Source organism: Cynocephalus volans, chromosome 8 (genome assembly GCF_027409185.1).
Source record: "Cynocephalus volans isolate mCynVol1 chromosome 8, mCynVol1.pri, whole genome shotgun sequence".
NCBI classification, from domain to species: domain Eukaryota; kingdom Metazoa; phylum Chordata; class Mammalia; order Dermoptera; family Cynocephalidae; genus Cynocephalus; species Cynocephalus volans.
The window spans coordinates 96242095-96530452 of NC_084467.1; the positions used below are offsets into that span (position 1 = coordinate 96242095).

Here is a 288358-nt window from a genome sequence, read left to right on the forward strand (position 1 = left end):
CGCCGCCGCCAAAAAACCCCAAAAAACAAACAAAAAACCCCCCGAAAAGATCAGGGACGTCTAGGAACCTATATTTTATAAAACCTCGATGCATGGATCACAGTAATTTTTGATGTTCAATTCAGTCTTCATGAGGTAACTATCCAGGAAGTGGAGTCATCCCTCTCTGCCACCTTCAGACATTTTAAATAACGAGAACTGAAACTTCATAGTGCCACTTGGCAGCAGATGCTATCTGTATAGATTGAAGGGTTCGAGTGGAAAGGGACTGTAACAGTTTGGTTTCAGGACTTGCAAGTACCTTAAGTATCTGGAAGAATCCCTTTAATATCTGAAATATTCAATAGTACATATGTTGTCAAACTTACTAGAAATGGGAATTCATTGTGCAATATTCTAACAGGTCTACCATTTCTTGCCCAATCTTTTTTATGACAGCGGGTTTCTGTAGTGATTTATAATTTTAGAAGCCACATTAATGCATTGATTTTCAGATGCCTTCAAACTCCAGATTTTTGAACCGTGTTTATAAGACTTGAGGCTATAAAGCACAGCACAAATTGATACAAAGAAAAGGGATTTGAGTCCCAGGTAATGAGTCAGTGGCAGAGTTAGAGACTGAACAATAGTAAGGAGCCAGGACCAGGGAGATGGAACCCTCAAGGAAAAGTAGAGCCCAGCAAATGACTAAACCCAGGAGGTCTGAAATCTGTTAAGTGTGACATTAGCATAAATATTAATGCTACTTAGAACTGCTAAAATTAGTGTTTGTATGCTCATTAAGAGAACAGGCTATGTCCATTCTTATTTCCCCAACACTTAGCCTGGTGCCTGGCACATAAAGGTTTGCAAGGAATGTTGATGGCTCTGTATGGTTGGAGTAACTTCAGTTTACAAAATGTCAATATCTGTGTCCTGCCAAAAACAATGCTGTTCTGTCCTAAATCCTTGTCTTTTTAGCAAGATGACTTTCAAGTTGCAAATATACCCAACAGGACTAGTTTCTAGAAGTTGGGAAATTTGCCTGCCATTCAGAGTAGTCCAGGTGGCAACTCGTAGTCCATGGGTAACAGACACTTTGGGCTTCATCTTGCACAAATCTATTTAATGGAGGTGGGCAGCAGTATATTCCACTATGATTAATTAGTCCAGGGGCCTGTCAACACTAGGTGGAGAAGAAGCCACCATCCTTCTTTCGGGAGTAGCCTCCATTGGTGGCTGCAGTGTGAGGGGACACTGTGGAGAAAAGAGAACAGGGAGTGGGCTGTGAATAGTCAGCATGTCCCCTGGTATTAGTGTGATATGTGCCAAGTTAATCACTGCTTTCCAAGACCTTCCTTGATCCCTGATCTTCCCTACTAGCCAGGGTTCATTTAGAAAGACTTCTGCACCACCCCCATCTACCCACCCAGTCTTGTAACCCTTACCTATGGATCCCTGGATGCTGTGGATGGACTCCTTCTTAGGGTTGATCCAGTATCTGATTTTAGCCTGGGAAGTGATGGGGAATGGAGGAGTAGGTGGTAAAAATTCTCCAGGGAATTGGATCTTGATTCTAGAAGATGGTGTGGGGAAGAACAGGGGAGAGTGAAATCAGAGAGAAAGGTGAGGAGGGAAAGATAGTTGCATGTGACTTCAAAAATAAAGTTGCTGCCGTGGTTTGAATGTCCCCCAAACTCATGTTGAAACTTAGGGCTGGCCAGTTAGCTCACTTAGTAGAGTATGGGACTGATAACACACAAAAAAAGAAAAACTGAATTTGTAATTTAAAGAAACCTTCCAGCATGTTGGCACTTAACCCCCAATATGGTGGTGGAACATGGAGCCTTTAAGAGGTGATTGGATCTTGAGGACTGTGCCCTTGTGAATGAATTGATCCATTCATGGAGGAATGGGTTGATGGTTTAATGGTTGTCATGGGCATGGTTCTGTTGGCTTTATAAGGACAGTGAGTGCGAAGGTTAAGTCTTTCTTTTGACTTTTCTTGCCGTGTGATACCCTGAGTTGCAATGGGACCCTGTAGAGAGTTCCCACCCAGAGTAAGGCCCTGTCCAGATGTGTTCTCTGGACCTTGGACTTCCTAGCTTCCAAACTGTAAGAAATTGTGTTTCTTTATAAATTATCCAGTTTCAGGTATTCTATTATAAGCAACACAAATGGACTAATAACAGCAGACAAAGGCCTTTTTTTTACCCTCTGTGAAATAAACCAAAGATGTTCTTTGTTTATATAGATGAGCACAATGGTGGAGGATTTCTGTTCATTTTAAACAATAAAAATACAGAAATTACATCACAGATACAGATGTAAAAATGCAGAAATGTGTATATAAATGAGTACCTGTTGGTTGTTATTTCCCAGGTGACCACTTTACCTTATGTGATGAATGGCAGCATCCTTAAGGTGGAGAAGCTCTGCTTCTACCACTTACCCATGGGTATCCTGGATCGTCTCCTGGTGTAACAGTATTTCACATTTGTTCTTGAATGCCCCAGTGTGGTGGTTGTACAAAACTGCTAAGCGAAAATCCAGGTCATCCTTCGGTACCTACAGGGGTAGTCAATCCCTCCAGGGTTAACTCGGCTACGTATGTCCACTCTAGTCAGGTTCTGTTAGGCTTTACTCTTCCTCAGAAGTATAGTGATTCACCTATTGGGTCTGAAATTCACCAACTTCTTACACACTAAATTGTTGTACATGATAACATCTTAACTCATCAATATGGAATTGCTTCCTTTATGGTTAGGTATAAGGACTGGTGAGCTCTTACTGGAGACATGGGATACTGTCCCTGACTTGAGCTTAATGAACTTTACCTAATTCATGGTTATATTTAGTCCTTGTTTTAATCAAAAGAATGAAATATCTGGTAAAATGGTTTGCTTCAGATAACTGCCTGGAGCAAAACCAAAGCCTTCTGACTTCCCGGAGGCCAGATAAATTGGTTTGGGTTTGGAAGAATCTTGGATTGAGGACAAAAGGAAAGATGCTGAAGTAGTTAGGGACAGACTACCTTTCAAAAAGAATATTAATGAGCCCTAAATGGATATAAAGAGAAATAGAATGTCAATGCTAGGTACCTCGGGATCAAAAAAATTGGCATCTCGCCTCATGGAAGTGATTGTGGCTGTTGAGCTGAGCCGATTCCAAGGTTCCTGTTGCTGAGCAAGGTGATTTGGGTTCTTATATGGCAATTTCTGCAAAAGAGAAAGCACATCCAGGACCTGGTTACAGGAGGACTTGCCAATGTGTTAGCTTCAATGACATCCATCCCCTTATTCCATTCTATTTTGTTTGAATCTTAGAGGGACATCTGCAAAGAAGAAAGATATGGGGCAAAACTCCCCAGGTTTTTGATACTCTTAAGTTTTCTTAGAACTGACAGAAAAAGGCCAGGAATACAGGGAAAGGGGTGGAGTGGGACAAGGAGGGTGAAGGGTGGGGAGCAGATAGGAAAGAAGAGCTCAGGTGTAGACATCCTGAGTTTGAAGAAAAGGTGAGACTTCCTATGCAATTAACAGGTAGAAAATTGGAAGTGTGCACTTGTTAGAGAAGAGCTCAGAACAATTAATGTCTGGGATGATCTGGAGGTCGTCCACATGAAGGAGTAGCTGAGGCCTACAAAAGGGAGTCTCACCAAAAGGGAAGAAGTGGTTCATGAAGATTGCACAATATTATAACTGGGAGGGGGAGGCCCCAAAAAGAGGCAATCAGGGACAAAATAAGGAAAGCGCACTGTCTAAGCTTGTCCCCTCTCAGGCCCATATCAAGTCAGCCACCGAGTGCCACCGGTCCTGCCCTTTGCATCTTTCTCACATCTGCACCTATCACCATCACATGTGTCACTGCTGTAGATCCATAATTCTTCCTCCTGGAGATTGCTGCACCTGCCTCCTAGCTGATCCCTCATCTCACTCCCATCCTGTCCAATCCACTGCCACTTGTGCTTTTTAAAACACCCATCTGATTGATTGTGTCACTCTAGTGCTTAAAATCCCGCCATTATTCCCCACACCCCCAGGATGAAATCCTCACTTACTGGCATGCTATACACAGCACACCCAGTCCACCAAAGCCACTTCACCCCCAAGCACTCCATGCCTCCATGCCACACTTATACTTCAGCCCTTAGGGACTGTTTGCAGTTTCCTAAACTGGCCATTCTATCTCTCCTTTCCATGCACCTGCTGCTTCCTTTGCCTTGAGTGTCTGGTTCCTGTTTCCTTCCTCCTAACTTACATTTCACCCTTTCTCTGACCTGGCCCAGCTAACACATATTTGGATGTCAAAACTCACCTGCTCTGTGAAACTTTCCTTTAAGTTCTTGGTTCTCATGCTACCCTACATATAATTGTATCACAACACATGTGCTGTAGTGCAAGCATTTTTTTTTTTTTTTTTTTGCCTTTTTCGTGACCGGCACTCAACTAGTGAGTGCACCGGCCATTCCTATATAGGATCCGAACCCGCAGTGGGATCGTCGCTGCGCTCCCAGCGCTGCACTCTCCCGAGTGCGCCACGGGCTCGGCCCTAGTGCAAGCATTTTTGCTGTTGCTGTTGTTGGTCTGTCTTTTCAGCTAGAGTTCCTTGAGAACAGGAGCTATATCTAATTTATCTATATATCCTCAGTGTCTAGGAGAGTACTGGTGTATAATAAATAATAAATATTGAATAAATAAAAAGAAGCTATTTGATGTTATTAAGCCACAGTCACCATTTACTTCACCTTATTTTGCAACACTTCAAATATCCCAAACACTTCTACCAGAAAATAGATTGTCTAATTCCCAAATCACTGACCACAATCATGCTAAACCCACACACACACAAACACATCGTGGCATTAACCAGAAGACATACACATTGTGAAGACATGTATAAAGCACGAGCTGGTGAATTTCAGAGGATTCTCTCTCACTCTACGGTCTCATTTCTCTTCAGAGAACAGTTTTCCAACTAGAGAAAAGGGTAGTTTGATGGAACCTGGGTCCTCCCATTACTTATACTAATAAGTGTTTTGGGCTGAGAGAGCCCCTTATTCCTCTAGACTAGAGCTGTGTATTTCCCTCTGCTCAAAAGCACCTCTGAAACGTTAGCAGACCTGAATATGGGACAGGGAGGCAGGCAGAAACACACTTCCTGGTACCCGACTCAGTGTCCCTACCAGAGTCCTTTATGTTACCGTCTCGGCCGGTCACATCGACAGAACGACTGCTGGCGACCTACCAGGAATCTGCGTAAGAAACAATACCTTGGAAGCCCGCAGTTTTCCTAAGTAGGAATCATCGTTATCTAACGTAGGGTGCTGGAAAGGGTCCCGTGTGGGAGGCATGGTTAAATGCCGAGCGCGATGCTCTTAAGAGGGATGGGAGGTCAGAACAGCCGCAGCACAACCTTGCTAAGATCCTAATTGTTTGGCACGCCTAGTTTCGGTTGCCAGGCAACTGCCCGGCCATTTATGACTGAGATGAAGTCCCTTCGAGAAGGGCGCCACCTGGCGGTTCAACAAGGAGGTCCCTCGGGAGGAAGCTACGGGAGCGCCAAGGGAAAGCGCCGCTGGGAGTGACAGGGAGCCCTGGATTTGCACTTCTGATCCTCAGTTGAAAAACTCCGGCCTCTCATCGTATAGGACTCCTGCAGAAGATTTCAGTTGAGGAAAGAAGTTCTAAAAGATGACCCCAAAATTTCCTTCTCTCTCGCACTTCACAAAAGGCTTTCCTATTTTCAAAGCAACGAGAGAATAGGGATGTCAAGAGACCGAAGAGCCCACGTGTTGTGCTTGGAAAATTGCCAGCTAACACAAACTCTCCTTGCTTAAACTCGATTTAACTATTCGAGTCCAGGGCTGCTTATAGGGCCGGTTGTTAAAAGCACGGATGGATTTGGCGGGATGGAAGTAAGAGCTCCAGAGGCGACTTTTGCAATAGGTAATGCGTGTGTATTGGGGCCTCTCTTCTGGGCGATGACTTCTGGAAGGAAGAGACGACGTCTCAATCTTCTATAGGTTCACATGCCACGTTTGCAGAATTAGAGATGCTCATAAATAGCTCCTGGCCCGAAAGAGCAGTCGCAAACATGAATTTGTTGGCGATGGCTCGGAGGATATTTCTACCGCGTTCTTCGCACGAGCCTCGTGCCCGCCTGTTGGGCCGGTTGCACGCCCCGGGCGCGAGCAGTCTCACGCTGCGCGCGCCAGCGGCGGCGGCTGCCATGGCGACCGGCAGGTGAGCGGCAGAGCCTCGCGTGGTCCCTGCCCCACCCACGCGGAGGGAAAGAGGCGACGGTTGTCAAGGCGACGTGGGTAGGAGGAGGAGAAGAGGACGGAGGGAGGAAGGATGGGCGGCCTTGGCGTAGCCGCAGGGAGGTGACTGAAGCGAGCCCAGCCCCTCGCATCCTCCCCCTGTGTATCTCCCTCCCCTTTTTTTCCGCCTTCTGCCCGCTGAAGCAGCAGCCGCTGTACCTGAGCCGCTACTTCAGCTCGCTCGGGACAACGCTATGGCTGAGCCTGAGCACAGCCACCATCCCTCTGCCAGAGGCAAGGGGAGAACTGAGAGGTGCACACCCCAGCTTCTGCGGCTGCTGCTCTGGGCTGGGACCGCCTTCCAGGTGACCCAGGGAACGGGACCGGAGCTTCACGCTTGCAAGGAGGTACTGTTCACCCCCTGACCCGACCTTGCTTTGGGCAGAAGAATCTTGGATCCCAGGCGGAGACCTTTGGGACCCAGGCACAGACAGTGTCAGAGGCTACGGAGTTTAGGTTTCTCTGGGGATGAGGCTTGTGGGGGGAGGGAAGAGGAGCCGACTGGCGTCATGGGGAGGCCAACCAACTGGAGGGCTCGTGGCATAGACTGTCCTCGCAGCTTGGGGCGCTGAGCTCAGCGAGAAGGGTCCCAGCTCCCAGAAGAAGAGTGACCTGGGTCCCTGGACTCAGACAAGGGAGCAAGAAGACATGAGTTGTTTTCCAGCTGGGGTGAAGTTACCTTAAAGTGGTTGGCAACAAAGATTATGTACAGAGAGGCAAAATAGAAAGAAGGAAGGAGAGTAGTGGATAAGACAAGAGTTAAGAAGGCCGGCAAAAAGTAGAGGAATAAAGTAGAAATCCTTGTGATTTTATCATGGTTTCCGAAAGCAGAGTGTGAAGGTGGGAGAAGTGCTATTGGGACCGTAGGATCCCATCAGCTCTCTCTTTCTTCGGTATTAAACGTCAGTTACATTTTGCAGGCTGCTAAATGTGGATCCTCATTATAGCTTCGCCTCCCCCCAGCACACGTTGTTTAGTGTACCTGGCAGCACATGACCCACCTTTGTCCAGATTTTGAGTTCTTTAAGTGCTCGTTTTCTGTCAATCTTTACTCTCCTTCCCTGCACTTCTGCTAACATATGTCATAGGTGTTTTTCAAGGTGTTTCTAAAAGGTTGGCAACATAATTCAAACAATAGTTAATGAATGTCTTCCAACCAAAAATGCCTTTTGAAAATTCTTTTTGAAAGGACACAAAAAGGTATTAAGTAACAAAATTCAGTAGTTTCTACATTATTGAAATAATATTTGGTTGTGCTGAGTAACTTTTTAAAAACCATATGGCAGAGGCAACAACAAAATATTTACAAAAACTACATCGGGGAAGGCAAAATAAAAGTCCTGTTATCTCTGTGAAGATGTAAAAGATTTCATAATAAGTCAAGAGTCTAGCACTGTAAAAGTAATCCCAAAGGACATACTTTGCTAAGGTTTTGAGAGGTTAAAATATTTTTTTATAAGTTGTCAGTTTTAACTGATTAGCAACAACAACCCATCTCATATGGAGATATATTATTGTGAAGGTGTTCTAAGCATTAGACTGTCTAAAACAGCAGATCATGAAGAAGTGGGGGGGGGGATTTTTGTGTGAATAAAGAGGTTTCACTTTGAAGATTCGTGGATATGGTATAAGTAACCTCAATCATTGGGACTTTTGATACCTTTTATTAGTCCCAGTGACAACTGTCTACATTTCCACCCAGCCTCTTCATGAAGCCTGTTTTAAAGATGGCTGGGAACAGGATGATTTTGTCAGTGACTATGGCTCACTGGCTTTCATGGCCTATGTTCTAACCAACCAAAATAATGAGTCCAAGCAAGCCCACTTGCTTAAGAATCAAACATGGGAGTCTCCTGAGCAGAAGGTGAGAATCTTGCAGTTCAACTACCAATTCTTTATTTTATTATTATTATTTAATTTATTTCTTTTTCTTTTTTCAACTACCAGTTCTTACTGAGATCTTTGTCAACTATGGAAAATATGAGACATTTAAGAAATTAAACACTTCATATCACCTTGATTTGGCGGGAGGGAAGAATATTGATACTTGAGAACTCTAACGTGTACAAATTTTGCCTTTAGTTATATTTAAATGGCCAATATTTGCCTAAGCAAAAGGTCTTGCTGCAAAGCATGAGCTCAGGGTGGTGGAAAGCTGTGGAGTTCCAGTCCTATTACTTACTGTACAGTTTTTGGATCTGTGGAATGGGTATTACAATCACCCCTACCTCAGAAAGGATTGCTTTGAGGATTGAAAGAGAAAACACATATAAAACACAAAATAGAGTTACCTAACTCTCTTCCCTGTTAGCTTTTTACCATTAGACCTACACTCCGTGCCAAGTTGAAATGACTTAGGAGGTGTGCTCATTGGCCACAGGCGTCAGCAAGTCCTGTTTACACTTTCCTTGAGCAAACAGTGGCTGCTGAACACCCTCAACTCCAAAACAATAAGGAAGAGAATAAACCCATTATTGTAATATTCTTCTTTTGTCAATATGAACTGATCCAACAAGTTTGGGGGCTTCGAAACCCAAGTGGTGAAAAACCAATTCAAAGTAAACTAGCTCTTTTCTGTGCTTAATCTTTATATGAATTTTTTGTGATCCTACGTTGGGGACAGTCTAACGGCAGGGACAGTCTATCAGGCCAAGGCTGACCCTAATGACAACAGTGCTGTTGCAGCCTTGTTTGTGAAAGCTGAGGCATCTCTCTGGATCTAATTGGGAAAGAGAGCTTTAGCTTGACACCTGAACTCAGGTGGCAGAGAGCTGGGAGTTCTAGACTGCTGGATGTGTACCGGGGCTTGGCGTTCCTTTTAAAGTTTTACAATAATCAGGATCACCAGTGGAGCTAAACATCCTGTATGATGTTTGTCTTCATGAATCATTTCTTTAGCCCTGTGCTAGCCCAGGCTAAGTGCTGACTGAGAGCCAAAGGAGCATTTCCCACAGCACAATGAATCTAAATTAAATGAGAGAGGAGTAGAAAACTGCTTTTAACACAGTCTGCCTTGTCCTGAGGCTTTAGTGCTAATTGCCCCTAAAGGGACATTCCAATCTATATTGAAAAGCCAAAGGGGCTGAGGAATCCAGCAGACATAAATTGGAATAAAATTTGTTGAGTGAGTGATGACTGTGCCATTTAGTAAGGATGCTACTTGAAGCAAGTTAACTAGCTTCTGACAGCCTCAGATTCCTGATCTGTAAAATGAGGTTGGTAATACCTATCTCACAGGATTGTTGTGAGGGTAAAATTAAATTAGATAACACATGTAAAGTGCTTAGTACATACCCTTGACATATTCGTAGTTGCTTAAGAAATGTTGGTAGGCAGAAAAGTTAAGTACACAAGTTATGACATATAAAAGATGACATAAGGTTACCATGTGGTAAACAACGCAGGAGTGGCAATATGAACAGTTGGTTTGACCGGCTTCTGTCATAATCAGTAGAGTTTCAATGGGCAGAGATGGAGGAAGGGTGCTTTCTAGATAGAGGGAGGAGCCTGGGGGAAGCTTCACAGGTGGGAAATGCAAATGCTTCTGGGAATTGCAAGTAGAGCAGCTGGCTGAAATGTGGAGTAGGTGTGGGGTACAATGGATGATAAGTTAGAAACTGAGTGGCGAATCCCTGAAGGATTTCTGGCAGAGATAGCTGCCTGCTAAGAGTGGATTAGCATGAAAATAAAGTAAACATGGTGGAGGTAGGCCAAAAGGTGAGAGCAGAGGGATGGGTGAGGAGACCAGTTCAGATGATTTACTGAGGTCCAGGAGGAGGTTAACAAAGAGACTGTACTGGGATGGTGGCAGTGGGATAAAGGGAGAGGCGTATATATGAAAAATACCCGAAAGTAGAGGTTAGAGGATTTGGCAACTGATTGAAGGTGTACGGTGACAGCAAGGGGCAAACTGAGGATTTTTGTCAGGCTTTTAAAGTGGGAGAATGGTAGGAGTCACCAGCGCAAATGCAGAAAGAACAGCTTTAAGGAGCAGAGTTCTGACTTCCTTTTCTTAGTTCTGACTTCCCTGCGATCAGCCCCTGGAGGAGGTGGGGAAAAGTCCAGAGCTTTTGGCACACTACTTCATAAGATTTAAAATGATCCTTTGGTTGGGAACCATAGAGTGAGGTTGGATGTTTGAGCCACCCTTCCCTATTTGATGAAGAGAGAAAATTAAAACACTCCATTTATTATGATGTAATTGTAGGCTAGAAGATGTGCTCTTTTTGTCTGATATTAGAGGGGGCTACTGACTAACACATTCTTGGGATCTAAAGGCATTTAAGAAGTTATTTTATCTATTCTCCTGTCTCAAGGTAAGAATATACTAAAACCAAATCAGATTGATGATTATCTGACTTTTTTAAAAAAAAACTTTAAAAATTACAAAAGTGGCACATTTTATTGGCAGACAAATTGGAAAATGTAGATAAATAAAAAGAAAATAATGAAAATCACTCATCCACCACTCAAACTATCATTTTTATGTATATATTTGTGAGAAAGAGACAGAAGCTTGGTACAGAGTGTGAGGTCTGGACAAAATTGGGTGGGCTGGGTTCAACTTCCAACTCCTCCACTTAGTACCCTTGGGGAAGTTATTCAATCTCCCCTGCCACAGTTTCTTCATCTTTAAAGTGGGAATATTGATAGAGTCCACCTAATTACTATAATATGACAATTAAGTCAATTAATAAATGCAACTCGCTTAGAACAGTTCCTGGTGCATAGTAAGTACTCAATAAATGTTAACTGTTACAATAAGATTTTTTTCCTTGTCTCCTGTTGTGGGGATCCAAACCCCATTGGTTTTATGATCTACCAATAAGATTTTTAGTGGAAGTATAATTAACATTGTCTTATAGTAGTAAAATATTATTAAGAACTTGAGGGTGATAGAAGTGGGTTGAACTGAAAAGGGAAAAGGAGTAGATGTGAAAGATATTCTAAGGAAAAAGTGGATAGAACTTGGTAAAGAGAGTCAGGAGAGCATAGTAGTAGAGTCTGGAGTTGTCCTGTCCCACATGGTAGCCATCAGCCATGTGTGGCTATTGAGCATTTGAATAAATTTTTAATTTTATTTCATTTAAATTGAGTGAAAAGTAGTTAAAATACTCAACTCAGGGCTGGCCCCGTGGCCCACCCGTGGCCCACTCGGGAGAGTGCAGCACTTGGGAGCGCACTGGCGCTCCCGCCGCGGGTTCGGATCCTATATAGAGATGGCCGGTGCGCTCACTGGCTGAGCGCGGTGCGGGCAACACCAAGCCAAGGGTTGATCCCCTTACCGGTCACAACAAAAACAAAAAAAAAACAACTCAACTCAATTATTGAAAACTTTTAATTGTGTTTGGAACAACTTGTGTATATGAATCTACTTTCTTAACTATAAATTTTATGAACTCTAAATAGAGAAATACTAAAAAGTATTTCTGATGCAAATTTAGTGCCTGAATTGAGATATGCTGTAAAATGTTAAATACATGCCAAATTTGGAAGACTTAGTACAAAAACAAAAACAAAAAGAATATAAAATGTTTCAATACTTTTTATACTGATTACATATTGAAATAATAGTTTTAGGTACTATCTAAATAATGTACTATTAAAATTAATTCCACCTGTGTCTTTTCACTCTTTTAAATGTAGTTACAGGAAAATCCTGTGTGTAGCTCACATTAGAGTTCTTCGGGACATTGCCAGTCTGGAGGTAGTAGCTATGCAAATCTGGTGCCTGCAGTTGAATCCTAGTTCTCCCATTTCAACTACATTACCTTGAGCAAAATATTCACCTCTCTTAGCCTCCACTGGAAAATGGGGATAATTTAGTTCTTGCCTTTTATGGATTGCTGGGAGGATTAAGCAAGATAATGCTTGAAAAGTGCTTTGCAAAATGCATTGTGTATAGCTCAATAAATGTGCTTGTTACTGTTTTATGATCTACTTTTATCTTTTTTTTTTTTTTTAAAGAAAAGATGACTGGTAAGAGGATCTTAACCCTTGACTTGGTGTTGTCAGCACCACGCTCTCCCAAGTGAACCACGGGCCGGCCCTTATGATCTACTTTAAAAAAAATTAACAGGAACGTAGTCTAAGTCACTAAATGGTCTTGCATGACATAATTTTAGTGATGAACTGGATGAACTACTATGGCTAATCTCTAATGCTAATCTTTCTTTACTTTGACCACCTGCCTCAGACCCATCCCTTCTCACCTTCTAATGTTTTTCTTTTTTTTTTTTTTTTGTCTTTTTCGTGACCGGCACTCAGCCAATGAGTGCACCGGCCATTCCTATATAGGATCCAAACCCGCGCGCTCGCAGCGCCGCACTCTCCCAAGTGCGCCACAGGCTCGGCCCTCACCTTCTAATGTTGGTCAGCAATTTTTCCCTCTCTGTAGTCATCAATTTTTCCCCTCTACTGAATCATTCCTAACAACCTTCAAACGTGCTATTATTTCTCCTATCTTAAAAAATAGGGGAAAAACCCCAATAATTTCTCTTGATTGCCACTTCCTTCCCCTTCCAACTGTCACTCTATTTTACTGCTCCCCTATATAGCAAAATCATGTCTATAATCACCATCTCTAAATCCTCTCTTTCTCCATTCCAAGCCGACTTTCATCCCCACTGTTCCCTAAAACTGTTCTAGCTCAATCCAGTGGTAATTTCTCAGTCCCATCCAGACTTCATCTATCAGTATATGATAGAGCTATGATCACTCTCACCTCTTAGAAAGACTTTCTTCTCTTGGCTTCCAGGACACCAGATCTGCTGCGAGTTTTTTAGGTTTTTTTGTTTGTTTTTGTTTTTTTTACTTCCTTGGTGCCTCCTTCTCTGTCTCTTTGATTTTTTCCTCATCTCTTTGAGCCCTAAATCTGGCAGTTCCCTAGGGCTCAGTTATTGATCCTCTATCTGTCTGTCTATCTAACTCTGTCTCTATCCAGATGTTGGGAAAATAGAATAGTTTGGTCAGGCCCCCCCCCCTCAGGTCTGGTTGGGTCTGATGCAGCACATTCTTTGTAAACAAATTGTGTGTGTGGGTGGAGTTAATGCGCATGCATGCAAATGTATCTTTTTAGTTTGCTGCTAGTGTGTGTGTTCTAGAAAGTGTGTGGAGCAGTGGCCCTGAACTGCTGGTCAGCAGAGAGCGTGCATCTAAAAAGAGAGCATGTTTACTTTGCTGGCAGCTGCTCAGTTTTTCTTTGGACTTTGTCGGTAGCAGTTGAGTTTCTGAGTTTCTCTTTGTACTGCCTAGCTCTGAGATATGTGTGTGCAGAAATAAAGACTACTCTTTCTTCCATCAAGGCTCCAAGGACCTTTCTTCCAGTTACCTAGTTTGTAGAACTGTGTGTGAAGGGTTTGTGAATAGGCTTGAGGGCTCTGTGAGCTCCAGACCTAGCTCTAGCTCTACACCAGGCTCTTCTATTTTCATCCTTTTGGTGATCTCATCCAGTATCATGGCTTTAAATACCATCTGTATATTGATGATTCTTAAATTCATACTTCTAGTCTAGACCTCATTCCTGACCTCCAGATTCGTATATCCAAATGCACTCATGACTTCTCTATGTACATATTTGACTGGCAGCTCAGATTTACCATGTATAGACACCCAATCTCCCCACCAGCATCAAACCTGTTTCTCCCAGAATCTTCCTCACTTTAGCTAATGATAATTCCATCCCTTTGGGCCCCAAATCCTGACTCTCCTCTTCCTCCTACTGTCTATATCCAAATCATCAGAAGATTTTACTAGCTCTACCTTCAAAATATATCCAGAATTTGACTGCTTCTTTCCCTCTACTGCTCTGCATACTTGTCACCTCTCACCCAGAAGACTGCAAAAGCTTCCTAACTAGTTTCTTTGCTTCTGCACTGCCTACTTATTTTCTAGTACTCAGCCAGAGTCACCCAATTGAAAATAAGACAGATTTTGTCTTCCTCTGCTCAAAACCTTCCAAAGGCTTCCTATGTCAGAATAGAAACCAACTCCTTACCGTAACCTACAAGGCCCTACACACAGTTGGCCCCCGCCTCCTCCTCTCCAGCTGCACCAGCCTCCTTGCTATTTCTCAGACCTGAGGGGCAACCTGCCACCTCAGGATCTTGGCAATTGCTGTTTTTTCTGCCTGGAAGGCTATTCCCCAAGATGTGTGGCTTGTTTCCCATTCCCTTTTAGGTTTTTCTTGAAATGCCATCCCATTCCCTATCCCATTTCCTGTTTTATTTTCTCCTCAGTGCCTATCGTTCCCTAACATACTCTATATTTTACTTATCTCTGTCTTTCCTCAGTAGTATGTAAGCCCCACGAAGGCAGGACCTTTTGCGTTTTGTTTAATGTTGTGTCTCCAATACCCAAAATAGTATCTGGCACATTGTGGGCCCTCAATAAATGAATGAAATAGATGTATAGTACTCCACTGATGGAATTTATTTAACTGATCCTCTGTTGTTGAAGATGTAAGTTGTTTCCAACTTTTGGCTATTATAAACAGTGCTAAGATAAGCCTCTTTTTACACACACCTTTCAGCTCATTTGTCATTACTTCCTTGGAATAAATTCCTGGAAATGGAATTGCTGGGTGAAAGGATAAAATCATTTTCAGGCTTCTCGTATCCATTTATAAATTGCTTTTTGAAAGCTTTTTTAAAGTCAGTTTATTCTCTTACCAGTAATGCATAAGAGGTTTTTTTCCCCTACCAACATCACAACACAGATTTTTTCATCTTTGCCAACTATATAGCACACAAAAAAAATCATTGTTATTTTAATATTCATTTCTTTTGTTTAATTACTTTTTAACATAACTTTCATTTTTCTACTCATTCTCATCCACTGTTTAAATTTATTTAATTATGTAATAATTGATATATATAAGATATACATATACATATTTATGAATTATTAACCCACTACTCAGTTTAGGAATTAGAACATAATCCATGCTGACAAAACTTTGTGGGGGCTTATCTCCAATCCCAGCTTTAGATGTAACTGCTGCCCTAAGTTTTGGTTTTCTGTTCCTTTAAAAAAATTTTTTTTTTCACATACATATGTCTCCCTAAATAAAATCTTATTTACTTTTGTTTATTTTTGACCTTTTATTTTTCAGCACCATGCTCACCCAGTGAGCGAACCGGCCATCCATATATGGGATCTGAACCCATGGCCTTGGTGTTATCAGCACCACACTCTCCCAAGTGAGCCACGGGCTTATTTTTTATTTTTATTTTTATTTTTTTATTTTTTATAAGATGACCGGTATGGGGATCTTAACCCTTGGCTTGGTGGTGTCAGCACCATGCTCTCCCGAGTGAGCAACCAGCCATCCATATATGGGATCTGAACCCACAACCTTGGTGTTATCAGCACCACACTCTCCCGAGTGAGCCACGGGCTGGCCCTATTTTTGACCTTTTAAAAATACATCGCACTATTATGTAGTCTTATAAGATTTGCTTTCCTAACTTGACATTAAGCTTCTAAACTCATCCATGTTATTTCATGTTACTATACTTTGTTCATTTTCAGTGCTGTAAAATATTCCTTTGTGTGCATATTCCACAATTTTTAGGTTCATCTCCTGTTGATAGGCATTTGGGTTTCCAGTGTTATGCTACCTCAACCAAAGCTGCTATTGACATTGTTGAACCTGTCTCCTGGTGCACAGGTGCAAACTTCTCAAAGGAATAAGACTAGAAGTGGGGTTCTGGGTAGTGGGGGGGTGTGCAGATTCATCTTTACAAGAGAATGCCAAATTGTTTTCCCAAGTGAGGGAGCTAATCATAATTTATTCTTTGATGACTCTAGAGACTGAGATTCCATGAAGGACCTTAGTCACTGCTATGATCTGAATGTTTGTGTCCCCCCAAATTCATTGTTGATATCTAATCCCCAATGCAGTAGTATTAAGAGGTGGGGCCTTTCAAAGGGGATTAGGTTCCATGAGATTAGTGCCCTTATAAAAGAGGCCCCAGGGAGCTTGTTTGCTCCTTCGACCATGTGAGGACACGTAGAAGGTACCTTCCATAAGAAATGGGCCTTCACCAGATATCCAATCTGCTGGCACCTTGGTCTTAGACTTCCCAGCCTCCAAAACTGTGAACAATAAATTTCCATTGTTTGTAAGTTACCCAGTCTAAGGTATTATGTTATAGCAGCTCGAACAGACTAGGACAGTCACTTTAGCCCCAGAAATACTAAGTTGGGGCTTAACTGTGGGGCCACTCTCCCTTCATAAGTTATGTCATTTCTTCAGAGTTCTTAGGGGTCATGTTTCCCTAGAGTAAACATGCTTTACAGATTTCTTCAGTTTTCAGTGATTTTTAATTTGATGCATTCCAGGTTGGATGGGTTTCTTCTGTTTTCAAAGCTGGAAAGACATAGTCACACCCACATTACTACTAAATACAGGTTGGGTGAAAGCAACTTCCAGGGGTCAGCTTCTAGAAATTGGTAGCAACTTAAGGTCTCAAGATACGATCTTAGGATAAAATAGAAGTATCACTAGATAGAAGATAGCGACTGCTCTCTACTACCTAAGAAGAGACTTAGTTATTGTAATACTTTCAAGGAAGTGCTCTGTGGGTACATCTAACCTCCCATATCCAGATTTGGTGGATTCAGTTACACTTTAGAGTTTCCTTTACATCCGGGATGAATCCTAAAAAGAGGGGTTTAATGCTGCCTTAGACACTGAAGGGACTAACTTCTGAGAAAAGGATATTACCAAGAACTGTCTAGCCCTATGAAATTTAGATAATTTCTGCAAATATGGATCTTGTTCATACTCCAATGGTCCAATAATGGAGTTCTTCTTTGCCTGTGTCCTCCTTATTTTACAGGAAATTGTTAACTAGAGAACCTTAAATTCTTAATCACAATGTAGGTTCCTCTGCCCCATAACCTTTCAGTTAAAAAAGAAAAAAGGGGCTGAGCCCGTGGCGCACTCGGTAGCGTGCTGCGCTAGCAGCGCGGCGATGCACTCCCTGGCTGAGCGCCGGTCACGGAAAAAAAAAAAAAAAAAAAAAAAAAAAGAAAAAAGGATCTGTGACAGCTAGCTTTTACTGTGTAACAAACCACCCCAAGATGTAATGGCTTAAAACAGTAACCATTGTTTAGCCTTCAATTCTTCATTTTGACTGGGTGGTTCTTCTGGTCTGGAGCAGAATGGTTAATCTCTGCTGGGCTCCCTTATGCAACTGTGGTCAGCTGGTGGGTTAACCACAAGCTAGATGATCTAGGATGACTCACCCAGATGTCTGATATTAACAGGCTGTTGACTGGGGTACCCAGGGTCTTGTGGCCTCATCCTCCAGCTGGCTAGCTCAGACTCATGTATGTGATGGTCTCAGAATTCCAAGTGCAATAAGAGAGCAAGCCATAATATGCCAGCTCTTTTCAAGCCTCTGCCTATGTCATGATTACTAATGTCCTATTGGCCAAAGCAAGTCACATGGTCAGGCCATGAAATAGACTACACTTCTTGATGGGAGGTCCTGCAATGTCACATTGTGAAGGGGCATAGGGATGGAGAGAATTTGTTGCTACTTTTGCAGTATATCCCTGTGAAAACATGATTGGTACAAATAACCAACCTCTCTGATAGATTTGTGGTTATAAATTTGGTTAAATACTATGAAAGAAAAGTGAAGGATAGGAGAGATTTTACCAAGAGGCCTAATTTACAGTATACTACAAGATGTTTTATATACTTCCAGCATCTTGCTGGAAAGATGACATATGAGAATTTTTAATCACAGTATCTGTGATTAGATCACTCCTTCAGGAATACAGCAAGAAAACTCCAGCACAGTAGTGAAATATCATACTCAAGGCAAAGCCCACAAAGTATTGATTTTGGAATGGGACTGAACTCCAAATTTCCCTATTTCCTTTTGGCCTATTAAATAATATTTTTAAACAGCTTTTTTTTTTTTTTTAACAATGATGCTTTCTTTCTTTTTTTTATTGAATCATAATTGATTATACATATTTTTGGGATTCAATGTTGACATATGTTGATCAAATCAATATTACTAGTATGTATATTGTTACAAATTGTACTTATTCTATATGCCCCTTGTCCAATCTCTTCCTACTTCCCTCTCTCTCCCCACGCCCATCACTGATAACCCTAGATTTCTTCTCTCCTTCTGAAAGAGTAATGGTTCCTCTGTTGATTTGTTGCCTAGATGATCTGTGTTCAGGTCCCCCAATATAATCATAGAGCAGATGCTTCTGTCACTCTGGAATGGGCTTTGTGGAGAGAGACATCCTCTTCTTTTCTTTGGTCTCTGCTGGTGACTTTCCTTGTGTCAATGCACTCTAATGGCTGGCAGACCATCTGCGTGGTGATTGTGACGTCTAGCCACTTTCGTGGCAGCCATGGTTACTATGGTGGCTGTGGTGGGCTACCCACATGGATGTGATGTTATGTTTTTGGCATACTCCTTGGCACTGGTGGTGTGCCTGGTTGTGTGTGGGGGGTCCAGTCCCCGGCTCCATTCCCTCGGCCCCTGGCAGGGCCCCGGGGCAGATACTTTCTTATTCTAGTAATTCAAGAAATATAGAATGGAAGACAGGACAAAAAACTTACCCAAAATTTCATAACTGGTAAAACTCACTGCAACCATTTTGTTTTATCTTTCCAGGCTTCTTTCTATCTTTATAGACTTTCTATTTTTCTATAGTTATATGTATAGCTATAAATATATAATTATCCATAAATCAGATCATATCACACATGCTGTTTTATAACCTCCTTTTTTCATGCAATAACATGCAGGGGACATTGCTACATGTTAATAAATACAGGTCTACTTCATCATTTTTCAGGATGTGTATGAGGGGGTCTTCTAAAAGTTCATAGAAAATACATATTATGAAAAAACTACACATGGATTAATAAAATTTTTGCACCAAAATAAACTTATACTGACTTGTTATAACATGTCTGAACAGGATCTAGTTTGAGGCACTAAGAAGGATAGGACATCAGTTTGAAAACAGTGCCTATCAGAGTAACGTGAATTCTACTAAAATTGAAGCAAGAACAAACATCAAATTTATGGTGAAGCTTGGGGGGAAGAGTGGTGATATCTTGATGCTTTATAAAAAGTTTACAGGGACAATGCCCCAAAGAAATCAGCAGTTTACAAATTTATAACTTGTTTTAAGAAAACACGAGATGATGTTGAAGGCAAAGCGCACAGTTGCAGACCATCCACAGAAATTTGCAAGGAAAAAAATTAATTTTTTTGGTGCCCTAATTTAAGAGAACCAATGATTAACAGCAGAAACAATAGCCAACACCATAGACATTTCGATTGGTTCAGCTTACACAATTCTAACTGAAAAGTTACAGATGAGCAAACTTTCCATTCAATGGGTGCCAAAACTGCTGCACCCAAATTAGCTGCAGACAAAAGCAGAGCTTTCAATGGAAATTTTAGATGAGGGGATCAAAATCCTGAAACATTTCTTCAAAGAACTGTAACAGGAGATGAAACGTGGCTTTACCAGTATGATGCAGAAGACAAAGCACAATCAAAGCCATGGCTACCAAGAGGAGAAGTGGTCCGGCCAAAGCAGAAAGGACCAGTTAAGAGCAAAGCTCATGGCAGCAGTTTTTTGGGATGGTCAAGGCATTTTGCTTGTTGGCTTTCTGGAGGGTCAAAGAACAATAACATCTGCTTATTATGAAAATGTTTTGAGAAAGTTAGCCAAAGCTTTAGCAGAAAAATGCCAAAAAAAGCTTTACCAGAGAGTTCTTCACTGCAGCAATGCTCCTGCTCATTCCATTCTTCTCAACAAACAAGGGCAGTTTTGCAAGAGTTTTGATGGGAAATCATTAGATATCCACCTTACAGTCCTGACTTGGCTCCTTCTGGCATTTTGTTGTTGTTGTTACCTATTCTTAAAAAATCTTTAAAGGGCACTCTTTTTTTCTCAGTTAATAATGTAAAAAAGATCACATTGACATGGTTAAGTTCCCAGGATCCTTAGTTCTTTCGTGATGGACAAAATGGCTGGTATCGTTGCTCACAAAAGTGTCTTGAACTTGATGGAGCTTATGTTGAGAAATACAGTTTATATTTTTTTATTTTTATCTTTTAATTTCATTTTTCCATGAACCTTTAGAAGTTCCTTTGCATAATACATCAGCCAATTCAGATAGCTTCCAACTTCTAGTAGTATAAACAATACTGGAGTGAATACCTTTGCATATGCATATTAGTAGACATTTGCTCATTTGCCATTCAGTTAACTCCTTAAATTATGTTTAAAATAATAAAAATGAGGATTCTTTATTATTTTAAAAAATATACATAACCAATGCGCATGTATATTTTATATTGATCCATGTTACTCAATTTCTCTTTTGGAGAAATGGCACCAATTTTACTTCCCATTAATCTTGCACACACTTACATTTCTCACATCCTTGGCAATGCTATCAATCCTTTAAAACTTTGGTAAATTGTTAGGCAACACATACACACACACCCTTTTATTCTTTCTTGGCCCATAACTGAAGAACCCCGTGGGTGTCAAAAAGGACCCCACCGCAAGTGAGCTCAGAGCATTTCTAGAAGTTATTACTGCAACTGAGAGATATTTTTTGGCTCCTCATCCTCCTGCTTCTGCTTCCTTGTGTGCAGTCTCTTTTTAAACCTACACCAACCTGGATACACAATTTATGACTTCTTAGTGTGCCAAGAATTCATCTACATACACACAAACATACACACCAAGCGACAAACAACACCACTACAGCAATTCAACACAATAAGCAACGTAGTCTTCATTAGAAATTTTTTTTTCAGCAGAAAAGGATTTAATTTATTCCACAGCAACAATATAAAAATCCCTATACATCATTCTTACTCTTCCAGATCCCTTCTCAGCTGCCTCCCCCTCCACCCAGTCAGGAGTAAAGAAAACAATTCACCTTCACCCATGCTACACCCAGCCACCCCTCTCCTCTTTTACATGTCCCCATCCAGGTGGTTGGGGAGAAGGTTGTTTGGTTTGAAAAGCAGAGTTAATACTCTCAAATACCACTGCAATTGACTTGTAGTTATAAATTTGGTGAAGTGCTATGAAAGAAAAGTGAAAGCTATGATGAGAGGTTATGACAAGGAGACAATTCAGGTGGGGAAGGTGAGCACAGGCCTCTCTGAGAGTGAGTTTAAATGGTGATCTGAAGAGTGTAGAGACATCTGGCAGGTAAAGATGAGGGGACAAGCTTGTGGGCAGGAAGCAGGCTGGTGCGTAGGGGATGGCCAGAAGGCCGGTGTACATAAACTTACACTTGTAAAATGAAGTATACTGTATCCCCATTTTAAAATTTCAGAAACTGTTATATTTTCTGGATTTTAGGATTTTAATTAAAGGAGGGGGGTATGGGGTTTTTAAAAAAAATTGTTATCATTTACTTTTTCATTATAAAAGTAATGCATACATATTATAATCATTCACATTTATTGAGTGTTATAAGTGACCTCCATGTATGAACTCATTTAGTCCCTACAATAACTCTATGAGGTAGGTGCTATTAATATCCCACCACTTCTCTACCCCACACCATTCCCTCTCCCCTTTTCTGGTGTATATTTATTCATAGCACTCTTTACCATCTGATATATATTTTACATATATGCTTGTGTGTACATACATAAACACATATGTATTTTAATTATCTGTCTCTTCTAACCAGGTCAGTATTCTTGTATGTTTTATTCATTTCTATATTTCTAGTGCCTGTCACATAGTAGATATTTAAAAAATTTCCCGAATGAATCCCCATTTTGTAGATAACTGCACAGAGTGATTAGCCTGTCCAAGGTTACTCAGCTAGTAAAAGGTCAGGATTTGAGGCAGCTGGGCTTTTAACCAATGTACTATTTTTTGCCCATTCATGCTAAAAATACAAATAGTACAAAGGGTATGAGCTGAAAAGTAGAAGTTTCTCCTCACCCCTGCAAATCACCAAAGGCTAACTTCTGTCAACATTTGTTTAAATATGTTCTACTTGAAATGTTTTCTGCCTATTGAAGCACATCTGTGTATTCTTTTTTACTTTCCGCAAAATCCACAGCAGAATATTTGTCCTATTCTGTACTTTACTGTTTTCATTACTGTAGCCCTACTTCTTTATTTTTAACAACGCAATTGAGATTCATTTTATGTATGTACCATTGTTTATTGAAACAGGAACTTCTTGATGAATAGGTTGATTCCAGTCATTTATATTACAACAGAGCTACAGTGAACATCCTCCTACATGTACTGCTGCATACTTGAGTCTATCTGTAGAATAAATTCTCAAGAATAGAATTAGCAGGTCAAAGAATATAAGCGTTTAACATTTTTATAGAAGTGCGTGAAGTTGGTAGCATGGATTTTTGAAGACGTCGTTAGTCTTCTCTATCTGGGGTCAGCTGACAGGCTCGGGGAGGCTTCGGCTATGAGGATGGCCAGGAGAACTCATTCTCATTTGGGGATCACTGAGACAGACACAAGGGCTGGGTTGAAGAGCCTGAGGCTTTATCTACCTGCCACTTTGCCTGAATCAGGGCAGACGGGCCGCATGGCTAATTCTGCCAAATTTTGCAAAAATAAGCTAGTCAAACTTACAGCTTTTGCTCAGTCTGTATTGTCCCTCTGGTAAGTGATAAAAATTGTAGTGTTTGCCACATTTCTTTCTTAAACTCTTCTCTGTGTTGTACCAGATAAAGAACTGAACAGATAATTATAGTTAGTGTTCAGCAGTTGCTGAAAGAGAATATATTTTTCATACTTCCTAGGCTCTCCACTTTTCAAATTCCTTTAAATCTGAGATGCCTAATATGCGGTTATCACCTTTTTTTTCTTTTATCTTCGTTTGTCATGTATCATTAAAGGCATTTAAAAAGACCCACAAAACTATGCAGTGCAAAAAAAATAAATGAATTGAGTTTCATAGGACTAGAATGTGGTTTCCTAAATCTAAATCTTGCTGCTGATACAAATAAAAGGAAAAAAAAAAAAAAAAAAGGGACTTTAATTGTAATAAGTCTGCACACTAATTGGAGAATCCCTCTCCTCACCCCATGGGGGGAAAAAAAGGAAAGCTGTTCCTGAATTAGAAACAAACTGAAGAAAGAGAACTGAAATTGGCTACTTTTCTACTTGAAATAGATTACTTCAGTCTCCAACCCCAATCATGTGAAAATAAAAGAGTGGCTAGTTAGCCACCAAGAGAAAAAGATATAGGGACATCAATTACTATATATGTTCTGGCTTTATTCAAATTCTTGTAAGAATGGTTCTGACTCAGACAGCATTTGGGAGAAATCAGGCATGTCAAGCTCTGCTCTATACATCGGTTAGATGCTCAGTACAAATTTGAATTAATGGGTCAACTTATTTTTCTTGTCAAAAATATTTAAAAGAGGGCCAGCCCATGGCTCACTCGGGAGAGTGTGGTGCTGATAACACCAAGGCCATGGGTTCGGATCCCTATATAGGGATTGCCAGTTAGTTCACTGGCTGAGCGTGGTGCTGACAACACCAAGCCAAGGGTTAAGATCCCCTTACCGGTCATCTTTTAAAAAAAAAAAATTAAAAATTAATGCTAGAACTTTCATTTACACAGCTATGTGAATCATCTGTAAGAGAAAATATTTAAAAAGCTAGCAGGAAGTCAGATGAAAATAAAGAACTACAGAAAAAGAAAAAGGCATATTTTTAAAAGAAATACAGAGTTTTTTAGTCATGGATTACCTAAAAGGCTATCCCTAATTCTTATATTCACCAGTAGTTTTCTCCAGGTGTAGATTCCTATATTTCAGGGGAATGTGTGATTGTGGCTAATGCACCTGATTGCTTGTAATGCAGGCAATGGCTTATGGCTTGTACATTTTCGTTTCAGTGGGATGATGAGTAATGAAGGGAATGGACATGAATAAGTATGAGCATATAAAGGTGGTACCACTGAGAGTATTCAAATAGATTCCCAAGAACTCCCTACAGTAGATGGGTGCTTATCCTCAGGTGGGTCTGAACCTTTGTGGTAATGAGAATCTCGCTATTTCTGAAGGAAAACCATGTCAGTGGGTAAAAACAGTACTATTTTTTAAGCATTTGTAATTGTTAAGTGATTTCTGAACATTATAAGCCAAAACTTACTACCAGCCCCCCTTTTTTAGATTTCATATGCTTCAGAATTTTCTCCTTAGATTTGATGCCAGAACCCAAATAGATCTAGGACAGGCTTTTTGTACTACTCTGCAAATTCACTTCCTGTTGCCCAAAACCAAGGATATTATCTCCATAGAGCTCCATTTCCCAACTTATAAAATAGGAGGACTCATCAGTTTCTTAAAGCCTTGGTTGGACTGAGAACCTGGACTCTGAACATTCAAGGAGACCTACCTGTAGCTTGTTCTGGGATGCGTTTAAGAAAGTAACTTAAGATTAACCTCTGGTGGTCACTGTACTAAGCATAAGAAACTGCAAATTTTTTCTTAGACATTATTGTGAATTTTTATGACAGAAAGCTGTTAGATACTGGAAAAGAGTTTTAAAGAAATTGTGGACATTTATAATAAAATTAAAATAAAATTAAAAAGAAGATAAAAGCCTGGCCATTTAGCTCAGTTAGTTAGAGCACAGCTTTGTAATATCAATCAAGGTCATGGGTTCAGATCCTCATACTGGCCAGCCACCAAAAAAATAAAAATAAAAAAGATAAAAATAAAACAAAAAAAGAAATTGTGAACATTCTTTAACTGAAACTCCTTAAAAACTCCTGTAGATATCTGTTATCCTCAACGGAGAGGAAGGGATTACATGAACTCTGGAGAGCCTTTAGAATTCAATTATCTAATGCAGGGAAAGGAAAGGTCTTTGCCTCTGACACAAGAAGCTTCATATTTACCAGTTAAGCAAGATCATGGGGTCATCTGATGACCCCATTATTTCTGACATCCATTTCTTCCACCCTATATGCTTTCTGTTTTTTATCCCTCTCAGGAATATTGGCAAATACTGTCTACATTGGTAGCTGGTTCTAGAGAATAGATATCATCAGAGTACTTATAGTTTGAAAATATCAGTGACAGATTCCCTCTAGAGAGCATGGGTGATTGTTTTTTCTACCAAATGCTTTTGTCTTATATTTAAAATTTTTAATCTTGTGCACTTTAAAATAATTTATTCACCAAGTATTTATTGAATATAATGGATTGAAAGAGACATAGAAGAATTATATGATATGAAACCAACACCAATGGAACATACAGCGTTTAAGGGAACAAGTGGTTCCAAGCGGTTCCAAGCAGTTCCAAGCAGAGATCGAGTGCACGGTGGAATGAGGCCAGTTAGGAAGGAGCAGTGGGCAGAACACAGTCTCTGGAGACAGAGTTCATAACCCAGGCAAAGATTCACTGGCTGAGACTCAGGCAAACTGCTAAATCTCAGCATCTCATTTACCAAAGGAGCTCATCGTGTTTAATTCAGAGGATTGTTGAGAAATAAGACATGCACATTAACCATCTGTATTAGATCCTAGAGCTGCCCTAACAAAGTACCACAAACTGAGTGGCTTAAACAACAGAAATGTATTCTCTTAGAGCTCTGGAGATTAGAAGTCAGAAATCAAAGTGTGAGCAGGGCCATACTCTCCCTGACTTCTCTAGGGAATAGTGCTTCCTTGCCTCTTCCTAGCTTCTGTGGTTGCTGGCAGTCCTTGGGGTTCCTCGGCTAGCAGCTCCATCACTCCGATCTCCGCCTTCACTTTTGCAGGTGTCTCTCTGTGCTTCTCTCTGTTTTCACATGGCCTTCTGATAAGGACACCGGTCATTGAATTTAGGTCCCGTGATAATCCAATATAACCTTATCTTAGCTAATTATATCTGCCAAGACACTGTTTCCAAATAAGGTTACATTCTAAGGTCCCAGTGGGCATGAACTTTGGAGGGACACTATTCAACCCAGTACACTGGCACGTAACATGTACTCAATATGTGGAAGCTGTTATGATTATTAAGTGACAAAATGCAAATGAGTGGAGAAAAATTATTTCAGCATGAGCTGGAGTGGTTAAGAAGAGCTTCACAAAAGAAGTGAGAGTCAATCAGGGCTTTAAAAAAGTGGTAAACTTTAGATAAGAACTAAAAATGTAGTAGAGTCTATTAGGTAGGGAGAACCAGCATATCAATTTTTTAACAATAGAATTATTAACCTTATCAAATCAACTATTAGGGAGACAGAAATCTCCTTTGGTCCAATAGGAATTAAAAACTGTTGTCTTTTTCTGAATGGATAACCACATCTATTAGTTATCTATTGCTTTGTAACAAATTACCCTAAAACTTAGCAGTTTAAAATAACACTTATTATCTCACAGTTTCTCTCATGGGGTTACAGTCAAGAGGTCTACTAGGGCTGCAGTCATCCAAAAACTTGTTTAAAATTTGAAGATCAGCTTCCACGATGGTTCATTCACATATTTTTAGCAGGAGTCTCAGATCCTCAGACTCTCCATAGAGCTGCTTGAGCATCCTTATGATATGACAGCCAGCTTCCCCCAGGGCAGGCAGGCAGGGAGACAGCAAGGAAGAAGCCATAATGCCTTTTAATCTCAAAGGTCATGTACCATCACTTCCACCACATTCTGTCCATTAGAAGCAAGTCACTAAATTCACCCCAATGCAGGGGAGGAGAATTAAGCTCTGTGTCCCTCCTTAAGGAAGGAATATCAAAGAATCTATGCACATATTTTAAATCACCACACCACAGAGTATAATGAAATCATCCATTCCTTTAGCTGTTGGACTAATTTTCTAAATTTGATGTTCCTAAGTCTCCATGTTAACATTATCATTTCAGTAATCATTCTGAGCATTCACAATGTGCCAGACACTGTGCTTGAAGCTGGGAATTTGGAATGAATTGGTCCAGTTCTTGCCGTCAAAGAGTTTACAGTTTAGTGGGGGAGAGGGAATATGTCCATAAATATAATGCATTATATATATATAATTATATATATTAAACATATATAATTAATATATAAACATATAATTATATATATAAACATATATGTATATAAGTTTTTGTTATATAAAAGAGATGAAAGTGAATATAAACAGAGGGCTTTGAGTTTGCAACTATAATAGGGAAACTGGAGAAATTAGAAAAGGCTTTAAGGGTAGGTGGCATCTGAAGGCCTAGGGCAGCATCCAAAGCTTAGCCTGCCCCCTGGTTTAGAGTAGGTCTTAGACAGGTCACTGGAGAGGGACATTCTGGGCCAGGAGTTGGGAATGTGCAGGGTAACCAGAGTCACTTCATTGAAAGGGGGAGAAAAAGAATAGGGAGGTGGTTTGAGGCCAGTCTTGGAGGCCCTTATAGACTGGTGAGGAGAAAGGTTGGACTCGATTCTGAACATGCTGGACAATAACTTATGTTTTTTGAGCAGGGGAGTGGTACATTTAGATATGTGTTTTGGACAAGAAAAGACTGGAGCAAGAGAAACTAGTGGGTATGGATGTAATAACTCATTCATTCACTCATTCAAAATTTATTGCAGACCCAGTGTGTGCCAGGTATTGTTTATAGAGAACTTACAGTTTAGTGGGAGAGATACATATTAATCGAATCATCACAGAGATAAAATTACAACTGTGACAAATACTACAAAGGAAAGGTACATGGTGCAAGGAAAGCACATATTAGGGGATTTGACTCAAGCAGGAAGTTCAGGGAACTCTTCTTGGTGTAGTGATGACTGAGCTGAGGACTGGAGGATGTCCAGAAGTAATTAGCCACGAGGAGATAGGAATTGGCACATGCAAAGGCCATGAGATGAGTACAAAGGCCTGAAAGAAGGCCAGTGTAGTGGGAAGGAGAACATGGTTAGAAATGAGGTAGGAGAAGAAGGCAAGGATCAAACCATAAATGGTCTTATTTTGATTAATTAATGACACCTACAAGGACTTCAGTTTTCAGGAAACACTTCCATCAAAATAATAAAATCCAAATATAAAATAGAAATTATGGCAGGAAAAATACAGCTTAGAATGACAAATGCAGAAAGAATAAGTAAATGAATGTATGAATATATGAATAACCCTGAGCTTCCTGGTGGCCAAGGAAAAGATGAAAACGTTGTAGGACATGTATTTCTCAGAGCCCATGAAGAAAACACATGAGAAAATCATTTAGTCGTCATGTGCCAGAAAGATGTACTGATGAGCTGGCTATGGCATGAGAATGGAAAAGATTAGGAACATCAGAGGAAGACATTGCAGAGGGATTCACTGATAAGTTAATATGGTTACTGAGACTTTGTAGTATCTGGATATTATCTCCAGGTATCTGTGGAGATTATTATGGGACCAGTGATTATTATTTCTTTTTCATATAAATGAAATATAAATGGAATATATCTAATTTTTTAAGCCAGAGTAATTTCCTCTAGTCTCAAGTTGAAATAGCAGGGGATATGATGTTTAATTACTATCCATTAACCATTATAGAAGCTGGCACTGCTCAGAGTGGGAGAAAAAAAACAAGATGCCTTGTTTATCAGTAGATATAAAAATAAAGTGGCAAGATTTGTCCTGTTTCCTCCTGTGACTGCTAGAAAGCAGATGGATCATCTGAGGCCTTCCTGAAAATTAGGGAGAAGGGCACCCTGCCTTAATTTCTTCCACCATATTTCACTCTTGGACCCAGGCCGCTTTCTGCTTTGGCAAAGCATGAGGTGCTAATGTGGACTGTTCCCAGTGATGTTGCTCCAGGCTGGCCCAGAGGAACCTTTTGAAATCGCTGTGTGCAGCAGTTGCCAGAGTCCCAGCACTGTCAGTACCTGCTTGTGGGTGAGGGAAGTGCGAGAGGGCAGAGGAGTGCAACTACCAATTGTAGTACCATATAAGGAGCATTTCATTTTCTACCTTGTAGCAGAAACCACCTGATACTGTGAACTTGGGTAAAAGGCTTGTGTTTTTGAGCATTCTGCTTCAGATCCTGTTCTTTTCTCCAACTCCCTTCCTGCCATGCCTACCTCACTTTTTCACAATGGGCAATATTACAGTTTCCCAAAGGAAACACTGAGGGTCAGTCAGGAGCACTGCTCCGTCCTGTTGCTGCAGCTTTAGGTGTTTTCAGATTTTACTGCAAAGCCTCATAACTTTCTCCAGGTGCAACCTGCTAGCAGCCTCCCTCACAAAAGCCTTCTAAACTTCCCAGGGCTCTATTTCTTGCCCCTCTGGCTGGTGTCGGGCTGCCACCAATACCTTCAGGAAGAAAAGTAGCTTCCTTTAAAAACCAGGTCATTCCTGCAAAGGTTCTTGAGTCGTAGCCTTCTCTGTAACATAAAAAGAAACATCTGTCCGGTGAACAGCCAGCTTTTATGACAGTCCCCTGTTGGTTTTACTGATAAGAAATGGATGACTGTTAAGACTGCTGCTGCACCTGTCATTTCTCTCCTGGTTGTGTAGATGAAGCTCTGTGGAGCAGAGTCAGTTCCCCCTTAGTCATTACAACTTTGAAGCCCTTTGGCAGCTTTCAAAGCATCTTGCCAATCTTGTCCTACAGAAGACAACCAGTTCTCTTTTCTAGATGAAAAGCTGAAGCTGAACTTGGTAATTCTCATCAGAGCTGTCCTGCAGGAGGTCTCATCATTTCCAGCAGAGGAAAGAAAATTGAAGAAAGACTTCAGATTTTAGTAATTGTCTCCTGGCACTCTTCTGTTTCTCATTCCTCCCTTTTAAAAATAGTGGAGCAATGTAATTTTTCAGCATTAAAAAATGGTAAACAGCGGTCGGAAGAGGCAAGATTTCTAGAAACACTGCAACTCATAGGTGACTCAAAAGAAAAGAAAAATACCAACCCAGTTTCTTAACTGCACACCCACTCTTGACTTCTCCTATGCACCTTCCAGGTTTAGTGCAGGGGTTCCCAAACTACACCAGGAATCAGCATCACCTGGAGGGCTTGCTAAACCCAGATTACTAGGCTCCACCCCAGAGGTGCTGATTCAGTGGGTGAGTGAGGGGCCTGAGAATTCAAATTTCTAACAAGTTTCTAGGTGCTGCTGCTCCTGCTGCTGCAGCTGCCAATCCCAGAGCCACACTTTGAGAACCACTGGTTTAAGTGGTTTTTTGTTGTTTTTGCGTGTGTGTGAGATATAGTTTATGTTTTCCTTTTTTCTTCCTCTTGTCAAGATCCAGCACAGATAACAAACATTTGGTGAGAATAAACACCGGAGAAAGAAAATAACAGTGAAGTGTTATTTTTTACATATATATGTATTTGGTTATAAAAATTCCCTAGTACATTGCTATAAAACTTTATGGTAACTTTTGTTTAAGCTCATGGATTTATTAGAAGTTACTAATTGGATGTTCAGTTCCAATGCTTTATTATTATTTTATTTTTTTATTGAAACATAGTTGGTTGTAGATATCTTTGGGTACAGAGTTGAATATCAGTACCTGTGTGCAATATGTGATACTCAAATCAGGACATTAGTATATTCAACACTATACAATGTCATTGTTTTTCCTGGCCCTTCGCCAATTCCTCTTTTACCACCCCCACATTTCCCACCTCTGGGAACCTCAGTTCTGTTCTCTCCTTTTGAAAGTTCAACTTATCATTGTGATTGTTGTATCTTTCTTTCTTTTTTTCTAATTTATTTGTTTATTTTTTAGCTTCCACTTATGAGTGAGGACATACAGTATTTCTCTTTCTGTGCCTGGCTTATTTCTCTTAACATAATTTTCTCTAAATTCATCCATGTTGCTGTGAATGGTGGTATTTCATTCTTTTTTATGGCAGAATAGTAACCATTGTGTAAATATACCACATTTTTCTTATCCAATTGTCCAGCAATGAGCATTTAGGTCGGTTCCAACTCTTGGCTATTGTAAATTGAACTGCGATAAACATGGGAGTGCAGGTATCCCTCTGACATGATGATTTCCATTCCTTTGGGTATGGTAGTTCTATCTGTAGTTGTTTGAGGAACCTCCATATTGTTTTCCATAATGGCTGTACTAATTTACAGTCCCATCAACAGTGTAGGAGGGTTCCTCTTTCTCTGTATCCTCACCAGCATTTGTTATTCTCTGACTTTATGATAATAGCCAGTCTGGGGTGAGATGATATCTCAATATGGTTTTGATTTGCATTTCCCTGGTGCTTAGTGAGGTTGAGCATTTTTTCATGTGTCTGTTGGCCATTTGTATGTCTTTCTTTGGGAAATGCCTATTCAGCTCTTTTGCCCATTTTTTAATTGGGTTATTTGTTTTTTTACTGTTAAGTTGTTTGAGTTCCTTGTATATTCTAAATATTAATCTTTTATCAGAAGCATAGTTTGCAAGTATTTTCTCCTACTATGTAGGTTGTCTTTTCACTCTAATTGTTTCTTTTGCTGTGCAGAAGCTTTTTAGTTTGATATAATCCCTTTTGTTTATTTTTCCTTTTGTTGCCTGTGCTTTTGGGGTCATGTTCATAAAGTCTTTGCCCAGTCCTACTTGCTGAACTGTTCCCCCTATGTTTTCTTTTAGGAGTTTTATAGTTTCAGGTCTTATATTTAAGTCTGTAGTCCATTGTGGGTTGATTTTGGTATATGGTGAAGAGGTATGGGTCTAGTTTCATTCTTTTATGTATGGATGTCCAGTTTTCCCAGCACCATTTATTGAAAAGGCAGTCTTTTCCCCAGCGTATGTTCTTGGTGCCTTTGTCGAAGATCGATTGACTGTAAGTATGTGTTCTCTATTCTGTTCTATTGGCCCATGTGTCTGTTTTTATGCCAGTACCATGCTGTTTTGGTCACTATAGCTTTGTAATATAATTAGAAATCAGATAGTGTAATGCCTCTGGGTTTATTTTTTTTGTTCAAGATTGCTTTGGCTATTTGGGGTCTTTTGTTTTTCCATATAAGTGTCAGGATTATTTTTTTTATTTCTGTGAAGAATGTCATTGATATTTTGGTGGGGATTGCATTGAATCTGTAGATTGCTTTTGGTAGTATGGACATTTTCACAATGTTAATTCTTCCAATCCAAGAGCATGGAATGTCTTTCCATCTTTTTGTGTCCTCTTTGATTTCTGTCAACAGTGATTTGTAGTTCTTGTTGTAGAGATCTTTCACCTCCTTCATTAAATTATTCCTAGGTTTCATTTTTGGGTGTTTTTTGTTCTGCTTTATTTTGTTTTTTGGTGACTATTGTAAATGGGCTAGCTTCCTTTACTTCTTTTTCTACTAGTTCATTGTTTGAGTATAAAAATGCTACTAATTTTTGCATGTTGACTTGATATTCTGCAACTTTATTGAAATTGTTTATCAACTCTAAGAGTTGTTTTGTAAAGTCTGTAGGATTTTCTATGTATAGGATCATGTCATCTGCAAATAGGAACAATTTGACTTTGTCTTTTCTGATCTGGATGCTTTTTATTTCTTTCTCTTGCCTGATTGCTCTGGCTAGTACTTCCAATACTATGTTAAATAGGAGTGGTGAGAGTGGGCATCCTTGTCTTGTTTCCATTCTTAAGGGAAAAACTCAAAGTTTTTCCCCATTCAGGATAATATTGGTGGTGGGTTTATTGTATATGGCTTTTATTGTGTTGAATTACTTTCCTTTTATACCTAATTTGCTGAGAGTCCTTATCATGAAGAGATTTTGAATTTTGTCATGTGCTTTTTCTGCATCTATTGAGTTAATCATGTGGTCTTTGTCCTTGATTTTGTTGATGTGGAATATCACATTTATTTACTTGCATATGTTGGACCATCCTTGCATCCCTGGGATGAATCCCATTTGATCATGGTGTATAATTTTTTTAAAAAAATATTTTGCTATATTGTATTTTCTAATATTTTATTGAGGATTTTCGTGTCTTGTTCATCAAAGATACTGGCCTACAGTTTTCTTTTTTTGTTATATCTTTGCCTGGTTTTGGTATCAGGGTGATGCTGGCCCCATAGAATGAGTTTGGGAGAATGGCCTCTGTTTCAATTTTTTGGAATAGTTTGAACAGAATTGGCATTAATTCTTCTTTAAAGGTTTGGTAAAATTCAGCAGTAAAGCCCTCCAGTCCTAGGCTTTTCTTTGTTGGGACACTTCTGATTACTGCTTCAATCTCACTGCTTGTTATTGGTATGTTCAGGTTTTCTATTTCTTCTTGGCTCAGTCTTGGTAGTTTGTACGTGTCCAGAAATTCATCTATTTCCTCCATATTTTCAAATTTGTTGGTATATTGGTGTTTATAATAATCTCTAATGATTCTTTGTATTTTTGTCTATCGGTTGTAATGTCTGCTTTTTAATTTCTAATTTTCATTATTTTAGTCTTCTCTCTTCTTTTTTTAGTTAGCCTAGCTAATGGTTTGTCTATTTTGCTTACCTTCTCAAAAAAACAACTTTTGGTTTCATTCATCTTTTGTATTATTTTGGGGGTTTCTATCTCATTTAGTTCTGCTCTGATCTGAATTATTTCTTTCCGTCTACTAACTTTGGGATTAGATTGTTTTTCTAGTTCTTTGAGGTGTAGCTTTAGGATGTTTGTTAGAAATCTTTCTATTCATTTGATGTAAGTGTTTATTGCAATAAAATTCTATCTTATTACTGCTTTTGCAGTATCCCACTGATTTTGGTATGAGATGTCTTTATTTTCATGGGTTTTGAGAAATTTTTTGATTTCCTGTTTAATTTCTTCTTGGACCCATATGTCATTCAGAAGCATCTTGTTTAATTTCCATGTGTTTGTATAGTTTCCAGTTTCACTTGTTACTGATTTCTAGTTTTAATCTGTTGTGGTCTGAAAAGATACTTGAAATGATTCAGTTTTTAAAAATTTGCCAAGACTTGATTTTTGTGACATAACATATAGTCTATCCTGGAGAATGTTCCATGGACTGATGAGAAGAATGTATATTCTGCAGTTGTTGAAATGAAATGTTCTGTAGATATCTGCCAAGTACAACTGGTCTAAAACATGGTTTAAATCCTGTGTTTCTCTGTTGAATTGTTGCCTAGATGATCTATCCAATGTTGAGAGAAGGGTATGCAGTTCCCCAGCTATTATTTGGGTCTATCTCTTCACTTTGGTCTAATAGTGTTTGCTTTATATATCTGGGTACTCCAATGTTGGGTGCAGATATATTTATGATTGTTATGTTTTCTTGCTGGATAGATCCCTTTATCATTATGTAATGGCCTTCTTTGTCTCGTTTTATGGTTTTTGATTTAAAGTGTATTTTATCTAAGAATAGCTGCTCCTCCTCAGTTTTGGTTTCCATTTGTGTGGTATATCTTTTCCATTCCTTCATTCGGAGTCTGTGTGTCTTTTTTTTTTTTTCTTTTTTTTCTTTTTACATATTTATGGAGTACAGAATTGACTATAAGTATTTGTACACATCATGTGATGATCAAATCAATATTATTAGTATGTTCATCATTACAAGTTGTAATAACTTTTTGAGTCCTTTACCCAACTACTCACTATCCTCCCTTCCCCCTTTCCCTTTCCCACCTTTAGTAACTATAGGTATGTTCTCTCCTTCTGAAAGTTCAATGTTTTATTATGGTCTTCTTTCACTTGGAGAAAATTATGTTAAGTGAAATAAGCCAGGCACAGAAAGAGAAATGCCACATCTTCACTCATAAGTGGGAGCTAAGAAACAAAGAAAGACCATAACAAAACATTGAACTTTCAGTCTGTGTGTCTTTATAGGTGAGGTGAGGAGTCTCTTGTAGACAGCATATAGTTGAGTCTAGCTTTTTTTTTTTTTCTTCTTAAGATGACCGATAAAGGGATCTTAACCCTTGACTTGGTGTTGTCAGCACCACGCTCTCCTTAGCCTAGCTTTTTAATCCAGTCAGCCAGTCTGTGTCTTTTGAATGGGGAATTTAATCCATTTACTTTTAGGGTTGTTACTTAAAGATATTGTCTTACTCCTGGAAATTTATTGATTTTCATTTGGATGTTTTATATATCTTTTGTTTCTTTCTTTCTCTTTCATTATTTGTCTTCATTGTTTGTTGTTTTTTGGAGGTGTTAAGATACAGTTTCTTTCTCTTTCTTGTTTGTATTTTTGTTCTACCAGTGGGTTTTGTTCTTTCCTGTGTATTCATGGTCATAATTATCATTTTTTGGAGTCCAGATGCAGGAATCCCTTGAGGATTTCTTGTAGGACTGGTCATGTGGTAGTGAACTTCCATAGTTTCCATCTGTCCAGGAAATACACTATTTCCCCCTCATTTCTGAAGGATAGCCTTGCTGGGTATAGCATTCTTGGCTGGCAGGTTTTTTCTTTTAGTATTTTGAATATATCATCCCATTTTCTTCTGGCCTGTAGAGTTTCTGTTGAGAAGTCTGCTATTAGTCTGATGGGGATTCCCTTATAGATAACTTGAGGTTTTTCTTTTGCTGTTTTAGGATTCTCTCTTTGTCTTTAAGTTTTGCCAGTTAGACTATAATGTGTCTCAGAGAGGTTCTTTGGATTGAATCTTTTTGGGGATCTTTGAGTCTCCTGAATCTGAAGGTCCATGTCTTTCCCTACACGTGGGAAGTTTTCCACTATTATTTTGTTGAATATGTTCTCAATGGCTTTCCTTTCTCCTCCCCTTCAGGAATACCCATGATTCAGATGTTTGTGTGCTTAAGGTTGTCTGCTATCTCTCTTAGATTTTCTTTATTTTTTAAAATTCTTTTTTCTTTTCTTTTCTTTTTATTTTATTTTATTTTATTTTGGTCCACCTGAGTTATTTCAAAGAGACTGTCTTCAAAATCAGAAATTCTTTTTTCTGGCTGCTCTTGCCTGCTGCTTAAGCTCTCAGTTGTGTTTTTTATTTCCTTGAATGACTTCTTCAGTTCCATGAGTTCTGTTACATTCTTTTTTAAAGTACTGATCTCTTTGTAAATTTCCTCCTTCATACCCCAGATAGTGTTGCTCAGTTCATTGTGTCATCTAATTATATCTTCTTGTATCTCATTGAGTTTCCTTAAGATTTTTATTTGGAATTCCTTTTCAGTCATTTCAAGGGTTTCCTGCCCTATGGGGTCTGGTACTTGAGAGTTTTTTTATTCCTTTGGTGGATTCATATTTTCTTGTTTTTTCATATTCTAGTATCTCTATGCCAATGGCTGGTCATCTGGTAGAGCAGTTGCTTCTTCTGTTATTCTCCTTCCCTGGACTCCACTGGTGACCCTCCTTGAGTCAATGTAGTCAAGTGGTCAGCAGTCCACCTGCATGGTGGCAGTGGCCACCCTTATAGTGGTGGTCCATGTGACAGTGCTCTGGTGGGCTACCCCCATGGCAGCAGTGACTTCAGCAGTGGTGGGATGCTTGCACAACAACGGTGGCTGACTTACAGCACCAGTGTTAGTGGTGGCTACAGCAGCGGCAGTTGCAGTAGCCACCCACTTGGCTGTAATGTCTGCAGCAGCAGCCCAAGCAGCTATGGTGTTGCAGTAGCAGTGGGGTTATCTCATGGCAGTGGCAATAGCGCTGGCAGCTGCACCTGCCTTCCTGGCATCTGTGTGTCGTTGGCAGCAGTGAGGTTACCTCATGGCGGTGTTACCTCGTGGCAGTGGCAGAACCACCAGTGGCTGCAATTACCTCCCTCATGTCTATGGTGTCTTTGGCAACAGTGGGGTTACTTCGTGGTGGCTGCAGCCTGGTTTAAGTTTAATAGAAAGGACAAGAACTCTTTAAAAGATAATATGAATCTTAAAAAAAAAAAAAGAAAGGAAGGAAGGACAAGAACTTTGAAGAAAGGTGGGCTTGGGTTTAAGTTCTCAATCTGTAGCTTACTTACAAACTGTGTGACTTTGGGGCATATGACTGAACATCTCTGAACCATTCAGTGGTTCTTCTTCATCCTTAAAATGTGGGACATAATATCTACCCCAGAGTTCATTGATTATATAAATATTTGTTGTATGACTATTGTAGTACCAGACTCTGAGCTAGGCAGAGGGGACATTACAATAAATAAGAGTTTTTTGAAGTCAAAGAACTTTGGGTGGTTGTGAAGATTTAAAAGAGAAAATTTGCAAAGTTCAAGGACCATGAGGCATGCCCAATATACACTAATTTTATTTCTCTTACAGGAGGTAACATGATTCTGCTTTTCCTTTTTTTATTTTTGGTCTAAGAAGTCACTCGTAAATTTCACATCATGGAACAAAGAGCTATGCTTTTCTTCTTGTCTAGATACAAAATTTGAGATATGGACACTGTTATGGGTTGATTTGCATCCAACAAAAATTTATATTTATCGTAGAGTACCCCTATGTATCCTATCAACTCAGAATGGTACCTTATTTGGAAACTGGGTCTTTGCATATGTAGTCAAGTTAAGATGAGGTCATTAGGGTGGGCCTTAATCCAGTAAGACTGGTGTCCTTTTTTTTTAAAAAAAGGGAAATTTGGACACAGAGACACACACAGGGAAAATGCCACTTGAAGGTTGGCATTATACTGCTACTAACAAAGGAACACTAAAGATTGCCGCTGTCACCAGAAGCAATGGCAGAAGCATGGGACACATTCTCCCTCACAGCTTCAGAAGGAATCAGCCCTGCCAAAACCTTGATTTCAGACTTCCAGCATCCAGAACTGTGTCACTATAAATTTCTGTTGTCTAAAGCCACCTAGTTTGTGGCACTTTCTTATGGCAGATTTAGCCGACTAATACGGGCACTGTGAAGTATAACATCACATCATTAACAGGGTACATTGAGCAGAGGTGAAGGACTTTCTTTTCTATGCCTCTCTTTATTGTTCTGGTTTTTTTTGTTTTTTTTTTTTTAAAGATGACTGGTAAGGGGATCTTAACCCTTGACTTGGTGTTATCAGCACCACACTCTCCCGAGTGAGCCACGGGCTGGCCCTTATTGTTCCGTTTTTTTAATAAACATGCCTGTAACTTAAAAAAATTAACTGTAGGTATAATTACTGCTAAATACTCTGAAAAGAATGAACTCTTGGGCCTCTAAATATTTTTAATATCTCAGTTAACCAATAGTCCTAACCATCTGTCAGTCTATCAGGGAAGTCTGCACTGGATCAGATTAGATTAGAAGACCTCATTCCAATTATTTTTTTTTTAATTTTATCAAGCCATAATTGATTATATGTATTTTGGGGGTTCAACGTTGAGATATGACCAGAACCCCCTCCTACAACCAGGCATACCACCATTGCCTCAGGGCCCACCTGGGGTCCTGAGGCTTGAAGGCAGGGACCAGACCCCACTCCCACAACCAGGCACACTGCCAGTGCCAAAGAGCATGCCAAACACATCACCTCCGTGTGGGTGGCCCACCACACCCACCAAAATAACCACGGCTGCCATGAAAACAGCTAGACACCACAACCACCACGCAGATGGTCCGCCAGCCACTGGAGTGCATTGACACAAGGAGAGTCACCAGCAGAGACCAAAGAAAAGAAGATGTCTCTCTCCGCAAAGCCCATTCCAGAGTGACAGACCTCATTCCAATTCTAAAACACATGATATCATTCAAAATATCTGTAAAGTGTCTGTTGTAGGCAAAACACAGTTAGACATTTAGGGGTTGTCACACAGAAATATGAGTCAAAGACTTTACCATCTAATTGAGACCAGCACAACTGAGAAGTAACAACAAAGCCAGGCAGTTTGTGATCTTCACTCCATGAGTGTTGTGGAGGAGGGAGCTCTCACCTTCTAGAAGGATCAGGGACAGTATCAGGAAGGACTGGGAAAGGGAGCTTCAGCTAGGACTGGTAGAATGTGAGGAGTGAATGGGATTAGGCAGGGCATTCTTCAAGAAGGACACAAGGTTCTCTTCTGATGCTTTTTACTTAGAGGATCAGTTGTAAACCCATGTCACTCTGGAGGGCTAAGTTATAAAGGCAAGGTGATAATTTTTTTTTTATATTTGATTTTTAATTTTTTTTTGAACAGGTAATACATTTACATAGTAATCAATTCAAAAAATATAAAAGGGACACAAAAAAGATTTGCATCCTTTTCTCCTTCACAAGTGTAGAGACTTTTCTGATTTCTTCACTGTTTCTAGAATGAAGGTCAAATTAGCTAAGGCCCAGAAAGACTAGATTCCAGCTTTATGGGACGTGGCTGGACTCTGCTGGTGCAGAAACTTTATCAACTGCTGGGAATCTTTCCTGAAACCAGCTACCCCAGCACACTTCTACCCAACCTTACCCCCAGACTTTGGCCCCAGGCTGCAGCTGAACCTGCTTAAGCAACAGTCAGGCTTCTGTTTGCCTTTAGTATCAGGTTGACCAGAGGCGGCCTGGCATCCTGGAGATCATTCTCCAATCCCATCTCCTATTCTCCTGGTGATGGCAGAGGCTCGGTCGGAATGTCAGTTGGTGACACTTGGCAATGGCCGAGGGTGAGACTGTCCTAGACAGTCACTTTCTACCTGATATTATGTTCATGTACGTATTTATTGCATTCTCTTTTTGTGGAATATATTTTACAGGGTAGTACCTTGTAGACTATTATGTGAACAGCACTCCCTGGGGTTGTATAGTGCACAACCTATACAGCTGTACATGTTGGCCCTGTATATGTCAGGACTGTTTCAATCATATTTGTATCCCCTCACCATATATTTAGTGAATATTTTTAGTTGAATTACATTGGGGTAAAGTGGGCAACATCACAAACTGTTATGGCTGTAAACCTTGCAGGAAATCTGGTACTTACTCTGAGGGCAACTTGGGGCAGTGATCCGACCTGATTAGCAGTTCAGATGGATCACTCTGGCTGTAGCCAGAGAGTGGATTGGAGGGGAAGAGGGAGCAAAGCCTGGGAGACCAGTGAGCAGGCTCTTCTGAGCAAGAAGTGACTGTGTTTGACTTCATTGGTAGCAGTATGGGTGGAGAGAGGTGCACTGATTCAGGAGAAATTTCAGAGATAGGAAATAGGTGATTGTACATGAGGCCTAAGAGAGAGAGGTGTCAAGGGCACGGTCCTGGTGTGAGGAGGGGTCCTGGCGTGAGGAGGTGCTGGACGCAGCAGTTTCATTATCAGAGCAAAAGGACAATGCAGAGACTGATATTTTATTTTTCTAAGTGTTCAGAATTTATTAAATATTTTAAAGAAACAAGTGAAACTAAATGCTTAAACACTTGAAATGCATTTTATATATTATAAAACATCAAGTAAAATGCACATTTATAAAACATAAACATTTATTATCATTCTAATATAAATTGTTAGCAGAAAATTTAATGAAAGTACTATTCAAAAAACCCTGAAGAGGGCTGGCCCGTGGCTCACTTGGGATAGCGTGGTGCTGACAACACCAAGTCAAAGGTTAAGATCCCCTTACTGGTCATCTTTTTTTAAAAAACCAAAAAGCAAAAAATCCTGAAGAACCAGTATTGCCACTACAAAGTGGCTGATGTTATTACCATCATAGATATGGAACGCTGGTGGAGAGAGCAGTTGAGAACTGTATTTTCAATGTTGGGTCTGAGGTACCTGTGGAATGCCGCCATAAGCAGTTAGAAGTTATAAGGAGCTCAAGAGTCAGGTCTGAGCTCAAGACATAAACTGGGAATCATCAGACCATAAAGGCAGTTGAAACAATGGAAGTAGCTTTGTGTAAGCAGTTGAACTGAGCTTTAGAAAAGGCTAGGGTTTTAATTGAACTAGAAGATGTATAGGTAGAAGCTGAAGAAAAGAGCAAATCAAAGAAAACCATGGAGTTGGGAGTAAATGGATACTGTTACTGGTGTGCTGGTTAGGTGTTTAACAACTGGCTATTTAAGGAGGTGAAGGGAAGACCTGATTGTATAGTGTTTGCTGATTTCCGTGGTGCAAACACTCCTATCATAGTCAATTTGAAGCTATCAGTGTTGCTGAGCAGGGAGAAGGGAAGGGATGAGCACAGTCAGCTCTTGTGAACTTATACAAGTGGACTCTAGCCCACAGCTGGATACTGTCCTGACAGAGGATTCTGTCAGGGAGAACTAGAGGATACAGTTAAAAGATAAAAGGGATCCTTTTGTGGTTCATAAGCATGATTATTGGGTTTTTATGCTATACTGTTAGATGTGCCTCCCTCAAATCTTGTTACTGTAAAAAGACAAAGTGAACTACTAGTGTGGCTGTAAAGACAGGTAAGAACAAGTGTTGGCAAAGAAGGGAAGAATTTGTAATCTTCATACTTTGCTGATGGGAATATAAAATGGTGCAGCTGCTGTGGAAAACAGTTTCGTAGTTCCTCAGAAAGATAAACACAGACCTACCACGTGACCCAGCAATTCCACTGCACATGTATTCTCAAGAGAATTGAAAACATGTTGACACAAAAACATGTGCATGGTTGTTCAAAGCAGCATCATTCATAATAGCCAAAAAGTGGAAACAACCCAAATATCCATCAACTGATGAATGAATAAATGAAATGTGGTATTTTCATACAATGGAATATTTTTCAGCCATAAAGAGAAATTAAATACTGATACATGCTACAGTATGGAAGACTCTTGAAATCATTATGCTGAGTAAAAGAGGCCAGATGCAAAAGACCACATATTGTATGATTCTGTTTATATAAAATGTCCATAGAGACAAAAAATAGATTGTGGTTGCCAGGGGCTGTGGGGAAGGTGAAATGGGGAGTGACTGCTAATGGGCACTGCGTTTACTTTGGGGGTGATGAAAATATTCAGGGATTATGATATTTGCTCAACCTTGTGAATATACTTAAAACCACTAAATTGTACAACATAAAAGAGTGAATTTCAGAGTATGTGATTTATATCTCAATTTTTTTTTTTTTTTTTTTTTTTTTAAAGATGACCGGTAAGGGGATCTTAACCCTTGACTTGGTGTCAGCACCATGCTCAGCCAATGAGTGAACCGGCCATCCGTATATGGGATCCGAACCCGGGGCCTTGGTGTTATCAGCACCGCACTCTCCCGAGTGAGCCACGGGCCGGCCCTATATCTCAATTTTTAAAAAAGGTAAACTAAGGTTTAGCTGCCTGAAAGTTTGAAGTTAATCTTAAGAGTTATTGGGAGCCAATATTTTTGAGAGGGGAGGTGACTTACCTAAACCAATGTTTTAAGAAGTGATAGGGAGGTCTGAAGACTCTGAAGCCCAAACTTCGACTTTTTGTTCTCACCCTTGAAAAATTTTCTTGGAAACAGAATTCTAGGATTGGTCTTTTCTCTCCGTACTTTGGATATACAGTCCTTTGGTATCCGTGGGGGATTGGTTCCAGGACCTCCCACAGATACAGAATCTGAATGCTCAGGTTCCTGATGTAAAATGGCATAGGATTTGCATATAATCAATGCATCTTCTCCCATTTACTTTAACTCATCTCTAGATTACTAATAATACATAATACATTGTAAATGTTATGTAAATAGTTATTATACTCTATTGTTTAGGGAATGATGATAAGAAAAAAAAGTTTGTGCATGTTCCTTACAGACGCAGTTTTTTTACCCCGAATGTTTTTGATCCACAGTTGGTTGAATCCATGAATTTAGAACCCATTGATACTGAGGACTGATTGTATTTTCTGTTGACTTCTGGACGCTCTTATATTGTGGAAAAGTTTGCTGTTAGTATAATTTAGTATTTTTATAGGTACTTTGTCTTTTCTCTTTGCTTGCTTTAAGAACCAAACAATTTCTGGAAACAAAAACAAATAACTATACACACACACACACACACACACACACACACACACACACACACACACACATAAGGGTACTTCAAAAAGTTCATAGAAAGACACTATCCATTGAAATTTAAAACTCAATAGCTAGGCTAAATTGCAGATTTGACAGAGATGACGAGATAATTAATGAAGTGGAAACATATATGAAGATATTACTCAGAATACAGCATAGGGAGAGATAGAAAATATTAAAGAGAAGTTAAGACACCCAAAAAAGAGAATGAGATGATCTAACTTACATCTGATAGGATTTCCAGAGAGAGAGAACAGCAAAAGCAGGAAAAGGGCAAAATTCAAAGAGAAAATGTCTAAGAAAAGTTCAGAATTAATAAAAGATATGAATCATCAAATTCAAAACTTAAGACTCCCAGACTAGACAGAAAAAAATGAACCCATACCTAGACACATCTCAGTGTGGAAGCTGTGTGGCTCTTGAAGACCTAGCTTTGGAAGTCACATAGTGTTACTTCCACTGTGTTTTAACTAATGGTCCAGTAGTCAAAAGCCTGCCCAGATTCTAGGCTGGGGTATAGAAGTACACTCCACTTTTCTAAGGAAGGAATGCAAAAGAGTTTACAGCCTCACTAGGTAAGGCAGCAATTGTCAGCACCAATGCCAAAGTAGCCACTGGAACCTTGTGGCTGTTCTTGAGGGAAGGTGGTCATCAAGAAGAACTCAGATACAAGGAGTCTTCGAAAAGTCCATGGAAAGAGTTATATTACCTTTTAATTCCATTTTGCCACGAACTTTTTGAAGTACTCTCATATGTGTAAATTTATTTTTGAGAGTACAGTGATTCCCCCCTTATCCATGGTTTGGCTATCCATGGTTTCAGTTACCCACGGTCAACTGTGGTCTGAAAATATTAAGTGGAAAATTCCAAAGATAAACAATTCACAAATTTTAAGTTGTGTGCTGTTCTGAGTAGCATGATGAAATCTTGTGCCATCCTGCTCTATCCCACCAGGACGTGAATCATCCCTCTGTCCAGCGTCTCCATGTTGTCGATGCTGCTTGCCTGTTAGTCACTTAGTAGCCATCTCAGTTATCGGATTGACTGTGGTGGTTTCGCAGTGCCTGTGTTCAAGTCACTGTTATTTTATTTAATAGTGGCCCCAAAGTGCAAGAGTGGTAATGCTGACCATATGGATATGCCAAAGAGAAACTGTAAAGTGCTTCCTTTCATCAAAAAGTTGAAAATTCCTGACTTAATAAGGAAAGAAAAAAAAAATGATATGCTGAGGTTGCTAGGACCTACGGTAAGAACAAATCTTCCATCCATGAAATTGTGAAGAAGGAAAAAGAAATTCACGCTAGTTTTGCTGTCACTTCTCACACTGCAAAAGTTACAGCTACAGTGCATGATAAGTGCTTACTTAAGATGAAAAAAGCATTAAATGTGTGGGTGGAAAACATGAATGGAAACATGTTCCGTTTGGTTTCAGGCATCCACTGGAGGTTTTGGAACTTACCCCTAAGGACAAGGGGGGACTACTGTGACATCAAATGATAACAAAACTTAAAAATTATTCTGAAATGAGCTATCCAGCCATGAAAAGACATGGAGGAAACTTGAATGCATATTACTAAGTGAAAGAAGCCAATCTGAAAAGGCCACATACTGTATGATTCCAACTGTGTGACATTCTGGAAATGGCAAAACTTTGGAGATAGTAAAAAGGATCAGGGTTGTGGGTGGGGGGTAAGGGATGAAAAGGTAGAGCACTAGGAGAGGGTTTTAGGGCAGTGAAACCACTCTGTATGATAATAGAATGGACATATGTCATTATACATTTCTCCAAAACCTATAGAATGTGTAATATCAAGAGTGAACCCTAATATAAACTATTGACTCTGGGTGATAATGATGCATCAGTGTAGGTTCATCAAATGTAACAAGAGTTACATTTGATGAACTCTGGCGGGGGATGTTGGTGGTCAGGAAGGCTGTGCATGTGTGGGAGCAAGGGTACATGGGAAATCTCTGTACCTTCTGGTTAATTTTGCTGTGACCTAAAACTGCTCTAAGAAATAAAGTCTATTATTTTTTTAAAAAATAGTTTTAGAGAACATGAGGACTCTTCAGAACACATATGGGAACTCTCAAGGATTTAGGGACCCCAGTTTGAGAAACAGTGTTCTAGGAGACTGTGGTTTGCAACTCCTCATAAATATTTACTCCAGTGGGATCACACAAACCTAGTCTGGTTCTCCAGGCCAGAAGTCTGTCCTCCGAGTTCATCTTCTCCATCTTAAACAATTAATATGTCCAAACAGACTGTGTCTTTGGAGAGTTTTGCATAGGCCAGTGCCTAGTTGGCCTGGTTCTGACATGTGTGATTAAAAGCTCAAGTAAAAAAAAAAAATTAATGGAACATTGTGGTCTCATTAAAAAGCAAGAGATGTACATCTTTGAAATATAATCTCAAAAAATCCTGCCCTGTAGACATTTTGGTGTTTGTTTTTTGTGGCTGGCCAGTATAGGGATTTGAACCCGTGACCTTGGGATTATAAGGCTGTGCTCTGAGCTAACTGGCTGACCCCTTGTAGATATTTTTGTGTACTATATTCTCACCTATCAGAAAGGAATTGGAATTTATAAAGGGACGTCTCATTTCTTTGTGACAAAGCAATTTCAATCCTAAGGATATTTATAACCAATACTGAAAAGCCCTGTGCACCTGATGGACTGACCACAGTTACTGAGTGTCATAAATGTCAGCAACCAGACTTTCTCTTTGAGAGATAAGCTTTGGGGAGTTGCTGGGGGAGAGAAAGTGGAAAAAGGACAGATGTTGTTCCACATGTATGAAAAGACTGGGATTAGAGAAGAGGGTGAGTCAGGGCAGACAGTAAACATCGAGGGACAAGCCGAGGAGGATCTAACTCTTGCAGATTGTCAGATTGTCGCTATTAGGCCAGAAATGTCAACAGGACTCCTTTCTCTCAGTCTTATTGCCAAAAAGAGGAGAAAAGGCCTGGGGACATTTGAACCTTCTTTAGACAAGGTCATAGCAGTAGCTGGGTTTTTTTAAAAACCAGTTTACAAAAAGCTTTCCTAAACATAATCTCTTCATCATCCTCAGAGATCAGTGTTACTGGGTTTTGGGGGGGAAATCTATTTAATCATTTTAGCAGGGTGTTATCTCCCGTTTTATAGACAAGGGAAATCTAATGACTGGCCCACAATCATGCAATAGTGTGGGTGGAAGGACAAGAGCAGGGTCTATACCTCTTGGCTGTAATCCTAGCACCTTGCACAGCTTCGGAACTTTCTAGGGCCACACCCTCTTCTACCATTTAGTCATTCAACAGATGTTTACTGACAGGTACTGTGTAAGGCACTGCACTGGGCATTTGGGCTATATCCATGAACAAAAACAAAGACCCGTGTTCTTGTGAAGCTTATATCTGATCTGGGATGGGGACAGGACAGAAATAGACAATAAACATAGTGGTCAACTAAGTTATGAAGTGGTTTTAAAGACACTAAGCGTTATGGAAAAAAATTAAAACTCATTCCAAATTTGAGAGATCATCAGTCCAGTGGGACAGACGGGAGCAGATTACCACTGTAAACAGGAGGTCAAGGCAGCAGGAATAATATTGGCAGCACTCCAGAGGGGTTTTGTGAGGGCTGAAGAGGAAGAGGCATGTAAAGGGCTCGCCTGGAGCCTGGCACATGGGGGCTCACAGGTGCTCACTAGGGTGGCTATTACTACCACAGCAATCCTGTCTCCCTCACTAGACTGGCCAGTGTCTCCCAGGATCCCCAAGGCCAAGGCCAAGGCTCTGCCCAAAATGTACAAGCAACTTAAGTTGCAGACAGGTTGGACAGCAGGGTCAGGGTCCTGCCTGGCCCAGAGCATGGTGGCACAAAGTACCCAGCTGCACGTGCAGATCTGCTTTGTGTGATGTGTCCATGGCCAAACCAGCTGATCTCTACCCGGGGTGGCTGAGCTCTGTCTTTGCTGCATTTGATTAAAGTAGAAGCTGGAAACCCAGAGTAGAATAGAATAAGGCTGAAAGAAGGGGCAATGTAAGGCCAGGGTTCCCCCAGCCTCCCTGAGATGGGAAGCCCCAGCACTCCTGGCTCCATGCTGCCAGGCAACAGCACAGGGCTTGAGGATGGCCAGCAGGGGCCAGCCTGCCAGGGTCTGTTTGCTTTGTCTGCTGCTGGGTCTGCTGCCTACCCTGGGGAAGAGGTCTTACTTGTAGGTAGAGGAAACAACTATGTGGGGTGATTACAGGGAAAACCGGGAAGGCATCCATGGCCCCATGAGTCTGCCTCGGTGCTGGAAATTCCACCTTTTGCAACTTGTTGCTTGAAGTAAAGACAGGCATCCTAACATTTTTGGTGTGTAAAACTTTTAGTCCAAATAAAATTTTAACTTAGAAGCATAAGCATGTAAAAGATTTTTTTTTAATTGTTCCATTAAAGGGGGACTCTCTACTTCTCCTTTAAAAGGGCTGGCTTTCTAAACCCCTACACTCTGGAGCATAATTTGAAAATCACTAGGTTAAAATATTTCAGTCACCCTGTTAAAAAGTGAATAGCCTTGGTTTGGTAAAATATTAAGCTACTTGAAAATTACTAATACATTGTGGCAGGCTTTCGTGTTTTTCTGTGTAAGAGGGAAGGGGATAATAGACTCCTTAGAGGATCTTAGAGGATCCGATGAAAACTATGGACCTGCTGCCCAGAAAAATGTGCATACCTAAAATTCTGCCTCTGAGGCCGGCCCGTGGCTCACTCGGTAGAGTGCGGTGCTGATAACACCAAGGCCACAGGTTCGGATCCTATATAGGGATGGTCGGTTTGCTCACTGGCTGAGCGTGGTGCTGACAACACCAAGTCAAGGGTTGAGATCCCCTTACCGGTCATCTTTAAAAAAAAAAAAAAAAAAAAAAAAAAAAATTCTGCCTCTGGTTGTATGGGGGAAGTGGCCCAAGTACCATAGGTTAAGGACCCCTAGCTTGTGGGAGATTTGCTTATCTGATTTACTTCAAAAGAGGATAAATACTTAAGTCTTGAGACTTAGAAGAGTGAGTTTTCAAAGAGAGAGGGAGGAAGGAGAAGAAGATCTAGGGGGGAATCAGAATCTTGGGGGTAGAGCCCAGAAATGTGTGTTTTTAACACACATGATCTCCAGGCAGTTTTGATGATCAGACAAATGTAGGCACCACAGGTCTAGAGCTGGTATGTCCAGGCCCTAGGACCCAGGAGGCACTGCCGTTGAGTCAGCAGTCCTAAGAGGGTGGGAGGAGGGAGGAAGGCAGGGCTCCTGTCTGACCAGCTGGAGAGCAATAGGAAAGGCCCTCTCCCCTCCATGCTACCCTTCACAATGGGACAAAGCAAGGTCGTCATGCCCCTGAACCTCAACCAGAACATCCAACCAAAACCTGAGTGGGGGCAAAAGAGAACAAAAAACTGGAATTCAGGAAACCATCCAGCTAGGGCTGGGCCTGAGAGAAAGTCTCATCTGGGGGACTGATGTCTCAAATTCTGACATTTCTCCGTGGTTTTCCGTGTTCCCGTGCTAAGTGGGGTTCATTCCTACCTCCCAGCAAAGGGCTAGTCTCTGCTCCGATCTAGGTCAGGTGCTTTCCAAGCAGAGATGCATTTGCAGCTGAGTTAGCACCTATCTATTGACCATGCTGTATCCAGCTCAAGGACATTTGCCTGGCCAGTCCTGCTCCCATCTTGACATTCTCCCCAAAGGATCTGCTTTTCAGGGACTGTGAGAGGAGAAGAAAGATGAGCCTGTGAATAGGGGAGGAGCAGGAGGCAGCCTTCTCCAGATCCCAAGGTCCCCAATCAAAAGTTGGCTCTAGTCAAAACCCAGGTTTACTTAAGAACCTGTTTCTTAACCCAGGCCCTGTCCCAACCAAAACAAACCCAGGTCCTTGGGTGGTTGTGACTTTACACAGCAGTGGCTTGGTCATTTTAAGATTAGACTGTGAGTGGTGCCAATAATGGCAAGGTCCAGGACTCTATCCCTGTACCAGCCAGCAGCCTCCCTCCCCTCCAAAGAAAAGAAAGGGAGAAGACTGAATAGGTATATAAAAGGGTAGTTCAAAAAGTTACTGGAATTCATGCATTTGGATCCACGTACCAGCCAGCCGCCAAAAAAAAGTTAGTGGAAAAATGGAATTAAAAGATAAGATTCAGACTGTAAGACACCTGCTTGGCTTTGTCTATTTTCTCTGTTGTGGGTAGAGGTTAAAGGGGAGTTATCCCCTTTCCCCCAACAATCTCTGGGTAGCTATTCTTAGCTCTGTTAATGTTTTACTTAAGTATATCCATTTATCAAAATTGTACAGTTAAGATTTGTGCATTTTGGGCTGGCCCATGAGCTTAGTTGGTTAGAGGCTGTTGCTGATTGAGCGTGGAGCTGATAAAACCAAGGTCCAGGGTTCGATTCCTATTCCAGCAAGCTGCCAAAAAAAAAAAAAAAAAAAAGGTTTGTGCATTTCAGTGTATGTAAATTTTACCTTAGTACAAAGCTATGTATACTACCTACCCTAAGTAAATCAATGTATAGTATATGCATGTGTTGAAACAACACACTGTACCCCACAAATATATACAAATAAACATGGGCTGGCCATTTAGCTCACATGGGAGAACATGGTCCTGGTAACACCAAGGTTAAGGGTTTGGATCTCTGTACCAGCCAGCTGCCAAAAAAAAAAAAAAGGAAGCTTCAAGCAAATATGTAAAAAGTTTTACCTTGAAAAAACTATAAAAACTCTCAAGTGGGGAGGAGTGGGTGGAGTAAGAATGGCAAAAATTGGTGTATTGAAGCTGGGTGATGATACATGGAGGCTCATTATACTATTTTGGTCTTTAAATATATATATTTAAAATTTGCCATTAAAAAAATGAAAAAAAAAAAGATTTAGAGATGTCTAGGCCGGCCCGTGGCTCACTCGGTAGAGTGCGGTGCTGATAACACCAAGGCCACGGGTTCGGATCCTATATAGGGATGGCCGGTTTGCTCACTGGCTGAGCGTGGTGCTGACAACACCAAGCCAAAGGTTGAGATCCCCTTACTGGTCATCTTTTTAAAAAAAAAAAAAAAAAAAAAAAAAAGATTTAGAGATGTCTGTTTTTTCTTAGAAATCTCTCTTTCTAATGAAGGATCTCAAAGTAACTCATACTCTTTAACTAGTAATTCCACTTCTGGGAATCTGTTTTAGTCTGTTTTGTGTGGCTATAACAGAATACCTGAGACTGGGTAATTTATAAAGAAAAGAGGTTTATTTGGCTTATGATTCTGGGACAGCTGCATCTGACATGGGTCTCAGGTTTCTTCTACTCATGGCGGAAAGTGGCAGGCAGCCAGTGGGTACAGTCAGATCACATGACGAGAGGAAGCAAGAGAGAGAGAGAGAGAGAGGAGGTGCCAGGGTCATTTAAACAACCAGCTCTCACGGGAACTAACAGAACAAGAACTCACTCACTACCCCTCCTCCCCCAGGGAGAGCATTAATCCATTCATGAGGGATCCGCCCCCATGACTCAACTTCCAACACTGCCACATTGGGATCAGATTTCCACATGAGTTTTGGCAGGGACAACACATCCAAACTCTATCAGAATCTATCTAAAGGAAATAATCAGAGATACACAGAAAGCAGTGTTTTTTTTTTTTTTTTTTTTTCCCCAGTGCTATTTAAAATAAGGAAAAATGGGACAAAACTCCATGTCCAACAATGGGAGAATGGTTAAAGAAACTACCTTGTAACCATTAAAAACATGGGAAAGTGCTTGTGACTTAAAATCAAATGGAAAATAAAGTAAGAATACAAAACTAAGTACCATATGATCTTCATTTTGTTTTTCAAAATATGTGTGCACATATACGGAAAGAATCTTGCAAAGAAATATAGCAAAATATTAAAAGTAGTTATCTCTGCTTGGTGGACTTATGGCAGTTTTTATTTTCTTTTTTATTCTAGTCCATATTTTCATCCCTTCTACAATTAACGTGTATTACTTTGATAATTATTTCAAAAACTCAGATGTGCTATTTTGAAGGAAAAGGAGAAAAAGGACAGATTTCCATTCAAGTACCAGCACAAAATAATAAGGTCTTGGAACTTGAAGGAATCTTAGAAATTAGAAATTGCATAAGACCAACTTTCTCATTTTACAGATTAGGAGAGTCAGACCTAGAGGAGTCGAATGACCACCTAAGCCATTTGTTCTGAGTCTCTCAGACTGCTTGTCTTAGTCCACCACTAGCCCTTACTTCCCCTGAGGACTTTTGCAGGCCGGGCAGTGTCTGTGTTCATCCCAGGAGGCCCCATTTTGGGGGCAGCTCTTTGACTCTCAGCCAGCCTGGGCCATCATTACCAGCATCCTTGGCCATCTGGGCTGGAGAAACACTCTGGCAAGAAGGCTGTTAGGACAGTAGACCCCAGTGCTCCAGATCACCTAGCTGTTCTCCCTCAGTCTGTTTCAACCAGCCATCTTTGTCTTCTCTGCTGTTTTAGAGGTTACTTATATATAACTAGGCTCAATGTCTTTGGGGGCCTGGCTTGCCAGAGCTTTTGAACCACCATCAGTTAGAAAAGAAACAGTGTTGTTCAATGGTTAGTGTCGGGTTAGAGTCAGAGACATGTGTTACTGTCATTGCCAGAGTCCTTAGATATCAAGACCCTTCTCTAGAGAGTGAGGGCAAGCAAGAGCATGGAATGACAATTAAGCTTATTTGTGTATGTGTTTATGGTAGGTCTCCTCCCCACCTGCCAGCACACTCCCCACCACATACACATCTAAGCTCTTTGGCAGCTGGGACTCTGTGTCAAACATCACTGCTTCACCAGAACCTAGCATGTAATAGGCCGTCAATAGATGCTTGTTGAATGTGGAATGAGTGAACATCATTTTCCTAAAATGTAGAAGATCTGATAAGTTTCAAGTTAACAATATCTCCAGAGTTTAAACATTTTAATTCTAACAGAGAAAAATGTTTGAAAAATAATTTTTAGCATTTAATATTTATTTTCACAACTGCAGTGCAGTACTTTGAAAAGTTGTTAGTAACAAACATGTAAGCATGAGGGAGCCACCACAACACAGGCATCTCCAGTGTGACTGCCATGAATTTCACTCTGCTGCCTTCCTCTCCTCCCTCTTGGTTTCTCTTTGAGTTTGACCAACCAATTGGATGATAATTAAAATACATTCTTTTCCTTCAGGTGGACAAAAAAAAAAAAAAAAAAGAATTTTAAAAAATAAAGAAAATCTAAGAGAGATAACAGACAACCTTAAGCTCTCAAATATCCGAATCATGGGTATTCCAGAAGGGGAGGAAAAAGGAAATGGCATTGAGAACATACTCAATGAAATAATAGCAGAAAATTTCCCAGGTATAGGGAAAGTCACAGATTTTCAGATTCAGGAGGCCCAAAGATCCCCAAATATTCAACCCGAAAAGGTCCTGTCCAAGACATGTTATAATCAAACTGGCAAAACTCAAAGACAAAGAGAGAATCTTAAAAGCTGCAAGAGAGAAGCACCAAGTGACCTACAAGGGAGCCCCAATCAGATTAACATCACACTTTTCATCAGAAACCCTAAAAGCTAAAAAAGAATGGGATGATATATTCAAAATACTAGAGGACAAAAATTGCCAGCCAAGAATACTTTACCCAGCAAGGCTATCCTTCCAAAATGAAGGACAAATAGTATATTTGTCAGACAAACAAAACCTGCAGGAGTTCACTACCACACAACCAGCCTTACAAGAAATTCTCAAGGGAGTACTGGGTTTGGTACCTGAAAAATGACCATCACTGCCATGAATACTTAAGAAAGAACAAAACCCACCAGTAAAACAAAAATGCTAGAAAAGAAAGAGAAAAAATCGTTTGTCTATAACCCCAAGAAACCAACAAACACAGAAGACAAACAGAAAATCAGAAAGAAAGGAACAAAAGATACTTAAGACATCTAAACAAAAATCAATAAAATGCTAGGAGTAAATCAACACCTTTCTATAATAACTCTAAATGTAAAAGGATTAAATTCCCCACTCAAAAGACACAGACTGCCTGACTGGATTAAAAAGATGAGTCCAACAATATGCTGCCTTCAAGAGACTCACCTCACCTGTAAAGACACACATAGACTAAGAGTGAAAGGATAGAAAAAGACATACCATGCAAATAGAAATGAAAAATGAGCTGGAGTAGCTATTCTTATATCAGATAAAATAGACTTTAAACCAAAAACCATAAAAAGAGATAAAGAAGGCCAGTATATAATGATAAAAGGATCTATCCATCAAGAAGACACAACAATCATAAATATATATGCACCCAACATTGGAGCAGCCTCATTTATAAAGCAAACACTATTAGACCTAGAGTGAGAAAAACACCAATACCATTATAGCAGGGGACCTGACACCACACTCTTAACATTGGACAGATCATCCAGGCAAAAAATCAATAGAGAAGCACAAGATCTAAACAACACTTTAGACCAATTGGACTTGACAGATATCTACAGAATATTCCATCCAACAACCTTGGAATATTCATTCTTCTCATCAGCACATGGAATATTCTCCAGGATAGACCGCATGTTAGGTCACAAATCAAGTCTCAACAAATTTTTAAAAATTGGAATTATTCCATGTATTTTTTCAAATCACAATGGATTAAAATTAGAAATCAATAACAAACAAAACTCTGGAAACTATACAAACATATGGAACATAAACAACATTGTACTTAATGACATATGGGTCCAAGAAGAAATTAAATGGGAAATCAAAAAATTTCTTGGAACAAATGAAAATAATGACACATCATACCAAAACCTGTGGGATACTGCAAAAGCAGTACTAAGGGGGAAATTTATTGCATTAAATGCTTACTCCAGAAGAATGGAAAGATGGCAAGTAAACAACCTAACACTTCACCTTAAAGAACTAGAAAAACAAGAACAATCCAAACCCAAAGTTAGTAGATGGAAAGAAATGATTAAGATTAGAGCAGAACTAAATGAAATAGAAACCCAAAAAATGATACAAAAGATCAATGAAACAGAAAGTTGGTTTTTTGAAAAGATAAATAAAATTGACAAACCTTTAGCAAGGCTAACCAAGAAAAGAAGAGAGAAGACCCAAATAACAAAAATTAGAAATGAAAAAGGTGATATTACAACTGATACCACAGAAATACAAGGATTCATTAGAGACTGCTATAAACAACAATATGCCAACAAATTTGAAAATCTGGAGGAAATGGATAAATTTCTGAACACATACAAACTACCAAAACTGAGCCAAGAAGATATAGAAATTCTGAACAGACCAATAACAATAAAAGAGATTGAAGCTGTTATCAGAAGTCTCCCAACAAAGAAAAGACCAGGACCAGACAGGTTTGCTGCAGAGTTCTACCAAACCTCCAAAGAGGAATTGATACCAATTTGCTACAAACTATTCCAAAGGATTGAAACAGAAGCCATTCTCCCAAACTCATTTTATGAGGCAAACATCACCCTGATACCAAAACCAGACAAAGATACAACAACAACAAAAAAGAGAAAACTACAGGCCAATATCCTTGATGAATATAGACTTAAAAATCCTCAATAAAATACTAGCTAACAGAATACAACAACATATACACAAAATTATATGCCATGATCAAGTGGGATTCATCCCAGGGGTGCAATGTTGGTTCAACATATGCAAATTAAGGGCCGAGCCCGTGGCGCACTTGGGAGAGTGCAGCGCTGGGAGCGCGGCGACACTCCCGCTGCGGTTTGGGATCATATATAGGAATGGCCGGTGCACTTACTGGCTGAGTACCGGTCACGAAAAAGACAAAAAAAAAAAAAAAACCATATGCAAATTAATAAATGTGATACACCACATCAGTAAAATCAAAGACAAAAGTCATATGATTATCTCTACAGATGCTGAAAAAGCATTTGACAAAATTCAACATTCGTTCATGATAAAGACTCTCTACAAGTTAGGCATAGGTGGAAAGTATCTCAACACAATTAAAGCCATGTATGATAAATCCACTGCCAATATCATCCTGAATGAGGAAAAGCTTTCAGGATGCCCATTCTCACCACTCCTGTTCAACATAGTGTTGGAAGTACTAACTAGAGCAATCAGAGAAGAGAAGGAAATAAAGGGCATCCAGATTGGAAAAGATGAAGTCAAACTGTCCCTGTTTGCAGATGATATGATCCTATATATTGAACAGCCTAAAGCCTCTATAAACAAAACTCTTAGAGTTGAAAAATGATTTCAGCAAAGTTGCAGGATACAAAATCAACATACATTCGGTAATGGGCCACAATAATCAACCACATTGTATATCGACAAAATAAATTTTTTTAAAAAACACGCACAAATCAGTAGCATCTCTATACTTCAACAATGAACATGCAGAAAAAAAAAATCAAGAAAGCTAGCCCATTTACAATAGCCACCAAAAAAATAAAATACTTAGGAATAAAGTTAACCAAGGATGTGAAAAATCTCTAGAATGAGAACTACGAACCACTGTTGAGAGAAATTAAAGAGGACACAAGAAGATGGAAAGGTATCCCATGCTCTTGGATCAGAAGAATTAACATTGTGAAAATTTCCATATTACCCAAAGTGATCTACAAATTCAGTGCAATCCCCATCAAAATTCCAATGACATTTTTCTCAGAAATAGAAAAAACTATCTAGACATTTATATGGAACAACAAAAGACCACACATAGCCAAAGCAATCTTGAGCAGAAAAAATAAAGCTGGAGGCATAACACTACCAGACTTTAAGCTATACTACAAAGCTATAATAACCCAAACAGCATGGTACTGGGATAAAAACGGACACACAGAGCAATGGAATAGAATAGAGAACCCAGGGGCCGAGCCCGTGGCACACTCGGGAGAGTGCGGCGCTGGGAGCGCGGCAACGCTCCTGCCGCGGGTTCGGATCCTATATAGGAATGGCCGGTGCACTCACTGGCTGAGTGCCGGTCACGAAAAAGACAAAAAAAAAAAAAGAATAGAGAACCCAGAAATCAACCCATACACCTATGGCCATCTGATTTTTGACAAAGGCACCATGTCTACATATTGGGGAAGAAACTGCCTTTTCAGCAACTGGTGCTGGAAAAACTGGATGTTCATATGCAGGAGAATGAAACTAGACCCATACCTCTCACCATATACCATAATCAACTCAAAATGGATTAAAGAATTACATATACATCCCGAAACAATTATACACCTTAAAGAAAACATAGGGGAAACACTGCAGGAAGTAGGAGTGGGTGCAGACTTCATGAATATGACCCCAAAAGCACAGGCAACCAAAAGAAAAATAAATGAATGGGAGGGATTATATCAAACTAAAAAGCTTCTGCACAGCAAAAGAAACAATCAACAGAGTGAAAAGATAACCAACAGAGTGGGAGAAAATATTTGCAAAATATATATCTGACAAGGGGTTAATATCCAGAATACAAGGAACTCAACTTTACAGCAAAAAAACAAGTAACCCAATTAAAAAATGGGCAAAGGAGCTGAATAGGCATTTCTCAAAGGAAGATATATGAATGGCCAACAGATACATGAAAAAATACTCAATATCACTGAGCATTCAGGAAATGCAAATCAAAACCACTTTGAGATACCATCTCACTCCAGTTAGGATGGCTAATATCCAAAAAACTGAGAATGATAAATGCTGGTGAGGTTGCGGAGAAACAGGAACTCTCATATACTGCTGGTGGGACTGCAAAATAGTGCAGCCTTTGTGAAAAATGGTATGGAAGTTCCTCAAACAATTACAGATAGATCTACTGTATGACCCAGTTATTCCACTGCTGGCAATATACCCTGAAGAATGGAAATCATCATGCCAAAGGGATATCTGTACTCCCATGTTTATTGCAGCACTATTTACAATAGCCAAGAGTTGGAACCAGCTCAAATGTCCATCATCAGATGAGTGGATAAGGAAAATGTGGTACATCTACACAATGGAATACTACTCTGCTATAAAAAAGAATGAAATACTACCATTCGCAACAACATGGATTGAATTAGCAAAAATTATATTAAGTGAAATGAGTCAGGCACAGAAAGAGAAATACCACATGTTCTCACTTATTTGTGGGAGCTATAAATAAATAAATATGCAAACAAATAAATGGTTGGGGGGGAGAAGACACAACAATCACAACAATTCCTTGAACTTGTTAAGACAAGAGAACAGATATGATGTAGTTGGGTGTGGGGAAGGGAGAGAGGGTGAGGGGAAAGAGGAACGCGTAAAGAGACATGAAAATTAACTACAATGTATCTTGAGAAGTTAAAATAAAATAAAATATATTTTATTTTGGAGATGTTTCTTAATTTTAGACTACCAGATCATCAGGCTTCTACTCTCTGGGGTACTTAATAGAATAAGTCAGAGATCGGGCATGTTCTCTAGGACCTGTGGCAGAACCTTTTTAAAAATATTTAAATATTATGGTAAAATGCACATGACATAAAATTTACCATTGTAACCATCTTTGTGTGTACAGTTCAGTGGCATTAAGTACATTCACATTGTTGTGGTACCATCACCACCATTCAGCCACAGAACTCTTTTTGTCTTGCAAAACTGAAATACTGTACTCATTAAACAATAACGCTCCAGCCCCCTGCCCCCAGCCCCTGGCAACTACCATCTGACTTTCTGTCTCTATGAATTTGACTACACTGTACCTCATATAAGTGGACTAATACAATATTTGTCCTTTCGTGACTGGCTTGTTTCACTTGGCTTCATCTTCATTTGTATGACTACTGTGGATTTTGGTTGGGGGGGCACCAAAGCCTGCCCTAAGTAGGACTGGGAAGTCAGGAGGGGGCTTATCCCCAGCTGCCCCACTCTCTTGCCCAATCCCTCCCTCAGTTCCAACCTACCTCAGGTCTCTACTCAGTGGCTAAATGTCCTCGCCCCCCTCATCCCATCTCCTACTTTTCCTGGGAGAGCATCGGATTGGCCTAGTGTGGGTCATGTGGCCATCCCATGGCAGATGAGGTGGCAAATGAGACAGGCCACCTCATTTGACAATCCCACCAAGACTGTATATAATAAGGAGGCAATATATTCTCTGAAAGGGGCACTGTCATATGAAGAAAAGGGCAGGGACACTGGGCACGCAAAAACAACAGATGTCCTTGGTGCGCCTCCAACAAGGTTCAAAATGCCTCTCGGCCTTTCCATTCCTCATGGCTTTGGGCTTGGATCTTTCCCCCGGGCCCTATTTGAAAAGTTATTGATACACTGGGTTTTCATTGAAGTTTTCAGCAACTTGAAAGCCAATGCCGAGCCCCAGACACAGTGTGTGATTGTGGTAGGAGCCTACACAGGCTGCTCTCAAACACCAGCAGCCTTGAACACAGATTCAGATTGCCTGGGTCCAATCCTGGCTTGGCCATCTCCTGGCCATGTGGCCTCGAACAAGTGACTTCACTGCTTCATGCCTCAGTTTTCTCACCTATAAAATGGTAAAACAATAGTACCTACCTCACTGGGTTGTTTTGAAGATTAAAAAACCTACCTGTGCTAAGTGCCTGACCTACGTCATCTTAACATCACCTGTGCCTGCTCACAGCCAACCTATTTTACATGGCAAAAAGGCACCTTCTCTCTGGGCAGATGCAGCCCACGATAGGGCACATCACCCAGCTTGCAGAGCTTGAGCTAGATTTTAACATGCGCTCATGCCCTGAGCTAGGTAGTCTTGTGACTAGCCTGCACAATGGCCTACCGTGCCCAGCCTATGAGGCAGGTATTTGTACACCCCATTTTTCTGTGAGGCAATAGTGGTTTAAAGAAGTGGAGCACCATGTGGTAATCATGTGGTGGGATCACTTCCTACTTGCCTATTTATTTATGGCATGCCAGAGAGGCCAGCCCAATCCTTATGGCCCCTCCCCCTGCGTTGTAGACCACATCCCCTTGTCACCAGCTCATCAGCTTACACCTTATCCATCTTCCACAATAGATGCAACCAAATACCTCTCTAGCATCTAACCCATAGATTACCACCAATCTCTAGTCTCTAATCTACTATTTTGATAATCATTTAAAAAACTAAGACATGTTATTTTGAAGGGGGGGGGCGTGGTGAAAGGAAGGACAGATTTCTATCCAGGTACCAACCTGACTTGGCAAAAAAAAAAAAAAAAAATTTTATCATTTCAGCAGTCTATTCAATACCTAGACAGCAAGAACTAAAAATATTGTGGGTCTGAGTGAATTCTTCTAAGCTGAAAGATCAGTATTGACCACAGATAGCTCAATATCAGGCAAAGCAGATTCCAACTTCAGAGGTTTTTCCTCTTCTTTCTCATGTGCCCAGGAGTATTCATGGCTGAGTGATGCTAGGGGAGGATGGATTAACTAAAGGTCTCCACCCCTCATTTCTAAACCTTTCCTTTATTTCCCTGGTCAACAGGCAGCAGCCACTGCCTGCTGTGTCCCATTTATTTTTTATTTTTTATTTTTTTAAAGATGACCGGTAAGGGGATCTTAACCCTTGACTTGGTGTTGTCAGCACCACGCTCAGCCAGTGAGCGAACCAGCCATCCGTATATGGGATCCGAACCCGGGGCCTTGGTGTTATCAGCACCGCACTCTCCCGAGTGAGCCACGGGCCGGCCCAGCTGTGTCCCATTTAACACTGTGATTTGCATATGTGTCATATTATTGTGCGTGGTGGGGAGGAAGGAATTGACTGCTGGATATATACACTGAATGCATTTGTGCATCTCCTTTGTGAATCTGTATATTATGCAGACTGTACGTTTTCAAAGACAGATCACTGGGCAAATTGAGGTACAATTGGGGAATTGAGTTGTTCACAGAACACAGAATATAACTGAGGAGTCCTGCCAGTTATATCCTTGATTTAACTCTCTCCAAGCTTATGTCTTGAATGATGCGATCTCAAAGTTTAGTTCGGATTTGAAACAGGTGCAGCAGAGTCTGCCACCTTGAATGATACAAAAATCCACAAGTAGAATGATATAAATTAGCACATATTGAAAGGGAAATTCTCTAAGGCTTGGAACCACCACTTGTCCAGCTTACTTCCCACCCAGCCAGGACCCAGGGTACACCAAATGAAAGATGATGAACAGTAATGAACTTGGCCCATGTGCCTCCAAAAGGCCAAATGCAGTCAGAGTGAACTGAACTCTCTGAGTTATCTGCTCAAACAGATTAGATATTTTAACACCAATTCTCGGGCCTCAGAAGTGAGCCTGGCTGCTGGCAGACAACCAACACTGTCAAACTTAATTGTTGGATTTGGCTGTTAAATTTGGCTCAGTGTGAGTCTGTGTTTGATCAGATCTGTGAGGGTGCGGGAGGATCCCTGGTGGGAAGCCTGGGTTCCAGCTCAGTGACTTACAGCCTGTGTGACCTTGGACAAGCTATTTCACCCCATCGAGAGTCAGTTTTCTCATCTGTATAGTGAAGGAACCAGCCCTGCTCTGCTTGCCTTCGTATTGAGTTGCGAAGATCAAATGGGAACTGGAAAAGCAAATGACAGGCATGATTATGTTCATAGGCAGAGCACTGAGTCCTCTCTGCTATCTCTGCCGTCTTCACTCAGTTCTCCTTTTAATTTACACACTGTGGATTTCACCCCTGGTTCTTGCAGCCAAACTCTTTTGAGAGTATCATTTTTAGAATTGGAACTGAGATATTTGTAGTTGCCCTGTTTATCCTCAGAGTCCTCTGGGATGAGGAAAATACTGGAATTATGAGGAAAAATAGACCCAGAGAGATGGTAGCCCAAGGGCACAAAGAATTCCCATCCTGATGTTCTTTCTTTCCTAGATGACACTGACATCTAAATCCAAAACCAAAGATTCTGGTCAAAAGTTAGGCTCCCAGTTCCCCAATTTCCCCCTTCTCCTCTGCATCTTCTCCTTCTAAGTGAAAGTGCTAAGTTCATGTGTTGCTGTCCTGAGCCGCACCGAGCACAACCTCTTGTATCTGTAGGTGCTGGGCATACAGTATGTGTTCGGTAATATTTATAACAGAGAAAAATAAAAATGGAACTCTAAAGTTGTTCTCTCATCATCCTAAGTTTCTACAACCACGGAACGAGAATCAGTATTTACTGTATTTCAACAAGTCTGAGATGCACTACTTCTAAGACACAATTTTTTATGTACCAAAGATAAAAACCTCTCTCAGTTAAAATATGACACAATGCTTCCTTACTGTGTCAATTATAAGACAGATCTTGATTTCATTGAGGTTAAATGTGAAAAAAATGTGCATCTTAAAATAGCTACAATGCAGTATGTTCACCTCTTCTAAGGGCTGGCTGGTTAGCTCAGTTGTTTAGAACGTGGTGTTCTAATACCAAGGCCAAGGGTTCAGATCCCTGAACCAGGCAGCTGCCCCCGACAAAAACAAACAAACAAAACCCCAAAAGGTAAAGCTTTCTCTTTTTGGTCCTAATACACTAGATTAGAAAACTTCAAACTGTCTCATTTTCAGTCTCAGCTCCTTGCAGTTACACATGCCATGTAATCATGCTTTCATGTGGGTTAAAGGGGGATGTTAATTCTATTTTTCCTGTGTATGCAGTAATACAAAGTACTTCTGGGCTTGAATATAGTTTTAGGTAAGTGCAGATTATAAAATACTTGTCAGAGCCAAAATCATCATTAATTCCATGGTCTGTTTTTATTACAAGATTTAAAAGAGTAAGAAATGTTTAAGGGCATTTAGCACATCAATTGTGTTTTCTTTCTCCTGAGTAGAGCTTTTTATTGTTTTTGTTGTTTTATTTAATGCTTGATTTGGCTGTTTTGTTGTTGTTATTCAGTTTATTCTTAGTTCAGGTAAAGCAACTGAATTGTGAGTTTCCCAACCCACAGAGAAATTAGGCGTGAACAGGCTCACATGATGGGAGCACATCACTTGCTTGGGCTAAATATGACATTTTCATAAAGTTCAAGTAGCTGGCCAGTTAGCTCAGTTGGTTAGAGTGTGGTGCTGATAACACCAAGGTCCAGGGTTCAAGTCCTGTACTGAGCAGCTGTCTAAACAAACAAAAAAAGATACATAAAATGCAAGTGGGAATTTGTAGTCTTTCTGGGCAGAGGAACACAGAAATACAGCTTCTATGAAAACCCTCTGTAAGTTGTTTATGGACCATACTTTCCATTTAGAACGTTCTTGCTCATAAATTCTATAGTTTAGGAAAAGAAAAACTCCATCTGTTTCTAGCCTGTTTAGTTACTTTCCCACATTCCTCTGCTCTGTAAGGACATTACTTATATACAACAGCAAAGATAATCACACATAAAAAGTGTATTTCTAGGGACTAGACCATGGCCAGGGTGGGAAGGAATGATCCAAATTCCTGTAGTTCTCACAAGTGCTTCGTATCATTTCACCACAATGCCTTGCTCCCTGCCTGGGGATCTCAGGCCTGTTGCTGTGGTGATGAGTGTCAGTAGCCATTATGTTGGGCAGGAAACGGGTGGGAAGCTGTTACTGTCTGATCACTGCTAATGCACATTTTGCCTACTGTTCCCTTCCTGCAGTCTGAGTACCACTATGAGTACACCGCGTGTGACAGCACTGGTTCCAGGTGGAGGGTCGCCGTGCCGCACACCCCGGGCCTGTGCACCAGCCTCCCTGACCCCGTCAAGGGCACCGAGTGCTGTAAGCAGCCATTCCTGCTCCAGGGCCTCCCTGCCACTCAGTTTGGGCCTCTACCCCAAGCCTCCTGCCATCAAAGCTAGGCCCTTCCTGACAGTGCAGCTGCCTGAAGGAATCGGATCTTTCCCCCTGTTAGTTCCCATTCCCAACCCTTTTGAAATTTGCTGCAGAAGTATTATTTCATGGATGCAGATTGGGTATCTGAATTTGTTTTCATTAAAAAGAAAAAAAATTTTTTAATCGCATCAATGGATTAGCATAAGCAATTCCAGCTGTGTGCCACTCAGATTTTTTTTATGTTTGCATACATTTTTTATTATTTTTTTTTTTTGCCTGTGTATTTCTCACCAATCTACACTCACCAGCCACAATCAGTCATTAGGGAAGATTGTGATTTGTTTTCATTCTTGAAAAGGAAGCCAGAGAAGATGAATTTCTGCAGAGAGAGACTTTTAAAATGCACTGGGCATTACTTCAGGGGACAAGAATCTTCCCAACTGTGGATCTGACTGTGCAATCAGAAAGATGGTGACTTGCTACAGCTCCCATCCCCACCTCTGTGACTCTGTAGTCGCAGCTTTTCTACAAGTCAGCAGCTATTTCCCCTGTGCTGTTCTTTTTGGAATGCAAAAGGAGTAACAATAAAAATCAAGGGCTAGGCTGGCAGGTTAGCTCAGTTGCTTAGAGTGTGGTGCTGGTAACACCAAGGTCCAGGGTTCAATCCCTGTGCTGGCCAGCTGCCAAAAAATAAAATAAAAATAAAAATCAGGGACTAGAACTAAGTAATTACTTGATGAGTTGGAAAGGAGATTGAGGGTGTTTAAATTCTAAAGTCAACTTAGCACAGTGTCTGGCTCAATATGTGAGCAAATACTCTCCACATTGGGCCAACCTGTGGCTCACTCGGGAGAGTGCGGCGCTGGGAGTGCAGCGGCGCTCCCGCCGCAGGTTCGGATCCTATATAGGGATGGCCGGTGCGCTCACTGGCTGAGTGCGGTGCGGGCAACACCAAGCCAAGGGTTGCGATCCCCTTACCGGTCACAAAAAAGACAAAAAAAAAATACTCTCCACATTAATGAATAAGTATTGCTGAGATCCGAGCAGAACCCAGGTGTGATTAATGGAAACAAATGAGCCATCTTCAGTTAACTCTGCTGACTTTAAGGAGCTCCTACTATGTATGAGCACTGTAATATGCACGTGCTATGTGAACCACAAAGACAAATAAGGCACAGTCTTGTCCACAGAAGCTTACAGCGTGGTGGAGGGAGCAGACATTCATCCATTCATTGTTTGTGGAGCTCCTGCTATGTCTGTGCCAGTCACTGAGCCAGCCAGCCCTGGAGGAGCTCACAGCATAGCCAGTGACAGACCTATACAACGTGGTAATAAAGTGTGAGAAAAAATGGGGGTTATGGATGCTGAGGGATCTGAAACAGTTGGGAGGACCACTTGAGCAAAAGTTTGGAGGAGGAAGAACAGTGACACATTCAGGAAAGAGCATGTGGTCCATGGGGTAGAGGCAACACAGAGAAGGTGACAGATGGAAGTGAGGTGGAGAAAGAGCTGTAGTGGGAGATCAAGCTGGAAAGTTAGGTTGGGGGCAAACTGTGGAAGACTTGAATGCTAAGCTAAGAGCTTAATTCTATAACCAAAGGGGAGTGCCTGATTATTTTTTAATAAGGAGAATGATAGTACTTATCAGTGTTTTAGAAAGATACCTTAGACCACAGTATGAACAAGAATTAGAAATAGGGAACTAGTTAGCAGAGCATTCCAATGGTCAAGTTAACAGGTCATGAGAATCCCAACTAGTATGGTGGCATTAGAACCAGAAAGGAGGAGACGGGCCAGAGCCAGGGGGGAATTCAAGGCTGAAGGGCTGTGCACCATTCAGAGGAGTTCGCACAAGAGCCCATGGCATCTTCACTGGAAACCTCTCAGAATGGCTAAGGCACCTCTCCATAGGAAACAAAACTGTCAGGAATAAGCACCAAGTCCCAGCAGCAAGGAAGAATGTCCACAGCACTAAATCTTTTTTTTTTTAATAACATTTATTGAGATATAATTTACATGCCATAAAATTCAGCCTGTAAGGGGTAAAATTCAGTGGTTTTTGGAATATTCAGAGAGCTACACAGCCATCACCACTATTTAATTTCAGAGCATCTTCATCATCCTGAAAAGAAACCTCATTATCATTACCCATCTCTCCCCACGCTCCCACCCCCCAGGCCCTAGCAACCACAAATCCATTTTCTGTCTCTATGGCTTTGCCTCTTCTGGATATTCAATATAAATGCAATCACACAATACATGCCATGGACCTAAATCCTAGATCCTGACCCTGTGCTCCTCCCTTTAGGGCACCCACAGCCCGTCCACTTCTCCTGGGGCCGCAGTGACCTCACCCCCCCCCCCCTTGTCTCTGTCCTATTTTCCAGCCTTCTCTTGTAACGCCGGGGAGTTTCTGGACATGAAGGACCAGTCGTGTAAGCCGTGCGCTGAGGGCCGCTACTCCCTCGGCACAGGCATCCGGTTCGATGAGTGGGATGAACTGCCCCATGGCTTCACCAGCCTCTCAGCCAACATGGAGATGGATGACAGTGCCACGGAGTACACCGAGAACTGCACTTCGTGAGTTTGCCCACACCCCATCGCTAGGGAGGGGCTGCAGGGCGCACTGGACAGCCTCCTCAGGCGGGGCAGGGAGGATGGAGGAAAGAGGAAGCCACGCTGCCAGGGTGAGGGCTGCAGCAGGTCCCCAAAGGAGCGTTGGCTGTGACTCCCGCCTCGGCCCACCGTTACTGACCTAAGCTTACCAATGGCCGACAGGCATTTGTGAAAGGTGAAATACATGGGGAAATAGAGGCTGGTAGTTAAGGGGGACAGGGGTTAAGTGGCCCAGTCTATTTCAAACAAAACCCAATTGGATTTCCACCATGGAATTATGGATCAGCCAGTAAACATCCTCAACTTGATTGAGACACAATGTGCAAAGCATTGGGTATTTTCATGGCTTTGATGCTAACTTTTAAAACTGGTTCTGCCTAACCTGAGTTTATGGGTTTTGGAAGGATAGAGTAGGACCAGAGCCTTGGTCAGTTGTGGCTGAGTTCTTCTAAACCATTTGAGATGCCAATGACCAGAAAATTTTCCAACTCAGATGAAGACCTTTGCCAGTCATTGAAAAGCTCAGCCCGGTTTGCTTGGATAACTGGATATTTATTTCAGATGTGCTTTTTATGTGTTAGGCACTATTCTGGATGCTTTACCTGTATTATTTTCTGTAATCCTCAAAAGAACCCTGTAAAATAGGTATTATTGTTCTCATTACAAAGATGAGAAACTGGAGGCTCAGTGAGTTAAGGGATCTGCCCTTTGTTATCTAGCTTACAGCTGGTAAAGATTAGAATTCAAAACCAATCCCAAGATTTCTACTGCCCCATACTGCCACTTTTAAATAACATTTATTGTACGCAAGATAATGTTGGGTCCTAGGAAGTAAAATTGGGGGGTACAAAAATGTGAAAGGCAGTTGTACACTGCTCTTTGTTAAATATTGACAATGAGTGCAGGAGGAAAGTAAATGAAAGTTTCTCTCATATACCTAAGCAACCAAATGGATAAAAGGGACTTAAGAATTGTATTGTTCTTGGATTTCTAAAACTGGGAGCAATGTCTCCCATTTCTATACTTAAATCTCCTAAAAGTACCCATTGTCTGAGCCACCCAGCAGACATTCAGTAGTCCAATTTTAATGTTAATTTAGAGTTCAATTTTATGTATCAAAATCATTAGCATGACAATGGTGGGGGCAGAGATAAAGCTAGAGAGGATTAGAGCTGGAAGGAGAGGGAGTGTGTGTGTGCTTTAAGACAACCAACCCCAATTCAGGTCCTAATGGAGAATGTCATTTGACGCTGGACAAGGTGTAGACCTGGCTCACCCGATCAATTCCAGTCCGTGCAAAGGAAGCATTTCTCTTCTCTCTGGGGACTGTGCTGAGAGTCAGAAAGCACCTCAGCAAGGCAGGATGCGGGCCTGGTAATGACAATTTGTGTTTTCCATAGCATAGACTGTTCCAGACCCTGGATCTTAGGGCATCCCATGGCATCTCCTGGAAGGGAGGGAGAAGATGTTTCTCCTCTGTAGAAATGGAGAGGAAATGGTCACCTACAGAGGTTTTGTGGTTTCCCCACCATCTCCTAGAAAGGCAATAATTGAGCTGGTACTAAGAGCCCAAATGGCTGGCTTTACAGCTCAACTGTGTATTTACCTGAATCCAGCCCCACTGCTTCCGTCCTAACCAAAGCCAGCATTGCCTCCTGCCCATTCTGCCTGAAGAGCCTCCCAGCTGGTGTCCTGCCTCCTCTAAGCCACTGTCCACTCAGCGGCCAGATTCATCTTCTTGAAACACAAATAAAGATTATAGTACTTTCCTCTCAAAACTCTGGGTACTGTGGCTACCTATTGCCCTTGAGATAAAATCCACTACCTTCCCACAGCCTATAGGGCCCTGCTGGTCTGGCCTCTGCCCTCTGCCCATTTCCCCAGCCTCTCACCAGCACCCACCTTCTCCTTTGCTGTGCTCTGGCCACATTGGCCACCTCGCTCCTTCCCTCCTAGGGCCTCTGAACTCGTTCCTGTTATACTTGACTCCTCCTTACCTTTATGGCTCTGCCTAAAAATCACTTCCTCAAAGAAACCATGCCTGACCCCAGAGACTGCTGTTACACACTCTTGTATCATCATGTATTTCTCCTTACAACACTTATCAGTCATTACTACGTGATTAATTGTGTGATTAGTTAAGTTTCTGTCTCCTCAACTAGAAACAGAATGTAAGCTCCAGGAGGGAGAGCATCTGGTCTGTCTTGTTCATCTCTGTGTCCAGCATCTAACATAGCATCTGGCACAAAGTAGACATAAATAGTGGGAACAAAACAGACCAAGTGAACAGAGTCTCCATGGCAGGAGACATTAGTTAGACTTCCGGAGATCCTCCACGGTTCCTGGGTAGATGTCCAGGGCTAAGGTGCTGGAAACAGGCTGAGATCAGAGACTGGGAAAAGCAAGAGGGAACAGGAGTGAAGAGGGAGTAGTAAAAGGGTGTTGTATATTAGCACACAAGAAAGAGCAGACGTCCAAATTTTATGACAGTGAAACAAGAATGAGAAAAAGAGAGACGTAAACATTAAAAATTAAAAACATTATGTGCAGATCACAGCTGGCTGACCTAGGGTAGGTTTCCTAGTCACCTCTGTGCCTCAGTTTCCTCATCCTAAAAAAGATGATAAAAACAGTACTCTTCCTTTAGGTTGTGGTTATGATTAAATAGGGCGATATATGTAAAGAATTTAGAGCCATGCCTGGCACTAGAAATCAATCGAATTATGTTGTTATTGAACATGAAATGTCTTCACTAGGGACAAGTCTGACAAAAGTCAGCATTGTGATGCATTTTGCAAATGTAACCTACTTATGGCATCCTTTTAATTATTCATCAAACTTCAGGAGTTATTTATAGCTGATGCCATGGAGCACATCAGCATTAAATATTCTCTCTTTCAACAAGGAGAAATCAATGCCATTAGGTTAGTTGGGGTATTTTGTATGAGCTCTGCTTATATGTTTCCATTTTGAGAATAACACTGACTATTAAGAGCTGGAAATACCATGTTATTCTGGCAAACACAGGGGAAAACTGTGGACTAATCTGAGGTTCCCTTAACTGGCCACTATTAAGCAATTGGAGACCGGGGCTGGTCTCAGGCAAAACAGTGAAATAGTGGGGTTGTCTTTGATGGTCCATTTCCCACATTCATCTGTTTAGTCCTCTGAGTCCCTCCTACGTGGCAGGTCCAGGGCTTGATGTAGGGACACATTAGTTAGCAAATAAATTTGGCCTCTGCCCTCACAGAATCTACAGGCCAGCCAGGAAGACAGACAATTAAAGAGGAATTAAAATAAAGTATAATCAGAAGAGTAAGCTCAGATTGCAAATAAGTTAAGATGCTCAACCTCACTAGTAATCGAGGAAATAAGATTTAAAGCCTAATTAGACACTTACAAGTGGTCTTCAAAAAGTTCATAGATAAATTCTTATTATTTTTTAATTCTATTTTTTTACAAACTTTTTGAAGTACCCTCATATTTCCTACCATATCATATTGGCAACAACTTTAAAACCTGACAGTTCCAAATTTGGAGAGGATGCGGAGCAATAGGAACTCTCACACTGCTGATGGGTGTCACTTGATACAACCACTTTGGAGAACAATGTGGCAGCGGCTGGTAAAGGTGGAGGTTCCCATACCCTGTGACCCAGTGGCTCTACTTCCAGGCATTCCACTCGGACATGGTATAAGGAGACAGGAACAAGAATGTTTACAGCAGAGTATGCACAGTAGCCAATAATTGGAAACTATCTAAATGTCCATCAACAAGTAATGTATAAATAAACATGGTAAAGCCATACAAAGGAACATTATGCGGTAGTAAAATGAAGGGAGAAGAGTTATATGTGTGAATATGGATGGATCCCACTATTATTATATTGAAGCTCTACCCTCTCCGCAAAAGCGAGTTACAGAACACATAAGTATGATACCATTTACATAAAGTTTAAAAACACACAAAACACTCCCATACAGTGTATTGTTTACAAATTCATAAGTTTGGCAGAAGAATTGAAAGAAATTCTGTAGGGCTGGAGTGTAAAGAGTGGGCCAGGAGTGTGTACACTATCCAAAAGGCCACAGGCAGTCAGTCACAGACGTCTTAAGCACGGGAGTGATGTGGTCAGGTTTTTGTTCTGGAGGATCTCTCCAGCCACAGCATAAAGAGGGGCTAGAGGATGCAGGACTGGGTGCAGGGACACAAGTTCAGAGGCTAGTTCAGAAATGATGTGGCGGAGAGACCTTGGCAGGGTGGATAGAGTTGAGATATATTTAGGAGACAAAACAAGCACGACTAGATTGATTGTCTCGGGAGTTCTCTGGCCTTCCCCCTTCCCATAAAAACCATTTACATGCAGCATCTTAAAGTGGACATTTCTGGAAATACAGGTGGACTAGACTGGATGGACTTCTGAGTTTTGAAGAATATCTGTGTCTACTGACTTGCTTTGACAGCTTTAGAATTAGGCAGACCTGGGCTTGAATCTGAGCCCTGCCACTTGCTGGCTTTGTGAGATTGGGCAAGGTGCTCTCCAAGCCTCAGTTTCTTCATCTATTAAGTGGGAAAAAACAGCACTTCCTCTTATTGATGAAAAGAAAGCATGAATATAAAACATGTAGTTCAATACCTGGGAGGTAATAAGCAATCAGTAAATTTATCCACCCCCAGCTTCATCTGCCATATATCTGCTAGGTGGTTCTGCATTATGTGGAGGTACACCTGTCTGTCTTCCTCTTGCTGGCGGTATCCCAGGCTTCTTGATCTACCTTAGAGCTTCTTTTGTCATTCTTCTCTGACCATTTTCAAGTCCAAGCTTTGGCTTGTGAATCACAAGTCTGGAATTCCCCAGAGACCTAGCAAAACATGAGACCTGCACAGGCACAAAGCCTGGTAGACCGCACTCCTGCCAGTGAACTTGGTTCTTGTTCCCTCACAGGTCCAAGTGGGTTCCTCAAGGCAACTACATCACCTCCAACACGGATGAATGCACAGCCACGCTGATGTACGCCGTCAGCCTGAAGCAGGCCGGCACTGTTAGCTTCGAATACTACTACCCGGACTCTAGCATCATCTTTGAGTTTTTCGTAAGCCCCTGGCCAAAGGGGAGGGTGGGAGGTAAAAACTCCCTGAGCTCAGATTCATTTCCAGGAATCAGTCACAACCATAGTCCCTCTTGGGCAATCACAGTTGTTTTCCCTTTGGAGAGAACTGTGGGCTAAATGAGCTGAGATCCCCCCAACCCGCCAGATGTCAAAAAAAAAAAAAAAAAGAAAAGAGAAGAAAATGATCTGAGGCCTTAAGAGGTGAGGAGAAAAGGCAAAAGTCAAAGGACCTGAGGGGAAAGAATAGAGTCTGGGAGCTTTCTGGGTGTTTTGCCCTGCCCAGACACGAAAACAGCATACGTGAGTTACAAGTTATTTCTTTGGTGTCAATGCTCAGACATTTTGTGTTGTGCAACTAGCTCCTGCCTGCTTCAACACTCATGTGTTCTGAGCTCAGTCTCTAAAGGAAATTGGCAACTCTTCTCCCATAAGAAGGGCCCTCTGGAGCGCTGGTGCAGCATGGGGCAAGGCACTCATTTCCTAGAAAGCTGAGACTCTGATCCCAATTCCTGCTGCCTCAGGTTCAGAATGACCAGTGCCAGCCCAATGCTGATGACTCAAGGTGGATGAAAACCACAGAGAAAGGATGGGAATTCCACACTGTGAGTATCAAAGCTGCCTTCTTCTAGAGCTCCCAGAAAAGGGACCTAGGGCCTTTCCTCTGACAGTGCTTTCTCCCAGTCTGAGCTCCCACCCTTCTGTCCCTCCAGTGTCCTCTCCTGCTGAGTAGATGTAACATGGCATGGGCTGACTTGTTCCTATGGCTTGACCCCAAGGATCAGCAGCTTTCCAGCTTTAAGGCTAGGTTTTCTGGGGGTGGGGGCTGTTCTCTATAAAAGCAGAGAATGCCTGTCACCCTATTGTCAGTACTTTCAGTTCCCTTTGTCAGTGTCAACATAAGAGATGCTCATGGCATATGTGATTGATGGAGCAGTGGCAGAGGGCATGGGAGGGTTGTAGGAGGAGGCTTAGAAAGAGAGAGAAGCTAAGCTAAGATGGGAGGAAGGGCAAAGCTGAGGAAATGGAGGGAGAGGGACAGAATAGGCACTGCCATGCAGTCTGGAAAAGGGGGAATCCCAGAAGGAGGCTAAACTGACAGGTTAGCAATATCTGTCTCTGTGATAAACTAATACCTCCTGTTGTGGGTTTTAGGTCGAGCTAAATCGAGGCAACAATGTCCTCTATTGGAGAACCACAGCCTTCTCGGTGTGGTCCAAAGTTTCCAAGCCTGTGCTGGTGAGAAACATCGTCATAACAGGTACGTAGAGCAGGGTTGGATCTGGGATCTGTTACTGACTTCCTGGCCTCTTGACTTTGCCGGGATGGGGGGAGTCAGCCCCCAGGGGCTCAGTCTCCAGGCTCAATCCTTGCTTTTCTATGCTGTTCTTCCTCCCTAGGGGTGGCCTACACGTCAGAATGCTTCCCCTGCAAACCCGGCACCTTTGCAGCCAAGCAGGGCTCCTCTTTCTGCGAACTTTGCCCAGCCAACACTTACTCAAATAAAGGAGAAACTTCTTGCCACCAGTGTGACCCTGACAAATACTCAGGTGATGTTTCTGAGGGCGGGAAGAGTTTGGGGTAGGGGGTACCAACCAACACACAGGGAGAAACCAGGAAGTAGAGCCATTCTTCCACCCAAGCTAAGGATGATCACTCTTATATCCTTCCTTTCTGAACCCTAGAAGATCCTGGCAAATCCATATCTCCACCAATTGCTCTGGAAATGAAAATGAAATCATTCAATAAATATTTATTGGACCTCTCCTATCTGCCAGGCCCTATTCTAGGTGCTTGGAACACATCAGTGAACAAAACAGACAAAAGTCCCTGTCTTTATGGAGTATACATTCCAGCAGAGGGAAGACAGACAATAAACAATAACTATAAGAAATAAATTATACATACATAATAAATTCTATAGTATGATAGATGGTAAAAAGTGCCATGGTGCTGTGGCAAATAGAAAAAGCAGCTCAGAGTTAGAGGGATTAGGAAAGCCAAGGAAAGGTTGCAATCTTTTTTTTTTTTAATGCAGTGAAATCTTTTTTTTAAAATGAAACCTTATGTAGGATTATAATTATAAAGAACAGATACAGCAGATAAAAGAGGTATACATTTGTGCATTCTAATTTATAACAATTATTATCAAAGTTAATCTGTAAGAACCATGAGGCTGTATTGATGAGCACAAACATTTTGATAGCAAGGGCTAAAGGTGGAAGTTACAAGCTTTTATCAGCCTAAGCATCCATTTTTCTGGAAATCTAGGGTTCCTTGGAGCACAGTTTGAAAACGACTGCTCTAAGGGAAAGTTAGGGAACAGGTGGAAGCAGCCTACTTTTACAGTTCCTGGATAGCTTCCTAAAGTATCCCAACTTGAGAAACAGGACCTGATCATTTGAGGGGGTCTCATGGAAGTGAAGTCTCTGGTATAAGACGGACAGTGCCTCCAGAGGGCCTTTTGCACAGGCAGTCCAATCTCCATGGAGGCCAATCTCCAGGACAGGTTCTGCAACAAACAAGAAGAGAGAGAGAAAGAATCTCCTCTTTTCCCCTGGAAACATTCATGACTGTTCTATTTTTCCTTTCTTACACAGAACCATATACAAACCCAGCACAGGCTCTCCCTTAAGCAGGCTCCCATATCCCTACATAGACATACCCACACTTCACGCAGGTGTTATAGTATGTGTTTGCTCAGCCAGGACCTGTCATTGACCTTGTGAATTGCTTATTTCCACACTAGTTCTAAAACTAAAGTCCTATTTGTCTATACAGATCTTGCCAAATGAGTGTAGTTTTCAGCCAGAACAGGAACGTTTAAATCTTGAAGGAAGTTTTTATCTGTAATTCTAAATTCCTGTTTTTCCACTTGACTTTCTTATTCCTTTTTCTCTGCTCTGCCTCTATCAATAGGACCCTTTGTGAGTCTAAGTGTCCGGCTCCCCGTTTAGCACAACAGTTGTCCAAGAGTTTGAATGACAAGTTGGTTCTAGAAAAACTGCCTAGGTGTGTTTCGATCAACTCTGTGTAAACTTATTTTTATTCAGAGAGCTGTTATGAAAGTGTTAGGTTGGGAGTCTGAATTCTTGGAGTCTTTTCTCCTTCAGCTGCTGATTTCTCAATCTGCCCCTTTAAGAAGTGAGTTTTTACTATGAAGAACGCAGTCAACTTGTTGACCATCTCACCCGCTTAGGATAAAAAGAGAGTCACATTCTTTGAGACTTGACTCTTTCAAAATACAGCTGTGGTCAGTGGGAGGCTGGGAAAATGCAGAGAGAGTCTGATGAGAGACTATGATGGAATGTGCATGAAGGGAGTGACAGAATACCCATCTACTTACAAATACATTCTGAGTGCCTGCCAGGTGCCAAGGGCTGGGGTTGGTGCTAGGGTTAGAGCTGGTACCTACCCTCCAGCTTATGTTGAAAAGTGGAAACCTGGTTACATAAACACCTAAGTGCAGTAACTCCACGTGGTGCTGAAGGGAAGTGGGGCTGGCCGGTTAGCTCATGGAGTTTAAGAGCATGGACTCCCAAACTAAATTACTAAGGCTTCACCACTTACTAGCTGTGCCACCTTGGGCAAGGTACTTGTCTGTGCCTCAGTTTCTTCATCTATAAAATGGGGATAATCTAATCATCCCTACCTCCTAGTGTTATTGTAAGTATTAATTAATGGAGATAAAGGACTTAGAAAGGGGCCTGGCAAATAGCAAGCACTAATTTTATTAATTCATTTACATTAAGTCCTGTCCTGACACCCCTCTTTTAAAATGAAAATACTCTTGGTATAGGTTATAAGAAGTCACTTGTATAGTAATTTACAACTGACAGACCATTAACTCATTTATTCCTGGCAGCATAAAGCGGGAGTGATTTCTCCATTCACATATAAATAAAGACAAGCATCAAGAGGTTAAGGAGTTTGCCAAGAGTTTGAGCTGGTATCTGAGCTGGTCCTTATGTTTATTAGGTACTTAAATCCTCAGAGGAAATGTTTTCCTTTGATAAGATGAGAACATTGTACTCCTGAAGGAGGAGAGAAGATACTGAAAGGAGGAGGAAGGGGCAAAAAGAGGAGTTAGGGCCTGAGATAAACTTTACCGTCTTATAGCTTTGCCCAAGGCCAGTCCTGCTCAAATCACTTTTCATGCCCTCAACCAAACATCTAGGCCAATCTTTCAAACTTGGCTAGTACCCAACTTAAACACCTTGATGAAACCTTTAGGAAGGTGAGGTCTATCTCAGCACTTGGATTAATAATTTATTAAAACCACTTTAAAAGTGGTCAATGTGTAAACAGCTGGACCATTTTGCTAAAGCTTGGAGTTCTAGGATGTCAGGCTGAGCAAATATTTGACAAGCAGAGAAAAGTCTTTGAGCGGAATGCATCGTCTGACTCATAAGTTGTACTCTGCTAGACCCAATACACAAGGTCCTGGGAACTGGCACATTTTCAGCATCTCCCCCCAAATTTCTCCTGGCTAAGTCAGTCAAAAGCAGGAGTCCCTGGATCCCTCTGTGCTGAATTGGGCCTTCTGCTTGTTAGCCAAGTAAATGAGCTGAGAAGACCCCAGCTGTCTCTCAGCCAGTCATTCCCTCTTGCCTAGCCTAATAAAACTGGGACAGATAGGTACGGAAATGTGCGGCTGAGGGAACTCCCCAGTGCAGGCCACCAAGGCTGTAATCAGGAGAGTCTCCGATCTAGGAACTCATTTGATGCTTTGAGAAGAAGGGATCCATTGAGAAATAAGCCCTTAGCTGGAAGGTAAGGAAAGAGACTTTTAATCCTTATGAAACCTCCTGGAGCAATCCCTAAAAATAATTCCCAAACATGCAGGTAATAATAGTTACTGCCTTTTAGTGAATATTTGCTTACAATGTGCCAGTGCTGGCTCCAGCAAGGTAGCTATTATTATTCCTGCTCTACAGATGAGAGAGCTAAGGCTCAGAGAGGTTAAGTAACTTGCCTGAAGTGAAACAGCTACTAAATAATGAAGCAGGATCTAAACTCAGATCTGTCTAGCTTAAAATTTTCATTCTACTACACCATACTGCCTGTCAGGTAATATGCATATTATGAAATGCTTTCCCCCATGTGACACAGTAGTCATCTTAGAAATAGTGGTGGCAGTGGTAGTAGTATTATAATGTGTACCCTATACAGCAGTGGTCTTTATTCAGGAGAAGGAAATTCCCTGGAAATTGAAAAAAAATTTTATTTGCTTGAATTATGTGTATTTTTCTGGATAGAGGGATACAGATCTTTATTTCAATTTCTCAAAAGGGTTTCTAAATTCAAAACTGGTGAAATCCTTTGCTGTAAAGAGGGATTCATTAAAATAGTACTTGCTATCCAGTAGTTCCTAGGGTTAAAGCAGAAATAACATGACATAAGGAGAACACACCAAGAGGAGGATAAAACAGATAGTTAACACCTTTCATTAGGTACAGGTCAAGGGTTAAAGAATAGTTCTGGGATGCTTGGGTTGCGTAAAGTGGAAAGAACCTTTTGTCTCAAGTGGAGCCTGAGGAAATTACAACTTTATTTGTGTAGTATGGTTGCATGTAGAAGGGGAAATTTCTAGACATATATTAAGAAAAAGTTCAGCGAAACGCTTGGAAAAAGAGTGTGAAAGCAATGCCCCAAAGCTTTCTATGTTTTACTTCAACCATTCAGGAACAGAAAATCACACCCTCAGTCAGGATCCTAAGGCACCTGGAAGACGTCGGGTTTCAGTGAACTTAGGCTGGTGGTGGGTAACCTGCAAGATGCTATTTCCAGCTGCACCCCTCCTCGCTGGTCCTTTGGCTAGGCTACATCTCCACGTCCTGAACCAACCATGTGGGGCCAGTGTTTCCTCATCAGCACCGGGAGAGGAGCAAAGGGATATCTGAGCAGGCTTTGGGGACTGGAAATGACACGATTGTGGCAAAGGGAAGGGTGGGTGTGCAGGATCTTCTACTTGTGGCAGTATCTGTGTGGTGATGTGTCCCAGGGGCTTGGGCATCACACAGTCATGAGCAAGTGGTCGAGAGCTTTGCTTTCTTATGTAACTTCAAATTTTTTTTCTTGCATTGGCAATTTAGAAAAAGGATCCTCCTCCTGCAAAGTGCGCCCAGCCTGCACAGACAAAGATTATTTCTACACACACACGGCCTGTGATGCCAACGGAGAGGTGGGTAGCACAGTCATGGAGCTCCTTTGCCCCAGATACACTGTCTCCCACTCCCTGGGCTTTACCACCATTTGGAGTTTCAGCAGTCAGGGAAGCTGGCACCAGATAAAAAGTTGCAGACCTTCACAGTAACCCTGGGTCTAGTGATGGGGGAGAGTGCAAAACAAGATGGCTTCTTTCATTTTCAAGTCAGAAACTGTTTGCGGCATTTGTTTCACTGCTTATTCACCTATGCTCTGTTTCACAAAACCATTCCATTTTCTTTGCATGGTTTTTTCCATCAGCTTAGACCCTCTGGGCAATACCTGCTTGTCCGTGTACTCTTACTTCTTCGGGGAGCTCATCAGACTTGTCCCCTTGGTGCTGCTTTTGTGGGTTGGCCAGGGGAATTGATTCCTACTTCCTGGCTTTCTGGAGAATGGCCTGATTCATTCAGATTCTGCCGTTTGTCTTTCTGCATCATCAAAAGACTTTCCTGTTGTAGTCTGCATGCCTTTGAGTCAAGAAGCACCTTTTGAGGGCTCACTGACAGTGCCAGGCATTGTGCTGCAGGCTAGGGAGTCAGAGGTGACTGAGTCAGCTCCTGTCCCCAGGGAGCTCACAGTCCTGTGTGGGAGGCTGCAAGAGAGGAGAAAGACCAGCCTGATCAAGGCAGCCAGGGGGATGTGCAGGGCCCTGGGGGAGCCCCGAGGAGGAGCGACCAGGACTGAAGGGTGGGCAGAGAAGGCCTCTACAGGAGGCCATTTGTTCATTGCAACAGGCAACAAACATTTATTGAGGTTACCAGAATCTGGGAAGGATAGGAGGGAGGGGAAGGATAGTGAGAAGTTGGTCAACAGATACAAGATTACAGCTAGACAGGAGGAATAAGATCTAGAGTTCTATAGCACTTTATGGTGACTATAATTAAATACAATTTATTGTATATTTTTATTAGGTAGAAGAGAGGATTTTGAACATTCCAACACAAATGATAAATGTTTGAGGTGATGGATATGTTAATTAACCCAATTTAATCATTACACAATGTATACATGTATACTAAATATCACATGGTACTTCATAAATACTTACAATTATTACGTGTCAATTAAAAAAAATTTTTTTAAAGGCACTGTGAATAGGACTCACAGTTTCTTGTTTACTCTTCCTTTAGCCATTTGAATGATTATGGGCACATTACTCACCTCTGTGAAGTTGAACTCAATAACCTTTCAGATCTGTTCAAAATTCACATTCTATGATCCTGTGACTGCTTCAGACAAGTGAGCAAAAAAATAAAAAATAACAATTGAAATGGAAAACAAATATTTATTGAGCAGCTACTATGGGCCAGGCACAGTGCTAGGCACTAGGGACACATCAGTTAATAAAACTGAGAGGGAAGTGGGAGTCAACAGATGGACGCAAATGGGTGTATAATATATCAAATGGTAATAAGTGGTAGGAAGAAAATAAATAAATAAAGCAGGATGAGGAGATAGAGAATGATAGAGGGTGGGGATGCTGTTTTACAAAGGATAGGGACAGCCTCCCTCAGGAGGTGACATTTGAGCAGAGACCTGAATGTAATGAAGGAAGAGCCATGGAGCTTTCCGGGCAGAGGGCACAGTGAGGGTAGAGGAGGCAGGTGTGCTTGGAGAGTTCAAGGAATAACAGTGAGTGGGCAGGGATGGGCTCAAGGGCACACGTGGAGGGATCTGTCTTCGATTAGACATTCTGGATGAATTGTCTGTATCCCTAACCAGAGTCTCTCAAGGAGATGGAATTAGGAGTTGGGGATTCTGCATTCAGCACTAAGCATAATGCTTGGCTGTTAGGATGCATAAATGTTTGCTGGCTAGACAGCAGACTGAATTCTCCCTTTGCTAATTAAGTAAGCATGTGATAAAGGCTGGTCCTTAACAGTGATTGTTTTCATAGTCATCTCTTACGCCCCCCCCCCAACTTTTTGGAGCATCATTCCCTTCCACAGCAGCCAAGAGAAGTGGCTCATGTCTTGTCAGTTGCACCTTAGACTCAGTTTTCTAGTGTCAGGTGTTCTGTAGGACCTTGTAAAAATTATTTTCATTTTCTTGGTCTCAGTTGACCTACTGATAAAAAGGGGACAAGTAATCCTGATTATCTTCTCCTCCTAGGCGTAACGTGTCCGAATGTGGCTGTCTTTGCTTCCTTCTGCCCCACTCTCCCTTGCTTGGACTCCTCACAGGGAGGAGGGCCAAGAGGAGTAGGGGGAGCAGGAGCCCTAGGGATCACCATTAGTGGAGGCAGCTTGGGTCCCTCCTTGAGACCTTGTCATGTCTTTCCCTGGATAAAATGGACAGAGGTCTTATTCATCCATCTTTTCACGTGTCAAATAACAAAATTAAAACGAATTTAGGTTAAAGATCTCAATTGACTTTACAGTGATTCTAGAATCAGGTAGCACGTTATCCCATAAAATAAAATATGTGTTCCAATGAGCTGAGCAAAGGAGGCTGATTTTATCTGCAGAAAAAGGCTGAAGAAAGCAGAAACGAAAAAGAAAAGCAGATTGGTCATTTCAAAGTTACTTTTCTTGTAAGGTGGGGACAGGAAGACAGAGCAATAGAAAAATAACTGATTAATTAACATCAAATTACTTCAGGCTACCTTTTCTGTGTAAGGATTAAAACAGTGGGAACTTCATTATTATACCTATTGAAGATTCAAACTGGCCTGTTAGGGAAATTGGCTACCTCTCTCCTAATTTCTGAGAAGGTTAGTCAATTACTTAGTTTTATTTTGGTGACTGGAAATTTAGCAGGGGTGACTTCATTTTTGGTTTTTAGTCTGTCTGTTGGGGTTTAGCACAGGAATTTAGTCCAAAACAATGGCCTCCTATAATTTTATTAGCACATGTATGGCATGTGGCACAAAGCGTTTTCATCATCCCTTCAGTGCAATCCATAAGTGTGCCTTTTTGTCTCTGACTTGATCTGAAGGCCATACGGGAAGAATGGAACTGCCCAACTTCACCCCTGACTCACCAGGGGTCTCCTGCAGGTCATCCCCTCTCTGCTCCCAATGCAGGGGCCATGTCTCATTCATCTATGAGACACTAGCACATAGAAGTATTAGGCTTTCTACAAATGTTTACTGAATAAATGAAAGAGCAAAAAATGCACCACTAGGAAAACAAATTTAGGACATCTCAGCCACCCACAGGGGTTAAGTAAGCCACCTCCACTCCATGCCTTTTTGTGTTCTGGGATTTTCACTAACTGCTTTACTTAAGACCTTGGTAGTAATAAGATCCTACAGTGGGATCAGAGCTTTCCCTGAAGACAATTGGTCTAGATTGTTACTGAGCACAACCACATGTCAGGCACCGGGCTAGGTGCTTGGGATACATCAGTGACCAAAACAAAGTACCCCACCCTGGTGGAGCTCATTCTGGCCAGAATCCATTGCCACCCCCATGCCCATCCTCAAGTTAGAGTCCTAAATAGGTGCTAAAGCGCAAATGGGCTGAGCCATGCTTAATCCATTTCTGCAGACGCAGCTCATGTACAAATGGGCCAAGCCGAAAATCTGTGGTGAGGACCTCAAGGGGGCAGTGAAGCTGCCCGCCTCTGGCACGAAGACTCGCTGCCCACCCTGCAATCCAGGCTTCTTCAAAACCAACAGCAGCACCTGTGAGCCCTGCCCTTACGGCTCTTACTCCAACGGCTCCGGTAACCTCTTCACCCCCCTATTCCCTGCATCACACCCATCTCCACAGCAGCTGTGTGGGTGGGCCGCCAGGGCACTCAAAGTGGCCAGCTGAGGGTGACTCTGCCCTTCCAACAGAGGCAGTAAGGACCAGGTCACCTCTGAGGGCTAACTTCAGGGGAAGAGAGGTCAGGGTTGGCCGTTGTCTATAGGTCAGAGTTAGACTTGAGAACTACCTTCCTTCCTCCTCATTCCAGCTGTGAATATGACTCAGGCCTGAAGGTACCCAATCCTCACAAATGAGGCTTCTGGAGTGTGGCAGGGATGCTTCCTCAAAGGTTTGGGGGGCTGGGATGACCAGCTCAGCACAACCAGAACTTACAAGCCATGCTGCAAAAAAGGAGTTTGGGGATTTGTATACCTCTTAATGTGAATGCATTAAACAATAATGTGACAATAATATGAACTACGTGTATCAGACTGGAAGATACAGTTGAAATGAAAATTTTGGTGGGCAAGTCGGGATGGTTGGAATGAAGGGTCAGTGTTTATATCTTGAGTTTGTTAAATACATCGTCAGAATGTTTTTGAGTGAGCTTGATATTACTTTGTGCAACTGCGCTCAGCAGCCACCCTTGTTTGGCTGCCAATACTGTTGCCACTTATCTGTGTGGCAGCAGCTCTAGTCAGGGTGGCTGCAGCCTTCCGGTTGAATGCATGGATCTTGTGGTTCCCCCAGATTGTACCCACTGCCCAGCTGGAACTGAACCTGTCTTGGGATTTGAGTACAAATGGTGGAACACGCTGCCCACAAACATGGAAACAACAGTTCTCAGTGGGATCAACTTTGAGTACAAGAGCATGACAGGTAATTATCTCTCTCTTCACAAGGAGCTGCCTGCTCCCTGCATTCTCACAAGACTTCTGCCAACTTCATATTTCTTTACAATACTGATGTCTGAGAAAAAGAAGCAAATTTGTCATTCATTCCCTTGAGAGTCGCACTCCTTATGGACACATTAGTTTCAAATGAAGAAAAAGAGCTAGGAACAACATGCACACACCCCAAAAATCTTGCTCTGAGAGCTTCAGAGGCTTTGACCAAAGTAGCAGGATAAGTAACACAGTTCATGTTCAATGGTCGTTCTGGACGCCTCAAAGGATGGTGCCATATCTTCCTTCCAGAGTGCTGTCTGGGCACACACTTGGCCGGCCTTCAAGAACACAGAGGCATTAACTCTCCCCTCTCCTTTTCCAGGCTGGGAGGTGGCTGGTGACCACATCTACACAGCTGTTGGAGACTCAGACAATGACTTCATGATTCTCACTCTAGCTGTGCCAGGATTTAGGTGAGGAATACAAAGCCAAGGAGAGGCCCAAGCCAGCTGGGCCACATCCAAGTCCCACACGCTTTGGAAGGTTGTGGAGAAGGGGGCTTCCGGAGTTGAATTTCATTTCTTTTAAAGTATCAGTTCAGAACAGAGGAGCACACAGTCATGGTCTGACCAAGTTAACCTGAACACTACTAACACATTTTCACAGTTGCTCCTTGTGCTTTCCACCTACTGCTCTCTCACCCCATCTACCTTCTCCCATCCACTGGCCGCATGCTACTCGAATTCTTCCTCCTCACAGCTTCAGATAAGATTTTTTAAAAAGGAAAAAAACTTTACAAAAATTAGGGCCAGAAGTGCCCATAGACAGTTCATCCTTATTTGGGGCAAAAAGATTGGAAGGGATTATTCTTATTGTCATATTTGTCCCCATATCCCAAGAAGATCTAGAACAAGCAATTGCCGCAACACACACACACACACACACACACACACACCAGGCAGGGTGGTATGCTGGAAAGAGCACTAGACTGGAAGACAGGGCACTTGAACTTTGCCACTAACTGGCTTTGTGAACTTGGGAAAGTCACTTCTCCTCTACAGGCTGCAGGCTCCTTTTCTACAAAACCAGTCTGTGATTGAGGACTCGCTCAGGTTCAGATGATTCTTCCAGCCCATTGGTTAGCACAACTGTGTAGAGAGGACCTGGGAAGTGGACGTCCTCAGAATTCAGGCAAATGGCTTAAGCCAAAAGAAAAGCCATAAATTGATTTCCAAAGCCAAAGTGAACTCTTTTGCCTATATGTTCTTTAAAATGAGGAGGGTTCACTGACTGGGCTTCCCTACTGCCCATTTGACTCCTCCAACCTCTCCTGTGAGGTCCCTGCCCTCCATCCCTGGGATGGTGCTCAGTCCATGGCAGTTGCTCAAAAGATACTGGTTTCCCTTCCCTTAACACTCATTACTTAGAGCTGACCAGAGAGATCCTTTGTATGCAAGGCAAGCAAACTTTTAAAGCTTTTTTTGTAGTAATATTCCCAAAAGTACTTTTTCATTTGCAAATCTGATTACCATAGTAAGGTGCTTCCTCACCCCCCACCCTGGCCCATTTGGGCATTGCCCTCTCTCTCCCAAAAGTAGCACCAGCCTGAGAACTTTGCTGAAGACACTACAAATTCTGCTTATTCAACCCAAGCAAAGGTCCCATGATGCTGGAGAGTGAGCTGCTGAGTAAATGCAGACAATGTACATCTCACCATAGTGGTGCTTCCCAAACTTTAATGTGCATACCAATCACCTGGGAATGGTGTTAACATGCAGATTCTGGGTCCTGAGTTTCTTCAATTCTAATAAACTCCCAGAGATTGTTATGCTGCTGGTCTGCAGCCCACACTCTGTGAGTGAGGCTAAACAGCATTTTATAAAGCACTTCCACACCTGCTATGCCTTGGATCTCATCACAATGAGGGGAGGTAGATGAGAAAGGTATTATCACCTCCATTTTGCAGATGAAGAAAGTACGGTTTGGCTAGGTCAAGGTCACATAGCTAGGTGGGCAGAATTGGACTTAGTCCACACTCTTTTTAATGTACTCAGAACCTAATCCTGTCCCCCAGCAGACCCTTGAATGCTGTCTGGGCTCCTCAATAAGCATCACCTGGCCTCTGGAACTGACTCTTAATTTCTGCCTCCATAGACCTCCACAGTCAGTGATGGCAGACACAGAGAATAAAGAGGTGGCCAGGATCACATTTGTCTTTGAGACCATCTGTTCTGTGAACTGTGAGCTCTACTTCATGGTGGTACGTTTTCCTTTCTTTGTCCACTATGAGGCTTCCAGGGGAGGGTTGGCTCCATCTGCGCCATTGATGTGTCAATGTAACTGACACCCTACTTGCAGTGATTCCACAGAGGAAGGGCCTGGACTTACCGTCAGGTACTTCACAGTTTAATGTGGGTCGGACCAACTCTGATGGCTCCCAGGGTGGCAGCAGGAAGCCCCTCCAGCCTTTTTCACTTGTCTTTCCTGCATTCAGGGCGTGAATTCTAGGACCAATACTCCTGTGGAGACGTGGAAAGGTTCGAAAGGCAAACAGTCCTATACCTACACCATTGAGGAGAATGCTACCATGAGTTTCACCTGGGCCTTCCAGAGGACCACTTTTCATGAGGCAGTAAGTTCCTCCCCTTCCTCAGACCCCCAACTCCTAGGAGAGACCCTTTGAACCCAGGAGAACACCTAGCATTAGCTTAAGTATGAGTCTGAGGTTTGGAATGCAAGGGTTAAAAGGATCTTAAGGAGTCAAACAGAGAACTGCCTAACCCAGCCCTCTAAGGGTCATCTAGCCTTGTCCAAATGACTTCCAGGGAAGATGACACCATAAGTTCCTTAAATAGCCTGTCCCTCTTTGCAGTCCCTGCCCTGAGGACATGTGTGGTGCCAGACCTGTTGTAGTTTTTAATTACAAGAACTCTGTGTTTTATTTTCTTAACTCAGTAATACATGTTCATTGAACAAGACTTAGAAAATAGAAATGAACAAAAAAGAATAAAATGAGCCATAATCCTTATACCCAGAAATAACCCAGTCAACGTCTGGAATATCTCCTATATAGTCTTTATTTCTCTACAAATATATATTTTTTCTTTTACAAGGAAAACACGTGTTTTTTTCATATAACAGTATCTACTTCATATTTACCTAATGGTACTTAATATTTTTATACATCGTTTAAAATGGTTCAGTCTTGTTTTTAAATGACACGAAATGCACATAAAGAGCCACTGTTAAGTGAATAAGAAGAGCGGTTGCTTCTAAGATTTTACTCAATTATCATAGGATAAAAGATTAAGAAGTACTTTGCTATTTCCAAAGGACTCGATTGTTGCTGCTATCTAAGACTTCCATCCTCTCTCTCTTGTTTCCTTGTTTCCAGGGCAGAAAGTACACCAATGATGTTGCCAAGATCTATTCCATCAATATCACCAATGTCATGGATGGGGTGGCCTCCTACTGCCATCCTTGTGCCCTAGAAGCCTCTGACACAGGCTCCTCCTGCACCTCTTGTCCTGCTGGTTACTACATTGACCGAGATTCAGGAATCTGCCACTCCTGTCCCCCGAACACAATCCTGAAAGCCCACCAGCCTTATGGTGTCCAGGCCTGCACGCCCTGTGGTCCAGGAACCAAGAGCAATAAGGTGCCAGCAGTCTGCCCAGCATCCTAAACCTGGCCTTCTGGTTGGATGGCTTCAGAGGGTGCTGGGTCCTGGATGGGGTTACTGAAGGGCTGATACCCAAGTGCTCTCCCGAGCGTCTTCCCAGGTTGGAGTCCTGGAGAACACCCATCCAGGCTGTGACTGAGGATGGTGAGTTCTTAGCAGTAGGGTTTAAGTCCCAGGGTTCAGAACTCAGTCATGGACAAGTCTCTTCTTCAGTTGATGGGTAAGGGAAATTGCTGACCATCTGGTTCAGAGGGTTATTTGGCATCTGTGCAGAGACCTGAAGGGAAGGAATAGTGAGGTCTGTGTTTCAAAATTTAGCCTAGTCCAGTCCAGCCTGTTTATCATGGGAATTTGCCTCCTCTTCTTTGGGAAGGTAACCCAGCCTTTGCTGGAACATATGGTTAACTGGCATTGCCGTCTTCTATCCACTTACTTCTCGGCTTTACAGGTATAAAGGTTCCTTTCTAAAGTGGAAAAACACTGTTCTTTGTGTTTCCCTATGTACTTTCGGCCCCTGAGAAAGTACATATGACTAAAAAGCTCTTAGATATTCATTAGTGCTTTTAAATGAACTTGTAATTTTACTGATCACAACCACACAGACACACACCTGTAAAGCATTATTTATATACTCTGAGAACATTGCTCAGTTTGGCGGTGTAGTAAATGCAATGATTCTGCAGACCACTGGCAACTGCTTTTGGGAACCCTGGACTTTTGCCACACCTTTTTCCCTGGAGCTCTCTCTGCTGCTATGGGAGAGAATGGCAGTTGTGTGAGGCTGCCACTGAATGTGGACCCTAAAACAGCAAAGAATGGGTTTATGAGAAGTAAAGCTCCTTTCGGAGTTTAATTTCCTACAGAAAACTTGAGAAAGAGGAAGCAGGGTTCAGTGCGTTTTAAATGTGGCAATGGGGTAGGTGGCAAGACTTGTAGTTTCTCTTCTGCTGTCCTGTACACCCTTCTTCTAGTTAGTACCTCATGTCTTCTGCTTGGAAGTAAGAAGGGCTATGCCAAGAGGGTACTATAATTTAGGCACAGGGACAAGGCTATAGAATTTGACCAAACAACCTACTGAAAAATAACGGGCTTGGGTTTGCATATCATTTTCGTGCTAATAATTGAATGGCAAGATGTACATAAATCCCACTAGTGCCTGTTTCACTTCTTTTAATGACCACCCCCAATCCTTACTTCCTCGTCTTTCACCCCATTTGGGCTGTACCAGGCTCAGGAGAAAACTGTCACCCCTCAAGGCCCTGTCCAAACAGCCGGTCTGACCCGATCCCTCTCCCCCTCAGATCCACTCTCTATGCTACAACGACTGCACCTTCTCACACATCACTCCGGCAAGGACTTTTGACTACAACTTCTCAGCTTTGGCAAACACTGTCACTCTGGCAGGAGGGCCAAGCTTCACTTCCAAAGGGCTGAGATATTTCCATCACTTTACCTTCAGTCTCTGTGGAAACCAGGTAATGTGTGCACATTGACAGTGTGAGAAGTGAGGAAGGGAAGCCAGTGGGTCAGAGGCCAGAGACGGACTCAGGAGAAAAGCTAGAAAACCTTCAGGCAGCAGGGGATCAAGGAGGTTAAAAGGTTTTTAAATGATTATAATTCTCCCTAAAATTAAATCATCTGGATTATAAACATTGAGGAAAATAAAAATGTTTCAAATAAGGTATTTATTTACTCTCACCTGACTTTTATTCCCTCAAAGTGACTGTATAAAAAAATATACAGGAAAAAGGTTCCCACTACCCCCTTTAAAAAGCAGTCTTCAGTAATCACTGAATTTGTCCCTCATTTTCTAGAGGCTGGATAAAATAAATTGTTTGTAGTTCATCTTCATGTATCTTTGCTGACAGTGCAAAAGTAACATGAAAGAAATGGCAAATGTTTGAGTTGATATGCTAATTACCCTGATTTGACCAGTACACATTGTATACATGTATCCAAATATCACATTGTACCTCATAAATATGTACAATGATTATGTGTCAATTAAAAATAATAATAATGAGGGCTGTCCAGTGAACTCAGTTAGTCAGAGCACCATGTTGAGAACACCAACGTCAAGTGTTCTGATCTCTGTACTGGCCAGCTGCCAAAAATTAAAAAGTAATAGTAATAATAATAATGAAAAAAAGAAACAGAACAAAAATTTTAATAAAAAAGTAACATGAAAGACTTTAAGAAAAGGAAAGACGGTCACCATCAGCCATTTCATGCTGCTGCAAATATTTTGGATCCAGGACTGGCCAGTTAGCTCAGTTGATTAGAGTGAGGTGTTATAACACCAAGGTCAAGGTTTGGATCCCCGTACCAGCCAGCTGCAAAAAAAAAAAAAAAAAAAAAAAATTGGATCCAAAATTCAAAGGTAGAAATGTAAAGGGTAGTCCCACCGCTACTGCACTTGACTAAATAGCAAACAAGCCATGATTAGCGGTTGGAAAGTTCATTTCAGATGTTACATAATAAAGAGCGTCATCAGCATTTGCACCCTAACTGTGACTATGTGTGGTGGGAAGGCCTTTACGTCATACAGCTTCTATCCCTCTTCTGCAGCATGGAGAGAAGTTTATATGTGTTTATACAGAGAACTTGTCAAGAAATAAACTAATTTATGAAAAATTAGAGATAGGTGGACTCTACTTGTTTTTAGAGGTCTTTGAAGAGGTTAAACTGAAGCCCCAGATGTAACATGTAGTGACAACTCAGAAAAAGAAAATAATTAAAGTAAGCCTGATGTAGGGAAAGTTTCATTTACTGAGTTGGGAAAGAGTGCAGATGGGAAATTTGGCGAGAATGTGTCTTTTTTTTTTTTCTTTGCTCCTTTATTCTTTTCAGAAACCCTTACTGTACACTGTCACACTATTGACCCTCAGTTCAAAAACAAAATATTATAATGTAAAGGTTTCCTTCTGTTCTCAAGTTCTTCATCTACTTCTTACAATCTAGAAAAAAGCTAAGAGACATGAGATTTAGCTCCATTTGTAATAAAACTTATAACATTGAAAATGTTATGTTATAATTATTTAGTTCGCTTAAATTTAAAATACTGAACAAATGATTTACATTAGCAAACAAGTTATATACTGATATTCTGTAAATTTAACATTCTTGAAGGAACAATATCTCAATATTTGCTTTATTATAAAAGCTCAAGGAAAGAGTCTCAATTCGCACCATCTTCCAGACTTCTACACAGTGAGGATTGTTAAAGATTGAAGGAGAAAGAAACAAAAAAAACTGGGAGCCCAGTGTTTGGGCCAGAGTTCCAAACCCTAGGATACCTAGGCTTCATTTTTAGCTTTTCTTTCTTTCTTTTTTTTTTTTTCAATTATTTAAATGTCTTGTCATTAGACCTGGGATTAATCACTCCACCACAACATACACTGGAAGGCTGAAATTTTAGATGTGAAAAAAACTGTTCCCTGTTAGGAATTCCTCTGTGCTCATTCGCCTTTTCCCATTTCTTCCTCCCCATATCATCATCCCCACAACCAGGGTAAGAAAATGTCCACATGCACCGACAATGTCACTGACCTCCGGATTCCTGAGGGTGAGTCAGGTTTCTCCAAATCCATCACAGCCTACATCTGCCAGGCAGTCATCATCCCCTCAGAGGTGACAGGCTACAAGGCTGGGGTGTCCTCACAGCCCGTCAGCCTTGCCGATCGACTTATTGGTGAGTAACACAGCTGCTCCATCCTTGTTTGAGTGTGTATGTGCATGCGTGTGTGTGTAAGAGAGAGTGAGGCTACCAGGCCAGGAGGTAAAAGGCCCCTATGAGGGGCCCAACCTCCTGACCTCTCTTTTCTAGTCCATCCTGTGTTCTGAGTGCCCTTGGGGCCTCTGACAAACTTTTGGTTCACCCATTAATGAGCCATTCTGGAATGTGATGAGATGAAGTAAGATTGGATGTTGTCAGGTATTGAAAGAATTGAAGTAGTTGCCAGCTAATGCTACTAGTGAGAACTAATTAGGAGCTCTAATTTGGCAGGGGTGACAACAGATATGACTCTGGATGGAATCATCTCCCCAGCTGAACTTTTCCACCCGGAGTCCTTGGGAATACCGGACGTGATCTTCTTTTATAGGTGAAGATGAGAGGCCAGGTTAATGCAAATGAAACCTAGGACTCCTCCACTACTTCTGTGGCATCCCTCCCTCCGTAGCCACCTACTACTTATAAAGCCAGAACATGTCTGAGGTCTAGGAGATCTGCCCAGTCATGATAGATAAAGGCTGGGTGTTCCATGATCCCAGCTTCTTGGGTATTGCTAGGGCAAGTCTGCCCTGGAGGCAGGGAGAAACATTGGCTGATCTACAGAAGACCTCCCTTCCAGCCTAAGGAGGCTCCAGTGTACGCTAGCCATGCCTTTCCTAGGCCAGTGTGTTCCCCCTTGACTAGATCTCCTGATTCCCATTCTTTCCATGTATAAACCAAGGCCTATGCACTCCCTGTGTGTCAGGCTAGAGCCCAAGTCCTGACTTATCCAGCAAGGGAATTATTCTATGTTGACTTCACTTAGTGGCTCTCCAATAACATGGTTGGGTGACTTGTCCCCCCACGGGGGCTCACTTTCTCTGCAGGTCCAATGATGTGACCCAGTCTTGCAGTTCTGGGAGATCAACCACCATTCGCATCAGATGCAATCCACTCAAAACTGTCCCTGGAAGTATACTGATGCCACAGTAAGCCTTACAAAGGGGTGTAACAAAGGCCAAAGTCTCCTTTCCTTGGACTTATTCCATCCCAAGAGCCAGAGATTACTGAAAAAGAGAAAATAGTTTGAAATCCATTAATGGGCTCTTGGGGCACAGTCATGTCCCCAAACCCTGAATGGGGCAGAAGGAAGAGTCAAAACTACTTCCACATTCCCATTATGGTGGCAGCTGCATAGCACAACAGCTAACAACTTGAGCTGAGAGCCAGATTTGAATCAGATTCTCCACTTACTAGCTATGTTATCGTGGATACATTTCTTATCTTCTCTAGGTTTCTTTTTCCTTATCTGTAAAATGGGCATCGTAATAAGTTCCCTAAAGGAGTTGTGTGAGGATTAAATGAGACAGTGAGACTTTAGGACTTCTTGTGGTGTCTGGCTGTTATTAGGATTAGTAAAGTTTTAGGGGTCCTAGGAATCTCTTGCAACTAAAAGATACAATTCTGAGTTTCATAGCTGAGTGCACTAAATCAAGAATTTCCAAATTAACATGACCACAGGATACCACCTCTCTTCTTTTTTCCCCCACATATCACCAACTAACACCTTGATGGGTACTAGTGTCTTGAGGAAGACAGTTTGGGAAATGTTGCTCCTAAACAGTAACTGATCAGGGGAGCAAAGCTGACTGAGCAGTGGTGTGGGAGTGGAAAATCACTGTTCTTGCCGTTGTAAACTTCATAGTAAAGTTCTTGCCATTGTAAACTTTACAGTAAAGTATTTAACAGATATCCATGATCTGAAGTCCATTCCCGAATCCCACATCAACTCCAACCCCCTTCACCCCTGGAAGATGTATCAAAATGCAAAACGTCACATGTCCATGGGGAGGACAAGAGCCTCTGAGGGGTTGACAGAACATCCATGCTAGAGCTCAGGCACCCTACATTAACTCTCATCTGATGTCAGCAGAAACATAAATGGGCAGAGGGTGGGGAGCCTAGTAGAGGCTGGGAAGGCCTCTTATCATCAGGAAACTTGAAGATCAAAACCAGTGTTGAGAGCTAGTTGGAAGCATCCTGGTAGGGCTATCAATCTGGGCAGGGAGAGGATGAATCAGGCAAGCTGTGAGACAACCAGAGGCCTCCAACCAGATCTTCCCCACTGGCCCAGTGAGTGGGAGCTCAGGTCTCCTTTTTGCTTTGCTAGCACATGCTCCGATGGCACCTGTGATGGCTGTAACTTCCACTTCCTGTGGGAGAGCATGGCTGCTTGCCCACTCTGCTCAGTCGCTGACTACCACGCTATCATCAGCAGCTGTGTGGCTGGGGTGCAGGTAAGTTTCCCTCTGAATGGGGACTTCCCAGGAGAGAAGGGAATGTGAGATCTGAGTTCCTTGTTTTTCTTGCCAACAGAAGACTGCTTACGTGTGGCGAGAACCAAAGCTATGCTCCGGTGGCATCTCCCTGCCTGAGCAGAGAGTCACCATCTGCAAAACAATAGATTTCTGGCTGAAAGTGGGTATCTCTGCAGGCACCTGTACTGCCATCCTGCTCACCGTCTTGACCTGCTACTTTTGGAAAAAGAATCAAAAGTACATGATGGGGTATTAGAGTTTGGGGATGGACAGGAGTAGATCATTGAGCAAACAGAACATCTGAGAGTATAAATTAATGGGGCATCTCTCAGGAGTTGGCCACAGACCCTGTGACTCTGGCTGGAGACTTGTTGAGCCATTTATCTAGGGTATGTCTTGATCATCCTAACTCCTGAAGAGGGATGGGTAGCATGTGGCAGTCTACAAATGGCTGTTAGATTCTCAAAAGAAAAAGATATCCTAAATTTGTTATTAATTATTAACAATACAAATATTGGCTTTATGATTTCGATATTTCTATTAAGCTTTGAGATCACCGAAACTGATCTCTGAACTGGGAACCAGGATTCTGTCTATATGCCCAGCCCTAATGCCATTTTGCTGTGCTTCAGTTTCCATACCCATGGCATGGGAGTATCTGTTTATAGCCCAATCTCTCACCCTCGTTCCTCCTCATTCCTATATTTCGGTGTCTTGTCTTTCCCATCCTCCTGTTTCCTAGACTGGAGTACAAGTACTCCAAGCTGGTGATGAATGCTACCCTCAAGGACTGCGACCTGCCAGCAGCTGACAGTTGTGCCATCATGGAAGGCGAGGATGTGGAAGATGATCTCATCTTTGCCAGCAAGAGGTCCCTCTTTGGGAAGATCAAATCATTTACCTCCAAGGTAGGAGGCCTGGCCAGTGCACTCAGGTCAGCCTGGAGGGCTGGAGAAGACACCACTTCTAGGACACTGAATGGCCCTGCACTGTTCAGGGACAGCTACTCTGCTCCCTACTCTTCGTGGTATTCTACTCTCCCACCCTGAAAGTCATGCCTTCTGTATTTCCACACTAATACTCTTTCCCCTGGGGCCCAAGGTTGCTCTTGACCAGGCTCCTTCTCTCCCAACATGCACACCAGTTGGTGGACTGTTTGGGCCTTTTAAAAGAATATTGAACCATCCATATTGTAAGAATCACCCTTCCCCCCACTTTTTTTTTTTTTTTTGGAGGGGGGAAGAAATGATCGCTAGGATCAACTTGTGATACAAGTGAGGCTCTCCTTTGACCAGTGGAGGGTGCTGTCCCCCAGGTATCTGGGCCCCATCCTATGGAGGCTGAGTCATAGCTAAGTCTAAGCTGTTCACCACTGAGTAATTCTGAGCTGGGAGGGTTGGCTCTTTGTGGGTGGGTGAGTGAGTGTGAAGTTCATAAATGCAATACAGACAACACTGGCGCTGGGCGTGGGGCCAGCAGAGAGCATCCAAGCACCTCCTCCAGGGCTACAGCCCTCTGCGGCCCCACTCTGCAGCACCCACCCTGACTACGGCCCTAAACCACTTCATCCAAACAAGTGTGGGTGGGGAGAGTGGTGAGAGGGAGGAGAGGACCAGAGGGATGATGAAGAAAGGATGGCGGCTAGGTGTCCAGATTGCCAAAACTTGTTCCCTTTGTGCTGACCTGCCGGGGTGACTCCCTTGGCCTCTTTAGTCCTTGATATTTTTTTTTTTTTTTTAAAAGATGACCGGTAAGGGGATCTTAACCCTTGGCTTGGTGTTGTCAGCACCACGCTCAGCCAGTGAGCGAACCGGCCATCCCTAGTCCTTGATATTTTTTACCAATAGAACAGTTTACCCTGGGACCCTTGAGCATACTGAGACTTCTAGAATTTAGCAAAGATGCAAAGCAAGGGATTTTTAAGATTTTTCTTATTTTCTGACTGACGATGCAGGGAGCAAGAAGAATAGAAGGTATCTCATTTCTATGTTTCCACAAAGCCACTGAAAACAGGAATTCCATAAGTGTTCCTTTGTCCCCCAAACTTGCCCCTGTGCAGCAGCCAGCTCCTGTCACCATCTCTTTCAGAGGACTCCTGATGGATTTGACTCAGTGCCATTGAAGACATCCTCAGGAGGCCCAGACATGGACCTGTGAGAGGCACCGCCCTGCCTCCCCTGCCTTCTTGCCTTGGACATCACCTTGTGAGCCTGTGGCGATTTGGGAGCCAGCCTCCTGGAACACCCATGGCTGGAAATCTCTTCACTGTGGCCTTAACAGAAGAAGTTTGAATTTCAGATCTCTGTTTTTTTATAGAGTACCCAAACCCTCCTTTCTGCTTGCCCCAAATATGCCAAATACACCCACGCTTTGTATAACATTCCCTTGCTTGCATCTTGTTTCCCCAAAGGGTCCAGCCGCCAGAGCCATAGCTTCGTCTGCCCATAATTCTCATAGCTCCGGAATGAAAATATTTCTCTCTTCTCAAGTACAGAAACTACTTCCTCTGTCCTCTTACTTGAGGGCAGAAACATCTGGGAGTTTTCCTTATCATATGCCCTTAGCTCATGATCTCTTTAGGAGAGAGGCTGGGTGAGGAGGGTCTCAGGGTTCCCTGATGGACAATCTTCATGGAGCTTGGATTAATTTCTCCTGGATAATCAGCTCAAACTGAGTGTAATGGATGGTCTGAGGGCAGGGCGAGTAAGGCCTGGATGAGAAAAGGCTTGATAAGCACAAAGAGAGGCAATAAGGAAGGGTTTTTTGTTTTGTTTTGTTTTGTTTTTAAAAGATGAATGGTAAGGGGATCTTAACCCTTGACTTGGTGTTGTCAGCACCACACTCTCCCAAGTGAGCCACGGGCCGGCCCTTTGTTTTGTTTTTTAAACCAGGTACCTCATTCCCTTCTTTCAAGTAAGTGATAAATATTCTTACTGAAGCCAAAGGAGAAAGTGCATTGAGAAAATGCCTAAAGCCCTGGTGTATCTATTCTCATTTTTTTTGTTTTGTTTTTGTTTTTACCTCCCACCATCTCCCTATGACACTAAAGAGAACCAGGTAAGCCCCCAAACTCGGATGTTCTAACTTTACCCTCTGTTGGCTTTTACCCACATAGACGGCAAACCTTTACAAGTAAGGAAAATTCCCCATCCTTGAGTGCCTCAGTCCTAGAGTCTTGGGCCATATCACAACACGGGGTATCTTAATTTGAAAGAACACGAGGAGGCTGAGATTTTAATGGGGCCATACTGGGGGATCCAGCCCACAATAGCATGGACCTGAGGTGGCCATAATATCTGCTTCTAAGCTTAACCCATCCACTCAGCCATGGAGTAAATAACTTCCAGACCGGTTAAATAAGGAATTGAATTGCAGGCACATACTCCAGCTGCAGAATCAGACCAGTCTTCAAGGAAGGAAGGCTAGGGGAGTTTAACAAGGCGTTCACCAAACTGGGATACTTGAAAAGACGTATCCTTCCCTTTTTCCTGTTCTCCTTTCCTTTGTGCGCTAAAAAAATTAAGACGTCTGGTTCCAATTTCTGGCAACATTCCTTTTGAAAGGTGAGTGGATTGGGTGTCCTCTGTACCCCTTTTTCCCATTTTTACACCAACCATAATCAATGAATTTTAAGTATCTAGAATGGAAAAACCAGAGCAAGACTTTAAATTACCTTTTTCTTTCTGCCATTGGCAATTTCCCCTCCCTCCCTATCAGGCTAGAATGACCATTCCTTTGTCAAGCCCCAGTTGCCCATGGTTTGTGCCTCTGTTCTTTCTACAGTGATTATTTGGTGACCATATGATAGGTATAGAATGGAGACAGTGTTTCTAAGTGGTCTGTCTGCCACAAAGTGGTTTGCTCATCTGACTAGCCATTGCTGCCCTGGCAACAAGAGTCAGTCAAAACAGGAGCTGTGCCATGACTTCTGGCCATCAGTAGCATCGGTGATCGTATGGAGTCCCTCTGGGTCAATAAATCTAGAAGCTTCTCTTTGAGTATCCAAATTCTCCCTATTTTTATGGGAGGCAGGCTCTCAGAACCTGTGGCCATGTTGGAATTTCCCCCAACAAATGGTGATATGTAGCTCCAGCCTAAAGTCTTCTGTAGACTCAGCAACACCTTGGCATCTGACTTCCCGCTGAATGATTTTCTTTTCTGACAAAGGCCAAAGAAGGTCCTTAGACTATCCTGAAAGCAGTAGGAAAAAGTACATATCCCTTTGGCTTCTTTATTCTGACATCTTGAAACTGAGTGCCCCCAGAGCAACCTCAAATTCCACTGATTTAGACACAATACTTTAAGGATCTCCTTTTTACTACCCCTTACTGTGCTCACTTCTACGGGTCTCTCCTGTGACCTGTCAGGAACTCCTGAGTTATGCTATCAGGGTCATCCATCACTCTCCTAGCAATTTAGACATGTCAGAAATTTTTTTTTAACAGCTTTGAGATATAATTCATATACCATACAATTCATCCATTTAAAACATACAATTCAATAGCTTTAAATATACTCAGAGTTGTGCATCCATTTTAGAACTGATACATGTTAGATTTTCTCTGGGAGAAAGGCTTTAGCCCTTGACCCAGGGCTATAGTCGTTTGCTCAAGCTATTGGGAGAGGGAGTGTGAACACAGGAGATAAAATGTTTAAATCCCATTTGGTTACCTAGAGTCCTAGAGCACACAAATAACTCTCATCCTGTAGTCATTCACCTGTATTTGGCTGGGAATACAAATGAAGACTGTGGTATATTCAAGGACCAGGGGATTTCTTATGCCAACAAAACTTTTTTTTGGTCTGACTCTCTTAAAGATAAGAATGACTATATTTATACAACAGAGACTTTGTGACGGATTTTTCAGCTTTGTGAAATCAAATTTTTGTCTCATCAGGACTAGTTGGATTTTCTTTTTGCTCTGTAATCCAAGCATTTATAGTTTGTTAGAGGGGTGGGTATTGCATGTCACATTTTTTTGTGAAATAAAATATACCTTTCAAGTTGTTTTTCTTGAACATGAGTTGGGTGACTGGATGTGTAAATGGAAAATGGTAACAGTCTTTGAAGCTTAAACTGAAGAGGAGAAGGATTCCAGATGCCCAGGAAGACAGAGTAAAGAGCAGACTTTGGAGCAAGACTGACCTAGGCTAGAAGCCTCTCACCACCTGTTGAGGAATCAGTCAATGACCAAAGCCTCAGTTTCCACAATAATAAAATGCATCTAATGATACCTTATCTCCCAAGACTGAGTGAGGGTCAAAAGAGATAATTCATAGAACACTTGGCATGTTAGCTCCCTTCCCTTCCAGTTCAGGTTTCTCTATGGTAGCATGAGCCAGCCACATAATACATCCACAAATATAAGTAAACTTAGCTTCTTTGGCTATGGGATGGATTAATAAAGACTAGATATGGAGAAAATCCTAGAGGATATCAAGGACCTAACATTTCCCAGGGTTGCTGGATTTTTCCTGTGTCAGTATTTTCCCTTACTCTAGCTGGGGGCACTTCACCCCCAAAAAGAATTCTCTCAGCTAGATGAGTTTGGGACTTCACAGACTTTTCAGTCTGAATGGCACCAAGTGCCAGGTGTTCTCTATCAGGGTCTTCAAGTAATTTTTAGCCTTTAAATGGGCCTCTCTTCTTCCAGTGTCTCTCCTGTAGTCAACCTTCCCCCAGTTTGCAGCCAGAGTTCTTTTTCTAGCACATCTGATGGTGTTCAAATGTGCAAAAATCTCTGATGGTTCCTTACTGCTGTCAGGCAGGACGGATCATCAGTAGGCACCCATCTGTACTACAAGGTTTGTTGTTTAGGATCCACATCTATTTTGATAGGGTGATACCTGGGTTGTACTGGTGGTTACATATTTTGAATCTCACCCCTGCTATTGGATAAAGTCCAAACTCTAAGAAGGAAAGTAAGAAAGGAAACTTGTGTTACTTTGGCATCTCCTTGTGTCAGGCCTGTACTAAGCACTTTCATGGTAGTCTCCCTTGGTTCTCAGACCACCCCTAGAGGCAGGCACTGTTCCATCACAACAGGAAGAAACTGTGTCTCCAACAGGTTCAGTAACATGGTCCCTAACAGCCCACCCGGCTGCTCTCTCCCCACACTGCTTATACTCTAACTTACACTGAGCTTCTGACTGTTCCTCAAGCATAAACTCTTCCCTGCCTCTGACTTAGTATATGCTCTCCCCTCAGTTCTTGCCCCTCCCCTTCCTTTTCACCTGACAGATCCCATCCAGCCTTCAAAGTCACCCCATTGTGAAACTTTCCCTGGCTCACCCACTGGGATACAATATTGAAAAAACAATTACTTGGAAGTAATGCTGTTAATTTTCATGAATTTAACCATTTCCTTGGGTTGAATGTCCCCCCAAAAGTTGACTCCCACGGTGACAGTGTTAAGAGGGTAGGAAATCCTATTATAGTAATTGAAAGGTGGGGCCCTGAAGAGATGATTAGATTGTAGGACCATGCCGTAATGAATGGATTAAAAATGGTGGTCATGGGTGTGGTTCGGAGGGCTTTAAAAAGAGAGTTAATGAGAAAGTCTCTCTGCTCTCTCTGCTCTGCCATTTTTACAATGTGATACCCTGCCATCACTGTTGTCACCACCAACACCTTCATCAGCTGTGTTCCCTGGGCTTTGGACTTCGTAGCTTCTGAAACCATAAGCAATAAATTTCATTTTCTTTATAAATCAGCCAGTGTCAAGTATTTTGTTATAAGCAACAGAAACACAATACAACTGTATACAGTGCAGGATTCCAATGCAATAAACAAGTGACAGACAAAATCAAACTTGAAATTAAGGGTTAGGGGCTGGGGCAATGTATGAATGGTTTTAAGTTTTCATAATCACTGACAAAGAAGTGACACATTGTCAGGTGACCAGGCAAGAAGATACTTAGGACTTGTTTTAAACCTTAACACACTTAATAATTGAGAACCAAGGGCTGGCCCATGGCTCAACTTGGGAGAGTGCGGTGCTGATAATACCAAGGCTGCGGGTTCAGATCCCATATAGGGATGGCCGGTTAGCTCACTTGGGAGAGCACGGTGCTGACAACACCAAGTCAAGGGTTAAGATTCCCTTACTGGTCATCTTTAAAAAAATAAATAAATAAAATAATAATAATAATGATAATAATAATAATAATGATTGAGAACCACAGAGCAAGCAATGACTATTGAAGAGGTACAGAAACTGATGTAGTGTTGCAATACAAAACTTTATGGATAATTTAAGAACTATCCAAGGAGAATTTGGAATATAAACTAATTTTTCACTTGATCTTAATCAGGAAGCAATAGCTATATAAACTAACTTTGTTCCTGTACTGGCCAGCCCCCCCCCCACAAAAAAAAATTACATATCAACTAATTTTGTATTGGTGCTGAAGTTAACAATCCCACATAAAATGCAATTCCCTGTATGATACAGTGTAGTGGGTGAATTGAACCTCACTCCAAAGCTACCAAAGGGAGAGGCTGGATTAATGTCTCCCTCAGGTCCTGGCAGCTTTCCCTGACCCATGCTAATTTTAAAGGTTTCCCCTAGTTACCCAACGACAGCAACATCAACTTCCTTTGTTACTGTGTCTGTCCATAGAAGGGAGTGGGCAGCCCAGAGCAGAAACTGGGCTGTCAGTTCCTCCTGAAACAGTATAATAAATACCACTGTACTGTGGGAAACCAGAAGGGAGCCTGACCAATTGGGGGGAGGGGTGAAGAGGATGTCAGAGAAGACTTCCTGGAGGAAGGAGAATTAGCCAATTAGGAGGAAGAGAGGAGGGAGGGACTGCCATGTAAAAGGAGCTCGTACAATAAGATTCAGAGGCAAGGAAATAGTTTAGTATGGTGAGTGTGAGGGGGGAAATGTCAAGAGACAAAGAAGGAACATGTTAAAGAGGTTGATAGGCTTACTGGCCAACTGCTCTCTCGCTGCAGGTGTTCATTCTCCCTAGGCAGCTAATGGGTTGGAATTCACTCATCCAATGAGGATGTAATAAGCACTTACCATGTATAAGGTTTTGTGCTAGCTCCCGTGGGGATAAAGATGTAAATACTCAATGGTCTCTGCCCTATAAGAAAAGCCACATATTCTACCTAAGTTCCTCAAGGCCCTGACTTCAGATAAGGAAGTCCAAACATTATACTATCTTAGACATTTACCTGTGTCCTTGTTTTGGTGACATCGCTTAACTTCTTTGGGCTTCAGTTTCCTCATATAGAAAATAAAAGGGTTGGCCTAGCTCAGTTTTCTAGCTAGGGGTCCTTGAACCCTAGAGTGCTCAGAGGCAGCACCCAAGAACTATTCTTGGTACTAAGGGATAACAGAAACCACACATCCAAAGGTATTACAGCTTCACACCACCACTCCATAACTAAAGCTTTATGTTGACTTGTTTTTGTGTTAGCTTCTGGCAGGAATTATACACTGTAATAACACTGGTTATTTCCTGCTGATCAGAATATCTAGTTGGCAGCCATAAATATATGATTAACAAAAAAGGAAAATGAATTATTATTTTTTAAAAAATCATGTTCATTAGATAAAAATATTTCAAAACGGGACAAGGTGATGAAAAGATTGGGAATTATTAGGCTAAAAGCTCAAGTTCCCCTTCAGACTACCTATTCCCAAATCTTTCAAATAATCTTTTGTTATCAGGGAGATTCTTTGATAACTTTGGCTGCAATCAGCAACCAGAATATTTCATTGTAAAGGTATGAATGTTATAAAATCAAAGTACAATGTAATCTTTGTTCAAGGGACTTTCAAATAGACCCAAGACTCAATACCTAGTACTGCCTTCAAATCTGCTAAATATTGTGCCCTTGAAACGCTGTCCTCAAGTCTCTCTCTAAAAGATTCCAACTGCATTTTCCCAACCCTATGATCTTAAGGACTGGTAAAGGGACAACTTGGTTTATCCAATAATCAGATTAAGAAAGGTATCCAGCTCTAAGGCAGGAAAGCAGGAATATTGAGTTGAGGTGACCCTGGGACTAAAATATGTAGCCATACTCTGTATCAAGCTGAAGAGAGCAGAAGTTCACGGAAAGGGTCCAGCTGAAGGACTCAACCTTGTAAGAGGAAAACCGGCATCTGCCGGAGGCCTCCAAGCCAGGGACCAGGGGGAAGGCCTCTGCCTAGCCTGAGATACACCCTTCAACATGAGGAGGAAACTGAGGAACTCCCACCTTTGTGGGACGATAAACATCCCACACAGAGGAAGGCACCGCTGGGGAGAAGGCACAAGCAGCAGAAGCCCACGCCAACCCACTCGACTCTCCCCTGCCCCCGCGTCCCCGCCTCCAACACAGCCGATTCAGGCCGGGAGGCGGCGCCCGCACGCGTCCTCCGCGCCTGCGCAGGGAGGGCTGACCGGCGCGCCTGCGCAGTGCGTTGGTCACAGGCTGGCATCTGCGGTACGGTCTTCGTTTCCTTGAGTGTTGGCCCGGGATAAAAGAAGATGGTGCTGGATCTGGATTTGTTTCGTGTGGATAAAGGAGGGGACCCAGCCCTCATCCGAGAGACGCAAGAGAAGCGCTTCAAGGACCCAGGACTAGTAGACCAGCTAGTGAAGGCAGACAGCGAGTGGCGACGATGTAAGTACCGGGAGGCGCGGGGTATCCCCCTCATCCTAACCCAACTTAATCTCTCGAATCCGGTCACCTCTGCTGAGGCTGCAGCTTCCACCCCTCGCCAGACACCCCCTCCCAGGCTGTAGTGGCTCCGAGGTCCTCCTTATTCCTCAAAACATAGCCTGGAAGCTGGGGTCGGCTCACTTTACCCTCCGACGCGGCGGCGCGCTGTGCCTTCCGCGCGTGCTCAGCGCCGATCTGTGCTTGCGCGTCTGGGAAAGGAGCTTGGCGCATGCGCATCAAGAGCTGTCAAACCTTCCTGCCCTTTGAGTAGCCAGAAGAAAGCCAGGTCAGGAGTCTTGGAGGGATTTCCCTTTCTTAACACTTACCTTTAGTCGCCCCCAGTCTTTTTGTGATCTAAAGCAAGGCCGGAGTGGTCTCCTCTGTTTTTATAGGATCAAAGGCTCCGGCCTGAGACTGAGTTATATCTGCAGCACAATAAGTTCACTCCATCCATATCAGAAGGATTTGGGCACTTTGGAGGCCTCTCCTGGTTGAAAGCAATGATCCCGGAGCTTTGGGGAGGGCCATTCTCCTGATCTATGGGCATACCTTTAAGAATCAGAAGTCTTCTCCGTGCAGTTAGGCAAGAAAAAGCTTGTAATTATTGGGACATTTAATTGTAATTTGTGGAAATTTTCTGGAAAAGACATTGGCAGAATTGAGCTAGAACAGAACAGATCCGAGCATCTTTCATGAAGCTAAATAAAACCGTAGAACCCTCTTCCTATCAATCTCTGCCTAGATTAACCGGAGTGGTCACTGGTTGGCCGAATGCTGTCAAGCCCATGTGATTCATTTTGTCTGATGCAATAAGTCTGCAACCAGCTGAGAGCCAGGTTTATGACTGCACTGCAAAGGCGGTCGCTGTCCAATAGTGTGATGTATTTCTATTAGGAAAATTGATTTTCCTAAATTTATAAGGGTCTAGGTGCCAAAAGAGTTTTTAACTGGAGTTATCTGCTGATTCTGTATGTCTCAGGAACTCTGATTGGTAGTTTGTTTGATTGCGAGATTCCACATTTGAATATGAAGTTTTTAGTTGCAATGGAATTGAATTTTGCCACATTTTTTGTTTAGGATAAAACTAGACTGAGCACTATTCTACTGAACCAGAAATCAGAATTATAAGATTTTTCTATCAATGCAGCCATTAGCCACTGCTAAATAACTTTACTTGTGTTACCTAGTCTCTTGTGTATAGTGTACACATCTGTAGGAAGTTTTGTCCCTTTTCGGACAAGTGGATATGTGATGAGTTCTTCAGGGACAAGGACTGGGTTTTATTCATCCATGTATCCCAGGACCTGGGACATACATACATACATACACACGTATAACCTTGGTAAGGGCTTGATAAAGATTAGCCAATGCATGAATATCTTCTGTGTTCTGAGCACTATACACTCTTTATGAAAGGCAGTTGATGTAGTTTATTTACAGTGCATCTATTAATTTGATTCTTTTCTGCTTGACAACGCTTTCCAATATTTTTTTCTTTTTTCTTTTTTTGGTGGCTGGCTTGTACAGGGATCCAAACCCTTGACCTTGGTGTTATAACAGTGCCCTTTAAATGGACTGTGGTAACAGACCCATCCTCAGTTGAAGTTATTTCCTGTTAACCTTTACTGCCCTTGCCTTAGGCCAGGAGTTTATCGTTGTTTGCCCTTTCAATTGGAATAGCTTTCTTTCTTTTTTCTTTTTCTTTTTTTTGGAATAACTTTCTAACTTCCAGTTTCACCCTAGTCTCACTAAGTAGGAGGCCACACCCAGGGCACGTGATATTTCTAGAGTACATATCTGATTGGTTCACTTGCAGGCTTAAGTTGTGCAGTGGCACTCCTTAGAGTGCCTTAGAGCAGCACTGCCTGACAGGAATAGAATGTGAGCCACATGTGTAACTATAAATTTACTTGTAGCCACTCTGAAAAATATAAAGAGAAACAGACAAAATTAATTTTAGTAATATATTTTATTTAACTTATATATCAAAAAATTATATTTTCAACATGTGATCAATATTTTTAAATTGCTAAGATATTTTACATTCTTTTTTGTACAAGCCTTCAAAATCCACTTACAGCATGTCTCAGTTCGGCTAGCCACATTTCAAATGCTTGGTGATATTCACATGTGGCTAGAAGCTACCATATTGGGCAGTACAGCCTTAAAGCATAAAAATCCAAATTTCTTCACATCGTTTACAAAGTCCCTCATGACTTCCTAGACTCATCTTCTACCACTCTCCCACGTATGGCCTCCCGCTCTTTGTGATAGCCTTGTCACACTACTTGTATACTCTTCCACACTTCCATGACTGTTGCCTCTTCCTGGAATATTCCTTATCAGGGTGCTGTCCCCACTTCCATCTTCCCCCTTTGCCATCCAGCTCTGCTCCCAGAGCACTACCTCATTTGTTTAGTATTCTCCATATACTATTTCATATATCTCTGTTACAGCATTATATCGTTTTTATATATTCCCTTTTTAAACTTGTTTTTATTGAGCTGTAATATATGTAGTAAAGTACACAAATCTTAGTGAACAGCTTGATGAATTTACAAATCCATACACCCATGTAACCATCACTCAGGTCTAGATCTAAGACATTTGGGCTAGCTGGTTAGCTCACTTGGCTAGAGTATGGTCTTGTAACACCAAGGTCAAGGGTTCTAATCCCTGTACTGGCCAACTGCCAAAAAAAAAAAAAAATCTAAAAAGCTCTAAGACATTGGCAGCACTCCAGCAGGCACCCTCATGCTTCCTCCCAGTCAGTCCATCCTCCAAAGATGACAGTATTTTTACCTCTATCATCGTAAGTTACTTTTGCCTCGTTTTGAACTTCATATAAATGGACTTATATAGTATATACTTTTGTATATGGCTTCTTTCTCTCAAAATTATGTCAATAAGGGCCGGCCCGTGGCTCACTTGGGAGAGTGCGGTGCTGATAACACCAAGGCCCCGGGTTCGGATCCCATATACGGATGGCTGGTTCGCTCACTGGCTGAGCGTGGTGCTGACAACACCAAGTCAAGGGTTAAGATCCCCTTACCGGTCATCTTTTAAAAAAAAAAAATTATGTCAATAAGATTCATCCATGTTGTTATATATAGCAGTAGTTGGTTCTTTTTCACTGCTGTCCAGTACTCCATTGTGTAAATGTGCCAATCAGTTTTACTGGCATATTTACATAATGCCAGCTGGGTAAATTGGGTTGTTACCAGTTTGAGGGCATTATGAATAAGTTTCTTTTTTTTTTTTTTAATTTTTAAAGATGACCGGTAAGGGAATCTTAACCCTTGACTTGGTGTTGTCAGCACCACGCTCAGCCAGCGAGCTAACCGGCCATCCCTATATGGGATCCGAACCCGGGGCCTTGGTGTTCTCAACACCGCACTCTCCCAAGTGAGCCACGGGCCGGCCCCATTATGAATAAGTTTCTATATACATTCTTTTTTTTTTTTTAATTATAAATTGAGAAATTATAGTTGTGTATATTTATGGGATACAAAGTGATGTTATGATTTATGAGTACAATGTAGAATAATTAAATCAAGCTAGTTAATAAATGCATCACCTCAAATACTTATCATTTTTGTGGTGAGAACAAATGTACATTTTTGTATGTGTCTTTTGGTAGACATAAACACCTACTTCTGTGAGGCATGTGCCCAGGAGTAGAATTGGTGGGTCATAGGGTGGGCACATATTTAGATTTAGTAGATATTGCCAAATAGTTTTCCAAAGTGGTTGTAGTGATTGATATTCCCACCAACAATGTCCAGCTCCAGTTTCTCCCCATCCTTTCCAATACCTGGCATTGGCAGTTCTTTTTTAATCTTAGCCATTCTGGTGTGTATATAGTGGTGTCTTGTTGTGGTTTTAATTTACATTTTCTTGATGACACCTTTTCATAAGCTTGGTGGCATTTGGATAGCCTGTTTTGAGAAGTGCCTGTTCAACCTTTTGACCAATCTTTTTTTTGTGTGTGTGGCTGACAGTACTGGGATCCAAACCCTTCACCTTGGTGTTACCAACACCGTGTTCTAACCAACTGAACTAACCGGCCAGCCCTCCTTTTGACCAATTTTTAGTCAATCATCTTTTTTTAGTGATATGTAGGAATTCTTTGTTTTCCAGATGCAAGAATACTTGCATCACATACATATACTGCAGATCTCTTCTCCCCATCTGTGAATTGCATTTTCACTCTTTCAGTCTTTTGATGAATAGGAGTTCTTAATCTTAAGGAAGTCTAATTTACTGACTCTTGTGATTTGTGCTTCTTGTGTTCTGTTTAGGAAATCTTTTTATATCCCAGGCTCCAGAAGAGACTCCCCTGTTTTTTTTCCAGAAGTTTTATTACTTTACCTTCCACATTTAGGTATATGACTCATCTCATGTTAATTTTAGTGTATTGTGTGAGATAGGGATCAATGATTTTTTTTCCATCCGAGGTGAGAGCCAATTGCTCATGATAAAAAAACAGCAAACTAAAAATAGAAGGGAATTTTCTTAATCTGATAATAGGTAATTGCTGAAAAACCCATAGCTAACATCTTTCTTAACGATGAAATATTGAATGCTTTCTCCCTGAGGTTAGGAACAAGACAAGGATGTCCATTATTACCATTCTAATTAACACGCTGCTGGAGGTTCCAGACAGTATAATATAAGGCAAGAAACAAATAAAAGATTGGAATGGAAGAAGTAAAACTGTCATTATTTGCAGAAGACTTGACTGTGTTTGCAGAATCTGGACTGTTAAAATTAAATAACTTTAGCAAGATCACTGGATATAATATACACAATCAGTGGTATTTGTATATACAAGTAACAATTGAAAAGTATCAGATACCTAGAGATATATCTCATAAATGATACTCAAGACCCTAGTACTGAAAACTACAAAACAGTGATGAAAAAAATGAAAGATAATGAGGCTGGCCAGTTAGCTCAGTTGGTTAGAGCATGGCGCTGATAACACCAAGGTCCAGGGTTCAATCCCTGTACTGGACAGCTGCCAAAAAAAAAAGGAAAAAGAAGAAGAAAGAAATTTAAGATAATGAGGGATATACTATGTCTTAGTCTGTTTTGTATTGCTACAACAGAATACCTGAGGCCGGGTAATTTATAAAGGAAAGAGTTTTATTTGGCTCACAATTCTGGTGGCTGGGAAGCCTAAGAGCATGGCGCCAGCATCTGCTTGGCTTCCGTGGGAGCCTCATGCTGCATCATATGGTAAGGGACAAAGGGGAATCAGAAGCATGTGAAAAGGAGCAAAACACTAGAGGTGTCCTCACTTTATAATAGCCCCCTCTTGTGGAAGCTAATGCATTCCCTCCGGAGCTACTAATCTAGTCTAAGAGCAAGAACTCACTCACCATGGCATAGATGTACCAGTCCACCCACCAGGGCAGAGCCCCCATGACCCTGACACCGCCATCAGACCCCACCTCCCAACACCACCACAATGGGAATCAAATTTCAACATGAGTTTCAGATAGGACAAACCGTAGCATACTACAGTCATTGATTGAAATATTCAGCATTGTTATTTTGGGGGTTTTTTGGTGGCCGGCCAGTATGCGGATCCAAACCTTTTACCTTGGTGTTATAACACAGTGAGCAGTAGACTTTTTTAATTTTTTTATTTTTTGGCAGCTGCCCAGCATGGGTAGCATTGTTATAATACTGCTTTTTGCCTCATTTTCTTTTATATTCTCTTTTTTTTTTTTTTTTTTTTTACATGACCGGTAAGGGGATCTTAACCCTTGACTTGGTGTTGTCAGCACCATGCTCAGCCAGCGAGCCAACTGGCCATCCCTATATGGGATCCGAACCCAGGGCCTTGGTGTTCTCAACATCACACTCTCCCGAGTGAGTCACGGGCCGGTCCTTCTTTTATATTCTCAACACCTAGCATGGTGCCTTGCAAATAGGAAGGTCTAAAGATATTTATTTAATTTTTTAATGTAAAATAATTATAGATTCAGAGAAAAGTTACAAAAATAGTACAGAGAGGTCCTGTGTACCCTTCACCCAGTTTCCCCCAATGATAACATCTTACATAACTGTAGTACAATATCCTAACCAAGAAATTGACAGTTACAATTTACAGACTTTATTCAGGTTTCACCAGTTTTACATGCATGTGTGTGTGTGTAGTTCAGTGTGATTTTATGACAAGTGCAGATTTGTGTAACCACTGCCACGCTCAACTGTTCCGTCACCACAAAGATCCTTCTTGTTATCCCTTTATGATCCACTCCCTTTCTCCTCCGTCTAAAACCTGGCAACCAGTAATCTATTCTCCATCTCTATAATTTTGTCAGTGTGAATAAGTGAATGATAAGATAGTTATATCATTTTGTGCTGAAGTTTAATTAAAGGGATATCAGAGAAGGAAGCTTATTGGCAAAGCTTTAAAAAGTAGTTATGTCTAGGTGCTATCTCATTTCTAGTCACCAACTTTACTTCTCAAAAGCTTGATTTTTACCATATTGCCCCTAATGCTTAGATTGAAGAGGTCCAACCTTTGCTAATCAGAGTTAGACTGATGAACCACAATACCAATATGTAAAATTGGACCACTGTGTTGGCTGATTAGAGCACTGTCTTCACCAAAAGAAACCAAATTATAAGAGACTAAATTATTCTCAAGGCTGCCAGATGAGCATAACGTCAGAGCAAATGAATAACATTAGCCATTTCTAGTTGTTGGGGAAAAAAACGAACCGAGTTCATGGGGAAAAAGCACAATTGCCCTCTTTCTAGGTTCCCGTGCATAGCATATAGTTTCTTTAAAAGAGTTTTAAGATAATTGGGCAGGTTACAGTTACTTGAGTGTCTTCTAAGTTTCTCAGATATGTTACTCTACAGTGGTATTGTACAGGTTATGATACCTGTATAATTTCAATCTCAGAATGGCCTTTTCCTTTTCACCAAATACAGAGGATAGTTGAAGTCACCAATATGTGCCAACTAAACTTGGGGCTCTGGAGCTGTAAGATTTTACAACTTCATGAGGCAGATCCTTCAGGTCTGGCTGCATTTTGTACTTGAGTAAGATCAATACTAAGGAGCCACAATCAGGAAAAGGGAGTTTCTTAATTATGTGCATTTCTTTGGCATATTCTTCGGTTCTTTTTTCTCAGGCAGATTTCGGGCAGACAACTTGAACAAGCTGAAGAACCTGTGCAGCAAGACAATTGGAGAGAAAATGAAGGTAAGAGAAGTGGGTAGCAACAGCCTAGAGAGCTTGCGCAGAGAGACTGGGCTTGTTCTTAGCTGGTATTCACAGAAGGTTTTTTTTTTTTTTTTTAAAAAAGATGACCGGTAAGGGGATCTTAACTCTTGACTTGGTGTTGTCAGCACCATGCTCTCCCAAGCAAGCCACGGGCCAGCCCTTTCACAGAAGTTCTAACACAAGTCTTATTCTATGAGATGCTGTATTTCTTACCAAGGGGGAAAATTATTTTAAAAAGAAAGGGAAGGAGGGAGCTAACAGGCACTTTCACTGACCTTCTAGTAAGTTCATCTTCTGGTTCAGATAAGATTCTTTTTTCCTTCTCTGCTTTGTCCATGTTGAGACCAGATGAGATGTTTGCCACACTGGTCATTTGTTGTCTGTTCTGTTCTTGTAATAGGAATATAAATTCCACCAGTCATCCTTTCCAGTTATTCTTGAGCTCAACATATGGTGCCAGAGGAGTTTTCTTATGGCAGACTTCAGATTTTTTGTCGCAGTGTAGTCACGCTTCTTACAGAAAAGAGCACAGATATGGAGTCCAAAGCTTGCCTTGCCCTCCTGGATGCTGTGGGACTTTTACGCAGTTGACTTCTGAGCCTCAGTTTTCTTGTCTGTAAAATGACACTACTATCACTCACCTGTAGAATAGAATTGTTAGAACTAGATTTTTTTAATGTAGGAAACTTGGCCCAATGCCTAGAACATCGCAGTTGTTCAACCATTACGAATTACAGTGGATGGCAAGTAGTTACTGGCTTTCATCCAAAAAATCCTTCCTGTGTTTAAAGAATATTAAACTTCGGCTAGCTATTGCTTATGGTATCTAGAATAGTTCGTGTTTTTAACCTTTCTTCAAAAATACCCTTAAGCCCCTTAATCACTTTTTAAAAAACATATTAAATGAACCCTACAATCTAGATCATTTTTAAGTTGCAAACTTCTAAACTAAACCAAGAAAATTTACAAAATTTTGGAACCTAAATCAATAAAGAGCATAACAAAAAGATTACCTTGGGATTCTTGCACCTTATGCTTAACTTCATAATAGTCAGCATCTTCTATTTTACAGTACTTTTTCAGCATATAACACTTTCAGCTGTGGAAACTAATATGGATAATCATACACTTTTCTTCCTATGGGACTCATGATGCTTAGTCATTTGCATGTCAAAGGCCCCATAAATATGTCATCTCCCATGTACACTGCTGCCCAGGTGTTCTTTGAGGCATATATACAGATATTTCCAGCTAGGTATTTTTTGTAGCAAGATGGGAATGATCGTTTTCATTTGCAATAACATTCTTAGATCCACCTTTACCGCTAGGCATGCAGGGAGTGTTCACTCTTCAATTTGCATAGCACTTGAAAGTATTCAGATACTTTTGTAGACATCTCATTTTGGTTTTGACCTTTGCTGCAAACCTGGAGTGTAAATAGTACATTATCAACCCCATTTAAAGGGTAACAGGCTTAGGAAAGTAAGGAGCTTGCCTAAAATCACATCCTAAGTTAGTTGCAGAACCATATCTTGAACTCGGAACTTGAATTTGCTGCTCTGAGGGACTATCAAATAATAAGGGAGCCTCATAACTATCTTGGTGCCTGTAATGATATTAGAAGAATTTCTAGATTAGGACTTTTTTTTTTCCTCCTCCATAGTCCATGTTTGTTCTTATCAAGATTCATTCTGATATTTTCAGACTTTTTCAACTTAAGATGATTTTGCTCTGAGTCACTGAAGGCGTGTGAGTGGGGTTATGGTTTGAATCCTGACTTCTCACTTTGGTGTATGAGATGGTGTAATGAACCTAAAGGATTTCCATGTTTTGCCTTTAGTAGAAAATGTAGTCCTTTGTTATAACTCAGTTTTGTGCAATGGGATATAAGGTTGTATAAACATAAATTAAACATAAAAAAAATTTAGGACATCGAACATGATTTCTCCACTTTGTTTTATTTATACTTGCAAAGCAGATGCCAAATCTTCTCAAATTATTTTTATACAAGTTTTGCTGAGGTCATAATATATCTTGTTGTAATGGCCTTTGACTAATTTTCTTTAACTCTTTTTTTGTTTGTTTGTTTTTTGTTTTTCGGTAGCTGGCAGGTACGGGGATACAAAACTTTGACCTTGGTGTTACAACACCACACTTGAACCAACTGAGCTAACTGGCCAGCCTATTTAACTCTTTCTAATTTAAGAAGAACTTGACTCTCAAAATAGTCTTCTTAAAATTTCCTGGCTCTATGCAAGGAATAGAAATAATGATTTGGCAGAATATCATAAAGAAGGATGAGGAGAGAAACTGGAGGGAAAAAAATCTTTCCCTGGGTATACCCCTGCCATTTCGTCAAGTTGCATAGATTACTATAAACTTAGTCCCAGGTTCTATAGCTTTCTTTGGTTTGTTTTCCTTGGCTGTCTGATATTCCATCATTCCATCCATTTTTTTTTTTCCCATGGCCTCAGTGCTGGGATTGTTCTTAGCAGGGAGACAAGGATTCATACTCAGGCGTCTGCCTTGGGGCCTGCTTCTCCGGAGTTTATAGTTCATGAACATTTCTAATACATCATTCTCTCTTGATTCCCATGACAGTTCTTTTATTTTTTTTTTTTTTTTTCCCTTTAAAGGTGACTGGTAAGGGGATCTTAACCCTTGACTTGGTGTTGTCAGCACCACGCTCACCCAGTGAGCTAACCGGCCCTCCCTATATGGGATCCAAACCCGTGGCTCTGGTGTTATCAGCACCGCACTCTCCCGAGTGAGCCACAGGCCGGCCCGACAGTTCTATGTCCAGAGAAAGATATTCTCCTTTTCTTGTTCTTGGTGATGTTAACTCTCTGACCCTGACAGGTAAATTGATTCATCCATGATCAAAAAGCTAGGAAGTGACAGAATGGTGACTTGAAATTTTGACTTCAGGCTTCCAGTTTACTAATTTTTCTCTTGTGTGTTACATCTTATAGAAAAAGTTATGTAGAAAGTTCTGTGATGAGTTTACAAGATATATTAATTTGGTGTGCACTTGATAAGATGCCAGAGATTTTCTTTTATTTTTAATCATGTTGGGTTTTTTCTTTCCTGCAGAAAAAAGAGCCAGTGGGAGATGATGAGTCTGTTCCAGAGAATGCATTAAATTTTGATGACCTCACTGCAGACACTTTAGCTGTAAGTTATCATCCTTTTCTAGGTTGGGATCTTTATTTTTTTGTCTTAAGTTTATTCCTAGATAGCAAGTGCTGATGCTCTGCTCCACACAGCGTTGTGGCATCCTTGAATTTCTGCCACTGGGAGATGTCCCCCTCCCCGCCCCCACATCTCCACCCCTGCTCTTGTTATACTCTATACTCAAGTATTTATTAGACAGTAGAGATGGAGACAGATGGAGTGCGACAGTCAAGGGTAGGAATCATAGAGAAAAGGAACTGAACTGTGGTTTATATAACTCCATTTTCTACTCTGTATTTCACAAAGTCAAGGAATTTTTCAATTTACCGTAATTCAGTAAATATTCACTACAATGGGTCTAAAGCAGTAGTTTTCAAGTTTTTTAGTCACCGAACCCTTTCTTGAAACCCTTAACACATAGCAAGAGTATAAACCAAAAACGTAAAGTTACTGTGCTTAAAGGGCTAGGTTGTGGGTCTGTTCCTGTCCAGCCCTACCTGCTAAGGGCTCCCCCCAAGGAAGTTAGCACAGTTTGAAACATCTACAATGAGGAATACAAAATAAGCTTAAGACAGGGTCTCTTGCTCCTAATAAATTTATAATCTTCCTAGAGAACAGTTAAATGTAATACATAATAGAGTGCTAAATTGGTTCAATCAGGAAAATCAGAAAGTGCAAAATAAGGGAAAGTTCTCTCAAGAGAGCTACAGTGAGGACCAGCCCAAGGCTCACTTGGGAGAGTGTGGTGCTGATAACACCAAGGCCATGGGTTCGGATCCCTATATAGGGACAACCAGTTAGCTCACTTGGGAGAGCCTGGTGCTGACTACACAGAGTCAAGGGTTAAGATCCCCTTACCGGTCATCTTTTTAAAAAAAAGAGAGAGAGAGAGAGAGACAGTATTAAAGCTCCTGAGATGTATACGAACAGTAAGAGTGGCTAGAATTTTCACACCTCTGCCTTAGGCACCCCCAGAGGGAAAGTGCCAGTGGGTTTGTAGGGCAAGACCATATATATCCTTGTGTGAAATAAATCTCAGTTCCTCAAAAGCCTTCGCTTTCAATTTTTAAAATGCTACCACAGGGTTGTTGTTGGAGTACAACAGGGTGAGGGCAACAGAATCTTATTCCTACGCTGTCCTTGACTCACTGTGTCCTGGGTACGGGCCTGGCCTGTTCATCTACAGAAACTGAAAGTCTCACAAATCAAAAAAGTCCGACTCCTCATCGATCAAGCCATCCTGAAGTGTGATGCTGAGCGGATAAAGCTGGAAGCAGAGAGGTTTGAGAGCCTCCGAGAGATTGGGAACCTTCTGCACCCCTCTGTGCCCATCAGTAACGATGAGGTAAGCGTCTGTGTGGTAGCTGGAGCCTGCCTTATATCGTGTCTCCCGTGGGGGAAGGGGTGGGAGGAAACTGTGAAACACTGGCACTCTCTGTGTCAGTGGCAGGCTCTTTGTATATTCCATTTGCCCACAAATTGAGAATTGCAGGAGTCAGATCCTTGCCTGATTGGGAAGTAGCAGAGACAGCAGGTAGGAGGAGACTTGGCACAGAAATCTCTTCTATATAGGGCTGCTGTCCTCCACTGTGTGTTGCCCGTGGTAGCAGCAAGTCTTGTGGGAGGGATCTGCTAAATCAACCTAACCCCTTCACCCATACCCTGCTGAGAAGCTGCAGGTTGAAGGGAAATCTGCATGATAAAAGTTCCCTGCTGAGCGGGAGCTTCCCCAGCACAAAGCTGCTCTGAGCCCAGCTTTTGTTCCCTGACACCCCAGCCGTGGCAGGGCCCATCTGTGCCTCTTTCATTCATTCCCTGGTGAACGTTAAACTCACTGCAGGCTGGGGTGAGCGGGAGGCAGCTGAGCACTGAGCCTGAGCAGACTCAGGAGGTCAGGGCCCTGAGCTCGCCCTCATGTGGCCCAGGACCAATGAGAGCCTGGAAAAAAAAAAATCTACATTCTCCTCTGCACACCAGGCAATGCTGATTGTCTGGGGTGGGTATTCCTTGTGCAGTTTTTTCAAGGAGTCATTTAAAAGGGTAAAAAAAAAAGCCAAGAGAATACTATAGACCTCTTGGAAAATTATGATTCCATTTTATGGCTAGCATCAATTCTAGGACTTTGTAAATTATTATTTCTCTGTTGAGTAGCAAATTGCCTTCTCTAGACACTGTACACAATGACCAAAAACCAGTGTGTGAGTTATGCAATGGCTTTTCAAAGCTAGGTTGTTCTTGGAATAAAGGTTAAAAAGATGGAGGTTGTAGAATGACGAAATCATGTTGTCTGCTGGTCTTGTTTCCTTAGGATGCAGACAACAAAGTAGAGAGGATTTGGGGCGATTGTACGGTCAGGAAGAAGTACTCTCACGTGGACCTGGTGGTGATGGTAGATGGCTTTGAAGGCGAAAAGGGGGCTGTGGTGGCTGGGAGTCGAGGGTACTTTCTGAAGGTAAGAGTTGGGAACCAGTGGGGAAGGATTATAAGGAAGGAACAAAAAATTTGCAGAAAAACATAACCTACTTAAAGAGGCCCACAAAACCACCAGTTGCAGCTGCCTTTCTTCAAACATGTGGGCAATTAGATGCAATTCTCTTTCTAAGGCAAGAGTGCTTATCAGGATTCCATAGAACAAAAGCCACTAAGTGATCCTCTGTGATGAATGTGGGTTTTGCTGACTGAATCAGAACAATCTCTGCCTTTAAGGAGCTCAGTGTAATTGGACAGACAACAAAGAATCAAAACTCACCGTGATAAGTGCTATGGTATGAGTAGGCCCACAGCGCTTTGAGAATGGGCCAGAGGGCAGGTGAATTCAGGGAAGGCCTCCAGAAGATATGGTAAAATAATATTGGAAATGCTGTACATATATACATATACATAACCATGCTCTACATATACAAATGAGTCCAGTATTTTAAGAATTACCACAAAAAAACTCTCCCATGCGTCCTGGGTAGGCCTGTTTCCCTAACTCTCTTAACTGTGTGCCTGGGTATTATACTGGGCTTTGGTGTTAAGAAAGAATCTCTTGAGTTGGTCGTTGCTGTCCACAGTCTTTGTTGGCTTCCTGTGTGCTCCTGGGTAGTCTTGTTGCCCCAGTTGCCCCTGAAGGTCAGTTCTAGCAGATGAAACTGATAGCAACAGGACCCAATCACACAGTACTGTTTTCTGCTCCTTTAGGGGGTCCTAGTGTTCCTGGAACAGGCACTCATCCAGTATGCCCTTCGTACCTTGGGAAGTCGGGGCTACACTCCCATCTATACCCCCTTTTTCATGAGAAAGGAGGTCATGCAGGAGGTGGCACAGCTCAGCCAGTTTGATGAAGAACTTTATAAGGTGAGTAGCCTGGGGTGGTGTGGCAGAATGACTTCTGAAGTTATGAAGCTCAATTTCAGTGATACAGAACAGCACTGTCCAATACAACTTTGCGATGATGGAAGTATTCTATGTCTGTGGCTATTGAGCACTTAAAATGTGGCTAGTGCAACTGAGGAAACAAATTTTTAATTTTAATTGATTTTAATTTAAACAGCCATAAGTGGCTGGTGGCTACCATATTGGACAGTGCAGATGCAGAACCTCTTTTATAGGAACTCTCATACATTGTTGATGGGACTGTAAAATGGTGCAACCTCTATGGAAAATGGTATGGAGGTTCCTCAAACAATTGCAGATAGATCTACCATATGACCCAGCTATCCCACTGCTGGGAATATACCCAGAAGAATGGAAATCATCAAGTTGAAGGTATACCTGTTTCCCAATGTTTATCGCAGCACTCTTTACAATAGCCAAGAGTTGGAACCAGCCCAAATGTCCATCATCAGATGAGTGGATATGGAAAATGTGGTACATCTACACAATGGAATACTACTCAGCTATAAAAACGAATGAAATACTGCCATTTGCAACAACATGGATGGACCTAGAGAGAATTATATTAAGTGAAACAAGTCAGGCACAGAAAGAGAAATACCACATGTTCTCACTTATTGGTGGGAGCTAAAAATAAATAAATAAATTCACACACACATGCACACACGCACACACACACAAAAAAAAACAGGGGGCGGGGAAGAAGACATAACAATTGCAATTCCTTGAAGTTGATATGACAAGCGTACAGAAAGGACATTGTTGGGAGGGAGGGGGAAGAGGGAAGAGGGAGGGAGGTTTTGGTAATGGGCCACAATAATCAACCACATTGTATATCGACAAAATAAAATTTAAAAAAAAAAAAAAAAAAGAACCTCTTTTATCCTTCTCCCTGGGTAATCTATATGATGTATCTAAATGAGCATACTAGGACCGGCCTATGGCTCACTTGGGAGAGTGTAGTGTTGATAACACCAAGGCCACGGGTTTAGATCCCTATATAGGGATGGCCGGTTACCTCATTTGGGAAAGCATGGTGCTGACAACACCAAGTCAAAGGTTAAGATCCCCTTACTGGTCATGTTTAAAAATAATAATAATAAAGAAATAAAAATAAAATAAATTGAGCATACTTTAATACCATGAGCTTAGAAAAGAAGCCCATTTATCGGTGCTTGAGTAAAAGGAAATTATAGAAGTAGCAGTGATCTCCCAGCCCATTTCCCTCCCACTCCTGCCCCCAGATTGGAAGCTTCCACAGGGCAAGACATACTTGCCTTGGGATGGATGTGGTTTCCCATTCATAGCTCCTTCTAAACCATGGACCATGCTAGGAAGAGCCAGAGGATTCAAGTCGAGGTTCAGAATGTCATTCTGTCCAAGGTTTGTTCTCTGTACTGGCCAGCCACCAAAAAAAAAAAAAAAAGAAGAATGTCATTCTGATCAACTGGCTTTAACACCAACTATAGCACCCCAGCCTGTGTCCAGCACTCAGATTTTAGAGAATCTCTGCTAACAGCAGCAGTCTGCTTCACACTGATCCCTCTCCTTGAAGACTCTGTTAGAAGTGGGAATTTTATTCTTATTGGCTGTTTCTTCCCCAGACCCATTTGGAGGAGGAGTTAGACAACTGCTATTGGGATCATCTGATTTCTTTTTTTTTTTTTTTTAAAGATGACTGGTAAAGGGATCCTAACCCTTGACTTGGTGTTGTCAGCACCACGCTCACCCAGTGAGCTAACCGGCCATCCCTATATGGGACCTGAACCCGTGGCCTTGGTGCCATCAGCACCGCACTCTCCCGAGTGAGCCACAGGCCGGCCCCTGATTTCTTTATGTAGGGAGATTATCTTAATAATTCAAACCGTCTTTCCACTGGTTCTGTTGATGAGGTCAGAGTTATGTTTTCATTTAAGATGCACTGGAAACAAATTGCTCTCTCTGAACCATGAGCACAGATAACCCTGGTATCCTTTCTTTATTCTTTTTTTTCTTTCTTCTGGCCAGGGATCTGAATGCTTTTTTTCTTTTGAGGAGGAGAGGAATATGTCCATGTATCAGCTAAAACCTGTTTTACATTTTCTCTTTTTTTTTAAATCTCAAACCCCATGATTGGATAAGACTAACTAAGCTTTACAGATACCCACTGCAGGTAGCACTAGGGAGAAACTCTTGTGGAGGAATGAGAACTATTAGATGACAAGTGCTCCCAGCTTTTCCTGCACCTCCATCTCTTTTCCAGATGCTTCTTGGATCCTCAGGCAGGAAGAATCACATTTCTCAATAGTGAGGAATTTGGGCTGGTACTTCTTGCTTGATATAAACCTCAGTTGATTCATTCTCTGTCCAGCAGAACTTTCTGCAGTGATGGAGATGTTCTACAGAATCCAGTGTGGCAGCCACCAGCTACCTGTGACTGTTGAGTACTTGAAATGTGGTTAGTGAAAATGAGGCACTAAATTTTAATTTAACGTAAATAGCCATATGTGGCTGGTGGCTATACCATATTAGAATTCATAGTTTTAGTATTTTTCTCTGTTGTATGTGAATGGCCTTGCAAGGGGCTAAAGTCTCACTGTTAGGTAGCAAGGTAGTTTTCCAGGTCACCAAACTCTGGCCCAGAGGAAGTTTCTTCCCCCACCCCCACCCCTTTTTTTTTAATGTAATACCACATCACAGAAAATTTGGAAATAGCAGGGGGAAATTATCTACTTTCCCAGTGCCCTAATACACTTGTTATTTTTACATGTTCTCTTTGGGACTTTTTCCGTACATATGTCATTTTCACATACTTTTAATCACAGTGTACATAGACTGCCTTTTTACTTAGCATTTTATCAAAAGCATTCCTCTGTGTTACTATGTGGCCTTCATATCATCATTTTTAATAGTTGCATAATATTACATAGATTGGACATAGTGTAATCAGCTCTTCCACTGTTCAACATTTAGGGGTGTCCTTTTTTGCTCACAGTAAATAATGTTATAATGAACTTTGTCCTGTCTGTAGCTTTTTTTTTTTTCTGCATTATTTTCTTCAGCTGAACACCAAAGTACATTCTTTAAGGATTATAACTACTAGACTAACCTATAAGCAGTAAGAAAGCAGACCCTGTGTCTCTTTTTGCCTAGCATAGTCAGAAAAGGACTTAACACATAGTGAATGCCACATAAACACTTATTGAGTAGATGAATTTGTATCACTACCAGCACAGATTTGTTGCACACCTGCCAGCATTGGTCATTATACATCATTTATAAGTATTTTATCTATTACATAAGTGAAAAATATTATCTCCTCTTAATTTATATTTCTTTGATCTCCATCAGGGACCCATTTTGGACTGGCCCATTCCCTCCCTGTCTTTTTAGCATCCCCTCCCCACTCCCAGGCAGGGATTAAAGAAAGTTCTTCCTGCCCATCACTCATACCTTTCCTGTGGTTTTTTGGTCTAGCTGAGGTCTTCCTCGTTCACTTTTAACTAGTACAGGCCCTTCCTCTTGCAGGTGATTGGCAAAGGCAGTGAGAAGTCTGATGACAACTCCTACGATGAGAAATACCTGATTGCTACCTCAGAGCAGCCCATCGCTGCTCTACACCGGGACGAGTGGCTGCGGCCAGAGGATCTGCCCATCAAGTATGCCGGCCTATCAACCTGCTTTCGCCAGGAGGTGGGCTCTCATGGCCGTGACACCCGGGGCATCTTTCGAGTCCATCAGTTTGAGAAGGTGAGTAGACAGGTCAGGGTAAGTAGTAGGACCATTCTACCTAGCTGTCCAGGGAAGTTAGAGGAGAGACAGGATCTGTGTTGCTCAGCCCATCCTGGCTCCAGCTTTTCCTCTCACTGCCTACATCTGTTTCTGGAGAAGAGCCTGGGAAGTGCATGGTGCAGTGGCTTTGAGCCTGGACTCTGGCACCAGGCTGCCTGAATCGAAATGCCAACTCCACCTCTTATGGGCTGTGTGACCATGGACAGTTACTTAAGCTTTGTTTTCCTGCCTCTATAAAAGGAGGAGGATAACAGTAGCTACCTCACAAGGCCCACTGTGAGGGTTATACTAGTGAATATGTGGAGAGCACTTAGAACTGTAGTGTATAGTAAGCTCTCTATGTAAGTATTAGTTTTCATCACTGTGGTCCCAGTCCAGGTGAACACCAGTCCCTCCTGCTGGGGGCCCAGCCTTGCCTGTCTCCCAGTGGTGTAGGAGTAGGTCTTCATTTCAAGGATGTCTCTCACTTCAGTCCTTTAGTTTATTCACCCTGTACCTTGTCATGTCTCCTTGGGTCCCTCTCTGCAGATTGAGCAGTTTGTATACTCATCGCCCCATGACAACAAGTCATGGGAGATGTTTGAAGAGATGATCAGCACTGCAGAGGAGTTCTACCAGTCTTTAGGGATCCCTTACCACATTGTGAATATCGTCTCAGGTATGGATCCCCTCATCTTCTTGGCCTCCCTTTACTGCATCCCACAAACACCACCCTCACCAGCTGAGCTGCAGCACTAAGAAAGAGCTCACAATGCAACTCATTACCCACATTAATTAAAACATCACATACTTCTCACTTGGGGTTGTTTGGTGATAAGAATATCTGGGTGTGATTTCACTTCTGAGGATAGGATGCAAATTAAAGAATTCTTCAGGCTCACTAAAGGTTAGCTTTCTGAAATACCATCCCTCCTTCATGAATTCTATGGGTTTTTCCTTACAGGTTCTTTGAATCACGCTGCCAGTAAGAAGCTTGACCTGGAGGCCTGGTTTCCGGGCTCAGGAGCCTTCCGTGAGTTAGTCTCCTGTTCTAATTGCACGGACTATCAGGCTCGACGGCTCCGAATCCGATACGGGCAGACCAAGAAGATGATGGACAAGGTAGACAGCACCCATGGAGGCGGTGGGAGGCAAGGCCTCAGTACAGAGTATATCCACCTTATTTCTCAGCCTTGGACTAGATTAGTTCCAGCATCATGGGAAAATCTGAGCTTATCTAGCTAGACCCAAAAGGGAATCTGAAAATGACTTCTACCGCGTCAGGTTTTTTAGATAGACACTTGAATCTAGCTCTATTCTACAAGGCAATTCTTGCTTTTTCTTTTGGGCTTTGTTTTCCTTGACTCCAGAGAAAGAGTAATCTCTGTCTATCTGCATAGAACAAGTTGGAGGCAATGTCTTCCCTCTTCTCACCCAAGAAGTTTGGGGTTGTAAGCTTATCTCTTCAAGTCCAATATTCAGTTCCTAGTCTTTTCCAAGTCAGGGACTTGAAAGCAGTTAAAAGTAGAGGCCACCAGTGGTAGTTTCTTCCTTCCCTCAAAAGGCCCAACACTCCTCAAAATGCTGAGACCTACCACTTGTCACTCACGGAAACATGAGTACTCTTCCTAGAGTTATCTAATAGGCAATAAGTACAAACAGTTCGAGTTTAGAAAAAAGTTGATGATGGATCGAACCCATCATTTTGATTTGGATAGTTGTAGTTGGGGGAGTTCTGTTTGTGTGGGTGATCCCTGGTCATCAGAAAGATCAGTTGAGGGGCCGGCCCGTGGCTCACTCGGGAGAGTGCAGTGCTGATAACACCAAGGCCCCAGGTTCGGATCCCATATAGGGATGACCGGTCCGCTCACTGGCTGAGTGTGGTGCTGACAACACCAAGTCAAGGGTTAAGATCCCCTTACCGGTCATCTTTTAAAAAAAGAAAGATCAGTTGAGGGTTGAGATTAACCTTCCCTCTGGGGACCCCCTCTTCCCAGGTGGAGTTTGTCCACATGCTCAATGCTACAATGTGTGCCACTACTCGTACCATCTGCGCCATCCTTGAGAACTACCAGACAGAGAAGGGCATCACTGTGCCTGAGAAACTGAAGGAGTTCATGCCGCCAGGTAAAACTCCCAGCTCAGCTTGTTTTCCTTCTTTCTGTTTTCACACTGTTCTGAATAGCAGGCCCCTTTCAGAATGTACCAAGTTTTCTTATTCACACACAGTTTCCGAAACTCTGCCTGCCCTCTGGTGCTGGCAGTGAGGGGGGCCTGGTTGAGAAAGCAGCCAGTGCAGGTATGATATTTAAGTGCTGCTGAAATTCAGACTGGGGAGGTGCCTCATATGGGTACCCCTTTGTTCAGAGGGCTCATTGTCTCATTGAATTCTCCCAAAGGTCCTTGGGCTTTGACTGAAACAGTAGGTCATTTGTTTGGCTCTTCCCTTCCAGGACTCCAAGAAATGATCCCCTTTGTGAAGCCTGCGCCCATTGACCAGGAGCCATCAAAGAAGCAGAAGAAGCAACATGAGGGCAGCAAAAAGAAAGTGGCAGCAAGAGATGTCACCCTGGAAAACCGGCTGCAGAACATGGAGGTTGCCGATGCCTGAACAGTCCTTCCTCCCAGTTTGCCAGGCTTTTGTTTCTGTCAGCTGGGATCCCAGACGCTGCCAAAAGCAGGGAGGCCAAGCACCCACTCATCAGCCTGCCCATATCTGACTGCATAGCTAGAAGGGGCACAGTCTGCCATGTACAATGCAGATGTCCCTGTCTCCTCGCATGGGCATAGGATCAAATCACTGATGACTGATGAAACCATGTAATAAAGCATCTCTGGAGGGCTTAGAACTCTTCCTCAGTCTTCCTGCCAGGCTTGAACTCTGTCTCTGGCAGTTCTCCCTGAGACTACTCACTTCTGCTTTTCTTTCAAATAAAGCTGCTCCATTAGCAAATCAGAGAACCTTCGAGCAGGTAGGTGAAGGCAGGGGTAGATTTAGGAAAGGCTCAAAGGGAAAGTGAAAACCTGGAGTCTTTAGACACACAAGCTTGCAGAACAAAGCCCAGGATCCTCCTTTATAAGTTTGCTGCTGCTTAAAAGCAGTGAGGTGGGGCTAGCTCAGACACCAAAATTGATGTAAAAGCCTTCTAGCACTTTTGTTCCCTAGGACGGGCTCCACAAAAGGGAAGCTGTGAGGTGTCAGGGTAGATGAGACTGTATTTAATCCCCCTAAAAGCTCCTAGCCTCAAGGGTATAGGCCAGGGACCTATTAACAGCTGCTCCCCTCTTTACAGCCACCCCGAATGTGGAGACCAAGTGCACAGCTGCTTGTTGCTGCAACTCCAAAGGATTGAGACTGCCAGGGACTTTCAGTCCCTTCTCTGGAACTCCCACCATTGCCCTAATAGCCACTTCTCCCTTTCTATGGGGAGAGTGATATTTAGGCTCTTTATTTACCTGCTGCCTTTCATCTGCAATCTACAAACACTTTACTTTAATAACACCTTATGTTAGTTTAGTGCTTCTCTCCTAGGAGGTTAAAATACTTCTACAGATGATCTCTTTTATCTTTGTGACAGTCCCAGAGGTAGGGTGGGGTCGTGATTATACCTGTTCCATCATAGGGAAGACAGAAGTACAGGGCAGCTAGGGGAGAGGAGACAGCATGGCCCAGTGGAAGTCAGGAGCCTGAATCCTCAGCAGTGCTTTGTGTTGTGTTTCTTTGGGAGGTTGAGAGCTGGAGTCTGAATTGGTGTGTCACTGAGGAGCCTTCATCTCATCTCAGTGTCCTTAGTCTCTATGCAGCAACTTCCCCGGGCCTGCTAGAGCTTGGTACCCAGGAAAGAGGCCATGTGCTTGTTTTCCCACAGGGTCCTGGGGCTGATCCTATTAATGTTGCTACTGGGAACCCTGTCAAAACTGGGGCACCTGAAAGGGTGACCACAGTGGCTCTCTGCCTTGCCTGGCTATGCCAGCTGGGGGCCCACAGGCAGGCTCAAGTGGCCCACCTTTACTGTGGCACATTGCCCTGAGCTCTGGGATAACAAAGCCGGGGCAAGAGGAGAAAAGAGCAAGTTGCTCCCATTTGTAATTCAGAAGGACCAGAAAGTCACATCCTGTAGCCTCAACTGTTTGATTTGAAGAAAGGCAGCTTACACAGTAAGCAGGAGGTTATTTTTGCCCCCTCTTCCTCCACCCTTCCAAAAGCCCACTAGAAACTTTCAGTTGGCCCTGAACACCCTCATCTCTGTCTCAGCTCTAGCCTCAGAGGGCTCTACAGCTGCCTCCTCCACTCCCCGCTTCTACCCTCTTTGGCCCCTGGTGCCTATGACCTACCTATCAGCAGGAGGCTCTGCTCTTCTCCATGGCCCTGAAAGCTCTGTGGGAGGGCAGAAGCTGGGATTCTGAGCTCCCGGGGACCCAGGTCTGGCTCTTGGCTTCTCCAAGCTGGCTGTCTTACTTTCTTACCCAACTAGTTTTCTGTAGCTGGAGCCTGGACTCCCTGTTGCTTTATGCAGTCAGCCTTCTTCCATGGGCAGCCCAGCTCCCCGTACCAGCCCTCCCCTACCTACCCTGCAGCTGGCTCCATGTGTGAACTAGCCTAGGAGCCTAGCTAGAAAGATAGCTGCTGTGTAGAACAAATAGTCTGCTAGCAGAAAGTATACCCCCTGCTTCTTGAAGCCAGGGGAGAGGAAAAACAGTAGTGAAGGGAAGGATGACTGGCTGGGGTCCCTCCATAGAGGTCATACACAGGAACACATCTGCAGTCGTTCACTGAGTACTTACTCTGTGCCAGGCACCCTTAGGAGCAGGGGCTACAGAAAGAATGGGACAGTCGTTGCTCTCAACTCATAGTCTGTTGGGAAAGGTGTGGCTTGCCCTCCTCTGGAGTAAACTGTAAACCAGACTTTCCCTCCCTGGAGCAGTGGGATGGGGCTGATGCAAGCATTGTTTAGGATGGGCTGACCTGCCTGGAAGCTGAGCGATTGGGAATGGGCCCAGATAACCTTGACTCCACCCTAGTAGTTGCCCCCGCAACCCACGGCCGATGCCCTCATTCCTGGCACTTTGGCCTGCTCCATCTCCAACCTCAGCTATCCAGGTGACCTCAGTTAGCAAACAACCCCCAGAGGCCTGCTGGAGTGAGTCAGAGCCCTGGGTCTCTCACCAGCCCATGGTTCCCACACCCAGGAATTCAGGGCCCAAGATGCAAGTCTGGGTGTTTCAGGCATGAGTGAGAAGACACTGGTAGCTGGTGTCAGGCCTCTACCAAGAGTCAGAGACTACTAGAAGCCAGGCTTCCAGAGAGAAACTAAAGTGCCAGCAACTGTGTGGGGACCCAGTGTGAGACCAAGGGGCCTGCCTGAACTTGAAGTCTGCTGGGCAGGGCAGCTACTCAGCCAAGCTCCCCCAGCCTGAAGCCTCACTTCTGAGAACTGACACTCGCCCTGTGACTTGTCCTGCTTTTCCTTCCCTGACGTTTTCGTTTTTCCGGTTTACCTTGGGTCCTGAGAAGGCCTCCTCTCCCCCAACCCCCATACATCCCACAGGGACTGGGGCAGCCCTGGCTGTAGTCCCAGGATGAGTCTGACAGGCAGGGCTGGGATGGGCCCCAGAGAAATGTGCTGCATGTCACAGCCTGTGCCAGGACGAGGGGCCTGCCCCACTCCCCCAGTTACTTCCCAGCATGGGGTTCCCCAACAGCTCCCAGATGCACACAAAAGGGGGGTGCATCCTTGCAGCTGTGACTGCACCAGTTCCTAGTGGGTTTGATGCCGCCGTTGCTGACATTGCCCTTTTAAGAACCCCCCCCAACCTCCACGGGGTGGGGGTGCTGCGGGAAGGTTCCTGGTGCAGAACCCCAGCAATGTGCCGCTCTCCATCGACCTGCTGAAAGAAGACCTGGACCCAGTTCTCAACCTCTACCTGCCAGCACCTTAGGGACAGGTAGGGGGTCCCAGTGATCTCTGAGAAAGCCCGTTTTTCTGGAGGGGAAGGTCCTCTCTTTAGCTGCTCTGATTGGTTGGTTCACAAGCCCTGCATTTTGGAGAGCTATCCCTGTCCCTCCATAGGACAGGGCTTCCCTTCCCCTCCCACTGCAAACCTGCAGTCAGAAATGGTCCAGGAAATTATTTTCATTGAAGTGTAAATTGCTGATAAGATTGTGTGATCCTTCTGGGAGACTTGCTTTTTAAACCTTAAAGAAATTGAAGAATTAAGCTCTCATTTAGAATAGCATTCATTCTTAACTCCTTCTATCTAGTCTCAGAGAAAATAAATTTTTCTTACTCTTTCTCCAAAACCAGCCCTGTCTGCTCATACCCTGAATCTCATGGATCCCACTTCCATTCTGTGTCCGAGTCCTTGTTCCCCACCAGCTCCTGAATCTCCCCCCACCCTCTGCTGTCTCTCCCTTGCCCTCAGTGCCACCTGCTTACGTATTCCTCATCTTAGAACAGCCGTCCTGTGTCCTGCCTCTCCTGTCAAATGACCAACCCATCTGGCTCCTTTCCCTCAGAGATTAATGACCAGTGGACATTTGCAGGCTCTGCTACCTCATCAACATTGCCAGCCTTCCTCTTCCCCACCCCCCTCAGAGGGAAGGTGGAATGTTCCAGATGAGGGAACAGCATGAGGGGGCAGAAAGAAGGCCTGCGTGGCTGGAGCACAGAGTGAGGGAGCTTGAGTTGAGGCTGGAGAACAGGTGGGATAAGGAGGTGGCACCTGTCCTCCCGGCCTGGTAACCCGAGTTCTGGCCTCCTTGCTCTTTCTCCCCACTCTCTCTTGCCTACACATGCCAGGCTCCCAAATCCATTGTCTCGCATCTGAGCATCTCCAGCCACCCCCACCATACACATTGAGCGTCTCTGCCACCATCTCAAACCCCAAAGTCCAGAGGAAACCCTAATCTGCTCCTCTACCCCAACCCTCCTCTCAGTATTCAGGCACCCAAACAAAAGCTGGAGTCACCTGGACAGCCCCCTCCTCTTCATCCCCAGCAGACAGTCTGTTGCACGGTCCACTGAGTCTTCCTCACTCACATCTGCCCCCTTGGCAGCCTGCTCCCCAGCCCCAACACAGGCTCTCCTCCACCTGGACTGTCATAGCTGCCTCCTTGCTGGTCTCTGGACCCCAGCCCTCCTTCACGTGCAGCCTCCTCACTGTGCCGGAGTGGTCTGCTGGCTGATACAGCCTGAGCATCCCTGTGCTGCCAAAACACTTCAGCTGGTTCCCATCAACCACAAAGTCCAGACTTTACAGTTCGAGTCCAGGTTCCTCAAAATGCGGCCCCAATTCAGATTACCAGGCTCTGCTCTTCTTGTCCCCTTTATGTGTTCAGGGCTCCAGCCGTCCAGATTCCTCAACATCCCCCAGCACTGACCATGCATTGCACCCTCCATATTTGCCCATGCTGTTCCCCCCGCCCAGATGCCTTTCCTCCTGTCTGTGGAATTCTTCCTCCCTCTCCAAGATGGTTCAAATGCCAACTCCTTTAAAAGCCTTCCCTAATTCTCCACCCCTACACAAAAATATTAATGACTATCGCTCTCAGGTTTTGATTGTGATACCTGCATACTGAGAGGAGGGTGTGGTTAGAGGATCAGATGAGGATATAGACTCTGAACGTTTGGGTTTGTCTCTGCTGGTGTTAGGCTGGTTGACCCTTGAGGCCACAGTTTACCTGGGTTCCTCTCATGTCAAGCCACCTAATTCGGTGGCTGGAACATGGCTAGGGCCAGACAGGGGCTCTCTCCTCCACCTGCTCTGACAGCCTTAACACCTAAGTTATTGCAGGCTTTGCTTTGGGATTTGTGGCTCACAGCTCAGCCCCCGGCTCCATCTCTTCCCCTCTGTGCTCGGGGGCCAAAAATGATCTCAGCTGGATCTCAGACGGACTCTGCATCACTCTGGAATGCTGGGCCTATTAAGCCACCCTTGGCAAACAGAGTTGACATGGTGGGTGGAACCTATCACTGGGATAAGGTATCCAATGCCATCTTTTAACAAGCCTCAAGGAAAGTCTATCTACCAAGGTGGGACATCAGGCCAACTGCCCCTGGCTGCAGCTGACATGGGAATACAGTTTCTTGTTAAAGTGAATGAGTTACAGCAAGGGTTACAACGAAAGAGTTATAAGTGTTCAAATCCCCTGACTGGCCAGCTGCCAAAAAAAAAAGTGAATGAGTTCAGAGCTGCCCACAGAGCAGCCTAGAGACCCATTGGCCTACCAGATGGTGGCTCCAGACATGAAGGGTCACCCCTCTCTGCTATTCATCCACCCACCCACCCACGCATCCATGTATTCATTCATTTGACCAATAGTTACTGAGTGCCTACTAGTATTCAGGACGCATGTGTTCTCCCTGGTCCTGGAGCTTACTGCACGTGGGTAAGACAGACGTTAATCAAGTAAACTAACAAGTAAATACTTTATGTGATTACAAGTTGCTGTACATGCCATGAAGGAGGGGGCATTTGAGACTGCCATTTTCAACAACTGGAGGGAGGCTGGATGTTTCTTTGCGTTTCTTCACCCACCACAGATTTGTCACCTCACTTCCCCTGGGTGACGGAGATGCAAAGGATTACTCAAAGCCCATCTCTTCTGAGCAGTGATAAGCCCCAAAGTGGTTAACTTCCCTGGGAATGTTCCAGCAAGAGGCAACCCTTCCTTGGGAAATTAAAGCCAAATTGGGGTTCTCTTCCTGCATTTATTTCCCAGACCAGGAAGTTACAGGAAGAGACATAGGTGGAGTTATAGTTTAACAGTATAGGCTGGTAACTTTCAGTGAAACAAGCCAGATGACATTCCAGTAAGGCAATTAAGTGGTCCTATCAACAACAGTTTGATCTTAGCAAACATTCCTTCATATAGCAATTTCTCAGTATCTTTACATAACAACCAGTAACTAGTCTGTCTTTGAGCCAGCAACCTGCTGTGCCACAATCCTTATCTTGCAACAGAGACTTATACCCTGAGGGAAATTTCCAGTTCTCTGCAAGGTCAATATTTGAAACTGCAAGGCTTTGGAAAACCAGGCCCTGTGAAGTACATATGCTTTATAGTATATTCCACAGCTGGGGTGTTCAGAACAGAGCAAAAGGAGAGGAGGAAGAAGAGGTTGGGCCACTCCACACTGAGCTTTGTGGATCAATATAAGGAAGATGGATTTTATTCAAGGTACAACAGAGAAGTCAAGTGCAGGTTTTTCAGAAGGAGAGTGACATGTTCAAGATTCAAGACTTTGTAATATTACTCTGTGAAGGACACCACGAGGGGTCCTTTAATCATGTCCTTCACTCAGATAAATCTAGAATATGGCACCTTAACAAGAACTGGCCTGGACTCTTCAGTCAATGTTACTAAGGAAGGAAGGGAAGGAGGGAGTGAAGGAGGGAGGGAAGGAGGAAGGGAAGGAGGAAGGAAGGAAAAGACAAGAAAAAAAGTGAAGAAATTTACAACAACAACAAAAAGAAAGGAAAAAAAGAAAAAAGAAAACTAAAGTGACAAATGACCACATGTAATGCATAAACTTCTGGTTTGAAAGCCGTAGCTGTCTAAGACCTTCGAGGGGCAGTTAGGAATTTGGATTGTGCTGGATATTAGATTATCCAGGCAGGTTCCTGGCCATGGCAGTGGTCCGGTGGGTGCGAAGGACGGGGGAGATGGCCTGACTCCCAGGAGCTGCCTTCCAAGGGCCTAGGGTTGAGGTACCGTTATGTCAGCACCTGTTTTCATATCATTCTCCAAAAATTGTGAGAGATAAAGCAGAGTGTCAACAACAATTGAATCTGGGGGAGGGTACCCAGGTATTCATTATACCAGTCTTTCAATTTTTCTGAATGCTTGAAATTTTCCAAAATAAAAAAAAAATGGGGGGAGGGTTTTTTTTTTTTTTTTTCTGATTGGTAAGGGGATTGCAACCCTCGGCACAGTGTTGTCTACACCATGCTCAGCCAGTGAGCACACCAGCCATCCCTATATAGGATCCGAACCTGCGGCCTTGGCGCTATCAGTGCTGCACTCTCCCGAGTGAGCCACGAGGCCGGTCCTGGGGGGAGTCTTTTAAACCTAAAAAACGTGTATTACTTTTTTTAAAAAAATTATATTACTTTGGCTGCTGAGTATTGGCTGGTTTGGAAGGAAAGCAACCACAGGAAGAATCCACAAAACCCTGATTGAGTAATTCCCTCTTCCTCCACCTGGAGCGGGGGGCTGGAAAATCACAGTGCCCACTGCCAGGAAAGCACCCTCCAGCTGCGAGGAGAGTGGGGAGCAGTGGGCTGGGCCTGCAAGCCCAGGGCGGACAGGAGAACACTCCTGGTCTCTGCACTCCAACCCACTTCACAGTCCAGGAGTCCCACGGGGCCAGGTCCTCCCCACCCCATTTCTGTGCCTTTATAAAGCTGAGCCCAGAAATGGGATCAGGTTCCAGGGCCTCTCTCCACCTTTCTCTCCCGCCGAGAAACTGCACTGCCCACCCACCCAAGGTAGGTTACCTTGACCTTTCCCATCAGCACCCACCCAACCCCATCCCATCAGGCCATTGGTTTCAGAATCTCAGCCTATAGGGCTGGCAGGTTAGCTCAGTTGGTTACAGCACAGCCTTACAACACCAAGATCACGTGTTTGGATCTCAGTACCGGCCAGCTACCAAAAAAAAAGAAAATCTCAGCCCACAAGAATCTGCCCAGGACAGAGGTCACCTGGTTCTTCTCAATGCGGCCCTCCAGTGTGTCAACCCCTCCAGTGTGCTGGGTCACAACAGGACCCACCCCAATCTCAGCTCCAGCCAAAGCGACAAATTTCGTTTGTTCCTTCTGCTCATTCATAGTGTACCGCTTAAGAGCAGATACTCTGGAGCCAGATTGCCTGGATTCACATCCCAGTGCTCTGCCTTTCACTAGCTGTATAACCTTGGAGAGGACATTAAACCTGTAGCTTTAATGACCTTGCTGACAAATTCCTCTTGCCAGGAATTCTGTTCCTGATTCTTCAAGATGCAGCCCACCTCTACCAGGAGGCCCTCTGGGATTTCCTCCACCCTCATTGCCCTCTCCTCTGAATTCCTTTAGCCTTTTCTGTCTCCATTGCCCCTGGAGCACTTCACGCATTCTACCTGTTCAGCTGAGAGCCAGCTCCATTCCTTATCCAACTGTGTATTCTCCATAGGGCTGGGGGATCCTTGGGAAGCAGCCTGGGTGAGGAAGACCCATCAGAGCTGAGACACACCTTTCCCTCCCTGAGCCTTTACTGTGAAGTGGGAAGCTTGGACTAGAAAAGCAGTAAGTTCCCTTTTAAGAGGCTCTAGGACCTTGCTGCACCTTGTTGGCACACAGGAGCTACCATGCAGTTCCCAAGTAGGAGGGAGGTTTTTTACAGCCGGAAAGTTCCACGAAGCAGGCAGCCCTTCCTCTGGGGGTCAAGGAGGACAACAGCAGGCCAATCCTTTGTTAGAGACTCCTGGCAATGCTTATGTCTTGGAAGTCTCCTTCCTGCTTTTGGGAGGCAGCTTTGTCTTGTGCCCCTGGGGGCAGAGCCAGGAGGGGATGAAGGACTATTTGACAAACTTGCTTGGGAATGAACAGAAGAGTTCCTTGCATCCCCAGCCTGTCTGCCCTTGTGCAGAAAGGCCACTCACCTGGAGGGGGGCTCCTGTTCTTGTGCCTTCCCCGGCAACCCCTGCCTCAGCACTAGCTAGGCTCCAGAACCACATCCCATGATCAAGAGCCGAAGCTGCTCTTCTCTCCTACCAGGAAACTTATTTAGCTACAAAGAGAGAGAGATCGATGGAGAGCTGCAGTTTCTCCATGTGTTGGCTTAGGCCTTCATCAGAAACGAGAGTCTCATTACCCAACCCCAATTCAAAGGATAATTAACAGACGGTATAATTTCCAAGACTTCTCTGCACCACATGGCTATTAGATGAAGAGCAAGATGCCCATGCAGGCCCTAGATCCTCCCAAACCACGGAGGCAATGGAAATCTGGAGAGGCAGAGCCCTGCCAAGGCTGCGTACACCACCCCTCCATCTCTGCAGCTGCCCTTGGCCATGCTCAGAGGAAGAAGGCTCGTTTTTGGTCAATGGGGAGGGTATTTCCCTGAGCCATGGATCCTCCTCCCACCTCCTTCTCTCTATTCTGCCTGCCCACCACTGCCGGGAACAGAGTCTAACCCTAATTCTTCCTCCTGTACCCAAGGCCCATCTCCTTTTCTACTCCCCTGGGGAGAAGGAAGAAAGCTGATTTTTCATCTTTGGCATTGCTGTGTGGTCACACAGAAACTCTCTGGGCCTAGGGCCAGGTGGGTCCTCTGCAGTGACCAACTGAGTGACACTGCTGTGACCAGAGGGCAGTGTTGGAAGGGAACACCTAATCCAGTTCTTTTCAACTGGGTTCCTCCAGTCCCTCAAGTTCCACAGAGCAGCCCAGAGATTTCTTGGTTGGGGGAACAGTGGGAATCAGCAAGGCCCTGACCCCCCACTTCAACCCGGGAGTGCTACTCATCTGTTTCATATTCTGGCCTTCTACTTCAGATTTCATTAGAAAAAAGGATTCTACTGCTAAATAAACTTTTGAAAACCATTGACCCTATTCAGTCTCCTCACTTGACAAGAGAAAAATTGAGGTACAAAATTTGACCAAGGTCATACAGCTAGGGGCGGGGGAGGGCGGTGCTGGGACTAAGCCCAGGAGCCCTCCCCAAACAGCGCTTATACCACCTGACCAGGCCTCTTGCTGCTGTGGGGTATAAGTGGGAGCCTTTTCTAGATTGCTCTCCACCTCTCCGGCTGGCCTTTTTTCTTGGTCCAGCTTCATGTCTGGACCTCTGAGGACTCCTGGAATTCTGCACACGGCTCCAAGTGTAAGGACCCATTGCCTATGCTGTCAAGAGGCTCAGGAGCCCTGTGCACTGGGCAGGGTTATTTGCCGGTCACAAAACTGTGGGTAAAGGAGGGGGCAGCAGCTGGACAGTGATAGGAATGAAGGAGGGGCAGCGCCATCTATCCAGACAAGAGGCTTGGTGGGTGGGGCAGTGCAAGCCATTTCCTAGGACCCGGTAAGCCTGGGTTAAAGCTCAGCTCCACCCCAACCAGCCTCAGAATCTGGTGATATTAGTGTATCTGTATCAGCTGTCTTCTACCCGCTGACACTCCCAGCTTATCTCCCCCTGGAAAGCCCAAGTGGTGTTCAAGATGAGGCTGGGGTCATTCTGCCCAGAAGCTGGACCCCAAGGGGCATCCCAGTCAGACCACAGCCTTGCTGAGGGGTGAGGGTGGGGGTGGGGGCTCAGGGCCTCACTGTGGGGTGTCTCTCTGGGATTTAGGGCAGGGTTTGCAGTATTGAGCAGGGCCCTTTTAGCTCAGTCTGACCCGGGACCTGGAGGAGACAGCAATGAAGGCTCTTATGGGTGGTATGAGGTGGGGACTTGGCCTCTGAGGGCCCTTCAAAATGTTTTGAAAACCTCTAGCATCTTTCGGGTTCTGCCACCATTATTACCATTGGCTGTCCGGCTTCCGATTAATTCCTTTCTAGGCTGTAGAAGGGATCTGGCACTGGCCAAGGGGCAGGCCCTGGGGGACTGGGATGGAGGGACGCGCTGGCAGGCCTCCTAGAGCGTCGGTACGGAGGCGGGCGCTAGGTGGGGCCCACCTCCTTCGGCTTGGCGAGCGTCGCCGCTTTAAGGCGGCGGCGGCGCGAGCAGGTCTATGGTAATGAGCCGCCGCCGCCACCGCGCTGCAGAGCTCGCCCGCCCGCCGGGGAGGCGAGGGAACGCAGGGCTGCGCCCTGGGCCGCGGCGACTGGCAGCAGCCGCGGCGGGGACGCGGGGCGCGAGCAGGGGGCGCCGGGCCGTCGGGGGCGGCCGGAGCCGGGCCGGGGACGGGGCGCGCAGCTCCTCGGGAGCAGGTGGGCAAGCCCGCGGGGGCAGAGAAGGCACCCCGGGGCTCGGGAACCGGGGGCCGGCAGGGCCGGAGGAGCTGCAGGGCCCGGGAGCGCAGGTGGCGAGTGCCCGGAGCGCAAGTGGCGGCGCGGCGCCAGCCGGTGGTGGTGGCGGTGACCCGGGAACGAGCCCGGCTCCAGGAGTGGTGGGAGCCCGGGCTCGTCAGGACCGCAGCGCGGGGCCCCGCCGAGCCATCTAGGCGCAGGCCCCGCGGGGCACGCGGGTGGCCCCCGGGGACCGGCGCTCCAGCCCGGGCATGAAGCGCGGCGGGGCCGGCAGGAGCCGGAGGAGGAGCCGCCGCCGCTGTTGACCCGGCCGGCCGGGAGCAAGGAGAGATGCAGAGCCGGGCCGCCCGCACCCCTCTCCCAACGCCGCCGCTGCTGCTGCTGGTACTGCTGCCGCCACTACTGGGAGACCAAGTGGGGCCCTGTCGTGCCCTGGGATCCGGAGGACGCGGCTCCTCAGGGGCCTGCAGCCCCATGGGCTGGCTCTGTCCAGCTTCACCCTCTGATCTATGGCTCTGGACCAGCCGCTGCAGGGATGCAGAGACTGAGATAACTGGCCACCTGGTGCCCCACCACGATGGCCTGAGGCTCTGGTGTCCAGTATCCGGGAGTCATATCCCGCTGCCACCAGACCCTGAAGGCTGCCCCTGGAACTGTAGCTTCCTGGGCACTGGAGGCCACGTTTCCCCACAGGGCACGCTCATCGTGAGCCAGGAACACCCTTGCTTAAAGGCCCCACGGCTCAGATGCTACTCTTGTAAGCTAGCACAGGCCCCAGGGCTCAGGGAAGGGGAAGGGTCACCAGAAGAATCTATGAGCGGGCGCCGGAAAAGGAATGTGAATACAGCCCCCCAGTTCCAGCCCCCCAGTTATCAGGTAACAGTGCCTGAGAACCAGCCAGCAGGTACCCCTGTGGCATCCCTGCGGGCCATCGACCCAGATGAGGGTGAGGCAGGTCGACTTGAGTACACCATGGATGCCCTCTTCGATAGTCGCTCCAACCATTTCTTCTCCCTGGACCCAATCACGGGTGCTGTAACCACAGCTGAGGAGCTGGATCGGGAGACCAAGAGCACCCATGTCTTCAGGGTCACGGCACAGGACCACGGCATGCCCCGACGAAGTGCTCTGGCCACACTTACCATACTGGTGACTGACACCAATGATCATGACCCTGTTTTTGAGCAGCAGGACTACAAAGAGAGCCTCAGGGAGAACCTGGAGGTTGGCTATGAGGTACTCACTGTCAGGGCCACAGATGGTGACGCCCCTCCCAATGCCAATATTCTGTACCGCCTGCTGGAGGGGCCTGGGGGCAGTCCCTCTGAAGTCTTTGAGATTGACCCTCGCTCTGGGGTTATCCGAACCCGTGGCCCTGTGGATCGGGAAGAGGTGGAATCCTACCAGTTGACAGTGGAGGCTAGTGACCAGGGTCGGGACCCAGGTCCACGGAGTGCCACAGCTGCTGTTTTCCTGTCCGTGGAGGATGACAATGACAATGCCCCCCAGTTTAGTGAGAAACGCTATGTGGTCCAGGTTCGGGAGGATGTGACCCCCGGGGCCCCAGTACTCCGGGTCACAGCCTCAGATCGAGACAAGGGCAGTAACGCTTTGGTGCACTACAGCATCATGAGTGGCAATGCTCGGGGACAGTTTTATCTGGATGCCCAGACTGGGGCACTGGATGTGGTAAGCCCTCTTGACTATGAGACAACCAAGGAGTACACACTCCGGGTGCGAGCACAGGATGGCGGCCGTCCCCCACTCTCCAATGTCTCCGGCCTGGTGACAGTGCAGGTCCTGGATATCAATGATAATGCCCCAATCTTCGTTAGCACCCCCTTCCAGGCTACTGTCCTGGAGAGTGTCCCCTTAGGCTACCTGGTTCTCCATGTTCAGGCCATTGACGCTGATGCTGGTGACAATGCCCGCCTGGAATACCGTCTTGCTGGGGTTGGGCATGACTTCCCCTTCACCGTCAATAATGGCACAGGTTGGATCTCTGTGACTGCTGAGCTGGACCGGGAGGAAGTTGATTTCTACAGCTTTGGGGTGGAAGCCAGAGACCACGGCACCCCAGCGCTCACTGCTTCAGCCAGTGTCAGTGTGACCATCCTGGATGTCAATGACAACAACCCAACCTTTACCCAACCAGAGTACACAGTGCGACTCAATGAGGATGCAGCTGTGGGCACCAGCGTGGTGACAGTGTCGGCCGTGGACCGTGATGCCCATAGTGTCATCACCTACCAGATCACCAGTGGCAACACCCGCAACCGCTTCTCCATCACCAGCCAGAGTGGTGGTGGGCTGGTGTCCCTTGCCCTGCCACTGGACTACAAACTTGAGCGGCAGTATGTGCTGGCTGTTACTGCCTCTGATGGTACGCGGCAGGACACAGCACAGATTGTGGTGAATGTCACCGATGCTAACACCCATCGTCCAGTCTTTCAGAGCTCCCACTATACAGTGAATGTTAACGAGGATCGGCCAGCAGGCACTACAGTGGTGCTGATCAGCGCCACAGATGAGGACACAGGTGAGAATGCCCGCATCACCTACTTTATGGAGGACAGCATTCCCCAGTTCCGCATTGATGCAGACACCGGGGCTGTCACCACCCAGGCTGAGCTGGATTACGAAGACCAGGTGTCTTACACCCTGGCCATCACCGCTCGGGACAATGGCATTCCCCAGAAGTCTGACACCACCTACCTGGAGATCCTGGTGAATGATGTGAATGACAATGCCCCTCAGTTCCTGCGGGACTCCTATCAGGGGAGCGTCTATGAGGATGTGCCCCCCTTCACCAGTGTTCTGCAGATCTCCGCCACTGATCGTGACTCTGGCCTTAATGGCAGGGTCTTCTACACCTTCCAAGGAGGCAATGATGGAGATGGTGACTTTATCGTAGAGTCCACTTCAGGCATTGTGAGAACGCTGCGGAGGCTGGATCGTGAGAATGTGGCCCAGTACATCTTGCGGGCATATGCAGTGGACAAGGGGATGCCCCCAGCCCGCACACCCATGGAAGTGACAGTCACTGTGTTGGATGTGAATGACAATCCACCTGTCTTTGAGCAGGATGAGTTTGATGTGTTTGTGGAGGAGAACAGCCCCATAGGGCTGGCTGTGGCCCGGGTCACAGCCACTGACCCTGATGAAGGCACCAATGCTCAGATCATGTACCAGATCGTGGAGGGCAACATCCCTGAGGTCTTCCAGCTGGACATCTTCTCCGGCGAGCTGACAGCCCTGGTGGACTTAGATTACGAGGACCGGCCTGAATACATCCTGGTCATCCAGGCCACATCAGCTCCCCTGGTGAGCCGGGCTACGGTCCATGTCCGCCTCCTTGACCGCAATGACAACCCACCTGTGCTGGGCAACTTTGAGATCCTTTTCAACAACTATGTCACCAACCGTTCAAGCAGCTTCCCCGGGGGTGCCATTGGCCGCGTGCCTGCCCATGACCCTGACATCTCAGATAGCCTGACTTACAGCTTTGAGCGGGGGAATGAACTCAGCCTGGTCCTGCTCAATGCCTCCACGGGAGAGCTAAAGCTGAGCCGGGCACTGGACAACAACCGGCCTCTGGAGGCCATCATGAGTGTGCTGGTGTCAGGTAAGGAAGGGCCCAGGTGGCGTTGGGATGAGGGTAGCCCCTGAGGGAGGCCTGGGCAGCCACTGGAGGGAGGGAGTCATCCAAGGAGGAGCTACTCTCTGCCAGGTGTCTGCACGGAGGCTGAGGGGGCAAGAACCAGCCGGGGAAGAAGGCCCAGGAGTCCTGGCAGCTGGCGCGGGCCCCTCCTGCTGCCCCAGGCTGAGCTGGGCTGCTTCGGTTGGCTGCCCCCTGTCTACCCGCCTGTGACGTGGTGGAGGGAGTGTTGTGAGGCAGCCCTGGCTGTGGCTGCCAAGAATTGTGAAAAAAGATGCATGGAAGAAGACGGGGGGCAGGGGGTGTCAGGAGAATGGGGAACAGGGAAGGGGACTGAGGCTGAGGAGTGGAGAGGCAAGCCACCCCCTCAGCATCCCTCACGCCCCACCAGGATATTCCTGTGATCTCATATAGCCTCTGGCAGAGCTGAGGGCTGTGGGGGCACAGGGTTGCCACAGAGGGGTCAAGACCCTGCAGTCCTCTGCTGGCCCCTTCTTGCTGCCGGCTGAGCCGCAGAATCCAGAATTGGCTGACTCGGACTTTGTCTAGCGCATTCTTTTCCCTCCAGGCAGAAAGAGCCTGGCCCGGCTTTCCCTTCAGTAGCTCCCGCAGGAAGTGAGGCCAGAGCTCATTGTCTCTGTCCAAACAGACCCCACTGTCAGAGTCCGAGGGTCGGGTCTGGATTGGGGGAGGGGCAGCAGTGAAGCCAGGGCAGGCTGAGGCCACCCCATAGGCTGTTCCTAGGGTACCATGCTCAGGAAATGGGGTGTGGGGACCAGATGAACCAGGGGACTGCTGGACTCTGAGGGCAGAGACCCCAAGGCACCTGATCCCAGTGCAGGGGGGAGAGAAGAGAGTCCCGAGGCACGGGAGCCTGGCGAGGACCCAGGCTGGGGCATTCCTTCTGCTTGGCCAAGCGCTCAGCTCCAGACTCCCTGGACAGCCAAATTGGGGGAGAGAACTGGGGGGGTGGGCGACCACATTAGGTCTTTTCTATCAGCTGTGGGGAATGAAGAGTAGCAGCCAGAGGGACCAAACTAAGGTTGCTGAGTGCCCTCCCCAAGCCTGGGAACAACAAGGACCCTCATGGATCCCAGGGATGGGTCGGGGCACTCCCACTCCAGGCAGCCGTCAGACACATCAGGGAAGGGAGGAAATGAAGACCCCCCACTCCCAGGGAGTGGGGCCTGGAGGGCAGTGAGGGGCATGTGAGAGTCAGGGCATGGCTTCAGCCCCCTCCCCACTCATGGTCCTTGCTGGACAGACACCTCCCCTGCCCCACACTTCAGGTGGCCATGGGAACCAGGGAGTGTGAGCTTTTACAGTCTGTGGACAGGCTCTGTGCTTCTTGAAGCTTCAGTTGGCTCTCCAGGAGGAGGAAGTGGGAGGCTGGAGTTCTGCATCCCATATCCTGACCTATGTCGGCACTTGAGGCAGTGGGAAACAGGTGAAAGCAAGGGCCTCTCCCTCTTGTCCTCTGCCCACAGCCTGCCCTAGGTGAGTGTGGCCAGGCACTGAGGGATGGAGGCAGAAGAGCCTCCCACCAGCCATCAGCTTGCTGCCAGGGCAGAGCCGCAGGCCTTGGTTCCCCTAAACTAGAGGGGAAGGCTGGGGCAGCACCCAGGGCAGCCACACTGGCCCTTTAGCCCGAGCCCCACTCTTTCCCCTCGGCCCTGACCCTTGGAGGCAGTCGCCATGGCAACCCCAAAGTCCAGGGAGGCTGGGGTGAGGGGGAACTGACTCCCACTGCCCCTTTGTTTTCCTTCTCTTGTTCTTTGTCTCTTCTTTCTTCATCGCCTGCCCATGCGGGCCCTTTGGCCCTGCCTCTCCCTGTTGCCCTCTCCCCCAGCTCCTGTGTGTCTCTCTCCTCCTCTCCCACTTTCTCCACTGCTGCCTCTTTTCCTGGGCTTTTGTCTTCCCCTGTCTGGTCTCAGTGTTTGTGCCTCTCTGTCTTCTCCCTCTCTTCTCCCTGGCTGCAGCTGCCCCAGTCTGGGCCCATGGCCATCTGAACCCTGAATTCTCCCCACCTCTTCCTTCCTCTGCTGGGACACACAGGAGCTCCTGTGTGTGCCTGGTCAGCCCCCAGAAGAACAGAGCCCCTCCAGGCCTCCAGCCTCCACTGGCACATCTGCCAGGGGACAAGAGTCAAGGAGTCTAACTCTGCCACGCTCTGGGACCTGGCACTTTTCCGGGTGTGGCTGGCTCTGGGCACAGGTGGTGTTTCCTGGGGTCAGAGCCCATCCCAACTCTTTCTTTTCTGTCCAGAAGTACAACTCAGGTAGTGCATTCCCCACTCCTGTTCCCACACTGCCTTTGCACCTGAGGGGTGACCCTGGTCAAGGCAGGGGAGAAGGACAAAGAGGAAGGAGAGAATAGGGGGTTGACTGCTGGGGATGGGGGACAATAGCAGAGGGGGCAGGTGGCCACAGATGGTGGACCAGATGGGAAGCAACAGAGACATGCTGGGAGAACGGCACCAGTGGGGCCTAGGACGGTGGAGGGGGGACACAGGGAGGAGTGTATATTCCCAGGGTTGAGGGGTGGCAAGGTTTCTCTTGCTCATTGGCTCGACAGCCCCCTCCCCTCCCCTAATCAGTTATGAACACTATGTGTGGAGTCTTGGGCTGCTTTCTGCCTGGAGGGACTCTCCCATCAAGGAATCATTGAGCAGATGCACTGGATATGCAAGAGCCCCGTGCCAGCTCTGTACCTGAGTGCAGAGAGGTCCAAAGGAGGGAAGAAAGTAGAGCCTGAGGTTATAAATCTGGGCAGGCTTCCTGGAGCAGGTGAGCTTAGGGCAGGTTAGGAGACGGGGCGGAGGGGGTCTGTGGGCTCGGTAGACCAAGTAGAAAGGAACAGCCTGTGCGGTAGCTGTGAGCCAAGACCGGAAGGAGCAGAAGTGGGTGGTGACAAGCAGGCTTGCTGGTGACAGCCGGCGGGCTCGGCAGTCCCGAGCAGCAAGGCTGGAGGGCAGGTGGCCGTGGGCCGACTGAGATTGGTGTCTGCCTTCATCCTTCCTAGGCTCCACTGAGCCACCAGGATAGTCAGGCACCTCAAGTTAGGTACAGCACAGATGCAGAAATCTATCCCCATATCCCTCTCCTGCTACCACCCTTCCTCAGAAATGCTGGCTCCTGCCCCATTCTTGCTATTTTATATCTAATTGGGGTCACTCTGCTGTGTTTTCAAGACCATTTCTTCACTATGGAAACCGAATAGATTCTCATCAACATCCTAGTATTTACTGTACACCTACTATGCGTAGGCATTGTACTCAATAAAAATGAGTATAACTTATAGCCCTGCCAAGACATTTCCCCCTTTGCTTGGCCCCCAGCTTTCATTTTGAGCTAAATAAAATCCTTTCCCATGTGTATGTACATTCAGGTGAGTATGGTATTTCTGGGCTTAGGGTGTGTGGGTAGAGTGAGACACCAGTGAGTGTATGTTAGTCCTTAGCTGTTTATAAGTGAGTGTGTCGCCTTGGGGTATGGCAGGCATTTGGGTGCAATGCGGTGAGCCAAGTGGGCGATGAGTAGCCAAGGCCCTAGGGCCAGAGGAGACACCAGCCCAGTGGAGCTCTGGGGTCTCTGGGTGGAGAGCTTCCCAGGCCCTTCCACCTCTGCCCCCAGTTCCCTACACCCCCATTCTCTCATGGGGCAGTGGGTGGTGCTGCCACCAGTTAAGGTGGCTCAGCAGGATTTCCTGGGGTGGGGCCTCCCCAGGCTACCCAGAGCAGCCCAGAGAGTTGGGCGGGAAGAATGCTTTGTGTGGGACGTTGCCATGGGGATAGTGGGCCTGCGCCCAAGCAGCCATGAAGCTCAGTGGGAGGGGGGCTGGGTGGCCCACTGACCCAGTTCACCCCCCACTCCCTGCCCCAGTCAGGGAGTGGGAAGCACAGGCAGGGTCAGCATTATGGGCTGAGGGGGTGGGGGGATGATTTCTGTGGGTCTCTTATGGTGCTCTGGGCCCCGCAGAGAAGTAAGAAAAAGACAAAACAGGAAGGTTCCAGTGCAGGGAAGCCGCGAGTCTGATGTAAGGGAGCAGGACCCATGGCTTGGACAGGGAAAGGGACACAGGCATGAAAAGGTATGCCGTGCTTCACAACAGAGGGTTTTGGAGAAGTATGCAAAGAGAACTTCTGAAAATCTCATCCTTTTAAGCACCTATGGGGGCTAATCCCTCAGGAGTGACTTGCCACAGGTGACATACTTCCCCCGGCACTTTTATGCCAGTTAGAAGAGGGAGCCTTTTCTTGGCGAGCGGTGCAGGAGTGTGCAGGCTGGACTGCAGCCCCGGTCACAAAGCTTACCCCGGGCCCCTGCTCAACCTGGCAGCCCCGCCCTCCGCACCCCAGGCCCGGTCCTGACCCGTGTCGCCTCTCCACAGACGGCGTGCACAGTGTGACGGCCCAGTGTGCACTGCGCGTCACCATCATCACGGACGAGATGCTTACACACAGCATCACGCTGCGCCTGGAGGACATGTCGCCTGAGCGCTTTCTGTCGCCTCTGCTGGGCCTCTTCATCCAGGCCGTGGCCGCCACGCTGGCCACGCCCCCGGACCACGTGGTGGTCTTCAACGTGCAGCGGGACACCGACGCCCCCGGCGGCCACATCCTCAACGTGAGCCTGTCGGTGGGCCAGCCGCCGGGGCCCGCGGGCGGGCCGCCCTTCCTGCCCTCCGAGGACCTGCAGGAGCGACTGTACCTCAACCGCAGCCTGCTGACGGCCATCTCGGCGCAGCGGGTGCTGCCCTTCGACGACAACATCTGCCTGCGCGAGCCCTGTGAGAACTACATGCGCTGCGTGTCGGTGCTGCGCTTTGACTCGTCCGCGCCCTTCATCGCCTCGTCCTCCGTGCTCTTCCGGCCCATCCACCCCGTCGGCGGGCTGCGCTGCCGCTGCCCTCCCGGCTTCACCGGCGACTACTGCGAGACCGAGGTGGACCTCTGCTACTCGAGGCCCTGCGGCCCCCACGGGCGCTGCCGCAGCCGCGAGGGCGGCTACACCTGCCTCTGCCGGGACGGCTACACGGGTGAGCCGAGGGAGGGGACTCGTGGGGCTGGCCCTCGAGGGCTGACGCGATGGTGCAAGCACGTATCAGGCTAAATGACAGGGGCTGCCTCGTTCCTTTCCAGAGTAAGGCACAGTTATGCTGGGCATTCACGAATCCCGCCTGCTCTTTGACAACAACCTGTTGAGGAAGGCAGAGCGTGCGACATACACACATGAGCATGTAAATGAAGTCAGCACTAGCTGTAGAGCCAGTCCACTTGGGTTTGTATCCCAGCGTAGCCACTAGTACCTGTGTGACCTTGGGCAAGTTATTTAACCTCTCTGGGCCTCAGTAATTTAAAATGGGGATAATGAACCTATTTAGGTCATAAGTTATGATGATTAATTTAATTAATTTGAAACATGGAAAAGCTGGCCCGTGGAAAGTTTTGGCTTTACAGAAATGCTGAGATTGGGTGATTTGCTCCAGGTCTCATCTTACAGCTTGATTAGAGGTGAGACTGGTCCTCAAACCTGGTCTCCACTGCTGAGTGCGTTATCTTTCTGAGCTGCAGCAAGCACTTCTCTTCGCAGGCATTGAGGGGAAGGTCCAGAATAGGTGGGGAAACTGGAAGGGTTTAGGTTTGTAGATAGGGGTGATCTAGAAGATAGATGGACTTGTGTAGCCCTGGGCAGAGTGGCTCCACTCCTGCCCAGGTGCTGGTAAAAGAGGGTCCTGGCTTTGAGGCCTCCCTGTTGGCCTATGACCTGAGGTCTTCGTACATCCTGTCCTCTCCCTGGGATGCTTGAGCTCTGCTCTGTGCTTCTGACCCCTCCCCGCAGGCTCCTGCTTCTCCTCAGGACACCCCCTACTCCTCTTCCCTGTGGGTCTTTCCTTCCTAGATGCCTAGGCCTGGCTCCGTGTCCTCCAGAGCCATGCCCACTGGCTCTGCCAGCAGTGGTGGGCAGGTCTTGCTGCCTTCCCTGCTGCATTTTCCTGTGCAGAACTCACCAGACTTGACTCCTCTCTGCTACTGTTGGGGATGGGGAGAAGGGGAGGGGCAGACTTGGGGGAGGGGAGGGGAGTCTTTGTCCAAGAGGATGGGGAGGGGGGCTTAGAGTAGGCGAACAACAGTTTCCATGGAAACATGAGCCAGTCACTAGGCACAGGAGCTGAGAACCTATCTCTAGAATCTGGGAGTGAGGAGGGAGAGAGAAGGGTGGATTTTCCATCTGATGTTGTTAGAATTTTCAGTTCCTCCACTGAATCCTGATCTGTTCCCAGAGCTCACTTCCCCACTCTCTCAGCATCTCCCGAGTGCACAGAAGTCCTCACTCAGTCTGGACCTCAGGGCTCAGGGTGGGAGTTCTCTAGCACATTCCTGGGGGCTCCCCAGCTCCTGCCCCCATAACCCAGACAAATCCAGATAGAAGCCTGGTCTCATCCCCAGGGAGGGAAACTGATCTGACAGGGACAAAAACACCAGTGGGAGGGAGGGAGCAATAAAGGGGTGGCTGGCACAGCCCTCGTGCTGTCCTGCAGGCCCTTGCCTTCATGCACACGCACCCCTGCAGGAGCCAGAGTATCTCCAAGCTTGCTTGGTGGTGTGACTCGAAGGCTACTAGGATCTGGGCCTTATGACCAGGGGCCCCAGCAGCCTGTGCTTATGAAGCCCAAACAGGGGTAGAGGAGAGACTGGGAACCTCAGGGAACTTGCAGGGGAGCAGTGTGTGGAGTTGTGGTGAGAATGGCATAGTGGGCCACACAGCACCCAGTGAGGGCGGGGCTTTCACAGCTCTCAGAGAAGATGGGCGTACAAGAGGAGGGGTGTTTCAGGGAGCTTGGGGGCATCATGCGGGGTCCCGGGAGGCCATGGGAGATATCACTGGGGGGGAGGGTCCCACTTCTCTTCTTTCTCAGGTTACTTGGTACTCACCCCCTTTCCTCTTGTCCAGGTGAGCACTGTGAGGTGAGTGCCCGCTCAGGCCGTTGCACCCCGGGTGTCTGCAAGAATGGGGGCACCTGCGTCAACCTGTTGGTGGGCGGTTTCAAGTGCGACTGCCCATCTGGGGACTTTGAGAAGCCATACTGCCAGGTGACCACGCGCAGCTTCCCTGCCCGCTCCTTCATCACCTTTCGCGGCCTGCGCCAGCGCTTCCACTTCACCCTGGCGCTCTCGTGAGTGGCTGGGCGCTGGGGTCAGAGGACATGGTGGGAATCGGGGGTGCCTCCTGATCTGTGGGTAAAGCGAGAGGTCAGGCAGCACGCATGCTCGGAGCAGGTTGTTGGCAGAACCAGGTCTGCACTTGGAGTGGCCTGTGCACCTTGCCAGCAGACCTTCCTTGGCCTCCAGGGTCTGATTGTCACTGCTCCCACCCCACCCTCTAGGATAGGGAGCCAGTATGCCAGGGTTCTGGTTTGGGTCATAGTCTTGGCCAAGGCATTAGCCCTCTGGAGGGTTCTGGGCAGGATCAGGTGCTGGTTGGGTGGCTAGAGTGCTGGCATCCGAGTGGGTGCCCCATTCTCTGCCCCCATCCCCCATTTCTGCTCAGGTTTGCCACAAAGGAGCGCGATGGGCTGCTCCTGTACAATGGGCGCTTCAATGAGAAGCATGACTTTGTGGCCCTCGAGGTGATCCAGGAGCAAGTCCAGCTCACCTTCTCTGCAGGTGATCCCGGTTGCCCCATGTCCTTGCCCATCTCCCAAAGGCCCCATGTCTCTCAGCCCCTGACCCCAAGCCACACACTCTCCAGCCAGATCTGGGCCCAGTAGCAACAATGCGCAGCTCCAACCCCTCCTTTATCAGCCCCCGTCTGATGTCTCAGCTCACCTGCTTCTTTCCCCAGGGGAGTCGACCACCACTGTGTCCCCATTCGTGCCTGGAGGGGTCAGTGACGGCCAGTGGCACACAGTGCAGCTGAAGTACTACAATAAGGTGGGTGTGGGAAGGGGACAGAGGAATTGGAAGGTTCTGTTCTTGGCTCAGGTGCTCACCCAGACCTGGGTGGCACTGCCCCCAGGGAAGGGGGCTGGTCATGGCACTTCTGTCTGAGAGGGAGGGAGAGGGTAGATACAGGCCACCTTGCTGGGGCATTCCCATCTCACTGGGCAGTGCTTGATGCCCTGTTCTGTTAGGCAGGCATAGCCTTGGTAGACATTGAGGAAAGTAGTTAAGCACGTAAATCATGTGAGCACACGTGTGTGTATGTGTGTGTGCATATATACAAGTGTGTATATGTGCGTAGGTGTACACAAAGGTGCAGCAGTGTTTGCTGGGGTATCTCTGTGCCTGGCCCATGAACCTAATGGGCTCCTTGCCCACTCTTTCCTTTCTCTGCCCTTCCCTGGTCATAGCCGCTGTTGGGCCAGACGGGGCTTCCGCAGGGCCCATCTGAGCAGAAGGTGGCCGTGGTGACTGTGGATGGCTGTGACACAGGGGTGGCCCTGCGCTTCGGAACTGTGCTGGGCAACTACTCTTGTGCCGCCCAAGGCACCCAGGGTGGCAGCAAGAAGTGAGCAGGGAAAAGGGCCAGGGAGTGGGGTGGGGTGGGGTGAGGTTCAGGGCCAGGCGGGGGAGATGGTCAAGAGGGTAGGATTTAGGGGGCCTGAAGGGGGAACCAAGCCAGATGGGGGTCCTCCCTCGCCTTGCTTCCCTTACCCCTGCTCAGCCCTGGGGCTGGGGTAGGGGCAAGATTGGGGAATTAGAGCAAGACCTTGTGAAGCAGTCTGGGGAGGGGGTGAGTATGAGATGAGCACAGCTCCAGGTTGGGTGTGACCCCTTCCTCTGTGCTGCTCCGAAGGACATCCTGGACTCCTCTGCCCAGGCCTTTCCTCTCTCTGGCCTGGCAGCAGGGCATGGGAAGAGAGGGGAGGCCAAAGCTGCCAGCCCCCCTCATGCCACCGCTGTTTTTGCTCTCCCAGGTCTCTGGATCTGACAGGACCCCTGCTGCTGGGTGGGGTGCCTGACCTGCCCGAGAACTTCCCTGTTCGAATGCGGCACTTCGTGGGCTGCATGAGGAACCTGCAGGTGGACAGCCGGCACGTGGACATGGCCGACTTCATTGCCAACAATGGCACTGTGCCTGGTATGGGGGCCTGGAGCAGGGGCCATACCTAGTATGGGGACACTAGCATGTGGGGGTCTCGAAGGTCTCTCCAGCCACTGCCACAGGTTTCCTCTTTGGAGCCCTGTCCTGGGGCACTGAGCCCTCTTCTCTCCATTTCAGGCTGCCCCGCCAAGAAGAACGTGTGCGACAGCAACACTTGCCACAATGGGGGTACCTGTGTGAACCAATGGGATGCGTTCAGCTGCGAGTGCCCCCTGGGCTTCGGGGGCAAGAGCTGTGCCCAGGGTAGGAGGGGCAACCATCAGCGGCTGGGGACTCGGAACACTGGCAGGGCCAGGGCAGGCACTGGGCAGGGCTCAGGCGAGCTTGGCTGTGGGTGGAAAAGCTTGTCTGGGCAGAGTCCTGGGAGGGTAGCATGGGAGACAAAGGGCCCAGTCAGAGGCAGGCCCAGGCACAGCGTGGGGCGGGCCCAGTGCAGGTAAATGCTCTGGAGGGCGGGCGACCAGGGGAGTGGGTGCTAGGAGAAGCAGTACCTTGCCTCCCTTGGAGACACCGCACTGAGCATCATACCCCCTCAGGCACTTTGCTGCTCCGCCCTTCACAGTCTGCCTTTATCTGCCTCCACAGAAATGGCCAATCCACAGCACTTCCTGGGCAGCAGCCTGGTGGCCTGGCATGGCCTCTCACTGCCCATCTCTCAGCCCTGGCACCTCAGCCTCATGTTCCGCACACGCCAGGCAGATGGCATCCTACTGCAGGCTGTCACAAGGGGGCGCAGCACCATCACCCTACAGGTACTGCAGGGAGGGTGGAGTGGGCAGGCCCTGGCCTGGCTGTGGTAGACTCCAGGGGGCACAGACAGAGATGGCTGGGTGTTTGGTGGGTCAACGCTGCCACCTATTGGGCATGAGGGAAATAAATACCCTTTCCTCTGTGGCCTCAGTTGGGCAGCAGGTGGCTTTGGTGGTCCAGAAAAGGGAATGGTGGGCTGGAAGAAGAGCCAATTAAGGCGGTCTGCTGACCCTCCTTTCTCTCCTGGTCCCAGCTGCGGGAGGGCCACGTGGTACTGAGCGTGGAGGGCACAGGCCTCCAAGCTTCATCTCTCCGGCTGGAGCCAGGCCGGGCCAATGATGGCGACTGGCATCATGCGCAGCTGGCACTGGGAGCCAGCGGGGGCCCTGGCCATGCCATCCTGTCTTTCGACTATGGGCAGCAGAGGGCAGAGGGCAACCTGGGCCCCCGGCTGCATGGGCTGCACCTGAGCAACATCACGGTGGGGGGAATGCCTGGGCCAGCCAGTGGTGTGGCCCGTGGTTTCCGAGGCTGTTTGCAGGTGAGCATCCTCCTCTGTCCTTCAATCCTCCCCACCAACTGGAGCCCTACTCCACTGAGGGCCCACACTGCCCCTGTCCCTCTCAGGGTGTACGGGTAAGTGAGACACCTGAGGGTGTCAGCAGTCTGGATCTCAGCCGCGGGGAAAGCCTCAACGTGGAGCCAGGCTGTAGCCTGCCAGACCCCTGTGACTCGAACCCGTGTCCTGCCAACAGCTATTGCAGCAACGACTGGGACAGCTATTCTTGCAGCTGTGATCCAGGTATGCTAGGGATCCAGGGAAATGGGGTGGGTGAGCAGGTGCCTGGGGTTTCACTCTGGCTCTGCTGTGTGACCTGGGGCCAGTCACATCACCTCTCTGAGCCTTGGTGTTCTACACTACAAAGCCACAGACAGCAGGTATGATGCTCAGAGTAGAAGGGGGTAGATGAAGGTAGGTTTGACAAAAGACAGTGTCAGAGGAGGGTGAAGATTAAGCCTCTCTGGTCCTTCTGGTCCCAGGTTACTATGGTGACAACTGTACTAACGTATGTGACCTAAACCCATGTGAGCACCTGTCTGCGTGTACCCGCAAGCCCAGTGCCCCCCACGGATACACCTGCGAGTGTCCCCCAAATTACCTCGGGCCATACTGTGAGACCAGGTAAGTGGACCAGGGCAGGCGGCAGCAGGTCCCAGTGGTGGCAGCTTATCTCTGGTGTGTCCCTTAGAGCCCCCAAAGCCTGGCTGAGCTGCAGCCAGGGTTAGAAGGGCCACCTAGGCAAGAGTGGCAGAGGGAGCTCATACCTGCCTGGGCCCCTCTCTGCAGGATTGACCAGCCTTGCCCCCGTGGCTGGTGGGGACACCCCACATGTGGCCCGTGCAACTGTGATGTCAGCAAAGGCTTCGACCCAGACTGCAACAAGACAAGCGGCGAGTGCCACTGCAAGGTGACAGCCCCAACCAAGCCTCCACCATGGCTGCCCTTGACCTCTGTTCTACACCTCCTGGGCCCGAGGGGAGGCAGTAGAGACAGGCCTTCCTGCTGAGAGCTGAAAGCCACGTGCCTTTGCTCTGGCAGGGCAGATGGCTGTTTGCTTTTACGTGTCTGGGGGGCAGGGGGACCCAGGACCGATATTTAACCAGTGAGCTCTGGGTCAGCCATAGTGGTTGTTTGCAGCCTGTTCAGATTGTTTGGCATCTCACTGACGGGTTCAATTCCAAATTATTACCAGTTGTTCAATATTTTGATTACCACTTCTGAGGGCACATGAGGTCAGGGAGCCTCTCTCCAGAGTGGCCACAGCAGAAAGGAACCATGAACATCCAGGGAGGAGAACCTGAGCCAGTGACACCCTTCCTCCCTCCTCTCTCCCAGGAGAACCACTACCGGCCCCCTGGCAACCCCACCTGCCTCCTCTGTGACTGCTACCCCACGGGCTCTTTGTCCCGAGTCTGTGACCCTGAGGATGGCCAGTGTCCATGCAAGCCGGGCGTCATTGGGCGCCAGTGCGACCGCTGTGACAACCCTTTTGCTGAGGTCACCACCAATGGCTGTGAAGGTGGGGTTCCTGGGATGGGTGGGCAGCACTCCTCACTGTGTGACAGGTGCCTGCATCCCAGGGAGGACAGGAGAGGGGCTGGTTGCAGGCCTGAGGCTGCTGAGGGAGGGGTGGGGAGGCTGGGCAGAGCTGCAGGGGAAGAGCTGCTCCTAGGCAACTGTGTGTTCTTCCCTGCAGTGAATTATGACAGCTGCCCGCGGGCAATTGAGGCTGGGATCTGGTGGCCCCGTACCCGCTTTGGACTGCCTGCTGCTGCCCCCTGCCCCAAAGGCTCATTTGGTAGGTGCTGGAGGTCCAGGTTGTGATATTGAGGACTTGGCCTCGACCATCAGTGGGGTGAGGGCAGGAAGCCCTGACTGCAGAGCCTGGGCCCCCACTTTCTGGCCTCCAGATTCTGGAGACCCCATGTCCCATCTTCCTTGTCTCACTGTTCCCTGCTCCCAAGGTGGCCCTGAGGTGCCTGCATCTTGGACTCTTAACAAGAATGCTGGAAAACCTGCATTGTGCTCTGCACAGGGCTGGGTGCTGGAGATTCAGAGATGAATCGCAGGGTTCCTATCCTCAGCTCACCACCTAGCGCTGGTCCTATGATTGCTGATGGGCACAATTCATGGGCAGAGAGTGGCACAGAGCAGAAGGTGTGGCTGGAGAGGGGCATGATGCCTGGGGATTCAAGGAGGACACATGACCCCATGCTCCTGTAGTCTTTATCTGGACCAATCTTACAGAGACTTTTGACTCTGGTGTTCTGCACACCTGTCTTCCTGTCTTCACCTGGGCTGCAGGAGGGCCAGGCCCCTGTTTGCTCAGCTCCTGCCTCTGGTCTTTAAGATGCTGGCCCCCAGCGGAACCTGTCAGTCAGGCCTCAGGGGCTTCCTGTGTGTCTCCCTGAGAATACCCTCTTGACTTCCTTTCTCCAGGGACTGCTGTGCGCCACTGTGATGAACACAGGGGGTGGCTCCCCCCAAACCTCTTCAACTGCACGTCTGTCACCTTCTCAGAACTGAAGGGCTTCGTAAGTCAACTCCTTTATCTTCATCTCCTCCCTCTCTTTATCCCAGGTCTCACTTGAGCCCATCCCCACCTTTGAAATAAAGGGATTCTGGAATTCCAGTCCCTACGTTCCTGGGGCCCTTCACATCTAGAGTTCCAAATCCCACCCTCCTGCACTGATCCCCGCCCCTTCCCGCTCCCATCCAGGCTGAGCGACTGCAGAGAAATGAGTCCGGCTTGGACTCGGGGCGCTCACAGCGGCTGGCCCTGCTCCTGCGCAATGCCACACAGTACACGGCTGGCTACTTCGGGAGCGATGTCAAGGTGGCCTACCAGTTGGCCACACGGCTGCTAGCCCACGAGAGCGCCCAGAGGGGCTTTGGGCTATCTGCCACTCAGGATGTGCACTTCACTGAGGTAGGGCTTGGAAGGGGCAGGCCTGGCCGGGTAGGTGGGGGTTGCAGTAAGTGAGCCTGCTCTTGGCAACCTGGGCGGCAGGGTGGGGGTCACTCCACGTCCCACCTTTGGAGAGCTTCCACCTGGCATGAGGCTTCCATGAGATCCCTTGAGCCATGGCCCTGCACGTGGGTAATTAGAGCACTGCTTCCCAACCCTTTTCACATCAGGGTGCTCATAGGAAATAATGTTTGCACTGGGGTGTGGTTGGACCCAGAGCAGAGGACCTTTACCAAGGCCTGGGAGGGATCAGTACCTCAGGACATCTGTGTTGGTCCTGGCACAAGGGCTGGGAAGCTCTTATTTAGAGAGTGAGGAGGAAGAGTCAGGGGCAGAGCATCCAGTGACCGAAGCAGGCAGTGCCACCCAGGGGGCTTCCCAGGGGAGGCAGCAGTGAGCGTTGAGGGACGGCATGGTGAATGGGAGCAGGGGGCTGGTCTAGGCACAGGCTGGGGTTTGGGGGTGGGGATGACAGGCGTGGTCTGTGAGCACATCCCGCTATGATCATGCTGCCCCCAGAATCTGCTGCGGGTGGGCAGTGCCCTCCTGGACGCAGCCAACAAACGGCACTGGGAGTTGATCCAGCAGACGGAGGGTGGCACCGCCTGGCTGCTGCAGCACTATGAGGCCTATGCCAGTGCCCTGGCCCAGAATATGCGGCACACCTACCTCAGCCCCTTTACCATCGTGACACCCAACATTGGTGAGGCTGGTGCCCAGGTCGGGGAGGGGTTTGTGGAGAGAGGCCCCCTCAAGGGCAGCCATGCTAGGGGCCTGCCTGTCTCACCTGGGGTCCGACCCGTGACCATCCCCCTCCCTAGTCATCTCTGTAGTGCGCCTGGACAAGGGGAACTTCGCTGGGGCCAAGCTGCCCCGCTACGAGGCACTGCGTGGGGAGCGGCCCCCAGATCTTGAGACCACGGTCATTCTGCCTGAGTCTGTCTTCAGAGGTCAGTGGGGCTAAGGGGTGGATTGGGCCGGGCCCGGGGCGTCCATGCAGATTCCACAGAGGGCAGGGCCCAGCTGAGTGTGACAGTGTTCCACTCCCAGAGATGCCTCCTGTGGTCAGGCCCAAGGGCCCCGGAGAAGCGCAAGAGCCAGAGGAGCTGGCGCGGCGGCAACGGCGGCACCCAGAACTGAGCCAGGGTGAGGCGGTGGCCAGCGTCATCATCTACCGCACCCTGGCTGGGCTACTTCCTCACAACTATGACCCAGATAAGCGCAGCCTGAGGTGAGCAGATGGGGGACAAGGGGTTGGTGGGGGTGCGTGTTGGGCAGATGGGTGCTGAGGCATGGAGGGTCCTGAGTGGGAGCTTCTCCCAGTGATGAGGGGTGTCTCCCAGTCACGACCACCATGTGACTGTGCACCTGTCTGCCCCACATCAGAGTCCCCAAACGCCCAGTCATCAACACGCCTGTGGTGAGCATCAGTGTCCATGACGATGAGGAGCTTCTGCCCCGTGCTCTGGACAAGCCAGTCACAGTACAGTTCCGGCTGCTGGAGACAGAGGAGCGGACCAAGCCCATCTGTGTCTTCTGGAACCACTCAATCCTGTGAGCCTGCACTGCCCTTACCTCCAAGGCTTTAGGCCAAAAGCCCAGGCCCCTGGAAACCCCCTGCTTTTCTCCCTGACCCTGCCTTCCTCACTCAGGGTCAGTGGCACGGGTGGCTGGTCAGCCCGAGGCTGCGAAGTCGTCTTCCGCAACGAGAGCCACGTCAGCTGCCAGTGCAACCACATGACAAGCTTTGCCGTACTCATGGACGTGTCCCGGCGGGAGGTTGGATCCACAAGGACAGCGCAGAGCTGGGAGGGGGAGCCCAGGGCCCTGGGCTGGGTGCTCAGGCCCTGTCTGTCCTTCCTAATTCCCTCGGCACCCTGCCACCTACCCTGCAGAATGGGGAGATCCTGCCACTGAAGACACTGACGTACGTGGCCCTCGGGGTCACCTTGGCTGCCCTGCTGCTCACCTTCTTCTTCCTCACTGTCCTGCGTGCCCTCCGCTCCAACCAGCATGGCATCCGACGGAACCTGACAGCTGCCCTGGCCCTGGCCCAGCTGGTCTTCCTCCTCGGAATCAACCAGGCTGACCTCCCTGTAAGATGCCCCCTGAGACCTTCCCCAACTTCCAACCCTTTCAGGCTCCCTCATGATCCCTCACCTAGCCTCTACTCTCAGTCCCTGCTCCTGCAGCATGAACTCTGATAAAGAGCCTAGCCCATTGCTTGGCCCACGGTTTCCTCTCCCTGGCTCCCCCTGAGTCTCCCAGCATCCTAGAAGGACCTGGCTCTCGCCCAGAGTTGCCCTGAAGTGGCCCCCAATGCCTAGGCCCCCCTACTCTGCCTGACCTGAAGCAGAACCCATGCTCCCAGTGTGCCTGGCCACTGATTCGGTGTGGCCTGTACCCCCAGTTTGCTTGCACGGTCATCGCCATCCTGCTGCACTTCCTGTACCTCTGCACCTTTTCCTGGGCTCTGCTGGAGGCCTTGCACCTGTACCGGGCACTCACTGAGGTGCGCGATGTCAATGCCGGCCCCATGCGCTTCTACTATATGCTGGGCTGGGGCGTGCCAGCCTTCATCACAGGTACCCTACCCACTTCCTGACCTGGAGGCTCTACATCCTAGCCCTAGGTCCACCATCATGCCACACTCTCCCCACCCATATCCCAGGCCACTTTATTCATAGGTATCCCTCTGATTTCATACAGTCCCTGAGGCCCCCACCCATGGGTCGGTCCCCCAGCCTGGAAAGGATGGTGTGGACAGATGGTGGGTGGGAACCCATGTCCATGTGGTGCGCCTGTTCTTGTAAACCACCGGACTGGAGCCCTGCTTCCCAAGCGGCTCACCACCCTGCTGCTATTCCTTGCTCCCAGGTCTAGCTGTGGGCTTGGACCCCGAGGGCTACGGGAACCCTGACTTCTGCTGGCTCTCCATCTACGATACGCTCATCTGGAGTTTTGCTGGCCCGGTGGCTTTCGCTGTTTCAGTAAGCTCTAGAAAGTGGGTTGGGGGTGAGCAGGCTGAGTGTGTCCTCGGGATCCCCTTTAGGAACAGCCAAGACTGCCAGGTCCCATGGGGCGGGGCTGAAGCTGTCTGTCCCTTGGTGATCCCCTGTGCCTCTCTCTCCCTGCCTAGATGAGTGTCTTCCTATACATACTGGCGGCCCGGGCCTCCTGCGCTGCCCAGCGGCAAGGCTTTGAGAAGAAAGGCCCTGTGTGAGTATGGGGTGGGGTGCCTGGGCAGTGGGTGGGTATTGGTGCAGGATGCTTCATGGTGGACTCACGGCCTGGCCCACTCCCAGCTCGGGCCTGCGGGCCTCCTTTGCTGTCCTCCTGCTGCTGAGTACTGCGTGGCTGCTGGCACTGCTCTCCATCAACAGTGACACCCTCCTCTTCCACTACCTCTTCGCTGCCTGCAATTGCATCCAGGTACCTTGCTCAGCCCACAGAGAGGGAAGGGAAGCTGCTGTGGCTGCCTGGATGTGCACAGACTGTTGCTGCCTCTTCATCTTCCTCTCCTGCCAGGGCCCCTTCATCTTCCTCTCCTACGTGGTGCTTAGCAAAGAGGTCCGGAAGGCGCTCAAGTACGCCTGCAGCCGCAAGCCCAGCCCTGACCCTGCTCTGACCACCAAGTCTACCTTGACCTCGGTGAGGAAGCCAGGGGTTGGAGAGGAGGAGGGGTCTTGGTAGGGGGTGAAGGGAGGGAGAGGCAGGAGGCCCAAAGAGCCTGTTCTCTGTACTTTTTGCCCTACTTTTCTCCTTCCTTTTTTCAATCCTTACATCCCTTCCTGGAAGGAGGAAGGGGTAGGAAGGGGTAGTATGTGTAGCTTGGGGAGGAGACATTGTGGGGGGGGCGGGTATTGGGTTTTGTCTTGGGGGAGTTTGGGATGGAGACAGGTGACAAATGCCCTGCACCCGAGAATCTCTCATGAATTTTGGTAAATTTTCTGTCTCCCAGGATGCTCTCAGGAGACAGCTCCTGGTACCATCATTTACCAACAAGCCTCTATAGAGCAAGTGCAGGGTACTTGGGGTGTTCAGGGCTGGCACAGCTACGGCAGAGCTATGACCACTGCCAGGCCTTGATGGGGACAGCAGAGATGCAGGGCCTCCCTCCTTCAGACCTGTGCGTGTGGGAGGTAGAGCTTAGGGCCAGTTCCCTTCGCCCTTCCAATTCCCAGCCTGGGGCCACCTCCATCCCGCCCCCTCACATACCGACCTCTCTGTTCCCTGCCTAGTCCTACAACTGCCCCAGCCCCTACGCAGACGGGCGGCTGTACCAGCCCTATGGAGACTCGGCTGGCTCTCTGCACAGTGCCAGCCGCTCAGGCAAGAGTCAGCCCAGCTACATCCCATTCTTGCTGAGGTGAGCCCCGGAAATGGGAGGGTTGAGGAGGGGGAGAGGACCATGCTGGCTAGACCCAGGCCAGCCAGCTGCTGAGGGCTGAGTAACACATGCCTTGGCTGACTCAGGTGGCAGCTTGAATTAGAAGCAGTAAGAGACACAAGGCAGGAACTGGGGATCCTAGGGGAGAGAGGAGCAGTGGACACTGGGCAGGGGGCCCAGCTGACTCCTCCAGTATGGTCTTGTCTTCTTAGGGAGGAGTCCACACTGAACCCTGGCCAAGGGCCACCTGGCCTGGGGGAACCAGGCAGCCTGTTCCTGGAAGGCCAAGACCAGCAGCATGGTGAGGACAGAAGGCCCTGGCCACGCACGGGCAGCTGGCTGGCGTCTGCTGAGGGTGGGAGGAGGCGGGTGGGCCGGCTGTGATCTTTCCCTCACTTCCCAGATCCTGACACGGACTCCGACAGTGACCTGTCCCTGGAAGATGACCAGAGTGGCTCCTATGCCTCTACCCACTCATCAGACAGCGAGGAGGAGGAAGAGGAGGGAGAGGAGGGGGCTGCCTTCCCTGGAGAGCAGGGCTGGGACAGCCTGCTGGGGCCTGGAGCTGAGAGACTGCCCCTGCACAGTACCCCCAAGGGTGTGCCAGCACGGGGCCGTGGCTTTTGGGGGGCAGTTGGAGGGCAAGGGGCCCGGGGTTTATGGGAAGCAAGACAGAATGATGACCATCCTAGCTGTCTGTCCTCTCTGGGCCTCATCTACCCCCCTTCCCTGCCAGATGGGGGCCCAGGGCCTGGGAAGGCCCCCTGGCCAGGAGACTTTGGGACCACAGCAAAGGAGAGTAGTGGCAATGGGGCCCCTGAGGAGCGGCCACGGGAAAATGGAGACGCCCTATCTCGGGAGGGGTCCCTGGGCCCCATTCCGGGCCCTTCTGCCCAACCTCACAAAGGTGAGTGGAACACCCCCAGCTGCCACCCCCCAAGTCAGCAACCTCACACCTCCCATTTCCCTGTGGCTGCCAGAGGCTTGAGGAGAGCCCCCTGCTCCTTCCACCTGCACCTCACAGCGCCTGCCCTCCCGGCCCACAGGCATCCTCAAGAAGAAGTGTCTGCCCACCATCAGCGAGAAGAGCAGCCTCCTACGGCTACCCCTGGAGCAGGGCACAGGTTCTTCTCGGTGCTCCTCAGCCAGTGAGGGTAGCCGGGGTGGGCCTCCACCCTGCCCACCGCCCCGGCAGAGTCTCCAGGAGCAGCTGAACGGGGTCATGCCCATTGCCATGAGCATCAAGGCAGGCACTGTGGATGAGGACTCGTCAGGCTCAGAGTGAGTGGCTGGGTGGGCAGGACAGGGTGCGACCTGCAGGGACCCCGGCGGGGCCCAGAGCTGCCTCCAGGCGTCCCCGAGCTGCTCTGGTTGACAGTCAGAGGATGAAGGAGCTGAGTGTGGTTGGCCCAGCTGCCCACAAACCCCAGTGCCCCAGCACAGGGCAGTGAGAGCGGGTGGGGAGCTGGGGTTGCTTTTCTGTTTCCTTCTTCTGGTGAAAGCTTCCCCCTTTCTTCTCTGCTCCAGCTAACCCTCTGTCTGCCTTTTCTGCCACTTTCCTTTCTTGCCTCTCCAGATTTCTCTTCTTTAACTTCCTGCATTAACCCTGGGCCACGGCTCCTCCGCCCGAGGCTCCCTCCCTTCCCAGCTGCTCTCATGCCTCACTTCTGTCTGTGCTTTGTCCCGCCCTGCTCCTGCCACCTGCCTGCAGCAGCGACGAAACGTCCATCTGAGGAGCCTGGGCCCCTCCTGAGGCCACCTAGTGCCAACTCCCTCCCCCACCATCCCTCTCACTGCACTTTGGACCCCTGGGGCCTACATGTCCAAGAGAAAGTTTTTCAGAAAAGAGGAAAAAAGAATTTTAAAAAGGATCTCCACTCTTCATGACTTCAGGGATTATTTTTTTTTATATGCTGGAAATTGACTCCCCTTTCCCTTCCCAAAGAGGATAGGACCTCCCAGGATGCTTCCCAGCCTCTCCTCAGTTTCCCATCTGCTGTGCCTCTGGGAGGAGAGGGAGTCTCGGGGGGGCCGGCCCCTCACTTGCCATCACCAAAAGGAAAGGACAAAGCCACATGCACCCAGGGTGCCCAGCCCTGCAGGCTGCACCCTGGCAGGCCTCAGTATGACGAGGGCCAGGTCAGAGGGTGCTCCTCACCCTGCCTGTGCTGCCTCTCCCAGGAACTGAAAAAGCCCTGTCTGGCGAGGGGGCAGAAGGACTCAGCGCCCCTGGAACCCCAAATGCTGCATGAACACATCGAGAGGGGAGTCTGTGTCCCCGGGTGGGGGCCAGGCCGCCCCAGCGCTTCTCCTTTGCCTGGACTCTGGCCTTGTGCTGCAGCCTGGTGCTTGCTCAGTCTGCTGACCCAAAAGTGCTTCATTTTTCCTGCCAGACCCGCACCTGGGGAAGGCCAGTCATATGTTAAGTTGCGCTTCTTTGCTGTCGTGTGGGTGGGATGGGGAGGAGAGTAAACTCAGTGCTGGCTCAGTGGCCCTGAGGGGCCTCAAGCACAGATGTCAAGTCTGGGTTCTGGTGTCCACTCACCCATCCTCCAAAATCAGACAAACACCACTTTGTCTGATTTGTTGTGGCCTCTGAGATGTTCTATTTTTAACCCCTTCTTGGAATTGGCTCTCTTCTTCCAAGGACCAGGTCCTGTTCCTCTCTTTCCCCCACTCCCTGAGAAGAGAGTTAATATATATTTTTTATTTATTTGCTTCTTGTGTCGGGATGGGTTCGTGTCCTGTTCCTGGGGGTCTGACATGGCCATCACAGGTTGGGTGTGTACCCAGCAGCCCTGGCTTGGGGGCCTAATACCCTTCCCCTCCCTCCAGGCTGTTGTCCCCACCTCTCCTCCCCCTCCTCAGTTTTGCCAACTGCTGTTCATTTGAGTCACTACTTACTCTGAGCATGTATTCCAGACTTGTCACTGACTTTTCTTCTGGAGCAGGTAGCTAGAAAGAGGCTATGGGTGGGAAAAAGTGTTCCTGTTTCCCATTTGTCAGGCCAGCCTCTGGCTTTTCTGTAATGGGTTCTCCCTCTGCCCGCTCCCCTTGGCAATTCCTGCAAAGGGTTAAAAATTTAACTGGTTTTTACTACTGATGATTTGACTTAAAAAATACAAAGATGCTGGATGCTAACTTGATAACTAACCATCAGATTGTACAGTTTGATTTTTGCTGTAAATATGATAGAGTTTTGTTGTTGTTGTTTTTTCCATTCCCCATACTACTGAATAAACTAGTTCTGTGCGGGTAGAATGTTGTCACCTTGTGCTTCTGTGTGGTGCCCTGTGTAGGGAGGCGGACTGGTCGCCAGGAATCAGAAGAGAAGGCAGGGCCCAGCAGGAGGTCAGGCGGGCCAGACACCAACTGGCCAATAAGCTTGCCCCTCTAGCCATATGCCCAACAATGCTGCCCACATATCCTCATCAGCACAGAGCCCGTGTCCTAGCATTTCCAAAGAAGACATGGCAGACAGGTGGGAAAGTGGCCTTTTCTTTTTTTTTTTTTTTTTTTCTTTTTCGTAACCAGTAAGGGGATCACAACCCTTGGCTTGGTGTCATCCGCACCGCGCTCAGCCAGTGAGCGCACCGGCCATCCCTATATAGGATCCGAACCCGCAGCGGGAGTACCGCTGCACTCCCAGCGCCGCACTCTCCTGAGTGAAGAAAGTGGACTTTTCACCAGGACAGGAGGGACTTGTATGGATGGAGAGGCTGCAAAGAACAGGCAGTTTTCTAGCCCAGCCTTCTAGGGCTGAGTTCCAGATGGGGACAAATTTTCTGGGGCAGAATTCAGGAGGCAGGGAAGACAGTTGAGAAGCTGATGGGAGTGGGAGTTTTAAGAGTGTTCAGTGACCAGGTACCTCCTAACTCCACTGCTCTAAGCTGTTTTTTGTTTTTCCCATTGGAAAATGAAGGAACTACTCATACTCTCAGCCAAGAATGTTGCTCTGCAACATCACTTCTAGTCCTAAGTTTTGTGTTTGTCAAAGAGCCATTCAACAAACTAGAAAGGGAGCTAACATGGGGGCAATATAGGGTAGGGATCAGGAACACAAACCCTGGAACCAGACCAAGTGACTTAATCTGCCTGAGCCTTAGTTTCTCTGCCTGCAAAATGAGGATGAGATAATAGCATCCGCCTAATTGAGCTTTTATGAGGATTAAATGAGTTAACACATGTAAAGTGCTTCAGACAGTTCACGGTGCATAGTAAGAGGCCCATAAACAAACACTGGCTTTCTTTGTTATTGCTACTGGGTGGAGTGGGAGAAGAATGCATAGACAGAAAAAACAGAAAGCCAAGCCACAAGAGAAGGAGGTAAGCAGGTAGCTGAACGAGAAGGGCAGCATGGCCTTGGCCTCCTCCCTGGCTGGCACCACCTACTGAATGTGCAGCTTAAGCAGGTGGGAGTGGGAGGAGTAGGGGTGGGGACAAAACTCAAGACTGGCCAAGAGGTTGAACAGAACATGTCTTGCCCTCTCCGGCCACCAGGTGGCAACAGCACATGGGTGTGCTGCTTGTTTTGCCTCTTAATGACCAACCAGGGGCCTGGCTCACGGCCACCTGCTGGCCACGCCTAGGTGTATATCTAGGCTTGCTGACCTTTCAGTGCTTCCGTCAGAGTCAAAGTCACCAACAGGCCCTGCTCACTAGATACCAGCACAGGACAAAACTGGGAAACACACCTGAGGATTCCTTGCCTTCTGCCAAATTTCTCCAGAGCTAATTGCTTGGTGTCTGTAACCTAACCCTCCACCCCTCTCAATTATTGGAACCCCAGAGGCTGCAAGAGTTGCTGCAAGAGGCTCAGGGAAAGGTGACTGTTTAGGATCTGTCTATATTTGTCATTATGATATAGGTGAATGTGTTCAGTGAACCTTAAGATCAGCCACAAAAAGAGGAAAGCAGTGGCAGGCATCTGGTGCCATGGACAGGGAAAAGGGCACTTATGGGCATATGGGCATGGGTGGGGGCACTAGCTGACAGTCCCACTTCCTTTTGCCCAGTTGCCTGCTGCCTTCTTAAGTCATGGCCTGGCCTGCAAGGAGGGAATTTCAAGAGTCAAAGGCTGCAAAACAAGGGAGATCCTAAGCTTAATCTGTTGAATGAGTCTTTGTCATTCATTCAACAAACACCCATCTTGCACTCAAATTTTTTCTGAATAAATGAATGAAATGCTCTGCCACACATAAGTCACAACACTAGAGGGTTATAAATCCTGGTGCCAGCCATTAACTGTTAATAGGGGAGATAAGAGAACACAGCCAACTATAATGATGTAAGATGGAAGGTGGAGCATAACAATGTGTCCCAGCATCTTCTGGCCGAGGTGATCAGGGAATCCGAACATTATCAAAGAGCCTCCTCATCCCATAAGTACAGCAGACAAGAAGCTGGTAACTTCCTAGGAGGCTCCATTTTCTTGACAGAAAAGGACATTCAAGTTTGGGATATAAATAATCATCTACCTAGATCTTGGGCTTAACAGCCTCACACTCTGTGAATTAAGGTATACTTAAATTTGATCTGGATCTTCCAATAATATATGAATCCTGGGGAAACGAAGCCTGATGAGCTGAAATCTCAAGGCCCTGAGGCCTATTCATGTCCCTGCCTGGGAGGCCCATCCTGGCTCTTTCACTGGAATTACACAGAGGTTTACTCTAAATTTTTGAGAAATTGGAGCAAGATCTACTTTAAGATATACAGGTAATATAAAAATAAATTCATTTTATTTAAGAAAAATTCAGACTACTGGAGTAAGCTTATCATAAATTGGCCTGTTAAGAGTCACAGAATTCACAGGAAACAAGTTCTGGAGACCAGGTGCCGGCTTTGGCCTCTCCAAACAGGCCCGGGTCCAGCAGAGGATGTGATTCAGGAAGACCTCTCCTCAGAGAGCAGAGAGGTTGGCTGCAGAGACCATTCACATGTAAATGTCCAGTGAACCCATGCCTGGGAAGAAGATCAAACTCTCCAGGGCTGACTGCAAGAGTGGGGGTGGCCCAGGACAAGCCACTTGCCTGCATTTCTCATCTTCTGTTTGCTGCTGGGAGATGACCTCTTTTTCCCTAATCTCCTTTCAACCTAGAGAGTCTGAGTCTCCTCTAGCTCAACCCTAATCCATCCCATCTCTCATGGTTTCTACTCCCAGGGGACCAGCCCTGGCATCATCTCTTCCTCCAGTCCCTGGGCCAGAATCTGCTGGAGTCAGGGCCTGCTGGGTAGAGACTAGTCCAGGCAGTGACTGTAGTGGTTAGTTACTGAATTCTTGCTTGTTGTTCTCATCTCTTTACCTAAGGAGACAGAAGAAGGAACTGCTTTAAATTGCCCTTCTTCCTCAAGCCTATCAGCCCACTGAGTTCAAGCTCCTCAGGCTGAAAAGGAGTGGGGCCCCCTCCTCCCCTGCCCCAGGCTTTCATCTTCATTACAAGCATTCCACACAGAATTCAGGGCTGATATGCATAACAGCTTGGAGCCAGATTTGGGGGCCAGGGACTAGTCTTACCTGGTAGATCCTGGGACTGCAACTTTCCTGGGTGGCTGCAGACTGCTGCGAGTGGTACCAGTGACAGGAAGATTTGGTCGCTGGGAAACAGGAACTTGATGGAGATTAACAAAATAAGTGAGTTAGCAGAAAGTTTAAGCAACCTTCCTTCTCAAAAAGAAATACCAGGTGAAGGAAAAGTGAGTTTGGGATTAGTGTTCCTCCCACCCCAAGGTAAAAACCATGAAGGATTTGGAAACCAAGGCTCAGACTCCGTGCCCAGTGCCATTCTCTCCTTATTAACTCAGTCTCTCCACCTTCAAACAGAACTACAAGAAAAACAGTGAAAGTGGTTATTGTTGCCAGCTCTGGGAGGGTGAGGTCAAGCTAGGCAAGGGTGGGTAGTCTTCGTCCTGATTTCTTACCCTTATGTCCACTTTTGCTCACCTCTGTGCCCTGCAGCCTTTGGTCTAGGAAGCCCTTTCCGAGCTGACAGAGAATCTGGAGGTAGCGCACCTTTGCTGGGTGGTAAACTCCGGCTGGTGAGTGGCATTCGGCTGGCAGGCCTGGGGATAGCTGAGGGAATGGGCAGTTGACTGGAAGATTTAGCAGCAGCGACCTGTGGCCGGGATAGGCGTTGAGAATTGCTGGTAGAAGGTTGTGAGGTCAGGACTGGTTTGACAGGGGTAGGTGGACCTGGTAGAGAGGAGTAAAGGCATTTCAAGGTAAGCTCCACATCCTCCCACTCCCGTCCACCCCCGGCTTTGCTGCCCAGGTCTTCTCACTTGCTATTATTCTCCCATTGGGCCCAGCTTTCCCCCGGACTGGAGGAGATGATCGGGCAAGAGGAGAAGATGCTGGGCTTTTGGATGCAGGAAACAGATTGCAAGTGGGCGATTCCTGAAACACAAAGAGAGAGGAAAAAAGAAACAGAATGGAGAAAGTATCTGTTCTGTGGCTTCAGAGATTAAGAAATAGAGGTGGAGAGTTGTCTAGATCCGAGTAAGGGCAGAAGTTAGCTGCCAACACTGCTATCATCAATACCATATATTGAGAGCTTATTATAGATATTATAGAGCTTATACACAGACACTGTGTGTGGTAAGTGCTTTGCATATGGTATCTCCTTTAATTCCTACAATTCTGTGAGGTAGAATTACTATCCCATTTTATCAGTGAGGAAGCCTATACTGTGTCATGCACTGTGTGTTGGGGCATATATCCAATTCGATCCTCTAAACTCACCCTCTTCACACTGAAGGGCCTTTTCCCAGGTGTTGCCCGAAGAGGCCGGACAGACCCCTTCCTGTCGCTGCTTCGGAGTCGAGGTGTCAGACTGCTTGGGGAAGGGGTGCTCCGAGCCAAAGAGCTTACAGTGGGTAGCAGGTCTCGGACAGGACTGTCCTTCAGAACAAAGGTCTCCCGCCGAGGGCTAGGCTTCACTCGGCGAGTTCCCGGGCCCTCGCCTGTGCTCTCCCGCTCCTGCAGGGCACACTGCTCCAGCTGAGCTGCCAGCCGGTTGGCCTCATCAAGGATCTCTTCCAGCTTCTCTGGGCTGAGGGGCCCTAAGCTGAGCCTCACACTCTGGGGGGCAGGGGCCACTGCATTTGGGTCGCTTCGGTGGGAGAGGCCCCTTCGGAGTGGTTTCTCTGGAGTCACCAACACTGCTATGTCTTCTTCCTCACGACTGAAACAGAAAACAAACCAAGCACCATGTCCACACAAAAGAGAGCAGGAGACTGGGCAAGGGAAATGGAAAAAACCCTGCAACAAAGCCAGGGACACACCCCAAACCCTGATGCCCATGCTGGCTGTGAGATTGAGCTTCTGGGTGATGAGATACCTAGTTCTATGAGGCCTAGCAGGCCTTTAGCATTTACTGACATTGGAAATGATGCCAGGATGAAGATGCAACGAATCCATTTACTCTTCTTCTTAACACCCTGAAATCTCACTCCAGCTTCTCTCTTCTCTCCTCCCCACCAATAGTGTCATAGAGGCCCAAGTCAACCAGCCAGCCAGCAGCCAGAGTGCACCAAACCTTGCTAAATTACCAACCCAGGTCCCAGAGACCAGTAATTCAACAGTAAGGGGTTAGAGACAAAGAGGTGTTGTTGGAGGAAAATAAGTGGCTACCTGTCAGATGGTGACAGCCCTCCAAAGTCCAAGGTCTCATCCACAATAAACTTCACATCTGAAGGGGAAAGGAGAATGAATGTCTCCACGGGTCCCTGATGCGACTCTCTCATTCTTCCCTCCAGGGTTTCCTTACCTGCCTCCAAATCCTCCATGTTCAGCCAGCAGAAGCGGGAGTCAGTTTAGACCTGAGCTGGAAAGAAACCATACCTTTCCTCAGGTATCCATCCTGCCCGAGGCTCACAGCGGGACCCAGGGTGCAAACCAGGGGCGAAGATCATGCTGGAGGCAAAGCAAGCGCCCAGGAGTAGCACCTGTCCCTATAAGTACCCCGTTAACTTCGGGAAAGGTGCGTGGAGCTCCCCATACTCCTCTCGCCCCCCTGCTCCTGGCCTCTCTTCACTGGGAACGATCTCCACGTCCCATCTTTCCTCCCCGCCACTATCCTCCCGGTTCTTCTTCTCCCCAAGCCACCTTTCCACTCCCCCGGCACCACACCCACACCACACCTGCAGCCCACGTTCAGTTTCCATTTCTCGCGCTCCTTACCTTCCACGGAAGACACTCTCCTCCCGCAACCCAGTCCCGGGAATCGGCCCCCAGTGGGCGGGACTCCTTTCGAATCTCTCAGGCTCCACCCACTCCTGCCACATGCGCACAATGATTGGCGGATTCTCAGGGGCGGGGCTCAGGCGGGCAGCCGACAGGAAGTCTGCGGGGTGGGGGCCGGGGGTAGAGCGGTTCCCGGAAAGACTGCCTCCGGGAGGACCGAAGTGGGGCTGCCGGTTGAGGCCGTGAGCGTGCGCGCTCCTTTTGCTCCCAGGTGGGGTCCGAGCGGAGCCGGGCCGGGGAGGGGCGGGGCCTCGTGGCGGCGCGGGGGAACGGACCCATGGGTGTGAGCTTCGCGCCCCGCCCCCTCCGCCTGCTGGGCTTCGGAGTCAGGGGTTTACTGGCCCGGCTCCTCCCCCCGCAGCAGCCGCCGCGGAGAACGGCCGGGCTCCCCAACGCGGCCATCGACCGGAGAGCTAACGCTCTGCCAGAGGGAATGCGTTTCCGTGGGTGAACCCAATATGCAAGCGCCGCACTGGCCAGGTATCCCCAGCTGTGATTTTTCCCAAGTGAAGGAATCGCCTAAACATTTATATTTGAGGTATATTGAGGTTCTCTAAGAAATACATCCTCCCCTGCCTTTTTTTTTTTGTCTTTTTCGTGACCGGTACTCAGCCAGTGAGTGCACCGGCCATTCCTATATAGGATCCGAACCTGCGGCGGGAGCGTCGTGGCTCTCCCAGCGCCGCACTCTCCCGAGTGCGCCACAGGCTCGGCCCCTCCGCTGCCTTTTTAAGCAAGAACATTCGGAACCTGAGGCAGCCAAGGTGTAAAGAAAACAACGGGCATTTCACACAGGGAGACTGGATTGAAGATCGTGTTCTTCAGTTATAGGGTTATGAGGATAATTGTGAACATCAAGTTTTATACCGTGTGCCCTTCGGGGCTTTGAGAGGGTGTTTGTAAACAGCTATCTGGGAACTAACAGCTGTTTGTAAAATGCTTAAGCCTACTTAGGGATGAACTAACTCTGTTGCCTGTGAATAAGCTGGGCCACCAGTTAACAGAGCTTCTTAGAAATATTCTAAAAATTTAAAGTAAAAAGACCCTAAGAGAATGGCTGAGGAGCTTTATTGTAAACAAAGAGCCTGAGCTTTTAGCCCCCAGAGTTTGTGACCATTATTTTGGCCATTTATAGGCTTTTATTTATTTATTTTTGAGGTGGTGAGGTTTGCAGGAGTGAGATGTTACTGTAATAAAGGATCCTTGGAATATAGTAGGGTGTTAAAAAGGGAAATGTGGGGAGGCCCAGAACTTGCGAGTTAATGTGAGGAAGAACAGAGAGAAGAGGACTGCCTCTCTGCCTGAGAAGATGGAATCATAGTTGCTTGCAAGATTCAAGGTCTATGGAGGGTGGGAAAACCAGAGTCAGTAGCTTCTTTCTCTCCAGGCAAATAGTGGCAAGGTGGAGAACAGAAGGGAAGAAGGTGTTAATTGCATTGCTTCTTCCCCTAGGAGCAGCCTGAGTCAAGGAAATCTACACTTCATCCACCCTTAGGTGAGTGGGGGAGGAAGCTTGAGCAAATTGGAAGTTAGTTTTTCCTAAGGGAACTCATCTCCAGTTTTCTACCACCGAATTATGATTTTGAAAGCTGTTGCAGTCCCAGAAAAAAAAGCAATAGTGCAACTTTCTCTTCCATCAGAATGACACCAAAGCCAGAAAGTATAGATTTCAGGTGCAAGAATTCTTCACCCAGCATAAGACCACAAATCTGGGAAATAAAATACCCAAGTATTTTGTTATAAGCAACAGAAACTGACTAATACAGAAATTGGTACCAAGAGTGGGATATTGCTTATAACAGATACTTGAAAATGTGGAAGCGGCTCTAGAACTGGGTAATGGGCAAAGGCTAGAAGAACTTGAAGGAGCAGGCCTTGAAAAAGCCTAGCTGCTGGTGTGAGTTTGGAAGACAAGAAAACCAGGGACAGTTTGGAACTTCTTAAAGACTGGTTAAATGGGGGTGAGCAGAACGCTGATAGAAATATGGGCAGTAAAGGCCATTCTGAGAAGAACTCAGATATAAATGAGAAGGGACTTAGACACTGGGGCAAAGATCACCCTTGCTATGAACAGCAAGGAATTTGGCTGCATTCTGTTCATGCCCCAAAGCATTATAAGATGTGGAACTTAAAGATGCTGACCCATGGTATTTGGTGGGAGAAATTTCTAAGCAGCAAAACATTCAGGAAACTGCATAGCTCCTTGCAGCAGCCTATGCTGAGTTAAGGCAGAAAAGGCATGACAGAATTTAAAGGGGATGCAGAGTGTAAAGATTTTGAAAATTTGCAGCCTGGCCATGTGGTAGAGAAACAGAAAGCATTGTCAGGAGAAAAATGCAGTGGTGCTAGGGATATTAGTACAAAAGAAAGGGATTATCAAGAGAAGTGGGGGAAAGGCCCTGAAGGCATTGCTGAGGGCTCTGGGGCCAACCCTTCCATTACAGTCCTGGAGGCCTAGGAAAACAGAATGGTCTGGGAACAGGTCCTAGGTGCCCTCCATGGGCTTGCTGCTCAGGGCCACCTCGGGATGCTGCTCCCCACACCAGCACCCAGCTGCTTTGGCTGCTCTAGCTATGGCTAAATTGGCCGCAGCTTTGGAAGATGCAAGCCAGAAATCTTGGCAGTGTGCATGTGGTGTTAGGTCTGCAGGCTTGCAAATGCTAGAGCTGTGGAGGCTTGGGAGTCTCCACCCCGATTTCAAAGGATGTATACAAAAGCCTGGGGACCCAGGAAGAGATCTGTTGCAGGGGTGGAGTCACCAGAGATAGCCTTCACTAGGGCAATGCCTAGCAGAAATGTGGGATCACAGTTGCAGCAGACAAATCCCATCAGCACCATGTCTAGTGGAGCCTTGAGAGCAGGACTGCTATGGAGACCCTAGAATTGTGGAGCTACCAGCGTGCAGTGCAAGCCTGTGAGAGCTAAAGCTCATGGGAAAGCTATAGAAGTGGAGCTGCTAGAGGACTTGGGGACCCAACCCTCATGCCAACATGCAGAGTACATCAACCATGGAATCAAAGTACACAATTGGCTGGATTTGAGATTTAATGCCTGCCCTGCTGGGTTTGAGACTTGTTCAGGGCCTGTTACCCCATTCTTTTGGCCTATTTCTCGTTTTTCAAATGGAAATACGTACCCTGTGTTTGCCCACCATTGTATCTTGGAAGTAGATAACTTGTTTTGATTTCACAGATGGGACTTTGAACTCTGGACTTTTGAGTTGGAACAAGTTACAACTTGGGGGATGGAATGAATGTATTTACTATTGAGAAGGACATGAACTTTGGGGGCCAGAGGCAGAATGCTGTGGATTGATTGAATTGTGTCCCCCAAAGTTCATATATAAGAAGCTTAATTCCCACTGTAACTTCAGTATAGGAAATCCTATTATGGTAATTGAAAGGTGAGGTCTCGGAGAGGTGATAGGATTGTGAGGACTGCACCCTTGTGAGTGGATTGATCCATTTCAGAATAGTGGTTCTGAGGGCTTTAAAAGGAGAGTGTATGAGGAACCATCTCCCCCTCTCTGCTGTGCCATTTTCTGCCACGTGGCACCCCCGCATTGCTGTAAAGCCACCACCAAAGAAGACGTTCACTCATGTGTTCCCTGGACTGTGTACTTCTCAGTCTCCAAAACTGTAAGCAATAAATTTTGTTTTCTTATAAATTACCCAGTTCCATGGGTATAAGCAACAGAAATGGACTAATGTAACAGATATTTAAGATTTTGGATAAGTAGGGGCTGGCCTGTGGCTCACTCGGGAGAGTGCGGTGCTGATAACACCAAGGCCCGGATTCGGATCCCATATAGGGATGGCCGGTTTGCTCACTGGGTGAGCGTGGTGCTGACAACACCAAGTCAAGGGTTAAGATCCCCTTACCGGTCATCTTTAAAAAAAAAAAAAAATTTTTTTTTGGGATAAGTAATGAATTAATGAAGAAATTCCACCCCCTCATAGGCACATAGCAGGCCTTAGCTCAGAAGGTACTCTGTAAGTGTCAAATGCATAAATGAAGAAATTAGGGATTCCAGTGCAGAAGGATTGGAGAAATGCAGGATTGACTGTGACTGGAGGTCTTATTCAGAGTGGAGCTTTTTATTCCTTCACCACGAAGGTTGAGAATAAATGAATCTGAAGGGATGGCCCTAGAGTAATTCAGCAAATAGCAGAGAGATGGGGCTGAAACTGAGGTCTGAATGATCCTTTAGGCATCACAACTGGGGATATTTCACCCCTTCCTGACCTAGGCCTCGCTTTAGCTGGAGAAATGCCTCTTCACCACTGTGAACATGGCTGGCTGGCACTGGACTCTATTCTCTCCCCCACGTTCCCAAGCAGAGGTTCCATAAGTGCATTGGGCCCTACAAATGATTTGTGTGACAAATTTTCCCATGGATGGTACATAATAGTAATATTCTAGATGCATAAGAAGGAGTTAATTTATGACACACAACTGATGCCTTGTGACATAGGGGCTTAATTCTCATGGAATGCCAGTTGAGAAGAGCTGGAATAAATACTTTGCCTCAACTGAAAGTAGTCCTCTGGTCTGAACAGAAAAGTCTTTCACACTGTTCTCAGCCAAATCACGTCCCCTTCTTCCTCAAAACCTTGGCTAATAATTACTGCCTCCTGGAAATATTTTTCTTAATGCCGTGATTCCACCCCAGATCCAGTGTGGTGGGGGTCTCTGAGTGAGAGATGAGAGGAAGTAGAGAAGGCTTGGATTCAAACAGACCTGGTTCAAATCCTAGCTCTGCTGCTTACCAGCAGCATGACTTGAGGCTTCAGCATTATCTTTTGTAAAATGAAGATTAAAAGAGATAAAGCATTTGGTTCAGAGCCTGATGCACAGAAGGCTGTTTTAGTTATCTATTATTATGTAACAAACCACTTCAAAATCGAGTGGCTTCAAACAACAGCAACCATTTATTTGCTCATGATTTTACAATTGGGCAGGGCTCTGCAGAGCTCCTGTCTACCTGATAAGGTGTTGTGATTGGTCTTGACTGGGGCTGAAGGGTCCGAGGTAGCTATGTGTGTCTAGGGCCAGAGCTAGCTGTCAGCTGGGATGTTAGTTGTCCTCCATGTGGCCTCTTCATAAATCAGTAACCTAGCCTGAAATTCTTTACATGGGAGCTGACTTCCAAGAGCAAAAGCAGAAAACACTGGCTAGAGCACAGCCTGGTAACACCAAGGTCAAAGGCCTGTATGCCTGTACCCAGCCAGCCACCAAAAAAAGAAAGAAAGAAGGAAAAAGAAACCACTAGCTCTCTTAAAGATAAAAGCTAGTGTAGCATCACCTCTGCTACATTCTTTTAGTCAAAGCAAGTCACATGATTCAAGGGAACGGGAACTAGACTCCAACTCTTGATGGGAAGAGCACTATGCCCATACAAAGATGCATGGGAAGAATTGTTGCCGTCCTTTGCACATTCCATCACAGAATGCCTTCAGTATCTGATTTGCTGTAAGAATGAAAACAAACATAGGTGAGGGAACCTTATCTTTATTCTTTCCCCAGTACTCTGCTCCAATTTCTTATCATCCCAGCCCTCAGGTCTTAGGGTTGTGTCTTGATTAGCTATGTACATGTTTATGTGTCCTGCTGTTTGCCTGTTTGTGATCATGTGCATCCTATTATCCCAAATGATACTAGAAAGCCCACAGAAGAAGAGAGTAAGTCTTCTTCAGCATCTCTTTCCAGCAACTAGTACTGTGTAGAGTTTGAATTCAGTTCTGTCACAGAATGTCTCGGGAAAAGGACATTGTTAGAAACCTCTGTGGAAGGGAAATGTGGACATGGGAAGAGAAAGAGGAGTCTTAGGGTCCTGAGATTCCATACAGTCTAGCTGAAGGATTCCAACTTTCTAAATGATTTTCCCATATAGAAAGGCTTAAATAGATGGACACTTATGCACTGAAGATCCACACATTTATTTAGATTAGTCCAAACCAGACATTGTGCTGAAGCGCCTTAACATAATCTTGCCATAGCCGGGCTTCCTGGAGACACTGAAAAGAGAGGGTATGTTGTGGAACAGCAAACAGTCAGAGCACATCTAGGATGCTAAGGCAATCCCTCTTCATGGTTCCTGGCCCTGTGCTATGAATTCACTACTCACCCTGCTTCACTGCTGAGCACTGGCTGTGAGAGAGGGAAAAGGGCAACTAACAGTAACGCAACATGACATTAACACCAAGAGGGGGTTGAGGGATGCAGAGAGAGCTGTCCTGCAAGCCAGCTGGCAGAGAGAGCTCTCCTGAGGAGAAATCTGTACTTTTAACGCATCCCTTAGGGTTTTCATTTGCTGCATTTCAATGATAGGTTTAAATAAATGACTTATGGGATCGAATTCATTCTCAATTTTCATCAGCCAGGAGCTGCAAGTCAGAGGGGACATTGGGAACTAGTTCTCTTTAATTCTCTCACAAGCTTTTTTTCACCTTACTCATCAGTTTGCATACAACATTTCTACTGCGTATGATTTAGAATTTGAAGGAGCTATCAAATTCTACATGATGATCTGAGTTGCCTTTTGCCAGTAATGTGCTGCTTGAGAATCACAAATCACATGTTAAATTATTGTTGACATATAATGAAAATAGTGAATTTCTTCTCTTGGACAGGAAGGAATGCATAAACTTCAAGGCAAAATACAAACAAAAAATCTGTTTCTTATCATGCTTTTGGTACTGAGGTAGAAACACTTAATTGACAGGAGCCTCTCCTCTGTCCTTACCCACCCTGCTACCATGTTGTGGTGGTGACTCTTGTCAATTCCTCCACTCTTAATGTCCCTTGACATCTTTTCTTTTTAAAGATGACCGGTAAGGGGATCTTAACCCTTGGCTTGGTGTTGTCAGCACCACGCTCAGCCAGTGAGCAAACCGGCCATCCCTATATAGGATCTGAACCCGCGGCCTTGGTGTTATCAGCACCACACTCTCCCGAGTGAGCCACGGGCCAGCCCTGACATCTTTTCTTACAGTACTTGCCCAGCTCCCCTTGACATAGAAGCCCTTTTTCAGAGGGCCATTAGGTTTCATTCCTACTGTCAACTTGAGGAGTACAGACATATAGAAGATGTGACAGAAGGAGACTTTATCTATGTAAATTCCACCACAGGGATGATAGTATTAGCTTTAAAAAAATAGTTTAAAAAAAAAGTGATCACCAGTGGGTACATGGTTGAAAGGCTCAGGAATACACACCTGTCCCAGATTCAACAACACTAGCCATAAACATGAAATAATCCATTGAGACACCCTGTCCCTCTTTCCTTACCTTTCTCAGGGTACCATGTCCTCTTAGGTAACCTCAATGAGGAGCTGCAAGAATTCAGACATTTCTCAATGTTAACATCTCAGAAATCTCTGGGAAACTTTCTTTCAGAGCATTGGTAAGGGACATTTTATTTCAGGTTTTGGAGGGAGCTCACGGTGCTAGTCAGGGAGTCTATACATAGAAAGAATAGACATGTGAAGGGCCCATTCGTTCCCAATTCATGCAACAAACATTTAGAGAGTGCTCACAGTGTGCCAGAAACAGGGATAAACACTGGGGGACAAAGGTGAATAAGACACTCTCCCTGCCCTCACAATGCTATAGTTTAATGGAGAAACAGATCTATAAATAGATAATTATAAAACAATATACTAAATGCAATGAAGAGATATGAATAAGGTGACAGGAATAGATAAATGAATAAATAATTTAAAGAGGTAGAGAGAATGTGCAATATTACCTTTAAATAAACCAGAGAGGAATGTAAAATAAAGCCTAATAAATAGCTGCAGCTTTCCTGGACTGAGTCAAAAGATTGCATAGCTTAAAGAAAACTGATCTGAGTGAGGACAAGTTGACTTGGGCTCTTTCCACCACAGTGCCAGCTCCTTAATTAACCAACACTGGAAATATTGGGTAAACCAGTTACCTCCCTGTGCTTCATGTTTCTTGTTTGCAAAATGAAAATAATGATTCTCCCTATATTCCATAATTGTGATGGAGAGAAATGAGATAGTGTATAATAAAAATGGCTCCTCGAACACATCCTGATGATGACAGTGATGAGGGGCCTGGAAGGGTAAGTCCTTCTCCATCTAGCCTGACTATTCCACCTGTAGAAAGAGGAGATGGTTGGCATGTTCAGATGCTAGTTCTGCTGCCCTTACCTTTTACATCCACCCGACAGTCCACAGATGCCTCCCCCAGGGAGTTAACTGCCTTACAGGTGTAAATGCCTCCGTCAAAGGGACCAGGCTTGCGGATTTCTAGGGAGCAGATTCCCAGATAAGTGAGGGCTCTGTACTTGGGGTTGCCTTGGATATCCATCTTGTTCTTCAGCCAGATGATTTTGGGCTGGAAGATAGAAGTGAGGGGGCAGCAATGGCGATGGGGAGTAAGAGCCAATTGCTCTTCCTGTGCTCAGTCTCTGGGATTATCTGCCTACGGGGCTTATAGATAGTGGCTTTCTGGAAGCCTCCTTGTCTCTTATGTTGTGGGAAGGGGTTCCCCTTTCAATACCTTTAACAATTCCCCAAGATTCTTCTCTTGGTTGAAAAGAATACCTGAAGCCCTGCCTTCTTCATCAAGTGTTAATGACTAGAAGAAAGGTGATAACTTCTTTCTGTCCTGCTCAAGCAGGCCCTCTGTGGATCATAAGAACTGGCTGTCAGAGTCTCTCTTTCTCATATATGCATTGTGAATCGTTCATGTTCTATTCCCACTGTTGGCTTGTGAGTCACTCCTGCCCCTCTGGTTTGAAAGTGGTTTCAGGAGTGGGCTGATTGTATGCTCCTTCTGAGATGTTATCTCTACGTAGTCTGCCTGGGACTCATGACCCAAAAGGTACTTGATAACGGTTGTTAATGCTGTTTTATGCCCTGTGTGGTGTACAGGGACTAGATGCTCAGCTCCAGGCAGCTTGCACATGCATGGCCCTGAGAAGATGAGGTATGTGTGGGTGAGAAAGAAAAAGCCAGTGGGACTCATCACTCCTACCAGATAAACAACTTGAAGCTCATGCCCAATTGCTAGCAGTTCAGTAAGTGACATTGCTGTGTGTGAGGAACAAGCACTAAAAGGAAACATCATTCCCATCAGTCTGTCTTGGACTCCATGTGCCCCGACTATTCCTAGATAACCTGCTTTGAAGAAGCAGGTGGTGGTAATGGAAACACACATTAGATGAGAACGCTCTGCAACACAGCTGAGATCGGGACAGGGGCAGGAAGCAGCTCAGTACAACCAGCCTCCAGAACTCTTTACTCACCCTGGGAGAGGCGCGGACAGAGCAGAAGAGCTGGGTGTCATAGCCAGCGACTGCAGTACAGTCTGCCAGGGGCTGGGTAAACTTTGGGGCTTCAGAGAAGTCTCGCTGGGCAAACCCCTTGGTCTTGTAAACAGTAGCTGAGGGCATCAAGAGGGGCCATGATGTAGCATCTGAATCCCATCCCTCTTCAACTCTTGAGTCTTCCCAGCTTGTGGTCTACGTGCCTTCCTTACCTGCTTTCCGGATGTGGGCAAGCTCGGTCGTGACAGGGGCCGTTTCACTGAGTCCACACTGGTTTTCAGCAAAGACGCGAAAGGCATAGGAGTTGCCGATGATGAGGTCGGAGACAATGCAGCTGGTGCGGTGACAGCGCTCCAGCACTGTGAACCACAGCTGCGGGGACCCAAGAAGATGCCTAAATGAGACCCCCATTTTCCCAGCTTAGCCCACATGGAGCTCCCAGAAACCAATTCCCAAATGCCCTATTCCCCCCTCCCCCCGTCCCAGCTGGGCCTCACCCCAGATTTCGTGTCTGCCTTCTGCACCGTGTATCCCAGGAGTGTTGTATTGCCCGTATCTCGGGGAGGTGTCCATTCCAAGGTAGCGTTGAAGCCCCAAACGTCCACCAACTTAATGCTCTGAGGAGGGCCTGGCCTCTCTGAAAGGGCAAGGCCATGGCAGTGGGCACAGACAATCCATATGTATTGAAGTCTGTTCAGGAGTGCCCCTGCCCCTTTCTTGCCCAGCTGCCCCTCCCCTCACCCCTCACTGTGTCTCAGCTTCCCCAGCTCTCAGAGACATGGTTCCTCTGCAGCCTGGAGAGGGAGTTTCTGAGGACCTCCCCTTCTCCCACTCGCCCCACTGTACTGTACCGATCACCAGGATGTCAATGGTGGCAGTGGCCTCCAGCCCGCCCAGCTGCACATGGAGCTGATAGCGACCTGAGTCAGCACGTCTGGCTTCTCGGATGAAGAGGATGGAGTCTTGCTCCCCATTCCGAACGCTCACACGACTGACGTCCAAGGCACAGCCATTGTGTGTCCAGGTGGCTTGAGGTTTGGGCTTGCCCTGAGGAATGGGGACAAAGCTTGAGCAGCCCCGAAGGGCTTCTTGACCCTTCTTGCTGTGGTAGGGGTCAGATCCACCCCAGCTCCACAGGGTGACTTGACTCACAGCTGCAAATTCCTTGGGTTAGAGGTCAGTGGACTCTCCCAGGGGACTGCCTCCTTTCAGCAACAGCCTAAGGATCATGGGAAAAGGGGATGGCTTTGAGTCTCCCACCCTCTGAGAGTTTAGGTTGTGGACACACAGGGCGGCTGGGACCGACTGAATAGCTGCCCAAACTCCCAAGAGCTTTTCAAACTGAGGGCTCCCCAACCTCTGTGGACTGAAGGGCATGGATTAGCCTCACCTCATCTCATGGGGCATGCCCGACCCTATGCTAACCCACCCTCAGCAGTGCAGAATGGACGGGTCATTTCACCTCAGACTTCTGGTGATGAGGCCCCTTCCATTCAAGGCCAGGAAGACTGCCCCACTGCTAGCAGGACTCTTGTTATCTGTTTCCACATCAAAACCCTGGCTTGGTCCCAGACATGGACCCAGTGTGGGGCTGGCATGATCACCTGGAATGGGATTAGTAGATTCACTGTGTCCCCAACTTTCCGGATGTAGGTCTGCCTCAGGGCCCGAGGTAGCCAAATCTTGGGATGCTCTGAATGATGGAAAGAGAGAGAACAGGAGATGGATACTCAGAGGAAGTGGATACTGCATCCAGCTGCACTCTTTGCACTCTGTGGCCAGGCATTGTTCACCAACTTAAGCCCTTCTCTCAGGAAATGGGAGGATTGCTCCTGTCATCTTGCTGGCATTTAGGGATGAGTGACTAGTTGAAGGATCCCCTGGAGAGTGTTAGAGTCTTGGCAGAAAGAGCACTAGAGTGTGAGCCTGACACTTCTTTTAATTTGTAACTCTCAACTACTGACTTTTCATGAGCTGAGATTTTTTTTTTCTCTATACACAGACCAGTCTAATGTGTGCAGTTTATCTTTCCACCCTCTTTCTACATTTGTCCTTAATACATTCCTTTTATCAAGGCCACTTTCGATGTTAATCCTGACCTCCCAGTTTGGTGAGGACTTGAAAAGAATGCTTTCCATTCTGCAGACAGCGTTAACATCCTGGACTCCAGCAGGCTGCCCACTGAGGCAGCGCTGATGTCATGGCAGAGGGAGCAGGCCAGCTGAATCGCTTCCTCTGTATGGCCACCCTGCTCCCAAGAGTCTGCATGCTGCTCTTCCAGTTTGTGGAGGATCACTTTGTACAAACAGAATCTGGGAAGGATTAGTTCCCCCACTCACTTTCCCATGATCTCCCAGGCCTGTCTGAGTGAGAAGTGGACATTAGATGACGTTTATTGGCTTCCAGGATAAAGACAGGAGATGTGGGGGGAAAGTGCTGTGTGTAAGGTGTGGAGAATGACCTGGTGTAACTTCTCTCCTCTTGGGATGCCTCTGGCTGCCTTGGCTGCCAAAGTGCAAACCTCCCTCTTGGGTTCTGTTGGGGACCCTGCTGAGACTGACACCATTTTCCAGACTTCGCAGGGCTGTTGTCTTCTTTTTTCTCAGGCAGGGACAGTCCCTGCTGCTGTTGTCTTAAGTAGAATGTGACAGTGCCTCAGTTCCCACCAACAACCCAGGCATTCCTTCTCCAATTCATTCCCAGCAGGTGGAAAAACTCCACCGCTAGTACATTCCTGTGCCCAACAGCATGACTGCTTGATAGTAGATTCCAAACTTTTTGATAATACACATTTCTCTATAAATACATCCCTAAGCATTCATCCCAACATACATATGTTTACTTATAAATTGAACTGTTTAAATATGTACATTATATAATGCATAAGTTTAAATGATGAAATTTGAAATAAAATAAATGGAGGTTCTACTGTGTTCTTCCTACACCTCAATTTCTATACCGTCTAGAGAACTTCGCTCCTAGAGTACTCCAGTTACGATCTAAAGATCACTTGTAAATGAATATAAATACAAATATACAGTGCACGTGGTCCATCTTATTTACCTACTTTCCTTTTTTGCTGTGTGGCTTATGTTTTCCTCTGGGCTGTGCTGTCTTCAACTGCACCTCAGGAGCTATGTGATAAGGGGATGTGAGTGTTCTGAATGTCTGTCCTCCCTGTCCTGCTCAGGGCTTGCCTGCCTCAGGTCTCAGTATGAACACGACAGCGATGGAGCCCCAGGCAGCTGAGTGACCCTGCTCTGGTTGCCCTCTGCTCGCCTTGGCGGCTCTGGAGAGGGCAGGGCCTGAAGAACAGAAGAAGGGTTTGTGTGATGTGTTCCTCTCCCATGGCCATCTTGGCAAGCAACCAAGGAGCTGGAAACATGCGGATATGACTTAAGGGTTTTTTGAAAACAAGGGCCAGAATTAAAAAGGAGTGTCCTGTTATGCATCGTTCTTCACTGCTGGGTGGGGAAATAACTGCTCATACTTACTGGGGAGAGGGCTGGAGAGAAGGAAGCTCTGCTGTCTTTGTGCTGCCTACAGAATATGAGAGTTGTGAAGGACCTTGGTGAGCACCCAGAAGGAAAACATAGGAGGAAAAAGTGTTCAGAGAGAAGCTGATTTGCTGGAGATCTCCCAGCTAGTTGGGCAGTCATGCTTGGCCCCAAGACTCCTGCCCCTGACTCTAGGATTGCATCTCTGCGGGACCCATTCTCTGAGCATGGCCTACCTGTCCACTTGCCTGCCCACCAGTGTCTAACTAAGACTGGGCACCACAGGAGGTGCTCTCCTCGCCCTGGATGGAGAAGGCATAGAAGGGAAGGCAGAGGGATGTATATATACTCAGGGACTGAAAAGAAAGGGTCAAAGTGAGGAAAGGAAGCCAATGCCAACTGAGCCCTACTCTGCTTAGACCTCAGGTAGGAAGTGGCTTTTATGGATAGATGCATGCTGATGTATACAGAGTACTTCAAAAAGTTTGGGGAAAAATTGAATTAAAAGATAATGTGAATCCTTCCATGAATTTTTGAAGTACCCTTGTATATTTGTTTCCACCTAGCTTTTCTTTTGTTTCTTAGAAAAATACATTGGAAAATGTTAGCATTCTTTCACCTGAACTAAAAAGAAAATGAAAGAAATAGGTTTAAGTGAAACATAAGCAAGGGGGGGGGGGAATTGGGGGAGGATGAGCAGAACAGCCTTTGAGATCCAGAGGGATCCAAGCTGGGGCAGAGAGACAGCAGAGAAAGGCTGCCAGCCGGGGCAGTGTTCACTGCCTCCCTGGCCAGTTCTTTGCTTATAAGTGGGATTCCCTGACAAGAAGATGAATGTTAAGTCACTAGGATGTTCTGACTCTCTGAGGATGAGTAGTGAGGACTCTGCTCTCAGCAGGCACTCAGGTCCCCAGTGGGAGGACAGAGGATGGGCTTGGGGCCGAAGCAGCTGACAGTGCAGGAGGCAGCAAGAAAGAGGTTGACAGCTCCAGAAGCCCCATCAGCAGCAAGTTCTCCAGTTGACTCCCAACTCAACCCAGGCAGCAATCTGACCCTTTGCTAAGAATGTTGATACAAGGGCTTATTTGAGGCATCTCTTTTCACACCTCTGCAGTCAAGCGAGGTGTAAATTGTACTGACCTTGGGGAGCCCTGGCTTCCCCTGATGCCCAAGGTCTTTCTCCTCCTCAGATGCCAGGAGGAATGTGAACCAAAGCCTAGAGCCCCAATGCAGAGCCTAGGTTTTCTAAGACCATGCCTGTGACAACATGTCTGTCAGTTTTTCTCCCTTTATAGAGGCTTGGGGAAAAGGCATTTTGAAAAGTCCTTTGAGAGGTGTTGGCTTCTGAGCTGTGTTGCTCTCAGTGCTATATTTCCCTCAGACAGAATGCTGTGTAATTTCTTCTCAAAAATTATTAGAGGAGGCTGGTTAGCTCAGTTGGTTAGAGCGCAGCCTTATAACACCAAGGTGATGGGTTCGGATCCCCACACTGGCCGGCCACCAAAAATAAATAAATAATTAGAGAAGGAGATTACTTCAAGTCCAAAGATCTTGACTCTTCCTGATTAGAAAATCCCTCTTAATATCTACCCTAATTTTATTTTGCTAAAGTTTACACCCATTTTTAATTCTATTCTCCTGGGAAATAATTGTTCATATCCTCTCAAAATTTTCTTTCCCATGGTTAGAGACTTCCCTCCAGCAATTCCCTAAGGGCTGAATAGTTCAGACTGATGTTTATTAACTATGGATGGCCTGGAGAGTAAAGAAAGAAGATGACACATTAAAGTTGTGTGTGCATATGAGTGTGTGTATGTGTGAGTGTGTTTATATGTGTGTGTGTGCCTGTACAAACGGGCTTGTATAAGTGAGTGGTTACCAAAAGAGGGTAAATGCACAAGGCCAGCTATGGCTTTGAAACTAACCAGAAATTTCCAGGGATCCAAGAAGTACCAACATTTCTTAGAGAACCATTAGCAGATGCCTACAATGTGGCCTCAGCCTTATCAGAAACCTGTATGGGGGACTGTGATGGGAAAGGAGTGCAGTGACCTCAAATGTACCTTGAGAAGGATAAGAGTGTCACCTCCTTGAAGACCATGAAACTAAGGTCAGAGAAAATAAAAGGACATAGAAACAGGCAACACTTCTCTGGGGAAAACACTCCATCACCCCCTCCCCTTGTTATCTTCTTCCCCTTGTGCTGGATGGCTTTAGCCTTGGCTCACTGTCACTCTTTCCAACACTGCTCCAGTCATGCTTCCTGGTGATTACAGCCTCCATCCTTCCAAACCCTGCAGGGCCTCTCACATTCTGGCCCACCACTCCTCCAATGACTTTTCCTCCTCTGCTTCAGCCATGGGTCATTGTGGTCTTTCTCTAGACCAAGAACTGCAACCTCTCCATGATCTGAACTGCAGGAATCCCACTCTCCCATCACCACCTCTACAACAGAGAGATGACATTTATGTCAGCCCTACCATAGTGTAGTTATCTCTGAGAAGTGGCTGCCCAGCCAGGGACATTCCCAGCCCCCCTTGCTATCTTTCCATGAGACTAGCTCTTGCCAGTGAATTGTGAATGGAAATGGTGAGGATCACTCTGGGCCAAGGCTTTTAAGAAGTGAGTTCTCCATTTCTCCCTTCTGCTAGCTGTATGCAAATGGTCACAGGACCCTAAGGAATGGCAAAGCCCCAAGATGAAAGAGGCCTGGGTCCCTGAATTACTGCATGGAGGAGAACTATCTGCTGAATAGAACACTTGTTTCCAAAGCCGAGCCCGTGGCGCACTCGGGAGAGTGCTGTGCTGGGAGCGCAGCGACGCTGGGTTCGGATCCTATATAGGAATAGCCGGTTCGCTCACTGGCTGAGTGCCGGTCACGAAAAAGACAAAAATAAAAATTAAAAAAAAAAAAAAGAACACTTGTTTCCAGTTTTTATGCTAGTAAGAAAAAAACATCTATTGTTTCTGAGATCTGTTTGTTTCTTCAACTAGTATACCCCAACACGATCTCTATCACTTTAGCTCACTTCCTCTAATGCTCCAATATCAGCAATTCTTTAGCAACACTGAGATCAGTGATCCATTATCCTACCACCCTTTCACTATCACCCCTCTCATGTTATCACTTTCTTCCCCACCCAACTTAGATGCCATGGTCATTATTATACCCACTCTCTTGCATATTCACCCAAATCTCTTAATCCTATTTCACTTCATTGCACCCTCCTGGCAATACCCAACCCTGGTTAACTAAACTTTCCATCCACTCAGTGCCTGCATCCACCCAGAATAACATGACTAGGGAAAAATACAAAATTATGCTGACTTTAACTTGATGGCCGTTCACAGTGACCACTACCTCCAAATGGACCCTGGCAATGCTAGACTTCCCTAGTTTACTCAATTTCCTATTCCTGGGTGACTACTGCACACCTTCTTCTTCTGAAACCTTCACACCTTCTCCCTCATTCTCATTCTTAGTTGATAATCTTGCTAGTGTGTAAGGCCTGCCTATGGTCTGTTCTTAACACAGCAGCCAGCAAATCCTTAAAACCTACACCCAATCATGCCAGTCCTCACTCAAAACCCTGCACCGGATGCCCATCTGTCTCACAGTCAGATCAAAGTCTTCACAGTGGCCCTGTTAACTCTCTGACCCAAATCCTATCACTCTCCCTCACTGTGCTACAGCCACAGTGGTCCCAACCCACATGCACATTTCTGCCTCAGGGCCTTTGAACTTATTCTCTCCGGGTGGAAAACACTCCCCCAGAGTAGCTGGTGCATTGCTCTTACCCCTCCTTTAAGTTGCTGCTGCTCAATTCAGGGAGGTCTTATTAGTGAGGCCTTCATGGAATATCCTATATGAAACAGGAAGCTTGCATGCTTCCTACCTCCAGCACTTTCTGTCCCCTTCCCTGCATTGTTTTTGGCACAGCATTTACCACCATCTGACATGTTATGTATTTTATTTATTTATTGTCTATCTCCCCTTAGAATATAACCTTCATGAGGGCTGTTATTTTTGCCTATTTTCTTCATTTTTGTAACTCTAGCACCTGAAACAGTTCCTGGCATACAATAGGCACAAAATAAATATTTGTGGCAGGAATAAAGAGAGAACGAAGGAAGGAGAGATGGAAGAAGGCTCCCAGGCATGAGATTTGGTTTCCCAAGCCTGGAAGACACAGAACAGTTCAGATTGAAAGAGAGTGCACAGTCTGCTGGAGCAATTAAGCTGAAACCAACAGATGGGCCCTCCCTCTTCCATCTCAGGGTCCCATCTTCTCCATCAATCAGGGATGCAGCTTCTCACTATTTTGGAAGCTCTCCTCTGGCCCCTAAGCTTTGTCTTCAGGACACAGTGCCTCAGTGTAGTGCTGAAGACAGACACAGAATCACTTACCAGTGCCAGCCACCTACTCCTGCTTATTTAGCCACATAGCAGGCTTGCTTGACTAAAAGTACATTTTCAGCCAGCTGCAGTTTATTTTGATCTTGCAAATTAATTTCTGCTTTTGATGCCTGCTCTATTTCCCAGGCTCTCACATGCTCACTGCAGTACCCATAGAGCTCCCTATAAGGAAGAGGAGAAATTAAGAGGAGAAGCCTTTGGAGCTCCTAGGGAACTCAGAGGTCATCTAATCCAGGTCTGTGGCACTTTAAGGGCCCTGTGGATGGGCTTCAAGAGCACTGTGAACTCCCTGAACTTTTTTTGTGTATTTTTCCTCAGTGAGAGTCCACAGCTTTCATCAGATTTTCTTAGGGGCCCATACCCACCACAGGGTTAAGACATCGATTTAGTTCAACTCTTTAACTTACAGATGAGAAGATGGAGGCCTGAGGGGTGGTACTGACTTGCTTAGGGTAACAGGACAGAACTAGGATTTGAAATCATGTCTTCTTTTTCCAAGCAGCTAACAGATGCACACATGCTTTGCAAAATGTCAGATCGTGTCCTTATTGCTAGTGACCTCTGGGATACCACGGGTGCTCATGGCCCTGAGGCCTGTGGTGTACGGAGCTGCCGCACACAAGGACAGGGGTGTTCAGGTGCACTTCTGGGACCATGGCCAGGGGCTGTCAGGAGCTGGCTGCCCACAATGTCCTGCTCTGCAGCCAGAGGTGAATGTGGGTGAGACACATGCCCTCCCCCAGGGTTTTTGGAGACAAGTTGAGAGTGGCGGGGAGTCAGCAGTCCTGGCTCTTTCTCCTTCTTTTTGGAGAAAAAACTGATTTTCTGCTTCGATCACCCCAGTTTAATATGCTCACAATAACTTCTGCTCCCTCTACCTCTGCTTCAGTGGGACAGACTCAGCCAACTCTCTTCCCTTGATGCTCAAACAGCTTCTGAAAACCCTGTCTCTTCCATTACAATGACGGGAGGCAGAGTGTCTGCCCTGCGCAACCCTATGTGGAGGTAGAAATCTTAGCCTTCACCCCTGACCTGGAAACATTTCATAATTTATTTACTTCTTGGTTTGGTCTCTTCCAAGGCACTTTGGATTATATTAGCAATTCTTTCAATTACCCTGCTAGGTAGATGTTATTAATCACCATTTTACAAAGAGGAAATTGAAACTGGGCAGTGAATTTGTTTGTCCAAGGTCACAGAGCTGCTGGAGGCAGACTGGGAATTGAGCCTAGATCTTTGCCTCCAAGTTCAGGATATCTTTTCTTCTCCTCCCTCTTCCTACCCTGAGAGTCCACAGATTTCTCGTTTTTGGTCTTTACATCCTCTGCTTTTAAGACTTTAAGGAGCTGAATGCTGGGACTTTGGTACTAGTAACTGTCTTACACATCTCATACAGCCCATGGTTGCTTCTGCTGATTACCATGTAGAAGGGAAGAGCTGGCTTCTGCCCTCCCACTCTGTCTACTGAGCCAGGGCAGCAGGATATACACCTTTGCTTGGCTCCCAGGGGCCTCCCAGGTGAGCATCACAGAGGTGTTAGTTACAGGGTAGTTGGGGGTGGGTGGCAGGGCTGTGGGCAGGGCAATCTGGGGTTGGAAGGGGCACCAACCTCCTCCTAGCTCAAGAATACCTCTTTGCTGAGAGTCTCAGAGAACACCACGGAGGGAAAATCAAATGCTTCTCCCCAGAGGGCTCCACTTCCATGATGCTCAGACTCTGAGAGGCCAGGATTCCCCATTGGAGCCGGCAGGGGGTAAGGGGGTGGGTGTTGGGGTAGGTCCTGATGCAGGGCACTGCCCAGGGAGAGGCTGAGTGTTACCATGCTGGTCAACACTTAGCCTCCCAGTTACCAAAGCTGTTGATTACCCCCTCTCCCACTTCAGACCACTATCTCACCCCGCATTTCCTTTCTGACTATTGGTATATCAGGCCCTCCCAGTCCCTGTGACAGACATTTTTTTTTTTTTTTTTTTTTTTTGTGACCGGTAAGGGGATCGTAACCCTTGGCTTGGTGTCGTCCGCACCACGCTCAGCCAGTGAGCACACCGGCCATCCCTATATAGGATCCAAACCTGCGGCCTCGGCGCTCCCAGCGCCACACTCAGCTGAGTGAGCCACGGGGTTGGCCCATGCGACAGACATTTTTTAAAGGCAAAAATATAAATAGATCATTTTTAGTCACTGTAAAGTGCCACAAGCATCATTCACTGACTTCTCAGCTAAAAAGCAAAAACCCAGCAAAGACACTTGAGCAGCAAGTAAGAATCCACCAAGGAAGAGGAGAGAGGGTTGCACCGAATGCTCCTCATCCTAAGCACCAACCCCATAAAGTCCTTCAGCTCTACAAAAACCTAATGAGGTGCAGTCAGACTGGTAGCAATGTACTCCCCAACTCCCGCCACCTAGCCTCCCCACCCTCTCCAGCCACCGTGGGTCACCTTCTACAGGGAGCAGGAGTTGGGGTGTGGGGCTGCCGGACCCCTGTCGAGGTGAAGCCTGGGGTCGTACAGCATCGGCTGGGCTGGCTTCTTTCACCTTCAGCTTGCATCCCAAGGCCACCTCTGGAGCTGTGGCTGCCTCCATGCTGGGCCTACCCCGAGGCTGGGCTCCAGCTGAAGATTTTCACTGTTGGTGGTGAGGGAGGGGCTGGGCACCTGCTCCCCAGGCTGGCCTCCTGGGGTCCCAGCCACAGGGTTATGTAACTGGGCTGGCCTTTCCCCACCCTGCTACGCCCAGAAGAAGGCTGAAGTAGAGGTTAGGAGAAGAGGGGATCAGAGAGCAGCCCAGAATAGCCACAGGGGGAGGGCTGAGGTGGCCCTGTTATCCTGGGAAAGAGATGACACCCCTCACAGTGCAAGGGAGGGAGGGGAGAGCTTGAGCACAGACCATCCAAGAGGGACCTCTGTTGGGAGGATTGGGTGACATCTCAGCTCCTGACCTCCAGCTCATTTAACAGGGCATTCAAGTCCCAAATAAGGGACCCAGGATTAGCTGATTCACAGGTACACCTTTAACTGCTCTCTCTCCCTCTGTTCCCACACTCGAAGAGGTGTAGAGCCTTATCAACTTGACCTTTACAGGACTGTCCCCATCCTCTGGCCTGCCTCCCTCCCTTTGCCGCCCCTCCCCCACCCCACCCCTGCGCCACACAGGCAGTGGAGCAGGTCACGTCTGTACTCTGCACTCAGATTGTCCAGCTCCACTTTGGCTCTATCACCAACTAGCTGTGACTTGAAACACAGCACAGTGTCTCTTAAGTCTGTTTCCTCATCTGTAGAATGGAGATGATAACCACAGGGTTGTTGTGAGAATTAAGAAAGGTAATCTCTGTAAAGTGCTTAGCAGAGTGGAGCCGATAAAAGTAAGCTATTTTTAGGTCAGCATTTCCTCCTTTGAAAGCTGTCAATGGCTCCCTTGCCTATGAGATAAAATGCAGTGGCAAGGACCTGAGTATGACTTCTGGCTCTACCACTCATCATCAGTAGCGACTCTGGGCCAGTCACTTACTTGGAATCTCAGGTCCCTCCCTGGTCTATGAAACAAGGAATGATGATGCCATGATTGTGCTGAGGATAAAGTGATGAAAATATAGGAAAGTGGCCAGCCCACAGCAGGTGCTAGTTACATACGTAAAGTTCTATGATTCCCAGGTTTACCAAACTGTTATTCTACACTTTGTACACTCCATCCAAATTGTCTGCTTTCTTATCATACTCCCACATTCTCATCTCCAGAAACCACAATCCTCTGTGTATTTTTTTTTAAAATATACTTTATTTTTACAGCAGTTTTAGAGTCACAACAAATTGGAGTAGAAAGTACAGAGGTCCCATCCATATACTTCTTCCCCGACCCTTGAGTGTGGTTGAATGAATGGGTTTACTCATTTTAGCCCCCAATTTGGTGGTAGTCAATAGGATTCTGGGAGCCCATGTTATCATCTTGGGGTTACAGAAACCCAGCTTCTTTGCAATTGGTATAGGGGCTGAGGTCCAAGACAACCTGTAGATATACTTCAGGCTCAGGAACCTGTTTGTCAGGGTCTAGAATGACCAAACAGGGTGACTGTGCATGTTGACCTTTGGGGCTGCTTTGGTTGGCAAAAAGCTGGACTTGTGCCATATCAGAACTGCTTTTAAGAACTAACCTATATCTCTCCCCTGACTCAGCCAAGGCCCCCTATAAGTATGGACAGTCCTCAAACACATCCCCTTTTTACACCATACTTAACCCATGCTTTGGCGAGAAAATTGACCCAGGCTTTCAGTCTTAGCTCTTTGTTGCATTTAAGGTGTAAAGAATCAAATTTAAAATGCATATTCCTGAGGCCTGCACATTAGAAAGTCTGATTCAATAGGTCTGGGTGGGATCCAGAAATCTGCATTTAAAAAAGCAACCTAGTGATTCTGGTGCAGGAAGTCTTAAAACAGTTAGAATTCCTTAAAATAAAACTACTACCTTCGCTAAATCTTCTGGGGTATGAATTCTCTCAGATGGTGGCCTCTTCAAGAACAAGGCCTTTGCCCTATCATCTTCAGACCAAGATGCCAGAGACTTAAATGGGAATATTACCCTAGGGTGGCAGGGTGGGATAGCTAAAGGCTCAAAGCAGGTGGGCAGGAAGCTCTCCTAAAAGAAACATTTTGGAAGAGAGGAAAGTGGCAACTCTTTGAAGGTCCCTAGGTGAAATGGATGAGGAAGGACCATGAGGAAGAAGCAGCAAGAGAAACATGAGGGGCAGATGGAAAGTTACGAAAGTTAAACTTCTCCTGTTGTCATTTGTCAAACCTGCTACAAGGAACACAGAATTCAGGAGAGCAGTGATAGTTGCTATGTCCAGAACAAAGAGTACAGCAACTGAAACCTGAGGTGGTGTGTGGGTGGCTCTGCTAGACTTCCTGGGAATAAGAACAAGAAAGCTGGTCTTATAAACACCCACAAAGGTAGATCTTTATGAGCATAAAGAACAAGAAAATTAGATATCTCAAGGGGAAAACAAATCACTTTTTTTTTAGTCATTTTCCCTAAAAATTATCTACTAAATCTCATACTATGTATGCACAATCCTGGCTTATTCTCTGGTTGCTGGAGTTTGACTTTTGAAGCTAGAAAACTGAAAAAGCTATCATATTAACAAACTGCAGCTTACTCGTCTCAGTAGGTCAGGTAACAAAGTCCAGTCTGTTTTATTTCTAATCCAAATATTGCAAATATACAGAAAATTACCAGTACAAAGTTAAACACATCCAGATTTATTTACATGATGCTAAAGAAATTTGAATTTTATTTCCATTTTGTGGAATTTTATTATGGAGTCTGGTTTTGTTGTGCAACTGACATGGGTCATTGAAACTTGATCATCCCACCTCACATGCAATTTTCTGTCCCAAGAGATCAGAAAACTTGGGTTTTTAGCGCACATGCAGTAATGATTTTAATACTGCTTTACACTTTTGTAGGAAAGCAGCTATCCCACAGCTTGGGGAGGGAAACACATGCTCAGGAAGGGAACAAGAGACAAGAGAAAGTTGACTTACAGGCTCATGGGGACCCTGAGCATTTCTATGCACGATAATAAGAAGAGCACAACCAAAACCCTCCTCCCTGGAGGTTCCAAACAGGAGGTGGGCAGAATCATCAGAAAACGTTAAATTACCAGACCACAACTGAGGGCATGCGGAGGATGAGAACTGCATTAAAGATTTGGGGCATGTCAATAAGTCATTAACATGTACACTATACAGTTTATACATGTATATATGTACACACATATATATAAAGGTACAGATTAGTTTGTTATTTTATATAAACAAGGACGCTTAAGAATGCACTGCTGTGAAAAAATGCATACAGCATACAGTTGTTGAAGACAATTTCAAATTACTGTTCTGATTCTTACTGTTATAATGTGACATAACTAAGAAATGAACATGCTCCTGCTATTTAAATTATCCTTCATGAGGACAAGGCTTGGGCAGGATGGTGCTCTCATTGCTGCCTGAGCTGGGCAAATGGGTGGCAGATGGAACACAAAGTCTGGCACCTGCTGACTCTGGCCCTCCCTGTCACTCCATTATATGGCAAATCTTAAACTTTGGTTTTGTTCAAAGGACGCTTAAGTCCATGTTCATTTTCCTGATTGAGGGAAGATGGCAGCAAAGTTGAAAAGCAGAACCCTCCCTATTTAACTGTACCAAATATCCTGGCTCAACATGGGGGTCAGCGGACTATGCTGACAATGAGCAGGATGAGTTCTAGGCCACTGCATACAGGGGCAGGACTCTTCAGAGCTCTCCTAAAAGGGAGAACCTCTCTACCCAGATGGCTTGCCTGGACAGTAAATAAATGACTGGATCCAGGCCAGCCCTGTTATGTTGGGGTAAGTGTGGAAGGCCCACACTCTCTGTATCTTGGTATCGTGACAAAGGCTATGGGAGAACCAGATATGGTTTATAGGCCCACTGTAGGAGCTGGAGGGGGGAGCACATTACTAGAATGTGTCAAGGATGAAAGGCCAACTTGGGCATGTTGAGGCCCAGAGGCAACCCTAAGAGTAAGAGAGACACACACTGGAAAGCCTACTCAGAGGCAGATGGTAAATTCTACATTCCTGTCATAGTTAACCTATTGAATCTCCTGATCCCACCCCACAACCGCCACAATGCTCCAAAGCTTTTTATTCTTCTAAATAGTGTTTCCATTCAATTAACAACCTAGGTGTATCCTGGGTGTATCCATCCCTGTTCTCTGGTCTCACTAAAAAGCAAAAGTCCCCTTAGGTCCAGAGCAGGAAGGAAGAATGAGTTCTCCACCTGGATTTGAGAGCTCAGACCACTTTGGACTGTCTGATATGTCCAGCCTATCCCATAATGCTAAATTCCGTTACTGAAACCTCTAAAAATAACTTCTTCTGCAACCATCAAGCCTGGGCATTGATATTTTACCTTCAAAGATAATGTTTCTAACCTGAGTAGGACAAATTAGAAATCTATTTTTTTAGAAGCTGTCATGGACTTAGGCTGTTTTGCTTTCTGGCTGAGGTCATATATTTGTGAGTGAGCAGGCTGCTACAGAAAGCTAACAAGCCAATAAAGGGAAAGATCCAGGCTTGCTGGCAGTCCTCAAACCAACTGAGAAGCTAGCAAGCAGGGGTGGAAGCAGGAGATGCAGAGGGTGGCCGTCAGTGGAGATTCCATTCCCACACTCTTCAACAGTGACCCTCAATGAGGGGCAGTCTCTAAAAACATATTCAAAATTACTATTACTTTTGTTTTCAGACATGAAAAACAGGAGAATAAAATTTTCTGTTTACCAAGGTGGCAAAAAAGTGCTAAATATGCCAGCTGCCAAAAAAAAAAAAAAAAAACTGTGCTAAATATTGCTCTGAAAGAAATGCCACTGATCCCAGTCCTAAAGAACAGCAAATCATCTATAAGGAAGAAGCCCTGCTACAAGTATTCAGCACTTGCATGCATAAAGATTTGCAAGAGTTCTGAAGACAACCAATCAGTATTGCTTGTAACACACACAGGGACCCTGGACGATTTACTCAATATTGGTTCCTCAGCTCCATCTCAAGAATGTTTTGTGTGGTTTGAATGACATAATGCAAGCAAAAGTGCTCTGAAAATTCCCAAGTTCTACAGAAATCCCAGATACCATTATAAGAGCCTTAATCTTATATAGTTATAGAAGAGTATTAACGTAACAATCTTAAAACTTTTAAGAGGATTACCATGTATTGGCACATCTAACCACAGTAGGTATATGTAGTAGAAAAGGTATATGGTGTAAATAGGTCTTTTCTGGGCACCAAATTCACTTTGGGCAGGAGGTGAAGGTGGGGCAAAGGCTGATGCTTTTATCACTTGTGAGCTGGTATATCTTTGGAATTATTTTTACTTTTAAAAACATGTAAAATGAATGAGCTAAAATACTAGTGCACTCTAGCCCTAACAAATATTCTCTTCACAAAAACTGTCCAATTTTATTTTGTAACTGAAGCTCCTTTACTCATTTAATTTTACTGCAGTTTCAAAGTCTCTCAAATTCTTCATCTACTCCCTCCCCCCCTTTCCCTGCTGGTGTTAATCCATTCTGGGGAGGAGAGAACTTACCATCTGCTCATGCATTCTGACAAAAGTTAATTTGGCACATTTACTTTTTACTGACTTTACAGCCACAAAATAAACTAGTAGCAAAATGGCATTTACCAAAGAATATCTCAATTATAATTATTGGGAGAAACTGTGACCAGCACAGAAGGTACATTAAGACCAAAAACTTACCACACTATATTCCTGTATAGCAAATATTCAAGCTGTATTAAAACTAATTATTGCAGCTTTCTGTTACTATATGGCCACCCCCAAAATCATCCAACTACATTCTATAATTTATTTAATTTGGAAAAATGTCAAATGAGAAACTTCCTTAAATTTAAAATGTGTCACACAAAGCATCATCTTAAACTGGAAGTGTGTTATCAATTGGTTCAGCCAAAAATTTCGTGCCCACAAATTACTTGGTAAAGCTGGGAAAAGGGGGTGAGAAGGAGAGCCTAGTAATAAAATTCTGATTTTTAAAAAAAGGTCTATACATCTGAAAACATCTCTAGTCCTGGCTCCATGTACAACAGCAACCTAAGAGGAAGCAAATAAGCAGCCATGGTAATGATTCAACAACGAGCCAATACAGCCAGTAAAAAGGGAAAATGGAAGACTGTGATGTTCAGTCCTCAGGGGCTGCACTGTGCATGCAACAATCAGCTCTGGTGAAGAGATCACTCAGCCTGGGCTGACTTCCAGGCCAAGCCTGTACCCTGTTCTTGAGCAAGTCCACTGGCACACACACAAAGCAGGGCTTGAAAGAGCTCAGAAGCAAGAATTTCTTCTTTAATAGGTGCTAAATCTAGTAAATTCTCTGCTGCTCCTTTCTTCCTGCCCCAAGTTAAAAATATTGCCCTGTAAGTTTTCCTGATTTAGTGTCTTGGAAGCACATGGTTAAAATTAGTTGCCAAAGGGCAATTAACAAGAGTATTGCCTACTTAAACAGGGGAAAAGAAAAATCACTGTGGTCTACAGTCCCTAACGGGGGGGTAAAAAAAAAAAGACACGAGGGTCTGTATGAGGAGCTGGTGTGCAATTTTCTTGGAGCAGGGCTGTCCCCAGATGGAGAAAACCTGGCCAAGATGTGTGACTGAAGCCTCTGTTTTCATCTCTGCAGCTGCTTCATGTCACCAGCAGAGCCCAGGGACAGCACCAACTACATTGTGAGAGTTGATGCTGGAGTTGGCAGATGCCCTGGGTTAGGCGCCATGCAGAAAACGCACAAGTGGGGTTAGGGAAACGGTCCCTTTGAATTCCATTTCATTTCCCTTAAGAAACAAAAACAAAACCCAAATAGCCCACACTTTGCAAAAAGACAGAACTTGAAATAAAAAGTTGAAGGATTAGAATTTTTTCCCCTCTTCTCAGAGCCAGTTGTAAAAGTGTTCAGGTCTCCCCACCTCTCCCCTGCATTTCTTTACTGTAGGTCCTTTCAGCTTTGATGGAAGCAGCAGAAACAGAGCTGGACCCTTGCAATGGGAAATTTATTTCCCCAAGTTGGAGCCACAGGGAGTATAAGAGGTACTGTGGTTCTGCCATCCACGCTCAGCCCAGCTCCTGTAAACAGCTATTCCAGGAGGTCCTGAAAAGGAAGACGTGCACCGTATTATTGGCAGACTAAAAAAATGCCTATTTTGAAGACAGTCACCAAGTTTCTGGGCTTGCCAAATATTACAGTCATTAAGTTGCTTCTTCTAGTTTATACCTTTCTTTGCCCCAATTGAAGCTTGATCATGAACAGGTGAAGAATTGGGTTTTTTTTTTTTTTTGGTATTTTGGACTACCCCACCTGAAGACATATCTCACCTCATCTGAATCATCATGATAACCACTTTTATTAGTGTGGGAGGCTGTGTCCAAAGCATCCACACCATCCACACCATTGGCCTCTGCGTGCTGCTGTAGCACAGAGTATCGATGCACCAGGAACCTATGAATGGAAACCTCTGTTAACTCTCACGTGGTGAGACGGGATACATTTCTTACAGGACTGTGGATTTTCTCAGTTTTGTACACTCAAAGAATGAGTTACACACACAGGAAGCACAGCCCATAGTTGAGATGAGAAGATCTGGGCCTGATGTTTCGACAATATTCTTCAACTACCTAGTTTTTGCCAAGGGTAGACTCAACCATCTACCCTTGGCTGACTTTTCTAGTTTGAATTCAGTACTTTTGACTGATTTCCACATTCCTTACCTTCCCCCACAAACATATTTCTTCACAATGAGCACTCCTGCTATGACGGTGACCAGCATCAATCCCACGATGGCCAGGATAATTGGAACAGAATTAGTCTTGGAATTCTTGATAAATTAAAACACAAACACAGAGGCTTTTAGGCAAGCATATTCTAGGAATGAATTTGAAACAGTGGCTCATTCCCCTCATTTCTCATTTCCTGAGGCACTCAGCAATAGTACTTTTCCAGCCCCCCAAGATGAAGCATGTCAATGTTACTAGGAGAATAGGACAGCTGGCAGAGGTACTCTGAGCTCCAACTGCCTTGAAGCTGCAAACTCTGGCCTCAATGTTGAAGTTACACTGGAAGCCTTGGCAACTGCCTAGATCAAATATGGTAATTGTAACTATTCCACATTACCACTGTTATAAGCTTAAGGGTGGAGCAGGAAAGGGAGATATAATAGTGGGCTGAATGACTCTAGAACATCTGGGAGAAGCTGTGTCAATGCTATACCAGGCAGGCCACTGTATGACACCGAGATTTATTTTTTGACTTAATTTTTGGTATGCTTTTACAAATAAGCCTTATCATATCATTGTTTACATGTGACCTACCTGCTTCTGGGTGGGAGATAGGGAGTGTGTGTTTTCAATGTATCCAAGAGGAGGCGGAGCTGGATTCTGGGACAAGCTGTGTCCCTGTGGGCGGGAGTCCTGTGCAATCACACACACAAACACTCTAAGGACAGCCACCAGGAGTCCAGGGCAGGGGTGCAGAGAAGGAGGAACTAGCCCCCTCACAAAACATATACCCACACACTCTTCTCCCATTGCCTTCTTAATCCCACCCTTTGTCAGTCTCTCAGCCCTTAGAACAGAGAGGAAGGGACTGCAGATTGTCAAGCTCATCCTTTTATATTCCAGATCAGGAAACAGGGGCCCACAGTCTATGGCCCCATGTCATACTGCTGGTCCAGTGCTTCTTTATCAAGAGATTTCCTCTTCACCATATCTACAAATCCCAGCCAGACAGTTCAGTACATCAGCCCCATAACTTGCTTCTAAATCAAAACCAGTCCCCTATCACCACAGTTCAGTTTTTCATTCTGTAAACAGTATGACTCAGCACAAAGAGCCCCCTTACCTACCATCCAGTGCTCTTCTCTTCCACATGCACAAAACTCCAGGTCATGGCCCTTTACAGCCAACCTTCTTGAGTCTTTTTCCTAAATGACTCAGCCTCAGGAATTTCCACCACTCTATGCTTCTAAGACTTTTACAACTTTATGGAATACCATTTTTCTCCCAACAAAAAAGTTTTCAGTAGGATGAGCTTATCATTGGATTATGTGATCCATCCTTCATCCTAACAGTTTCCTCCCATGGAAGGGGAAACCTGACAGAAGAAGTTTGGCCACTTTGTATCAGTTAAAAAATTTCTGATACTTTAACTGATTCTTCCCAGCAGAAAACTTGTACCTAAAAACCAGATCTACTTTAACATACTTGCTTTTCTGGACTCAAAAAGTTGCTTGTGCATTTCTTTTTCAAATCTTTTACTTCTCGAACTGGATTCACCCCATCTTGGCATCTATCTCCTGGAATTTTCCGATACCTGAAAGGCAGAAGTATCAGAATACAGGGATGTGTTCCTGGACTCTTAACTATTTTCTGGAAACAAGATTTAAAAAGCTGCAGAAAGGCTTCTCATCCTTACATCATCTTTCAGGCCTGAGCAGGATGTTTTATGTAGTTTCAGGCCTTCAGTAGACTAATCATTATCTGTCCCCTGTTGTCAGGGACATGCTAGTCCTTTCTACCTTAATAGACATGCCAAAGAACTGTGACCCAGGTAAAGCTCATTAACAAGCGGTACAAAAACAAGGGGAAATTTATCGGGGTAGTTTCAGGCCTTCAGTAGACTAATCGTTATCTGTCCCTTGTTGTCAGGGACATGCTAGTCCTTTCTACCTTAATAGACCATGCCAAAGAACTGTGACCCAGGTAAAGCTCATTAGCAAGCGGTACAAAAACAAGGGGAAATTTATCGGGGTAGGGAGGTAATGAGGCTTCTGTAGAGCTGCACTCTCCCATATAGTGGCTATTTAAATTAAAATTAATTACAATGAAAAATTCAGTTCCTCGAGTGCACTAGTGTCAATAGCCATATATAGCTAGTGGCTACCATATTAGACACAGCAGTATTACAGAACATTTCCATCATCATGGGAAGTTCTATTAGAGCTTTCAAGAGCGCTTTAGAATATTGCTCAGATCTCTGTGTGGAGAGAAGCAGCTTTCATTCTGAATTACGATAAGTCGTTTGCATGACAAGGAGAAAAGCCGTCTTACCCATTTGTTGTTAGGTGCTCTTCTCTTCCATACAGACAAAACTCTAGGTCGTGACCCTTCAGTTCTGGCTGTTCCACACACTCTGAGTCATTTTCTGGACGGAAGTAGCCAAAATCACTGTAAGAATCATCAAATAAAGTACCTTTCAAAGTTGCTGAAGGCCAGTAAGTGATTAGCAATGAAGATTCTATGTGGGGCAGTGGCTGGTTAACATATCCCAGTCTTGGGTTGCTAGAAAGCAGCTCAGCAAGACCTGGGATATCTCCAAAGAAGGTCCATTTAGGAAAACATACATAGAGAGGGCTCTACTGAGGGGGGAAAAAAGCTTACAGATGATGCCTGGTAGACTCAGGAGTAACTAGAGCCCAAGGCTGGGAGCTCTGCAGACAGCTCAGGCTCAGGGAGTAGACTGACTGCAGCCTGCTATGGGGTGGGGACCCAGCAACTAAGACAAAGAGGAGGCCACAGAAACAGTGGCATTAGCAACAGATCTAAACCCAGGGACACTTAGCAATTCTTTTCTTTACCTCCAAATATCATTATTATGTTTTCTTTGGGGTATAAGTCAAATTTTTAATGTCTTCCCCTGTCTGTCTCTCTTAGCTTCTTAGGTGGTGCTTGCCTGCATGTGAACACCCTTTCCTACCCAGCATTCATCCCATCTCTTCATAGTGCCACTCATCTGCTCTCCTTGCTCTGGCTCCCCCTCCACCCCAAAATAACATCCTGCCTCCTTTCCAAGGCTAGTCCCCTACATGAGCATCCTTGGTTCCTCTCTTCCTACCCACCCTGGGAGCTTACTTCATTGAGAGTATGAGAGGGGATGATCAATCTCTCCCACTCGATTGGTGGCTTCTCCTCTGCCTACATGTTTCTACCCTAGAAATTGCTTCCTTAACCCTCCTCTCCCTTACTAAACAAATTTCTTAAAAGAATATTATTTACTTATCCTATTTTACTCACTTACTTCTTATTCCATGTATTTTGGCTTCAGCCCCTCTGCAACCTTGAAAATGAATGTGTGAACCCCACCCCCCGCCAAGGCTCACTAGTTATCAAACCCAGGAGAGCCCTCTCCAGTTTCCTTCACCTTGACCACTTGTTCTGCAGCATCTAATGTACCGCTGTGCCCCTAGCCACCTTGGCAATGGCAAAGTTGCACGCATCTGTTTCTCTGGCCACTGCTTGTTCTTCTTTCTTCCTTATAGGATTCTGTATATGCTCTCCCTTAGTGACCACAACTAAAACTTCTAGGTTGTACTTCTCTCTTGAGCTCTAATTCTACACATCCACATATGAGGGTACTTCATAGGGTTCATGGAAAAATAGAGTTAAAAGATAATACATGGCTGGATGGTTAGCTCAGTTGGTTAGAGTGTGGGGTTATAACACCAAGGTCAAAGGTTTGGATTCTTGTACTGGCCAGCCACCAAAAAACCAAAGCAAACAAAAAAGATAATATAAATATTTCCACGAACTTTTTTTTGACCGGTAAGGGGATAGCAACTCTTAGGTCGGTGTCGTCGGCACCACACTCAGCCAGTGAATGCATCGGCCATCTCTATATAGGATCTGAACCCACGGCCTCGGCGCTCCCAGCACCGCACTCTCCTAAGTGAGCCACGGGGCCAGCCCTCCACAAACTTTTTGAAGACACCTTGTACTCTCTGGATATCACCACCTAAATATGCTGACACTAACTCAAAGAAAGAAAACATTCAAAATACATGTTTTCTCCTCTGGGATAGCCACACCTTATCATTTCCATATGTTTGTTCATGATGCTACCTTCCTTCCTACCATCTCAGCTGAAAATTTAGCCTGAGCACTCTCCATCCGGATCTGACTTGTTGTGACTACTGTCACTTCCCCTCACAGCCTACTTCCAAGCACACCCTTCCTTGATCATGCTGTTGGTTACCTATGCTCACAGCAGTCCACTGGCTTTAATGGCTGCTTTTTCCCAGATATGCATGATCAAGTCCTTACCATTTGTCAATGCATAGCTCAAATGCCACTTCCTCAATGAAGCCTTCTTTGACCTACCTTCTTTCAGCTCTAGATGGAATATTCTCTCCTTTCTCTAAATCCCCACAGCACCTACTACCTTCTGTTTTGCATCATAATTATGTACATCTTACCAGGAGAGTCTATAACAAACCTTCCATTATCACTTTACACTGCCCTAAGCACAGTAGGTGTTCAATGAATATTTGAGGAAATATATAGAGGCTGCTTATACTTCAAGGTTTTTCTGACAAGTATTTAGGAGAAAGGGTAGGAACAACAAAAGATGCAGAAGATAGCACCCCTCCAATAGCAGGGGGAAATTTCAGGTAAGAATTTTAGGTATTCAATCCGAAATTTCAGGGAAAGTAGACTTCTCACTCATAAAGGACCCGCTTCTTAAGAATGTGTGGTACAGCGTGTGGGCTCTGCCACTTTCTGCAAGCAAGGTAGTCATACATCTCTGTGGTAAGGCTACATGGAAACTGCTTAGGGCAGTGCCTAGTATAGAGTTAATGCTCAATAAATGTTAGCTGCTATCATTACTACTATATTATTATCAAATATAATATGCTCTCAAGGAGTCTGGGGTTTAATGGTGGAACCAAAGCTATAAATAACTAAAACAGTGTTAAAAGAGGGGTACTATCAGGGTTAGATGAAGGAAAACTAGGGAGGGCTTTAATGGGGTGATATTTGGGCTAAGTACTAAAGGCCAAGTAGAATTCACTAGGCTTGGGGGTCAAGCAGGAATATGAAGACTGTCCAGGCAGAGGAAGCATCACATGCAATGGCATGGAGCTCTGAAGAGGCATGGCATATTTGGAAAACAGCAGGATCCTAGGTAAGTGCCTAGCTGATGTGAAGTAAGGATGGCAGACAACCCTTCAGACTTCTACAGGTTGATCAACAATGGCTAGCCCTCCTGTAACAGCAAAGGTAATCTGAATGATAATTTTTCTTGCAGCAATAGAGAAGGGAGGAGCCCTGACCATTCCACATACAGATGTGAGCCATGCAGGAGGAAGCACACTGGGTCAGACCTGCATTTCACTCAGACCTGTATTCTGTTGTCACCTGCAGTTGGAGAGAATATGATGCAGGAGGACATGACTGCTGTCTATCTTCTTTGTTTTTTTTTTTTTTTTTTTTTAAAAAAGGCAACAGCTTTATTTTATTTATTTATTTTTTTTTCGTGACCGGTACTCAGCCAGTGAGTGCACCGGCCATTCCTATACAGGATCCGAACCCGCGGCGGGAGCGTCGCCACGCTCCCAGTGCCGCACTCTCCCGGGTGCGCCACGGGCTCGGCCCTGTCTTCTTTGTCTAAATCCTTTCAGATCCACTTTTACTTGTTAGTATCTTTTACAGGTAACACGTATCTTTTACAGGTACCTGTGATGTGAAGCAGTTCCTCTTATTTGCCCTAAAATTACCTCATTTAAGCTACACAGCATCTCCCTTGCCTTAATATAATCAACTAACCCTGGGCCAGTGAAGTAACTAATCCTTAAGCCCCAGATGTCATGAACTCTATGGAGTCCACCTTGATGACCTCTAAACCTCAATGAGACATAGGAACCATGAATCTACTGATGTCACCTGTACTCTCAGGACCAAACCTCCATCTCTTTGCCTTCAGTGTTGCAGAGGATCCAAAACCTAGTGCCCTACACTGGCTGAACTCAGCAGTCAGGCTGTTCTCTAAAGTCATTTTTTTTGTTTGTTTTATTCTTTTCCTTGTTATATAATTTCTCTTCTTCCCACCATTGCCAAGTCAGGATTACTGGGGCTTGTTGCTGGGTCTGCCCAATAATTAACTGTCCAATATGATTATATTATCTGTCCTATTACTAACAACTTTGTTTCCCTTTCTCTGTTCCTCAATTTCCTTGATAAGAAGCAGGAGTTCTACACTCTTAGGGAAAAGGATTTTTTTGCCCTGTCAGACAACTGTCTTTCACCTCCTCCAACACAGGAAAGGGGCTGGCAGAGGGATGTGAGGAATGCTGATACCAGAGGAAGTCCTCCAGGGAACAGAGACAGATGGATGGCTGCTTGGTCACAACATAGTCTCGACCATTCTGACAGACGGACGACTTGCGTAATCGTAGGTACTGTTCTTTATAGCCCAGAGTGCAACCATCTTCATAACCTCCAGGGTCTGTGGAGTGCGCCAACCATACAGTATAGTCCTTTTCTTCACCTAAAGGACAGACAAACTGTTCAGGAAACTGCACAGCACAGAACCCACCCACAGGAGGCAGCTGCCAGGCTATCGGAAGAACAAGGAGAGGAAAAGTGGAAATGTCTCACTCAATCTATTGCTTCACTTTGTAATCGCAAATGGGAAGTTACATTAGTCTAGAGCCTACTAGCAATTGCATTTCTTCATGCCAAAAAAAGATCCTTTCCATCTCACTGTCCACTTGCGGATTAGGAAAAACTTTATTTTGATGTGGGAAGCTGGAAAGAGGACCTCTAGAGTTACTTCCAAACTGAGAGGCTGCTGTCTGTGTGTCTTACATGCCTGTGTCCTCAGTGAGCAGGAGCTGTCAGAGGTAAGCAATCAGATACTTTCCACTCAGGGTCAAAGAGCTCTTTGTTTAGGACAAGATACTAATAGGCCAAGAGCCCAGGTTCAATTTTACCATGTGTTAGTTTGCTTCAAACAGAAGGGAAAACATCCTCTTTCTAGACTTCTAACTCTAGCTGACTGGCTCTCAAATGCAGATTGTTGATGATGATAGTTTCTGGCTTAGTATATTGTATCACTAACTCTTGGAAAAATGACTCAAAGGTTTTGACCTAAAGACTGTGGATTAGGTTTTTATCCTTTAGGATATGAAGACCAGCACAGAGCCTGTTAAAGAGCAGATGCTTAACAAATCTTTTAATGATGTTAAACTTTAGGGATCACTGTAGAACTGCCTGCTGAGGAGACAACTCATAAGCCAGCTTTTTTACAGCCTATTTAATAAATTTAGATGATGATGACCCTCAGGTATTAAATATTTAAACACCTTGTAGAAAAATAAGGTCTAAACTGAGAGCTCTGCTTTCTCAGTAGTCACAGAATTAACACTCTGAAGAAATGATGTCATAACATAATCTAATAGTTAAGACCAAAATTCAACTAAAATGTCTTAAAACTAAGTTTTTTGTTGTATTATGCCAACATGTAATACAGGTCTCCTTTTCTCCAGTTTTTTCTTTCATCCTCTATATTTCTTAGTATAATGTCCGTATCTTTGGCACTGGAGCCTGGGTTTGCTTGTGACACTTTAGGATCACTGTGCAATAAACACTGTAAGTCCTTTTCTTGAAGCTATTTTCCAGGCCTTTAACACGTCTTCTGGTTTGAAGCCACAGAACTCTGAATTGGTTAGTGTTGGCTTCAAACCTGCCCAGTGGCCATTCTAGAGCCTCGCCTATGACAGACATTCAAGCCAAAACTCTTTGCATGAAAACTTCCTCACTTCAACATTTTCAGAAGTAACACTATCAGATGTTCTTTGCAACCCACTTTCCTCTGAAGTTTCCTCTTTACAGTCCCACTGTATTTCCCTAATTAGGACTGAAAAACCTTGAAAAGATATGAAATAATTTTAGACAGACACACCCATGCACTATTCTTATAAGCAGGAAAAAAGACTCATGAAAGTTACAGAGATCTCTCTAACAGTACAAAGCTATACTGTACTATATGGTAGCTCTAGCCACATGTGGCTGGACTAAATTGAGATTTTCTCTAAGTGTTGGCGTTAAATATGCACTGGATTTTGAGTACTTAGAAGGAAAAAAAAGTAAAATATCTTATTTATAATTTCTAATATTGCTAACAGGTTGAAATGATAATATTTTGGATATATTAAGATAATTCTATTACTGAAATTAATTTTACCTTTCTTTTTACTTTTATAATGTAGCTGACAGAATAAATTACCTATGTGGCCCTCATATTTCTCTTGGACAGTGCTAGAGCCAAAAAGGAAGCAGCTTTTCTGATACCATTCTATTGCTTGATTACCTAAATGGAACATCTTTCAATCCCCTTTCATATTCATATGCATTTGCTTATTCCAGCTAAAAGAAATTAAACAATTTATTTTTTAGGAAAATGGGCTTGCAAGTTTCTGGCAGAAAAAGTCAAAGGAAACACTCACAGTTCCTTTCAAGGATATCTTTAAAATCAATGGTATAGGATACCCATTGGCGGGTCAGGAAAGATTCTGTGAAACCCCAAATGCTGATATTCATGGATCTAGCTCCAGGTTCTGAAGCTAGGCCAGTGAAATAGATGGGCTCCCTGGTGAACATATAGGTTTGCCAGCATTGACCTTCATCTGTGGAGAACCTGAAACCACAATCAGAGAAAGATCATGACAGAGGATCAGTGTGTACTAGAAATATCAGGAAACTGCTCTGGCTGTTTGATCCCAAACCAAAGAAAAACCCTCAAATTTACGTGATGGCTAAAAACTTAAAAAATTTTTAATGCCTATTACAGGTACAGAAAAGGGATTCATTCAGAGAGAGTATGGAAGTAAATATCTTTAAGAAAATTCTTTCAAAGGAAAGAGATCAGTAACCCAGGTAAGGATGGGCTTCTAAATTAATAAACTCAATTTATGTTATAAGAACTTGTACTTAAGAAGTCATTTCTAATTCAGAGTACTTGAACACTTCCATAATATTTTTGTGGAGAGAAAGAATAATATTTTTAAGTGACAAAATGTATTAGCTACAGGTAGTTAGATCAAAAAGTAATGCTATTTAATATTAGTTTCTCTAAATGTAATCCCTTCTAGAACCTTCCTACAGTTCTACAGAACGCAAAAATTTGAATCAATGTCCATAACTTCCCCCCAATAAACTGCCAAACATTCCCACAGTTGCCCTCTCCTCAGATAATGTGTATGGATCTGAGCTCGTGCATACTTAATCACATTGATAGGATGGCTGCTGTGCTCAACGGCCACAATGATGCCTCCGGAATCCAGGATGGTGTAATAGTGGGGTCCTTCCAGCATCTTCATCCAGGAATAGCCCCCATCATCTGAGATGTACACATCTGGGACCATCACTGAGATGGCATCCCCCACGCTACCTGCAACATAATCCACCATCTCAGTGGCACAAGTTGTCAACGAAACACAGAGTGTTTACTAATGAAAGAATAATTTTGAATGAATTCATTCTGAATGCTTCCCAACAGGCCTCCTGTAATAGAAAAGAAGGCCACCAAAACCTGGAAAAGGGAGAAGTCATGATGCTCTCTGTGATGGGAGTCTACAAAAAAACCCAAGAGATTCTACCAAACAAATGTAAAAACCATCCACAGTGGTTCTTCTTACAGAGTGCAAAGGCTATGGCTGAGTCTCAGCATGCTCAGCTACTTTTCCTCGTTGTGGTGGTGAGTGGGAGGGCTCCTTACCATGTGCGATGACTATTCCCACGGCATTAGGCTCTGAAAGTGGGGCCATTGGAACGTTCAGTTTCTGGGAGATGCTGTAGGATGCGTGAATATGAAGGCTGCACTGTAAAAAGAAACCAAAGCTTACATTAAAGAGAAAAGTACAATTTCTTTACTCATCTCACAGAGCTTTCTGATAAAGCTTTGAACTTAACCCAGACCTCAGTGAGATGATGTTTTTTTTTTTTTTTTTTTTTTTGTCGTTTTTCGTGACCAGCACTCAGCCAGTGAGTGCACCGGTCATTCCTATATAGGATCCGAACCTGCGGCGGGAGCGTCGCCACGCTCCCAGCGCCGCACTCTACCGAGTGCGCCACGGGCTCAGCCCGAGATGATGTTTTTTTTCCAATTGTAAAATATGCATTTCATAAAGTTTACCATCGTAAGTATTTTTAAGTGTACATTTCAGTAGTGTTATATATATTTACATTGTTGTGTAACTAATCTCTAGAACATGTTCATCTTGCCAAAGTGAAATTCTATCACCCTTTAAGCAACAGCTCCCCACTTCTTCCTACCCCCAGCCCCTGGCAACCACCATTCTACTTTGTTTCTATGATACCTCATCTAAGTGGAACCATACAATATTTGTCTTTTTGTGACTGGCTTATTTCACTTAGCATAATGTCCTCGAGGTTCATCTGTGGTGTAGCATATGTCAGAATTTCCTTCCTTTTTAAGGCTGAATAATATTCCTTTATATATGCTAGAGTATTTCAAAAAGTCTGTGGAAAAACAGAACTAAAAGATAATATGAATTTTTCCATGAACTTTCTGAAGATCCCGTGTGTGTGTGTGTGTGTGTGTGTGTGTGTGTGTGTGTGTGTGTATCACATTTTATTTACCCATTTCTCTGTTGATGAACATTTAAGTTGCCTCCATCTTTTGGCTACTGTGAATATTGCTGCTCTGTACATGGGTATGCGAAACCTTCTTGAGACCATGCTTTCAATTCTTTTAGATATAAACCCAGAAGTGGAATTGCTGGATCATACGGTAATTCTATTTTTAATTTTTTGAGGAACCACTATACCATTTTCCATAATGTCTGTATTAATTTGCACTCCCACCAATAGTGTACTAGAGTTCCAATTTCTCCACATCCTTGCCAACACTTGTTTTTGTTTTTTAATAGTAGCCATCCTAATGTCATGAGGACATATCTTGTTGTGGTTTTGAGTTGCATTTTCCTAATGATTAGTGATGTTGAGCGTCTTTTCATGTGTTTGTTAGCCACTTGTACATCTTCTTTGGATAAATGTTTATTTAAATCTTTGCCTATTTTTTATTCGGGTTTTTTTTTTTTTTTTTTGCTGTTGAGTTGTAGGCTCAGAGGGATGCTCTTGATTCTGAAATGTGTTAGAATATTTGAGAGCAAATTATGTAATTATTTTCTCACGTGCAATGTGCCTTATTATATTTTATTTTTGCATTACACCAAAGCTTCTAACTGATGTTTTTTAATTTTTTATGATTTACTTCTGGCTCAGGCTGTGCAACACATACTAGGGTGAGTGACCAATGTTTATAAAGTATGACTCCACACAAATAAACTTGATGAATATCTGACATACTTTAGACACTGTACAAGATGTGGTGGCAATTTGAAATAAGATCCAGTCCTGTCTTTCAGACATCTATGTCATAGGCTCCTGGCCCATTCCCACAGACTGAGGCTCCAAGCCTGCCCCTAAGATCCCAGGCACCAGGCCCATCCCAGTGGACCCAAAGAACCAGGCCCATCCAAGAGGACCCCTGCACCAGGCCAGCCTCCACAGACTAAGGCTAAGGCCTACCCCAGCACCAGTTTGGCCCCTGCAGATACAGGCTCCAAGCACCCCACCTGCAGATGCAGTCAACTGACCCACTCCAAGAGACCCCAGTGCCCAGCCTCCTGAAGTGGACCCAGCCTCCAAGCCTGAGGCACCAGGCCCACCTACCTGCCAGCACTGCCTGTGTAAAAACACATATATTGAAAGTAAAGGGATGGAAGATGGAAAAAGATATTTTACGCAAATGGTAACCAAAAGAAAGCAGGGGTGGCTACACGTATATCACACAAAATAGACTTTAAGTCAAAAACTGTTACAAGAGATAAGAAGGTCAACATATAATGATAAAGGTGTCAATTCAACAAGAAGATATAATAATTGTAAATATATATACACTCAACATTGCAGCACCTAAATATAAAAGTGAATATTAACAGAACTAAAGGGAGTAGACGACAATACAATAACAGTAGGGCACTTCATACCCCACTTTCAACAATGCATAGATCATCCAGACAGAAAGCCAATATGAAAACAACAGATTTGAACAACACTATGAACCAAATGGACCTAATGGACATACATAGAACATTTCATCCAACAGCAGCAGAACACACATTCTTTTCAAGTGCACACAGAATATTCTCCATGATAGAACACATGTTAGACCACAGGTGCTAACAAATTTAAGAAGACTGAAATCACCTCAAATGTCTTTTCCAGCTGTGAAACTATGAAACTAGAAATCAGTAACAAGAAGAAAATTGGAAAATTCACAAATGCATAGAAATTAAACAAAACTCTCCTGAACAATCACTGGATCAAAGAAAAAATGAAAAGGAAGTCAAAAATATCTGAGACAAATGAAAATGGAAACAAACATACAAAAACTTACAAGATGCAACAAAAGCTCTAAGAGTGAATTTTATGGTGATAAATGCCTATATTAATAAAAAAGAAATATCTCAAACATCCTAACTTTATACCTCAAGGAACTAGAAAAAGAAGAACGAAGTCCAAAGTTAGCAGAAGGAAGGAAATAATAAAGGTCAGAGCCGAAATAAATGAAATAGAGATTAGAAAAATAATAGAAAAGATCAATAAAACAGTTTTTTTGAAAAGATAAAAAAAAAGACAAACCTTTAGCTAGACTAAGAAGAGAGAAGACTCAAAGAAATAAAAGAGAAGACATTACATCACAAATTCAAAGGATTATAAGAGATTACTATGAATGTTTATATAACAACAAACTGAATAACCTAAAAAAACTGATAAGTTTCTAGATACATACAACCTACCAAAACTGAATCATGAAGAAAGAGAAAATCTGAACACACCAAAAAGAGTAAGGAGATTGAATCAGTAATCAAAACCTCCCAACAAAAAAAAGTTTAGGACCTGACAGACTCATTGGTGAATTCTATCAAACATTCTTTAAAGAAGAATTAACACCAATCCCTCCCAAACCCTTCCTGCAAACTGAAGAGGAAGAACACTTCCAAACTCATTTTATGAGGACAGTATTACCCTGATAGCAAAACCAAACAAGGATATTACAAGAAAAAAAAAAAAATTATAGGCCAATATTTCTGATGAACATAGATGCAAAAATCTTCAACAAAATATTAGCAAACTGAGTTCAACAGCACATTAAAAAGATCATACACCATGGTCAAGTGGTATTTATCCCTGGCATGTAAGGAGCGCTCAACATACATAAATCAACAGAATAAAGAATAAAAATCATATAAACCTCCCAATAAATAGAAAAAATTTTGACAAAATTCAGTGTCCTTTCATGATAGAAAAAGCTCTCAACAAATTAGGAATCTATCTCAACAAAATAAAGGCCACATTGACAAGCCCACAGCTAATGTCACACTTAATGGTGAAAAGCTTTTCCTCTAAGATTGGGAACAAGACAAGGATGCCCACTCTTACCACTTCCATTCAGTATAGTCTTAGCCAGAGCAATTAGGCAAGGAAAAGAAATAAAGGTATCCAAATAAGAAAGAAAGAAGTAAAACTGTCTTGTTTGCAGATGACATGATCTTACATATAGAAAACCCTAAAGACTCCACCAAAAAACTGTTAGAACTAATAAACAAATTCAGTAAAGTTGTAGGATACAAAATTAACAAACAAAAATACACTAAACACTAACAATAAACTATCTGAAAAGAATACGTAAATCATGTTTACAATACATAAAAAATTAAAAACTTAAAAAAAATACTTAAGAATAAATTTAACTGAGTAGATGAAAAATCTATTACACACTAAAAATTATAAAACACTGATGAAAGAAATGAAAGGAGATACAAATGAATGGAAAGATATTCCATGTTCATGGATTGGAAGAATTAATATTGTTAAAATGTCCATATTACCCAAAGTGATCTACAGATACAATGCAATGTTTATTAAAATTTCAATTGCATTGGTTGCAGAAACACCTAGAAAAAATAATCCTAAAGTTCATATGGAACCACAAAAGACCCCAAATAACCAAAGCAATCTTGAGCAAAAAGAACATGGCTGGATGCATCACACTACCTGATTTCAAAATACACTACAAAGCTACAGTAATCAAAACAGCATTGTACTGGCATAAAAACAGACATATAGACCAATGGAACAGAATAGCAAGCCTAGAAATAAATCCACACATTTATGGTCAATTGATCTTCAACAAAGGTGCATGAACACACAATAAGAAAAGGACAGCCTCTTCAATAAAAGATGTTGGGAAAATGAAATATCCACAAGCAAAAGAATTAACTTGAACCCATATTTCACACCATATAAAAAAATCAACTCAAATGGATCACAGACATAAATGTAAGACCTGAAACTGTAAAACTACTAAAAAAAAACAGAGAGAAAAAGCTCTTGACACTGGTCTGGGCAATGTCTTTCTAGAATTGACCCCAAAAGCACAGGCAACAAAAAGCAAAAATAGACAAATGGGATTGCATCAAACTAAAAACCTTCTGCAATACAATCAGAACAGTGAAAAGAGTAAAGAGACAACCTACAGGATGGGAGAAAATATTTGCAAATCATACATCTCGTAAGTTGTTAATATCCAAACAATTCAATAGCACGAAAAAAATAATTAAAAAATGGGCAAATAAACCTGCATAGCCATTTCTCAAAAGAAGACATACAAATGGCCAATGGTAGGTATATAAAAAAAGGCTCAACATCACTAATTATCAGGGAAATGCAAATAAACACCAGAATGAGATATCACCTTACACTTGTTAAAATGGCTATTATCAAAAAGACAAAAGATAACAAGTGTTAGCAAGGATATGGAGAAAAGGGAACACTTGTACACTATTGGTGGGAATGTAAATTGGTACAGCCATTATGCAAAACAGTATGGAGCTTCCTCAAAAAATTAAAGCTAGAATTACCAGCCATCCCACTTATCCACAGGAAATGAAATCAGTATCTCGAAGAGATATCTGCACTTCCATGTTTGTTATGTATATAATGTTTTATATATATGTATGTACACACACACTTACACACACACACACACACACACACACAATGAAATATTATTCAGCCTTAAAAAAAGAAAAGGAAATGCTGTCATTTGTAACAACATGGACGAACCTATGGCACATTATCCTAAGTAAAACAAGCCAGGTACAGAAAGATAAACACTGCATGATCTCACATATGTGGAATCTAAAAAAGTCAAACTCATAGAAACTGGCTGCCAGGGGCTGGGGGAAGGGGGAGAATGTGGAGACGTTGGCCAAAGGGTACGAAGTTTCAGTTATACAGGACAAATAAGTTCTGGGGATCTAATGCACAGCATGGTGACTATAATCAGTAATACTGTATTGTATACCTGAAATTTGCTAAGAGAATAGATCTAAATGTTCTCACCTCATGCACACAAAAAGATAACTGAGGTGATGGATATGTTAATTAACCTGATTGTCGTAATCATTTCACAATGTATACTTAAATTAAAACACCATATTGTACACTATAAATACATACAAATTTTATTTGTCAATTATAACTCAATAAAGCCAAAAAAAGAGAGAGAAATATATGTCGAAAACTAACAAAGGTATAAAACAGAATGAAAGTTAGTGCTTTAAAAGAAGTCCAAAACAGTTAAAGTGGTAAATATTATGTATATTTTACTACAATTTAAAAAAAAAGAGGTTCAAGCAAACTGTTAATGAAATGAACAGGAATGATTAGTTCTAACTGGATGGGCAGTCAGAATGGTTAGGATTTCCACTAACCCTAACTAATCGGCTTTGGGGGAGACAGACATAACCCCTCAAGGAAGGCCGCAGTGGGGGGGCCTATGCAGGGTGTTTAGGGAACAGCAGTGGGTTACAACAACATATGTCAGTGATAAGATGGGCAATGACAATGAAAAGGCAGGAGAGGACCTTCAAAGGGGAACCACAAAGAGTGCTGGGAAGGGAGAACCATGGGGAACCAGAAGGTGGCAAGACAAGAAAGGCTTCTGTACCTGCCAGGCTTTGAGGAGGAGTCAGGTGCAAGACAAGGCCAGGGCAGAGGGGTGGAGAAAGGGATAAGAAGGTAGAGAGACTCAATAGCACTTGTGAGTATAAAGAAGGGAGAGAGTATGTTGGGGATGGTGTAGGTACACTTTATCTCACACCATCGGAGGCTCTTAAAATAAAACCAAAATCCCAGTCTAGAAGAGCAGAATGTATATCAGGAACAGGTAGTCTGATGAGGGTTCAGGAACCACCAGCATTGTCTTTTTTTTTTTTTTTTTTTTTTTTTTTCCGTGACCGGCGCTCAGCCAGTGAGTGCACTGGTTATCCTTATATAGGATCCGAACCCGCGGCGGCGGGAGCGACGCCGCGCTGCTAGCGCAGCACGCTACCGAGTGCGCCACGGGCTCAGCCCAGCATTGTCATTTTTTGAAGGAAACTCCCAGTGTTCCCCTAAGCTCCTCTCAGATTCTGTTAAGAGCCAGATACAAAGCTTTTCTTTTCTATTTCTTCTTGCCTGTTGATATGGATTGAATTGTATCCCCCAAGTTTTATGTATTAGAAACTTGATCCCCACTGTGACTGATAAGAGGGTAGGAAGTCCTATTATGGGAACTGAAAGGTGGGGCCTTGAAAAGGTGATTAGATTCTGAGGACCATACCCTAATGAATGGATTAGTATGGTGTCATGAGTGTGGTTCTGAGGGCTTTAAAAAGCACGCATGTGAGAGTCTCTCTCTCTCTGCTCTGCCATTTTCTGTCCTGCAAGACACCTGTGTTGCTGTAAAGCCACCACCAAAGAAGACCCTAACCAGATGGGTTCCCTGGACTTTGGATTTCTCAGCCTCTGAAACTGTATGCAATAAATTTTGTTTTCTTACAAATTACCCAGTTCCAGGTATTTTGTTACAAACAACAGAAACAGACTAATACACCTGTCAAGGCCTGTGACTCTTGGAATCTGGGATCTCCTGACCAGCATGGCTTTGCGCTGCTTCTGAATGGTTGATCTATGGCTTTTTACAGAATTCCTGCAGTCTCACTGCTGCCATGCTGGCTCCTAACTAACCACCAGCCCATCTGTCCTTTCTGTTTTCATTCAGGAGTTTAGCAAAACACAAATTGTTAGCCCTCAGTTTTGTTGTTCTTTTTTATTTTTATTATTATTATTGTTATTACATTTTTTTGGTAGCTGGCCGTTATAGCTATTATTTTTAATTGACATGTAATATTTGTACATATTTATAGGGTACAGAGTGATATTTTGGTACAATGTGTGATGATCAATTCAGGCTAATTAGTATGGCCATCTCTGCAAACATTTATCATTTCTTTGTAATGAGAACATCTGAACTCTTTTCTAGCTATTTGAAAATATACAATAAATTATTGTTATGGTCACTTAGCACTACTATAGAACACTTCTTCCTATCTTGCTGTAAGTTTGTACTCATTAACCAATCTCTCCATACCCCCTCTTCCTAGCCTATACCCTTCCCAGCCTCTACTAGATAATAGTTTATCTAGTAACCACAATTCTACTCTCTACTTTTATAGGCTCAACTTTTTTAGCTCCCACATATGAGTGAGAATATGTGATATTTACTTTTCTGTGCCTGACTTATTTCACTTAACATAATGTCTCCAAGGCTAATCCATATTGCCTCAAATGACAAAAAAATCAATCCAATTAAAAATCGGGCAAATGAGTTAAATAGACGCTTCTCAAAAGCAGACATACAAATGGTCAACAGATACATGAAAAAATGCTCAGCATGACTAATCACTATGGAAATGCAAATCAAAACCACAATGGGTGTTTAGAGCAGGGTGTTACAACACCAAGGTCAGGGGTTCAGATCCCTGTATCAGCTAGCCACCAAAAAAAACCCACCAAAAAACAAAAAACCCACAATGAGATGCCATCTCATCCCAGTTAGAATGCCTGTCAAAGATACAAAAAATAACAAATGCTGGTGAGGATACAGAAAAAAAGGGAACTCATACAAGTACATTGTTGATGGAAAACAGTATGGAGGTTCCTCAAAAAAACAAAAAATAGAACTACCATACGATCCAGCAATCGCAATGGATCAAAGGAAAGGTATTTATTCAAAAGAAAGGAAATCAGTATGTTGAAGAGATATCTGCACCCCCATGTTTACTGTAGCACTATTCACAATAAGCCAAGATATGGAATCAACCTGAGTATTCACCAATAAATAAATGAACAAAGAAAATGTGGTATATGAACACAATGGAATGTTACTTACCTGTAAAAAAAGTTTTGTTCTTCTATGAAATTATTTGTCTTTCAAAATTACTTGAAAGACAAATAATCCATAGTATTTTGGCCTTTCCTCATGGTTCCTATTTCGTACATTCTAAGTTAATTTCATTACTCTAATTTCCAAACTTTCCATCTTAAGCTGTGGACCCTAATCAAGTATGAAACTTCTTTATTCAAGAGCCTGGCACTGATCAGAGCAGAACAGAACGGCTGCTTTGCTCCAAGCACATTTGACGATTGGAGGAAACATACCTCATTCTTGTTTTTTGCTGTAGCATCACATTCACTGTTTTCAGGCTTTCTAAGATGCTTCCACCTTCCTCCTTGGTCAAAAGTGATCATAGTCTGGATAGAATTATCTGAATGGGTAAAGAATGACATTAAGCCTGACACATTCAAGCACCCAATGAAATTCAGTTTATCATTGCATTAATTCTCTCCTAATGGAGACAATGTAACACCATTATAACCCTGGAGTCCCACCAGCTTATAATACCTTATAAAACAGCTCAGTGTTGGTGAGTAACTGAGCAGCACTTTATGATATTTGAAGAAGGCTTCCCACCTGAACAGGATTCAATTAATTCCAGAAATCATCTAAGACTGATACTCTTGAAAAAAGATACCTTTCAACTCATACAAACATGAAAAGGCTGATGTCCGTTCTCCTTCCTTGCTTCCTTGCCTTGGAGGTAAACTCTACCATGAAAGGCATCCTAATATTCTCTCAGACAAGACCATGACACCAGTCTTATTTTAGGGACTCTCAAGATTTGAATATGTGTACATAAGAGCAGATTAAAAATTTCTAATTATCGTCTCGCCACTACCCAATATCCTCTCCCTCATAACTTTTCTTTTTTTCTTATGTTTCTTCTTTATTCTCTATTTTCAGTAACATAAACTGTTGCAGGCTTAAATTCAGAGATAATATCTTCTGAGATTTCTAAGAAAAACCAAACAAGAAAGCAAATGAAAGAAAATTCATTTACTTAGCAAACATTTACTGAATGCCCACTATGTGAAAACTGCTGTAAGCCTTTGGGAATACATCAGTGAACAAAACAGACAAAAAATTTTGTGAATTATACATTCTAGCATGGTGAGACAAGCATTAGACATAGTAAATAGGTAAATTATATAGTATGTTCGAAAATAAATGCTATGGAAAAAAACTTGCACAGCTAAAGGTGGATAGGGAGGGTGTGAGGGTGTGAGGGTGTGAGGGTGTGTGTGTGTGTGTGTGTGTGTGTGTGTGTGTGTGTGTGTGAGAGAGAGAGAGAGAGAGAGAGAGAGGGGAAGGGAGGGCAGACTGGAATTGAAAATAGGGTAGTCAGGGCAGGTCTCATTCATTTTTTTTTTTTAAAGATGACCGGTAAGGGGATCTTAACCCTTGGCTTGGTGTTGTCAGCACCACGCTCAGCCAGTGAGCAAACCGGCCATCCCTATATGGGATCCGAACCTGGGGCCTTGGTGTTATCAGCACCACACTCTCCCGAGTGAGCCACGGGCCGGCCCAGGGCAGGTCTCATTCAGAAAGTAACATATGAGCAAAGACTTGGAGGAGGAAAAGATATCAGCCTTGCAGATACCTGGGGAAACGGAGGGAACTGTCAGTGCAAATCTCTAAACTATGAATGTATGTACCTGGTGTGTTTAAGGACTGCTAGGGGGCTAGTGTGACTGCTGTAAGCAAATAAAGGAGAAAAGAGTGGAGGTGAGGTCAAGGAGGAAAATAGGGAGCCGATATCGCTTACGACCTGGTAGGCCACTGTAAGGACTTTACAAAATAAAAACAAACAGCCTCTACCTCCTACTAATAAATAAACACATAAATAAAATAACATTGTAAGAGTCTTTGTACGAAACTTGAGAGTAATGTGTTTATTTGTGTAACTGGGCCTTGGTAAAAGCGAGCTCTGCAGAGCCATCAAGTTGAACACAAGACGGCTCTTGACTGGCTGTTGCTGTGCCCTTGACAGGAAGAGCAAGAAATGGCTCAGATTCAGGCTCATTCCCATAGGCCTACACCTCTCAATGTAGAAGACTCATTTTGTAAACTAAACAACATAGACTCCAAAACATCTTTCTTCCTACCTGCTGTTGCTTTGGTCTCTCCTAGTTCTATATACATAACTTACTTAAGATAGGGAGTCAGAATTTACATGGGTAGGCTTTTTGGTTAGGCAAGCGACATTACTGGGGGGACAGGACCATCAGTTTCCCCGAAAGCTTCAAATCCTAACACATTCAGCTGCAGGAGCAGGGCAGAACAGGTGTGCCAGGACTCACCTTCAGAGAGTACACTTGTTATGTAGACCCCACGGAGAGAAGTCACATTGGTAAAGTCTGTTTCTCCGCCTGTGGTAGTGTAGAGATGCCGGTCCAAAGACTTGGAATAAATAATGCCTCGGTCATCTGAGGTAAAGATTGTGCCAAATCCGGTATCTGAAATAGGCAAACAAACAAAAACACTAAGTTTTGAGAGGGAACAGAGGGAAAAACAACCATAAACATGACTGCCTAACTGATCAAACACATTAGCCAATGGTTTCTCTTCATGATGGAGATGCAGACCTGAGAATTAATCAAAGTTTGATACTCAAAATCTTCATGCTCATCTTAAATTCTAGTACCCCGCTTAGTGCCCACAACATGGTAAGTGCTCAGTTTGTGGAATGAATTAATCAGATGCTACAGAAAAACTCTTCCTAACTATATTTTGGTGGCAGAGACACTGTATTTAGATTCATATTTTACATATTTCTAAATCTTTGTACTCTAGAACAATGCTTCTCAAACTATCTGTGGTAAAGGATTATTTTTTATTTCCATTATGTCACAAACCGATGCTTTTGTAAAATATAATAAAAACTAGTTACTAGAAAAATTAAATAGAAAAAACAGACAAAATCTAAGCCCCCAATTTTTTATCATTACATTCAACTGACATAAAATTACTTCGTCAAATGGCTATAAATGTTTGCTCTCAATTTCTGTACTTATCTGGTAACAGAGAGCTTGAGTATCAGTCTGCCAACGATTCTTTGAGCAACTCTGCTCTAGAACACTTGAAAATACACGAATTATACTAGCATATGAAAACAAGGGGTCTTTTTTAACAGAGAATACATATTATCTTTATGAAAGAGTAATCAGTAAAACACTAATAAATTTTTAGGGGTAAGAGGAAAAACTGATATGTAAGAAGGAGAGCTGATCAAAGATTAAATCTCTGTGCACTCCAGGGTGGCCACTAAGAAGCTCTTACCTCCAGGTTCATCTACATGCATGAACACCATGTCATCATTAGCTGCCAGAATAGAATAGAACTGTTCCTGCCCCACAGAGGGGAGCTGGGCCATGCTCCATGTGTCCCCTTGATCCGTTGACACATGGATCCTTCTTGAGGTATCCTGGAACAAATGCCGATATTCATCTTTTTGCTATTAATAGATATAATTTTAAACAAATGCCGATATTAATTTTTTTGCTAAGATGCCATGTTCAGGGAGACATCAACAGCAACATTTTTTTTTTTTTTTTTAAAAGATGACCGGTAAGGGGATCTTAACCCTTGACTTGGTGTGGTCAGCACCACGCTCACCCAGTGAGCGAACCGGCCATCCGTATATGGGATCCGCACCCGGGGCCTTGGTGTTATCAGCACCGCACTCTCCCGAGTGAGCCACGGGCAGGCCCAACAGCAACATTTTTAATAATTATTATCATCCTTATTTCACTGGGTACAACTGGTATAAATGAAAGGTCACAGTACCAATTACTAAAGCAGTTTCCAGGCATTGGAACAATCCACTCTACTGTAGGTAAGGTAATCTTTGCTTTCTCTTTTGCTTCTTCATTCTGGTATGGCCCTGTAAGATAATAACCTCCTAATCTCTGATATTCCATCTCCTTCAATAGAGCTAAGGATTTGATATGACTATCATTAGCTTGGCTTGATAGCCATTCACATTTACTTGCTCAGATAATTCTTAAAATGATGATTGATGCATAAAAGTTTGGTCGCTTTCAGAAAGTCTGGGCATAATCCAAAGAATTAAATCATTAAAGGTCTAGAACATGGAGATGAAACCCATTCTTGGGAAATCATAAAGGGAGTCAAGATGTAACATCCTGCCTCTTTAAGGAAGTCTCTCAGAATAGCCATAATGAAGGGAACATGCACGGACTGGGAAGAGGCTGAGGAGAGTCAGAAACTACTGTAAGAAAACTGATCAGGGAGTATTTGGCTAGTAAAAGGAATCTGATAAGAAGGCAATTAAAAATAACTCTCTAATAAATAGCTTAAAATAGCTACTAGACACAGTTAGCCAGGGCACAAAAATTAATCTCGGGGCCTCCTCAGGTTAAATACTCTTTGAAGTCCGGTGATAAGAACATTTAACTTACTTCTTTAACTTATACTGAGATGTCTAATACTTGGAATCTTATTCTCATTGCTATAGGTAGAAACTAGAGTTCAAAAGCACATAGCAGAATTTTAATTTTGTAGAGAGTAGTAGGATAGCACAGGAGGTTATAACGAGGCTCCCTCTGGAATCTGACAGTCTGATTTCCCTGAGGGTTCCACCACTGGGTGAAACCAGGCACCCTACTCAATTTTCTCATCTAAATTAGTTCATGGGGCTGTGGGGAGGATTACTACAAAACTGCTCAAAAGAGCTGTCTGTACTTACTGTGTCTATTTCCCCCTCCAGTTCTCTCTGAAGCCACTTCATCAGTCTTTTAACCTCACTACTCCAATGAAGCTGCTGTTGCCAGGCTCACCAACAACCTCCGCTTTGTCAACTCCAGTGAATATTTTTCAGAACTCATCTAACTCAACCTCTCAATCGAGTTTAACACAGATAATTACTTCCTCCTCCTTGAAACACTTTCTTCATTGGCTTTTGTGATATTCCACTGTCCTGATTCACCCCTACACCTCACTGATCCCTTCCTCTCCAGCAAATCATCTTTGCTGGGGTCTTCTTCTCTTTCCTACCTTTCAGTGCGGGGTGCTTCAGGATTTGCTCAGTCCTCCCATCTCTTTTCTACCCACTCATTCCTCCAGAAGATATCTAGTCACACAGTTTTAAATACCATATCATTTTGGGAGACTCGTATACCCAAATGCTTACTTGACATTTCCACTTAGATATCTAAGAGGCATTACACATCCGAAACTGAATTCTTTATTTTTCTCCCCAAACCCTGCTCCTCCTGCAGGCTTTGTCATCTCAGAAAAGGACACCACCATTTACCCAGCTGCTCAAGTCAAAGACTCCACTCATTCTCCTTGTTTCCACTCATTCTCTCACAACCCACATCTAATCCACAGGCAAGTCCTATTAGCAATATGTTTAAAAATACATCCACAGTCTCACCACTTCTCCCCTCATCCACTGTTAAAAACCTGGGCCAACCTACCACCTTTCACCTAGACTACTGTAACAGCCTGCATGTAACAGTGGCTTCCATTTTTGCCCTGTCAGGCTATTTTGTACAACCTATTCTGTCAAAAAAGAAGCCAAATTGTGTCATTCCCCTAATCACAACCCTTTTGCAGCTCTCCAACACACAAAGAATAAAAGCCAACATCTTCATCATGACCTACAAAGGCCCTGTATGATCTGGCTACTGGCTCCCCCTCGCCTCACTTCTGACCACTCTTCTCTGTGTTCCGGCCACACTGCCCTTCTCCCCTTTCCTTCATAACTGAGTGTGCTCCTTCCTGCTGGTCTCTGCACTTGCTGTTTCCTTGGCCTGCTCTCCTCCCAGATGTCCACACAGTCATGCTCTCACTTCAGTCAGGCTTCAGAGAGCCCACCCAAATCACCCTATCTAAAACAGCACGGCTCCAATTCCTGCCACTTTCCATTTCCTTAGTCTGCTTTAGATTTCTTCACAGCTTTAATTATTACCTGATATATCATATTTATTTGTTTAGTATTTATCTCCTCACTTGAATATAATCTCTGAAAGCAGGAAACTTATCTGTTTTGTTCACTGCTATATTCCTGGAACATAGAATAGCACCTAGCATATAACGGCACTCAAATGTTACCTCTTTTATTATTATTATTGGATAATGAGCAAGTGGATTGCTTTTTTCAGCTATCTATGTCTGAGTAAAGGCCAAACACTGGATCTACATATCCCAAAAAAGATACCAGGATTTGCATGGTGACAGAGGCCAAAGGGCACAGTTGCCCATTGAATCAACCAGCCTCTGTAAAAAGATTCATTCCCAAACCTTAAAGTGATAGTAAATATTGCAAAAGGACAAGAAACTGTCAGTACTAAGTAGTAAAGGGGATCTATATGAAGCATATTTACAGAAACACCAGATCCCAAAGAGATGAAGCAAATACCCACCTTATCAGCCATCACAGAGGCAAAAAGGAAACGTCCCCCAAGACCAAATGAATAGATTTTCATGCCAATGGTTTTGAAGCTTTTACCCAAGTCTGAAGTTCTCCATAATTCCAGTGCCCCAAGGTCAGCTTCTTAAACAAGACAAAATATTAATCAAAATTTCATTTACTAGTGAGCCAAGTCAAAAACAGCTATTTTAGAGTGGCTCTTAATTTTATAGCTAAAGCATTTTTAATCTTATGCATGTTGATCAAGTGACATTATGAGAGGACTTCAAAAAGTTCATGGAAAAATGGAATTAAAAGATAAAAATAAAAAAACCCAAATTTTATTTCTCTACATAAGCTCCATCAAGTTCAAGATACTTTTTTAAGTGATGATACCAGCCATTTAGTCCATACCTAAAGAACTAAGGGTCCTGGGGATTTAACCATGTCAATCCAGTCTTTTTTATATTAAATGAAGAAAAATGGGTGCTCTTTAAAGATTTCTTAAGATTAAGGAACAAAATCAAGTCAGAAAGAGCCAAATCAGGACTGTAAGGTGGATGCCTAATGATTTCCCATCGAAATTCTCAAAAAATTGCCCATTTGATGAGAATAATGATCAGGAGGAGCATTGCCACGGTAGAGAGAACTCTCTGGTGAAGCTTTCCAGGGCATGTTTCTGCTATAGCTTTGGCTGTCTCAAAACACTCTCCTAATAGGCAGATGTTATCATTCTTTGGCAGTTCAGAAAGTCAGCAAGAAAAATGCCTAAGCATCTCCAAAAATTGTTGCTATGACTTTTGCTCTTGACTAGTTTGCTTTTACTTTGACTGGACCACTTCCACCTCTTGGTAACCATGGCTTTGACTGTACTTTTGTCTTCAGGATCATACTGGTCAAAGCCATGCTTCATCTCTTGTTACTATTCTTCCCAGAAATTCTTCTGATTTTGATCCCACCTGTTTAAAATTTCCATTGAAAACTCTGCTCTTGTCTGCAGCTGTTCTGGATGCAACAGTTTTGGCATCGAGCAGAAACTTTGCTCAACTTTTTTCAGTCAGAATTGGGTAAGCTGAATCAATTGAGATGTCTATGGTGTTGGCTGTTGTTTCTGCTGTTAACTGTTGGTCTTCTTCAATTAGGGCATGAACAAGACTAATTTTTTCCTCAAAAATTGATGTGGATGGTCTGCAGACATGGGTTTCATCTTCAATATTGTTTCATCTCTTAAAATGAGTTATCCACTTGTTAACTGCTGATTTCTTTGGGGCATTATCCCAACAAAATTTATCCAACAAAACAAAGCATCAATGATTTCATCAGTCTTCCATTCCAGCTTCACCATAAATTTGATGTTTGTTCTTGCTTTAGTTTTAGCAGAATTCATGGTGCTCTGTGATATGGATTGTGTCCCCCAAGTTTTATGTATTAGTAGCCTGATCCCCACTGTGACTATTAAGAGGGTGGGAAATCCTATTAGGGTAATTGAAAGGTGGGGCCTTTCAATTGTAGGGCCGTGCCATAGTGAATGGACTAATAATGGTGGTCAGGGCTGTGGTTCAGAGGGCTTTAAAAGAAGAGCACATGAGAAGTAGTCTATCTCTCTGCTCTGCCATTTTCTGTTATGTGAGGCTCCTGGGTCACTGTCACCACCACCAATACCATCACCAGATGTATTCCCTAGACTTTGAACTTCTGAGCCTCCAAAATTATCAGCAATAAATTTTTCTTTATAAATTACCCAGTTCTGTGTATTTTGTTATAAGCAACAGAAATGGACTAATACAGAAAACTGGTACCAGAGAAGTGGGGTGTTGTTTATAACAAATACTTGAAAATGCAGAAGTAGCTCTGGAACTGGGTAATGGGCAAAGGCTGGAAGAATTTGAAGGAGCAGGCTAGAAAAAGCTTAGATGCTGGTGAAAGTTTAGAAGACAAGAAAACCAGAGAAAGTTTGGAATGTTTTAAAGACTGGTTAAATTGTGGTGAGCAAAATGCTGATAGAAATATGGACAGTAAAGGCCATACTGAGAAGATCAAATGTAAATGAGAGGAAGTTTATTGGAAACTGGGGCAAAGGTCACCCTTGCTATGAACTGGTAAGGAATTTGTCTGCATTCTCTTCATGCCCAAAAGTATTATGGAACGTGGAACTTAATGGTGCTGACCCAGGGTATCTGGTGGAAGAAATTTCTACACAGCAAAAACATTCAGGAAGCCTCATGGCTACTTGCAACAGCCTATTCTGAATTATAGCAGCAAAGGCATGATGTAAAGCTAGAATTTAAAAGGGAAGCTGAGCATAAAGATCTAGAAAATTTGCAGCCTGTCCATGTAGTAGAGAAGCAGAGAGTATTTTGAGGAGAACAATTCAATGGTGTATCCCAGTGCTCATTTGCTAAGGAGATTAGTGCAGAAGAAAGGGATTACCAAGAGAAGGGAAAAAAAGACCTTGAAGGCATTAAAAAGACCTTAAAGGCATTTCAGAGATCTTTGAGGCTGTCTTCCATTACAGGCTCAGAAGCCTAGGGTGATAGAATGGTCTTGGGAAAAGGCCTGAGGCACCCTCCATGGGCTTACTGCCCAGGGCCACCTTGAGAAGCTGCTCCCCACACAAGCACCCCAGCTGCTTTGGCTGTTCCAGCTGTGGCTAAATTGGCCCCAGGTGTGGCTGGACCCACAGCTTTGGAAGATGCAAGCAACAAGCCTTGGCTGTGTGCATGTGCTGTTAGGTCTGCAGGCCTGCAAATGCCAAAGCTGTGGAGGCTTGGGGGCCTCTACCCCAATTTCAACAGATGTATGGAAAAATCCTGGGGGCCCAGGAAGTGATCTGTCACAGGGGTAGAGTCACCACAGACAGCCTTTCCTAGAGCAATGCCAAGTGGGAACGTGGGGTTGGAGCTACAGCAGAGAAACCCCATCAGCACCATGCCTAGTGGAGCTGTGGGAGTGGGGCTGCCATGGAGACCCCAGAACTGCAGAGCTACCAACATGCAATGCCAGCCTGTGAGAGCTGAAGCATGGCCTCACCCTTGGGGACCCTAACACAGTGTGCAGAGGACACTGAACATGGAGTCAAGGATTTGACAGCTTTGGGATTTAATGCCTGCCCTGCTGGGTTTTGAACTTGCTTAGGACCTGTTAACCCTTTCTTTTGGCCTATTTCTCCCTTTTTGAATAGGAATATGTATCCTATGCTTGCCCCACCACTGTATCTTGGAAGTAGATAACCTGTTTTGAAGATAGGACATTGAGACTTTGGACTTTTGAGTTGAAACAAGTTAAGTCTTTGGGGATAGAATGAATGTATTTACCCTTGAGAAGGACATAAACTTTGGGGGCTAGGAACAGAATAATATGGATTGTGTCCCCCAAGTTTTATGTATTAGTAGCCTGATCCCCACTGTGACTGTTAAGAGGGTGGGAAATTCTATTATGGTAATTGAAAGGTGGGGCTTTGAAGAGGTGATTAGATTGTAGGACCATGCCATAGTGAATGGATTAATAATGGTGGTCAGGGGTATGGTTTGGAGGGCTTTAAAAGAAGAGCACATGAGAGGTTAGTCTCTCTCTTTGCTCTGCCATTTTCTGTCATGTGAGACCCCTGGGTGATTTTTGCCACCACCAAGACCCTTACCAAATATATTCTCTGGACTTTGGACTTCCCAGCCTCTGAGAGTGTAAGCAATAAACTTTGTTTTCTTTATAAATTACCCAGTTCCATGTATTTTGTTATAAGCAATAGAAATGGACTAATACACTGATAGGGGCTCTTTTCACACTGATGTTATCCTTCTTAGTGCCTCAAACTAGATCCTCTTCAGACACGTTGTAACAAGTTAGTATGAGTTGATTTTGGTGCAAAAAAATTTTGAAATCCATGCATGGTTTTTTCATAATATGTATTTTCCATGAACTTTTTGAAGACCCCTCATATAAATGTGATATGGCATCAGATATAGGGAATTCACATTTGGGTTTTATTTTACATATGTGAGATTTTATGCTAGATGGATAGATAGAGGTTACTTAATTCCAATATAGTGTTGCATAAAAATATCACAGCCGTGTCATCTGCTTTACCTTCTTCATGGCAGTTTGAAATTATCTTATTCCTTTTTATTTTTATTTTGGCAGCCAGCCAGTATAGGGATCTGAACCCATGACCTTGGTGTTATAAGGCTGCTCACTCACCAACTGAGCTAACTGTCGAGACTGGAATTCTTACTCTAACTTGTCCTGTTTGAACTCTGGTTTTCTTGTTCATCGTTCGACAGGCCTACTTGAATTTACATTCCATGAGAGCAGGCCTTGGGTATTTTGCTCTCTCTATCCTTAGAATAGCGTTTATCATACAGCAGGTACTCAAATATTTGATGAATGAATAAATCAAAGATTTTGCTCTCTGCTTTCAAATTGTGCCATAGATTAAGAAGCCAATAGCTTCCACTAACACAAATGCAATCCATTCTCTTTTGCAGAAATCACTATGCATTTTAATTTGTTATTGTTTGTAGCCTAATATATTTGCTTATATAATCACATTGTTAAAATTAAGTATAGCCTACATTTTTATTTGATCTGGGCATAGTGAAGTAATTTGGTTGTACTTTCAAGATTGAGAAAATCATTAACAGCTATGTTTAGCTTTTAAAGTTTCAGAAGAATGGAAGGATCTTTCATGTTTCTACCTTGCAAAACCCAGGACATTCTACCATGAATGAACAACAGAACACTCTTTTCTGGGACTAAAAGATACTTACTGCAGGATCCATTCACATAGGTGGTGAAGAAGATGATGTTTTCTGATCCCCTACAATAAGGCAAAGAAAGGGAAAAGAAATGATTTAAGACTGCTAATGGATTGTGTCAACCTTAATCACAAAGCTCCTAGGAAGCCTAACAAGCTCCATCCACACGTACCAGCTGACACAACCTTCACAGGTGCTGTGCATCCCATTCTTCCACAGCCCTGCCAGTCAAGCTTCCCATAGCCCTATGAGTTTTCCATAGTCCCTACTTCTTTATATGAACTCTTCCAGCCAGTCAAACTGGTCTACTTACACTCTCCAAATGTGCCTCTTGCATTTGCTTATACTGTTTCCTTCCCAAAACACTTTTCTCTTGTAACCAAATCTTACCCTTACAATCATCTGGCTCCAGCTTAAAATTTAGCTTTTACATGAGCTTTCCCTGTCACTCCAACTGGAAGTCTCCTTCGCTGCAAACTTCTGGAGCAGCAGTCCTCAACCAGGGGCAATTGTGCCTCCCAAGGGACATTTGGCAAGGTCTAGAGAGACTTTTTGTTGTCATAACTGGGGCTGGGAAGAGGGGACAAGAGTTGTTACTAGCATCTAGTGGGTAGAGGCCAGGGATGCTGCTAAACATCTTACAATGCACAGGACAACCCTCTCCCCGCCCCTAAATGTCATTATTGCTGAGGTTGAGAAACCATGCCATTCTGTACCAGCCACTTGGCACTCATTTGGCTTCTTCAGGGCAGGTACTCAGTTTTATGCTTTGTTGTTTCCCCTCAGAATCTAGTTCAATGTTTTGTATGAGCTAAATAATTTAGTTCTTTCATCTCAAATAGACAACTAGGTCAGAGGTTGAATTATTTAAAATGTAACTAGGAAAAGCAGCTTGCAGGGAACTAGATTCAGACACTGATAGTACTTATAGATTACCACCAGCAAAAGGTTCTGGGTTTGAGCATGTTCTTTCAGAACTTTAGATTGTGAATTCCTAGAAATCAAAGATCTAAAAGGTGAGTAAGCAGTGCAGCAGCCCAGTTGCCTTATATTTTAGACACTAAACAAAAAAATGTCTTACAAAAGTAAAAAACTTTGCATAGGACATGAAACAGAATACTGTTTTAAAATAACCTTTTAGTTTTAAAGATGAGTTTCAATAATCAAAATTACTATACTCTTAATCATGTCCCACATATTTTAGGTCCATCAGGAATGGAACAATTTAACTTAGTTACCTTAAAATTCCTTCCTTCTTGTTACATTGTATAAGGTACAGACACAATTCATTAAAACATAAAAGGAAAGCAGATGTGGCATGCGTAACATGGTGGGGCTGTAAAAACCTCACTTAAGCATTTCTGAAAAAAGCTCACTTTATTTAAGCAACCTTTCTAATATTTAATTAATTTTGGTCAACAAAGTTTGAATCTGTATTACACATTTTAGTACAATAAACTCTTTTTGGGGATTACGTGTCATCACCATGAATATCAGCCATATCAAACTATAATACAGTGCTCCCATTAGTAGTTACTGAAGTATGTGTCCTTTCTTGATCTAGCACTAGAAAATTTCATGCTGGTATATTCTCTTAAGTTTTTGTCTGCTCTTTCATGGTTTTTCTGCCTCCTTCCAGCTCTCAACCTTCAATTCTAATGCTGCCATGTGTTTGTGGCTGGCAGCCACATGTCCTGCCTTTGGCAGAAATCTGCTATAAATTGGGAAACCAGATTAACAAACTTGTTGAAATTGTCAAAGGGAAAGAAGAGGCTCTAAACTAGGGTCAGAGCCTTATCAGAATTTTGGGAGTGTGAAGGCTCTTAATTCAATTCTTGCTCAACTCCCCACCCCCCATATTTCCAAACAGATCTCCTTTCACAGAAGGAAAAAACTAAAGCCCAGAGAGGTTAAGCCACTGACTAGCAGAGCCAGGCTAAAACAAAGGTGACTTGATTCCCAAGTAAGAGCTCCCTCCACTACACCATCTTTAAGCAGGTATGTGGTGGGGGTGAGGTAGGGGGCAGGGCATCCCGCCAAGAGAAGTGAATGAGTTTTGCTGCACAGACAGTGTGACTCTGGCAGTCTGGAAGCTCTTTCGGCTTTCTGCCTAATTCCCTGCTATGTTTTACATAACCGAAATGGGTCTCTAGACAAGGGAGTGTAAATCTAGGTGCAGAGAAGTATTTAAATTCCCAAATTAATGCTGTATTTTATTACATGCCAATTGATTTTCACCATTTATAGAGAATAAACCTTTGGCAGGTAGCAGCTACCCAGTCATGTGCCTTGTTTTATACTTTATATTCTAACATTTAGTGAGACTAAGTCTTCTTTTCCAGCAGAATTAGAAGCTCCTCCAGGTCAAGGTCTGTGTCATACCCCTCTCTGGTATCCCTTATGGCACCCTGAAGAGTACTTGGCACATAGTAAGTGCTCAATATTTATTCACGTAACTTTTGGCAGCACTAGCAGGAAAGGTTTAGGGCTCTGCACAGATGGATTCTTCTGTTACTCACCATTTGGCCAAACACACTGCTTTGTGGATTTCTTCCCATTTTCCCCCAAAATTCTTGGACACCCACAGGCCATTCTGAAAGATTATAAATGACTTATCAAAATTCCATCTTTATCCTGTACAGCTGCTTGTATGACCTTTAATAATTCATATCCAATCATTCAGGACAGTAAAAACACACACTGAAGTTCCATCAGAGCTGCCTGAGCTCTATAGACACACATGGCTTATCCAGGCCCCTCTGGGGTCTTGTAAGTTCATAATAACATAAATGAGTATGAAGTGCCTACTATGTGCCAGGCACTGTACCAGATGTTGCACTGGGGATACAAAGATGAATAAGACACACTCCCTGCTCTCAAGTAGCTCACAGTTTCACAAGGGGCACAGATAAGAAAAAAGTTCAATACAATGTGGTAAGTGTTATGGAAACACGGTCTAGTGTTTCTAACTGGGGAGAGGCAGGATGTTGCATCAGAGAGTTTCCTGATGAAGATAGCGGCACTGAGTTTTAAATGATGAGCAATGTAACCAAAGAAGGCAAGCAGGCAGATGAGGTGTTACTGCACTCAGACAAACTAGTAGTAGCAAAGACAGTGAGGTGATAAAACACTGCAGTGTGTGCAGGGAACTAAAACCCACCAGACATTAATGGAGTGCAAATTCCAAGGGGAGCAGGTGAGGAACTAATGGTAGGGAGAAAGGTGAGGGCCAGCTCATGGAGAGCCTTCCTCCCATGCCATATTGAGGAATCTGGTTTCTATTGTATAGGAGATGCCCTCAAGAGGAAGGAGCTTTAAACAGAGGAATGACATGGTCAGTTTCACTTTTTGAGGTGGAGTATTTGGATTGGAATGAGAAAGATGGATTTCAGAGGGTCCAAACTAGAAGCAGGAAAAGCAGTAAATAACTGCCACATTAGTTCAGTAAGAGTTAATGAGGTCTTGAATCACAGTAGTGAGGAAGAGGCTCAGCAAGAATTTAGTAGCTATAATAGTAGAACTGGATGACTTTTCCTGTAAGGCAGGTGTCTCAAAGTCGTTTACTCTGGGTTTCTCGTTGCGGTATATAGGATGCACTGTGGTATCATTACTAGTATAAGGATTAAGGGAAGAAGAGCATGTATAGAGAAGAGCAGGAAAAGTAGTTCAGTTTTACACTGAGTGTGAGGTGCCTGTGGGACATCCAGACAGAGATACCCAGGGGGCCACAAGATAGAAATCTGATGCCTGAGGTGGAAGCCAGGACTAGAGATAAGAATTTGAGAATCTTACACATTATAAATGGTAGTTAAATGGTAAGAGTGGAAGAGACTGCTCAGAGTAAAATGAGCAGTAGGCATTTAAAGATAGGTTGAAAGGAGTTTAAGAAAGACCACAAGAAGGATCAGCCAGAAAAGGTAGAACCAATGGGAATGATGTCACAGAAGCTAAGAAGTAAAATTCTCAAAGGAAGGGATTGGCCAACACTTTGAAGTGCAGCAGAAACAATAAGATGAAGACTGAAAATGTCAATTATACTGGCAACACCAGATTACAGAACTCAGCTTCAGTGGAGGTGGGACAGAGATGTCCCGGTACAGCTGAAATCAAATGGGGCCAATTTAGGCAGAATTTATTTTCAGTGCGCTCCCACCCTCACCTACCATTCTCCTTTAACCTTTCGTCCTCTGGTAATATGCAGCTCCCAGCATTTCTAATGCACCTAATTCTACTTATAAAAAACAAGGGTCTGATATCACTTACTTGCACTTTAGTACAAATTGGTCCATCTTCTCTACCCGAATTATTTATACTGCAAACTTACCTTTATAGTTGGAAGAAATTTCAGGTATAAAAGCAGATTGTACCTGCCTCTTCCTGAGGATAGCCCTGATTTAATAACTTTGAGATATCTGGTAATGGAGATGAGGTGGTCAAAGGAGAGATCTATGGTTCTGTCCATTCCTATGGAGGTTTCCTTGCTCCCTTGTAGGGCCTTCAGCTCAAGTTGCTGGAGGCCAGTTTCCAGGAATTGTTGCTCTAAGATCTGAAGTCTACCCCCAGCAAGCTAGTTTCCTTCCTCTGGCCTCCACTGGCTAAGTATAAACCTGATCTTCCCAAAGCCCTCCAGTCTCACCTCTGCTCAAAGATCTCCCCACAGAAGGCCCAGAATCCAGACCCTCTTCCAGTACTCTTCATCCTTTTTATGCCACCCTTTACTCAGCCTGACTGGTCCACAGTTGATGATCCTATTTCTGACCCTAGAACAGTCAACGCAGCAATGGTTCTCAAATTTTAGTGTGCAGGCTCTGCTGTGGAGCTTGTTAAAAATATTAGCCACCCTGCAACCAAAAGTCATTGACTAATTATCTCTGAATTGGAGACTAGGGATTTGTATCTTAAACCAGCTCCTTGCATGTTTCTATCTGAGGCTGCTGCTCATTAGACACATTCTAAGAAATAAGATGAGAGAGAACCATATAAATGTAAAGTATACTTATGATTATCATAATCTAGCAACTCAGCCACTTTGGGCCCTTAATGTCCATAATAAAGGAGACTGATTCTACAGGTGAATGTGCTCCTCAGAGAACTTTCAGAGAGGTGGGAGGGTGAGAGGGATGCTGGCTTCTGGGGAAAATACAGGAATGTGGTGGGGGGTGCAGGGACTTGACACTTTGGATATTTAATACATGAGTATCAAAGACAGAAATCAACATGCTTTATATACCGAGGAACTAAAAAAAAAATGAAAAAATAATAAAGATCTTGTCTGGCCACAGGAAAGGAACAACATTAGGAGCTTGACAATTTATGCTTGTTCCTTGCAGCACAAGAATGATTACATTAAACTGTTTTCTAGTTCATTACTCCAATAGCACACACCTATTCACTTAAAAAAAAAACTGTGACAACTAGATATCATACTTACCTGGAATAGACAGCACACAAAAACTGTAGCCTTTGCCAAATAGGAAAAAAATGCAAAAAATACATACTTCATGCCATAAGCAGACACCAGAAAGAAGTCTACTATAAAAGCATTATCTAAAGGGTCCTTCTAAGACAATGTATTTTGAGACTATAAAAATGCAAAAGGCAGGCCAGTTACTCGACTGGACTTACTTCAGTGCTGAGGGATAAAAGATAATCAGAATTCTGAGGGCTATACATCATCTGAGTCAGAGGATGAAAAGGAAGATCTGTCTGAACAAAGTTCTTTGCAAAATCTGATGATCTGAAGATTCTTCCTCCACGACTTCCTCCAGACACCTCTGCTGTTAATATCACCTGATCAAGAAGAGGAAAAAACAGATTCAGGGTAGGATACTGTAAGGGCACAGGAAGTTTTTGCACCATTTTCACCAGATATTAGTTAGAAAATTTTAGTTCTAATAGAGGAGTTATAAAAAAGGTTAGTTGCTCTACTTTACTCCTCAGGTCTTAGTCTTAACAAAAAATATCATCCTAAATTGAGCTAGTGCATAATACTTGTGATTTGAGCCTAGTCAGTTTGGAGATTAGTCAGTTTCCCAAAAAGACTAAAATGTTGTCACAGGGAGTATATATTCTAACGCTACACAACTGTTGCATAGCTATGAAGGGTTTTGGTGCATCTTGGACAGGGATCAAAAAAAGAAATCTGTATGCTTAATTCCATTCTTTTTCGATTAGCATTATGTTTAATTTTAAAATATAACAATAGTAAACCAAAATACATCATTGTGCATCACTGGATTGTTCCAATACTAATATATGTACGACAGCCCTGCATGTGGTATCAAACACAAACATTACACATGCAAGAATGACTCTCACCTTTCCAGAGTTCTCAGGACCAATAGCCATGCCAAATTCAGTCCGAATGAAGGTGTTATTGATGAGATTTGTAATATCCTTAAAGTTCTTTCCATAATCCTCACTAAATGGAAGAAAAAAAGGCAAATTTAGAGTACAAGGTCATGGATATTGTTGGGTTCCTACCCAGCTTCTGTTCCCCCTTTCCACTGACTTATTAAGGCACTCACCTCTCCTCTGAACAGTCAAATCCGTCTGAGGGAAATTCTACCCCCTTCACCAGTGATGGGTTCAGGAATGGGAGAGAGACCCAGGTTGAGCCAATGAAACAAAAGGGGGAAATCTGGGGTCTTTGAGGAAACATTTCTTCACACTTAAGATAGCACTTGATAAAATGGTTGTCCTCCTTCAGATCAGTGGTTCTCAACCAGGGTGTTTCTGCCCTCCAGGGAACACTTGGTAATGTCTAGAGACATTTCTGATTATCAAAACTCAGGGTTGAGGTGTTACTGGCATCAAGTGGATAGTGGCCAATGATGCTGCCAAACATCCTACAATGCACAGGACAGTCTCACAACAACAAAGAATTATCTGGCCCCAAATGTCAATAGAACCAAGGTTGAGAAACCCCCACGATGTAGTATGTGAATGCAAAGCAAAAACTCACTATAATCATTTTGTCACAATGAGAGCACAGCTGAGGTTAGTCTGGAATCCCAAAGGAGCACAGCCTATGACACTAGATTGAACTGACCCTACAGCCTGTCTTTCCTCTGTATTTAGTAATATGAACCAAGAATTTCCTTATGATTCAAGCTAGTTTGAGTTGGGATCTCTGCTAAATGCAGCCAAAGGTGTCTTACCTGCTGTATTAATCCACAGTACTTATGATAAAGCTATAGGTTAAGTAGCAGAGATCTTGAAGTTTTTCCCCCTAGAGGTTACTATCTTAGGCACAAGTCTTGAATTCATGCAGCCCACGAAACACAGCAAAACAAACTCAATCTCAACTCTTGGGTTCTCAAAGCTTTTTCCAAAAGTTCACTCCAGAAATACCTTTGAGAGATATTTGAATTCATGTTTAGATTTTGAGAAATAAGAACAAAAAATCAGTAGCAGTCTAACTCTGCCAGGTTTAGTACTACGTACTGCTGTCTTAAAACATGATACAGAATGCCAAATTTTAATATCCAAAGATCCCCAAAACACAGGCAATGAAAGAAGAAATAAACAAATGGGATTGTATCAAACTAAAAAGCTTCTGCACAGAAAAGGAAACAATCAACAGAGTGAAAAGACAACCTACAGAATGGGAGAAAATATTTGCAAACTATGCATCCAACAAGGTATTAATATCTAGCACATACAAGGAACTCAAACAACAGTAAAAAAAAATAATAATAATCCAATTTAAAAATGGGCAAAGAAGCTCAACAGACATTTCTCAAGGGAAGACATTACACACTGTCAATAGATACGTGAAAAAATGCTCATCATCACTAATTATCATGGAAATGCAGATCAAAACCACATTGGGATATCATCTCACCCCAAACAGACTGGCTATTATCAAAATCACAGAGTGACAAATGCTGGCGAGGATGCGGAGAAAGGAGAACCCTTCTACACTGTTGGTGAGACTGTAAATTAGTACAGCTTTTATGGAAAACAGTATGGAGGCTCCTCAAACAACTACAGATAGAACTATTTATTATACAATCCAGCTATCCCACTACTGGGTGTATACCCAAAGGAACGGAAATCATCATTTCGAATAGAAACTTGCACTCCCACATTTATCACAGCTCTATTTACAACTGCAAAGATATGAACTAAATGTTCATCGACCGACAACTGGACAAAGAAAATGTGCTATGTGTACACAATGGAATACTTCTCTGCTATACAAAAATAATGAAATTCTGCCATTTGCAGCAACATGGATGAACTTGGAGAAAATTATGTTAAGTGAAATAGGCCAGGCACAGAAAGAGAAATACTGCATGTCCTCACGCACAGGTGGGAGATAAAAAAAAAAAAGAAAGAAAAGAAAAAAGAAACACCAAATGCAATAATATGTTGAACTTTCAGAAGGAGAGAACAGAACTGTGGTTATGAGAAGGGAAGGGGAGGAGGGGGAGGGTTAGGGAGAAATTAGTTAATGGATCCATTTCATAATGACTAATATGCCAACTATCCTGATTTGATCATCATGAGTTGTACACAAATAATGATAGTCAACTCTGCACCCCACAAATATGTATAATCAATTATGTTTCAATAAAAACTTTAATATTCATTAAATTTAAGTATCCATTAGAGAAGACCACTGCACACTGCAAGTGAGTTGCCCATGGATAAATGTAATCTGAAATGGTCTTCACTGATAGAATATATCATTTAAAAGGATGGTTCAAATTTTGGTAGTAGCTTCAACAAATAAAGAATCACAGAATTATAGATCATGAGAGATGTAAGGAACTAAGGAGAACATCTTGTCTAACTTCCTCATTTCACAGATGAGGAGTTACAAGGGTAGGCAACTTATCAAAAGTCAACTAATTAGTTAAGGGCAAAATTGAAGCTACAATCCAATTCTCTTAACTCACAGCCCCAAACTACATACAACTTTTAATTATTTGTGAGGAGTTTTGCCCTTACAACCTGGGGTCTTCCTCTATTTTGTCCTGGCTTGTGACCTGGCAGTGAAGATCGGCTAAGAGGAAGCTGGAGACAAAGAGAGAAATATCTATGCGCGTACATACAGGTCCCTCATAGTACATTAAAGCAAACTATGTCTTTAAGTCTTCTGAATGACTCTTCCCCTCCCTTAGCATACACAGAAAATTCCTAGATAAATGAAACCAGAATTAAGTACCACTCAACAGATCCCTTTATTACCTTTTCTCCAGCTTAGGAGTATAAGATCAGTTCTTATCTTCCTGACAGCCAGCCAAGAGAGGTGCATAAACAATTCTACAGTGTACACGTTATCAACAGCCCAGAAAACCTTCCAAAGGAGTTACAGAAGCAATTATCATTAGTTTACAAATCTCCCCTCCTTTATGACATCCCAGGGAACCTCTCTGCAAACCTGCTGGCAAGCCTGCTTGCCTTTTAAGAACTTGGCACAGCAAACCCAACCCTGCCCTCCAGAAAAAGGAAGTAACATGAGCAAACAAAAAATCACCCACTACAACACTCTGGTACTTACCCAGCTAAACAAATGGAGAAAATGGACTCGTATCAACCTGCTGGGATTTAAGTAGATTTCTGTCAAGGCCACTTTGAGTCCAGAGATATATTTTAACATAACACCTTATTTAAATGTAGCCTTATTTTCTATCAGCATACATCATACATTGTGAAGAAATTAATGAAACACTCTGAAAAATAAACCTACTGTTCAAATTCCATATGACAATTTATAGTTATGAACAGCAGTCAAATGATGTTAACAATTAAAACCATGTGAAACCACCTGCTTTAGAGTTAGTCTTTTCAGTAACAATTCTATGCATCAACTCTAATATCTGCTCTTTCTGGTTACCAAAAATAAATGATCACTTCTGCATGTATCTGTGGTGTAAACATGCATAAGAATATGCACATGTTTATAACTCAAGAAAATAATGCTAAAATACAAATATATTTGGAACAGGGCTTGTCTTAGTCCATTCAGGCTGCTATAACAGAATACCACAGACTAGGTGGCTTATAAACAGAAATTTATTTCTCACAGTTCTGGAGGCTGGGAAGTCCATGATCAAGATGCTGGCAGATTGGTGTCTTGTGAGTACCTGCTTCCTGGTTCACAGACTGCCATCTTCTCACTAAGTCCTCATATGGCAGAAGGGACAATGAAGCTCTCTGGGGTCTTTTATAAGGGCATGAGTCCCATTCGTGAGGGATCTGCCCTAATGAACTAATCACCAACCAATAGCCCCACCTCCAAACACCATCACATTGGGGGTTAGAATTTCAACAAATAAATTTGGGAGTTATAGGGGCCGGCCCGTGGCTCACTCGGTAGAGTGCGGTGCTGATAACACCAAGGCCACGGGTTCGGATCCTATATAGGGATGGCCGGTTTGCTCACTGGCTGAGCGTGGTGCTGACAACACCAAGCCAAGAGTTGAGATCCCCTTACCGGTCATCTTTTAAAAAAAATAATAATAATAAAATAAATTTGGGAGTTATACAAACATTCAGTCTATAGCATACCACCACTGACCTCCCAAAATTCATGTCTTTCTCACATGCAAAACACATTTATTACATTATAACAGCCCCAAAAGTCTTTTTTTTTTTCCTTTTTCTTTTTGGCAGCAGGCTGATACAGAGATAGAATCCTGAACCTTGGTGTTATCAGCACCATGCTCTAACCAACTGAAGTCCAAAGTCTCACCTAAGTATCATCTAAATCAGATATCAGTGAGAATCAAGGTATGATTCATCCTGAAGAAAATTGCTCTCCAGTTGTGAACCTATGAATCCAAATGAGCTATGTGCTTCCAAAATACAACAGTGGGACAGGCATAGCATAGACTTCTTCCAAACGGGAGAAAGAAGAAAGGGGATTCCCACATTAAGTTCAAACTACAAGGCAAACTCCATGAGACATTAAGGCTTGAGAATAATCTTCTTCAGCCCAATGCTCTGCCCTCCAGACCCACTGGGGTAAGGGTCCCTCCTTCCAGACCAACTGAAGTGGCAGCCCTGCACCTGCAGCTTTGCCAGGTAGGGGTGGGCCCCCAAAACTCTGAGTGGCCCTGTACCCACAGCTTTATGCAGAGGCCATCTAAGCCCACTGAAAGCAAGGTGATGGTCCCCTGCTTTTCAAACTGAGGAGGCAGCTTCGATGATCTCTGAACTGCCTTCGCAATCATTCTTCCCTTGTCTTGAAGAATAGGGTACATTCACAGTTGAATAGGTCTATGGTTCTGTCCTGTTAAATCCAAGAGGTTCAACAGCCTTCCTTCATTCCTTCCCATCTCCTTCCTCTTCAGTTCAAACTGGTAGTTTTCCTGCTGGGATGGAAGTCTACAGTTCACATCCATACCAATCTGTTTATCATATGGTCACTTGGCCACATCCCCAGTGTTCTCAATTTTTGCAATGAGATAGACTGAGAATTTTTCTGAATCTTTAAATCCTGATTCCATTTTGCTAAACAATTCTGTCTTTAAGTCATCTCTCTCTTCTTGCATTTTACCATCAGTGGTTAGGAGGAACCATGCCACAACTTCAACACTTTGCTTAGAAATCACTTCAGCTAAATATTCAATTTCATTGCTTGCAAGTTCCACCTTCCACAAAACACTGAAATATGAACACAATCAGCCAAGTTCTTCACTACTTTATAACAAAAATTGCCTTTTCTCCATTATTCAATAGTATGTTCCTCATTTCTGTCTGAAACCTCATCGTAATGGCCTTTATCATCCATATTTTTACCAACATTCTGTCATAGATTACTTCAGTATTCTCTAAGATGAAAACTTTTTCTATACCTCTCATCTTTTCTTTCTGAGCCCTCACCAGAATCACCTTTAAATTTTGTTCACACTAGGATTAGACGATTGTGAGACAGGTTAGATTTACCCTACAGATGATGTGTTGCTGCCATGGTAATCCTGCTCAGTACGAGAGGAACTGCAGGTTCAGACATTTGGTGTATGTGCTTGGCTGAGGAGCCAATGGGGCGAAGCTACCACCTGTGGGATCATGACTGAACACCTCTAAATAAGAATCCTGGCCAGGCAGAACGATATGGCAGCACCGCATGCCTTGGTTGGCCTCAGATAGCCAGTCCCCCACCATAACCACCAGTGGGCATCAGGACCAAGGTCTGGTGCAGAGAGCCTCTTGTCCTAGGAAACGGGAGTGGGGATGGGGCCAGAAAGGCAATGCATACTCATGAGGAACCTGGTGCTAAACCATTAATAAATGACCTGCTTCTGGGTTGGGGTTTTGCATATAGCAGAGCAGCTTCCTCACTGCAATCTACTGAGAGTCAGCCTTTGACACGAGGGTTTGTAAAATAAAATAAAATAAAAGAGAAGAACGAAGAAAAAAAAAGGAAAAAATTTTGTTCACAAAAGGGTACCCTCCTACATCGTTGGTGAAAATATAAATTGGTACAGCCATTGTAAAAAATAGTATGAGGGTTCCTCAGAGAACTAAAAATAGAACTATCTTACAACCTAGCTATCCCACTACTGGGTATATACCCAAAGGAAATGAAATCAATATATCAAAAAGACACTTGCACTCCCATGTTCATTGCAACACTATTCACAATAGCCAAGAGGTGGAATCAACCTAATTGCCCACCAATGGATGCATGGATAAAAAAACTGTGGTATATATACACAATGGACTACTATTCATCTATAAAGAGAAACGATATTCTATCACTTGCAGCAACATGGATGGAACTGGAAAACATCATTTTAAGTGAAGTAAGTTAGAGTCATTCACACATGGAATCTTTAAAAAAAAAAAAAAAAAAAAGGTGGTTCTCATAGAAGTAGAGTGTAGAATAATGGTCACCAGAAGCCAGGAGGTGAGGGGTGTGAAGGGAAGGAGAAAGGGTGGACTAACAGATACAAAACCATACTATCTACCCTAAGAGAATCATTGTGCAGTATATGCATGTATTGAAACAACATACTGTATCCCACAAAAATATAAAAATTTTTAAAAATAAAATTTTGTTTACAGCAACCTAGGCTTTTTCTAGCATGCACCTCAAAGCTCTTTTAGCCTCTACCTGTTCTCTATTCCTTTTGTTCATTTTGCCATGATTAAGTTACTATCAATTGTGACATAAAAGCAACAAGGATGATGGCAAATTCTTAAAAATAATCATAGTTTTGTAGTTTTCACTAACTGGGAAAGTTTAAACAGTCAATCCTCATAATTCATGGATTCTGTAGTTGTGAAATTCACATATTTGCTTAAATTTATTTGTAAGCCCAAAATCAATATTCATGGTGCTTTTATACTCATTTGCAGACATTCACAGGGCAACAAATAATTTGAGTCCCCCAGTGCACACATTTCCAGCTGAGGCCAAACAAGGTGACTCTGCCTTCTTGTTTCAGCTCTTATACCGTAAACAAGTGTCCTTTTTTTGATCCATTTAGTGCCATGTTTTTGCCTTGTGCTTTTTACTGGTAATTGTGCTGTTTAAATGGCATCCAAGTGTAGTTTTGATGTGCTGTTTAGTGTTCCTAAGCACAAGAAGACTTTAATGTGCCTCATGGAGGAAGTTAGACAAGGTGTTAGGCAAGGTTTGTTTGGGCAAGAGTTGTAGTGCTGTTGGCCACGAGTTCGATGTTAATGAATCAACAATACATATTTGATAAGGTGTCTCTAAATAGAAGAACACATAAAACAAGGTTATATATGGATCAGTTGATGAAAATGAACGTTGTGACCAGTGGTTTGCAGAAACCTAACCCTATATTTCCCCTAGGAGCTATGGTTCCATATTCACTAATTCAGTGTTCGTGGCACCTTTATACAGCATAACTATTACAAATAATAAGAACCAACTGTATTGAGATTTCCAGTTAAAAGATCAATAGGGAGAATGTGGCTTATTAAAATGTACCGAAGGATTCACAGACCCAAAATAGCTGACTAGTAACACTGGCAGAGTTTGAATTCTCTCTTTTTCCCCTCCACTGTCTGATGCTACCTTGTATGTTTTTATTTCAATATTTTATTGTTTTGTTGTTATTAGAAAAGGATGCGCGTTTTCTGTTGGAATTTTAAAAATATAAGTGGGAAAGTAAACAGAGTAAGATATTATAAATATAATCACAGAACTTTTGATAAGAAAGAGCATGAGTATGTACCTGGGGTCCTTATTTTGTTGTGATTGATAAGAGAACTCTAAGTGTATAAAAGTGAAATTGTTTTAAAGGTAAAATGTCATATATTTCAGCAAACCTTTTCTTAAAAAAAAAAGGAAGGAAATATATTTTGTAAATGAAATTTATGCTAACCTTGTAACTGAATATGCAGTCATTGTTAATAATTTACTGCAATGATGGTGTAACACCAAGGTCAAGGGTTCAGATCCCCACACTGGCGAGCCACCAAAAAAAAAAAAAAAAAAAAAACTACTGCAGTGAAAATTGAACTGGACCCATCATTAAAAAGGTGTCACACAAGAAGCCTTGAAGAAGCTGGTTTACTGCACTTGCCTGTTGTATACTTCTAATTTATCCTTTAAAAAAAAAATCTCAAGTAACATCCCGAAGAACACTGACTATGAAATAAGTTCTAATGTAAAATCTCTTAGAGATTCTCTTATAAATTTCCAAAATTCGAGCAACTCTCAACAGGAAATGAAAACCAGAAATAAAACAGCCCAGCAGTGTTGAGGTAATTAGGTATAGAATCCTGGTGTAAAACAATGCTTACATTTGTTTCACAGAGTAGATCATAAAATAAAAAGTTAACTCGTGAGGCCATAAAACAAAAAGATGCAAAATATCTTTTAGTTGCCAAAAATCAAATTATCATCTTAATTATAGTTTATTTCTTTTTCAACTTCATATTTGCAAGTGAGAGACAAATGTACTTTATAATTTATTATACAAATTAATATTCCTTAATAAAGAATCAAAATGTATGTTATTCAATTTTAGCTAATCATTAATGTCCTAGGAACTTTATTTATTATCTCCCAAATCTTTCAACAATTCTTTTTCACAACGTAAATAGAGACAACAGAGACAGCTTCCTTCTATTCTTGTGAGCCTTCATGTCCTACCACATGGAGCAGGTGGCATGTGATTAGTATCTTTTATCTAACCCCCAAATGAACCTTTGACCATATAAGATTTAGTAGACAAAGATAATCCAATAAATAGCATAATCATTAATGCTCTGAAAAATGGAAAAGCCTTCAAGGTGGATTCAATGGGCTTTTATTTTATTTATAATTGGGTGACCAACCGCAGCATATTCAGGACCTATTTTGATCAAACTGCTCCCTCCCTTTTCCATTTCTGAAGCAACAGGTGCCTCTTGACTGGCATGTTCAACATGAGTCAATCTAGGTCAGACCAGCCTAGTTGGAGAGTCAACATGGCATGTATTTACAGTTTCCACCTAAACTCTGGAAGACGGTAAAGAGTTTTCACTTCAGAGCAGAGAAGAGATAATTAATATTCAAAGTGACTGTGGTATTAAAAAAAAAATCGCTGTGCAACATTAAGAAAAAGAACCTTAGTAATATTAGACTATATTAAAAACAAATAGGATTGCTCTCTTGTAAAGTATATGTTAGGAAAGGGGGGTTTCTCACAGAACAAATACAAGATGAAAAACAGCTGAGTAAGATGGAGGTAAGTATTTAAATAGTACTACAGTGACACTGGTTCTTGTTTTGGTTTAGGTTGCCAAAATAAGCATAATACTGAAAAGTGAAATGATGTGGGGGAGTCATGAAAACACTTTACTCTACATGGGTCTGACTCAGGAACCCATTAGGTACAATTCTGGCCATATGATTAAAGAACAACGTAGAGAATAAAAAGTGAATTCAGAAGGCCAGTCAAAAAGTGGCTGAAGCATTGGTATAAAAGATAATTCAACCTGGATAAGAGGAGTTTAATAAACAGCCTTCAAGACACATAGAGATCAACGAGAGAGGAGATTTTCATTTACTACTAAAAAATAAACTGGAAATGAGCATCCCCTATGATACAAACACATATGATATTTATCATAGCAGCATTAGGTAAGGTGAAAAAAATTAGCTGCAACCTAACTTTCCAATAAAGTAACGATTAAGTAAATTATGTCATAGATTGACAAAAATGAAGGGTTACTAGTAGAGGTGATAGTACGCGCACCAACCAATCAGAATGGATGTAGATTATAATGCCAGGTGTTAGTAACACTTGCATGTTGGTAGGGGTTGGGGGGTGTGCATTTGCAGAAGCTGTGGAGGTGTATGGGGGCAGGCAATCACATCTTACCAACTAGCATGGAAAGCTTTCAATTCATTTTAACTGGTACAGCAGCGCCAGTACATGCTGGCTACATGCCATCCCTGGCCATTGGCATGGCAGCAGCTCACAGCACCAAGCTCTAGCTCCATGCCAGGCACTGCAGAGCATACCTCACAACAGCTCTGAGGTGGACATATTATCATCTTTCTTTTACAGATGATAAAAAAGACAGGTTAAATGACTTGCCCACGTTCATTCTGCTTGCAAATGACAGTGCTGAGTTTCAATCTCAAACCAACTTGCCAACAAAACTTGCTAGCTTTTTGCTGTTCCATGTTGCTTCCAAGACTAACAGCTATACGATATAACATTAAAAAAGAAAATCAAGATAATAAACTGTAAGTAAATAAAGATTATACTCAACTAGGGTGAATTTTTTCTTTCTTTTAAAATTTCCAAATATTTTGATTGTGTTGCTTTTATAATGAAAGATAAATTGGTAAGGAAAACTTACCATGAGGAGAGTTTTAATAATAAGGATTCTTAAAACACTAGAAAGGGTTACTACAGTAAAGTTCCAAATTTTTTAGTGCATTTTTTTCACTCTCCAAACAGGATATTTTCCATCTGCCTGAAATAGTTCAACTACGTTCTAATTTAATAAACAAAGTTACCTATTACAGCCCTTTCTAGCACTAGGATACTACAATACACTGTCAATCCTATGTCAAACAAATAAAAAAAATCCTCAGTCTAAAAATCATAGAGAAGCCAAGGTATTCATTCATTCACTCAATTAATATTTACTGCCTGCCTACTATGCATCAGTCATTTTGCTAGATGATGGAGAACCTCAAGTTAGTCAAGAACCTTGCCTTCATGGAGCTTATACTAATTTCATGATGGCAATTGCTTCATGGCCTAAAGGTATACGCTGCCTATTTTTAAGCCAACATCACTGTGTTGAAGGACAGAACTCTGGTTCCAGGCCCTTTGAAATTCCCACAGAAGAAGATCAAAATGGGCCCACCATCACTGCTGCTGGAGCCATTCTCTGGTTCTAGAACTATCACCTGTCTTCCTACAGAACAGCTCTCACAGAGCAGGAGTCACACAGGTGGCCCACTGCTGCCACTACTGCTCAGTAAGCCTTCTGCTGCTGCAGACACTACAACTCTGCAGGCAGGAGGCCAGTGAAGGGCGGACTGCCACCACAGTCACTGCAGCAGCCACCACTGCCATGCAGGCAGAACGCCAACCACTCAACTACATCGATACAAGGAGGGTCACAAGCGGAACTCAGGGAAGGAGGTGAGTGAGTGCAGACCCATAACCCAGTGGCCCAACCTCCAGGGGGAATGACACTGGCCCCCATGGTAGCACACCTAGGGCTGGGAGTGACATAGGCAGCACATGAGACTGCCTTAACCCAGAAAGAGACATACATGGAACCTAGAGAGTGCAGAAACCCAGGATAGCCAAATAGAGTAAGGAAGAAAATTCCCAGTGCACCTATCAAGGTCACGGGATGCTAGTCAGTGTGCCAACAAGCCCACCGAGAGACACTCACCCCAGCCAAAGAGTGACAGGACACCCAGGTACTTCTCCCAAGAACTTGAGACCTTGCCCACATCTTCAACAACCCAACACAGTGTCACTAACCTCAGCAAGGAACCAGTAAGTGCCCCAGTGCCTAGGCCAAGAAGGCACTCACATGCAACTCTGACTTGAATACAGCCAAAGTACCCACATGGAGACTATACTACTGGGTGGACCTAGAACCAAAACTAAAACATCTTACTCAATGGTCAATATAAAACACATGCACAGGAGGAAGTCTCTCTCCTGCAAGCCCACTCCAGAGTAAGAGAAGAAGCAATTGCTCTACAAGATCAATAGACATCAACATATAGACAGAAATAGAAAAAACAAGAAAATATAACACTACAAAAGTAATACAGTAATTCTCAAGTACCAGGCTCCATAGAACAGAAAACCCTTGAAATGACTGAAAATGAATTCTGAGCAACTATCTTAAGGAAATTCAATGAGATACAAGAAGACTCAGACAACACAATGAGATGAGAAAAACTACCAAGGATATGAAGGAGAAAATTTACAAAGAAATTGATACTTTAAAAAAGAATGTAGCTTAACTCATGGAACTGAAGGATTCAATGAAATAAAAAACACAACCGAAAGCTTAAGTAGCAGACTAGAGGAAGCTTCAGAAAGAATTTCTGATTTTGAACATAGACTTTCGAAATAACTCAGGAAGACAAAAAAAAAAAAGAATTTTTTAAAAATGAAGAAAATCTAAGAGAGCCAGCAGACGATCTTACGCACACAAGCATCTGAATCATGGGTGTTCCAGAGGGGAAGGAGAAAGGAAAAGGCATTGGAAACATATTTAATGAAATAATAGTGGAAAACTTCCTAGGTATAGAGAGCTGTACCTTTGAAAAGACAACTCTAAAACTTTGTCAATGTCACAATATAGGTTATGGTTTCAGAAAACATTACCTCTGTCATGGGTAGTGTGAACACTACACAAAGCACTTTGGTAGGTCTGACCTGAGAACCTCCTTTTTATCTAGAAACGGTCTGTTTACGTCTCAAAATGTTAAATATTTGCTTGGAAGGTACAATGAGGAGTTTCATTTTAGGGATTAAAAAAAACTATTTTGTGCTCATAATAAATAGTAGGATGTTTATACTCCATATTACCATTCTGCAAATAAATATCCATTTAGATTAACATAAACACACCCCCTTATAGACTCTTCCTTCATCTTCCTTTATTGTTCTGCCCCTCAGTCAGATCAAACTAACCTCCTTGGAACTGGGCCCCTTTTCATACTTCCTTAAGTGGCTAAGTAGATGTTTAAAAGTGTGCTAAGTGTGACAGTCCGGTGAAAGTCTGAGATGGCTAGGAGATCTTTTAAATTTACTGTTACACTCCACCATGTCTAGAAAAGGGGGAACCTATATTTCCAATGTGTTACTTAGTCAAATACCATTAACATATGTTGTTGATCTCACCTTCGATATAGCTTGGACTGTCCAAAACTCATAATTACCAGCGGTACATGGAAGGTAGTTAAGACTAGAATGACCTGGAGAGAGACAAAAGCATTCTGTCAATAAGAAATATACTTCAATTACATACATGCCAGTATGTGATGGGATTAAGTCAACATCTGAAAGATTGTTGATAGCTCTACTTTGTAGTAGCCTATAATGTAATATATCTGAAAACCAAGAAGGACCAAGTTACTAGGGCTCAGAATGATTCAAGAAGTCCTCGACTCCTTTTTTAGGGATGATCCCCATTGCCTACACTTGCAGCAATGAGGTAGAGCTACTCAAATACACATGACAAGAAAGAGAGGATTTACCTATTTTGTATTTGTATTATCATAAGATATTTTCAGGCAAGAACCATCTCTCTTTTCTGCTTACAGAGGCTAGAATAGTGTGGGTGTTCCCATAGAGGTCACTGTGTCACATATATCTGTCCTTTTCTTTTCTCTGCTGTTAGTTCTCCATGAATAAATAATTATTTTTCTACATAAAAGTATGCATGAGGAAAAGATTCTGGATAGATTAAATAAAACAAGAGTCTAGGGAGTCTCAAAAAGCCATATAATAAGAAATCTTGGAGATATCAACTATCTTAGATAAATGCATAAATCATAGAAATTAGGACACATCTCAAATTTTAGAAGAAACAGCCATGCTTAAAGAAATTCTATTGGAAGTTTAAAAATTAATTAAAATAAGAAATATACAACTTGTTTTTCAGAACCAAACTTTTATTTCTTTAGGCTTCTGACATAGCTATCATGTGCCTCAATGCTATGATAAATGCATTAGTGGAATACCAGAAGGCATGAAACATAGCCTCTGTTCTTATTTAGGCAGGATAATAACAGAGCCAGGTAACACCAAGCCCTGAGACCAATTTAAGACCTGAGGGCCATGTATCCTCAGCATACTTTCCTAGTGGGAGACCAGCTGCATACTAAGAAGGATAAGGAGCTGACTGACTCACTCTCCGTTCCCCCAATCCTGGCAGTATCTCCTTTGTGGTAGTGGCAGGGACAACAGAAGGAGTCAAACAACCATGAGTCCCTGGGCACCACAGTCCTTCAACACAACTGTGGGAAAGGACTCAGAAATAATATAGCTTGGAGGAAAAATTCTAAGATGTGTAATGTACGCTTTTCTGCTTCTACACAGGGGTTTTTCCCAAGTACTGTGAGATTCCCATCTCAGCACGCAGCACTCTCTTTCCTTTTTCTTCTTCTTGCTCATCTCGATGCTAAACGGCCACAAAAAAAAAAAAAAAAAAAAAAGGTATCTACCTTTGGAAGAAGGTGGTCTCAAGATGTTCCCAGTTTCAAAGCAAAACCAAACCAACTGCAACCTTGTGAAAAATTTGTCCTGCAAACATGCATCTTCTGCAACTGAACCAAAGTCAGTTTCAGAAAGTAATGATATTTAGTGCTTCAACTCTCCAAATCTACATCATCTTCTTGCTAGGCTGAAATAACAGATTCAAAATATTACTTACCCCAGTGCTATCTCCAACCCAGGACAAGGACACTGAGCCACTGAGATCATCAAAGACATGCTATAAGGGAAACAAAAGTGAAATACATTTAGAAATGACTGCTCTCCTTCAATCTTGGACTTCCGTAAATAATTCAGAAGTTTATTACAGTACAGAGTAATTACGTTCATAATCATAAGGGAATATGGATTCCTAGAACAAAATTTGGGAGAGACAGGCTCTAACTACTTAACCGGAACCACAAATAACTTGGAAATTTAAATTCTCTCTCACACAAAGTAAGCCAAACAGATGAGTTTTCTTCACTACACCAGATGGGGAGATGGAATAATCTAATTGCTTTCTTCAAGAGAACTAAATATAAAGATATAAGTATTCTTAGGATGCTTTAAAATAAGAGACCATAGCCCTGACATTGATAGGCATAACTGTAACCCAGTCAGCATAACTTAAATTTTTCTAGGCAGCCTTCACAGTATAGCTGAACAGTTAGCAGCTGGATTCCTTTTTGCTTCCAGGCTCAGTCAAAATGACAAGGGGCAGAAGCAAGAAGCAAGTGCCATTGTTTTAACTTTTTATTTAATAATAATAGTAATAGTAGTAGTAGTAGTAAGAATAATGATAATAGTAATAATAGAATAACAATACTAGAGTTGTGGTGGAAGTAGGGAGACAAAAAAGGGAGAGCTGATGTCTTATAGCCAAAATATGGTATGTTAAAATATATTTATAATAATCATTGTAGGAGTTTTTAGGTTTTGTTTTTCAAATACTTCCTTTTTCTATTTACAAAATAATATATATTCATTGTAGAAAATACAGACAATTATAAGGAGGTATAAAAAGAAAATACGTCATTCATAATCCTACTACACAGTGGTATTCAAGGTTAACAAAATGTGTACAATCTTATAGTCTCTGTATTTTTTTTAATAAAAAAATAAAAATTTCAAAGAGGCAATACCTGCTCTTGGTAAAAATTTCTAACCGTATAGAAATTGTATACTATACACAGTGTGTTTAGCTAAAAGTGAAGATTCTTCCCCTTTCCAGGCCACATGTCCAACAACCCAAGGCCCATTCCAAAGAGGGTTTAATAGTTTAGTATATATTTCTACTAAATGTTGATGATTATGCTTGTTATTAAGAAGGAGTATATATTATTAAGATTTTTTAATCTTAAACATGCCTTGCCTTTTCAAATATGAGAAGTTCCTTACAAGCAGAGGATGTCACTTTATACTTCTTGGTACGTCCTGTGCCTACCACAGCGATACTTTGCACACTCAGTAAGCATTTGTTGAAAATGATTACATATCCTTCCCAAACCACAAACTCAATCTCAAAATAGAACATGTCTATAAATGGTGGGATGCCAGCTCCTTCGCCACTCAAGCCACTAATTCCTAACAGAGAAGTCTGAAGAAACAGAACTCAAAATACGAATTGTTTTGCTTATCTTCTAATTTTCTCTTGTGTTTCTCCTGCATAGGCCCTCTGAGTTCACCTACACTACTTCCCCTCTGGACTGTATGAACCTTTGAGGTCAAAATCTCTTGTACAATCTCTATAAGTGCCTTACAGTTAGTGCCTTAAACAGGCTTGCTCAGTAAATGATGGTTAATTCTCAAATGTTCAACAAGCAGAGCTTCTCACAGCCTCTGAAGAACAGAAAGGCTATTTATACATGTAGCCCACCAAGCATCTGTGAAAAAGTAGGGCTGCTAGAGACACCTGGAACCAGAAGCTTAAAAACTGACATAGCCGCCGCATGCCTTATAAGATTTCACATAGAGCAAGACCGCATGTTCTCTTGAACAAGGATACAGCATCTGAAATTACATCAGTGAGCTCCTTGAGGAGGAGCAGGAATATCCAGAACTACCACAAGCACCAGACAGACCACATGGGCTGGCAGTCATCTAAACACAGGTTATCCTTCCAAGGCAGGCTCTGGTCACAATGACTGACTATAATAAAAAAAAAAATTCCATCAACTGTGGCACTGGAGTTCATGGTTGTCTTGATCAGGCCATAAAATAGTCAGTCTTGAGCCAGTCAGGAACTGCAACTTGTTCTTTTCAGGCAATGTTCTACACACCTGACCCAGTCGGTGCAGACTGGCATTACCCATATTTTCTTATTGTTCAGATCACAGAACAAGGAGGATTACTGGATATCACTAGCACCTTCAGCTTCACCTAAACAGCTAAAATGATAATTTCATTCATCATCCAAAGAGTTCCTTTGGAAACCTAGGCCAGATTTATTAACTATAATTGTGGTTTACTACTACCCCAACCCTCCCACCCACCCCTTCCCAATAGCCAATTAACATTTGCTTTTGAAAATGTACAAACTCATTGAAAAACTAATCCACCTACAGCAAATGTAACTAATTTTTAATATTTCAGTCTCTAACATTCTATTGCTGATGAAAGTGAGAAAAGTGAAATCAGAGCTAACAGCAGACCAAAGCTCAAGTAGAAAGAAAAGGTCATATGGAAAGGAGATAAATCCAGGAGAATTAGGGGACCAAGAATACAGATTCAATCCTACCCCTTCAAGGGGAGAAGGAATAGGGATGTCCAGGACAGGGTGAACAACCTGGTCATGGTTAAAGAGACAGAATTCACAAGTGTCAGCACAAGGCCATCAATTCTAATTCCTAATCATTTATTATATTAACACAAGGTACATATCACTCTACACTGTGGTGGCATCTTTCAAAATGTGCATTACTTTTTTTTTTTAATGTCCCATCTCTGTGAACCTAAAAATATGTATTACTTTTAATTATAGCAACAAGAACCTTGTCTGTCCCCCCTTACTGGATCTGAAGCCCCATTTGGTACAGGGATGAAGCCTATACATTTTAGCAACTAATACAGAGAACAGCATATGGGAGGCACTCAATGTATAATGAATCCATTTTCTTTAAGAAGTACCTGTGAAGCTCTGAAAAGGAGGATGATGAAGTGAAAAGCTAAGGCCAGACCCACTTAATTTCCCCATGACAGAAATGAGTATGAAATGTAAAAGTTCTATTCCGAGAGGGCTTCTGCTTCTGGCCAAGACAGAGTTACAAGGATCAGATTTACCCTCCCACCAGAAACAACTGAAAACACAGAGAATATATAAAACAGCAGTTTTCAAGACACTAGACAACAAGCGATGAGAAAAATAATCCCTGAAAGGAAACAAACGAGGGCCCTACAACTGCCCCAGCTTATTGCCTGGAGAGAATTTCCAGGCCATGGTGCAGGGAAGGGGAACCCAGTCAGAGCCCAGAGGTCTCTCTAAATTGAGGAGATAAAACTAATAGTCAGGGGAGGCCAAAAAGGTTAGAATTCACAGGGTAGAAGACTAGCAGGGAGAGAGTTGCACAGAAAAAGAACTCTGGAGATCTGAAGAGGGGGTTCCCCAACCACTCTGCCAAGCCTTCATCTGAGTATTGATCACCACATGCATATGAGGAAACTACTTGAGGCCAGGAAAAGAATCACCTGAAAGGACTGGAGAGACCATTATCTGGACCTCACACAGGACCAGGAATAACTCCTGTTCCCAACAACCACAACAGAAACCTCATATTTCAAGGGAACTGGGTAGAGTATTCAAGGAAGTTGACCTCAGTAGTGAAGAAAAATTAACCTTACACTAAATGCTGTTCTGGTTCTGACTAAAAAAGCTTAAAGCAAAACCAAAAAGGATCAAATTGTTTCCAAGTAACCTAACTGTATCCAGGAATAAAGTTCAGGAATATTTACAAGAATACAAAAATATCTAGTACCCAACAAGATAAAATACACATTCAATCAAAAATCACCAGGCATGCAAAGAAGAAAACAGGATCCATAATAAAGAGAAAAATCAAACAAAATGACCTAGAAATGAAACAGATAATAGAATTAGTAGACAAGACAGTTGTAACGACACTCTGTATGTTCAAGAAGTTAGAGACTAGATTGTGCATGTTAAGTATAGACATAAAAGATATAAAAAAGAACCTAAATCAGACTTGTAGAAATGAGGATTACAGTGTCTGGGATGAAAAATACACTGGATAGGATGAACAGGAAATTAGACATTGCGGAAAAGAACAGCACCAGAAAAGAACTTGAAGATACACCAATAGAAACTATCCAGAGTGAAACAAAGAGAAAAAAATTAACAGAGCATCACTGAGTTGTAGAACAACTTCAAGCAACCCAATACATATGCTTTTGGAGTTTCTGGAGGAGGTTGGAGGCGGTGGGGACAGGAAAAACAACTGAATAAATAATATCCAGAAATTTCCCAAATTTCATGAAAAGTATAAATGCAGAGATCGAAGAGGCTCATAAACCCCAAGCCCAAGGAAAATGATGAAAACTACACAAAGGCATGTCATATTCAAATAGTCTAAAACCAGTAGTAGAGAAAAGTCTTAAAAGAATCCACAAGAAAAAAATGATTTTACACACAAAGTAACAAAGAAGGATAGTAGACTTTTCCTCAGAAACAATGCAAACCAGAATACAGTGGAGCAACATCTTTAAAGTGCTGGGGGAAAACTGCCAAGCTGGAATTTTATATTCAGTGAAGCTATCTTTCAAAAATGCAGATTTCAAAAAAGAAAAGTTCTGTTCTTCTGCACTTGTCCATTACTCCTCAGCATTATATGGTGGGTGTTTCTTTTTGACAGCCACAGAGAGGGACTATACCAGTCCAAAAGATCTGAAAGACAGCTGAAGTCCCATCGTTCCACGTAAAACCAACTATTCGGGTCCCTAATTACCACAGCTCAAAGTGATCTCCTCTTCTTGGGTTTTGTTCTCACAGCACTTATGGACTTACTTTTCACTATAACTACGAGTATTTACGTATTTGTCTACCTCTCAAATTATGCTATGAATTCTTAAAGGTAGACATTATGATTTGGCATTACACATTAGGACTAGCACAAGGTTTTATACATATTAAGTGCTCAACAAACATCTCCAGAAATGTCTATTCACACTCCTGCCACCAACATCATTGTCTGTATGTAATCTTCCTCCTACCATAGTTACCACCATTTCAGTAAATAATGGCTGAATAAGGTTTATTCCTATGCTCTTACAGCCAGCCAAAACACTGTTAAACACTAGTAGGTATTCTTGGGTGTTCACACATACAAATGGTGACCTTACTCCTCTCCTTCCCACACTAGTTACCATCAAATCCATACAGTTAAAAATGGATAAAGATGCCCTAAGCACATCAAAGCATTTAGAGATATTGGCCAGGGGTAGACTATATAGAAAAGAAATTCAAATATCTGAGTAAGAAGAAATAAAGGTCTGAATACTAAAACTTAAGCACAACATATAGAGGTGGGAAAGGATAAAGCAATAGCAAGATGGCTGTAGAAGGTAGTTGTGCAGGTAGAAAAAACAGAAAAATGTATGCAAGTATTTTGAAAACTTTCAAAAGGTAACACAAATAAAATCTATCAATATCACCAGCTGGTAAAGTGCTGAGTATACAATAGATGTTATTAAGTACTTGTTCAAATAAGAATTTCACAATCAGAATAAACAAAGCTAAAGTTGAAATAGAAGTAAAATAAAAAAAGAGAAAAGGGAATACATTTGAGAAGACGCTTTAGAAACAGTACTTCTGTGAAAGACCAAAGAAAGCTTAGACGCAGCCATAGGATCACTTACTCAGACAGGACCGGTTTCCAGTGGTATACAGACTGAACATCATCAACCAATAAGTATGGTTCAATTGTTCTAATCAAGGCAAAGTATGAAGAATAAAAGAAATATGAGCAGAGGATAAATCTTTGTGCTACAAAGAACTAAAGGCAGAATAACCCTTTTAGGAAGGGAAAACCCCAAACCTGACACAATATTACCAATAAATATTCTACAATATTAAAATACTAAACCATATAAAAAGGACAGGGGAGTAGAGGAGCCCAGCAACAGAAGGTAGAGTGAATGTCTATTTCAAGAACTGTTATAAAAAAAAGTAATATGTATTAGCTGTACACATGATAATTGAAATGGAGAGTGTGGGGAGAGTTGAAGCACATTTTATTTATGATAAACAATAGCTGTGCTGCTTTAATGTAGTATGCCTAAGAGGTAGACTATTTAGCACAGAGAGAACATAATCTGGTCACTACATATTTCTAAGCAGTCAGCCAAATGTATGACCTAGAAACAGGTCAAAATTAAGAGAAACTATGTAAATATGCTGTTTCTCTGATTAACAGTCCAAACGCCAGATTCCAGAAGGGCCACAGAGCAAATATAGTAATTCAGGATACCTAATCATATCTTATGGCAGGAAGCTCAGAAACCAAGAAGTTTAAGACTAGCTGGATAAAATGTCAGCTTGATTCTATCAAGAACAGATGACCAACAAACTATTGTCTTCTAGAGAGATTTATTAATCCCGTGGCACAGTTACTGGCGCAAGAATAGACAAGACACATCAACAGAACAAAACAGAGTCCAGAAATGGACGAGATTTCTTTTAGCATATGATAAAGCTAGCACTTCAAGTTAGTGGTTAAAGATCACTGGAAAAACTGGCTATTTGGAAAAAATAAAAAGCTGAATTCCTAACTCCCTTCTTCACCCTTCTCTCAAACAAATTCCATATAGGGTAAAGATTTAAATGTAAAAAGTTAAATTATACAAATACTAGAACTATGAATGAATTTTTTTATAACCTTAGAATGACAGGACCTTTACAAAAAAAGATATAAAAATTAGAACCCATAATATAAGAATTTACTTTGACTATGTAAAATATTTTAAACAGCAAAACCCCAGAGAGAGTTGGGGGGAAAAAAACCCAAAAAACAAAACAAAACTGGGAACAATTATTTGCAACATAACAAAGAGTTAATATAGGAATGGTTTTCAAATCAATAAGAAAAAGGCAAAGACTTCAAATAGCTCTTGGAAAATAGGCAAAGTACATGAATGAGCAATTCATAAAAGGACAAAGAAATGGCCAACAGACATATGAAAAGCTATTCAATCTCACAAGTAATCAAATAAAAATAACGTGATGGCATTTCTACCTTCCTCACTGGTGAAGATTAAAAAGCTGGACAAAAGGTATCCAGTGAGAGCTATCTGGTGATGCAAATCAGAATTGAGAATATCCATACCATATGATTCAACAATCTCACTCTTATAAACTCATCATAAGGGGTAATTATACACCCTTACAAAAGATGTCACATACCTGGATGCTTATTGCAGCTAACAACTATTGAGCATTCCTACATGTCACCACGGTGCTAGGCATCTTACATTATCATTTAACCCATTTAACAACCCCATGAGATATTATTATATCTGTATATCATAGATGAAAAATTGAAGATGTGTTAAATAAGTTATGTTATGCCATAAAACAATATACCAGGTACTATTTTAAAAGTTTCAGGTATTTATTGACCCTGAAAGACATTCATAACATTGGTTAGAGTGTGATGTGACACCAAGGTTGAGGGTTCAGATCTCCTATTGGTGAGCTGCCAGGAAAACAAAAAAAAAAAAAGAAAGATATTTATAACATATTGAATAAAAATCAGGTTACAGAATTGCATGTAATATTGTATGTGTATATTTATGGTTAAATATATCTGGAAGAATACCCTTCAAAATATTAACAGCCACAGTTTCTAAGAGATAGATTTATGGGGATGCATTCTTCTTTGTAGTTTTTCTGGAGTGCATGAATTACTCCTACCCCACCTCCAATTAGCATGAATTATTTTTTTAAATAAAACTATATGTAAGTAAGCTATTTTTAGTAAAAAACATATGAGCAAAGTATATATGAAAGGGTGGTGTAAAAAGTATAAATAGACCATGTCAGTTTACTCTTATTTATACTGCACTGGCTAACAGATGTTCCAGAAGGTTACAGGGATAGGTCAGAGAGCCCCCACTACACTGAGCCACAGTAACAGGTGTTCTTGATTTAAGGTAGAATTCCTAATGCCACATCCTAATGTCATTACTCACTGAAACACTAAACTAACTTTTCAGAGTCACATTCAGAGGCTTTAGTCCATCACCTGATGAACAGTGATTTCTAGTGTCCCAAATGGTATCAATAGCCATCTACTGCCCCTGGGCAGGAGCTCTGGGCAGCAGGGTGTCACTGGCTGGCATTTATAGTCACTATCTGAATATCGTATAGGTTTTCAGGAACTCATGTTAGAACATAGGAAACAGCTTGTACTACCTTCTCTGAAATACATTCACCTTGAGAGCTGATGATACAAGACTCACCCACCCACTTATTGCCTAACATCTTAAAACAGGAGGCCCGCACGCTTTAGGATCCGCGAATTAACACAATGTCCATTTCTGTGGTCATGGGATAATCCCTAGTTCTCTCCAAAAATGAAGAAAGGCCACAAAACATAACATTCTTCACAGAAATAGCTTCATCTTCACATTTAACTAAACTAGAAACCTAATTAAATTACTGCTACTATAAGTTTGGAGAACTTAAAGTTGGGCCCAAGAGTCACTGTAGCTTGGGAAGAAAACTCAGTCATGAGAAACTTCTGCCTATCTTTAGTTGCACACCTGTTCAAAAGTAAAATACAGAAAGAACTAACACTGGCACAACTGAGTGCGGGTCAGTTTTCCCATGGTACACCCCAGTTAAAAAGCCCACTTGTAGATGGCCTGACAATCTTGCCATCAAGCAAAGAAGGGAGTGAATTTGATGATGGCATCCTTCACATGCATCCCTTCTTTCAACAAATATGTCTGCGTGCCTATCATGTGCTGGACACTACTTGGGGTTCTGGGGAAACAGCAGTGATAATACATGCTCTGAGCTCACAGAGCTTATACTCTATAACCAAGCTTTTCACATACAGAAGTCGAAAAATGAAGGTTAAACATGCTAGACATTTAATCTATACAAGACAGACTGTCATAGTGATCATAAGGGTGTTAAAGGTGGTAGGGTGGCTTAACACCCTTGCATTATTACTCACTAGTCTAGTAACTAACTGGTTGGGAAAGTAGGCACCAATCACTTTCTTTCTTGGGAATCCATTTCCTCAGGAGTAAAACTGAATCATACTTCTTCATTCACAGGAATAATAAGAATCAAATGGAATAGCATACAAAGACAAGAAATGGGTGATCCCATAACAACTGGGAATCTAGGATTAGGCTTCCAAACCTCAACTCGGGAACACAGGAACAGGGCACAGTAGTGTGTAAGAAAGGTCTGGAACACAACCTGGGTGATGCTCTTACAGGCAGGAAGAGAATTTTAACAGAATACAGTTCTGTTAAATAAGGCACTGCCAGGATCATAAAATATGAGCCAAAAATAAGATCACAAATGCTCCAGTTCTCATAGAGACTATTCTCAGAAACGGAAAAGCTAAACATAAAATAATGTACAAGTTTTCAAATCTATTCAATTATTCAGTGTTTTCTAAGAGGCAGGATGATACAGAGGACAGCACTGAGCTAATAATCAGTCGATCTGAATTTTATTTCCAGCACTGCCAAAAGCTATGTGAAATCAGGCAGCACAACTGAACATCACCACCAAGGTGAGGGGGTGAGAACGACAAACTTTCTAGTCCCTCTAAGCTTTAACATTCTCATATGACTCAGCAGTAATTTAACCACTCAAGTTTGCTTTTCCACTGCTATATATCTTTTTAAAAAAAACCATGTCAGCTCCCTGCTCCAGTGTTAAAAGGAGAGGACAACCTCCACTATCAAGACACCTCAGCAACCCAGATACTCACTGAAAGGAAGCAAGGGAGACCTTGAGGCCACTATTCATTCATTAAAAATCTATGCATCTGGGGCTGGCCAGTTAGCTCAGTTGGTTAGAGCGTGGTGCTGATAACACCAAGATCAAGGGTTTGGATCCCTGAACCGGCCAGCCACCAAAAAAAAAAAAAAAAGAAATCTGTGCACCTGCCCTCTAAGAGAAACTTGCAGAACATAACTATGATTCAATTACTAAATTTGTTACAACTGCCTAATATTAGAAATCTGCTTTCTTAGCTTACAGGTGAAGCAAATCAAATTTGAGGGCGATATATCCAGAGACAGCAGCAAGAAGGAATAGGATATTGCAAGTGGAACATCATTTCTGCAGGAAAAAAAAGTAAACTTAAGCAGACAATGGCAATAAGCTTGTAAATCTGGGCCATTCAAAACTGGACAAAATAGCCTCACATATCTCAATAGCCTTTGTGGGCAGGACATACCATACCACATTAAAATAATGTGAGTCGTGATATAGCATAATTTAATCTCTTCTTAGTGATCTAGGGACATACAGTTGACTAAGAAGGCATAGAAATATTTTAGAAAGATTTCCATTAAAAAAGCAAACAAGCAAACAAAAAAAATATCCTTTGGCATTTAAAGGCATAAGGTTGGCTTTTGAAAAATTCACTTCCATAGAACAATTCATTTCTAACCATGCCGAATAAATAAACTACATTTCAAAACTTTTAGCATTTATTTTTACATCGCAGTCCCATTTGAAAGAAAAGAAAGTGATGAAGAGATATGTTCTAGTTGCCAGCTGACTGAGCCGACAAATATAAAGGCTGACTGCCCACCCACTGGGTGTGGGGACTAACCCCCTTATTGCCTCTGCTATGACCACATTGGCCTTCTTCCAGATCTTTGAGTACATCAAGCTCTTTCGAGACCCAGTCCTTATGAACATGCTGTTCTCTCTGCCTGGGATACTACTCCTGGCAAAATTCTATTCATCTCCAAGTATCAGTTTAAATAATTTTTCAGTGAGGAGTCTTTCCTAATAGCCCAAACTAAAAAGACCTCTATTATTCACCCATGCTTACTTTTTTTCTTCTTGGTACTTATTATATTTATAATTATATATTGTTTAGTGGCCATTTTCTCTATTGGTCCATAATGCTTCATAAAAACAGAGGTCTTGTTTGTTGTGTTCCACACCAGTTCTCAGGGCTCAGTACAGTGCCTAACACGTGTCGTACTCAACAAACAATTGTTGAATTAAAGAATAACAATAATAGTATTTAACCTTTACTGAGTGCTTATACTGGTATTATATATATTATATTACTATAAGGCATCACTGCTACTTATTAAATAAAGCAGGCTCAGAGAGGTTAAGTGATTTGCTCAAAGTCACACAGCTGGTACGTGGCAGATAAAGGTTTGAAACCCATGTCAGTCTGACTCCAGACTACATATATAATGACTACTCTTTCTCCAGCACTGTGTGAGGTTAATGTGACGACAGACTCACAGTACAAGCTGGGCCCTACATTTAAGGAGTTTATAATCTGGGGAATAAAACTTTTATAAATGAAACTGAATATAAGACAGAAGTGCTGTATTATACAGCATAGTTATATGTTATAGGAGAGAACACGAAAAACCAATCAGGGCTGGAAGGGCATTCAGACAGGAGGAATGCTGTGAAAACAAATATGCAAAAGCAAAAGAACATGGGGAGTTTAAGGGACTTTTGAGAAGGTCACTTTAACTGGGACAGATGGTTAACATAGACCAGGAAGTGTTGAAATAGTAGGTTAAAGAAATATACACATAACAAAAACCATTCCATCAGCATTCTAATCAGTTACCCTTTCAAGCAAAGTTCCTGAGAAGTACCTATCACATCTCATTAATATTTCTTAAAACTTCACAGAGGTCAGTAGAGTGCAAAGCTAACAGTGGATGCTCAGTTGATAAAGGGGTTGAAATATGCAAGGTGCTATTTCAGAGCTATCAACCAAAAACCAGTCACTAACTCTAACAAACTAAAGCTTAATGAAGGAGAGAAAAATAGTTATGAAATTATAAGCAGTCTTATTTTTTATAATTATATTATTATATTTACAATAATAAGTTATTTAAAACTACTTATGTACACTTGAAACTATCATAACTAGATGGCCAGGTATCAGATTATTATTTTCTCCTCCATCTCCCATAGCTTCGATAAAGACCCTTTGGATAGATGATCTTTCCCTGACCCTACCCTGAGGCCAAGGATATCAGTAGTAGATATTTCTAATCCAGATTTGGCTCCTGTGAGTATCCATAGTAATTATCTAGGAATATCACAACTATAAAAAAAATTTTTTAAGCACATACACAAATATTTATGTATCTAACTGGTAATGCATCAGAAGCTTTGTGGAGATAATCATTATAAAAAACTCTTAATAAAAGATGAATACACACTAAATCTCACACTGTCTCTTAATCTTCACAATAACCCTCAGAGGTAGGTATTAACACTCCCATTTTATAGATGAAAAAACTAAGGTTCAGAGAGATTAATTTGTCCATGATCACCACTGAAGTCTGAATCCAGCCAGGTCTGATAACGGAGATCATGTTTCCCCCAAACCTCTGCCTCAAAGAACTCTCATATTAACAAGTCAAGAATTTGACGTAATCACAAATATTAAAAAAAAGACCACCACCACATGCTTCTTACATTTCTCCCAATCTTGACTCACTCTCATTCTTGTCACCCCCACCTAAGCCTGTCATCCAGCCCTGCCAAGTGATAAAACCAAATGTCTTTATGCCTCATCTGTCTTCTTTTATGCCCATGTTCCTTGGGAGTTGTTGCTTTAAGGGCTGTATTTATCAGGATCATTTGGCTGACAATTGGGTCCTGTGAAGGCTGTGACAAATCGACAGGCTTATTAAGAAATTATACAAATCACAGTCACATGGTACTTGAAGTTTTCAAAACACTTTCACTTATATTTTCTCTTCAAAGCTTCATGATAATGTTACATTTTACATGATGAGGAACTGAGGCTTAGAAAGGCTAACTGAGCTCTGTTGAGGGTACTCTGACTTCAAGGAGCAGAGCAGAATTCCCAACTACATGACTTACAACTGGGGTCTTTAACTTTCCCTTATTCCTAAAGCAAATGCATTGATTTAAAACATCTCTAGGAAACACTTCCAAATGTAATCAGTAAATGTAAATTAGTAAAAGTAAGGGCTCTGATCAGTTAATAAGCCCAATAATCTATGATTCAAACTGTTAAGCACATTATCAACAAGTGCTCAAGCTTATCCTTGTTCACAAATGTTCAGAAAAGAGAAATCTGTTCATGGGCATCAATGTCTTCAGGCCTTCACATTCTCCTTCCATGAGGTCCAGAAGTCTGAGAGTGTTCCCTGGAATCTTTAGCTCTTCAAGTCTACAGGATAATCTGCCCTGCCCTCTACTCTGCTCTCCTGTTGGACATACACTTCTCAGACCACAGCAATAACTAGCCTCTGAAAGGATAACTCTTCTTGGCTTCCCATTTCCACTTCTGGTTTCTCCAGCTCTAGCTCTTGTCTAGCACTACCTGTTAGAACACTTTCACCAGTAAGTGCTGATGCCAAACTCTCCACCCACACTTCCCCTGTCTTTCTTTTACTTCCCTATATCTTTTCCTGGAAACCTTAGTCTTTCTCTCAACAATTACTTCCCCTAAAATAAAGTTTCCATTGACCATCCCCTGAGCATGTCTTGGATTTTCCTGCGTCCATGCCTTTATAGACTCCCTAGAAATTAACTCCACCTTGATTCTCTCCCCATTCATGAGGCCTTCCCAGACCACTGCACTGCAGTGGTCATTCCTTCTTACAAACTCTCTGCAAGCCGACTCCAAGCACCTAAATCCTGAAGATGGCACCAATGCTTAGCGCTTTGTTGACGCACAGGCCTAGACTCTACTCAGTATACAGTAAGTAGCTCGGTAAGTGCTTAAATAAATAACATCCACATAATACTTTACATTTAACAAGATACTTTGATAAAACTTCTCATTTGACCCTCCAAAAAATTCTAAGAATGGTTTCTCTAGTTTAAAAAACAACAATAAAGGTCAGAGAAGTTAATTGTCCATGATCACACAGCTTTGAAGCAGCAGAGCCAGGACTCAAATCTGGGTATGAAATATCTCTTTTGAATTTTGTATACAACATGTCAATGCTTTGAATCCCTTACGACAAACAGCAAGTACGAGATAAACATTTGATTTGTACTACTTTGAGAAGTATTAAAGTTAACGAAAATTTTCCTTCCCAGTTCAATTTCTCTTGGACCTTTTGGGCAATCTTACTGTTTAACCAGACTTACAAACTGGCTCAAGTACAATATTAGAACTTAGTTTTATTAGAACATATAGGAAGAACAAAACATAACAAAGCAAACATAACAGAGATAGTATTCATAAGGCCTAGAAGGAAAAAATGTACATTTTCTTCTGATGGAAATAAATCAAACCAATTAATCACATGTAAGTTTCTACATGTGAGTGTAATTTATGGTAAACTGCCATCTATTTTCAAAGACACAGGCAGCCAGGATGAAAAAAAGCCCCAGTTTTGGTTGAGTACTGTAGGAAAGGGGAAAAAAATTTACTGCTACATATCTATTGAATTTGCTTTTGGACTATGCAAATTAGCATTAGGTTTTTATTAGCATTAGATTTTTCAGCCAACAAGGAATGATAAAATACTTACAAAAAATAAAAGAGAAAAATGTCTTTCATAATTATATAAAGTAAATACTCCTGCTATCTTTAAGAACATTCATATTTCACTGAAGCAACCTCTGGAGGTGGAAACAAATCACGCCCAGATGTGAAATCCATGCTATGTTCAAGTTCAACTGGGAAGCCAAATAGCCACAACTTGCTTCTAAATTCGGAATCAACCTATAAACATTTATGATCATAACCTCTGGCCTCCTCTTCTTTCATATGAATCACAGAATTTTTTTTAGACATTTTAATGTTAGTCCAGAACTTCTCATGTTGTAGCTGAGGAATTGTGGGTCAGAAACGGAAATGCAAAACAGAAAATAAATTAGATTCACAGAAAACTTCTTCAGTAGAACACCACAGGTCCTGAATAGAAGGATTTTGTTTTCACTGTGGTTTCCTGAGACTGGGGTTGGGGGTTGAGAAGGAAAAATAGCCTCAAATTTTAAATAAACCCATTTGTCCAGCATTCACCTAACAATCTTTATAGGTATGAAGGGTCTGTCATGAAGATTCATTCAACCCAGTGATCTCAAAGCCACATATTACTAATCCAACTTTGACTGCACAACAAAAAATCTGCCTAGAACTGACTGAAATTGAGCAGCTTGTTCCTCAAGCCCCATTACTCCTAAAACCCATCTACATACAGATCAATGAGGCCACAAAGTGGGAAGAAAAAGTTTTTACCAAGTTTCTAAAAAGAGAAGTAAAAGATGCAATAGAAACACTGGTGACAAAGGGAGAGAAAGGGAACTAAAAATTGTAGAAGTTTACAAATACAGTATCTATTTCATAATATTTTTAGAAACACTGCCACATAGCTCTTTCTAGAAAAGCTGTATTTTTAATTACATGTCAAATTTGATGGTTTTGTCTGCCTTAATATTAGCTCCTAATCATATAAAACATCTGAGCCTCATTTCTTCAGCCTCAAAGCACAGTTTACTTTCTTTAAAGACAGAAATTGAGGGGTAGATATGAAGGGAGGGAGGAAAATAAACGTTACTCTCCTGTTCTGACCACTACGACTCAGTGCTAAGCACTGCCTGACATGTGATGATCACACAAAGGTAACAGGCCAACTAGGATAAAGTTGGGGAGCACAGCCTCTACAATCACCCACCAATAATACAAATTTTTCCATGAACTTTGTGATGTACCCTTGCATAGGAAAAATGGTATTTTCTTGAGAATACAATGCCTGTTGATAAGAGCTGACTGGAAATTGGTAAAGTGCAGAAGGAACTGTTAATATAGCTTTTGTGAACCTGATGTGAGAGATCAGATCAAAATAGCATAGGATGGAGAGCCTATTATTATCATTATTATTACAAAAAGAAAATAGTCATTAGAAGTTGACCAGAACATAAGGCTTCTTCCAATTATTTCCACAAGCAGATATGAAATTCAGATTTCCAATTAAAAATCACTATGCACAGAGCCAAATATTTTGAGTCAGCAGAGAACTTAATTGTTACACTGCATTCCCTTTGAGTTATTTGTCTATACCTGACTAGCTTTCTATCCTCACCCTAACTGAACCTTAGATGAAGACTAACCTTTCCCCTGATACATTATACTTCATCAAGTCTGTTGACACATATTGAAATCTGCAATGCATAAGTCAGTTTAATATTTCTCTAGGGGTTAAAGGTCTGCCTAGTACACTGCATGGGAGGGGATTCTTTATGAGGATTTTGCTCACTCTGCTCATCCAAGACCAAGGAGATCCTACAAAATTCCTATTCCTTGACCCCAAAATGAATGGAAGAAACAGGACTCAAGAGAAGATTAAATAAGCTGGAGGGTAGGGATGGGTGCTGGGGAAGGTAGTATGAAGAGAGGCTAAGTATTGGAATAAATGAAGCAGTTAAAGGCACTGACCTTCAGATTTCCGGGTGTTATAAAGGTCTGGTGATCCACAACAACAGGCTGAGAGCAGCAGCTCCCTGAAGACTCCAGCAGGCACATTCAGTCCCGTCAGCCTGGACTCAACCCTGCCAGCGCCAGCAAACAAACACACACATTCTTCTTGAAGCTGACACCCCATACAACACGGCCTCTCTACAGGGTCTGTTTATTTAAGAAACCAGATGCTTTGATGTTGGGGTAGAAGATGGGAAGACATTTGTAAAGAAGTAGTTAGCGACAGGAGCAGAGGGAGGGAAGAAAATAAGCAACAGATCCTGGCTTTATTCATCATAAATTTTAAAAGTTTGAAGGAAATTGTCAAATGGTCTGTACACAGGAATGAAAAATAAGGAAATTATGTCAGCCACCACCATAACTCTGGCCAAGGCATTTCATCTGTTTCTTTAAGACAGAGTTTCATGCCTACCCTCAAAGGGGTGCTTACAGGAGAAATGTTTTGAAGCAACCCAACTTAGTAACCAACATTAATACAATCTTCTAGGCCTGCTCACTTTCTCTCATGTTGAAGTTATACACGTCACGAACACTCCAAGCACTTGAAGGAAAGAATTGGTTAAAAGTGTGGCATAAAAACAGTTTTGGGTTAACGGCAAAAGGAAGATTATTTATTGAGTCATTTATGTATAAATGAGCCCTAATAATAGCTAACTAGTTACTGAGTGGTAATTATGTGCCAGACACTGCTCAAATGAGTTGACTTAAGTAACTTACCTAAGATCACACAGCTAATAAGTGACACAGCCAGGATTTGAATACAAACAGGCTGGCCTCAAAGCCTGCCCCACAGTGCTATACTGCCTTACCGTGATATGTCACACCTTCAGAACAAAATTAGCGGGCATAATTTTTGGTAAGGGGTAACAAAGGGTATCTTTCTCCTTTGTTTTCTTGTCATCCCTTTTGTTTTCTGTTTTTAGTGACAGCCATTACTTTTTATTTCCACTTTCTTTCCCATTAGTCTATCATAAATTATTTATAATACTATAACTAAAAAGGAAAACATTTTCCTCTCCTGCCTCAAATCCCAAAATAGAGCACTTAATCATTACATCTATGTGAAAAATACATACTGTCCACAATAAACCCAATATTTGAAATAGATTTAAAATCAATAGGTGGAAAAGAAAGGATATAAAGAAACTTCCTAGAGAGAAACAAGAGGTTTAGGCAAAGAGAATAACCTGCTGGATTTCATGAGTGAAGAAGCCTGAGTTTAGATCACTAGGGCACAGGTCTCCTAAAACCATAATGTAAAAGCACTACTATGCTTTAGCTTTACTTTGCTTCCTTAAGAAAATTAGTTAAATGCCGATATATTCTCGTAAGCCATAGAAACAGGTCTTGGAGATTTGCTGAAACCTTCTGAGGCTTTTCATTCCCCAGTTTGAATTATCTTTTCCTTGTATCTTGGCACCCCCAGCACCTAGCACTGATGTGGGCATTTAAAAGGCATTCACATACATTAACTATATGAATTAATATGGCTTGAAACGAACAGTATCAAGTTATGAGAAATAAGAGAACCAAGAACTTTCAATTTTTCTTGGGAACTGAATCCCGTCACATTATATGAGGGTACTTCAAAAAGTCTGTGGAAAAATATAATTGAAAGATAATATGAATTTTTCCATGAACTTTGTGATGTACCCTCGTATAGGAAAAACTATTCTAAATGGTACTTTCCTTCTCCAGCTGTACAAAATTATACAACGTCGCTGATAAAAAGTTATTTTGTCATGCTGATACTTCTATTTCACACTGTTTGTAAAGGATCCAAAAATACTAGATCTTACGAAAGAGTTTAGGATGACTTATTATGACTTCTAAAAACATAGAATTAAAAAGCAAAAGACTACTATGTAATAATTCTTGGTTAAGGAAGTGAAGAGCTTTAAGGTACTGAAGTACCTTTAAGAGCTACTTTATTCAAACACTTCTACAGTGAAGGACATGAACAAAGGCTCCACTCTTTTTTTTTTTTTTTTAACCAGATATTCAAGTTACAAAAAGGATGGGATCTCTGAAGAAAAGACCATGGATGACTAACAAATTCAAAAATAACTATTTTAAGTAAGGTCGCTGAAAGAAGACTTAAAAAAAAAAGAAAGCTAAAAAAAGTATTGGAAACAGTAGCTAAATAAAATGAAAGAAATACAGGGAAATTTCTTTATATACATTTACATACATTTCTAGACATCAAAGAATGAGTAGTTTCAGATCTGCTCTTGAATAGGTTTGGCCTAAGAACCCCCAAGCCAGTTTTTTTAACCTCTTGCTTTGGAATTTTACAAATGACATATAAATTCAAACTAACCAGGAAGACTCTAACTAAAGAAATAAACCCAGGAGTAGCAGCAGACCTAAAGATAGGTCAACCAGAAAGAGAAGAATCTGAAATACAAAGTAATAATGCTGTGTCCAGCTAGCTCAAGGAAGGAAATGGTCCTGGTACAAATTAAGCCTTTCTTTCTCAACCCCCAACTGTGAGAAGGAAGTCTACAGGATTATTTTTTTCTCATCAAATAGGAAGATTTCCCAGTACTCATTCTATTCATTCCACCCTATCTGTACTCAGCTTGTCCCCGCCTTCAGCATTAGCTTGGCTACCTCTATACAGTTGCTGCTTGGACTGCATAAGCACAGTTATCACTGACTACTTATGCCTTAACTTTGAGTGCCTTTTGTCCCCAGACCTGAGAATTATATCACTGGAAACAAGTATGGTCCAGAAAGATAGTGCAAGGGGAGACTGAGGCTCAGCTGATACTAGAATGTGGTTACACAAGAACAAGTGCAGGAACAGAGCATCAGCTGCCCATCTCTGCCCCATGAGCAACTCTCTTTGAAAGAAGAAAAGACAAGAAAGAAAATATACTGAACTGGAAATACATCATGCAAATGTGGGTATCAACAATTAAATCATTAATTTTAGAAAAACATGGGGAAGATGCCCAAATTGTAGTGAAGCAAGGAGCCAGGACTTTGCTAACAACTAGCTTTGTCGATCCAGTAGTGTGCAAGGGTTAAGCTGCTTGTCCCCACGGACAGAAGTGCCACAACTTTGAAAGTCTTTTGACCGGGAACCTGCTCAAAGCAGAATATGTGCAATGCGTTTCTTAACTATTGGAAATGCTGCCACAACAGGATATAGACATCTGGTCAGTCCCGTGTGGTCTGTCCTGTCAATACCGCGACAGAAGGTCAAATGTGGAGTAAGAGAGATCACATAAACACTGTCATCTCATTTCTAAGCTTCATCCTTTAACGATTAGAGAACACACCGTGCCCTAACAAATGCTTTGGGTTTCAGAACTCCCGCCTCACCACCCTGGAAGTACTGACCCAGAGAGGACACACCTTTGCCTCTGCGCAGCCCAACCTCTGCAAAGCACTTAAGAGGTAATTATTCCTCTAGCTTCCTGGTGGCTAATAGAGTTGCTGGATCCTGATTATTTATACAGACGGAAAACTGACGCTCAAGAGATTTTAACTTATAAAAAAAAGAATGCTGTGGAAGTCTAAGATTTCCTCCCCTGTGACGAAACACAGCCCCGCCGGCCGAAGCGTTCCGGGGCCGCCCGGGCCCGCCCCCGCCCCCCCCACCGCAGTTTCGGGCCGCGGCCCATGGGGGGAGGGGGGAGCGGGCGCGGCGGGGCCGGGGTGTCCTTCCCAGCGGAGACGCCGGCGCGCTAGGCAGGGGAAGAGGGGCCGGCTGCGCGCGGGGGGCAGAGGGCCGCGAGGGGGTCGGGGGCGGCACCTCGCAGTTCGGGCGGCGCCCGGGCCGGTGCCCGCTCACCTGGTACGTGTTGTTGGTCAGCTTGGCGACGAAGTCACGGACCCCGCCGCAGTCCTCGTCCTCGCTGAGAGTGCTGCGGCGCCAACGGCCGCCGCGGGGGTACAGGCCCCCGGCCGCGGCCGCGCGCAGTCCCCAGCTCACTCCGACGGGGCCGGCCCAGCGCGACAGCGGCGCAGCGGGCGGCGGCGGCGCGTCTAGCCGGTCCTGGCCGAGGGTCGTCGGCAACAGCAGCTGCAAGAGGAGGAGGAAGTCGAGGCCGTGGGGCCAGCGCGAGAGGCCGTCCGCAGCTCCCCGGCGCCGCTCCATCGCCGCTGAATGCCGACGCCGCCGACACCTGCCGCCCGGCTCGCCCGCCCACCCCCGCCGGCGCCTCGCCACACCCCCGAGCCCGAGCCCGGCGCTCCTTGGATACGCGCAGCCGGGCCTCTCCGCCTCCATAGGCTGGCCGCCTGTCCTTCTTTCCAGGCCCACTCCTCATTGGCTCGCGTCTCCGCCGGCTTCGGGGGTCCTGGATTCAGATGCCAAGATGCGGGACTGATTGGTTGGAATGCGGCGGAGACGGCTGAGGTCATCCCCCCCTCCCCGCCGGGCGTCTCCAGAGTTCGCGTAGGAGCTTTCCCAGTCTCACTGCGAAGCCCCGGCTCCGTGGCCCACGGACCCCTCTCTGCTCTCCGCTCCTTCTGGCGCCGTCTCGCTAGGGCTGGGTTACTCTCCCCTCTACGCCAGAGACACCCCTAAAAGTCCTTCAGTGAGGCAACGCCTGGAAAATCTCCGGGAATCCCAGGCTCGCTCAGCTGGAAAAGGGGGGCTTCGTCATGAACCCGTGCTTCAGGCTTTTAACCCCCGCTCACTGGAGCGCCCATTGTTTGCTGAAGGAGCCGCCTTGCTGCCAAGAAAGTGAACGCGAACTGGCGTGGGCCAAATCCTGCGGAGACAGATCGACTGGACACCCGTGACTCATGCAAGCCTGAAGAAAAGTCTTTCCACCACGTTTGGCCTCACTGGCCTTCTTCTTCTGCAGGGAGGTAGGCCAAAGGCGGAATTACTTAGTGGTTTTCCTGGACTTTGTAGCTTAGGCATTAGGAGCAGGTAAAAGGGGGCAAGAGAATTGCCCAGTGTCTACTTTATACAAGATCATTTCATAGATCCACGTCTTTACCAAATTCTCTTAACCCTGCAGAGTATATTGCACAAGTTTGGTTCCAGTATAGGATGTCTCCTAAATTAGCACCCCGCCTCCAATAAATAGAACAGAACCCCTACGCTGTCCTCCTTACCCAAGAAACTGCACACACATGCAGCGCAGGTAAAACCGGTTCTGAATCCTTAATATTACTGACTCCATCCCTTCAGAATGCTAGAAGTTGTTCAGTAGAAAATATAGAAGAAAAAAAAAAGATACAAAATATGCAACACGTTACACCCAAATAAAGCAACTGAAAATTACTTTTATCTATGAACTGGCAGTAAATCCAAATGATATATTCATTGCGACAGCAAAAGAGTGAAGTGCACCCTACCCCATTTTACATCAAAATACTTCTGGTCATGTTAACTTGCAAACAGAAAGATTTACAAATTTACTTTTTTTCCCCAAAACAACCAGAGTAAGACGTAGAAATTGAAAAATAATTTTGAATGCCATCTAAGCAGGATGCCAAAATTACTAGAATTGTCCTCCAAGTTCTCAGCTACTGGACTGACAAGATAAAGCTGAAAAAAACTGGTGAACAATTTGTTCCTTCCCTACTTAGTATGTGTCAGATTACTTTTATTTATTTATTTTTTTAAAGATGACCAGTAAGGGGATCTTAACCCTTGACTTGGTGTTGTCAGCACCACACTCTCCGAAGTGAGCGAACTGGCCATCCCTATATGGGATCCGAACCCATGGCCTTGGTGTTATCAGCACTACACTCTCCCGAGTGAGCCACGAGCCGGCCCTCAGATTACTTTTAAAATAAAGATTATTTTTTAATCTATGACAACTATGGAGTGGATCACAAGACAGTCAGTTCCATAAGCATGTGATTAGTTGGGGGGAGAAGAGGGTCTATAAAGGAATATTTCTTTGTTTGGGTGGCACAAAGATTAATGGTCTATTGTCTTACTGTCTAAAAAGAAAAAAGCCAACTCAACAGTGCCATCTTCTGGAAAACTCACCAAATACAATTCTTAACTCTTAAATTAGTTGCCATCATCTGTTATCTTCACTTTTTAGTTATCATATGCTCATAATATTTATACTTTTCCTGCCTCAAACTGTATCACCTCTGGGGACATGGTAACTTGAATATGTTACCGAGAAAATATTTGAATAAATTGTTTCATAATTTCACTTTTCTCTAATGACACAAGCACTAAATACAAAGGTTGGACTGTCAATTGGTCATATCTTATTTGCAGGACTAAAATATGTAAATTTACCTTATAAATAAAAACCACACTTTTCCCCAAGATAAATTCTATAGCAGAAAGATGAGTATAAAGAAAACAATTACACATCACAAAACCATTGCTTTTCCCAGAAATATCAATTGTTTGGCACAAGAAAAAAAATGTTTTAATATTCTACAGAAAATCAAAGTTCTATCTCTTTGAAGAATGCACATTATAATTATAGAGGGTATGAAGTTTACTGTTTTACTAGTAATAGTCTAAGGTACAAATACACTGCTCAGACAGTGGGAAGGAAAACAGCATAAGGTGAAGCTAAGAGACATAGGCTAAGAGCTATTAGTTTTTTTTTTCCCCTACATAATGCATGTGATTCAGGGACACAACTCATTTCTCCGTAAAGCAGCATGTGCTTTGTCTATTTTTGCATTAAAAGGGAATATTGTTTATTGTCCAGCTCTCCCCACTAAATTTAAGTTTCATAGGAGCACAGACCATATCTAGCATTTTCACAGCTCTGTACCCACTGCCTATACCTACTTGGCATATAGTAGGTAGTGCTCAATACATTTGTTAAATGAATAAACAGAAGTTGAGATAGGATTATTCAATGGTATCTTCTATTATGAATTAATACAACAAAGTCATCATGACAGAAACAAATCTCACAATCAACATGTTATATTTAATAAAAGAGTTTAGGGGCCGGCCCGTGGCTCACTCGGGAGAGTGTGGTGCTGACAACACCAAGGCCACGAGTTCGGATCCCATATGGGGATGGCCGGTTAGCTCACTTGGGAGAGCATGGTGCTGACAACACCAAATCAAGGGTTAAGATCCCCTTACCAGTCATCTTTTAAAAATAAAATAAAATAAATAAGAGTTTAAATTACCAGAATAGTATGAGACATTGGTGATAATATTCTCCAGTTCTCTATTTTCCTTAGTGTGTATGGCTAGGGCAAAATTCCTTTCTTCCAAATACTTTCTTCTGTACAGTTTCCAAATGTATATAAGCACAGGTTGTTTTTTGCTGCAACTACAATATGAATTCAGCCTACTCAAATAGTCACTATTTTAAACATACGGCACAGTTTCCTATACATGTTACTGAAGACAATATACAGAGCCCAGCAAGTAATTGTGGAGTCCTCATTAATGAATTACATTCAATTCTACATCATCCACACATGAATTAGCCATGCTGTGGATAGTGCAAGTATATTTCAATGTACTGGTGATTGGAAAACAAAAAGATCTGAGTTCAAGTCCTAATAGCTTAATTTTCTGTGCCCATGGGCACACAGCCTTCCTTTGATTCTTCATCTGGTAAGCAGTGATAATGATACCTACTTCCTATGCTCATTTTTGAGGCTCAAATGAATGAGTCTTTAAATAATCCCAACCAATCATATGATGGCAGCTCTAATGGAGGAAGTTCATACATAATACCTTCCAAAGTCTAATGTAAACTACTGCTGATTTTTACAATTCTCTTTTTGCTGAAATTTCTAATTGATTGCCAGTGAGGCCAAGATCATGAGTTTAATCCTTTTACAGCCCTTAACGTCATAAAAAGGGAAATTAATTTCCAAATTGTCCATCAAGACACAAGAACTGGTACATCGTAGATGGCTTACTCCAGCCCATCAATGTTTTGGGTAGGACCTCAAAACATGTTCTTTTGATGGTCTGTTAGTAGCATCTCCTTCATAAAAGAAAAGTAGCAAAAATACATATTTATTCAAGAGATACTACAGACATGAAATGGATTTACAGTGGTATTAACATCTATTAACCACTGGGAGGAGCTGGACTAGTTTGAGTTCCTTTGTCAACACCAAGGGATCCACGGATATAGTTGGCTGTTGCAGAAAGCCACTAAAACAATTAATTTTAGAACAGACACTCTCATAAGATAGGGATATTAATAACTCCATCCTTTTGGCCTGCTAACCTAAGCATTTCAAACAAAAGAGTACATTATAAGAGAATAGTCTATTAACAAATATTTTAAAATTTTCTTTATTTCAGAACTGCCTTTATGTACAGACATCGTTTAAAAAAATGCACATACACTGGAGATTTTCCAAGGAATAGGAGCTGGAAATAAAATTTAAGGGCAATTAGGAGAACTGAAATTGTCCCAGAGAAGTTCTGAGGATCAAGCTTCCTTAAATGTCCTTGATAACCTCTTCAAGTTCTTCCTTTGTGAACATATGGAAATTCTGGCCAGGCTGCACTGTGGCTAACTGGAAGGAAAACAGACAAAGGTTAATAAGCTAGGCTCAATTACTCTTCTGATGAATGATGGTCAGGAGAAGCTATGTTGGTGATGCAGCTGTTCATGAGGAACTAAGGGATCTGCTGTCCCGGGGATAACCTTTCCAGGCAGCAGGTCCCTAAAATACCTCTCTGATTCCAAAATAAAAATTCTTATTGACCAAATTTTCTACTTTGAGGTTAACCCCCACATAACAGTCAACCAAATGCCTGGCATCATCATCACTCCTTGAAGTTATTTCAACAAGGATCACAAAAGCAGCAGCAAAGTACATGATGTCAATACTTTTTTCTGTTAAAGTTTCCTTTAGCAATATATTTAAAGTATATTTATATACCTGCAAATTGAGCTTATGTAGTGCTCTTAGCTAACTTGGTCACTCTGTGCTTCTATTTTCCTCATCTGTAAAATGGGAATAATAATAATACCTAACTCAGAGTAGTTATAAGGATTAAATGTTAATATATGTAAAGTGCTTAGAACAGTGGCTAGAACATAATAAGCACTAAATAATTGTTAACCATTATCGTTGGTATTTTCTCTAAAATTATCCGTGTGGCAATTGAACAACAAGGTTTGTTTATTTTTTAAAAGAACTGGCCAGGAAAAGATTCCATTAACACTGGCATAGGAAATCAGTTGTGACCGAAGATATCAGTTATAACCAGCAATCTAGATTATAATCTATTTAAGCAACAAAAAACTAGGGCCAGAAGATGGTTAATTTCAAATTTAACTAAACCTCCAGGTTTTCCATTATCTCTGGTGATCACATAATCCCACATTTGGGGCAATACTGAGGAATAGGTGCCATTTGCCTCAAAAGCTTTTGTGCTTAATTTGTTTTTAATATTTCTTTATAATGACTTTTAAAAAAATTTTAAGATTAAACATACTAGACTTTTTTTTCATAATATTCATTACTGATATTTAAGATAATTAGAAAGTTGGCAGACATAATTAGCATAATTCAGTTATGTGATGCTTATCATTTTCTGCCTCATCTATAAGTAAAATTCAGAAAAAGACTCCCACACATCTTAAGACATCTGATGATCAGGTCTGGGAACAGACTTTATTCTCCCAAAAGACATATCTAATTACATGAAATATCAGCACAGTCCCAAATATATTTGCAAAATATATGTAAACTATTTACTCTGTCCATATAGACTGAATTCTATTCCAAGGATATTTAAAAATATGGATGTTAATACCACTTCTCTTAAGGTGTAATATCTTTACTTGATGAGCAATGACACGAAGATAGACATAAGGTAAACAAACTAGAGAAGAGTGAGGGCTTACAGATCTGTCAGGTCACTCAGAGCTCAGAAGCTAGCCTTCTCAAAACATTACAGGGGCCAAAAAACAGACCAGGCAAACTTTAATAGAACAGTCCTATAGACCCAGAATTAATATTAAATTGCTTAATACTAAAAGGATTTGATCCAAGTACTGCATTCAGGAAGTTACTCATCACTAGACGAGTAAAAATAACCCCTTAATTTGCATAATGTAAATGTATTTACATAATAAATATGAAAGATACTTTTCTATTATCTCACTTTCAAAAAACCTCTGTGAGGCAGATACAAGAGTTATTTTCTTTCATTTATTCCATTAATAATTAATTACTAAGCACATGTGTACTAGTTACAGTTATACTAAGGACTAGGGATCCAAAGATGAAGAAAGTCTGTCTTACTTACTAAGGGTGCTAGATGCCAAAGGCTTTCAATGTCAGGTAAGTGTTATAATAGAGCTAAGCATATGTAAGAGTGATCTGGGGAAATGTCCAGAAAGGCTTCAAGAAGAAGCAACCTTTGAGTCGTACATTAAAGCATGGTGAGAATGGGTCTAACAGTCAAAGAGGGGAAGGGCAGACTGAATGTGCAAATGCATAGAAGCATGAATCAACATGATGTACTCATATTTGCAAAACTGAAAATAACTCTGGCTAGAGCAGAGGTTGAACATAGGATATAAGAAAAAATGGAGAGGGAGTAGGGGGTCAGAGCTCCTAGGGAGATACTATATTAAAGTGGTTAAAAGTACAGGACCTAAAATCAGATCTGGGTTCAAATCTTGACTCCACTATTTACCAGTTCTGTTATTTGGGGCAAGGTCCTACCCTCTCAAAGCCTCAGTATCCTCCTCTGTAAAATGGAAGTAGGAATACGTATCTCATAGAGTTGTTGTGAGGATTAAAAGAAATAATTGCATGTGAAGTGCTTAGCAAAGTGCCTAAAAGATTAAAGATATGACTAAATAAGTAGTGAATTATTATGCCATGAAGTTTGAAATTTATCTTGTAGACAGTAGGAGTCAGAGAAGATTTTTTAAGTGGAGAACAATTAAGATCAAATATAGATTAGATCAAAAGTGCTACTTAGTAGCACAACAAGGAAAAAATGGATTGAAATGGAGGAAGGTGAGGCTAGAGGCAGGAAGACTAGGAGAACTCTGAAAAAATACAAGGCAAGAGAAAAATGAGGACCTGAACAAAAGGCAGCACTGGGACTAGGGATGGAGAAGAGGCATTGATATCAGAGCTATTTATAAGAAGGCAAAGACACGATTTTGTGACGGGAAAGGAAATTAGTCTTCCAGTTTTCTGGTGTGAATGACAAGTGCACTGGTGGTGTCATCAACCAGGATTAGAAATATGAGAAGAAACGATTTTCAGGAAAGATAATAATTTTAATTTTAGAATTATCAAATTTGAAATAAATACCTCAGAAAGGTGAAATAATAGTTCCAAAAAGAGACCATGAAATCTGACAAACAGGAGTTATCTTAGCAAGGGGCAGTCTCGTGTTAATAGTAAGAGCCAAAACAAATGGTAGTGATTAAGAAATAAATGAGAGGTGAGGCGGTGGAGATACTGAATATAGATTCTGTTTGGAAGAGACTTCGCAATAAAGGTTAAAAAATAGGATGGATAAAATAGCACTCAGCAATAAAATGTAAGAGACAACTGATAGACATAACATGGATGAATGTGAAAATCATTATGCTGAGTGGAAGAAGTTAGACACAAAAGAGTACACATTGTATGACTCCATTTATATGAAATGCTAGAACACAAAACCTATAGTAACAAAAAGCAGGTCAGTGGTAGGGGGAGTGACTACAAAGGGGCATGAGGGAAATTTCTGGGAGGGTGGAAATGTTCTACATTTTGATTGTGGTGGCAGATACAGGAGTTATACATTCATCAAAATTCACCAAGCTACATACTTAAAATAGGTTCATTTTACTGTATGTAAATTATACCTCAACAAAGTTGATCTCTTAAAAAAGGCAGGTGGGACACTTAGTAGAGGGAGGTGTTAATAAACATGATTTTTCTTTAAAGAAAGATACAATTTGGATATTTTTTTTTTGTGGGGGGAAGCAATTCACAGGCAGGAGATCTAAGGGACAACTGATGGAGAAAGGACCCAAAAGAGATGGAGGAGGAAGGGCTCTAAAACAGTGGCTTCCAAATCCTCCCTTACACTGACCATCAGAATTACCCGAGCAGCTTTCAAAACCACAAGACTCATTTCCAAAGACTCTTATGGACAGACAGGTTTGGACACCATGAGTTAGAGCATTGGTGGAGTATTTAGTCTTGGACAAGTGGAAGTACCCCATTTTTAATATGAAGAAAACTATAGTTAGGGAGGTTAACGTGGTTAATGATAGACCCTGGATGAGACACACCTGATGCTCTTTTCAAAGCAACACTGTAGTGGCACTGAAACTGAATGAACTAGAAAATATCTTTGCAGTTGCAGTTGAACCAAACAGGCCTTAGAGCTTTCATTGTGAAACCAACGGAGCTACATTTAAATTCCTCTGAAGTGGCAAGGAGATTGTCTTAGCAGAAATGCGGAGACCCTACTCAGTACCAAAGAAAACAAAGTACTTGAAAGATACTAACAATATCCCTCCTAAGACTCAAGATGGGAGTATGTTGCATTTGTTGCACCATGTCGTCTCAGAGATTGGCAAGAAGGGAAAGTATTTTCAAATCTTTAAGAAGGTGAAAAAACACTGTTCTTACAAAGTTTTTCCATTCAGAAACTATGTTAAACCCCCGTCTCCATTACTGCTCAAGAAGCAAGCCAACCACCTCCCACCATCCTCTCTCAAGCTCCTCTTCTTGGACCCTCCCACTTCTAGGCCAGCACCCTATTTCAGTATCCTATTTTGCCCCTGTCACAGCAGCCTATGAAACCTGGCTCTCTTAGTGAGACATTCACCAACACTCTCCAGTACTCTCCATTCTTCTGTCCTTAACAGCTCAATCCTCTACTAGGGATTAATCCAACCATCCATTTTCTCATGAGCCTGGTAAGAGCTGATTGGTTTAATTACTGGTTTATGATTATAGCCTCAGTTGACCTTTAAAATATTTTTTAATTCAAAAATAATATATATATATACCATACCTTCAAAGAGGTTACCTCTATCCTGACTTTTCAGAACAATTTGTTTTGTGATTCCAGTCTCAGCTAGTATTTTAATGTGGCCCAGCACTCCTTTTACTCATCCCTGTCTTCCCTTTTCCCTACCCATAATGACTTTTCCAAATATTTCCCATTCTCCTTCACTGTTGTATTCACTCCTCAGCAGATGACCTAACAATCACGAGGGAAATATAGGACACCTCTCCCAATTTATCTCCAAGCTTACCTATCTTTACTCATCATTACCTCCTTTTCTCCTATCTACTCTCAGCATTCGAAATAAGAACATTCAAAATCTGGTCCATGCCTCTCCAGTCTCATCTCTTGCCATCCTCCTATGCTACATACATCCCATACCCCAGCAGTCAGACAAAACCCTCAAGGTTCCCTTTTATGCACAATGTTATTTTTATATCCTTGAGCCTTTGTACATGCTATTCCCTCTGCCTGGAATACCTTTCTATTCCCTTCTCCAGACATCAACTCTTCTAGGAAGCTTTCCTAGTGCCCTAGTCTAAGTTATAATATTCTCATGGCAATCTATTCTTACTGCTGTTATAGAAGTATCACCCCAAGCTCTTAATGTCTGTATGCCCCCTACACTACACAGTATACCACCTGAATAGGAAATGGATTTTCTGTGTCTGTATCCCTGGCACCTAGCATAGTATGTATCATATAGTGGGTACTCAATATGATGCTGAATGAATTTTACTTCTAGACCAACTCCTTCATTTGTACCATGCCTTCCCTCTTCTAGAACTTTTCCCTCACTATCTAACTTTTCCTTTTTTTTTTTTTTGTCTTTTTTGTGACCGGCCGCACCGCGCTCAGCCAGTGAGCACACCGGCCATCCCTACATAGGATCCGAACCCGCAGCGGGAGCGCTGCTGTGCTCCCAGCACTGCACTCTCCCGAGTGCACCACGGGGTCAGCCCCTAACTTTTCCTTTTAACATTTTTCTATCCACTAGTTTCTTCTCAGTTTACAAAAGTTATTTCAAGTCTTTCCCCATCCTTAAAAAGACAAAAATCGTTTTTTTTAATGCTGCCTTTTGCTGACAATAATCAAACTTTTTGAGAAAGCAGCGTACTCTTGTTTTCTCTTCTTTATCATCTCCCTTTCACTCTTTAACTCACTGAATTCTGCCTTGTGCCATCACCACTTTACTAAAGCTGCTTATCATTCGAAGGCTATCAATAACTTCTCAAGAACTAAGCATACAAAACTGTGATATTCTTAATCTACTTAATCTTCAGCAATGGGAGCTATGATATCTGAATAAAAAAAAACAGAAAACAGAAAAATACCTCTATGTTAGTTGCATTCAGCTTCTCCTCCATTACTTGTTTAAGGATGATAAGTGAAGACTTGATGGCTTCCTTCAGTGTCATAGACTAGAAACAAAGAGGGTGTGAAGATGAGCCATTATACATAATCCCTCCTTCCATCAGAGATTCCCCCTTTATCTCCCTGAAGAAATTATTTAGCAAATATTAATAAATCAAACATTTAATTAGTATTGTGCATTGCAAGTGTTTCCAGAATTCAAGTAAGTTATAAATAAGTAGAATGGACTTATTCAGAGGAAAAAAATGCCTTATTTTCAGCTACAACAAAGTCGCCAACTTTCATACAGTAAGTGATCTTTGAAGAAGGGGAAAGGGCTACACTTCTCTAGTATACATTTGAATTTCTCTTTTAATGTAGAAGATAATAGTATATAGGTGATATCCTGAGAATAATAATGCCCAAATGATCTAAGAAGGTAGCCCAATGGTTTAAAAATCTTTTTTTTTTTTTTTAACCCCATTTTGCACCTAATTTCCTCCACATGGAAAATCAATACTATTAGGGGTTGATGAGAGTAGGCTTCCCTGTATGAACCACCTGCATAAGTATGGCAGCCTTCAACCACACTAATGAATTACTCCAAACCAAACCTGCCCATCCCACAAAGAAAGTGCCAAATGTGCACTTGCTTTAAGAGCCAGACTAGGAAGTATAAACTACTAAGTAAAGCTGTAAGGATAGAGGATAAACATACTGTGGTACATCCATATTATGGTATACTACTCAACAATAAAAAGAACTAACTATAGATGAAGCATCCCAAATCCGAAAATCCAGAATGCTCCCAAAATCCAAAACTTTCAAAGCATCAACATGACACTCAAAGTAGATGCTCATTAGAGAATTTCAGATTTTGGATTTTTGGATCTGGGATGCTTAACCTGTAAGTATGCAAATATTCCAACATCCGATATCCAAAACACTTCCAGTTCCAAGCATTTCAAATAAGGAATACTCAACTTACATCGATACAACATGAATGGATTTCAAAACACTATGTTGAACAAAAACAAACAAACTGTATAATTCCATTTATAAAAAGTACAAGAACAGACAAAACTAATCTATAGTGGTAAACATGATGGCAAGGGAAGGAGACTGACTGGAAAGTGGGTGAGCATTTTTGGGGGGTGATGTGAAATGTTCTACATCTTGTTTTAGGTTCTAAGGGTATATGCAAATGTCAAAACTCATAAAACTGAACTTTTAAGGTCTGTGCATTTTATTATATGTAAACTATACCTTGATTTAGAAAAATAATAGTAAAATAAAAGTTGTTAGAATACTTAATTACCTTGTGGTAAACTTCTTGTAATGAGCTCTGGGCACCCTCTGAAGCAGAGCCAATTGCTCGAGCATCACACTGTACAAAGGTCCCAGATGGGTCCATATGAAACCTGCAAAACCCCCCAAAAAGAAGAGGATTATAATGCTTAAGAGTGGTGGCATTTTATGTAACAGACATCTGACTTTAAAAAAAGTGTAAATGCTTGGCCCTGCAGCCAGAAAATGCCACTGAAATACTGAGGCACAGACCCAAAAGATGTTCCATGTTTGGACAAACCAGATCTTTTAAAAGGTGTGTAAGAAAATTAGTAACTTCCCCAGGGATTTAAAAGAGAAGTATAGTATAGTATAGATAGTATGCCTATCTAAGTAATATTTGAGGATGAAGATCAGATCAACATTCCAAAGCAAAGCTCTGCAATCTATGCTGACATATTAACAGAGTTATTTCTAATTCTTTCCAGAATTAGCACTGGTTCCAATGGGAGTTCTTCATGGAATCCCAAATTTGTTTGTATAAACAGCACAGAATCACTGAACTTTAGACTTAGAAGACCTTCTTTTTTTCACAATTCTGCAACAATCTTCTCAGTTGATTCAAACTACCAGTCCCCACCCCCTCAAAAAGCAAGACGAAAAGTGGCAAAATGGTACTTACAGCTGGGGTCCTTTCTCATCAACTCCTCCAAATAACAGTGCTACTCCAAAGGGACGAGACTAGAACCAAAATATAAAAGGTATTAAGATTAGTGGCTATGAAGTAAGGGGGGTATGAGGGGCTGGGAAAGATATGTTCAGAGGACGAACATCCTAAGTCCAATAGAACAGTAAGAAAACGACACAAGCATCACACTCACCATGGCACCTGGATCTGCATCTTCTTCTCCAAACTGTAGAGCCAGATTGGACACAGCCTGGGTCACACTCTCCACTGTCATTGTCTCATTGTAGGTGAACCAGTGGTTCTAGAGGAAAAACAGAACATAGTACATCCTTCTAAAAACAAAGGCATGAAAGCTGCCCACCATCCCACTATACACGTCCCTTTGAACTGTGGTTGGAAACTGAAGGCTCAGCATGTTTTTCTTGTCATTAAACATGAGAACTTGGGACTGAAAGAGGAACAGAAATAGCTCTGCAAATAAACATATGAAAAGGACTCTAAGCAATGATGGACTAGAGGATTACTCCCTTGAAAAACAGGTCCCTCAAAGCACCAAGTTTATTCTTTTCACAAAGTGAATGCTGACAGCTGAGTGCCACTTTCCCTCAAAAACCCTATCTTATCATTCTGTTGGTCTTTAAATTAAATGATTTATTCTTACATAGGTACTGGCAGCCAACTTGCAAATAAATACAAGCATTTTTACCATGAGATATTTTTTTTCTTACTAGCTTTTCCAGGCAACAGGTATTCAGTTTTTTAAAAAAAAAAAAAAAAAAAAGCAATCCTCACCAGTATTTGTCACTTGGTACAAATCATTGCTTACCAGAGGAGAGCTGTTACTTGCAAGCCTGGTAGCAAAGGCAGTTGGGGGGAGAAGTCCTTTAACTATGACTACTTCTTGCCATGGTGCTCCCACAGACATTCAATTATGGAACAGAATGCAGTGCAATACATGCTTTACATTAGACAAATCCAAAAGAAGCAAGAGACTGTCAGCACTATTGACAAGAGCTTCCTTGTGCAATGGTTGGATGGCTAAACTCCAAGCCCCAGGAAGTTACATCCGGGTATTCTATACAAAATCACTCCGAAGAGCCACATCTAATATTGACAGATACCTGCAATACAGCCCAGGCAGTTATATCATCACTAAACAAGGAACTCAAGCATTTTACCTGTGTCTCCACTCTGGCTTTATCAATTAAAGTCTTAGCATCAGCAATTAGCCCACTCATGGCACAACCTGCAATGTAAAAGCAACAGTGACGCAGTGGCCAGATTCTTATAGAACTCTTTTGTCCACTCAAGAAATACTGAAATACTGCAGTGGAACTATGGGAGGCATTCAGCAATCCCACAGCAATATACCCAATAGATTAGACGGGAAATTATCTGAACTGAACCCAAGTATAGTGATGCTACAAACAAATTTTAAAAAACCATCCGCAATGACAAAGAAGTCCAGGAAATAAGACAGGAGACAGAGAAGAGCAGCTAACCAAACATGAATTCCCACATATTACTTCCTTAAACACTCTTTGTAGACCACGACGCACTTTTGAACTAAGCAAACACTAATGTTCCAACCTAAGAAATAAAGAAATATTTCTTTATTTTACTATGGGCTACAATGGAAGCCCTAGACCCTAGAATAGAATCGAAAGCCTTTTCTTTTCTCTGTCCCAAACTCAAACCAACTAGTTATATTAGAAAGTTTGCCTTATGGTCCGAGATGCCAAGATCATGGCTGTAACTGTTACTTCATATGCCATGATTCAAATCTGAATCTCCAGCCTAGGTTTCTCTCCTGAGTTTCAGACCTGTAAAGCCAAATGACTCCTTTAATATATCTACTTGGATATACCACACACTCAGCTCATCTTATTTCCCTTCTAGACCCCATCTTCTTCCTTGTCCCTCACAACCAATCAGATCCCAACTTCTGTCAATCTCTATCTGATTAAACTGTCTGGCATTAGTCCCTTTCTCTCCATTCTCTGGCTACTGCCTTTGTTAAAGCTCTCATCATCTCTTTGGACTATTAAAAAAGTTTCTTAACTGTTCTCCCTGCCTCCAGTCTCAGCTCCCTTCAGTCTACCCTTATCACTTTTATCAGAACGGTTTTTCTAATCATAATACCTCATTGCTTAAAACCTTTCCCATCAATGCAAAAGGATCAAGTTCAAGCTCTTCAGCATGGTAAAAAAGGCCTTCTACTCTCTGTTTTCAGACTCATTTCTTGCCACAGTTAACCTCTCAGACATACCAAACTGCCTGTGCCATGGTATTTTATATTTTACACCACCAAGGCTTTGCTCATCTCTATTTCCTCAGATTAGAATGCTCTCCTCTGCCATACCCAGACACTTGTTCACCTGGTAAACACCTCCTTGTCTTTCAGAATTAAATTGAGCTCAAGCATCACCTTCATGGAATCATTTTCTGAAAGCCCCACTGACTCCCAGCAAAATGCAAAACTATTCCTCCTTTGTACCCCTACTGAGCACACACTAGAGGCTTTCTTAATGTCCCTATCACATAACTGCTTTTTCTTATTCACATGTCCACCTCCATAATTAGACTGTATACTCCTGGAAGACAAGGACTATGTCTTATTCCTCTCTCTGTCCCTGACATAATGTCTCACACATTGGAGGTTCTCAGTTTGTTGAATGAACACAGACCTACCTCTAAAAAACAGGTGACGTGAGATAAAGGAGACATAATGTTCTAATTTTAAAAGATTAAATTTCAGTTTCTTTATTTATAAAAGAAATAATATCAAGCTCCAGAGTCACCACAGCATTTGGTTCTGACGCCTTCAAGCAATTAATTATTTTACCAATGTTTCACGAATTAGATGACTAGATAGGTTAAGAAAATTTGGATAGCCAACTAGAATGCCATGCTATACGTAAGCAGAACTACTCACCCTGTAATGCTACAATGATGTCAGAAGTCAAGGCAGGAGAATTATAATAAAGACCAAAAAAAGGGGGGCGGGAGGAGACAAGGAGTAAAAAGATAAATGTGAAAACTGAAGAAGACTGATCCAGTCAAAACCTATTATTCTTACAACTCTCTGAATTTTAGTTTCTCCAAAGATCATTGAAAATTCCTCTTTTCTAGTGGATACCCTGGGTTCCCACGTATGATCCTCTGCTCCTGGTGGCCTCCTATTACAGCTAACATTACACATCAATGAAGTCCCAACCATCATAAGACACTGGCCTATGATTCAACCTTTACATATTTCAACAACCATCACATATGCCAAGTCTACATTTGAGGGAGAAAGGTACTTCTGGGAGTAGATTAAACATTAATAAGTCCTGCAACTGCTACCTACTTCTAAAGTTATGCACACCGGCCTGCTGCCTGGAAAATGATTGCTAACAAGGGGATAGGGCATTCACCTCATGAACCTCCCTTGGAACATCATAGAAGACTAATTAATCCAGGCCAGATCCTATAGAACAGCCTTCTGCAACTCCTTACCTATGTGAGCATCAATCTCTACAATTTTCTCAATGCTGCTGGGCTCCATGAGTGGGGAGGTAATTCTCTTCTCCACAGCTAGGCACACACCTTCTGATGTTTGGATCCCAATGGCTGTAGAACCAAGCTAAAGAGAAATATGTTATGGTTACCATGTACAGATCAAAGAACAGTCTCACATACTCACCAGAAATCTCTCTGTACATCTTCACAAGATAAGTTTCAATCAGCCATATCTTGTATGTGAGAGAACAAGAAGCACCCTAATAAGTAATACACTGTTTCTGTCAAGAGCAAGAACATTGATTTATAGAATTTTGTGCTTCTAAAGAGGAAGTTCGATAAGGTGTTTAAAACATCTGAAAAATAATCCACCCTAATGCCAACACTTGGCGGTGGGGTGGGGGGATTCTAAAATTCTAACACAGCAGACAAGAAAGTAATAAAACTTTAATTTTTTCCTGGACCATGTCATATTTCACTTCTGCTATCTATCTTGGTCTGTCTCAAAAGATGATATTCTCCAAAACCTATGTGACCTCATGAAAGTAATTTAGAAAGAGAGAGAGAAAGAGAGAAGAAAAGAAAGAGGGAGGGAGGAAAAGGAAAAAAAAGAAAAAAAAAACACTACCATCACCACCAACAACATAAAAATATTAATTTAATCATCCAAGGTCACTAGCAGTCCAAAATATAGTGTAAACTCATCTCTTTATCTCCATTCCACTATCCTACTCACCTATCTCTCTATGCCTCAGTTTCCTTATCTGCAAAATAAGCATAATGATGATAGTAACAATACCTACATGAAGGGTAAACATATTAATGCTTAAAATGGTGCTTACCACATAATAAGTGAACAAATATTAGTTATTCTTATTACATGTGTAGATTACATCAATAGCCTCCTACTTAGTTCCCCATCTTTAATCTCCCTCTCCCAATATATCTTTTATGTTACAGCCTGACTAAGCTAGTAAAATGCAATTTTCATTATATTTCTTCTTTTCTTGAGAACTAACATTTCCCTATATTGCCTATAACACAAAATCCAAATAGGCTTCCAGAGCCCTCATAACCTGGAAGCTTATGAGGTTACGATAAGCTTCCATATCACTTTTCCCTTCCAACTTTATTACTCATTATTCTCCATTAAAATCCATCAGGTATAGATCAACCCATTTGCTCCATCCATATTATTCCCTACCCTCGCACCCCTGCTCATGCTGTCTCCCCTGAATACACTTACCTTCTGCCTCTCCAAATTCCACCCATCATTCACAAAGCCTTCTATAACTGTATTCTCCTCTCTAAACTCCCACCATATTTAGTTAGTTCTACAAAGCAATGACTGCCAAGAGCGAGCCCATTATTATGAAGGATTACAAAGAATTCCATGAATCTTTATGTATGACAAGTTTAACATGTCAGCAGACTGAATGAATGATCGTGTCTCACACATACATATTTTTCAAATGTGTAGATAAAGTTGACTTTATTTAGAAGTGTTATTAAATGTATACCAGCTTTTCATCGTGTATTTTCTTAATCAAAAGATACATGCATAACTGCAAGAGATGAATTGCCAAAAATTTTTATGTAAATAAAACAGTGCTCATACTCCTAAAGATGCAGACTGAATGCATACATTTGCTCTACTTCCTCAAGTCTGTTAATACAAGATTAAAGACTTAAAAAAAAAAAAAAAAACAGGCATAAATCTACTAAGACAAAGAGAATGGGAGAAGATACAGCAAAAAAATGTTGAAGCTAGAAAGAAGATGGATTAGTGATAATTTACTTAAGCAGACCTGAAAAAGCCAAATCTTAAACCAGCAGTAAAGAAAATCAAGACACTCACAAAAGGCCACATATAGTAGGATTCCATTTATATAAAATGCCAGGAATAGGCAAATCTATAGAATAAATTAGTGGTTGCCTATGGATGGGGGAGGTAGAAGAATGGAGAATGAGGAGTAGTGGGTATGAGATTTCTTTGGAGATGACGAAAGTGCTCTAAACTTAGACTGTGGTGATGGCCGCACAGCCCTGTGCATATGCTAAAACCATTGAACTGAATACTTTAAATGGGTGAATTTTATAGTATGTGAATTACATCTCAATAAAGATGTTACAAAATGGACAAAAAGTCAGTCAAGAAACAGCCTGATCACAGGAACCCCCCAAAACGAAATGGTGGCAACAAAGACCTCTGGAAATGGAAATGAAGGAGGAGCTAAAAACTGCAAGGTAGTTCAATGTCTACTTAAGAAACAGATCCCCAGATTCCCCTCCCCTTTACAGCTTTAGCTGTGAAGCTATATGATTGCCCCCAACCCCATTCCTGCAGAAGACTCCAGGCTTATTATCTGAAGAAGGTAAAACAGAAGGTCTTGGATTGGGGGACACCAAGCAAAGTCAAAGGCAGGGGTACTATACTGTACATGGGGAGTTAAGTAAAAGTTTAGAAACTTAATGTTAAGAACCCCAACCTTCTTTCCTCCCTCAGGTCTCAGAAGCCAGCAGCCAGAAATACCTTCCTGGCATAAAATGAGAAGAGGCAATTTTCTCTAGAGCAGTAGTTTTCAAACTTTTTGACCAAAATCCACACTAAGAAAAATACATCTTATATCCTGACTAAAACCCACAAACAGAAATGTGTAGATATAACAGAAACAAAGTTTCATGAAAAAAACCCTCACCAATACTATGGGCAAGGCATTCTGATATCTACTGCTCCATTCCACTTAAAAAAGAAATGTTCCTCATGACCCACTAAATTGATTTCAACATCCACTAATGGGTCTAGACTTGCAGTTTGAAAGCATAGCTCTAAAGAATCTGACCACTTCAGGAGAAAAAAAAAAAATTAAGGAAAAATTAGAAAAAACATCCCTAAAGAAAAACAAAGATATTTCAGCCATATACAAGAACAAGATAGTGATATGAAAAAAACCCAAAAAACAAACAAAAAAAAGAGCTTAGAAATTAAAAATAGTTTCTATGAAACTATTGGAAAATGCGTTCTACTTAATTGAGGGAATAAATCAAAAAAGAAGATGACATGGGATTTAACACAAGGAGGAGATAAAGGAAATCCTTAGAATAATCTTGACAGAAAATCTTAAGTCTTCAACTGTGCAGCAGGCCCAGAGAATCAGTTCAGACTGGAACAGGTCAGAAGGCTCCAAGATTTCTTCAAGAATCCTTAATAAAATACTTAATGTGCCTGAATGTTTTGAGAGGGTATACATAACTTGGAGAGACTTTGGGGATGAATTATTGATATGTACATATTAAATTAAGCAAGTTTTTAGAAAAAGAGAATTATTAACTTCCAGAAAAATAATGTACAGAAACAGGAAAATAATCATAGACTATAAAATGGCTCAGCTGTGAATAGCGTTTACATAGTCATACTAATATAACTGTTGACTAATGGTCTAACAAAATTATGAAATACAGTATGTAACATATATTTAGAGGGTTATCCTACCTCCATCCCAGTAGGCAATTGTGGTGGGGGGAAGAAAGGGGGGATCTCCATCCTCTACAATAAAAAGTCCATGGATAATGCCTAACAAAAAAGCCATAAGTCTGTGTGTTCCAGAGAGGGAGGTAAATGCCAAGAACATTATCAGCCAAAAGAGTTTAAAATGTTGCCTCTGATAAGATGAAAATAGATGGGGCAGGGCTCAGGGATTGCTGTTTTTGTTACAAGGTTTATAGAACTATTTTACCTTCTGATTCTAAAATTACATGCACATAGACCTTAAAAATTAAAAAATAAAGTGAGAAACCATTGCCAGAAAATTTAACTTAGCACTTAGCTGTTCTCTAATTGTTTTATGTATGGTATACTGGATCTTGAATCCCCAAATGAACAGGGCAGGACAGAATTCATTATGTACTTTTTAATTTTATCTAGAAGAGTGGTTCTTAACTGAGGGCCATTTTGCCCCCCAAAGGGACATTTGGCAAAGACTGAAGACATTCTTGGTTGTCACAACTGGAAGAATGAGTGCTACTAGCATTTAATGGGTAGTGGTCAGGAATGCTGCTAAATATCCTACAATGCACAGAACAGCCTCCCACAACAAAGAATCATCCACTCCAAAATATCAATAGTCCCTGAGTACTGTAATTATTGTGCAGAGGAAGTGCACTCATAGCATAAATTCTCAGCTTGTTCAGTGTAGCCTCAAACTTAAATAACTTCCTAGGCTGGAATTCCAAAAAAGGGTCAATATTTTTGAGACAGGCTATTTTATAAAATATAACAAAATTCAAGATAATTTTCTTTCTTTCTTTTTTTTTTTTTTGGTAGATATTACATATATAAAACTACATACATAGACTTTGGTTCACACAGATATTCAAATCATGTAAGAATATCAAATCAAGTCTCTTTCTCTGGCAGATTTTCAATTTAAAACAAATTTGAATGAATTTGATTCCCATTACAATAGTTTTGCTGGGATACTGTGTTAGTCAATATGACATCACCAATAGTTTCACAGAAACAGGCAATTTGACTACAAGAAGTCTTTTTTTTTTTTTCTTAAAGATGACCAGTAAGGGGATCTTAACTCTTGACTTGGTGTTGTCAGCACCATGCTCTCCCAAGTGAGCTAACCGGCCATCCGTATATAGGGATCCAAACCCGTGGCCTTGGTGTTATCAGCACCACACTCTCCCAAGTGAGCCACAGGCCGGCCCAAGAAGTCTTTTTTTTTGAAGATGTGTCTAACGATTTTTGAAGTTCCAGAAGACAATATTCTGTCTACACCTGTGTGAATATTTTGTCAGAATCAAGGATAATTCTCTTTTTACACTTACCCTCTTTTTCCATTTCCCTCCACATATTTCGATATTATAATTTTACCTATATTTCTCCCCCTACCCACTCTTAGTAGTGACTGGGGGGGGGGAAGAAGAGAGGGAACATTTGAACTGACTCTATGTAGTATTTCTTGAATATAACTCACTAGCATAGTAACCAATGTCTAGATAATAAATATAATACAAAAATTTCAACATTATCAGAGATTTCCACTCCTTTCCCCAAGAAATTCACTCTAAAGGCACTTTTTTCCTGCCTCTGCTGGCTATATCTCATTCATACCATTCGTTCGGGACCTCCAAGTGATAATTTCTCCTGTCAGCCATTTTTAGTTCTCCAGATCCTTTCATAGCACTTACAGTTATTAAATGCTTTCTCACTAGCTACTCATAAACTGCCAGGGAAACAAGCAGGGAAATTCCAAAGCACCTGATTTTCACATGGGTTAAGTCACATCCATTAAAGGCCACATCACTATCTCTATTCTAGAGTAACCTAGGAATACAGAGATCAGATATCACCTCATTACCTCTAGATAATCTGGAAATCACTAGCCCTAAGAAGCTTAAAAGCAGGACCCAAAAAACCGAGGATTACTCTTGGCTTGCATACCTGAAGAGAACTGTTGTCTCGCTGAGGCTCAAAATAAATGCTACAGCTTGAAAGAAACATACATTACTTCATAGTAATGTATGTTCAATACAGGACAAAAATTATCAGAACTAGAAATAGGCACTTGCAGCTGACCCATCATTTTCTGTCCCACTATCACAATGCTTCCACTTTCATTTCCATGTCTTTAGCTAATCAGAATCTCCTTTCCCCTTCTCTAGATTCTTATATAACCATTTTCCCCAATACACTCTTTCTAGAGGAGATATCAGAAACACAACCGCTCTCTTCAATTATGTGAGGAATTGTCTTACAGATGAAGTTTAAACATCCTATGTGGTTCAAGAACAAAATTAGGACCAACTGAAGGAAATTTCAAGAAGCTAAACTTTTGATTCAATATAAGGATAAATTCCCAAACCATTATGAACTGTTTCAAACAGAATGAATTATCATGTGAGAAAATATTCTGTCACTAGAACTATATAAATAGAGATTATTCAATTATGCTGTATGGCGATATAGAAGTGATTCAAGCAGAGAGTGAAGGGTTGAACTAGATCAGTTATTCTCAACCCTTATAAGGCACTAGAATAACTGGGGCCTGATGCCTGGGCCTTACCTCAGGTAACCTAAATCAGAATTTCTAGGTTGGGGCCTGGACATCTTTTTTCTTTCTTTCTTTTAAGTATTCCCCATGATTCTTTTTCAACACTAGATTTAAACAACTCTTTGTTTTTCTGTCCGGTTTCTTCTTAAATATCCACCAGTTGAAAAGCAATTTAGATTACCCATAATCCAACAAATATAGATCTCAAATGGTAACTAATTTTAGGTATAGATAACTTACTTCCTAATTTTTGGAATACTGGTTTGAACTATTTGATTTTATATTACTAGATAATAAGAAACTTATTCAGTCCCTAAAGTGTCTAGTACAAATTTACAACTTTACCAACAAGAATACAGAGGTGATCAGTTACATGATTTGCTCAAGACAACAAAATATAGAAGATAATACAGGTACTAACTCTGGGCTTTTACACCACTCTTTATAGCCCAAAGGATTATAAACACAAACATGTCCCTCCACCCCAACTCAGAAAAAGCTACTTACATAATTATGAAGCAGTTACCTGCTCAAAAAGTTTTAAAACAGATATTAGGATAGGTTTGAAGTTGTTATAAAAATGATTAATAGTGGTTGGTTAAAGGGATATGGGAACGTTTTCTAAAGGAATGACTAAAACACATTTATTCCAAATGTTCTGCCAGCAAAGTGTTAGGTTGGCAAGAAGTTTCAAAAACTATGCTACTTGATACTACCATACCTTGATAGCCTCAATGGCATATTCCACTTGAAATAATCTTCCTTCAGGAGAAAAAGTATTCACACCCCTATAATTAAAAAAATTAAATTAAATTAAAAATTGTCAAAAAACTATTCATATACACACTGAACTCAAGTTCCTTGACAACTAGCTCAGATGGCTACAGGATATGCATGTTATCATTATTCTCTACTTCGCCCACAACAATCTGCAGCTATTTTTTTGTACATTGACGGTTTCTCAAGGGAACGGAAACTATATATAGAACACTTCTGTCCTACTCCCAGAAAGTGTTCCCAAACTGATCAAATGAGAACAGGTTACTTTTCTGCCTCAATCCTGAATCGATTTACCAATTTCTTCAGCAAATTCATGCCCCAAACTATCAGGCAATTCCCAAGAAAATGTGCATTTTTCCTTATCCTCTTCCCATTATGTGCATTTGATATTACCATCTTTTTAAGTTCTCCACAGGTACACTTCTCTACTTATTTTATGAATTAGTATTATCTTAGCAATAGACTGAGATCCATGTAGTTACTAAAGCCTAACCTAGTTCATTCATTCAATAGATATGTATACCAATTACATGCTGATATGGATTGAATTGTGTCCTCCAAGTTTTATGTATTTGAAGATTGATCCAACCTGTGTTAAGTGGGTAGGAAATCCTATTATGGTAATTGAAAGGTGGGCCCTTAAAGAGGTGATTAGTTTGTAAAGATGATGCCATAGTGAATGGATTAAAAATAGTGGTCACGGACATGGTTCTGAGGGCTTTAAAAGGAGAGCATGTGAGTCTCTCTCTCTCTCTGCTCCACCTTTTCTGCCATGTGAGACCCCTGGGTCACTGTCGCTAACACCAAGGTCTTCACCAGATGTGTTTCCTGGACTTTGAACTTCCCAGCCTCCAAAACTGTAAGCAATAAACTTCATTTTCTTAAAAATCACCCAGTTCAAGATATTTTGCTTTAAGCAACAGAAACAGACTAACACACACGCCAAACTGCTTTTCTCTCTAAGACACTTCTCCACCTTTCCTCGCTCCAGTATGTTGTAAATCCCTATGGAGAAGAGGCACCGATTGGTCTTAGCTATAAAAGCTTTTCACACAATGAACACTTAAAAAATATATGAACAAATGAATGAAAATGGCTGCAATCCTTTGTTTATGTAGTCTGGACTTGATAACAGGTAACATGATATAAAGTACAGTATTTTCAAATTTGTTTTACCAAAAACTCTTTTTTCAAAAGAAATCATATTTATAACCCCCAAATATAAAACAGATCATAAAAGTTGACATCTGCTGAGCATTTACTATATGCCAGGCACTGTTAAAAGCTTTTACATGATTTAACTCATTTAATCCTCAAAATGATCCTATGAAATAGTATTCTAGATACTATTTTACATGAGTACATTGAGACACAGAGAGGTTAAATAAGTTGCCCAAAGTCACTCAGCATATAAGAGGCAGAGCTGGAACTAAAATTTAGACAATCGGACTACAGAGACAACTCTCAACTATTTCACTATACTGCCTCTGGGAACCACTCTGACCAAATCAGGGGTGAAGGAAGACTCCAACCATCCCAGACCCCCCTCCAACCCACATTTGCTCCTGACATAATATCCCTAAGGCCATTTAAAAGGAAGTTTAGGGCTCTAAAGAACAGTTTTTAAATCACCGAAAGAAAAGTCTGAGGTCAGAAGGCCTAGGATTGAGTTCTAGTTGTGCCACTTACTAACTTTAAGTTGCTCAAATAAAAAAAAATAATACTTGTCCTGCCTCTCTCACAAGACTATTAAGTACTGAATTAAATAGTATGTGAAAGAACTTTGTAAATTGTAGAGCACTAGTGATTGTAGTATTTTTTTCACCCTAATTGAGAAATTTCATCCTACTGAGATATTACTACATCCTCCCTAATATGGGCTCTGCTCTTGGCCCTCTTTCTCAAACTTTACTGTCTCCCTGAGTAGTTTCATTCATCCCAAGCACCTGCAAATTCCAAATCTCTATTACCAGTCTGACCTCTTTCCCAATTAATCTGAATGCATGCTGATCATCTCCACTTGGATATTCCATTAGCACCTAATACTCTACATTTTCCAATCTGAAATATTATCTCTTTAAATCCAGCCACCCTGCAAAATCAGCTTCATCTTCTGCCATTCCTACTTCGGTTTTATTTTTAAACACCTCCAATCTCCTAGTTCCCCATCCTAGAAAGTCCTGCATGATTTGACTCATTCCTCCCCATCTTCTCCCATATCCATCCATACGACAAGTCATACCAACTCATAGCAATTCCTTCTCCACAGTAACACATCACTTTTCCTTCTGTTCTCAATGCTCTCATTACCTTTCACCTAACTACTGTAATAGCCTCCTAACTAGCACCCACTAGCTCTTTCCTCTAATCCAGTCAATTAATCTCTATAAAACATAATTATGGTTATGTAACTTTTTTAAATGAAAATAAACATCGTGAAATGGCCTATAAAATAAGACCCAAACTCCTTAAGCTCATATTAAAAACCACCCAAAATCTAGCACCATCCTGTTTTTCTATCTCCTGCTATTCCCACACATGTATCGTATGTGCCAATCAGACTGAAGTTTTCCCAAACCTGCATTGTGCTTTTCCACTGCCCCTTCTTTGTTCCTATAATCTCTGACTCAAAACTATTGACTCTCACTGTCATTTATTTATTAAAATGCTACTCCTTCTCAAGACCCAGTTTATTTATTCATTTAAAAAAATTATTTTATTTTTTCAAGACCCAGTTTAAATATCAGTTCCTTTATGAAGTTTTCCACGATCCTCTAACATTGAATGCAATCAATCTCTCATCAAAACTTCCATAGCATTGATTTGAATCCCTCTAATGATGTTATACATTTCTGACTCAACTATAGCTACTTTTGTACAGTTTTTTTTTTTTTTTTTAAAGATGACTGGTAAGGGGATCTTAACCCTTGACTTGGTGTTGTCAGCACCACTCTCTCCCAAGTGAGCCAACCGGCCATCCCTATATAGGGATCTGAACCCGCGGCCTTGGTGTTATCAGCACCACACTCTCCCAAGTGAGTAAGTAACAGGCTGGCCCTGTAAACAGTTCTTTAAGAGACAATCTCCTACATATGTGCAAGGACCTTGACTTTGTTCATTGCTTTATGACCAGAGCCTAGAACAATGCCTTGTACACAGCAAGCACTCAAGTACATTGGCCAAGAGAATAATAAAGGACTGTATTTTAGTCACTCTTAGGAAGATACAAAAATGAATAACACAAAGCAATCAATACATATGTTAGGTAAATGATAACAAAATTTAATAAAGGCTTTCTGATAAGGATAACAATTTCCATCATACATACCCCAACTCAAAATTATAACACCTAAAGATGATTCTCTTCAATGCTCTGGGAGCAGAATATTCATTTTTATAGGACAATAAGAAAAGACGTCAATTTTAAAACTTCATATACATCTTCTATGAGTCAGTAAAAGGATGAAAAAGAAAGAGTTCCAAGGTGATAGAACTTTGACAGAGTCAACATAGAAGTAGATTTGACAAGAAATGCAGCTTCTCAAGCCACCAAGTACAAAGAAAATGTCTGCCTTTCCTGGCTTTTAAAAGAACTTAATAGCTATGTAAAAACTTAACTGATCAAAACAGAAACTGAAAGTTAAAATGTCTACAGCATGAATATGTACAATTTAATATTAGCTAGCATTTCCAAGCCCTGAAACTTATTTTTCTAAAATAAACACAATCTCACAACCTTGATTCGAAAACATTACATTTGACCTTCAACATACACTAAAATTAACTTGTTTTAACGTTTTTAAAAAGTCAGAAAAACCTAGGTCAAGTGGAATCAGCATGATGAGAAATCTCTGAGAACCATTCTAAATCAATGTATCTGGGAATAGCTGAGTCTGCCTTCGCCTCTTGCAGAAACTATACATCCCAGCATGCCCTACTACGAACCCACTAAATGGTCTCCAGTTGCTTATTCTTCCAAGCAGCACGTTTAACTTTTTTTAAAAAAAGGCATTAGTACTCAGCACGAAAAGGTGAACGGGGGAGGAAGTGACCCACGGCCTTCTCTAGGTTAAAAGTCGGAGTCCCAACCCCTGAGCCTTCTTCCCCCAGCACAAACCAGCTTCTCGCTTCCGCACCAAGTTAGGATCCAGAGGTGACTCAGCGGTAGGAAAAGTGCGGCCGATATGCCCAAGTCGAGCTTGGGGAATCACCGCGAGCGCCTGGGGAGGACAAGGGATCCCCAGGCCCGGCCAGACTCGGGTTCCTGGAGCTCCCCATGACACGGCAGAACCCAGGCCGCGGCCGGGCCCCGGGCCTGCCCACCCATGATCCTGACCCGGCTTCCCCACGCCGCACGGACCTGTCATACTCAGACCGGGTGAGGAACATGGCGAGAACGGGGGAAGGCGACAGCAGCTACGAAGGGATTCTGAGGACCAACACGACCCCGCCAACATCCAGCTCACCCACACCGCCACAGAACCTAGGGCCCTGCTCCCAACTGCGCGTGCGCCCGCGACCTCTTTAGCCCGCCCTCCTGTGCTTGCCTCCTATTGGCTGGTCGTGGTTCCCGCCGAATTGATT

General features: G+C 43.3%; 8 protein-coding genes and 1 pseudogene across 15 annotated transcripts; 4 read left to right on the forward strand and 5 right to left on the reverse strand.

Moving 5' to 3' along the window:
- Positions 1–1165: 1165 nt before the first annotated feature.
- On the reverse strand, positions 1166–5332 carry CFAP276 (cilia and flagella associated protein 276). 2 transcript variants are annotated; one of them, XM_063103574.1, is made up of 5 exons: positions 5252–5332; positions 3081–3197; positions 2432–2547; positions 1428–1555; positions 1166–1236 (listed from the first exon to the last, which is right to left on the reverse strand). In XM_063103574.1, the coding sequence occupies exons 1-5, from the start codon at positions 5330–5332 to the stop codon at positions 1166–1168; spliced, it is 513 nt and encodes a 170-aa protein (XP_062959644.1). The 2 variants fall into 2 exon arrangements, with proteins under 2 accessions (XP_062959644.1, XP_062959645.1); XM_063103575.1 differs by lacking the exon at positions 3081–3197.
- Positions 5333–6495: 1163 nt separating this feature from the next.
- On the forward strand, positions 6496–93136 carry ELAPOR1 (endosome-lysosome associated apoptosis and autophagy regulator 1). Of its 2 annotated transcripts, XM_063105377.1 has the most exons (22): positions 6496–6648; positions 62637–62757; positions 65199–65391; positions 70373–70520; positions 71060–71140; positions 71691–71796; positions 71936–72085; positions 76631–76719; positions 80237–80414; positions 81131–81259; positions 81650–81740; positions 83422–83527; positions 83762–83899; positions 84662–84925; positions 86251–86424; positions 88460–88640; positions 88956–89052; positions 89549–89650; positions 90832–90958; positions 91038–91216; positions 91722–91887; positions 93068–93136. In XM_063105377.1, the coding sequence occupies exons 1-22, from the start codon at positions 6496–6498 to the stop codon at positions 93134–93136; spliced, it is 3042 nt and encodes a 1013-aa protein (XP_062961447.1). The 2 variants fall into 2 exon arrangements, with proteins under 2 accessions (XP_062961447.1, XP_062961448.1); XM_063105378.1 differs by lacking the exons at positions 71936–72085; positions 76631–76719 and having other exon boundaries at positions 71691–71774.
- On the forward strand, positions 41323–41433 carry LOC134385427 (small nucleolar RNA U13; annotated as a pseudogene).
- Positions 93137–100400: 7264 nt separating the features above from the next.
- SARS1 (seryl-tRNA synthetase 1) lies at positions 100401–121078 on the forward strand. Its single transcript, XM_063106288.1, has 11 exons — positions 100401–100604; positions 107801–107871; positions 110986–111066; positions 112253–112411; positions 113375–113518; positions 114250–114405; positions 117952–118173; positions 118744–118873; positions 119159–119316; positions 120192–120321; positions 120648–121078. The coding sequence occupies exons 1-11, from the start codon at positions 100469–100471 to the stop codon at positions 120803–120805; spliced, it is 1545 nt and encodes a 514-aa protein (XP_062962358.1). The 5' UTR covers positions 100401–100468; the 3' UTR covers positions 120806–121078.
- An 11032-nt stretch (positions 121079–132110) lies between these two features.
- On the forward strand, positions 132111–156806 carry CELSR2 (cadherin EGF LAG seven-pass G-type receptor 2). Its single transcript, XM_063104138.1, has 33 exons — positions 132111–135766; positions 140189–140836; positions 142753–142975; positions 143350–143465; positions 143644–143732; positions 144152–144309; positions 144719–144882; positions 145024–145149; positions 145492–145658; positions 145910–146197; positions 146284–146458; positions 146698–146839; positions 147005–147125; positions 147554–147737; positions 147915–148016; positions 148658–148752; positions 148938–149147; positions 149706–149889; positions 150008–150136; positions 150237–150417; positions 150573–150740; positions 150839–150965; positions 151082–151282; positions 151597–151771; positions 152064–152176; positions 152326–152405; positions 152492–152618; positions 152715–152837; positions 153428–153555; positions 153789–153877; positions 153980–154174; positions 154313–154483; positions 154623–156806. Exons 1-33 carry the CDS (start codon positions 132472–132474, stop codon positions 154859–154861), a joined length of 8733 nt encoding a protein of 2910 aa, XP_062960208.1. The 5' UTR covers positions 132111–132471; the 3' UTR covers positions 154862–156806.
- A 2543-nt stretch (positions 156807–159349) lies between these two features.
- On the reverse strand, positions 159350–162821 carry PSRC1 (proline and serine rich coiled-coil 1). 3 transcript variants are annotated; one of them, XM_063106478.1, is made up of 8 exons: positions 162758–162821; positions 162345–162396; positions 162209–162266; positions 161318–161759; positions 160858–160972; positions 160520–160768; positions 160094–160187; positions 159350–159881 (listed from the first exon to the last, which is right to left on the reverse strand). In XM_063106478.1, the coding sequence occupies exons 2-8, from the start codon at positions 162361–162363 to the stop codon at positions 159878–159880; spliced, it is 981 nt and encodes a 326-aa protein (XP_062962548.1). In that variant the 5' UTR covers positions 162364–162396; positions 162758–162821; the 3' UTR covers positions 159350–159877. The 3 variants fall into 3 exon arrangements, with proteins under 3 accessions (XP_062962548.1, XP_062962546.1, XP_062962549.1); XM_063106476.1 differs by having other exon boundaries at positions 162345–162401; positions 162758–162794; XM_063106479.1 differs by lacking the exon at positions 159350–159881 and having other exon boundaries at positions 160090–160187; positions 162345–162401; positions 162758–162794.
- A 5975-nt stretch (positions 162822–168796) lies between these two features.
- MYBPHL (myosin binding protein H like) lies at positions 168797–182615 on the reverse strand. The gene is made up of 9 exons (XM_063107080.1): positions 182471–182615; positions 173723–173811; positions 172970–173165; positions 172616–172755; positions 172331–172490; positions 172098–172234; positions 170998–171184; positions 170111–170154; positions 168797–168837 (listed from the first exon to the last, which is right to left on the reverse strand). The coding sequence occupies exons 1-8, from the start codon at positions 182613–182615 to the stop codon at positions 170144–170146; spliced, it is 1065 nt and encodes a 354-aa protein (XP_062963150.1). The 3' UTR covers positions 168797–168837; positions 170111–170143.
- Positions 182616–185194: 2579 nt separating this feature from the next.
- Positions 185195–261348, reverse strand: SORT1 (sortilin 1). Of its 4 annotated transcripts, none has more exons than XM_063107124.1 (21): positions 260984–261348; positions 240696–240755; positions 239162–239235; positions 226164–226266; positions 225471–225635; positions 222365–222438; positions 219858–219907; positions 215108–215235; positions 211998–212142; positions 211019–211174; positions 208979–209085; positions 200121–200223; positions 199625–199793; positions 198850–199040; positions 196700–196889; positions 192677–192793; positions 191831–191939; positions 190940–191038; positions 190340–190446; positions 189947–190070; positions 185195–189722 (listed from the first exon to the last, which is right to left on the reverse strand). In XM_063107124.1, the coding sequence occupies exons 1-21, from the start codon at positions 261287–261289 to the stop codon at positions 189708–189710; spliced, it is 2592 nt and encodes an 863-aa protein (XP_062963194.1). In that variant the 5' UTR covers positions 261290–261348; the 3' UTR covers positions 185195–189707. The 4 variants fall into 4 exon arrangements, with proteins under 4 accessions (XP_062963194.1, XP_062963193.1, XP_062963196.1 ...); XM_063107123.1 differs by having other exon boundaries at positions 215108–215238; XM_063107126.1 differs by lacking the exon at positions 190940–191038.
- A 4039-nt stretch (positions 261349–265387) lies between these two features.
- On the reverse strand, positions 265388–288277 carry PSMA5 (proteasome 20S subunit alpha 5). Its single transcript, XM_063107127.1, has 9 exons — positions 288135–288277; positions 283716–283782; positions 276930–277056; positions 274607–274674; positions 273622–273729; positions 273423–273481; positions 272772–272874; positions 271435–271521; positions 265388–265632 (listed from the first exon to the last, which is right to left on the reverse strand). The coding sequence occupies exons 1-9, from the start codon at positions 288161–288163 to the stop codon at positions 265555–265557; spliced, it is 726 nt and encodes a 241-aa protein (XP_062963197.1). The 5' UTR covers positions 288164–288277; the 3' UTR covers positions 265388–265554.
- Positions 288278–288358: the final 81 nt, after the last annotated feature.

Excerpts from the sequence above, each read along its gene's own strand:
- MYBPHL (XM_063107080.1), bottom strand. The coding sequence starts at position 182,615 with ATGGAGGCAGCCACAGCTCCAGAGGTGGCCTTGGGATGCAAGCTGAAG. Across the intron at positions 173,812-182,470 it reads ACTCCTGCTCCCTGTAGAAG|AGCATCCCAAGATTTGGCTA; the intron begins GTGACCCACGGT and ends TCCATCATTCAG. Across the intron at positions 173,166-173,722 it reads ATCTACTAATCCCATTCCAG|GGCAAGCCCAAACCTCAAGC; the intron begins GTGATCATGCCA and ends CCCATTCCTCAG.
- SARS1 (XM_063106288.1), top strand. The coding sequence starts at position 100,469 with ATGGTGCTGGATCTGGATTTGTTTCGTGTGGATAAAGGAGGGGACCCA. Across the intron at positions 111,067-112,252 it reads TCACTGCAGACACTTTAGCT|AAACTGAAAGTCTCACAAAT; the intron begins GTAAGTTATCAT and ends GTTCATCTACAG. Across the intron at positions 118,874-119,158 it reads CATTGTGAATATCGTCTCAG|GTTCTTTGAATCACGCTGCC; the intron begins GTATGGATCCCC and ends TTTTCCTTACAG.
- PSRC1 (XM_063106478.1), bottom strand. Across the intron at positions 161,760-162,208 it reads GGGCTGTCACCATCTGACAG|TCGTGAGGAAGAAGACATAG; the intron begins GTAGCCACTTAT and ends TTTCTGTTTCAG. Across the intron at positions 160,769-160,857 it reads CAATGGGAGAATAATAGCAA|GTCCACCTACCCCTGTCAAA; the intron begins GTGAGAAGACCT and ends CCTCTCTACCAG.
- CELSR2 (XM_063104138.1), top strand. The coding sequence starts at position 132,472 with ATGCAGAGCCGGGCCGCCCGCACCCCTCTCCCAACGCCGCCGCTGCTG. Across the intron at positions 146,198-146,283 it reads GTTTCCGAGGCTGTTTGCAG|GGTGTACGGGTAAGTGAGAC; the intron begins GTGAGCATCCTC and ends TGTCCCTCTCAG. Across the intron at positions 150,741-150,838 it reads TTCTGGAACCACTCAATCCT|GGTCAGTGGCACGGGTGGCT; the intron begins GTGAGCCTGCAC and ends TTCCTCACTCAG.
- SORT1 (XM_063107123.1), bottom strand. The coding sequence starts at position 261,289 with ATGGAGCGGCGCCGGGGAGCTGCGGACGGCCTCTCGCGCTGGCCCCAC. Across the intron at positions 239,236-240,695 it reads GGGTTGGAGATAGCACTGGG|GTCATTCTAGTCTTAACTAC; the intron begins GTAAGTAATATT and ends GTCTCTCTCCAG. Across the intron at positions 209,086-211,018 it reads AACAAGTGTACTCTCTGAAG|ATAATTCTATCCAGACTATG; the intron begins GTGAGTCCTGGC and ends TTACCCATTCAG.
- CFAP276 (XM_063103574.1), bottom strand. The coding sequence starts at position 5,332 with ATGCCTCCCACACGGGACCCTTTCCAGCACCCTACGTTAGATAACGAT. Across the intron at positions 2,548-3,080 it reads CCAATTTTTTTGATCCCGAG|GTACCGAAGGATGACCTGGA; the intron begins GTACCTAGCATT and ends CTACCCCTGTAG. Across the intron at positions 1,556-2,431 it reads ACGATCCAGGATACCCATGG|AATCAAGATCCAATTCCCTG; the intron begins GTAAGTGGTAGA and ends ACCATCTTCTAG.
- ELAPOR1 (XM_063105377.1), top strand. The coding sequence starts at position 6,496 with ATGGCTGAGCCTGAGCACAGCCACCATCCCTCTGCCAGAGGCAAGGGG. Across the intron at positions 62,758-65,198 it reads CGTCAAGGGCACCGAGTGCT|CCTTCTCTTGTAACGCCGGG; the intron begins GTAAGCAGCCAT and ends CCTATTTTCCAG. Across the intron at positions 89,053-89,548 it reads GACGTGATCTTCTTTTATAG|GTCCAATGATGTGACCCAGT; the intron begins GTGAAGATGAGA and ends CTTTCTCTGCAG.
- PSMA5 (XM_063107127.1), bottom strand. The coding sequence starts at position 288,163 with ATGTTCCTCACCCGGTCTGAGTATGACAG. Across the intron at positions 273,482-273,621 it reads ATGCAGATCCAGGTGCCATG|TCTCGTCCCTTTGGAGTAGC; the intron begins GTGAGTGTGATG and ends TTTTGGTTCTAG. Across the intron at positions 265,633-271,434 it reads TGAATGCAACTAACATAGAG|TTAGCCACAGTGCAGCCTGG; the intron begins GTATTTTTCTGT and ends TTTTCCTTCCAG.